This window comes from Sturnira hondurensis, unplaced genomic scaffold (genome assembly GCF_014824575.4).
Source record: "Sturnira hondurensis isolate 20B ecotype Veracruz unplaced genomic scaffold, ASM1482457v3 Scaffold0000167, whole genome shotgun sequence".
Lineage (NCBI taxonomy): Eukaryota > Metazoa > Chordata > Mammalia > Chiroptera > Phyllostomidae > Sturnira > Sturnira hondurensis.
The window spans coordinates 577963-825812 of NW_028072798.1; the positions used below are offsets into that span (position 1 = coordinate 577963).

The 247850-nt window shown below is 46.3% G+C and overlaps 1 protein-coding gene across 1 annotated transcript; it reads left to right on the forward strand.

Moving 5' to 3' along the window:
* Window positions 1-398: 398 nt before the first annotated feature.
* MTHFD1L (methylenetetrahydrofolate dehydrogenase (NADP+ dependent) 1 like) lies at window positions 399-169496 on the forward strand. The gene is made up of 28 exons (XM_037049648.1): window positions 399-688; window positions 8006-8090; window positions 9529-9579; window positions 9669-9722; window positions 12790-12914; window positions 13664-13764; window positions 14760-14896; window positions 27284-27395; window positions 36697-36788; window positions 38257-38354; window positions 40793-40966; window positions 48379-48515; window positions 49973-50019; window positions 53903-54010; window positions 54875-54949; window positions 56336-56438; window positions 59110-59186; window positions 63676-63816; window positions 68668-68736; window positions 74869-74980; window positions 100693-100832; window positions 107432-107473; window positions 108185-108285; window positions 108821-108998; window positions 123326-123433; window positions 125648-125800; window positions 162223-162342; window positions 169189-169496. The coding sequence occupies exons 1-27, from the start codon at window positions 468-470 to the stop codon at window positions 162310-162312; spliced, it is 2931 nt and encodes a 976-aa protein (XP_036905543.1). The 5' UTR covers window positions 399-467; the 3' UTR covers window positions 162313-162342; window positions 169189-169496.
* Window positions 169497-247850: the final 78354 nt, after the last annotated feature.

The following is a 247850-nucleotide window of genomic DNA, read 5'->3' on the forward strand; positions in this document are numbered from 1 at the left end:
CCAAGGCCCCACATTCTACTGTTAGGGCATTTCTGGCCTAATAAACCCAAGCCCTGGTCTCCAAGCCTGACCAAGTGCCTTTCCAGGAAGCAAACTGCCGCCTGAAGGCAGGGTGGCATCAGCATCCTAGGCAGAAGCGGGCCTGAGCCCCAGTGACAGTGACAGAAACCCTGAAATTGGCAGCCTGGCCCCTCTAGCCGGTCGTCCTGTACACCCCCGCCCTCCCAGCCGCGCCTCGTCCAGGTGCAGTGCCCCCTAGGGGCTCCTGCTCACTGGTGGAGGAACAGTGATCCTGGCTGTCACCGGCTGGTTACCCGCCGGACGGGAGGCGCCAGCCTGCCCCCACCCTCGGGAGGAACTTGCCGCCGCCACGCCTCCGTGCTCTGCCTGCGCATCTCCGCGTGGCGGGCGGAGCTGCCGCCTCTCGCTCCCGCCGACTCGCCACCTCTTTCCGCACCTCTCGCGCCATGAGCGCGCTCCTGCCGCGCTTCCTGCGCCAGCTCCGCTGCCCGCTGAAGCCCGCGGGCCCGCCGCGCCGCCTCCGAGTGTCCAGTCGCGCCAGCTGCAACGGTGGCGGCGGGTATGGCGGGGTCGAGGGCCTGCTCGGGCAGCGGCGGCAGCGGCGCCAGCGGAACAGCAGCCACGGCCCCGGCAGCCCGGCGCCCCCGGCGCAGAACTCGATCGTCAGGTGAGTGTCCCGCGCTCGCCGCCGCCCACGTCCCCAGAGGCGGGGCCCCGGGGATCCCCGTGGGGGTGGGGGGGGGCGTTGCAGGGCACCGGGCAGCGAGTGCTTGATGCCAACTTCTTAAGGGCGCGGGCGGGGAGGGGCACGCAGGCATCCCCGGCGGGCATCGCGCAGCTCCGAATACACGTGCGCCAGGGCCGCGGGCTCTGATGCTGCCACGCGGGGCGCGGCCGGGGCAGGAAAGGGCGGTGCGGCCGAGGAGGAGGAGAGGCTCCCGCCTGCGAATCGGGATCAGGGACGCGGCGGGCCCCCGGGCTCCGGAGAGGAGGAGCGGCCCAGATCCGTTGCCCGCCCACGCAGGGGCCCGGTGTCCGGGCTGGCTGCCGGCGGCTCACTGTGGGGTGAAGTTTGCCTCTCCCGAAACGCCGCCACTTCCTGTGGGTGAGCGAGCGTGTTTAGGAGTTACATCATCTTTTGGGGGCCAGTTAACATGGAGCCGAGCGCCCAACATTGTAAGCGGGACGAGGCCGGAGATGTCGGGGCTGACAGCTCCCAGAAACGCGGCACCCGGTGCAGGGAGTTCCCTGCGCAGCTATTATTTCAGGAGTTCTCTCCCTGCGCAGAAGCGAACTGTGGGAGCCCGGGGCTGAGTCTTCCCCGGACCCCGCCAGAGAGCCCTGTGCGCCAGCCGTCCCCAGACACACACCCCTCCACCCGCCAGTCATCGGTGCCCCTGGCCCCTCTGGGAAAGAGGGAAGAGCCGTGTTGGGCCCTTTCGGGAGAAGTGTGTGATCTGGGCGGCGGTGCCCAAGCTTCTGGCATCTCTGGGCCTCACATTAAATGCATTGGGACATCTAATCACAAAAATACCTCCATGCTTTAAATAAATTTGCGGGTTTGTGTTGGGCCGCATTTATAGCCATCCTGAGCCACATGGGTTCCGCGGGCCACAGGTCGGACACCCGACTGGTAGAGAGTGAAGCGTTCAGCCCTACCGGGAGGTGGCAGGAAAGCCCTTACCTGCCTCTGGAACTAGGATTCTTGGAGCCGCGTCCCCCGGGCCAGCTCTTCCGCCTCCATCCATTCACATCCTCTCTGCTCTTTCCTTCTATCCTTCCTTCTAACAGTCATTGCCAGTTGCCTCGCCACTCTCCCGCTCCCCAACCGGTTTCCAAGGCTCATTACAATGCGAAGGATGACTCTCAAGAGCCCTTTGCTTAATTTACCGGGTCATCTTTCCGAATGTTGTAGATTCTTTAGGCCTTTTCAGGTCATTAGATTTTAACCAGTACAGAGCTTAGCGGGTGAGGGTCTGAAGACATTTATTGTTGGAAAGCTCTTTGGGGACAGACAGGCCTTGTCTGTCTTCCACCTGCAGATCCTTCCTCCTGGACAGTACCTGGTATAAAAGAGGCACTCATGGCATGGCTGGTGGGTGAATGACTCTAAACTTGGGGTCGTTCGTGGGTTTTATTCATGTTTCCTTTCGTCGAAAGCCATGGCTGACTCAGAAGGGCCAGTAGGGGGCCTGAGTGAGGATCCTGCTGCCCTGCACTGGCCGGCCTCGCGCCCTCACTACCGTGCAAGACGTGGGTTCCGAAAGAGAACAGAGACAAGATGCGCACAGTTCAGGAACTGCCACCTACCGAGGCCTCAACAGATGCTGGCCCCTATTTTTATTTATTTTTACAGCATTCTAAGCCAGAGTTTGGAAAACGTAGATAGCCAATATTTTAGAATCTGCAGTCCAGGAGGAAAATAGAAGATATTATGTAGGTGTGTTTTTATGAGAAAAGAACACATCTTTGCCATGTTTTATTGGTGAAATTTAAAATTGTAGTCGTGGATACTAGTATTTGAATTTTACATAATATTCACGTCCCCAAATATTATTATTTTGATATTTTTAAAAACCCATCTTTAAGTATATTTTATTGATTATACTATGACAGTTGTCCTATTTCTCTGCCCTTTATTCCCCTCCACCCTGCACACCCCTTCCCAACCCCATTCCCCCCCTTTAGTTCATGTCCATGGGTCATACATGTAAGTTCTTCGGCTTCTACATTTTCTTTACTATTCTTACCTTCCCTCTGTCTATTTTCTACTTACCATTTATGCTACTGATTCCCTGTACCTTTCCCCCTCTCTCCCCACCCACTCCCCCACTGACAACTCTCCATGTGATCTCCATTTCTGTGATTCTGTTCCTGTCCTAGTTGTTTGCTGTTTGCTTTGGGGGGGGGGGTGTTTGTTTGTTTTAGGTTCAGTTGTTAATAGCTGGGAGTTTCTTGTCATTTTACTGTTCATGTAAAATGAAAAGGGACTTGGGTAAGTCCCTTTAACATTTCACATAATAAGGGCTTCGTGATGATGAACTCCTTTAACTTGATCTTACCTGGGAAGCACTTTATCGGCCCTTCCATTCTAAATGAAAGCTTTGCTGGATAGAGCAATCTTGGATGTAAGTTCTTGCTTTTCATGACTTGGAATACTTCTTTCCAGACCCTCCTTGCCTGTAAGGTTTCTTTTTGGGAAATCAGCTGATAGCCTAATAGGAACTCCTTTGTAGGTAACTGTCTCCTTTTCTCTTGGTGTTTTTAAGATTCTCTCCTTATCTTTAATCTTGGGTAATGTAATTATGGTGTGCCTTGATGTCTTCCTCGTTGGGTCCAACTTCTTTGGGACTCTCTGAGCTTCCTAGACTTCCTGGAAGTCTATTTCCTTTGCCAGATTGGGGAAGTTCTCCTTCATTATGTTTTCAAATAAGTTTTTCATTTCTTGCTCTTCCTCTTCTCCTTCTGGCACCCCTATGATTCGGATGTTGGAACATTTAAAGATGTCCTGGAGGTTCCTCAGCCTCTCATTTTGTTAAAATTCTTGTTTCTTCATTCTATTCTGACGGAATGTTTCTTTCTTCCTTCTGCTCCAAATCGTTGATATGAGTCCTGGTTTCCTTCTCATCACCGTTGGTTCCCTGTACATTTTCCTTTATTTCACTTTGTATAGCCTTCATGTTTTCTTCTATTTTGTGACCGTACTCAACCATTTCTGTGAGCATCCTGATTACCAGTTGCTTATTTGTATCTGGCTATCTCTTCGTTGCTTATTTGTATTTTTTATGGAGCTTTGATCTGTTCTTTCATTTGGGCCTTTTTTTTTCTGGTCTCAGCACATCTGTTCCATAGTAAGGGGCAGAGCCTTAGCTGTTCCCCAGGGCTGGGCAACCCAGGTCCCTGCGCTGTGACGCTGTACGTGGGGGAGGTGTCTGAGAGGGAACAGTGCTGCTTGCTCATCTCTCTGCTGGCTTTTAGTCACTTCCCTCACTACCCACAATCAAATTGGGCCCTTCTGGTGCTGATTCCAAGATGGGTGGGCTTGTGTACATTCTAGGACCCTGTGGGTCACTCCAACAAACTCCCCTGTGAGGCTGGGAGTTTCTCCTGCTGCCTCAACCCTCACAGGTGTTTTCAGTCAGAGGTTTTTGAGGCTTTATCTCCCTACCCTGGAGCTGTGCGTTGCTTAGTCTCTCTTGCTCCCCCGTTGTTCCTCCCAGTTTGTCTGCATGTGAATGTGACACCTCCCATCCACCAGTCACCACCTTGCCTGCCCCAGGTCCTCAAGCTGCCACCTTGCCACAAGTCCTGTCTGCCCGGCTGCCTTTCTCCACCCCCCACCCCCCCACCGGTCTGGATGAGTGTTTCTTCTTTAACTCCTTGGTTGTCAGACTTTTGTCCAGTTAGATTTTCTGGAAGATCTGGTTGTTTCTTGTTTTTAAATTTGTTTGTTGCCCTTCTTTTGGTTATTTAAGGAAGCACAGTGTGTCTACCTATGCCTCCATCTTGGCCAGAAGTCCTAAAAACCATTTAAAATGTAGAAGCCATTCTTAGCTGGCCAGCTCCCCTTCTAAAGTTGAAAAAGAAAGTGTTGGTTAGTGAATTACTGCTTCATGGGATTATGGTTAAGAGACAGGTGCCTTGCTCTGCAATATGACTTTGCTACCTAATAGCTGTGACAGTTTAGGCAAGTTATTTGATCTCAGTTCTTTGTGTACAAAATTGACACCATAATTTCACCTGCTTCAAAGGCTGTTGTGAATATTACTGTACTCTAGGGACTCTGTGAAGCACATTTTTGATATCTCCGAACTGGTATTTATCTTTCAATTGACTGTGTTTTTAGACTGTTCTTGGCCAGGAGTCAGTCATAGCATATTTGTTACTCCGTCTCCTTGTGGGAACCTGTCCATAGCTTTGCACATTGCTGTACATTTTTTACTTAAATGCAACATCTGACAAAACTTTTCTCCAAGAGATTTCTCTCAGGACTCAGAGGAAAAGGGGAGGTGGGCCTGTCTTAGAAGTCACCTGGAATAGACGCCCAGGAATCTGTGCATGTTAGTTCTTGATGTATTTTGTAGACATGTTATCAGAAACTTTTGGAGAATAAGTTCCTCCAAAGCACAGTGACCTGTCATTGGTCCAGGAACTGGCACGTGACCCCCAATGTTTCCATCAGCACGTCGTGGAAGGGTCGTGTTAGGAGATAATGTGGCTTCTGGCTCTCGTTTGACAACTTTCCGTTGACATTTGGTGGAATTGGGAAGGGTCCGGCACCACAGCATTCAGGCCGGGTGTCAGGAACTTAATGAGAGAGCACCGGGGATGAAAATGACGGACGTGGTCTTCAGAGAGGTGTATCACCAACACCCTCGATAGCACAGAAGGTGTTATTGTCTGGGGGGCCGAGGGGACTGACATCAAGGATTCCGAGTCAGAAAAAGTCAGAAGAGTCGATCCTGCATGTGAAGGAGTTCTAGGAATACAGCATTTCAACCAGTGTTTTGGTATGTTTTTATTTTCATCTAGTATATGAGTGTTTTATGACCCCCCCAAAATATGTCTAAATAAGTATTAAAAATGCTTTTAATACTTAACAGAATGAACGCAATGTTAAGACAAGATTGTATCATAGTTTAATCAGCAATGATTTTTCTTTCTTTGTGGTTTATAAGACAATGGCCTGTCTTCTGTTCTCTATCTTGAATCCGTTGTAGCACAGTAAATGAGACTAGGCTCCCAGATCAGAGCCCTGCATAAAGTAGGAAAAAGGCTTTGCTGCTTTTACAAAATACCCTGACTTGACCATCCAGAGGGAAGCAGTCCACCAAGGGTAGGGTAATCCTCTGACATGTCCTCACTGTTCTGGATCTCCCATCCAGCGAGAGCAGCGGTGGGGCAGGTTGCTGGTGTACCTTTCTCTCGGCTGCACAGTCCTCCTCTCCTTCTGGCCAGTGCTCTCCTGTTGGCCCGAGGTTAGTCACATGACCCCAAAAGAATGTGGGCAAGACTGACAAAGTGGTCTCTAGCTGGGTAGCCATGTGGAGCTAAACCTCAGACTTATGTGATTAAAAAAATAAGAAAATGTATGCAAGTATTCATAGAAAGTACCCAGTAATGTAGCATCATTAGCATCTTTATCATTACTGCTGTTACTGTTCTGGAAGATGTATCCACGCCTTGCCAGGGCAGTGGTTTATTAAACACTCCGTGGTGCTCCCAACCTGCACTCCATCTTGGAATACGGATGGCTGTTTTGGAGGAGGCTTTGGGGGAAATCTTTACTACATTTATTCACAGGTATCTCTTTTGCCTTTGGAAATGTTGACATATAGAATATTATTCATAAATAGGCTTAGCATTCAGGGATGTACTTAAAATGGTAGTTTTTAACAACGTTTATCAGCTACTGCCTCTCGGGCTCTTTGGCATGGCCACAGGTAGCTAGCTGCAAGGGAGGCTGAGGAATGTGGCCGTTAAAAAATGAGCATGCTCACTGGCAGCCTTGTGCCCAGCTAATCCACGTTACAGATGGCTCCCAAGCCAACTGTGCCTTCTAGAACTACTCAGCAGTAAGGACCCAACTCAGTCCAGATTAGCAGTCACGGAGGCAGGGATGCAGCGCAGCACGTGGCCCTCGGTCACGCATGATGGACAGGAGACTTAAGTGCTCATTTATAAGGTGATTGGTAGATTTTCACATGGAGTCTTGTTTATTCAATCCAATAACATAGTCATTTCAGTGGAAATTAGGTTGCTTTATCCAAGTGTTTAAAAACAAAATCTTCGCAGGTTACATAGTCTCACGCCTACCTATGCTGTTGCTTCTAGCCAAGTTGGCATAGCAAGGCTCATCCCAATTGAGTTTCGAAGCCCTTAAATGTTTTCGGAGCATCCCCCTCTCCTAGTCTACCCACTCGAGGGCATTACCTTCCAGTTAACGCACATCAGCTTCCTCTCTGAAAACTTGGAGGAGCTGACTCGCGTCTCTTTGCCCTTGGTGGTTTATTTCTCAAGATATTTGGCTAGAACTTCACCTTGCATTTCTTTTTAAAGTTACGTGTGTGCAAGACCTTGTCAGAGACAGAAAACAAAGTTTAACGCCGGTTAAACACCTAAGCATGGGCACTGCCTTGGAGGAGCCTTTTGTCTGTTATTGGGGGGGGTGGGGGTGGAGAAGCCAACTTCTTACGCAGGTGAGAAACATTCCGAAGGGATGGTTGTCAAGGCGGTCTCTGAAATTGCTCATTCCGGAAGGCTGCAGAAAGAGACTAGCACCACTGTGTCAAGTTCCACCCTGCGCAGGGCTGGCACCCCAGTGGTGCTAAGTTGCAGGTGGCCCCTGCTGGGACTTTCAGGAGGTCCAAGTGCACTGTGTAGGGCCCAGAGGAACGAGGCCCTCTCTCCCCAAGAGACCTAAGAGAGTGTCAAATTCTGGTGTATCTCATGTTTCTGCAGCATTGCCTTTCCCTTCCCTCTGCTTCCTTCCCATTCCGTCTCCTACACTCGGGGGCGAGGAATTTGTCCTGATCCACCATGTCACCAATGGCAAGCCCCCTCCCCCACCCCGTCTTCACTACCCACCCTCCACCAACACCCGCTTTCCCCCAGGACCCCCAATGTTTTCTGGAGGGTGAAGGGACTGTAGTAGAGGAAAGGGATTAGTCCAAAAAGAAACCCAGACTTTTCATGACGGTAAACTTGGAAAATACAAGAGAAAAATTCAGCCCTAGAAAATGGCTGTTAACATCTAGTTTGCTTACCTCTGCTTATTTTTAAAATTACATTGTCGTGCGTTGTTAGCATTTCACGGTTTCATTGCTCTCCCACCCTTGCCCCCCACTCTTCCCGCACTTGAAGCACAGCCTCGTGTGGTCCAGTTATTGTCACTTACAGTGACAGACACCGAGGAAATAGGCTGTGTCCGCATTGTCCCGTCACTAACCACGACGCCGTGTGTTGTTTTTCTTTCTCCGTGTAGAGAAGTCATTCAGAATTCTAAAGAAGTTCTGCGTTTATTACAAGAAAAAAACCCCGCCTTTAAGCCGGTTCTTGCTATCATTCAGGTAAGCTGAAAAGGTCGCTCTGTCCAGCAATTTTAGGACGCCTTTCGATTTAGAAGATTGTATTGTATACAAGAGACCAGCTGCATTTCTTGTCACAGACGTGCCATTCGGGCTTAAGGGAAGGAAGAAAGGGCTCAGCCGAAACTGCCCTCCTTTGCCCTTTCTCTGGTCTCCTCCCCGCTCCGGGCTCCAGGTTGGGCACTGCTCTGCCTGAGCCAGGTCGTGTCTTCCGTGAGTCCTTGTCTTTGGTGTGGTGGCTTTCGGAGGTCAGGAGGCAGGCACTCACATGACACAGGGTTTACCGTGATCCACCCATTAATGCTTATCACGGGGTTCGAAGTGAGAGAGGAAGAGTCCCCCCAGTGGTTGCGGAGGCACAGCATTGGGTAGTCTTTTTTTTTCCATCTTTTTGTATTGTTATTCTGTTACAGTTCCCCCACATCTGCCCTCCTCTGCCCAGCCCACCCCTCTCCCACAGTCAGTCCCCACACTGCTGTCCATGTCCATGGGCCATTCATGCATGTTCTTTGTCTAGTCCCCTCCCCTTCTTTCCACCATTATCCCCCCCGCCCTCTGGTCACTGCCAGTCTGTTCCACGTTTCCATGCCTGTGGTTCTGTTTCGTTTGTTAGTTTATTTTGTTCATTAAGCCAGTGGGTAAAAGACAAATACCATATGATCTCCCCTCTGAGAGGTGTCGGGCAGTCTTACCACCAAGTGTTTGAAAGCCTGCCGTAAGTTCACAGGGCGAAAAGTCACCGCGGGTCAGAGTGCTTCTGCATTCCGAGTGCGTCTCTTGCCCGTGGCCCCTTCATGTCCAACTACAGTTGGCACCGTTTGCCACCCTCTCGGACACACCCACGCGGTGACAGGTGCAGGGAACTAACGAGGCGAGCCAAGCCTGTAACTAACCCAGCAAACAGTTGGACGGCTGCTGTTGTCTTTGGCATACACTAAATATGTCAAAATAGCAGTGTCTGGTTCCGCCGACGCTGTGATTTCCGAGACTGTAGAGCTTTGCTTAAGTCGCCTGCACTCCTTGGGGTCTGTCTCCACGGCCCCTACAAAGGCAGGCCAGCAGGAAGAGCAGACTGCAAAGTGGGTCTGGAGCCTGGCTCTCTGTGACTCCGCTCTCCACCTACCGGCCGGCAAGTCATCTAAGCCCTGTCTTTGGTGTCCTCGTTTAGGAAGGATGCTGGTTATGCCTTCGGAGGACTATTATTTAAAAGAAAGCAACATAATTGGAAGGTCTGAGAAACCGATACATTGATAAAGGCCAGCCATTAGTCCCCTTTTGTGAGCGATAAGATTTCTTTCTGAACACTTTCCCGATCATCTCTGTAATTAGAGCACCTGTGATCACAAAATTGGTCTGTTTTGTTTTGTGCCTTTGCAAGGTGTTTCTCATTACATTCTGCTTCTTCCTCCCCTCTCCCAAGGCCGGTGATGATAACTTGATGCAGGAGGTAAACCAGAATTTGGCAGAGGAGGTGAGGATTGTTGCTTCTCAAAAATTCATTTTCATTTTTCGGTGACGCAGTCCCTCGCAGCGACGAATAACCTCACGTTCTCTTTTCAGGCTGGCCTGAACATCACTCACATTTTCCTTCCTCCGGAGAGCGGCGAGGACGAGGTGAGCGCAGCAGTGCCCGGGGACCCTGGCCCTGCTTTCCTCTTTGGACCGAATGTCAGCAGCACCTCTTAGTTGTGGTTGGACCAGATCAAGCCTTTTCCTGCCGCTGAACCCGTGGAGCGAAGCGTTCACTTTCCCCTCTGGCACAAGCGCTCGCACTCTAATTGTCCCTTACCGAGTCCTTCTGTTGAAGACACAGGCTGTGACGCGGTGACTTTGGTGGTTTTTTCAGGGCAGCAGCAGGGTCATCTAGTACAAATTGTCTGGGCACCGGTTCTGGTTTTGCTCTGTCCTGACAGGCTGTTTGCCCCTGGGCCGTTCCTTTGGCTTGTCTGGGTCACAGTTGCCTTATTAATAATAGATAAGGAACAGGATGAGCTGATCTGCAGCGTCCTTTATAGGCTAATGTTCTTCAGTGGCAGCTGAGAAAACCCCGGCAAAGGAACCCTGCGCTACTGTTGCTGGTGATTTTCTGGTTCCTTCCCAAGGGAAGTAACAGCCTTCACAAGTGTCATCTTGTTACAGAAACCCGCCTCGGGTTCTTGTTACTCTAGGGTCCTTTTGCCTGCAGCCAGTAAGAGCTGTGGCTCTCGGGGCTGGCTTTGACTCAGCAGTTACTTCCATCGCTTAATAACCACTCTTGCTCGAGAGGGTGGTTCGAGACCCACGGGCACTCAACAGCCCTTAAGGAAAAAGAACTGTGGCTCTCCATGCCAGAGTTTGGAAAAAAGAAAGGAACTATTTATCCAAAAAGTTACACACACATACACACACACACACACACCCGCCTCCCCTTGCCAGATCAGGCCAGTCAGGGGTACACACACACGCCTGCCACCGCCCCCTCCCCTGGCCAGATCAGGCCAGTCAGGGGTACACACACACGCCTGCCACCGCCCCCGCCCCTGGCCAGATCAGGCCAGTCATGGATACCGTATCCCAGGAAAAGAAATGGAAGACTGCAGCTCAGCAAGGCTCCTGTTCTTAACCTAAACCCCTGTGGCACTTCCTCACCGCAGGCCAGTGGGAGTCCTCTTGCATCCTTTCAAACCACGTGGCCAAGAGCCCGCACGGTTGCCGCACCCTGCTCTCCTGCTTTCCTGTTTCCAAGCCTTGTGGTCCGGAGTGCCCCCTCTCTGCTCCCGAACCGCATGGTTATGCCCCAGCCCGGCTGCCGCCTGGGTTTAAATCCTAGTGGGCATCTTCCTCCGTAGCCCCATCTCCAGCTCCTCCCACACTGGGAAGGGGTTACTACTACCACCTGCCACCTGCCAGTAGTCTGGTTTTCTCTGCCCTTCTCAGCCGCCATTGTCAGCCCAGGCCAGCGAGTCCCCGTGAGGCAGGAGCCCCCTCCAGGCAGCTCTCGCAGGCGCAGGAAGCCCCTCTAGCTACATTGCATTGGTGTCACTATCACAAGTGTTGATACCTGTCGAACCAGTATTAACAGAATGCAGAGAAATGTGTTGTCCGTTTGCAGAAGGACACCCATTGTCTGCAGTAGAATCTGCATTTCTTTAGGTGGTTTGGCCACTGGTGTTGATAGCCCTTAACTTTCATTGTTTCTTTGACTTATTTTTTGACAAGGTGCCATTTATACCCTATTTTTCTTTTGAAGTTCTGATAAATGTGAATGTATGTGGCGGTGTTATTGTGCTGGAAAAGAAAAAGAATGTTAATGTATTAAGATTTTGTTGTTCCTCTCTCACATCCTTGTTCCCGTAGTGCCCTGACCTCATTCTGGACTCTATTCGGACACCACCCACTGTGGCCAGCCCCCACCCGCGTCCCTGTGTTGGCCAGCTCTGTTCTTCTTTATGTTGCTCCCCATTTCCCAGGGTTACAGTGTTATAACTGGCCTGTCTTTCCCACTAGAATATAAGCTCCATGAAGGCAGGAGTTTTGTTCTCCAACTCCATGTCCTTTATGTAGAACTGGGCAAAGTAGGTGCTCAGAACACTCAGCATTTTTTGAATACATGAAAGAATGATGAATGAATGAGAAGATTTTCTTTCTGAAGTTTGTAATTTTTTAAAAGATTTTATTTATATTTTGAGAGAAGGGAAAGAGAGAAAAGAAACGGTTGCCTCTTGTGTGCCCCAACTGGGGACGTGGCCCACAACCCCAGCATGTACCCTGACCGGGAATCAATCTGGTGACCTTTCCATTCACAGGCGGAACTCAGTCCACTGGGCCACACTAGCCAGGGCTGAATTTTGACTGTTAAAGAGCTTTTTCTTCTCTTACCATGGTGATTTCTGCTGGACAGTGAAACAAAAATGACACACCGGTATTTCCTAGTAAGATTCGCATCTCTCTTACTTATGAACAAATAGTTTGTTAAGTGAAATGAATCATTTCTCTCCTGGCTAAAATAGGGACGGAGAGGACAGACTGTTGCTTCGTCACACCTTGACAATCTCTAGCTATTCTATTAGCTTCTCAAACTGTACTTTAGTTTTTTCCATAAATAGTGAATTGTTTTAATGTTTCCAGTAAAAAGGAGACATCTGTGCTCACAGTTCATCCGTCACACACCTTTGGAAATGCTTCCTGTGTGCTGCTCAGGTCCAGAGGATGTACGGGCCAGAGGGACGACTTCTGGGGTGCCACGATTAGTAAGCGTTTGTTGAACGCACCGCATGTGAAGCACAGGCCTGGCCGGGCCGGGTGGAGGCTGGCGATCCACGTTTCCTGGCCTCCCTGAAAGCCGGCGGTCTGCTTGGCCCACTGTGATTGTGGACAGCGATCTGTGTTTTGCCTGTCTAGTCTTTACTAACTGTTGAGCTTTCGTCCTGTTCTGTTCTGTTCTCTCTCGTTCTGGCAGAGAGCAGAGTGATAAGAAAGACTGAGAAGTCATTAAAAAATTAAGCCAGGCTTCTTTTTGAGCTTTTACAAACATGGTGAAAAGGGAAAATAGACTTCTTCATTGTGCTTCACACCAAGTCTTCCACAAAGAATAAGAAATAAACTAGGATAGCTGCATTTTTATGAGTCTGTCTTTTGCATAAAGCTTCTTTTGTTGGATCTTATTGCTGTAAAACAGATTTTACCTGTTTTTCCTTGTTAGATTATAGATGAAATCTTGAAGATTAATGAAGACACCAGAGTACATGGCCTTGCCCTTCAGATCTCAGAGAACTTGTTTAGCAATAAAGTCCTCAATGCCCTGAAGCCAGAAAAAGATGTGGATGGGTGAGAAACTATAAAAGAAAACAACTCAATGTTTTTTAAATGTGATTTTTTTAAAAGATATTAGTTATTTATTTTTTAGAGAGAAGGGAAGGGAGGGAAAAGGAGAGGGAAACATCAATGTGTGGTCACCTCTGCTGTGTGCCCCCTGCTGGGGACTCAACCTGAAACCCAGGCATGTGCCCTGACTGGGAATTGAACTGGCAACCCTTTGGTTTACAGGCCAGCCGTCAGTCCACTGAGCCACACCAGCCAGGGCTTTACTGCGATTTTTTTATTCCACTGTTTCATCTTTGTCATTAATTAAGAGAGGAAAGAAAACATTTTGATGTTTAATGTCATTTAAAAATTTAATGTTGTTTAACTATTTGGGGAGTTTGGGGGCTTCTTAAACTCTGTCTAAGAAAACTATTTCGTATTTTAGAAAACATACTTGCCCTTTGGTGGTGCAGAGTCAGAACAGTCACGGCCATCCTGCCTTCCAGGGACCACAGCAAAGCGTCCTGACAGGCAGCTCTTCCTAGAAGTGAATGGCTTTTATTTATCCCACATTAATTTATTTTCTTTTTTTTAATTGTTGTTCAAGATTTTTTCTTTTTTTAAAATTGTTGTTCAAGTTCATTTATTTTCAATTAGTTAATATATCTACCTACTCGACACTGACTGAACATCACTGCAGAGTAATCTGTGTAAATGATGGGCCTGTGAGCTTCAGCCGGCGTTAACTACCCGTTGCCTTGTTTTGGTTTCAGGGTGACAGATGTGAACCTGGGGAGGCTGGTGCGTGGGGACGCCCATGAATGTTTTGTGTCACCTGTGGCCAGGGCTGTCATTGAACTTCTTGAAAAGTCAGGTATGAAGCTTCCTCAGAAGTGCTGCTGTTTGCTGTTTATCGGTATTTACATTGTTTTCTATTAAGGATTTGTTTCTAGGATGTCAAGATTCTTATTGAGACGTGGGAGTGTGATAATTCAGTGTCAGCTTTATTTATGTCATCTTTTGAGAGATAGGAATGACGACAGAAGATTTTTCTAATAAGATTAACTGTATTGCAGTTTTAAAGAGAAGTCAGTAAAGATAATCTTTTTAAACAAATTTCCAAATTCTCTCCTGAAAATAGTCAAAATAACCACAATGAAAAATATGTCCAGTTTTAACTTCTGAAATCTGTCAATATGTATACCTATGTAAGACTTATATTTAAGACATAAATGAGGAAGCTGTTAGATATAGTTTCAGGTATAAAAACCTAGATTGGGATTTATCAGTGAGCAATATCTCTGAATAGTCAGTATTTAATTTCCATCATTTTCCCTTTGATCTTGCATTTTTATGTCAGTGACATAAACATGAATAAATTCTTTTTCTTCGTTATTAAAGTTAATAAGTAAATTGTTGCTAGTGTTTCATATCTTTAAGAACTTTCTGAGTACATACAAATTCAACTAATTCAATTTTTCTCTAGTACAGCTTAAGTAAAAGAGAAAAAAAAGAGGCAAATGCCCCTCCTCTCCTGAACAAGCAACAATCACACAAAAATTCCAAAATATATACCAAAGTTCAATTAGAAGGTTAACTTTCAAGACGTACCCGAGCACATTAGCCATTAAGCTCAAATCTGAGATAGTTCCTATAGACAGTATTTTTTCATCCTTTGGATTATTGGGACGATGATTCTTAGTCACTCTGCCACAACATTTGCAAAGACAGAGTACGTTGTGGCTTAGTCATTGTGGGTTGGTGCTCACAGGGCCACGTTTTCAAAGATCATTTTTCCTTCCACGAAAGCTGTATGGTGGGAAAGCTCCAACATTTGGATCTTGATACTGATTTCCATTTGGTGGGCAGGTGTCAGCCTGGATGGAAAGAAGATCTTGGTAGTAGGAGCCCATGGGTCCTTGGAAGCCACCCTGCAATGCCTGTTCCAGAGGAAAGGGTCCATGACTATGAGCTCCCAGTGGAGAGCCCCTCAGCTTCAAAGCAAGGTGAGCATCGGGCCTGTTAGAAACCGCAAATGCCTGTATGAGAAGAGGGGAAGGGCCGGAAGTACATAAGCCAAGTATCCGATGCGAGAAGTTGGGGAAGAAGCAGAAAATTTTCAAATGATAGAAACAGTCAAGGGCATAGGTGAATGAAATAAACAGATATATATGATAGCTCATCAACAAAGCCAAAAGTGGATTCTTGGAAAAGTCTAGCAAAATAGACACACCATTAACCAAAATAATCAAGACAGAAAGAGAGAAAAGCAATGTTGAGAATGAACAGGGAGGTTTAACATCAGAAATTCTATTGCTGTAATTCACTGCATCGTCAGATGAAAAACTGTCTTCCCACTGTGATAGGTGAAGAAAAGTCATTTGATAATCTAGTCTCTTTTGTTTTTTCTAGAAAACCTATTAGACTAGGAATGAAAGGAATTCCTTAATATGATAAAACATCTGTAAAAAGTTAGAGCAAATGTCTCATTTAATTGTGAAAAATCATTTCAATGTTTAATATCATTTAAAAATATCATTAGAAACATTTCTTTTAAGATTAGGAAGACAAAGGGTCCCTTTATCAGCACTCCTAATCAGCACTATGTAGGAATTCCTAGACAAGCTGTAATATAAAGAAAGAAAGAAAATTTGTAATGATTGGAAAGGAAGGCACCCAACTGTCTTTAATCCTAGGTAATATGTTTCTATTAAAGCCCAAAGAATTTTTTAAAAACTATGAGAATTAATAAGAGTTCGGCCAGGTTCTTGGATATAAAAATGAACTTGCAAGAAAACCAACTGCATTTCTAAATAATACACCCACAGTTAGAAAATTAAATTTAAAAAAATACAGTTTCTAATGCCACTGAGAATATAAGGTAACTGGAAATAAATTTAACAAAAGTCATTTCTGACATTTTGAAAAAAATTGTATGATTTTGATGAAGCTCAGTAGGAACACCCAAATAAAAGCATGGTTAAGAAGACTCGATACCTTCATGGTACTAATTCTCCCCAAATTAGTCTATAAATTTGAACAAAAATCTCAACATAGTACTGTTTTGTAGAATTTGACAAGTGCTGATTCTAAAATTTATATGGAACCCCACAGACAAAAACAAAACGATCTTGAAAGAAAACTAGGGCTGTAAATAACGACATGTTCGTAAAACAGCAATCAATGGGAAAAAGCAAGAAGGATATGTTTAATTTTATGAATGACACTTATGTAAGATCTAGAGGCAGTACTGTCTAATCCATAGTTTTAGGGCTACGCGTGTATGAAGTAAAAGCATGAAAAGTGAACGGGAAGTATGGACAGAAGTCAAGAAACCGTTTACAGATGTGGGTGCAGATGGAAAGGAGTCTTGGGGCCCTTCTATTGCATTGGTCACGTCTGTTTTCTTAAACTGGGCGATGGGTGAGTGTCCAGGTGTGCCGTTACTTTTTTACAGTTTCACATCTTGCAGTTTTTAATTACAAAACATTCCAATGCGTTTCACAAATACCAAGCAACGAGTGCATTAAGTACAATAAATTAGCACAGAACAGAATCTGAAATGCATTCTGCTGGGTGAGAATGAAAACACTCAAGTCACAGTCCTGCCCAGGGAGGCTGGCGTCTCCTCTGAGACCGCCGGGGCCGGGGTGGCAGGCATGTCAGGTCCCTTTGGTTCTATCTTGTCTTAAAACAGCTCAGAAGTTTGGTCTTGGAATTAAACCCAAACCAATGCATTATTTTTTTTCTTAGTCGTCACCACATGGTGGCAGCCTAGTCCAGAAAACTCAAGGGCAGTGCTTTGTCATTCAGAGCCCAGATTTTTTTGATTTGGAAGCGCAGTGGAAGAGGAAAATAAACCTTGCCCTGAACTGAACAGCTGTGGTGAAAGGGAGAAAAATGCCTTCACTGGCGATTCAAATGTTTTCACAGCTGTCACAGATACTTTTGCTGGTTGTATCTGTATGTTTGAAAAACAAAGACATCTTTTAAAGGACTTTTTTATTATGGAAATAAATCACCTGACTTCTCTGGGATAAATCTCATTGTAACTCTGAGAACAATTAAGTAGCTTCATTCTCTAGAGAATCTGGATATTGGGGAACATTTCTGTTTTCATAAATCTAAGAAGGTTCTCTCTAATAGCCTGTGTCACACACACATTTTGTTTCCTGAGCCTTTGGTGTTTATAACAGCACCACCATGAATCTTAGAGCCTTTCAACTCTCTTTTTATTGCCTCATCTTCATCGTGAAAAATGTGGGGAGAAAGGTTCAGGGCTCCCCATACTTGTCTCTGAAGTGCATTCGGAGTCTGGTGTTTGGCCCCTGTACTTGGCCTACTTCCTGGTGACGGGCTCCCATCCTTGACTGCGAGGTCAAGCCTGTATCTTCCCGAGTTTCCTGCTAGTACTTAGCACGTCCCCAGCCACTTACCTTCCCACCAATGTGCCTGCGTACTTCTGCCTGACCTTTGACTTTTCCCTATTTGTGTACATTGCTGGGACTTGTCTCAGAGTGTTAGTATGCTCTCTGCAGACCACAGTCCAAGGGTGGCAGCTGGTGAGGTACAAAGGGCACCCAGGCACGGGGCAGCGTCCTGGGGCACCCAGGTAGGCCAGGCTGTGTTCACTCCTGCCACATCCTTGGAAAAGAACCAGTGTGAAAAACATCAAGTGGATAAATTTGACAAATTTGTCTTCTAACTTCATCAACAGTGAATTTGCATTTTAAGTTTCTTGTCCATTTAGCTCCTCAGTCTTAGTGGTGATGTGTTGGGGGAAAGAAAAGGACAAGCAAAGGCTTGTAGCTATTAGGTCGAAGGAAATTATCTTTGAAAAGTATTTCTTAATATGCTTATTTATATTTGACATGAGACAAGAATCCCTGTTGGCCATCTAGTAGGGGGGCTTCAAAGCCAAGGACACAAGGGGTTTCTGGGTCAGGGTGACCATGTAGCACTAGAGTCCTGTCTACCACCCCCTAAACTCCATGCAGCCTTTCAGGTTGGGGATAACCTTGAAGTAATCGCAGCCTGCTCAACCAGGAGGAGCTGCCTTTGAGGGTGTGGAGTCAGGCCCAAGTGTCCTTGGAAAGCAGTAGATAGGGCATAGGCTTCAGGGACAAGCAGCTCCGGGTTCAAGCCTTAGCCAGTGCTTACCTTCTGTGACCTTGTCTCCTCGTGTGTAGAACGGGGATCACGACACTCCCTACCTCCTAGGGCTGCTGCGAGAATTCAATAACACGCACATTTGCTCGGCACAGTCCTTGGCACCTGTGAATATGCACATTAACAGAGGTCATCGCTGGACTGTTGCTAATGGTGAGTCAGGAAAGAGCCTGGCAGGGTTCCCCATACAGATGTGTAACTGCTCACAATGCAGGAAGGCAGGTGGGTCGGTCAGGTCGCAAGGAGGTGAACCCCCGTGGGGTCCAGGCCCCCTCAGGGGAAGCCTGGTATACATGCTTCCAGTTCATGGCCGGGGTTGCGGGGGAGGAGAGAGTCGCTCTGCCTCTGGGTTTCCAACAGTATGTAGAAGCCACAGGACCTAAACCAAAGCAAAATCAGCAGCCAGTGTCAGAGAGAGAGAGCGGGTGCACAGCTTCAGCCAGGCCCCTCCCAGTCCGGTTAATTAAAGGGCACCTTTAATTAACATACCGGGTGGCCTTTGCTCCCCATCTGCAGACCTCTGCCTTCCCATGATTCCCCTGTTACGGGGAAGTTGCTTTATTTCATATTATGTCTGCTGGGGATTTCTGGTTTACCAATTACTCCCTCCCAGTCCTACAATTTTGAGGAACGATTATATCAACTCAGTTCAATAGAAATGGGTCCTTTGTCTATGAGCCTGCCTAAATCTAAGGATATTCTTTGGATACCAATTATGCATAAAATCTCTGTGGAGCCTGAGTGTGAGGAATTGAGATTTGCCTTTTTAGAGCTCTACAGAAAAGAGTAAGATTTGTTTATTTGGTAGCTTTAGAGCTATGCCCAATGAGTGTGTCATTGAAAATTAAGCATCAATTTCCTGCTCTGTGTCTGAGTTTCGAGATGCATTAAGCATTTATGTGTGGGGGCGGGGAGAATGTCTGGGCATTTATCCAAAATGCGCCCCATGCTGCAGAGCATCAGATGTCAGCGAGCAGAGCACTGGGCGTGATGCTTTTACAGAGGGCTGAGGAATAACCTACTTCCTCCGGCCCTGCACTCAGCTTCCCAGTCTCCCAGAGCCTAGGAGACTCTGGGAGGGATGACGTCTCTGTGGGGATGGGCCAGAGCCATTGTCCAGTGAGAATTGCCCTAGGTTTAGAGATAACTCCTTCCTCACCCTAATGAATTGTTCTCCCTGGTGTCAAAAGCAGTCTGAAGTGAGAGAATGTTCCGCATTTCACCCCTAGGGGGCAGAGTGGTACCCTCTCTAGGGAAGAGGGTGCCGGCATCTCCGAGCTCTGGGGGAGTGGGTGCTTGCTTGCTCCCCTGCGTCTGTATTAGACACAGCTGCACCGTGATGGCCGGCAGCCTCCAGCTGTGACCAGTCACATCAATCCCTGCTGCGTGTATGAGAAATAATCTAGAAATAAAAGAACTGCTTTATTTTGCTTTTCTCAGAGGATCTCATTTCTCTTTCTAAGCACAGAGACCCTCAAAAGTAGAAGAGAAGAAAGAAAAAATACAGGTCTTTTACATTTGAAGAATCAAAGTGTGTCCTTTTTTTTTTTTTTCGGCAAAGCTAAATTATCACAAAGTCATTCCCAGTTTAAATGCAGAGCATAGCATGGTTTATAAAAGGCTTTTTAAAGTGATCTGGAAAATTTTAAACATATCTGTATTATACATATGAAATCTTGAAAAAAGAATTAATCACTTTTCCAAGATTGGTCAGGGGAACCCTACCTTTTAAACCGGACTAGTGAGTTACATGACAATTCTTTATTTTAATTTATAACTTTTAATGCATTTGACTTTTAAATCTTGTAGGAAATAAAAGGTGTGGTTATACACCAAAAATACTGGTTTTTCTGGAGATCTTTGTTTCTTCCTACAGCATGGAGTTACTGTCTAGTGTCCTGCCCTTTCAACCGGAAGGAATCCTTTCCACATTGCTTGTAGGGCAGACCTAATGGTAGCACAGTCCCTCGGCTTTTATTAATAAGCAAATGCATTCATTCCTTTCTCTTATTTTTGAACTCCAGTTTTGCCAGATACAGCGTTCTCAGTTGACAGATTTTTTTTCCTCCTGCAGCACTATAAGTATATGTCATCCTACTGTCTTCTGCTCTTGAAGGTTTCTGATGAGCGGGATAATTTTTTCTAACAGGAGAGGCTACGTGTAAACCAGTAACACAGTGTAACAGCAATCAATGGTAGTGACTAACATTACTCAAGTTAGCGGTTACTGTGAAGCAGGTGTCGTCCATTACTTACGATTTCTCACTGATTCCCCACAGTCATCCCATCAGGCCGGACCCTCGTTCTCCCCATATCACAGATGAGGAAACTGAGGCTCAGAGAAGTAAAGGCACTCCAAATATCTACCATTTTAAAGTGTTGGGTGTGGCACTATAGCCTGTGTTTTTAGTCACTGCCCCATGTCAACCCTTATTCCAGATAATATCATAAAGTCTAATCACTGATCTTAAAACCCAGAAATACCTGACAGCTTGGATGGGGAACACCAGCAAGACTGAGGCCCAAGACGTCAGACCTGTGTTGAGTTCACTGTTTTGTTTTGTTTTTTTTTTTAAGATTTTATTTATTTATTTTTAGAAAGAGGGGAAGGGAAGGAGAAAGAGAGGGAAACATTGATGTGTGGTTGCCTCTCACATGCCCCCTATTGGGGGCCCGACCTGGCCTGCAACCCAGGCATGTGCCCTGACTGGGAATCGAACCAGCAACCCTTTAGTTTGCAGACTGGCGCTCAATCCACTGAGCCACACCAGCCAGGGCTCATGGTTGTTTTATGCTAACAGTTAATAATCCCATAGACACCCTTTTAAAGGAAGCTGAACTAAACTGAGTGCCATTTCCTCCTGGAGGCCTGGGCTTGTCACCACCCCTATAGGCTCCCTCCTTAGAGGGAAAGTGTCCACTTACTGAGGGCAGGGGACACTGTCCTGCCCTGTCAGAGGTGCAGACGTGCAGGATGGCCTCATTGTTTGCGGGGGGAAGAGCCCCTGACCCTAGGACCCCGCAGATCTCATGCCAAGTCAATGCCAAGGTCCCTCAGGGATGTGTGATCAGGTGACTGAGTGATGGAGGCCCTGCACCTCTTTGACAGATTCTTGGTATCGAGGGCTGCAGGTGCCTTTGGGTATGGGCTCTGGTTCTTGTCGCTGTTGCTGCTGCCTGGTCAGGGCCTTACTTATTAACACCACCATAGGCGGAGAATAGAGCCTTTTTCAAAGCCTCCCAGTCAGGCCAGTTAGATTTAGCAAGGTTGAGAAAAGGATTTGTGAGAGAATCTATTCAAACGAATGGTCATGTGAGCAAGAGCGGGCCATGTAAAGTCCCAGGACTGGTGGTCTTAGGTGGTTTAAGGTGGGCATTGCAGAGAAGGACAAGAGCTCCAGGCTGTGTCCTCAGCAGACAGGCCAGTTACAGCGCCCCCAGTCCCCTACGTAGCATCCCCCGTCCCCCTGTCTCTCCCACCAGCAGAGCCTGGCTTCACTTTCCACCCCTTCTCCAGCGTTCCTGCTTTTTAAGGGTATAGGGTTAGAATACTGTAGTCGGAAGGTCTTAAACGTAATCTGTAACAACAGTGCACCTTACGTTTGTGTAAAGATTTCATTTTCAAGGACTTTTCGCATGTATTGTCGCGTTAATACTTGAAAACCAGATGCTAGGCAGGGAGCCTTGGCCCTGGTCATCGATGAGAAGGAGCAGAGCCTGGACTGGAACCCAGACCCTGTGACTCTGCCCAGAGTGTTCTTCCCACAGCACCTCAGTCCCTTCTGTCACGTGGAGCGTCCTCACTTTTCCGCGGGGGCAACCACGGCCCCGAGAGTTCCCCAAAGGCAGTAAGTAGGATGCAGAACCCTCGACGAGTCATGCGAGGTTCAGAGCTGGAGGGCGTGAGTGTGCCGGCAAACACCAAGCTCGTTTCCCAGAGCCACTGCAATTGGCGTTCACTCGAATGAGCCGTAGACGTTAAAGCACGTGGTTAGCAGGATAAAGATAAACCACGGGGGCTGTCCTGCCTCCATGACTAGCGTCTTGCTTAGTGCTGCTCTGGGAACAGTCACATGGGCGTCCCCTCATTTTCGTGCCGTGTGGGTTTGAGTCTTCATCACGTTAGATTCCCTCTCAACACACACACACACACACACACACACACACACACACACGGTCTTTCTGTGTCTCTCTCAGCCTTGCTTTTTAATTTTATTTATTTCCTAGGGTGTGAGGAAGGGAATTATTTTTGACAAATCATTCAAAGTATACCCATTGCTGGATTCGGGGTTGCATTTTCCTCAAATCTTGGTGTTTGTGAGTATCAGGGTCACTTGAAGGGGAATTAACTACCTTTTCTATCATTTCAGACACAACTGAATATCCTTGATATTCTGCTCTCATACACTGCACAGTATATACATTGAATGATGGCGTAAGAGGTGAACTTAGGGACCTTTCAAGAAAGGTCATTTATTAGCCTTAGGGGGAAATGTGGGTGGATCAGTGCTGTAGTCAGAATCCCTTATTGTTCACTTGGCTTGTAGTCCTTCTGATTTATGAAACAACCGTAAGGTAGTTCTTAATTTTAAAGGCCAATAATCTGTTCCACTGATCACCGAGCAGGGGGGAAAAAAGAAACATACCCAATTCCTGAAAGGAAAATTCTCCCCAGATGAGATCACTTGGTGTGCGTGGACTGGGGGAATGTCCTTTTGCCGAAATCATTCTTCTCCTATCTTGCCAAAGTATTACAACATCTGAATGCAAATGGTTTGACATTCTTACTTTGGGGTATTTACACAGCTGTTTAATCATTTCTGTTTGATCGTGTGCTTAATATTTCAAGAAAGTGTGGATATTGATCCATCGGTACAAAGCAATAATCCTGTGTTCCATTAATCCTGTCTAAATAAAAAATTAGACATTCTAAGTTAGAACAGTGTGTGTATGAACAGGGACTCTGCTCATGAAGACTCTGCCCCAGGGGAATCTCCGTATGTGGGGGACACTGCACCCAAGTGGCAGGCATGGACCCGTGTGGCTGCGATGCCCGTTTCTGTGCTAACGCTGCTGATGAATTCCTATTTGCCAAAAACGGAAGGTTTTTTGTTTGTTTTGGGGGGTCTTTTTTGCTTTTAGCTTGCTTGGCCATTGAGCATCGTCCTAACTGGTCAGCCACACACACGTCCGTCCCCGCCCCCCCCCCCCCGTCCACACCAGAATCACCTGTTCCTCTTCACTTCCCGTGGAAGGGGAGCTCTCCCCAGGGGTGTACTTGAACCTCTTTCCTTCCCATTCTCCCTGCTTCCCTCAGAGCTCTTACCCAAGCTGCTGTGTGCTGACGGATCCCAGCCTGTGGTCCCCGCCCTGCTGACCGTCCTTAGCTCCAGGCCGAGCAGCCTCCTCTTTCGAGTCTCAGTATTGGGCTTGCCCTGTCACCCGCTCCGAGGGGCAGCTTCCCGGGTCAGCTTCTGAGAAACATGCCTGTGGTGTGAGGGCAACCAGCGACAGCAGCCCCGTCTGACAGCTCCTGGTCCGCGCATTTGGAGATTTGGCACTTACTGGAAAAAGGTGACATTTCATTTAAAAAAAGAACACCTCCTTTTCGGACTTTGCCATGAGGTAGTCAGGGAACCTCCGGGCCATGTGAGGTTTCAGGGACTCCCTGTCACTGCAAAGCACAGGGAAGAGTCTCCTGTGGACCCTAATCTGGTCTTTAAAGCCCCGAACGGGGCTCACACACCCCAAGTGAGGAGCCACCTCCCTTCCTCAGGAGCCCTCCCTGTACTTTCTGCGTGTGACGGCTGCCTGGGGACACACAGGGACTGATCAGTAATGCCTGTGTTGATCCAGATGTTCAATACGAGTTAAACCTACCTTCCAGACTGTGCGGATGAGATAAAAAGAAACTGAGTGTTTCAGCATTTCTTTCCTATCCCAGAGGTTTGCCCTTTGCGCCTCCACCTGGAAGCGGCCGGGATTGAAAAATAAAGTCCGTAGACAGGGACTTTGTTTTTAAATCCCGGTGGCCTCAGTGGAAGAGTTGGCAGGTGGATGAGTGTATTCACTAAAGAAACCTGGATCTCTCTTATTCTCTTGAGTGATTGTAATTTTAGAATCCCATCTTCGCTGGAGAAAGAACCTGTTGTTGATTTTTTAAAGCACTGTTCTTCATTTTGAACTGTATTTTCTGAACCGCACTGATAACTTTTGGAGGGTATAGAAGCAGGCTTTATAGTCCCAGGTAATATAAACCATAGTTCTTCAAACATATCTCTCAGGTTTTTTTTCAACCCACCCCAGGTTTTGGTCTATAGTATATTCAGCTCTCATGCTCACGACTCTCCAAGGTACCCTTCTGAAACACAGCTATAGCAGAAGGTTCATTCTGTCTTCTGGCCAGGGAGGGTGGGGCTGCACTTTCCATAGTTTAAATTGTAAAACGCATTGTGTTTGCTAACTACAAAATTAGGGTGTCCCTTATAACTTTGCAAATCACATCTCTCCTCCCTCTTCATGTTTCAACACTTGCGCCGCCCCCCCTTAAAAATCAGTGAGCCAGAGAAAAACATTTTTCATGTTATCTAAACTCTCCGGTCCTTCCATATGCTCCGTGTTAAATGTCTGCATAGCTGCGTCTTGCTATTGTTTTAACATTTGGTCTCCTGCCTGGGGAGTGGGCGGTTCTCTTTAAGCTGCTTCTACTCAGTTCTCAGCGGAGCAAACAATTTTATTATGAGGTAAAGTTTCAGGCCAGGCTCTGGCCAGGGTCCTTCCCATTTGGGAGGAGGAAAGCAGAAACTGCCAGTGAGACGATAATTCTCCTTGAATTTTAGCTCATTAAAATCATCTCTGGTCCTCAGTGGGTTATTGATTGATTTAAGCATCCAGCCCTTTTCCCTTCCAGAAAGAATTAGCAGCTACGATGTGATCATTGCTAAGGGAGGGGACTTCGGTCCTTTCTCTGCGGGCTCGACTGTCCCCCGGCTGCTTGTTAGCACAGCCCCCTTCAGAGTCGTGCTGAGGTCCGGAGCTGGGGGTCGGAGGAGGTCGCTGAGATTTATAGGTAATGAAAAGAACAGGTTGCAGCAGAGGCGCCACGTGTAGGAAACGAAGTGTTCTCGGGGGGCTTGTGTGAACCTGGGATCCTTGGCTTTTTTCAAAATGAGCGTTTCAGTCTCGTACATATTAACTTTTTATAGATGTTTTAACATGTTCTGTTTTTTGTGCATGGAAATACAGCAAAATGGCGTTTCTTATCTGCTCGCCACGGTCAACAGCATTAAACATTTGTGTTTCTCTTAGGCCTCTCTGTAGCTAAATACCGGCACGGGGAGAGGTAAATGAAGAAACGCATTTCCTTATTCAGAGGTGTGAAGTCCTCACACTATTCTCCCCGAAATACAACATCACCCAAAAGTCTGGCTCCTCTTCAGATCTGTCGGTAGAGAGCACGTGGCATTAATGCACTAGATTGTCGGCGACGGGGGCTTTAAACGTCCTGAGTCGGTGGCCCGGTGCAGTGGCCATGTACTGCAGCATAAGAACAGGGTGGTTGTTTCAGTCGGGACTTGTCTTTTTACGGTGGCTCATACAGTCGGTTCCCTGAGACACCACGGCACAAGTTCATCTTCTTCCTGTGCCTTGATAAAGTACGAGGCGGAAAAACAGCAGGCGCTGCTTGGCTCGTTAGCAGCACTCCGTGAATGTTAATTCACTTTGTCCTACTTGCACGATCAAACTGATCCAATGTCGCTGGGACGTTTCTTGGCTTCGTTGACTCTTTGGAACAATGTGCATTTAAATGGTTACGTGATCCTCCTCTGTCAGGGGAACTTGGAGCTGCCCTGGATCTTGGCCACTTTCTTCATAAATCAGGCAGGAGTGTCATGGTGGGCTTCCCCTCACTGCCACCTCTTACCCTAAGGTGCATAAGAGACTGGCTGACCCGGCCTCTTGCCCAGACGGTGTTGCAGACTCTCAGGCGGGGGAGCTGGCTGAGCTCTCCCCCGCAGCTTCAGCCATCAGCCTGCTGAGATCAGAGCGGGATATGTGGGGCATGCCTGTTTCCCCGGGGCTTTGGGGGTGATAGTGGCAGGCACTGACATCTGAGGAAAGAGTAACAGAGGAGGGGCTGACGCTGCCAGAGAGCAAAGCGCAGGTAGCTGCCCTCTCTCCCTTCTAGAGGATTCCAAGGCTAGGTCCATTAGGGCAAACAGGACATACCATAGGCACTTGTCATAGCTGAGCCTCAGTTTCCTTGTCCATTAAATGGGTATCATGACACGACCCTGGCACATTTGGGATCTTCGGTGAGACAGTGACAGCACCCAGCAGACAGGAGCAGGCGTTGCCATTTTCCCCAAAGCTCTCCAAGTCCGGCTTTGCCTCTCCCTCCACCTGTGGACCCGGTTCCGGGTCATGGGTCACTTCCTTGGTACCAGGACAGGTGGTCATTTTTCTGTTGAGCTCTAGCCAGCTATTTGCCCTGCCCCTAGCCATGACCTTGTACCAGACACGTTCCTCCAGCGCTGCGCTGTCAGAACCCCAATGGGACAGACGTGATGAATGTGTTTGATAGTAGCGGCTGCATGCTTTTCTTTTTCTCGAAAAAAAAAAAGAAAAGGAAAAAAGGCAGTTTGACAGGAGACTAACCAGAGCCCCAAGGAAAATGAGATTCTTTGTCAAGCTCTTGAAAATCCTTCCGTAGGTCTAGTACAAATGCCACATGGCTCCAACTGTGAGAGTGTAGGCTGGAGGCCCGCTGCACTGGTCGGGTGTTCCAGCGTCCTCACCACACCGCGTCCTGTCTTCCTCCAGAGCCCCTGTGCGACTCAGGGTACCCCCGCCACACACACACACAGGGCGCCTTCCCGCCTCCTTCAGGGGCAGCTTTCTCGGCCCCACGCCCTTTCCTCATGCTGCAGTGGGCATGTCCTAAAACATGTAAAGGACAATGCCACGCGTAATCCATATGCTGAGGGGCTGCCCTGAAGGAAATTTTCAGTCTCCTTTTCTTTCTAGGGTATGATAATCACGTTCCATCCGTACCGATGTGGGCCACGTTAGTAAATCAATAGCGCGATTCTGTCTGCGTTATCAGTGTGGAACAAGACTCTGGAACTGTGATTAATTTATTCTGTTGAAATCGCTTGACACAGATCGTTAATCACGTCTTTCTGCTGCAGATTAAAACCTGGGTGATGGTTTTCTCTTTCCAGCTCCGTGAGGCTGACGTGGCGGTGTTGGGCTCGCCCAGGCCCGAAGAAATTCCCCTGTCTTGGATACAGCCAGGAACTACTGTTCTCAACTGTTCCCACGACTTGCTGTCAGGTAAATATGTTAAAATCGTTGCTGGTCTGCTGACAAAAACAGGTGTGATTGCTACGAGACGTGTTAAGAGTGCCCTCCTGAAATGTCGGTCACCGTCTGTCTGTACACACACAGGGTAGGAAACTGAGGGTGTCGGTGTGCCCACCTTCTGAGTGACTGATGTGGGAACCACTGGTCCGGCAAAGAAAAGTGGGGATGCCAGATACAGCAGCTTCCTCCTCCTCCTCCCCCTCCTCCTCTCCCTCCCCGGCTGGTCTAAAGGAGATCATTTGTACATGCATGAGGTCAATTAAAAATACTGGTTTCCACCATTATTTAAAAAGCTGCAGAATCCTTCCTCCCAGAGATTCTCAGCTAAACCTCAACACAGACCAAAGGAGTTGCCGGCAGGAAGGGAAACTGGAGATCATTGATTTCCTTGATTTCCCCTTGCAGTGCCCTCCCCGCCCCACAAAGGCATCTCAGAACAGTGTGACAGTCACCATTAGAACCAGAGGTGGTGTTAGGATTGGTGCTCCTGTTTGATGGTGTTTTGCCGTGGGGTCCAGACAGGGCCTGGACCGCACCAGGCCCCCCGTTAGGGTAGCTTGAGCTGTGCCAACACTGAGCACTGGAGCACCCAGCCCAGGGCCAGCAGGAGGCGCCCTCCTCCCACTCACAGAAGACACTCTGAGGCCAGGGGAGCTTTGGAGCGCCCTCAGGCCACCTCCTCAAGTTCCTGGGTAACGTTTCAATGCAAGAGGTAATGAGGCAGAGGACTTCCGCCAAGATGGAGGCATAGGTGGAAACACTGTGCCTTCTCCCCACAACCAAGTTTGAATAAAACAAAGGTTTGGAGAAACAAAGACACAACCAAAGGACAGAAAATTGAATTATACGGAAGTCCGACTACATCTAACAGTTCAACGGGGACGGTAAGAGGGGCGGAGCCAGCAGCGAGCAGGGTCGGGCAGGACAGGGCCCCCGACCCAGGCGCGCAGGCAGACGGGAACCAGCTGGGGTGCGGGGCAGACTGCGGGCGCATATTCGCACACAGTGAGACAGACCACGCAGGCCCCAGGGGGCGAGGGCTGACGGCGGTGGCACACTCGCGTGCAGTGGGACGAAACGCGTGGGCCAGGTGACAGCAGCAACTGCGGCACCGGTGAGGGCCGTGGCAGCAGGCGGCGGACAGGACGCCATAGTCCCTCTTTGACCCCGCCCCCACATACAACGTCACAACCCAGCGACTTAGTTGCCCTGTTCTAGTGAACACTTTAGGGCTCTGATCCTGCTATGGAACAGGCACGAACAACCCGAAAGATGGCGCAAGAAGAACTCAAAGTCCCAGAGCCAATAACTCTAAGCGACCAAGAAATTGCCAGCCTCTCAGAAGCACAATTCAAGACACTATTTATCAGGATGCTCACAGAACTGGTAGATTATAGTCACAAATTAGAGGAACATAGTCACAAATTAGAGGAACATATGAAGGCTAAACTAATTGAAATGAAGGGAGATGCACAGGAAACCAATAGTGATGGAAAGGAAACTGGGACTCAAATCAATGGAATGGACCAGAAGGAAGAACAAAACATCCCACCAGAAAGGAATGAAGAAATGAGAATTCAAAAAAATGAGGAGAGGCTTAGGAACCTCCAGGACATCTTTAAACGTTCCAACATCCGAATTATAGGGGTACCAGAAGGGGGAAAGAAACAGCCACGAGTGGAAAACTTATTTGAACAAATAATAAAGGAGAACTTCCCCAGTCTGGCAAAGGAAATAGACTTCCAGGAAATCCAGGAAGCTCAGAGAGTGCCAAAGAAGTTGGACCCAAGAAGGAACACACCAAGGCACATCATAATTACATTAGCCAAGACCAAAATGAAGGAGAGAATCCTAGAAGCAGCAAGGGATAAGGGGACAGTCACCTACAAAGGAGTACCCATCAGACTGTCAGCGGATTTCTCAAAAGAGACCTTACAGGCAAGAAGGGGCTGGAAAGAAGTATTCCAAGTCATGAAATCCAAAGACCTACAGCCAAGATTGCTTTATCCAGCAAAGCTTTCATTTAGAATGGAAGGACAGATAAAGTGCTTCTCAGATAAGGTCAAGTTCAAGGAGTTCATCATTACCAAGCCCTTATTATATGAAATGCTAAAGGGACTTATATAAGAAAAAGAAGATGAAAAATATTAACAGTGAAAGGACAGCAAACACACAGCTATTAACAACCACACCTAAAACAAAAGCAAACCAAGAGGACAGCTAGATCAGGAGTGGAACCACAGAAATGAAGAACACATGGAGGGTTAGAAACAGGGGGGTGGGAGGGGGAGAAGGGGGGAGAAGGCACAGAAAATAGCATAGATGGTAGGTAGAAAATAGATAAGGGGGAGGGCAAGAATAGTGGGGGAAATATAGAATCCAAAGAACTTGAGACATGTGGTTATAAACTAAGGGGGGCAGAATGGTGGGGGAGGGAGGGTGCGGGTGGAAGGGATTGAAGGGGGGGAATAGAACAACTGTAATGGTATAATCAATAAAATATATTTAAAAAAAAAGAGGTAGTGAGGCAAAGGGAGGCGAAGGAACCCTTCTTCCTCCTTACCTGTGGCCTCCAGATTGCAGCCTGAGGAGGCTGGCCTGGAGGACAGCGTTGGTTTTCCCCAAAGCTGGTCACAACTTGGGGCCAACGTGGGTGGAAGCCTCTGTCCTCTTCCACCTTGCCAGCGTCACACTGGGCATCTAGATCTTCCTTAGAGAATAATACCCAGAAGGAAATAAAATAACCTCTGATCCAGCCCCTCAAGAGAACTATTTTACTTTTTTTTTTCCAGTAAAAAAGCATTCAACTTTATTTTATGGGGTATTATAGAAGGAGAAGAAAACAGTATGATACCACTGGGTTGGTTGAAATGTTTGTTTAGTTTTTTCCATAAAATGAAAGATGCATTTTTCATTTTTACCAGTAACTTTTATTATTTTGGGTATTTTGAGTATATTGGCTATCTCCCAGGTGGTATAACGCATTGATCTGAATTAATGTCTCAATTTGACCACTAGTGACTTCAACTGGTCTGCGTTGGCAACTGTGGGGCATCATCGTCCAGCGAGAAATCTCCAACATGAAACTTTGCAAACCACTTTTGACATGTCTGATTAGTCACATCACCTTTTCCATACACTGCACAAATCTTTTTTCATATTTTTCTGTTGTGTTTTTACTTTTCTTGAAATAATATAGCATAATATGCTGAAAATGTTGCTTTTTTTAATACTTTATTTATTTATTTTCAGAAAGAGGGGAAGGGAAGGAGAGAGGGAGAGAAATATCAATGTGTGGTTGCCTCTCATGTGTCCCCCACTGGGAACTGGCCTGCAACCCAGGCATATGCCCTGACTGGGAATCGAACCGTGATCCTTTGCGTCACGGGCCCGCATTCAATCCACTGAGCTACACCAGCCAGGGCAAAAATGTTGCTTATTTTGTTCCATCTTCCATATTAAAATGACTACACAAAAATCCAACAAATTTGATAAGTTTTTTTTAAATGCATGCTGATATGACCACTGTCACAGCACAGTCTATATTGTTTCAGATGAAGTTAAGGACAACTGAGCACTACTAGAGCTGTCTTATGGAAAAACACAAACGAACTTTTTGGCTAACCCAACAAAAGCACTACTGAAATTGGTATAACTCTTTCTTCAAGGAGAAGTATTGAATCTTCCACTCTAGGAAATGTAGGTCCTCCCAGAATTAGCAGTCAGATTAAAAACCCCTTGGCTGAAGGGGCTGCTGTGAATTGGAGAGGTCAAGGGAAGATGCTCAGGAATTGCCCAGAATGCTTGTGTACTCAGCTCTTGGGTGAGGAGCTTGGGTGAATGAATCGCTTAAGTGCAATATAATATGAATGTGGAATTAATGGCTTTTTAAAAAGCAAATAGAAGGCATACTCTGAATAACTCCTTTGTAATAAATGTGGTCTCTGGATATAACTTTTTCCCCCCTGAAAAATCAACACCTAACTCAAAAAATAATAGACATGGCAGATCCTCCCCTGAACTCAGAATCCCTGTTGGAATGTCAGTCACAACATTGTTTCTTTCAATGAATGTTTCTTTGTTATGACATTTACTTGCAGTTTTTTATTGGAGTTTATATATTCAGGACAATTTTGGCATGATCCTGGCTGGAGATAAGAGAATGTGTTTCCACGTTCTTTAGGATTCCCTTTGAGTCCCAGGGTTATACAAGGAGAGACCCCAAAATCCCAGAATTTATTTATAAAAATTGTGTGTTTATTCTTACATATTTAAACTTCAGGCGCCATCAAAGTACTCTCCATCTGATGCAATATACCTATTGAGACGGTTTTCCAACTGCTCAAAGCAGTTTTTGAACGTGTGGATTTTGATGCCTTTTAGAGCTTCTACCTTTTTTGCTGTTGTTTCACTTCTTCCAAGTGAAACACAAAAAGGACTTTTTTTCATTCAAGGAAACAAACAAAAAAGTTGCTCAGGGCGAAATCAGGTGAATAGGGAGGGTGGGGCACTGTAGTCATGATGTTTTTTGGTCAAAAACTGCTAAACATTTCAGCCCAGTGTGGGCAGTTGCACTCATAAATCACCCATTACAAAATGGGCAAACGTGTTGAAAGAGTCTTCAAAAAAGATTCACTGGAGCCGAATGCAGCCTCTTACAATAACACCAGCTGGTGCAGTGACACAGACAGGTTCCTAGAACACTCACCTAGTGGGGAAGCGTGGACTACAAGGGGCCTGCCTACCAGAAGATGATTCCAGAGTTTTGGGTTCCCCTCCTTCATGTGGAGGTGACAGATTTTATTAGTGAAACTCTGCCTTATTTTTAATAAATTTCTCTTAGGGCCTTTCTTTTTTCTAAAGACATCCTTTAAAATACTAGATTTCAATGTAATGATTCTATGGGGAGAGGGGGCCACCAAACCCTTATGTTTTCATTTGCCAATTCTGTGTGTAGACTGATTGCAGTTAGTTTATTTTAAATGTATCTCATCCAGTAGTAGTTTTCTGGTGGTTTTGAGCACCCAGAGCCCAGAATAGTGCCTGACACATAGTAAGTGCTCATTTAATACTTAGTGTTGACTGAGTGCATAAGAGTGGGCTCGGCTCAGAGTTGTACTCTGATTGCAGTTTTAAGTTACTTGTAGATTTAGAGACATTTTCTTGAACTTGTCTCCCATGCAGAAGCAGGGCCGGCAGGGCAAAGACAAAGATGAGAAATGCTGTGCTGATGAAATGGGTGGGCGTTTTTTAGTCAGTACTAGTGAGAATAGCATCACATTCCCCAATAGTCAACGTTTTAACATCCTTGATTAGTATGAACATTTAATCCGTCAGTAAACTGATGAAGGATCCCCCGATTCATACAATCTCCTCCCTTTGAAACGGTGAATAGACTTTCCAATCATTACTTAAAAGGAAAGATGCTTTTATTTAAACTTAAGAACAAAAGAATTTTTAATAAACTTGTGGTCAAATGAAGGTAGGGTTTTATAATGAAATTTTCATGCTCATCTTAATTGTACAGGGTTTTCCCACCCTCCTCTCACCCCTGTAAAAGTAGATGGGTGTGGTGATTAACGTGAGGTAATTCTGTAGAGGCATTTTATTGAATACCTGATCTCTGCCGAGATTTTCCTGGTGGCTGACATCCCAGAAGCAGGGCTCAGAAAACAGTTAGTCCTAACTTGTTGGCTCTGCTCACTCTTCCGTGGCATGGCTCTGCTCAGATTTAAAACAGGGACGTAGCAGTGTTCAGTTTTCTGGCTAGAAGGAGAACTAATTTTATTATTAAACAATTATTTCAAATGAAAGAAGTGGGCTGCAATTTTGTAATGCTCTGCTTGCTAAAGCAAGACCATTTGGTACCCCAATGTTAGGACTTATTTCCCAATGTACCAAATGAGACAAAGGAGAAACTGGTCTTACGTCTTAGGCCCAGAAAAAAGTATCAAAACAGCAACTTTGTGGACCAGGATAGTTTATAGCACCATTGCAAGCAAACATAATTGTCTTTAGTATGGAGTAGGGCAGAACCTCAGGCTGCATCCCAGCCAGGGGTCCTGCTAATGGGCTGAAGGGCCTCAGCGGACTGTGAGCTGTCTCTCTTAGGGGCCTGAAGGATATACGGTGGAAAGAACGTGGAATTTGGGGTCAGCATTGATCTGAATCAGGCAAGAGGGGTTTTTGGTTTCTTTTAATTCTTAATTGCATTGTGCTTACAGTCTTTGTGACTTTGAGCAAATAATGTAAGCTCTCCGTTCTTCATTGTGCTGTGGGCAAGGTGGGAGCAAGGCTTTTGGGAGGAATAAATGAGATGCCCACTTCAGGGGCCATCTCATAGCAACTGCCAGTAAATGTTGTCCACATCCCTGCTCCACTTACTTGTTGCCACGCGCCCAAGCACATAAAATAGCTTTCAGACTCATGTTAGCGGGATGCAAGTTTATGTTTGAAAAGTCACGCCCAAGGAAGGATGAGGTCCAATGAGATTCGGAGAATATAAGAAGGTAGCTTTAGGGAAATTAGGCATGCTTATAACTTAATCCTTATCCTATTAGAGTTAGAATATTTGTGTATGGCTTTTGAACTTTAAGTATTACCCCTTTTCCTTAATTTTTGTTTAGGAAATTCTAGATGTCTTGGACCTATCCCTGGGATATGTTGTTGACAGTTTTTTTTTAATTCAAATTTTAATTAGTTCTTGATATATTTAATGTTTTTTACTTTTTTAAAGGCTCAGCCATTTAGAATTAACAAGTCTGTATTAATTTCTTTCTCAGTTCAGTTTGACTGATTTCTAAAGGACTGTTTATGTAAGTTAATACGCATTTTAATTACATTCCTTTCTCTGAAGACTCTCACCTTATATCCTTTTCAAAAGCAGTACCACATTCTCATTTGGTAATGCGTATCCGATGTTTGCAGTCACAGGTCAGACTTGAGCACGTCTACAAAAATGCTACTGAACTTTTACTTCCTGCGTTTTACCGTTAATGTATTTAACTTAACATGTTAACTTTATTTATTTAACTTAAAAACTGATCATCCATGTTTTTTTGAAAGTTCATTCTGTACTAATTGGTCATTTTTAGCTCTTTTTGTTTTCAGACCTTCACATACATTTTTTTTGGTGACTTGTTCTAGGAGGGAGAGAAAATGTTTAGAATTCAGTCTATGGGCTCAGACAGCACGTTTTCGATAAGAAGGGTGTTCTCGGCCAGATTGCCAAAAAATAAAAACCGCTGACCGTTTCCCTGTAACAGAGGTGGCAGGAAGACTGCCGACCTTGCCACCGTCCCCCTCACGTCATTTATTCTGGCTCAGGTCCCAGGGTGGGCCCCAAACAGCTCCTGTCAGAAAAGGCCTGTTCTGACTTCCAGGGAAAATGTTGTAACACTTCAGCCTTAAATTTTGCTGTAGAAAGTTTGGTTATCATTTAAAAAATTACAAATGAAAGACTGTCTCTTAAAGTGATTCATTGACTCGTCCCTGGAGGAGCCATGAGTTAATGGGGAGTGTTCAGTGGGAAGTGAGACGAACCATTTGGTTTGGGAAGGGACCCCTGCTGGACGGACAGCCCTCCGGATGGGGCCCGCCCTCCATGCGGGCGGGGAGTGAGATAATGATTTCCTTTCTCCATCCTCTTCAGGCATGAAATTTGTTAAGGATGGATTCCTGATTCACCAAGTTACCATCTCCATTGCTTCAGATTTTCTGGATTCAGAATTTTTAATTTAGTTTTTAGATGCATTGCTTCTCCTACAAGAGTGATAGTGTTCATGTTAGCAACTTCGTGAAATACGGAACAGTGCACGGAAGGAAGTAACAGCGACTTCTGATCCACTCACCTTGAGAAGCCATCTTGCATTTTTTTCCTAAAAAAGCATTACACTTAATTTCATGGGATGGAATATAGTAGAAGGAAAATAACATTAAAAGCATTACTGAAAATTCAGATAACTTCCTTCAAAAAGAGGAATATTGGTTCGTACAAGATTCTTCTAAGGTTTAAAAAGTGTGTGTGTTTGTGTGTGCATTTTGTGTTGTGTTTTAAAGTCCTTATTGATTTTAGCCACGTTCTGTTTCAACCATGCAAGGCGGTGGTTGAGCTGATGGGAAGAATTATTCACTTTGTAATTCTATAGGCAAAGTATTCCTCATTCACATGGGTATTTCTGATTCCGTTCCAGGAACATGCATTTCTAAATTGATACCAGTTCCTAGAATGCAGCCTTTTCCTGTGCTCCCATCATTTAAAGATAGAGGAAAGCGTATTTCTTTTCTGTGGTGGTTGGACAAGACCTTCAGATCAGATCTCTAGTGATTCAAACAAAACAAAACAGATCTCTCCCCTGCTTTAGACTCTTGGCATTGCCTGAGTAGGATTTATAAAACTGAAGTGCTGCTAATCTTTAAATAATGCCCAAGGGCTATGGTTTTCCAGCACCCTTAATACATTTGACAATGGAATATCACAGAACACTTATTCTGAAGTGTTTCATGCTCTCTCTCACAAAGGACTGTCAGCAAAATTGATCATTTAAAAGTGAAATGGCCAGAAAAGAGGGAAAGAGTTTCTTATTTCTTAATTCAACAGAGTCGCTATTAGAAATGTTTCTTTTCTCTAAGGGGGAATGTAGGCTAAAGCATTTTACATGTGTATTTACTTTTTATAAACTTTAAAGTGCCAACAGGAGAGAAATATAGAATTATTGTAAGTACCTCTCTATTTTGAAAGCCAGGTAATCCCCAAATTAATACTCTAAAATTTCTCAGTTTTCATGGAAAATTGGTCGTATCACTTTTATGGCAGGAATTTTTTTTAATTATCCAAGAAAGCCTGAGCTTTCACATAACTCCCCGACTGGGCTTATCAAATGTGTGTTGAGTCCCTCTTTGATACTGTGCGTCCATGGCATCCATGAGTGGGTCTCCTTTTGCTAATATATACATATGCGTGTTATATACCATATCATGCTCAAGTCTCACAAAATTCCGTGAGGTGGATACGACCCTCGTCAGTTAAAGGCTCAGTGTCCCAGCTGCTGGTAGGAGGTGGAGGTAAGATTTTAAGCCGGGTAAAGTCTGCAGCCCGGTTGAGAGCCCCAAGGTGGTACTAGGGATCGCTGACCGCCCCGTGCCTGTTGTGCCTGCCACGGCCTCCTGACTTGCATGGAGCATCCGGTGCGCCTGCCGGCTCTGCACAGGGAGCACTTGGTTACAAATGACCATGTGCTGAAAGTCATTTTTCCTCTCAAATGTGTTGCAGGGAAGCTTGGCTGCGGTTCTTCAGGCGAACACGTTAGTGGTCCCATCACGGAAAATGATGTGAGCCTCCTTGCCGCGGCTCTGCGGATTCAGGTGTGTGTGACACAGATACGCGAGAATTTTTGAGTTCAGGGCCTTTGATTTATAGTCACAAGTATTTTACCAGTTTTTGTTGTCGTTTAGCAGATGCAGTGTTGAACACTTTGCACACATGTCATTTAATTCTCACCACAGTCCTCTCGGATAATGATCTTGCCATTTGATAGATAAGGGAATGGAGACTCAGAAAAATTCAGTCACTTGCCTTTGGTCACATGACAGGTCTGGGGCCCAGACCCAAATCAAGTTTGATTATTAGTTACCTATTGCTACATAATAAGTGACCCCTGAAATTCAGCAACTTAAAACAACAAGCATTTATTATCTCACAGTTTTTGCGGGCCGGGGATTTGGGAGCAGCCTAGCTGGGTGGTTCTGGCTCTGAGTGCCTCATGCCGTGGTGTCTGCTGGAGCCACAGCCAGACCAAGGCCTGGCTGGGACAGGGTGTCCACTTCCTAGACGGCGTGCTCCCATGGCCACTGCCACCTGGTACTGAATTCCTCAGTGGCTGTTGGCAGGATGCCTTGTTCTCCATCACGTGGACTTCCCTGCAGGTCCGCTCACAGCATACTTGGCAGCTAACTTCCCCCAGAACGAGCAATCTGCAGGAAAAAACGAGGAAGCTGCGGTAGATTTTACGGCTTTGTCTCCAAAGTCCCATACCTCCACTTCCTTTTACCTCTCCACTAGGAGTGAGCCTCCGTTCTAGTTCACAGTCAAGAGGAAGGGAATGGGGCTCACCCCTTGCAGACAAGAGGAGTATTAAAGGATTTGCGGACGTCCTTTTGAACCACCACCATCTATGTGACCTAAATCACAAGGTCTCCGCTGTGCAAGCTCCCGACGGGTGCCAGAGCCCGCAGAACGGTGCTGGCCAGCAGAGGCACCAGCTGCCAGTGGAGAAGCTGGAGGCTCACATTCACGCCTCAGCAGAGTTAAACAGAAGCAAGGTTTAGTTTGTTTCTTTCTTGCACAGCAATACACAGTGGAAACTTTGCATTCAGAATGGGACATGAGGATTGCGTTACATTTCAACCAAAGCCAAATCTTATTCCTCTGTGTGTGTTACTATTTAATAATCCTATTTGCTTATTACTTCATTGTATCAACTGTAGAAGGATTATACTTGAAATGATGTGACAAATTTTGGAAGCTGGGCATCCAGCCTGATTATTCATGTTTTCTTCATTTTTCCTTTCTAATGGAGATGAAGGACCCACTCTGTAATTTTTAACCTAAGTACTTGATGTCTTCATGAACACAACCTGTTTATTAGTACATATAACTTACATTTTCCTTTTTAAGAAAAGCCTGCAAATTTAATTACAGGAGAATAAAATTATCCCTGTTAGTGACCGGGGTCGGTGGCGTGGCGTCCCCAAACAGTACTGTGACAGCCCAGACACACGCCCTGTCAGCTCTGACTTTTCTAACAGGTTTCCCTTTCTGTTTCCACCGAAGAACATGGTCGTCAGCGGCCGGCGATGGCTTCGTGAGCAGCAGTACAGGAGGTGGAGGCTTCACTGCCTGAAACTCCAGCCCCTCTCCCCAGTGCCAAGGTACCCAGTGGTTTGATTCACGTGGGAGCCAGCTCACCAAACCGCTCAGACGTGCAGAGGGACCCTGGGAGTAGGGGGCACCACTTGGGGTGTTATGGCTTGGACAGTTGGTCATTTAATTAAACTGCCACACTATTTTTTCTATCGTTCAAGTACTCTGAAATAATGATGAACATGTTTACCATATCCTATTATTTCTAATATGTGGGGTTTTTTTTTATTTCTGAGGTCACGATGTACCTCACTGTTTATAAAATAATGGTGTCTTCAGTTTGACCAATTATGGTAATGTAATCATTGGACTATGCTTTTAAGTGCTAGAAATTCCCAACATGGGCCATCTGGGTTTCAGGGCCGTGTAGGCTCCTCCTCTGGGGAGAAACAGCCGACCCAACCAGCACCAGTGTCTGTGGGACGGCATTCTGGTGGTCTGGGTGGGTGCTTTCTTCACAGAGGGATTTAGTGATGTGTAAGCTGCGTATTCTCTGTGTGAAACTGGAAATACAAACTGGAGAACATGGCCTCAGCATTTTTAGCATAGTTAGATAAGATGGCTGAGCCAGAGAAATGCATTTCCATAACGAGGCCTCTGTGGCTGCCTCCCCCAGCCCCGCTTCAGTGAGTTGGCCCCGCCCCTTTCACAGAAGGCAGGCACTTCCTCAGGTGGCCCCAGGGGCCCCGTGTGATCCTGTATTGGCCAATATTGGGAAGCACAGTGTCAGTAGCAATTGGCTAAGTTTTCACCTGCCAGCCGGTTACTTTTTAGAATTGCCCTCTGTTTCCTTGGGAAGATACTGAACACGGAGTTCAATTATATGCCCCCAAGCTGGTGAAACCTCCCAGGCTTTGCTTTCACCCCTGAAGTAGACTAAACACCTTACTCATCTTCCGTGTCCTTGATACATCAATTCCAAGGAATGCTGTTTTTTGTAATATCATCCCTGTAGTTCTGTAGTGTTTCATAAAATACTTTTCAAGTTACTTGTTTTGGTATGGGACCTTAATTTTTTAAAGTAAACGAGCAAATTTTACTTACAGAGAGCAAAAAAGAAATTAAGATGGACTCTACCGAATTTTATACCATAATCTTTGCATAACTCAAAATAAATTCTTCTTGGAGGGGGGCTGCTTTAAGTGCTCAACCAAATTTGACTGCTAGAGTCACTGGGCAAAAGAAGGCAGGCTGAGTAATTTATAAATTACTCAAAAAATCAAAATGATGTCACTGTCACTCTTTAGCTAGTGAAGAGAGAAAACCTTGAAGATTTTCCAAGAGTGGGCTCTTTGATTTGAGAGATTTTGGCAGGAAAGAGAACGAGAGAGAGACAGCAGGGGCAAGAGATAGCTTGGAAAGTAAAATGAAGCAGGAGCCTGGGCGGTAAAGGGGGACAGGGGAGGAAGACGCAGGGGACTGGGGAAGGGAGAACCTGGCTGGGGACACAGAGCTCAGCGCTTCTGTCCCAAGGTGCCCTCTCCCCTCTGTGAGCAATTCTTGTGCCCTTTGGAGAAGTTGGAACCAGAGGTAGCTTTGCTGTTGTTCCGTGTGCAAGATCAGCCCCACTGTGGTGTCCAGTGGCGGCTGAGAGTAGATCGATAGCAGTAGCAACAGAAACAAGCCAGAGCAGGGGGTGATTCGTCCTCCCCCACCAGTGCAGAGACTGCTGTGCCCCCAAATCAGGGCCCCAGGGCCTGTCCGAGAAGTGGTGGCCGTCTTTTCCATCTCTGATGTTTGCTCTCCCACACTCTGGCTTGTGCCTGCCAGGTCTCACTCCCAAGTGGATGGCTGGGCAGAGAATGGATGGCCGGGCTGAACCCCCAAAAGGCTCTGAGACATTCAGAGTTGAGTTTCATAGCACTCGTGAGAGATGAGCTGCGTGCTCCCGTCTTGCCAGATGGGAAAGTGGAATAAAGTGTTTGCCCAGGGGCATTGGGTCCATTACAGTGATATAATTAATACAACATTTTGAAATACGGTTTTGGACTTGAAATAAGAAAGAACATATGGACACAGATCAAGTAGCACTTCCACACTTTTGAAGAGCCAGAAGACACATGTGACAAGCCCAATGAGCGAGCGTTATGCAGTAACGTGCCCGTTGGTGGTCAGTGAACGCAGCAGCGACCCATAGAAAGCATCGTACTGTGCAATGGACTTCTACTCTCAGGCCCATTAGAATATACAGCCTCCTCTCCTGTGGCACAGGTGTTTTTCTTGTACCTGGGCAGAATTCTGGGATCTTTACCAGTTTTTCAGAGTTGCTTCTCTAAAGCAATATACCGTTTTCTCCCGTATGTCACTTGTTGGCTTAGTACTGCTCGGGAGACTAGGGGCCATGCAGCCTCCCCGTTGATTCGGTTGTTGGCGGGGCATGTGGTTGTTCTTCACTCCAGCAGCGACCACCTAAGCTGAGAAGCCTCTTTTATGTGTTTCCCCCCAGCGATATTGAGATTTCAAGAGCACAGACTCCGAAATCCGTGGAGGTCCTTGCCAAAGAGATAGGATTGCTCGCAGATGAAATTGAAATTTATGGCAAAAGCAAAGCCAAAGTACGTTTGTCCCTGCTGGAGAGGCTAAAGGGTCAAGCAGATGGAAAATACGTCTTAGTTGCCGGGTAAGACTACTTTAAATTTTATTTTAGTAACAAGAGGTGTCTGTCAAACTCTCTTCCCCGTTTGTCCATCTGACGTCACATCCATCCGTCTCCCAGATTGACATTATCTTGTCCATTTCGTTTGGCATTCCTTCCTGAGATGAGAGGTAAGTTTTTATTGTCAGGGCAAAACAAAGTGGTCTCTACAAAATACGGAGCGTAAGGAGTCACTAATTCAGTACTTTATTTTTTGTTTCTCACATTGCGTTTTGACCACCTTTGCTGTCCACCTTGGATTTTCCCTTTAGTTTTCAGGATAAAAATTAAACAAGAATTGAAAGTAAAATACTTTGAACTGAGCAGGGCATTTTTATGTTCAACTTAGAAATGACATTTTAGTGGCAAATGTACAGATAATTCCATGAAACTTTGATTTTCCTGTTCATGTTTAATGTTTCTTACAGATGTATTTTAATTGTAAAAGTTCAGTTTTTATTCATTTATCTTTAGAGGGGAAGGGAAGGAGAGAGGGAGAGAAATATCAATGTATGGTTGCCGCTGGTATGTCCCCTGCCGGGAACTGGCCTGCAACCCAGGCATGTGCCCTGACTGGGAATTGAACCGCGATCGTGTGGTTCACAGGCCTGTGCTCAATCCACTGAGCTACACCAGCCAGTGGATTTTATATATATATATATAATTATATATATATATATATATATGTGTGTGTGTGTATATATATATATAATTTTTGCATTTCATAATTGATACTGGGCCAGAGACAAATGCCCAGTGTTTATGAAAAGGAGTGTTTGCTTTACTTTCCTTATTTAAAAGAAAAGAAATGCATTCACCAACTGAAAAAATGGTGGAAAACAAGGGATTTCAAATATTTATTCAGCGTGACCTGAGGGAACATCCAGACACCATATAAATTCCTTTGCTGTTTTATCATTTCATCACACAGGCTTCCTCATGACCTACAGGCCAAGGTTTGAGGCACAAAGACTTTTTAACAGGCAGAGACATTTCTTATCATTGGACTTGGCTCACAAGTAACTTTCTTTTTACATATTTAATTATTAAATCTAAGGACATTGTTTCTTTTTCTGGTTATAAAAATCATGCCTACTCATTGGAGAAATAGTTCCATACTACAGAAAGTGTGAGCAAGAGCGTGAAACATCCCAAACCCTGGCACCCGGAAGAAGCAGCTGCTCACCTTTGAGACCATCGTGACGTAGGTACAGCCGCTCAGAAGCGAGACCGCCCACACGGCTCTGCCCGCAGTGACTTGACTGTGCAGCAGTGAGCGGGGCATGCCACTCCCCACAGTCAGTGCAGAGCCGCGTCAGCGTTTTCCACGACTACACACCACTTCACTGCCTGCATGGAGATTCCTCAAGGGCCCGGGGAGGGGGCCACAGGTGGAGCGAGGGGTAGAAGTGCCTGAGATGATGGGGGTGGGCTCCGTGGCCCACATCTTCCCAGCACTGAGAAACACGTCTAGGGCCCAGCCCCTGGCAATAGCACAGCGTGTTTCTCGTGCTTCGAGTCTGTGAAGGCAGAAAAAAGACTCGAAACATCCCAGGGATGTCCTGTAAGTCATTTAACCAATTCTCTATTGCTGGGAATTAAACTGTGTATCACTTGTGGCCATTATAAACTGCTAAAATTGCCAGCCTTGGGCCTGTGTATTTATTTGTTCATTTGTCCTGTCTCCTTAAGAAAAATGCCTAGATTTTTCCTAGGGATTTTTAGTTCCTAGGAATTCACTGAAGAGTGAATTCAGTGTTTCAAAACTATGAATGAAGATAAAACTGCAAAACAAAATCCAGATATCATGCATAATGATGATATGATACAGTAATTGCTTCATGTCTCCTCTCCCTGCTCTTCCCCCTTCCCACTCCCCTTTTTCTTCAGCTCCTTCTGTTACTGTTTTGTAAGAGGAGTTGGCTGCCAGGGTCTTTCAGAGGCACTGTGGTTTGGAGGAATTTATACCTGGTTGCACGCAGCGCATCGGTTGCCTGTGGCTTAAGCCTTCTCCTCCAGGCTCCCGGCTCCCTTAGAGCTGGACTCCCGACCTTAATGGGGTTCTTTCCAACCTAGGACATCCCCATCCGAACCCTAATATCCAACGTCTGAGCTGTGCTGCAGGAGAGCCCTTGCTGAGAGGTGTTAGTCCCACCTGCAGGCCCTTCCAGGCCAGTCTGTGGAAGCAGCCTGCTGACCAGGGGGCAGGGGAGAAGGTTCCTGGGTCGGCGGCATGCCTCTAGTCAGTGTTGCTTTGCAGACGAATGTTCCTTGCAGGTTGTTAGCAGTGAGTAAACAAACTTGGACCTTGAGAACTTCCAAAGCAAATGCCACATCTTACCCACGGATTTCGTTTCCTTCTCCCAGTGGGTGGGTTTGCTGGATATCTCACCCTGTTCAGGGTGGGAGGACTTGAGGAAAACTCAGTTTACGAAGGGACAGTCATGCAGCGTTTTTTCATATGGACTGGCTGTGGTTTACTCTGTTTGGGGCATCTCAGTACTGGGCATAAAAACACTAGTGTAGACATGGCCCTGCCCTTAGCTGGGAACACAGAATTGATGCTTCTAATACAAGCTCTGCTGGTCCCTGTCAGGTCCCTGACTTGAAGTCCAATTTCTCAGAGCCTGGCCTCCAGCCACGCACTGGAGAATGACTAGTGACATGGCTAGTGGTTACAGCTACACGTCGGCCCGCAGCCAGGAGAGCGCTGCTGTGCGGCATCTCTCGCTAATACTTATGTGGGCCATTGAGCTGAAGAAGCCAGGCTGCCGTGTTGTAGACAGAAATGAGTATTAAACCTGAATTCTCTAGTACACATTTATCCCAAAGAGATCAGCTCTTTTGTGAAATCGTGGTATAGCTTCCTTACTGAGCAAAATACCTGGAACAAAAATTAAATTGTGTTCTTTTCAAAAAAGCTGTGAGGGTAGGATTTCGAGATACATATGCGTCTGTAGCAGAACTTGAAGGACTTTAGAAAACATGTAACGTACTGTCCTTATCTCTCTGAGGGGGCAATAAACCTCCCCCATCAACACAACAATGATACTTAAGTCTGTGATCTGCCTTTGGTATCTAATCCTTTAATAGCTGGGTGTTTGAGATTAGTTTAAAACAGACTTTTTTACCTCCACCTTTGTACTTTTGATCAAGTCAGTCATGGAGAAGTGACATTATCAAACCATTATACACCTCTTTAGAAATACAAATAATCCCTCCATGAAATGGAGACGTTTTCTGAAAGGTTTTTTAAAAAAATTCTGAAAATAATGTTGGCTCATTGCTTAAAAATTTAATATAAAGAAGAGTATCAAAGAAGGAGAAAACTAACTTTCTCATTACTCAGAAGTGTTAGAAATCCCTGTAGTTCCAGCCAGGATTTGATCCATGCATTTGCCCTTCGTACACGGTGAGATCAGGCTGTAAACACCTCTTTGGGGCCGGCGCCTTTGTCTGAACACTGTAATGTACAGCTTTCCCCATGCTTTAGAATTCAGATGCCCACGAATAATAAACCTTTTTAATACACCGAAGTAACCTATTTGTTATTGTACATTCCAATTTATGTGTGGATGCAATTTAAATATATTGACAGTGGGCTGAATGGATAAAACAACGGCTTAACATTTTTTTCTGTTGTTAACGACCCAAATGCAGAACAGATTAATTTGTTTTAAAAGGCTATTCTTCAAACTTTAGAATTCCTTATTTTGTCAGAATCATCTGTATTTCATCAGCTGCACATCGCATGGTATTTACACCTACATATCACTTTATTTGCTCTGCCTGACAAAACGAAAAGTCCTGGGAATCGTTCAGGGAAGTGTGCCGAAGGAATCCGAGGGGCTCTTGAGTTTTACATATTTTCCCAGTTACACTAATGAAAAGGAATGTGTTTGAGAACTTGACTCGGAGTGCAGCTGTGGGGCGTTGAATGTGTGTGCAGGAGCGGTCTCCATGGGCCCTGTACCGATTTCTGTGCAGAAGCTTCTAGAACATCTCTGAATTACTTAAACAGAGCAGTTAAAAAATAAGCCCAGATCGGTCTGTGAAGAGAATAAATTTCACATGAAAGGAAAATTTAAATTATTCATGTCACTTTTTTTTTTCCTGTGGAGTGCCAAACACTTGATTTGCTTCTTTTTACTTTGTTTTTGTTTTTGTTTTGTTTTTTTACTGTTTTCAACCCTTTACTTTGGTCTGTGAGAAAGTAACCTTTATTGGCTTTTCTAACAGTGTGCTTTTCTGCCTTAGGTAACTATTTAAAATATCTATGAGTTTTGCTTTTATTTGTGTTTCTTGCAAAATTGAACAGAGGTGTTCAGAAGACACCTCAGTGACAGGACCTTTGGACTGTTGACCTCCGCAACACATGATGGAGACACAACCAAAAGGACGAGGGATTTATCATTAGATAATAAAAGCCTTTTTAAAAAGCCCTTCCCCTCATGACGACACCTGGCTGAGTGACATACACTGGTGTGCTGTTTGAACATCCAGTGTTGGAGTTCACAATTAGACCCGTGGCCAATGGCAATAACGCTGGTTAACAAGATTCTAGATTTGGAGTTTTACCACCGTACAAGCAATCTAGCTGACCTCTGAGTAAGTGGTAGGCTTCTTTCATATCGTCTCCAAGTAGTCACGGAGCCCTTCAGTAAGTTTTTATAATGGGTGTTGTAAACATTTGTCTCAGAAAAGGTGTTAAAAGCCCCTTGTCAACTGTTTTGTGCTCCTCTGTGCCCTGGTCGGGAGACAGGAATGCAGTGACATTGGGCGTAATCCTTCACCTGAGCAAGCTCATGGCCAGTATGCGAACCAGACGTGTCAGGTGGTTCAGAGGAACGCCCTCTGGCAAAGTATAGAATAAACACATGATAAATGCCGAGTATTAGGGGGAGCAGATCGGGGGCAGTTGAGGAAAATAATGAACAAAAGTCACAGCTCTCCATCCACAAACTCTCGGTTCTTATAGAAAAAGAAATTAGGTCGACACGCAGCTTGTTTTCTGCGTTGACTTGATAACTGGGAAGCTGAGCGGAGGGCATGGGGATGGTGACTAAACCACACTTTGATGCCATACGCAGAAACGCGGTGGAATAAGTTTTTACTGTGGCTCTCCTTTTACTGCCCCCCAGTAAATACTTCCTACTTTCGCCTTTTCCTGACTTGTAACCATTGGCAGAAAGCTAACAGTCCTGTGTTTCTAATTAAGACTTGGATGGTGAGCGGTAGTTCTGAGGAGGTCATCCCTGGGCGGGTCTGCTCTTGGCTGTCTCTGGCAGCTCCGTGAGCACATCCTTGGGACTGAAAATGTAACCCTTCGTGTGAAGTTTAAGTAAACCACCAACTCCTTTGCAAACTGTGAGTGCTCAGTTAAGTAGGAAGTTGACTCAAAGCATAAACACCTTCACGTAACTTTGAGCCTTCGTGCGACCAGGCTTCGTGTGGCTGGGGGTGTCTGAGGGTGTCTGAGGGTTGCTCCCCCAGCTCCCTGCCAGCAACTTTGCTGCTAAATCCAGGGGCTGCTTCTCAGTCCTCACCGGGCTTCAGACCTCGTCAGACTCTGGACACGTCCTTGGTTTTTTCCTGAGACTCCGTGTTGCACCCTGCCTCCTCCTCTTTACATTATGCTGCTCTTTTGGCTTCCTCTGCTCTCTCTTCTGACTATTCCATAAGAGAAAACCTTCTTAACAATTTTGTGATCTTTTTTTCTTACTCTGTTCACTCTCATTGACTGATCTTACCCATTCCCATGCTTTAAATGACTAATTATAGCTAACGATTTCCATCCACAGAAGTAACCTCGTGAGGTCAGAATACTTGCCCGGGTTTGATTTCCAGTTCCACTAATTGTGTGTCCTTGGGCAAGTAACTTAAACTCCTTGTGCTTCAGTTTCCTCATTTTTCAAGTGGGAATAAAAATAATTAACCCAATAAATATAACACAGAGCGTAGCATATTGACAGCCCCAAACCTACCGTCAATTTTGTCTAACTATATTTATTTCTCAGGTCTCAGTTGAGATATTACTTCCTCCAGGAAGCCTTCCCTGATGTTCCAGATCTAGTTAGATCCTCCTTTCATGTGTTCTCACAATACAAGTATTGCCCTATTCCCTCTGTCTTCATGCTTATCACAGTCATTATAATTGCTGATTGATCTGTCCATGCATCTCATCAATCATGAGCTGTGTGTGGGCAGTGATATAGTCCACATTGGTCATCAGCATGTCCCCAGGGTCTAGTAGCCTGACACATACTAGTATTTAATACACATTTGCTGAGTGAATGGTTGCTTGCATGGCTCTGGTGGTCTGAGATAGTTGAGGACAATGTATGTAAGGGCATTACTTCTCTGTGGTCATATCACTAGATTTTGCAGTTTAGAAAACTAATATCAGTTTTGTTTTGGTTGAGTATCCTGGACAATCTGACTCACAGAAGACAATATTGTAAGCCCAAGTAATAGTTTTTAAAACTTGTCACAGTGGTTAGAATACGCTAAGGAATAATTTTATGGGGTTTTATGTGGGGATGTGGTACATACCTGCCTGTCCTATCACATAGTACTGTGATATTGTTACATCTGCACATGCACTGTTCGGCTCTGCAGGGTGTCATAGCCAACGATGAGCTCCCCAAAGCACAGATGATCTCCATAGAGCGCTGAGGAGCTTTGGACTTTTTCTATGTATTTGAGGGTCTCTTGTAGGTGTGGGAAGGGATGAGGCTTAGTGAGTCTGCAACCAAGAAGGTAGGAGGCTACCGGAATGCAGGTGTCTCCTTTTCAGGGCAGAGAACTTCCTAGCGGTAGAAGCTGCTGGAAGCGAAGAGCCACTCTGGAGGCAATGAGCTCCCATGGCTGCTTGTTTTCACACATGGTGGGGACCGGCCTGGGCACCGGTGTCCAGAAGGAGATGGATAAGTGGGGCGTGTGAGGATCCCTTCTAGTCCTGAGAGTGAGTTAGGTCCCACAGGACCATTGAGCTAGGCCCTGTGCCCACGTTATGTCCCAGGAAATGGCCCTGCAGGAGCAAATGCCAGATTACCCATCAGCAGGAAACAACATGCATGAGCTTGATTTTTGAAACCGTTTTGTTGGACAGTTTTTCTCTGTGGTTTTTCAAGGTTGACGTTATTAGCGCCACTGCCCAATGAATTCTCTTCTTGGCCTCCCGGTACAGTTGTGTCTGTGCGTTGATGTAACCTAAGCCCGACCTGTGTGCTGTGGGTGGACCATAATGGTTCAAGAAAATGGATTAGGTGGACTTTGAAATGGAATATTCTCTCCTAATATCCTCTGATTTGGCGTTGGTCCCCGTAAGATTATTTCGCATAGATTGTCTATAGGAATATTGTTAGAGTCACTCACTGTTTTCTCTCCCCAATCAGGATCACGCCCACCCCTCTCGGCGAAGGGAAAAGCACGGTTACAGTTGGGCTGGTGCAGGCGCTGACCGCACACCTGAACATCAACTCCTTCGCCTGTCTGAGGCAGCCTTCCCAGGGGCCAACTTTCGGAGTTAAAGGTACTTCACGTAAACAGCTAGTACAGCTTTCAGAGCAAAATTGGGGGGGGGGGGTAAAATCTTCAAGAAAAGTTTAAAGCGAGCATCATCAACAGATGTGGAATTAAGACTTATCAGAGGAACTAGCGCATCTTATCCCTACATGCACCGCCCCCTCCACACTCCGTAGGAGGAAGTCACCCCGAGTTGGCCCTCCTGCAGAGGGCGCTGCAGTGGGGGTTTGAGTGTAACCTCTCTGGGAAGTCCGTCCCGTTGGTTTCCTGAACAGTGGCAGGTCTCCTGCTCCGGAGTCCAGACTTCAGCAGAACCCTTCTGTTTCATCAGAACCTTCTTTGGCCAAGAGACTTTGAAACTCCGCCGTTTATACGGGTGTTTTATCATCCCAACCGCGGTGAGAGGTCTTTCCATGGAGGCAGAGACCCTTTTGGTCAGACCCCTGGTCTCCTCGTGTTTGGAGTTGCTTGCGGGGCGCAGGGAGCTCTGGACCCCGACCGGCTGTGGACCGAGATGGGATGGAATTCCCCACTGGCTGTGGTTGGCACCATCCCATTCACTGCTCTTTCTTCATTGAGTTGTCACGAAATCATCCTCCACCTCCCTTTACAATAGCATCTATTACTTTAATTGCGGACTGTTCTTGACACTTTGTGGGTTTTAGCAGTGTATTTATATTACTCTTGCAACTATTAATAACTGCTAACTCATTAAGTACTGATAACTCAGAATGTCAGACATCATATAGTGGAATGAACACTAGGCTTGGAGCAAGAAGGTCAAGGTTTTGTTCATGGACGTGTCCCTTACTGCCGTGTGACCATTAGCCAGTCTGACCCCTCTGAGCTGTATTTGTAAAAAAGAGTAAAAAGGCACAAGCCAGGCTTACCAGGTTAAGGAAAGGACCAAATGAGAGAGTGTAGAAAAGACAGAGTACACTATAAAATGGTATGGACATGGAAGGCATTCTTATTATTTTAGGAAAAATACATTTTTTATGTAATAGTTTTATAACTTTGAAGAATAAGCAGCAAGGCGAATCATAAACATTACTATCTAAAATAAACAGAAGTTTATAATGTGTTAGGCTGAGTTTCTCAGGTGAATTTTGTGTAACGAAGTTTCTTGCCACTTCAGTGCACGTGCAGCTTTCACGAAGCGCAGCCACACAGACCTAAGAACACACCTGTGAGATAATCTCAGTCTGCTGCAAGGGCATTTGCTCTTATTTGTACCTTTTTTTTTTTTTTAAGAGAAAACTGAAGTCCTTAAATTGCAGTTGGACATAGTGTGAGTGTTCTTTCCCCCTCTGTCCTACCTGGATAAAGGTTCGTGTCTCTCACTGCCTTGGAGGCACGTGCCTCCCTGTTGGGTCTGGGGAGCTGCGTCCCTGGGGCTCTGTTGTTCCTCTGCGTAGCTGAACTCGGTGACTCGTTTTAAATGGTGCCTGCTCTGTTGTCTAGGAGGAGCTGCAGGCGGTGGCTATGCCCAGGTCATTCCCATGGAGGAGGTAAGATCTCAAAGGGACACGTGTCATGTGTCACTGTTTTTCCTTCCTGGCACTTTTTTTGTGTGTTTCCATAAACACAGCCCCACAGTGCTCAACTCCAGCGTCCTAGAGGCTTTGAAAACTAAAATCCAACATTTATTATTATGAGCTACCTATGGGTCTTGTCTGTGCCACTTGGTGTAAATATTCATATATTTTGCTCTTAGAGATGCTGTTTTCAATGAATGGACACTGACCTAGACCTTGCTTGGGGTATTTTATAGGTAAATTATATGTACATCACATCATGTCTCTAAATTCCAAAAAATTCTGAATCCCAAAACCCTCTGGCTTCAAGGGTTCTGGACAAGAGGAAGCAGACCTGTTTCTCCATCAGTCACTATTTACACTGCCAAGTTCAGGAGGGCTTGGAGTCTTCACTCTGTAAATTGAGACCCCAAAGTCAGATCGTCCCCCCAGAATGGGCCAGAAAGGCCAGTGGTGTTGATGAACCCCTCGGCCCCCAACCAACCCTCCCTTGTCTCCTGTGTCTAACCAGTGACCAGCTCTCATCGCTTCTCCTGTCTGCATCAGCTTCCCAGTCCAGGCCCTGAGAATCCTTCCCCAAACCCAAGGCTGAGCAGGTCCCATCCCTGTCCGGTACATGTCAATAGTTAGGCCGTCCCTGCACACCCAGCACAGAGGGGCAGGTCCTCCTGGGTTGCTGCCTGCCGTCTCTCCCCTATCTCACTGTCTCGGGTCCCAGGCCGTCACATTCCTCGCATACTCCTGCCCTAGAATGGTCTTCCCTTTTCTGCCCTCCCTGCCCAGCACGTACTCCCGGGTTTTGTTCCAGCACTGATTTCCCTCGTACTCAGTGTCTGCCTCCATCTGGTTTGGTCGGCTGTGGTGACTTCGAGCCTCCAGGCCCCAGCATTTAGTGGAGTGCCCAGCAATAGTTGATGCTCACTAGGAGAGACTTGTCGGTTTTGTCAAAGGACTAGGAAAGATGTTTACCCAGAGAGGCCTGGATAATCTTCAATTATCTGGGCTGGTGTGAGAAAGAATAGTTCAGGCAATGCTGAGAGTAATATTCTCCAGCCGAAAGAGCCAGAGCCAGGGGGCCAGGTTGGGGATTGAGCGTGCAGACCATGCCCAGGGGAACTGCTCAGGGTTTAGCCAGCAAATATTGAGAGGGCGTTGGTGTCCCGCTGTCATATGGCCTCAGCTGCATGGCTCAGAGTTGGGCCAAACTTAAGGAAGGCATAAGACAGTTGGAACTACTTCATGGTGGCCAGGTAGGTCAGACAGGCGAGCAGTTGGTTTGTTCCTGGAGTTCGAGGAACAAACTTCTTCTTCAGCTCTCGACCCCAACTCTGAGCACAGAACTTGGCACCCAGGAGATGTTTGTCGACGGAGTGCATGAACAGACAGGGCGTGCCGGAACTTAATAGGAGACCATGGGAAAGTATTAGAAGAGAATTCCAAATGGATTGGTGAATTGTGAGTGAAAATACTGACTTGAAGTGGGAGAAGGAGCCAGCCAGCCTTGTAGAATAAGGGAAAACAGTCCAGGCAATGGGACCTGCTTGTGGGAAAGCTCTGAGGCAGGTGAGGGTCTGGCCGGTTCAGGGAACAAGAAGACACAAGCATGTGCCCATGGGCCAGTGGGATGTGGAGAGAGCCGAGGTAGAGACACAGGCAGGGGCCAGCTCTCTCCTGCTATTGAAGATCACGGGCAAGAGGCTGGACATGATTTGAAGTCGCATGGGCTGCCGTTAAAGGGATCTGGACAGGGTTTTCTAAAAATCGCTCTGGCTTCTGTACCGGCAATAGATCAATGTGGGCCGGAATGGACGCAGGAGTCTAGCAAGGAGACTGGGCAAGTAGCCCAGAGAAAGGGTGTTGGTGGCCTAGCCCTGGATGGTGGCAGCGAGGATGGGAAAAAAAGGATGACAGTGATTTAAGACTTGGTTCCTGATATTTGCAGAATGAGACATAGGCAGTGAGAAAAGGTGAGGATGCAAGGATGATATCCATGTTAGTGGGTGGAGCAAGTCTGTAGAATCATTTACTGAAGTGGAGGACCAGGGATACGGTGGGTGTGGGGCTGGGCCTGAGGTGGTCAGAGGAGTCCTGGTGGGGGCCTGTGAACATCCAAGTGGATACCAGATAGATAGTCGGAAAGAAAAATCTGTATCACAATTCTAAAGGGGGCACGCGATTCAATAGAAATATCAGAAAAGAAGTAGTAGTTAACCAAGAAATGTTTATCTTCATTGATGATCCAATTAATCTACATTAAAACTATTATCAGTGATCATTTTACTTATCAAATGGACAGAGATGGATTTTTTAAAAATAGTAGTAATATCAAATTTTGGCACAGAGAGGCTGAAGAGTACTTTCTTTTTTAAGATTTTATTTATTTTTAGACAAAGGGGAAGAGAAGGAGGAGAGGGAGAGAAACATCAATGTGTGGTTGCCTCTGCGCACCACCCCACTGGGGACCTGGCCTGCAACCCAGGCATGTGCCCTGACTGGGAATTGAACCAGTGACCCTTTAGTTCACAGGCCTGCCCTCAATCCACTGAGCCACACCAGCCAGGGCCTGAAGAACACTTTTATACACTGCTGAAAAGTATTGGTAAAACTTCTCTGGAGGGGAGTTAGAAATATGTATCAGTAGCCTTAAAAATATTTATACCCTTTGGCTCAAATAAATTCATTTTTAGTTTATCCTAAGGAAAAATTGTATGTGCAAAGAATTAATTTAAAAAACCATTTACCTTTTTTACCTTTGCAGTTTATAGCATTAAAGAAATGAAGGGAGAAAACTTAAATGTCTTAATAACAGGATATCAAGTTATATTTTGAAGACTAATGATATTAAAAAATGCCAGTTCTATTAACACTAAGTGCAAAAGTTTTGTTATAAAATAAGATTTTAACTGGAAAGTAGAAGTGTTAGTTCTTCCAACAACCGAAAATGTGACTTAAAACAAAACCCCAGTTTCTAAAATAAATTAACTCGCTGTTTCAGCCCAAAGGTCATCTTGTTGCTGAGGTCACTGATCTGGTGGTTTTATCTGGTGGCCCTTCAGCCCTTTCAAGAAGCAGTGTGGTGATATTACTGAGATCTTTTAACCCCGGGACCACACTGCTGGAAATAGATCACTTATTAGCAATTGATTGTTTTTTCAAAAAGTGGTTTGCATGTATTTTTAAAATAATTATATACTTATTTGCAAAAGTGAAAACTTGGGATCCACGTAAATTACCAGGCAAGGGAGACGGAACAATTTTGGTACATCTGCTGAATTACACGGCCCCTATAAATTGTAACTGTACATAAACAAGATTATTCCATAATAATACGTTATATTAAAAAGCAGGTACCAAATTAAAAGCATGCTGATTTTACAAATCTTACTCATGTGTGCACATAAGACTGGAAAGAAAATTGCAGAATCGAGTTGTGAGAACAATGTATTTCCTATTTCTCAGACTTTGTCATGTTTTATATTATTTTGTTGTTACTGTCTATTGCATGCCCTGCCTCATTCCAAAGTATATTTGATACAATGCCCTTTGTAACTCATAAAATAATGCATAAAAATGAAAACACCATAAGGGAAACAAACTGAGGAAACTCATCACTAAGTCCATCAGAATGCTTCACCCTTCACCTGCGAAAAGAAGAAAATTTGCGGCAGATTTCCGTCCAGGAGTTCTCCGTTGTCGAGCGGGAGACCCTGGCACTGGTTTGCTGGTTTAGGCTGTTTTAGGGGCCAGCTCAATATAAGGCTATGTAACTCACATAATATTTTACTTATTCAGAAAGCCTTGAATACTGCCACGGTTGTTTAAAACAAGTAGGAAGATGTTTTCGTTTCGTTTGTAGTTCAACCTTCACTTGACTGGGGACATCCATGCCATCACCGCTGCCAACAACTTGCTGGCGGCTGCTATAGACACGAGGATTTTGCATGAAAACACTCAAACTGATAAGGTGAGAGGCTTTCTGGGTGGCCCGGGGTACTCTTGTCTGAAGATCCCTGGATTCTTATAGAGCCTCTAGAGAACTTCTGGCGTCTGTAAACTCCCCGAAATTTTATTCAAAATTTTATGAATGTGTATGTGTCCTTATTCCTTGGGGGAAGGGTCCCTATTTTGGTCAGGTTCCCGAGTGAGTTCATGACCACTCATTGAGAGGATTGTGTTAATCCTACTTTTTAAGCCAAATAGTCGTTAAGACGGGTCTTTAGTTTCAAAGGTAGTTAGTTGGTGGGCTACTTCTCTTCACTGTGTCCATAGGCCTAACCTCTGTTCTACACTAAAGAGATTGGAGAGAGAGCTTTGTAAGACTGGTTACATGCAGCTGCCCTGGGTGGGCTGTTAAAGAGGCCTGACCCCCTTGATGGCTTCAGGTGCACGTGGCCTGAGAGGCAAACCATGCACCTGAGAGGAGCAGGATACTGGGTGCGAATTCCTCAGATACTAGACATGCATAAAAGTGGGGCTTTCTGGCACTTTTGCAGAGGTCCCGACTACCTCCAATTAAAGTAACTTTCTGGTGTGTTTTTGAAGCCAAACTCTGATAAATATTAATTTGATAGTTATAAGGCTGTAGATCAAGAAATATCTGTTTATGCAAACTCTTAGCAATGTGCATTATGTCAGATGTAGTCAGATTTCTGAACAAGACAGAGCTTAAAGCTGCATTGCTTATCTTAGCCAAGAATTTTAATAAGGTCCCTAATCTAAACAGTTTGCTTATAAATGTAATGAACTTTGTTGTATCCCATGAATAGTCCAGGCTCAGGGTTGGCCCTTAAACTTTTATGGGGTTTTATTTTTGCTTTTGTGTTCTTAGGCCCTGTATAATCGCCTGGTTCCTTTAGTGAATGGTGTTCGAGAATTTTCAGACATTCAACTCGCTCGACTGAAAGTAAGTCTCCAGTGAGTGGTCCCATGAAAAGGAAATATCCTAGAGACAAATCAGAATCATCGTCAAAGCCAGAAGTTTTGAACTTGGTTCACTTTTTTTGGTTTTCAGACACTCTGTGAAGTAGTAAATGATTAAGAGACAGAATAGTTACAGCAGACAGAGAGAAGGGCTGGAAGCCTGCAACCTGGATCCCACACCAGAGGGTGGGTGGCCGGATCAGGCCTCACGTTCTTCTTCCTCTGTGAAAGCCAGAGGCCTGCCCTGGGCCCAGAGGGCCCTAGTCCATGAACAAACGAGAACCTCCGAGAGTCCTGTTTCATGAAACTTCCCCAATTTCTAGGAAATAAGATACAGCCTTTGAAAATTCATCTACTTAAGTTTTTGTTGCAGCAAGATACTAAGCAATCTTTTTTTTTTGCTGTATTTATTTTTATTTGTGTTTTTTTTTTTTTTACTTTTCAATTATAGTCCACATGATACTCAGCAATCGTAATTCTTACCCACATTACTATTTTCTTACCCACATTACTATTTTCCAGTACTATTTGTGGCTTATTTTACTAATCTCATTACATTTCCCCTCATTTTTTTTCAGAGACTAAAAACTAACTTTAATGGTGTAAATTATCGGCACTATTTGGTGATAATTGATTTTAAAAATTTGCCCCCTTGTTTCATGCTCAACCAAGTGGGTTTGTCGAGAACAACACACAAGATACCCTCCTAGCTCAGTCCCGTGTGGCACATTTCTCCCCCGACCCGTGTGGGACAAAACTGCCATCCCTGGGCTTGACTGGAAGGTCCGCATCGTGGTCCTCTGCAGCTGCAGCATAGAGAGTTTCTGGCCCAGACTCTTTCCTTCCACTTCTTCATTAAAAGCCATTGTCTCAGAATGTTTCCCTTGTAGAAGTAGATACATTATCAATTTCAATGGATTTTTTTTCCTGCAGTGAATTAGAAATAACTAGGTTTGAAAACACAGGCATAAAGTTTACTTGAATTGTTGGTATTTGTCCTGGAAACGAAGAACTGGGAACTGGGGCATCGGTCTTATAGGCTGTGGTTTACATCCCTTCTGAGCACAGCACACGGCGGCCACGGGGAGCGGCCGAGACCCTCAGCAGAGGCAGCCTGTGCTCTTTGGGTGCCACCGACCGCGTGGCATTTCCAGATCTATCGCGTTAAGGGTATATTACAAACTTCAGGGTTTTCCACTTCGGAGGTATTGGGTTATATGAGGTGACTTAACCCTCAGTTTACTCAGAGTTCAAGTTCAGTTTTTAAAAAGACTCTTAGTCATGGAGAAAGTAGAGAGAGACCATTTTGGTTGCATCTTGATTTCTGTTCCTTCCAAAACTTGGCACACTTTTTCTTCTTGATCATTAGAAGCTGGGGATAAACAAGACTGAACCAGGTGCACTGACAGAAGAGGAAATAAGTAAATTCGCCCGTCTGGACATCGACCCCTCCACCATCACGTGGCAGAGAGGTGGGCGCTGACCCTAGATGGGGGGGGTGGCGACGACGGGCCAAGGAAGCTCTACAGTTTCACAGACACGGTTTCCTTCCTTCCCATTGTTCATCCACCCAGCTTGTGTCTCACCCCCCCCCCATTTGTTTGTCTCCCATCTCTGTGTCTCTCATCTCTGTAGCCTGTGTAGGAGAGAAGGCTGCTCTCCTTCAACCAACTGCTCCGTCCAGGCTCCGTCTCATCCACTCTCACGCCTTCCGCACGCCCAAGGAACATTGCTTAAGTTCCTTCTTCATCTCTTTCTTCTCTGGCCTCTTAGTCTAGATATTTTTTAAGTCTGTGCTTCTCCTTATTTGTTCTCTCTACTCACCACTCTAATTTCTTCCTCTTATTTTCTTAGCTCCACTCCAAGCAGCTCTTAAATTCATATATTCAGTTCTGAATTTTTTCTCTGAGTGTAGCACATGCTTCCAGCTGGTTACTAGAATACTCTCAACACCTGGAATGCACTGCAGAGGGAGTCCCCCCATCCTCTCCGTCCTGGTCCTGGCCTTCCCGGCTCCCCCTTAACTGGGACACCACCCCCTTCCCCCCACACTGCGCCCCACCAGGAGGGGGCAGAGGAAAAAGGCGCTAAACATGGAGTCGAGCCCTCTGTGTGTCTCTCCGCCCTTCCATTCACGTCCTGCACGACCCTGAGCAAGCCACACGCACGTTCTGGGCCTCCGTCCTTTGGAGATGGAAGTGGAGATGGTCACACTGCCAGGATTGGGGCAGTAGCACCTGCTGAGGGCAGAGGCATGACAGAGGGTTCAGTGGTACGTGCTCCTGGTCCCTCCTGCGTGGCCCTTCTCAGCCCTGCCCACCCACTCTCCCATTTGTGCCCACTTCCGTTTTTATCAGCTGTCTGAGGTATTGTGTTACCTTTTTTTTTTAAAGATTTTATTTATTATCTTTAGAGGGGAAGGAAAGGAGAGAGGGAGAGAAAGATCAATGTATGGCTGCCTCTCGTGAGTCCCTGGCTGGGAACTGGCCTGCAGCCCAGGCATGTGCCCTGACCGGGAATCGAACCGCAATCGTGTGGTTCGCAGTCCCGTGCTCAATCCACTGAGCTACACCAGCCAGGGCATGTGTTACCTTTTAATAGATATTCGTGCTTCAATTTCCATCCCCCAGTTCAGTAGGTTCGTATTGTAGACATGTTGCCCTGTCACTGCCTAGTTCAGTCCCGTGTGACACAATGTCCCCCATCCCCCGTGGGATAAAATTGCCATCACGCGACTTGGCTGGGAGGACCACTGCACCGTGGCCCTCGGCAGGCCCCTGTCTGCTCCCTGCCTTCTTCCCAGACTGGTGGGCCTACGTTCTTCCACCTGCACTGGCCCAGCCGGCCCCACCTCGGCTCCCTGCCCGGGCCATCCCGGACACCGCCCAGGCCCTCGCCTTTATGAAGCTTCCTTCTGGGCGTCCATTCAAATAGCTCATGAAGCACTTAGTGTTTTCCACAGACCGTGAGGTGGGGAGACAAAGCCAGACGTTGAATCTTGGCACTACCACTTATGAGCTGTCCAACTTCCTACAAACGACTGACTCAGTTTCCTCTGTAAAATGGAGTCATAACTCCCTCCTCCCCCTTGCAGAGGCCCGCAGCAACACAGGGGTGCTTTCTAAACTCAAAAGCACCCCCCAAATAATCCACAGTTGCTGTGCTGGTAATAGTTGTCTGTCTCCCAAACTACAGGAAAGTCAAATCTCTTTGGAAACTTGTAAAAATGTTTTTTTAATTATAAAAGTAACAACATTGTGGAGATTTTGGAACCATCATAAGTGCGTGGTTAATACCGTTGAATACATCCACCAGGCTGACCGTGACCGCCCCGTGACCATCAGCACTGGCTACACCTGGACCTTCTCATCATCCCCAACAAAAACTCGGCACCCACTGAACAATAACACCCCTTCTGCCAGCCCCTGGGAACCCCTGTTCTACTTTCTGTCTCTGTGAATTTTCCTGTTCTAGATAGGATCATACAGTAATATTCCTGCCAGTGTATTTCATCATCCTAGCGTTTTCAGCGTCTATCCATGTTGGAGCATATAATCCAAGGTCCATTCCTTTTTGTGGCTGTATAATATTCCACTGGATGTGTCTACCACATGTTGCTTTTTCATTCCTCCGTTGGATACTTGGTTGTTTCCACCTGTGGGCTATTGCGAACGATGTGGCTGCAAACATGGATGTACGAACATCCGTTCAACCTCCTGCCCTCTAGTCTATTGAAAACACATGTAGAGGTGGGCTTGCTGGGTCCTGGGGTGGTTCAGTGTTTAACCTTTTGAGGATCTTAATTGACACCTGCTGGTGACTCAGGTTTCGACATAATGTGTCACCGCATCAGAAATGCTTTTCCTCACTGCTTAGTCAAAAATGGCACCTCGTCCCCACGAAGGCCCTGATGCACACACTGTCACTTCACCTCCTTTATCTTCTTGAGGCACTGACCACCAGCTGGCTTTTCTTGTTTATTCGGTCCCGGCCCGTGCCCTCCCTCTGGGCTGTCTGCCCCCGGGGAGGCCAGGCCTCGTCTCTCGCTCTCCGCTGCCCCCCAGCGCTCAGAACAGTGCCCAGCGCACACCGGGCAGCCAGTCTGTGCTCACTGATGGAGCACCGTGTTCTCTTCTCTTTCAGTCCTGGATACGAATGACCGATTTCTACGAAAAATAACGATCGGGCAGGCAAACACAGAGAAGGGCTGTTCCCGGCAGGTAGGTGGCCTTTCTTCACAGGAGCGGCTCTGTCCTTAGTAGCATTGGTTCGCAGTGGCTCCCGAGCTGGTTCTCTGCCTTATCTCCTCCTTCCTGTCCCTGCAGTGGCCCCGGGGGCCCCCACCATTTCAAGGCGTCATTTGCAGTCCCACAGCAGGACTGGGAAGGAACTGGGAGGGATTGAGAAGTCCCCTGTCCTATGTTCCCATCCTTTTCTTGTGTGACTTTAGTTGTGTTTCCAGGATGAGCCACTGAAGCAGGTCCCTTGTCAACCCTGACACATTTTTTTGCCAACCCGCCCAGTTGTTAACTGCGTCTGCATGACAACTAAAAAGTGGAAATCTCAGGCACATTATTCAGATCTAAAAGCTAAAGAAACACCACCTCATTATTGGGCTGGATAGCCTGAGGAATTTTTAAGGCTAATGCCTCATTATCCAAATCCAGAAAAAGAGGAAGGTCAATGATGACACCCACCTCCACTTTGATGGGCCCCCACTGTGGCGCAATGGTGCCGAGGGAGTATAAATGCACTCCCTGGCTTTTTAGCCAGGCCCAGCAGACCTCTGAGTTATGGTTTCTCTGTGATGCAATGTGTATTTTAAGACAGTTTTAGACTTATGACCTTTGCATTGTTAAGTTTTCTTAGTGACTAAGAATCACTTTTACTTTAGTGTAAAGAAGAGATCATTCTAACAGTAAAAAATGAGAATCTTGAGTATGAAGAAAATGACCTGCAAAAACGCTAAAAGACCACTGACAACCTGGGGGAGAATACTTGCGATACATATAAAACAAAGGATTGATGTGCCGAACATTAAAAGGACTTCGACAAATTGATACTCAACTATTGCTCTCATTAAGGCCTTTCCTGTCACCCTCCTTAAAACTGGAGTTGCCTGGCCCCAGCTCCGTGGCTCACTTGATGGAGCGTCATCCCTGGAAAGGTGTCTGTAGCTGCCTGTCCCCAAACTCCATTTTTCTTTTCCCTGCTACCCTTACTCATCCTGCTTATTTTCCGCCTCCCCTCACTGAAATGTGAGTCTCATAGGGCAGGGCCTTTTGTCTCTTGTCCACTGCTGTGTTCTGGGCGTGTAGAATTTGATTATGTGGTAATAGGAGATAGTCAATAAATATTTGTTAACTACACGGGCAGAATAAGTAAAAGGCAATTTACCAAGACAGATTAAATGCCAATACGTAATCATAAAGCTGCCGATTGAAAACCAGTGAAATAACATTTACCTGTGGACTGATGGAAGCATTTACTATTAGGGAGGAGGCACGTAAATGGAGACTCTCGTACAGAGCTGGTGGGTGTGTCAATTATAATAGAACCTCCTGAATGACAGTTTGTTAGTATTGAATTTTGCAATGACCCAACAACTTGAACTCCAGGTCTACCGATGTTAAAGAAAAAGGAGTAAGTGAAGGATATTTGCATATGGGCAGGGGAAACCTGTAGAAGGATATTAGTTGCCGCATGTTTGTCATGGTGAAAATGTGCAACAATCCCCGTGCCTGCCGGTAGGGTGGCTGTGTGCCTTTGGTGCCTCCTCCTGCAGCGCGGGGACGCGTGGCAGTGGGAAATAATAAAGTACGTACGGATGGGGGAGACTTAGAGCTCCCATACCAGTGTGAAACGGGAAAGTTAAAAAAAACATCAAAAATGTGAAGTAAAAGACACATGGTATAATCCCATTTATGTTAACAAAAAGTCAGCGTCCATGTTCATACATCGATGTAAATGCATAAAATGAAAGCCGGTGAGATGTACCCCAACGGATGACAGTCACATCTGGGAAGGGCGTTGGGAAAAAACGGGCGCAGTAAGGGAGGCCTTTCGCATTTTCTCTGCATTTTTCCTGTAACTGGGCGCTGATCTGAATGCCTATTACGCGCCCAGTGTCAGTGGGCTCACTATTAGCACATTCTATTTGCCAATCTGGTTTACAAATGAGGAAAGTCATCACATTATTTAAGTAACTTGTCCAAGGTTGTATCCTATATTGCTTCATGTATAACAATGTTTTTAAATAAAAGGGGATTATTTAAAAACATCATCTGCTCTTTTTAAACCATAAGACCCTACTGAAGACATCTTTTTATGTCAGTAAAGGGAAAGCTATATGATGGCTTTTTAATGACCACAGAATATCTCATCTTGTAGAAACATCACAATGGATTTACCAGTTCCTTGTTAATGGACACGTAGGGTATTTGCCATTCAGCTATCATTAGTATGCTGATACACACAAAGGCAACACACACATATTCACGTGTATTCTCACGTGATGACATCCTCAAGACGAATTCCTAGATCCGTAATTGCAGAGTCAAAAAGGATGCAGGTTCCAGGTGATGTAATTCCCGTATCACCTTCCAGAGAAGCGACGTCAGTTCACATCGTTGCCAACATGCCTTTATGTCATTTGTTTAAATTTGTTATAAACAATTAAAAGACTCACACTTACACTCTTATATGATTCAAAATATTTTATTTGCAAAACAAAGATGAGCCCTCTACATCACTCAGTCAATAAAATGAGCAGCTCTCTACATCCTTCAGTCATTGAAATGAATAACAATGAAATTTATATTAATTCAGTTCATTTCACTTTTTTATATTGCTCAAGATATACAATTTTGAAATTGTAATGATTACAAATGAAGAACTTGTATGTGTATTATTCATTCCAACTATTACTTATGCAGGTAATATTTTAAGAATATTTCTGCCCTAGCTGGTGTAGCTCAGTGGATTGAGCACAGATCTGTGAAGCAAAGGGTCGCCGGTTCGATTCCCACTCAGGGCACATGCCTGGGTTGCGGGCCAGGTCCTCGGCAGGGGACACATGAGAGGCAACCACACACTGATGTTTCTCTCTCTCTCTTTCTCCTTCCTTTCCCCTCTCTCTAAAAATAAATATAGAAAGTCTCAATATTTTTAGTCCTTTTTATATGTACTCTTTATCATGGAATGGTAGTATAGAGAATCCTAAGTATCATACAGTGAAAAATCACTTATGTTTGGAATGGGTTATATTGAGAATGTAATAATTAAATATAGTTGCATTTGACATTCAGGTAATATTTTTTCATTAAACCAATGACTAATGAAATCTCAGTCAGGAAGTAGCCAGAAAGCTCCTTGGTTCCTTCATTTCCTTTCTTGTCAGTGACAGAAATGGACAATAAAATGTTTCATAAGGTGATCCCACTAGGGCAGCCCTTTTCTCCTTGAGTAAGCTTGAACGCATCTGGCTCGCGTGCCCCTTGGGAAGAAGAGAATTCAGCCACAGTGCAGTGGAGTGGCTTGTCCAGGGGCTGGATTGGGAGGAGGAAGTGCACGTGTATCTCTTTTGGTCCCTGTTGCTCTGCGCAGCCTGGAGCCAGAGCCCCGAGAGGCAATAGGAAGGTGCAGACAGTAGTTGCTCCACAGCGCTCGTTGCTGGGCACTTAGAGAGCTGATGTGGCCACGAGAGCTGATGTGGCCACGCCCCCATGGACAGCTGAACATTGATTCTGGGTCCGCTGTTGCCGTGGTGGATTACACAAGTCAGCACATCCTCACTCGGGGACCCTCACCAGGGGAAGCTGGCCTCAGGACCATCTTCCTTCACTGTCTGCCCCTCACCTCTTTCCTGGACAGACAGTCTCAGCTGTCTGACACCACGGCAGGTGCAGTCAGCAACCTGCAATGACAGGTGCAGTCAGCAGGCCATTCATTCATTCAGCCCATACGTGCTGAGTGCTTGTTGGGTTTCACGTTCAGCCCTGCACTCTGGGGATGCTGGAGTGAACCCTCCCCAAGGGTGCCTGCCTTGATGGCACTGCCAGATCTGTGGAGGAGACATGCATCAGACAGGGAACCACACGACTCACACATTACAAGTCCGGAACCTGCTACAGAAGCAGGCAGTGCCATGAGNTCTTTCCTGGACAGACAGTCTCAGCTGTCTGACACCACGGCAGGTGCAGTCAGCAACCTGCAATGACAGGTGCAGTCAGCAGGCCATTCATTCATTCAGCCCATACGTGCTGAGTGCTTGTTGGGTTTCACGTTCAGCCCTGCACTCTGGGGATGCAGGAGTGAACCCTCCCCAAGGGTGCCTGCCTTGACGGCACTGCCAGATCTGTGGAGGAGACATGCATCAGACAGGGAATCACACGACTCACTCATTACCAGTCCGGAACCTGCTACAGAAGCAGGCAGTGCCATGAGCCGTTGCAGGGGCCTAACTGAACCCAGTCCTGCTCAGCAGAGCCAATGGGAGAAGCTAGTGGCCACCCTAGGAGACTACCCTAGAGAGCCCCAAGCCCAGGGCCACGCGTGCTCTAGACGCTCAGAAAACGTGTGCACCGGAGAGGGGCCCGTGGAGGGGAAGCCCCCAGCCGGCCAGAACTGAGTTGCTCAGATACGGCTCTTTGTGGAAAACACCATCCAGGTGGCCCTGCCGTTGACCAGTACCTTTGCTTTCCACTTCAGGCACAGTTTGACATTGCTGTGGCCAGCGAGATCATGGCAGTGCTGGCCCTGACCAACAGCCTCAAGGACATGAAGGAGCGCCTGGGGAGAATGGTGGTGGCCAGTGACAAAAACGGGCATCCCGTAACAGCAGAAGATTTGGTGAGTGCGCCCACCAGAGGGTGTCCAGAGGGCTCGCTGCCCCTGCTCTGTTGCGGTCAGGAGGACGAAGGTTTTCTTTCTCCCATCCACGTGTGAAATGGGAAGTCACAGAGTTCTGCACACACCTTTTCCCCTCACAGGCCTGTGTACTTTACAGCTTCATAATGTTCTCACAGGCCTTTATAACGTGCTTATAAATGGTTGCAACCAAAGCATGTGAACTTCACTTCGCAAGCTTTTCCCGGTTCTCGCCTGTCTTGATCTCGGCTCGGCCTGGAGCAAGGTCGTCCTGCAGCCCCTCTGTGGCTTCTGAAAAAGCTCGATCTCTGCCCACTTTAGACTAAGGGTAAATCCCCTTTCAAAAGGTAGGAAGGAAGTGGGCCCACCTTCATGAAAGGGAAGATTAAGTGAACCTGGCACGTTTGGGGCTCCAGCGTGTTCCCTGGGTACCCTGGCTTCTTTCATTTTGTGCCGTAGGTTTCGGTTTCCCATTGTAAAAGCAGGTCTCCCCCTGACTCAGCGGTCCTCGGCCAGCTCCTCTTTGAGGGGGGGTGATGCTTTCCATAAAGCTCCCGTGGAATGCTGGCACCCCACAGTCCCTTGCGGTTCCTCCTCTCATTTGGCACGCTAATCTTTTTGTTCCTTTTGATAACCATCCATGATGTTACCTTAAGCCCCACCAGTGGAGTAGTTATTTCGTCGGCGTGCCTGTGTTTATAAGGACACACGTAGGCCTTTGTGTGAACGGCCATTACTGTAAGTGGAAGCTTACTTCCCACACGGTGGGTCCCAGGCAGTAATGGAATCTAATACATGCAGTGCCAATTGAAAAGCAGTTGTGGAAGGGGAAAGGCAAGATTAATATTTTATTGATTCCAAAAGCTTAGAACATAATATGAATCCTTGGCCAACATGTCTTGATTACTTTTTGGCTGCTTCAGAAGAAATGTATCTCACTGACTCATCTCATAGGTCTTTGTCAAGTAAATTAAATAAATATGTTTATATCAGCAACTTTATGGAATGCTTCGTAGTAAGCTTAAAGAGAAGCCCGTGTTCAGCTTGGTATAAAAGTACCGCTTTTCAAAAATTGCCCAGGCCTTTACATTTCTTTACATTCCTCTTAAAACTGACATATTACAGTTCCTATATAAATATATTTCTTTGTATCGGATTAACTTTAAGTACCAATAAATATACAGCAGGGGGTCACTTGAAACTTATTCCTCAAATATTATTTTCCTAAACCTACTTTTTTTCTGTGTGATAAAAATCTTGGATCCGACACACACTGAGTTTGCCTTCTTTAGTTATCTTCTGTGTTTCTTCTTTGCAAAAGTGCTTAATCTCTGCAGATTGGATTGCATTGAGTTGGAACTCTCCACAGTGGGTCCACTATAGGAAATTAAGGGAGGATTCTCGAGCTTCTATACTATCATTTTACTACCTTATGGTTTATTTTCAACTTGGTCAAAAGGATTATGTATGGCAGTGAAAATTGGAATAGATGGCCTCTAAACTTTCCTAGAAGATAATTGATTCTGATATCCCCAGGAAGAATATGTTCAAGCTCCTCATTCCATGGCCTCGGGACGTGGAACGGGTGACCCAGCTTACAGTGGGCATGGCAGCCCAAGCTGTTCTTGGAGGGGAAGTTCTTTGCATGGGTTTGATAACAGTCAGAGTGTAAGGAGCAGCAGAAGATGAGATGGGGCGTGGACAGCCAAGCAGGTGCTAACCCACCTGAGACAACCCAACAGAAATGCCCAGTTTCCTTTCTCTCTTAGTTTCTTGAGCTAGGTGTATTTGACCAAGAATTAGGAGCAAAGATTGTGTGCAGAAAAGCAAGCAAACTGCTATTTTTCTTCTACCTGCTCTGTGTTAGGAAAAGAGAATTAATTTATTTACACCAATCCTTGCCGCCAACTTTAAAAGGAAAACATCTTAATGTATTTATAATTTCTTGCAGTGTATATTTTGTAAAATCAAGTGAAAAATAAATTGGATTTCCTTACATAAATCTTACATGATGAAATATTGTAAAAATAGCAGTTGATCACCTAAAAGAAATGTACTTCCTGGGTGATAGAAGAGGGAGAGAGTAATAAACTAATGCACTTTGGAGAGAGGAAGAGATTCCCTGGATTCTCCTCGCTGATCTGTTAAGAGCTGTTCCACGCCACTTAATTTTCTCACAGCTGCATCCACATGCATTTGCTCATAGGATAGCCTTCCAATAACTGACTGGTTTGTTAGACAGTCGCCCTCAAGTCCACAGAATGCACAGCAGCCCAAGTTAATGCTGATGCAAACTATGGGGCAGGGGGAGAAAGACACTTGCCTGGTGTTTTTAGAAAAGGTGGAAGGGATTTTTTTTAAATGTGCCATGTGGCCTTATTTGACCAACTTTTTAAAAAAGATTTTATTTATCTATTTTCAGAGAAAAAGAGGAAGAGAGAGTGGGAGAGAAACATCAGTGTGTGGTTGCCTCTCACATGTACCCAACTGGGGACCTGCCCTGCAGCCCAGGCATATGCCCTGACTGGGAATTGAACCAGAGACCCTTTGGTTCACAGGCCAGCCCTCAATCCGCCGAGCCACACCAGCCAGGGTGTGACTGACTGTTTCTAGTAGTGCTGAGACTTCATTTCTGTTGTCTCTCCCCTCTTCCAGGAAAGGGGACTCAGCGGGGGCCCTGCCCTGAAATTCTTAGGACTGGGAGGAGGCAGCCTCACTCTAGGCAGACGGGGTGTAAGACACAGACAGCAAGCAGCCTTTCAAAGGCTTCAGTGTTGGGACTGCCCTCTCTGTCTGGGGTGAGACGTGGAGAGGCCGTGGGAAAGAAAAGTGGGTGCTTTGAGACGGCGCCCCCACCCACTCTGTGAATGTCTTTCTTTGGGCAATAATGAAATCTCTGGTGATGAAAACCTAATGGGCAGATTTGCCTGGAAACACCGCTAGGCGGACCACACGATCTGCTTTCTGGCAGAGTTCTTACACACCCTCAAGGAAGGTTTTGGAGAAACTGCAGTGACTGTCATTTCCCCATCACTCGTTAGGTCTTGCGTGGCTGACATGCATTCTGGGGGGCGGGGGGGGGGAGAGATGGACGGACCGAGGATGCAGTGCTGTGTCACATGTAGCCCGGGGGTGACAGCAGCCAGTGAGGATGCCCACCCAGGGGACAGGCTGTCAGGCGAGATCAACTTTTGTCAGTAATCAGTGTTTCTTTTTTTCTTCATGGGAGAAAACGTTTATTTAGTTTACTTTTTAATTATAGTTGACATACAGTTACGTTAGTTTGAGGTATACAACATAGCAATTCAACATTTATATACCTTGTGATCACCATGATGAGTCTAGTAACCGTCTGTCACTACACGTAGTTATCATACGGCTGACTCTGCTCCTTATGCTGGGCCTTACACCTCCGTGGCATCTTCTCATAACTGGAAGTTTGTGCTTGTTAATCTCCTTCCCTTCTGCACCCCACCCCCCACGCCCTCCAGCCTGGCAATCATCAGTTTGTTCACTGTATCTGTGAGTTTGTTTCTGTTTTGTTTTCGTTTATTTGTTTAGTTTTTTAGACTCCACGTGTAAGTGAAATCATATGGCATTTTTCTTTGTCTGTCTGACTGATTTTACTGACCGTGATAGGTCTTTCCATCTTGTTGCAAGTGGCAAGATTTCATCCTTTTTTGTGGCTAACATTCCATTGTGTATTTTCTCTCTCCATTCATCTGTGCTGGACGCCTAGTCGCTTCCATATCTCAGCTATTACTGGTAATGCTGCAGTGAACATAGGGGTGCATATGTCTTTTTGAATTATTTTTTTCCTTTTTGATAAATACCCAAGAGTGGAGTTCCTGGGTAGCATGGTAGCTCTGTTTTTAGGTTTTTGAGCAATCTCCATACTGTTCTCCACAGTGGCTACTCCAATTTACATTCCCAGCAACAGTGCACCAGGGTTCCCCTTTCTCCACATCCTCCCCGAGTTTATTTGTTTCTTTTTGATAATAGTTGTTCTGACAGGTGCGAGGTAATACCCTGTGGGTTTGATTTGCATTTCCCTGGTGTTTAGTGACACTGGGCATTTTTTCCTGTGTCTGTTGGTCATTGCATGTCTTCCTTTGAGAAATGTCTGTTCAGATCTCTGCCCAGTTTTTAATTGGATTATTTTTTTATGTTGAGCTGTATGGCTTTTTTACATATTTTGAATATATCATTTGCAAATATCTGCAGGTTGCCTTTTTGTCTTGTTGATGGTTTCTACCACATTGCAGAAGCTTTTTTTTTTTTGATGTAATACCATTTTTTTTCTTTTGTTGCCCTTGCCTGAGGAGACATATCCAAAAAATATTTTAAGAGTTATGTCATAGAGTTTACTGCTTATTTTTTCTTCTAGGAGCTTTATGATTTCAGATTTTATATTTAAGTCTTTAATCCATTTTGAGTTAATTTTTCATATGGTATTATAAAGTGGTCTGGTTTCATTTTTTTCCATGTATCTGTCCAGTTTTCTCTTTTATTGAATAGACTGTCTTTACTCCATTGTATGTTCTTGCCCCCTTTGTCATGTAGTAATTGACCATATAAGCATGTATTTGTGTCTAGGCTCTCTGTTCTATGTGTCTGTTTCTGTGCCAGTGCCATGCTGTTTTGATTGTGATAGCTTTGTAGTATAGTTTGAAATCAGGGAGCACAAAACTGCCAGCTTTTGGGTTTTTTTCCCTCAGGATCGCTGTGGCTACTCGGGTCTTTGTGGTTCTATATACATTTTAGGATTATTTGTTACAGTTCTTTAAAAATTTTGGTAGTAATTGATGTGGGTTTCTTTTTTCTCTCCTTTAGGGGGTGACAGGTGCTTTGACAGTTTTGATGAAAGATGCAATCAAACCAAATCTGATGCAGACCCTGGAAGTAAGTGATTTCTTAATAGAAATTGTTGACCGTTTGCATTCATTGCATTGCCTGTGCGTCCCCCCTGCAACACGGGCATTTCCAGCCAACATGAGCCTCCTGGGAACATCGGAGTAATTCTTTGGTCTTCCAAAAAAACCTAAAAGTGTGTTTACAGTTCTCTAATATAAGTGGTGTCTTGGCTAAAGAAGTCCAAATTGACCAGAGTAAGAACTTAGAATTCAAGGTCTGTCTAATATCCCAGTAAGTTGTGTGGCCTCATTTACATATTTTCTCTTGCCTTTTCATTACTTAGTGTCTCGTAATAATTAGTTTTTGAGTGTTTTTACTTTTGTTTTTCCCAAACAACACATAGTAAGTGCTGAGAAATGTTTTCTAGGAGAGTATGCTGTGCCCCACCTGTCTTCCTTGAACTTAAATTTCCTCATCAAACTACCTCTTTTTTTCCTCCAGGTTTTTAGTCACTCATCTTGCTCGTTTGACATATTAATTGTCTACGTCCCCCCTCCTAGCTAATGAGAACCCAAGTGTAGACAACAGGGAGGTATCTGGGTCAAGCTGACAAAGAGACAAGTGGGAGGGAGGGAGTGGGGTCAGGAGAGAGAGTGCTGTACCAGTAAGTGTTTTAACGGTCAGCTCCCTGGGTGAAAATCCCTGATTTGTAGCACTTGCCAGTTTCTATGGTGTCAATGTCCCCACAGTGGCCACTTCCTGGCTCCCTTCCTGATGCTGCTGACCAGTGGAGTCGGGAGGAAGTGCACACCACCAGTGGTGCAGGTGTCTGTAGTCCTCAAGCCGTAACAGGACAAAGAGAAGGGCGGAGGGCAAGCACGGTAGGGGAAGACATAGCAGAAGCACAAACGGAATATCCATCCAATTATTCATGCATTCCGCTGAGACAGAGCTGAGCCTGAGCCTTCATCCTTCCATTTACTAACTGTTCAGTGCTTTAATAATCCCCTTCTCCCTTTTCTCCCATGTAACATGGTGGGAGTCACAGTGACGCCCTCACCTCATGGGGTCGTTGCACAGACTCAGTGTTTGCTGAACACATCACAGGCCTTGGAGGTGCTTGGGCACGGCAGTGGGCACCGGCGCCCTGCCCTCTGGGAGCCGGCATTGTCCAGGGGGAGCCAGACGATAGAGAAGGAAGTCAACGCGTAGCCTGTCGACTGGTGGCAAGGACTGGAGAAAGAAAATAAGAGGGAATGAGGGGACAGAGAGTGATGTGGGTGTGTGGTGTGACATCTGATGAGGTGACATCCAAACTGAGATGGGAAGAAACCAAGCGTGTATCTGGGAGAAGAGTAACATTAGTGCAAAGGCCCTCAGCAGGGATGTGTTTGCAATTAGAAGGCACCAGCAGTGAGCAAGAATCTCAGTACAAGACAGTACGATAGAAGTGTGGGACCAGAGAGAGCCAGAAAGTCCCACACAGATGTGACAGGAGGCCATCCCCCCAGCCAGGGAGGGTGGAGCAGAAGTGCCACCAAGGCCCTTCGCTCCTGCAGCTGAACCCCTTCCTCTCCTGATCTGAACGTCAGGGCAAACAGGCTCTGACGTGAGCTGTCTTGAAACAAACACTCCAAATCCTCCTGGGGTCCCAGGGCCCCATCCAGCTCCATCCAGCCACATGTCTCTGCTCCCCTGCCAGTCGCACGTCACTGTCTCTAACTGGGGTCCACACGTCCTCACCTCCCCTCTCTCAGTAACTTCAGCCTGACCTCAGTTTCCACTCCTGCCAGGGTCATCTGTCACTCCCTGTGACCAGATCTTTGTTTCTCTGTCATTGCCTGCATGACCTCAGTGGGGTCTGACACAGCTGATGGTCCTTCCTTCTGGATCACTTCTTCCAGCTTCCGTGACATCTCACTCTCCGGGACCTTCTTGGTGGCCTTTCCTCCATCTCCTTCACTGGCTTCTCAGCTCAGCCCTAAATGTTGGAGAGCCTGAGACATCGCTTCTCCAGCTGTGCTCTCCCCCACTATCAGCCATGTGACGACCCCCAAACTCTGGCTCTGACTCCTGACCTCAGAATTTCACACTTTTAGGTAGAGTTACCAAGGGCCACTTGGGTGGGTAGAAGGCATTTCAAACTTGTTAAGTAAGATCTTTGATTCCCACTCCTCCTCCTTCCTCCCGACTTGCTCCTTCCTCCAAACCCGGTTGGTGAGTGTTTCAAGCCAGAAACTTAGAGGTCGTCCTGGAGGCCCCTCTCCCCTCCCCAGCTGGCCTCCACCCCACATGCCCACCTACCCCACCACCGCAGCCTCCCAACTGGCCTCACTTTTTCCATGCTTTCTTTCTGCACCTTTCTCCACTCAGCAGCTCTGACGCCTAATCCAGTACCTGTAGCCCTCCTGCTTAGAGTTTGGGGCGCTACCTATGATCACTCCTGGCCTCCCGAAGGATCTGGCCCCCACCCCCTGGTCTATCCCCTTCTCATCCCTCATCCTCTCTCGCTCCCAGCCCAGGTCAGCTCCACTCAGACACCGCCAGCCCAGACGCCCCTCCTGCTCTTCCTGGCTCCTTCCCTTCTCTCGGGCCTCATGTCATTTCAGTGTCAGCTCCCCAGAGGGGCCTGCAGGCCACTCAGTCCAGTGTAGCCCCAGTCACTCTGTCCTGTCACAATCTTGTCATTCCCTGTATGGCACGGATGTTTTCCGAGAGCTTCCCGTGGCCCGGTCTGCTTACTGAATTTCTCCTCCCACCAGGATGAGGGCAAGACCCTTTCCATCACCGTCATACCCTGAGCTCCTGAAAGTACCTCATGCGATCAGGTGCTCAGTAAACACGCATTGAATAATTAAGTGACTACTTAACATTTTCACAACATGGCTCTTAAGACTACATATTTGTTAAATTAGTAACGGAATGAATGAGAAATATATATATATATATATGTAAAAGGATATGATATTAAAATGTACTTGCACTTTCAACATATAGTCCATTCAAAAAGCCAGATCCCTTTAGTGAAGGGATTGGGGGGCTGGGCTCTCCCAGGCCATTCTCATGAGCTCATATGTACCTGTTTTCCATTCTTGAACAGACGATGGACTTTGTTTAAAAAGTAAGCACAGCATCCAGTTAGAATATCTGTGTACGTGAACTCTGCCAGCTGGGCCCCTGTGCTTTCATTTTAGATGAACCTGGCTCATCAGTGGCACTAGGAATTAAATTAGTAAGTAATCTAAAACTCGCTGAGGAGTGTACAGATTCTGCTTTCGTGCTCGTGTTTGAAGTCACTTGACTGTTAGGTCCACAGGAGGTCATCACGGGTCACATTGCTGCAAGTTACGGGACCAGGACTTCTCGACCCTGGCCGCACACTCCAGTCACCTAGAAAGACTCAAAGGGGCAGTGCCAGGTTCCATCCCAGACCAAGTGGGCCAGAATGAATGGGGCGTAATGCCTGGGTCCCAGTGATTCTCAGGTATAGCCAGGTTGTGCATTTCCCTGTGGAAGACTTAAGAAGAGAGAGAATTCTGACCTGTGTGGCTCAGTTGGTTGTGCGTCGTCCCGCAAAGCAAAGCGACACCAGTTAGATTCCCAGTCAGCGCATGTGGGTGGGTTACAGGTTCAGTCCCCAGTCACGGTGCATGTAAGAGGCAACCAATCGATGTTACTCTCTCACACTGATATTTCTCTCCCTCTCTCTCCCTTCCCTTTCCTCTCCCTAAAAATAAATAAGTAAAATCTTTAAAGAAAAGAAAAAAGAGAAATGTTCCTGACATTATACCATGGGATAGGAAATACTCATATGCTGGCGTTGCTGTCCAGTAGGGTAGCCACTGGTCACACATGGTTACTTCAGAACAAATTAGTTTAAATTAAATAAAATTTGCAATTGAGGTCCACATTCATACTAGCTACATTTTCAGTAGCCTCATGTGGACAGTGGCTACTGTATTGGATGGTGCACACAGAGAATGTTCTCAGCGCTGCGGAAAGCTCTTTTCGGACAAAGCTCTTTTAGGGCTTTGATAAGCAAATAGGTGATGTTAATCTTATGAAATGTTTGTAAAGTCCATTATGGAGAATATCTATAGCTTTGTCATCGTGAGAAACTAAGATAGTTCTTGCATTACTTTCCTAAGTGTTCTGCATATAAAGTAAAATACCAAACTCATGAGAAGATAGCTTTATATCTTTGGATTAGTCGTGGGATTTTTTAGACAAAGCATTTAACCGTGCACTGTGTCACATAGCTACAGACCCCAGTTGTGTGAGGGTGTGTGTCTGAATGTCTAACAAAGATTCGTACACATTTTTGCTTTCCGACTCCATACTAGGAGTTCCAAAACCAGGACTCTAATACTGCCTTAGGGATTAACACACCGTGTGGCCTTTAATTTTAGATAAAAATTTAAATGCTGATGATCTAGTCCTTGGAATGGTTATATCAGAAATAGCAATGTGTTTATGCTGATCCAGCCACACCCTGTCACCTGTCCACCCTGAAGACCAGTGCCCCCTCCTTTTCAAACAGATGGCCACGGTCAAGGTTGCAGTGTGTAGAGGAGTGAAGGCAGCTGCCTGCCCAGGGACAGAGCCTGTGACCTTGTCCTCACTAAATGTTTCCCATCTCTGCGAGCTTACTCGGGCAACCTTGTGCTAGGACTGGTAAGCTTAGGTGATAGAGACTTTGTCTTGTAAATGTTTTCTTCAGAGCACTTGAAACGTTTATCTGAATAGAAGTGAGCAATCAGCCCTGGCTGGTGTGGCTGAGTGGATTGAGCACAGGCCTATGAAGCAAAGGGCCACCAGTTCGATTCCTAGTCAGGGCACATGCCTGGGTTGCAGGCCAGGTCCCCAGTAGATGATATACATGAGAGGCAACCACACATTAACGTTTCTCTCCTACTCTTTCTCCTTCCCGTCCCCTCTCTCTAAAAAATTAATAAATACAGTATTTTTTTAAAGTGAGAAATCAGACATATGTAGACAGGTGGATCTAGACACTAAACATACAGGTATACATATCCATAAACATACATATTTGGATTTCCTAGTCCCAGCTTTATTTGCACATACATTTATGTGACCTTCTCAGGACCCTGTTATTGTCCCTCCCAAGGACTCGGGGAGGAACAGTCAGTAGAGAGTGCGCAGAGTGTTTTTGATAAACTCTGTCTTTTTCATTCTGAGAGATGATTTTCCTTTTACTTCCTGCTTTTGTTCTGCTTTCTCAGCTTTGAAGCATGTTCAGCCCACAGCCCATCATGGTCCATGGGAATCTTCCATGGCTTACAGCGCCCACCTCCCGCACGTCACCCCGTGTCTTCCCCCGTGTCAGCGAAAGGGCAGCCTGTGTTTTCACAGGTGGGGCTGAGGCTTCGTGTACACAGACCCCAGGGCCTTGGCTGGGCTCTAAATAAAACCTGAACACTTTCATGGGTGTGGATAAGTTCTTTTAGACAGGGCTGCAGTCTGTTCTCATTGACAAAGGCAAAGTATAGATACAACATTAAAAATCAGTGTATAGACAGAGTTCTGTTCAAAGAATTAAAATGTAATGGTTATCAGACTCTTAACCTGTTGAGACAAACAATGAGAAAGACAAACAGAATTTTTAAATATCAGAATAGTGAGCTTATTACTACAAACATTAAAACTTTATGCTTGCTTATTATTGCAAATACAATATCCCTATGTAGGTGGTCTGCCATGAACTGAATTGATTTTTGTGCTTAGTTTCAGTTTTTCTTGAACTAATTTATTAATGAGAAAAAAATTAAATAACCCTCTGGGACCATCAAGGTCTAATTCCATTTGTTAAAAATATAATGCAAAGTAACATGAACTACGGTCAAAGGTTTATACCGTGGTCCGTGAGGCAGCGAACATGGTGGCTTGTCAAAATTATCATGGGAAATAGCTGATTCATTTTCTTCTTGGTTCAGCATTAAATGTAGAACACTGGCCTAGGATACATAAGGAACTTGGACCTTTAAAAGAGGGTGTTGTAACTTTCTTCGAGAGAATTTGTGCATTAACTTTGCAGCATTAATAAAAGTAGGATGGCTTAGGTGAGTCTCGTGAATGCCCAGCATCCTGGCCCACCTTGTTCGCCCCAAAATGACCTTCGTTTTTCTTTGGAAGTTTTAATTTTTTGTTCTCCCTCCACAGGGGACGCCTGTGTTCGTGCATGCTGGCCCCTTTGCCAACATCGCCCATGGCAACTCTTCCGTGTTGGCCGATAAAATTGCCCTGAAACTGGTGGGTGAAGAAGGATTTGTAGGTAAGTCATTTCTTCTCGATGTAGTTGTTGCAGAATATTGAAAAAATCTAAAAGATGATGACTGGAATAGAGTGATATCCACACAGGCTTGACATCATTCTTTTTTTTTTTTAAGATTTTACTTATTTATTTTCAGAGGGGAAGGGAGAAAGGGCGAGAGAGAAACATCAGTGTGTGGTTTCCTCCCGTGCACCCCCTCCTGGGCACCTGACCCACAACCCAGGCATGTTACCCTGATGGGAATCGAACTGGTGACCCTTTGGTTCACAGGCCAGCACTCAATCCACTGACCTGCACCAGCCAGGGCACCATGCATTCTTCTGGGTCCGCCTTTCACAGATGGTCGTAGTACTGGAAAAGCCCAATGGTCTGGGCTCTGCTAGTGAAATGATATTTTGGTGGAACCGCAGATTCAGATGTCTCGTGCATGTGGGTTGGAGTACTGATACTCGCTGGCTGAGAGACCTTGGACACATTTTAGTGACCTCTGAGCCTCAGTTTTCTCATCTGTACAATGGTGATGGCAATATTGTATCCAACCTTACAGACTTATTGCGAAAACATATAGACTTATTGTGAAAATGAGATGATTCATTCAGCAGATACTGAGAACCCACTGTATGCAAGGCATGCGACTTAGAGCCGGGGGTGCAGCGCCGAGCAGAGTAGACCTGGCCCCTGCGCTCGGGGAGTGCCCTGTCTGGTGGTGTTTGTAACCTGCCAGGAGACGGTGCCCATTCAGTGTTAACCATTATTCGCAGTAGTAGTACTATTAATAACTGAAAATGAAACCAGTTGGCTCTCCCTCGAATCCAAGTGCATGTCTGGTGGCCTAATAGAGGCAAGAGTCCCGGCCAGTCCACGTGGAACTTCTCACTGGCAGGACTTCAAACGTCTGCTGCTGTCAAGCTCTCCTTTGTGGTACCTGTTTCTCTGGCTTTTGTTGGGTATTCCAGCCAGAAAGAGGGGGCAGCTGCCACAGAGTTTGCGCAGTCAGTGCCAGGGTCACCCCGCCCCCCACCCCTGTGATAGTAAGGCTGTGACAAAACAAAAGACAGACCAGCAGGGATCCATGCAGTGAGCCCTTATCTCGACATTGAGGGATTGCACTGACAGATTTTCAAGGCCGACAGGTAATGTCCTTTTACCGCTCGCGTCTTTCACACCAGTCCTCAGCCTATCAAACTCAGAAGTGAGTTATGTTATTAGAAAGATTCTGCCAGACAGAAGAACTTAGCTGGGCACTTTTATAAAGTCCATTCGGGGCTGCTCGGCTGCTCAGGGGCTCCTTTCAGACACAGTCAGCGGCAAAGGAGGATTTATACAGCTCATTCCTCAAAGGCCTGTGCTGTGCAGCTCCCATGCACTTGGCGTCTTCAGTACCGAGGCCCCGAGGAGAGTGGCTAGACACGCTGCGTAAATGGATTCACTCAATTGATCAGGGCGCAATGGTGGCGCTAATGCACAAGGAGGCGGGGCAGAGACGGGCACTGAAAAGCTGGGTGCTTTTGGGAAGGGGCTGTTCTAATGTATTCAGTCCACAAATAAAAGAGCTTCTAGAAAAAAGCACGCTATCTTGTGCTGACGAGTTCTCTGCCTCTGTACCCGTCCTTACTGTGGCAGTGCATACTTATGGGATACGCGTTACCATGGCAAAGCATCCTCAAGGGTGGATGCTGATGACGTCTGCAGAACATACAGCTCTCTGTGTGGCCTCGGACCAGCCGCCCTCTTCCAGCTGAGGCCCCTCACTCTCAGCAGAGGCCCTCTGGGCAGTGTTCCTTTTATTTAGTGCTGCTGCCCCACCTGGTCTGCAGGTACCACATACCTTTGGCCTCCCACCGGCTTTCTGTGCACGCAGCTGAGTCTCTTGCAGGACCCTCTGTTCTGCCATGGGCTCTCGGCCAGCAGACTCCTCCCACTGTGCCCCGGTCCCCCACTGTTCCCCCCTGAGGCAGAGACACCACTGAGTCACTTCTAAAGAGTGACTCCACCTCTAGCCCAGGAAGCAGGGAGAAGCTCCGTCCTTCCCACTGGGAGGTGAGAAGTGGGACTCCTCACGCAGACCATTTCCTTTGAAGAAAGGAAGGCTTCTAACCTTGTCAACCCTTTGAAACCTGCAGGTGGCTGTTGGGCTAAGGGATGCACGAGTCTCTTTTCAAACAGTCTCTTTGCCAGTGCTGCTGGGTCTAGCCTCACCCTTTGGCCCCATTTTAACATCCTTCTGCAGAAGCGAAATGCAGTGGCGTGTGTTTATCTGAAGGCTGAGGAGGAACCTATGTCCTTAGTCATTGTTTACAGGGCACTGCCTGTCTAAACATATAAAAAGTTCAAACCCAAAAGAGAAAGATTGATAATTTGGGATACATTTAAAAAATAAATTATATATTGTAGGATAAAAGATATAAGGTTAAAAAGCAAGTGACTGATTGGAAGAAATCACTTACACAGATAATAGACAAATGAACAGCGTTCACCAGGGGCTACAGATTGACAAGGGGAAAAAACAATCCAGTAAAAAATGGGCAACAGGTTTGAAAAGGTAGTTCACAGAAAAAGAGCAATCTGATAGAATTTCTGGGTAAAAATTAAAAAGAGAAAATCATCTAGCAATTTCACTTCTCTGTAATACCCAGAAAAGCCGTCATTGAAAATAACCATTTAAGTCTTTGAAGTCATTTATCTCAGGCCATACTTATTGAGCTTCTGCTGTATGTCGAGTAATCTGCGGTGGGAGGCGGGAAGCACATTTCCCGCCCACTCTGCCCTGTAATGGGGGGCGAAAGACGGGCCTGTCAGCAGAATCTCAGACTGGCGAGTCCAGTGCACTTAGGAGATGAAGGGCCATATTGATTAACTAAGAACCTTGAGACACGATGGGCATCTCTTAGATAGAACTTTCTCTGTACTCCTGGCTTAATCTAGCTTTTTGTTCCATCCCAACACACATAAGGAATTATTTTGTCTACTCTGCAGTAATTCCTTTGCCGTAATGGACTCAATACTCCACTTAGACCCACAACAGAGTAAAGTTTATTTAATTAATTGCAGAAATTTGTCAGACTAGAGCAAACACATCATGAGAATCTGGGGAAAGTGCTGTGGTCACTGTGAGTCCTGTTTCTGCTCTAGTTCACGGGCCCCGGGGGAATCCACTCTGCCGCAATAAATGCAGTCGAGGCAAAACATTGTTTTGGCATCCAGCCCCAATTATGTGTTCTTCTTAAGGAAAAAAAGAAAAAAGAAAGGAAGGAAAGAATAACAATGAGTTCCTATGCTTTTAAAACTGATCTCATATTTAAACTATTTGTTGGGGATTTCAAACTTACACATGAACCATAGTTTTCAAGTTTTACTTTCTGTTCCCTTAATTTGATTTTGATCCCAGTCTTGAATGGCTACCTTGCCTGCCCGCTGGGATGCAGCCCACAGTTTTATAGCCAGGGGTTTCTTAACCGATGATCACCAGCCACCCCCTCCCATAATTACATGCCTAATTATATGAATAATATAACTTATAAGGATAAAATTACAAATTTCAAAACACTAAAATTAATTTAAATATAATCACAATTTTTAATAATATATACACACCACAGAAAAGCTCCACAATTCTCATTTGATTCTCCAAAGGTGTTCACGACGTAAAAAAATAAAGGACCAGGGTCTGCGTCTCATGCCTAGTGGATGTGGTGTGCTGTTTAACCTTACTCTTCGCAGCGATCCATGGGAAGACCTGGTGCCTTTCAATGTTCCAGGCACGTTCGACATCGCGCGCGCTGATCCTAAGTGCATGTCAGGAAGTTGCCTAATTGAATGAGTCTTCTCCTGGCTGTCTGGACAATTTACACAAACCCAGGCTGGATCCCCCCACTGCTGCCTGGGTACGTGAGCAGACGAGGCGGCAGAAAAGAAAGATTAGATCATGCCCGCATTTAAATCATGCAGCGGGCTTGCCTTTGTGCATTTGCGGATTAAGATTTAGAGATCAGAATGGGTAGCCATAGCCATTCCAAGACAAATTCAGTGGGGTTGGGAAACAAAGCCATGTTAATATTTTCGTTATTAATGCTCCCATTCTCTGAGCTGTTCTGAGCTTGAACCCTCTGCTGAAGATGTCCCAGACTCGGTCACTTAATCCTTAAGCAGTTCTGTGGGATGGCTCTCATTATCTCCACCTTACAGAAGATGCAGCTGGAGCTTAGGTAATGAAACACAGACTCTGCCACCACTCAGCCGCCCCCCCACCCCAGGCCCCAGCGGCGGGAGATGCGCCCTCAGGGCTCCTCTCACCTGTGCAGATGATCCCTGGCTCTTCTGCCTGCAGTGATTGTCTCGCCTCTCTCTCTCTGGTTCCCAGCCACCCATTAAAAAGTAATTCGTTTCAGATGACCTGTCTGTAGCAGTCACATTTAAAAATCGTGCCAATATAATTATATTCCACCGATAGATAGGGAAATGTGCCAACAATGGTAGAATACTTTGGGTTCTTTTTTCTTCTCACTATGTTAAAGAGCTTTCCCCCATGCATTGCTGAGAAAGGTTATCTGTCGGAGTCACACTCTGCTCTCTCCTCCCCTCACCCCACCTTGGCCAACACCTTTAAATCTTTCTCCTTGGGCTTCGGGACACTGTGCCACTCTGTTACACCCCGTTACTGGCTTCTCCTGTTTCCATTTTTACTGCTATGAAATTTTTAATATTCCTTTATTTTGGTAGGAGAAAACCAAACCAAACATTCCTGTGATTTCATCTACTGTTAAAAAAAAAAAATCTAATGTCAAGTGACCGTCCAGCTCTCAAAGCTTTAATTCTCCCAGACCTCACCCTGTTCACATTATTTAGAAACACCAATCGCGGCCCACAGTCCACGCGTCTTTATTATACTTACTTCCGATTTTTTTTCTCTACTGATCGTGTTTGCAATTAAACCGAAGGTGAAAGGGGCAGAATTATTGGAGGCCCTGGATGAAGGTCGCAAGCTAACCTTCAGGAAACTACTAAACACCAGTAGTGTTTGGTAAGCTTTCTGTCAAGGAAAGAAGAGCAAGCGAAGGTTGTTTTTTATTGTCTCAGGGATTCTGATTTCTCTCCCATAGCTTGGCACACAGCGTCGCTCTCCCCCCACTGTCTCTGCTGGCCTCGATTCAGCCCCACCTTTCTCTTCCCAAGCTGTTGTAGCAGAGTGTGGCCCTCTTTTATTCCATCAGCTACCCTGTCTCACCCCTGCCCCCAAAGGTGAAATATTCTGAGTACGTATTTCCAGAATATAGTAGTCTGGAAAGCATGTGGGTTAATATAATAAACAACCATGCTCCCTCCACTCAGCTTTGTCAAAATCATAGCATACTGCTGTGTGCTTTAGTGTTTTTTTTTAAGATTTTATTTATTTATTTACCTTTAGAGGGGAAGGAGAGAGTGAGAGAAACATCAGTGTATGGTTGCTTTTTTGTGCATCGCCTGCTGGGAGTTGGCCCGCAGGGAACTGGCCTGCAACCCAGGCATGTGCCCTGACTGGAAATTGAACCGCGATCCTCTGGTTCGCAGGCCTGTGCTCAATCCACTGAGCTACACCAGCCAGGGCTAGTGTTTTTTAATAAAACATTAGAGACTGGGTCCGGGTCCCTATGACCCACCCTTTCGTTCCCTCTCTGCTTCTCTAGAAGCCACCATCCTGATTTGGGGGATGGGGGTACCACTTCCGAGTGTGCTTTTCTACTTGTATCGCATACACAGGCCCCCATGCAAGGTCTACAACAGATGCTCAGACTTCCTCCGATCAAGACACCAGCATCTCAGGAATTTCCGGAGCACCCCAGGCCAAAGGAAACACCTACAACTTCCATTCATTGAGTAGTTGGGTCCAAATGACTTCACGGGTAAATCTCCTAGCAACTGAGCAGCTGTCTGAACAGAGAATGTAGGGACCCTCCAGGAGAAAACAGTATCTCGTTCCGAATCAGCCACCATAACTTAATTAATGAGATGGGTGTCCTTGCCGGGCACCGAACAACCTTTCAATCCCAGGATCAGTCGACACTTTGAACCTCAGTTCCTGTTGCACATTGGTTTTCACGCAGTTCTCACTTTTGACTGCAGCAACCACCTAGAATTTGGCTTCGCAAACATATGACGTCGTTGAAAGGCACACGGAGCGACGATGGTGAGGGTGGTGAGCCACCTCAGGCTAAGGGAACTCACATTGCCCACCAGAAGCGAAGCAGGGCTGAGTTCCCCTCAAAACGGAACGCGTCCCACAGTGCCTCTGAGCTCAGGGGGCACCTCAGCCCATAAATGCGGGGACCACAGATCTGCGGCATGTTTTTGTAGCATTTTTAATATGTCTGAACATTTTATGTGCTAATAAATGTTGCTCTCAGCGTTGTGCTATAGCAGGGTCAGCAAACCTTTGCTGAAAGGGTGAGATAATAAATATTCTTGGCTCTGGGAGGCCCGGCGTTGTCTCCGTGCAGAAATTCCACTGCTGGAGCGTAGATAGCGCGTGGGTCGAACAGGCACGAACGAAGGCGGCTGCGTTCCAGAACATTTTATTTATGGGCTCTGGCATTTGCATTTCATATAGTTTTCACGTGTGATGAAATGCTCTTCTTCTGATTGGTTTTTAAATGTTAAAAAAAGGGAGAAAGAAAGTTTGAATCTGCCCTGCTCTGGAACGTCCTCCTTTTCGTTCGCGGTCACCTTTTTGCACAGATCCGAGCAGCTGCGCTCAGAGAAGCTTCCCTGGTTGCCGCGGCGGCGGCATCTCCAGTGTGCACGTGGCACGTGTGGTCATGCGTGGTCGTGCGTTCTTCTCTGGGGAGCGTGCGGGTTCCTCCCAGCATTCTGGATCACGAACAAGGCAACAGGGACCAAGCCTGTTTCCTGTCTCTGAGAATAGGATGCACAAAGCACTTTCCGGGGTCTGTCCCGCGGGGTGAGATTGGGGGGTTCATAAGTGTGCTCGAATCAACTTAACAGATGAAGCCAAACTGGTCTTCAAAGTACCGGTTTCTCTTACCAGCAGTGATTCATGAGATTTCTGATTTCTCCCTGTTCTTCCCCACATTTGTATGACTAGATTTTCAGACTCCTGCCAGCCTGATGGCAGTGAATGGTACTTCGTTATAGCTGTGAATGTAAGCACATGTAGATACATTTCGGAGCACTTGTGAATTGCCTGTTTGGGGGCAGGGGGTCTTTTGGCTTTTTCTTATAAATGTACAGCTGTTTTAAATATATCCTGAATAGGAATATGTTGCCATTATGTATTACAGCTCTTTCCTTCCATGTGTGGCTTCTCTTTTAAATGTGTTCATCGCACCTCTTTCTCTTTCCAGCCCTTCCCCCTACCCGTGATTTCTGCTTTTGGAATCATGGAGATTCATCTATATTAGCTTGTCAAATACTGGCTCATACATTTGGGTCTTTAATCTTAGAACCTGTGTTTGTTTCTGGGAACCCTTTTCCTTAATTTATACAATTTGTGGAATTCTTCTTCCTCTTCTTTCAGAGGTAGTTGTCAGCCCCAACCCTAAAAAGGGGGGCCAAGAAGCCTCGGTAGATATAAGTCATTCAGAAACTCTGCTCCCCTTCTCCTCCTGTACCCCCGAGTGTTCAGGGCCAGTGCAGGTGGCAGTTGGCTGTTCTCTGCTGGGACCTGCTTCTGGAACCGCTGAAACCCATTCACCTGGGCAGCAAGAGGGGCACCGTCTGCTCTGCCTCCCTGAGAAAGAGGAGCCTAAAGATTCTTTCTCCAGTTCTGCCTATTGGCCGAAGGGGGGTGGGGGTGCTCCAGACGTCCCCCACTCTTCGTTAACAGGCACCAGCAGTGGTGCCCGGTCTTTCTGGAGAAGTGGAAATCTCTACTCCTGCCCATGTTGTTCAGTTCTGAACATTTGTCGTAAAAGGTCCCTTGGAACTTTGAAAAGAAAGGGTTTAATTTTATAGCCAAATGCTGCACATTGTCTATTTACTTTCATATTTTTATAAGATACTTAGAATATTTTTTACCTGGAATGCTAAATACCCCAGCTTATCTATTTGATTTGTATTTATGTGGCTAATATGTTCATTGAATGTAAATTAACCCAAAGGCGTGTTTGTGATAGGAAGAAAAAATCATTCATCGTCAAGGTAACAGTGGAGGTTTTTATCATCAGGCTCAACAGAAAAAGGAATACACCCACCCTCTGACCTCACCTCCCCCTGCCTTCCCTTCCCTCAGTCTGCTAGCCCCTGGTTTGGAGAACATCAGGCCGCCCTCCACATCAGGGCCTTTGCACGTGCTGTTCACACACTCAAAGCTCTCTCGTAATGCATGGTTTGCTCCCTTTCTTTCTTCGCATCTCTGCTTCACTGTCAGAGGGGCCTCGGTGCCCATGCAGCTGAGAGAGCACCACCACCCCCAGTCACCACCCCCCTCTGCCTCGCCAGCTGCAGTGCGTTTGCCCCTCGGATAGGAATCCACTTCAGCCCTGGGACTTTGCCGCTTTTGTTCACTGACTGTCCCCAGCCTTTGAGTAAAGGCCTAATCCACGTCCCCCTGAGTCAGAGAACCCCATAGAGGTAGGGAGCAGTCGGGAAAATTTTCACCTTACAAGTATAAGTGTGATCAGCTTGGGTTCTGGGCACAGCCCCGGTTCCCATCCTGACTCTGTCCAGCTCTGGGACTCCGAGCAACTTCTGTAGCCCAGCATGTCCTCAACATAACACGCCCTTTTCCTCTTATTGAAAGTGCCACAGTGAAACTCGGGTACTGCGACTTTTTATATACAATGTCAAAAACCAATGTAATGTGTTAGCTGTGCTATAAAAGCACTTTATGATGACAGTTTGTATTTCAGTGTGTGTTCCTTAGGAGAAATACCTATTGCAGCTCCTCGAGAAGATATTCTGAGTGGTCAGGGGCTTGCGCCTGGGTCAGTGCATGGCCCAGCCCCAAAGGCAGGTGCAGAAGGACTCCTGTGTCGTTGGCATCTCGGGTGGCCCAAGTGGTGACTGCTTTGGTGATGCGGTTTTCTGAAAAAGTGAGCGACTCTTGACAGAGTTCTACAGAAAACGAAGGTTAACCTTCCCTCGATGTCCACGCGTGTATGTGTCCCTTGAACGTTCAGTGCATATCCACAGCTTGAAGAAATACTTTGCATTTTTATGTAAAACAGACTGGGGGAAGGGTTCGAGGTTCATATAATCCTGAACAGGTTTTTCAACTCCAGGAGTGTCTGGGGGGAAATTGTGAGTGGCAAGGGGCAAGCCCCTGGGTGGGGTGGTCCTGCCCATGGCAAGACGCCAGCTTCCTGGCCCCATTCACCTGATGTCGGCAGCTCCCCCCAACCCCAGAGAGCAGGTGCCCCCTGGCCACCGGGAGCTGGCAGCCACCCCACACCCCAGTCTCCTATCTGTAAAGCCAGGGGAACAACACGACCTAACACATGAGACAACTGGACAGAAACGACGCGTGGAAACCGCATGGGGCAGGTCCTGGCAGGGACAAGTCTTTGTTGGAAGGAACAAGAGTTTACCTTCCTTGAGGGCCTGCCAGGTGCTATGCATGTGTTTGTAGGAGTGGTAATGACCCTAGCAAGTAGTTACCGGAATGACCCCCGTTTTATGGGTGGGGAAAGCAAACGCTCATTAGCTCGAGTCAGCAGTTGCTCAGAGGCAATCAGCTAGTGCCAGCGGGAAGCAGGAATTTGAACCTAAGTCCCTGTTAGAAGGGGTTTTACCACTTTCTAAACATTTCTTCTCGTCCCTATCATCACCCCGTTGCCCTGTGCATAGCAAGGAACAGGCACTGAATAAATGCTTTTTTGGATAAAAAACTATTTTTACACATGCGTTTACTGAAGGCCTTATCTCCTGGTAAACGTGTTTGAATTTCCACTAGGCTTTTTATGGTGAGTTAAGGATATTCACCCAGTGGTTCGTTGATGGAGTAATTAAGTAAATTTATTAAAAGAGCAATTCAATAAAAAGAGTAAAATGTTTTGAATAAAGTAATAAAAGATGTTTTGAACTTTAGGGAAATGTCTAACCTGACCTTGACTGTTTGTTTGCATTTACAAAATGCAAATTTATTTTCAGTGAGATATCTAGCCCATCCCTACTTACGATTTATATACATATTCCAAGGAATAGCGGGCTCATAATGTAGTTCTGCTTAGCATGGTAAAACGTGGAGTTAAAATAGGACCCTTGTCAAAACATTGTCCTGCAGAGATTACTGCTGTGAGAGTTAACTTACAATGATTCTAGAATGTGAGGCAGAGGTTAAACTTGAGTCTTAAATTCATAAACTGCATAGTCTTTTAGAGAACTTTTTAAAAATATTCATTGCACAATGACTTTTAAATTTGCAATATATGATTTCTCTCTGACTCCAGCTTGGCTGAGAACTTTTAGCCTGGAGAGACTCAAATGACTCTCACCTAATATATAAACCGCAGCTCAGAGAACTGCAATTAGATGAGGTTATTTTTAAGCTTTTAGCAGTGTTTCCATAATTGCGATATTCTATTGCTGTTCTCATACAAAGAAAGTAGAATTTTGAGTAAGGACTGTTAGGGAGCTGGTCACTACTAAAGAACAGAGGATCCTTCCGTGGGCCTTGCACCTCTTTTGGGGGGCAGAGAAGGATGCACCAAATATTCCTGCTCTCTGAAAGTCTCGGCCTCTTACCAGCCTCAACCACAAATGTCGTTTTAACCACTAATGCTTTGATACAAGTAATATCAATTAAAACTACCTAAGGCTCAAAATAATTGTGTGAATGACAAAGTACTTGGGAATGCAGTTCAAAATAAAGCAGGCAAAGTAACTAGAGAGGTGACAGAGGCATCTCCGTGGAATGGTAGAGGAAGACCTCTTGCAACAGAAGAATTTCAATGCAATGGTGAAACAAGCTGACAACCAGCCTCATTAACTAGTGAAGCAGAGTTACGCTGATGCGTCCAGGAACACGGCAGGCAAGTCCCCGCTGCATTCAACGTCACTGGGGAGTCCTCACCAGTGTCCTAAAACAGGAACAATTAGTATAAATATTGGAGAGGAAGAGGCAGGTTTTTCTTCTGTGTGTGTGTGCATGTCGTATGATTGTGTAACTAAAAAAATTCAAGACACTTATTTTAAGCAATAAAAGTTTTGGTTGGCTACTTGGATGCAATGTAAATATGTAAAAATGAATAGTTTTCTTTTATATCAACAATAAAGTCTGATGCTGTAATGGGGAAAATATCCTGTTTTTTGCATCCCCAAGACTATAAATACCTGGGAATAAGTGTAACGACAAAAGAGCCTGTAGAAGAAAAGCCATAAAAGTTTATTGAAAGACACAGAGCAAGACTGAATCATGGGTGAGTCACTCACCATGTCCTCGGGACTAATCGGTGCTAAACAGTCACTATTCCTCTGTCCAACTGAGATGTAAGTGACCATAAAGTCGCTGTACTGGACCATGCCATGCTGTTCAGTACTATACTACGCTGTGTAGTTACCAGAACTGCTATGGGGGAAGATGAGCTTCCCAGTTACATTAGTAACCATATGTGTCTAGATTCTAGAATAGATTCATGCAGATAGGCAAGAAAATAACTGTAATAATAGTGGGTGACTTACCTAACTCTAGATTTCAGAACAAGATAATACTGCTCCAATAATAGAGACAGACACATGCAAAAAACTTCTATCCAAAACTTGTACCATCCTTAAGTAGACTATTTCATTTTAGTTAAAAATTAATAGGTCACATTTCAGATCAGTGGCAAATGGATGAACTGATGATTAAATGATATTCAAACATTTGGCTATTATTTTTAAAACATAAATTTTAGAGTAGTGTATCACAATATATTCAGAATAAAGATCAAATTTTGTGATGTGAAAAATTAAAACTTGAGCTCCAAGAAAAGAGAAAAATGTTTAGTATTATTATTTTTTTACGATTTTATTCATTTACCTGTAGAGGAAAAGGGAAGGAGAGAAATATCAATGCATGGTTGCCTCTTGTGGGTCCCCTGCTGGAAACTGGCCTGCAACCCAGGCATGTGCCCTGACTGGGAATCAAACTGCAATTGTGTGGTTTGCAGTTCTGCACTCAATCCACAGAGCTACACCAGCCAGGGCTAGTATTATTATATAATAGATTTATTTGGTACTTGTAAAGGTGTTTATGAAATATAAAATAATTGAGTTGTAAAACAAATATATTTCTCATTTTTAAAAAATGTACTAAGTTCCTACTACATGTGATGAAAAGGTTTGAAGGAAGCAATCAAACGATTGCTTTTATTTATCTGGGGGAAACACATTCATGGTGACTTTCACTTTCTACCCCTTTTTTTTTTGTATTCTTGAAATTTTTGCAATTTGTGTGTGTTACATTTAACACACACACCTGGCAGGTGTTTTAAACAAGGAAAAATTGACGTGAAGAGTGTGAACTAAGTGGACACGCAAGGAGAAACAGCTGGGGCCCAGTGCACAGACAAGTGAATGGACGTGGGCGGAAGTGTGTTGGTGGGTGTCCAGGGCAGTCAACCCAGGACCTAAGACATGGGGAGATGAATTTCATGGTTGCATGGGGTCATCTTGGAAGGGAATAAATGATAATCGGAAATGTTATGCTTTCAATGACTGGTGGAGATAAATTGACAATTTTTAAATAGGGGTTCCAGTAAGGCTCTCCTGAGATATCATTTGAAGCAAGCCTTGAAGCTCACTCCAGATACAGTCCAGTGACGTGGGTCAGAGGTGGGAGACTGGCCAGTCAGCATGGAGACAAGGGAGAGGGGATAGACTGGAGTTAGTCTCAACATCCTTACAAATCAGTCAGGGTTTCTAACCCATGAGGACTTCCAGGTGATTATGAGAGTTGTTACCGACTCCACTAGAAGACGGGGTTTCTTTCCAACCCCCCACCCCATCACATAGGTCATTCCCTGAAGAGAGTGCGGGGCAGGGAAGGTGTAGGTCTCATTCAGTGGGACTCTGCCCCCAGGACAGGACTCCGCCGGCAATTAGAGATGAGGCTGCTGTACACCGTCTGGGTATTTCCAGTGCAAGATATTTCCCTGTGGAAGGAAAACGCAGGTTGTGGAGTTAGTTATAAATGCAGTCTGACCCATTTGAAACACACAGAAAGAGCAGGATGCTTTGTTGACACCTTACGTGTGGAGAAGCACGAACACATGACCCACATCAGCACCAGGTTGATAGGAGTTGCTGACTGGGAAGACTTGGGAAGGAGCTGAGTCGGGGTGGTGCCTGGAGGAAGGCTGCTATGTCTTAGTTATGCGTGGGGGGGAGGGGGGGGCCCTTGGGTCTGGAATTTAGGAGACAGGCCAGGCTAGAGCTACAGGTCGGCAGCGATCATGAGTATGTCGTCAAGTCTTCACTTGATCTAGAGCTAACTCTGGGTGTGAATAGCTGTTTTGTGGGGTCAGGAGCTTTCGGTTACTTCCTAGCAGGAGTGATGGTTTGCACACAGCTACCCACACTCTTCCCCTTCCCTTGGGGTGAACAGTGGAGGTGCGCACAAGAGCCACCGGGGGTGATCAGGCCGACTGAGCCGGGCTGTGACTCGCCTCTGCAGACGGAACTGGGAGAAATGAACGTGGCCCTGAGATTTCTCAGTGGTTCCCCCGGTAGCCTCCTCTCCAGGGCCCATGAGGATGGCTTCTTCATCCACCAAATACTCCTTAGTCCACGCTGAAGTGTTCACTTGCATTCTAATAAACGAGTTTTGTTTCATATGTTCAAGTGGTCAGCACACAGACATTTCAGTTTCAAACTCCAGTGACCTGACCCCCAACCCCGTCTTGTTTAGTCTTTTTTTTTCCTTTGTTTTATAAAGTTGCATGAGTCTTTTCGTTGACTGTGGATCGCTTTTACTTTCTAGGGTCAGGTCATACTGTAATGATGTAAGTTCTAAAAAATATTTAAAACAACTATGAAAATATATATGTATATTTTTTTGCCTCCAAAAACCATTTCCTTGTGTATCACGCGCACTCACAAAGGAGGTAGAATTTAGAGCGAGAACAGACCTGGAAGGCCCATGGACAGGGCGCCTCCTGGAGCCCTGCGCGTGTGTTCTCCGCTGCTGCACGCTGACGTACAGGCGGGTTTCTGCTGTCTTGGTTTAATCCTGTGTCTGGAGCTTATAGGCAGACTCAGTGACCTTCAGCGGTGTAGCTTTGAGGCCTCTATCAAAGACTTATGGCCACCTCTCAGCCTTCAAATTTTCAGCGTCTTTACCAGCAAAATTTTGAGCAAATCTCTCATCTTTTCTAAATTAGAAATACAACCTTGACTTTAGCCCCAAAGTTACTATTATGCAGAGAAGGAAAACACTGACTAATGTTCAAATAATGAAGTGATAGAAGTGAAAAAATTTTATAGTGTTTCTAAATAGGCTGCATTTGTAGGAATGAATCCGTTAGGATTATGTTCACTGACAAATAATAGCAACAGTGAAAAAGGTGACCCAAAGCGAGTAGGAATTTATTTCTCTGTCACATAAAAGAATTCCAGGGTAGGCAGCCTGGACTGGAATGGCAGCTCCTTGATCATCAGGGCCTCTGTGCTGCAGCATGGTTGCACAAGCCCCAGCCATCACATCTGAATCCCAGCCATAAGAAGTAAGGAAGAAATGCATGTTCCCTTTTTAGGAGCCTTCCTCAAACTCACAAAACTTCTGTTTGTATCTTATTAATAACACTGGTCACACAGCCATACCTAGCTACAGGAGAAGCAAGATACTTCTTTTATTTTACTAGGTCTCCTTCAGATAGAAAAGTGAGTTGACGACCCACCATCAGCATGACATAGTTCTAGAGGTTTTTCCAGACACTGGTTTGAGGTAATGCCAAGTGGTCCATGTCACTGTCACCACTCCCTCTGACAACACCTGTGGCCAGGCAGAGTTAAGATACTATTTTTAAAATGTTACTGCCTGCGGATGTGCTCCGCATTAGGTTAATCAGAGAGATCAGGATACCAGAGAGTCTTCAGACCATGACACTCATTACCCTGAAGATAAAATCACGGAGGTAGAGGTGCTACCTTTGGGGGCACAGCCGGGACTGCCCTGCAGGCATCAGAAGTTTGCAAGCCCCGTGGACACCGTAAAACCTTGTTTTGATGCTTCCCTTTTACCAGTATGATAAACATAATAATAAAATATTTATATGTAGTTAGCATTTTCCTGCATAATACAAATAACCATTCTTCTTCAACTGCTTTACCCCAGCTGCAGCCGCTTGTAGATTCGGGAAAGACGGGGTGTGCCAAGGGGTGGGGAGAGAGATGGCAAATGGAGGGTTCGTTCTTTGTTCAGACAAAGTGACGGTTGCACCAAGCTTGGGTGTCAGCTCCTTCCCGGCTTGCGGATGGGGTGGAGGCGGGAACGTGGGAATTACCCTGTGTCCCTGTTACCTTTCCTCACAAAATGCGTGTAACTACACCTCTGCAGGCATCGTCCCCCCGTCAGCCTGTGGAGAGCCGACAGGAACCCAGAGTACAGTGAAAATGGGCCAGCGCGCCTGGTTTCTTTTCTTCTTCTCATCAGATTTCCCAGTAACATTTCACTAATGACACATTTCTAATAATGTATTCATTTTATAAAGAAAAAGAGGTTATTATGAAAATTAGCCAATGAAAAGACACATCCCCACTTTTCCCCACTTTTCAAGGCTGTTATCTATAGTTTGAGTTTTTTACAAATGTTTGTGTGAGTTGCTGGAGTTGTCAGTGTGTCCTCATTTGTCCTATGGTTTTTTTTCTTTGTTTTAAGATTTTATTTATTTTTAAAGAGAGAAGCGAAGAGAAGGAGAGGGAGAGAAACATCAGAGTGTGGTTGCCTCTCACACACCCTGCACTGGGGATCTGGCCCAAAACCCAGGCATGTGCCCTGACTGGAATCGAACGAGTGACCCTTTGGTTTGCAGGCCAGTTCTCAATCCACTGAGCTACGTCAACCAGGGCTCATCTGTTCTGTTAAATCAAAACCTTTTAGGATCCTATTCCAGTCCTGGCGGGGTGGTTCAGCTGGTTGGGACATCGTCCCATGCACCAAAAGGTGGCAGTTTGGTCCCTGGTCAGGATGTACACCTTGGTTGTGGGTTCAATTCCCAGTCAGTGTGTGGACTGGAGGCAACCTGTTGATGTTTCTCTCTTTCTTCCTCTCTCTCAAATCAATAACAAGCAAGTCCTCAGGATAAAAAAATATTCCAATCCCAGTGGACAGGCCTGTCTTACACTAATGTCCATGCCAGAGTGAAGAGAACGCGGAAAGCAGGGCAGTCCCTGCCCCGATGCCCACAGATGGAGCCGCAGCATCACGGAGAGTAGCTCGGTGGCTGAGACCCGAATGTACTAAACACAGTGGCGGGCAGCAGTGAGGTGGGGCGTTGTTCCCGTGAGCTGCCTGTGCTGCTGCCTCCACGGCGAGCAGGCGGGGCCGGGCCTGATGAGACCTGACTGGAGACCTGGATGGAGACCCAGGGGGTCCGTCTCTTCCCTTCCCAGAGAAGGAATCTGCCCGGGTCGGGTCTCCACCAGTGACTCTCGGATGTTCCCACTAAAACCCACAGTGTGAAATACGTTTTATATCACAACTGCATGTGCACCCGTGTGTGTGTGTGTGTGTGTGTGTGTGTGAAAACTGAATCAGGTGTTTTATGGGAAAAATACTACTTTTTCTTATTATGTGCAGTATAGACTAATATTTCTATTCTACTTATTTTTAATTGGGTTTTTCCTTTTTTATTGAATTTATTGGGATCACACTGGTTAACAAAATCACCCAGGTTTCAGTTGCCCAGTTCCAGAACACGTCATATGTGCACTGTGTTGTGTGTTCACCACCCCAAGTCAAGTCTCCCCCCCCCATTTAGCCCCCCATCCCCTCCTGCACCACCCCCCAGCCTCTCAGCAGTCAGTCGCCACACTGCCATCCACGTGGGTGAATTTTTCCTTTCCTTTTGTTTTCTCTCTCCCTCCACCCCACCCAGCCCCTCATCCAAGTCCCTTGCCCAGACAGCTGTCAGCCTGCTCTCTGTCTGTGAGTCTGTCTCGATTGCTTGTCAGTTCATTTTGTTCATTAGCTTCCGTGTATGAGTGAGGCGCTGGCTGCCCCCCAGCGCTGTGGTCACCCTGTATCCAGGGCTTTATTTTCTGCGGTTTCAGTTACCCGTGGCCAACCATGGTCTAATTACATTAAGTGGGAAATTCCAGAAATAAATGGTTCATATGTTTTAAATTGCTCTCTCTTCTGAGGAGCAGATGAAATCTGTTGTCTTGCTCCATCCCACCCAGAACGTGGAGACACTGGACAAATCATCCCTTTGTCCAGTGTCTCCAAGCGGTGGACACTCCCTCCGATGAGTTACTTAGTTGTCTTGGGAATCAGAATGACTGTCCTGGTATCACAGCGCTTGGGTTTAAGTCACCCTCTTTTCATGTACTAATGAGCCCAAAGCACAGGAGTGATGATGCTACGACTCCCAGAGAGAAGCCATAATAAAGTGCTTCCTTTTAGCGAAAAGGCTAAAGGTTCTCAGCCTCATAAGGAGAGAATGAAACCATGCTGAGGTTGCTAAGATCTGTGGTAAGAATGACTCTTCTGTCAGTAAAGGTGTGACGAAGGAAAAAAGAAATTCATGCTGGTATTGCTGTCACACCTTGGACCACAAAGTCACGGCCACAGTGCACAATAAGGGCTTAGTTAAGCTGGAAAAGGCATTGAACTGTGGGTGGAAAATATGTCAGGGTGGGGGGTACTGTCTGAGGTCTCAGGCTTACACTGAGGGGTCTTCGAAGGATCCCCACGGATGAGAACAGACTGCTCTGCATTGATTTAGTGACACACTTATGGGTCTCCACCTTCAAATCAAAAACCCCTGCTTTGCCTGCTTGTGTTTAGTAAATATTGTGTATTATAAATCTGTCTACTTGCATGTTTAAAATGTTTTCCTTCTGCCTTTAGTAAGTTCCTCTGTAATCAAAGTTGTCTTACTACAAATGTCAGTATTTTCCTTTGTTTTCAACTCAGTAATCATAGTTTCCCTTGCTAAGTTTTTTACACTTGCAGAAAAAGCTGTTACAAATTTTTTGGTGTCTTTTTCCTGGGAACCTTTAAGATAAAATATCTTTACCTGTGATATTTATACTTTTATCTTGCTTGGGGGTTTTTGTATTATATTTTATTAATTATGCTATTACAGTTGTGCCAATTTTCCCCCTTGGCCCCCCTCCACCCAGCACCCCCAATCCCTCAGGCAGTCCCCCCACCATGGTTCATGTTCATGGGTCATGAGTGTAAGTTCTTTGGCTGCTCCATTTCCTATACTGTCCTTTACACCCCCAGGGCTGTTCTGTGATTACCTGTTTGTACTTCCTGATCCCCTCACCTCTTCCCCCATTCTGCTCCCATCTGGCGACCATCAAAACGCTGTCCGTTCATAGACTGCTCAATAAAAAATACTCCAGCTCATCTTTCCAGTGTTTCAGGTTAAGGCATGTTAGTAGCGAGTGTCTCAGAACTTGTTTCTGCTTCATGTTATCCTGTGAGCGTGCGTTTCTCAGGGGCTGCAGGAGAGCAGCCCCCCACCCCCCATGCAGTCATGCAAAGTTCCAGGCCTCCAGCCAGAAAACTGCGGGACACCTCGCGTTTGCTGCAAACAGGAGGATTAAAAACCCTGCTTCTACCAGTCACGGTGGGCAGATGCTGGTGATCCCTACAAAAAGGCAGGAACTGTTTGGGTAACAGATTCAGGAATTTAATTCGGTTGGCTTTTTACAAGGGAGATAAAAACAGTATGTATAACTTCGTTTTCATGTAGACATTTTTTCCAAAATTAAATTTCACTATGGCCAAAATCACTTTACAAAACAAGATGATTCATGATGGTTCCAAATACTGGGAGCCGGTGTCTGTCACTAATTAACTCTCTGAAGGAAGGAAATTCTGGGTCCTGACACCAAAACACAGCTCCGTGGCATTACTGGTGCTTTCTGAGTTTTCATTACTATCCCAAACATATGGTTCCAGTGGACCTGTGTCCTTTTCATACTTTGCTTATCTTTCCTTTCTCTTTCCCCAAATACATCTTCAATAACTTTCTCATGTGTTCCATAAGATTATCACACTTTTTCTAATAGGCACAGACATTGTCATCAACAAAAAGGTAACAAAGAGGAAGGCCAGGTGCTACTATCAATATTGGTTTGCTTTTTTTTTTTTACTGGTTTGTTTTTGCTGTAGTGCTAGTGTGTGCCCACTTGATTTGTATGCACTATGGAAATTTGACCCTAAGGCATTTAATAAAGCCAAAGAGGATCATAGATTAAGTAGACAAATCCAAAACAGCAGAAAGGATTTAATTTTTTGTAAAATTTTATAGACTTAAGATGAGTTGGAGCCTTAAAATGAATATGTTCTGCATCAAGTTCCCTTTTTTTCAACTGTAGTAATAAGGGTGAGCTTCCCTTGTAATTAATTGAACAATTCATCCTGGTTTAGTTAAGACTCCTTCTAGTAAATTAAAAAAATAATAATTAAAATCTTCAAAGGCTAGCCCACCTTGAGCTCAAGTTCAGAATTCGTGTCGTTCTTTGACTTTGAACTCCACTTTCCCTGAGTTTATCTGCAGGCAGCTGCGGCTGAGGAGACGTGTTTACCTAGGGCAGAAAAGGGCAGTTTGAAGAATCCAGTCTCCGTTTCCTTTAGCATCACTCAGGAATTACAGCCCACAGGACTTCAGAACGAAGCCCAGCCCAGCAGATACCTCACTTCTTCCTGTGCAGGAGGTTTTGTTTTTATTTCTGATTTGCCGTGAGAAATTCAAGTGCTGACGGAATGAAAACTACAGTTTTATTCCTCCCTCTGTTTACAGGAAACCCTTTGGAGGATTAAGTTAGCAAGATCTGCCCTGAGCAGATGTATTTCTTATCTCAACTCATTTTAAGCCAAGCTGATTGTGAGGACTAGCTCTTCTGTAAGACCCCTAACAGTCCATAAATTCAAGTTCATGTCCAAAAGTAATGGGAAACTCAATGTGTTTTATATTTGCTATATATGTTTGTTGTGTGTATCATGGAAAGAAAAGTTATTACCATTATAAAGTGGCTATGAAATCTGAAAGTTCTAATCTTCTGAGTACACATGGAATGAAGGGCCCCTTAGTGGCACAGCAAGCTGGAAACTCGATTTGCAATTCTGGTGACAATATTCAGGCATGTCAAGTGGCCAGAAACCCAAGGAAAAATTATCTTGGTGCTTCAGTTTAACTCTCAGAGTCCCAAGAGCATTTTCCCCAGTGTAAAAGCAAAAATGAGAATTCCAGATCTAAAGTATTTGTTCCCTCTTCTCCCACTGTGTGCTGGGGGCGGTAACAGGAATGTGCAGTTTGGATAAGAGAGGTGGCATTGCTCACTTCCCCAACCAGGGATGGGAGGGCGGGCGCCGGGCTGCAGGAGGCCGAGAAGTCCAGTCCTGGGGTCGGACTCACCTGGCTGGAAGGTGGGGAAATGCCTCCTGGCTCTCAGGAGCCCAGACTGCAGAGCAGTGCCCTCTGCCTTCTGCCTGTTCCCGCTGGCGCTGGGGGCCAAGCCCAGATGCAGCTGCCCTTCGGAGCTCCCCGTCTCGGAGATCTGCCTGAGTTCCCCTGTCCACCCCCTGCTGCTGCCCATGGGTCAGCGCTCCGCTTGGCATGTAGCCCAAGGACTAAGAGAGGATCATGATGTGTCATCCCTAAGCGAATTGCTCCGAGAGAGAAAACACATTTCTGGATTTGCTCAAAAAAAAAAGAGAGAGAAAGAATGACCTATCATAATAGCAAAGACCAGATCACCTACTTTGTGTGATCACAGCAAGGCCACCGTGCAGTTAGAAACCAAGTCTGGGCACAGAATTGTTCCCAGTTGAGAACCACCGACTAACACAGTTTCTGATTCCATGGAAATGGGTTTGGTACATGTGCCCAAATATGAGACCATTCAGAAGCAAATAAGAATTAGAACTGAATTCAAATTTACCAGCTTAGTAATGATAAAGAAGTACAAAGTATAAAATACTAAGGGAAATTCAAACAAGGAAAAGTGAACAAGGAAAGGTCAGAAAGATGTTCCTTTTTCACTGGGTAATTAACTTTTCTCATCTGTATCATGTTAAAAATGTACCATTTCCTCACTAAATGAAGACATGAGTACATAGGTGATTGTTTAAATGCCAAGCAAAAAAAATGAAAGTTTGGCAAATTGATGAATGAGAAGAAATGAAGTTTTCCCCTGAATTCTAGGGCGCATGTGTCTCATCAGAAGGGCTTCCGAGTAGCGTGCCAAGGGGCTGGGAGTGTGGAATACAGGAAGTAGATCCGGGGGACCGGCACACCGCAGTGGGCACGTACCCCAGAAACGTGCCTCTCCTGGCACCAGGGAGCCCGCGGTTAGCTCTCTCGTGGCTCCAGAACTGTACGCACCCGGAACTTACGGGGCCTGCCTACAGGAGGTGATGATGTGAATGGTTTTCTAAAGAAGAATTCGCAGATGGAAGTATAAAAGTCACCTCTCTGCCTCACTGAAGTGTTGCACAGGTATCCCGGTGGTGTGTAGTCGTTGTTTCTGTTCAGTTTGTACAATATGCCTCGGGGGGGTCCTAGCAGATCAGCCTGGAAAGCCAGCCACCTGGCAGTCGGGGGTTGGTTTCTGCTCCACCTGCACCCAGAACTCTGTTTCCCATGCAGTTATTCCCAGTGTTTGTTCACCGAGGTGGTCCGTCTCCCACCCCCGCCCCCACCCCCAGACCCACTGACACTTCCTTTCTGAGCAGATTGTGGCTTTTAAAGTTTGAATCAAGCCGTGCTGCACAATTACTATCTAATAGCATCTGTGCTTACACAATAACTCAGTCAGCGTTTCCTGTTTTCATTCATGTTGTAAGCTGACTAGCTGTAACCCCCACCCCCTCATAAAAGAGATTGCCAAGACAAATAATTGTGGCATGTGCAAACATTTTCCTGCACGCCTTTTTAAATAGGCAGCCTTCAGAAGTCTACATTCCATGCTTTTCAGGAATGCTCAGTCATGGTAAGTGTGCTTGCTTCGTGAGTCAAGAACAAGTTCACGTTGAAATCAATGCTAAATAATTCTTTAGCCCGTATCCCTTTGAAAATGTACTGGGAGCAGCGAATGTAGTAAAGGGAATGCAAGCTTATTTCACATCACTAGGAAAACTTGCGGCTTTTTCATGTTGACAGGTCCTAGGAAGTGCCTAGGAAATGGAGCCTGCCAATAAGAGTGGCTTGTCCCTTCCACAGCTTAGGTCTCTCTGAGGGTCTGAGACACAGATACACAGCCGTTCACAGTGTCTATTTCCAAGTTCATACTTAATGATGACACCTATTGTGTTCCTTACTTTCATAATTATGGGTTGCCTATCAGCTTATCTTTCTCATGCTCTCTGTTTTCCTCAGCAGCGTGATTATTTGAAAGCAAACAGCATGGTGATTTCATAATTGCAGAAATGTTTTCAAAGGATAAGAATTTGGTGCTTCTGTTCTCTACGCATCACGTGCCTCCACATTTCCTTTGCATTTGGAAGCCGCAGTCCCTGGGCCTTTATTACTGCATCCTGTTTTCTTCCCCAACCGAAGTTCTCTTTGCTACGACTGTTTTTTTTCTCCCAATCTATCTCCTAAAATATGAATGTAAGCTTAGCTAGCCTGTCAAGGTATATGAGAAGGCCTATTTTTATCAGATATAATATATATACCTTTTATTAAAACTGTTCGGTATTTTAAGAGAAAAAGAGAAGTCTGGGAGGCATAAGAATACTTAATTCTGTTTGATTCTGCGTTTTGTGCCTGTCTACCTATCTCCACTGAGTGATAGCCTTTACTTTGGATCCTTACTGGCTCCAAGTCCCACTGTGATAGTTTCTTTATACCTTTGTTAATTCATTTATTTATATGTGTCAGGTGCACTGTCAGGTTCTAGGGATACAAAGGTGAAGAAGTCATGGTCCCTTCCCCCACGTGGGAGACAGCCCTACATCTAATGAGGATGCCACCTGCAGAAACAGACGTGAGCCCGGGAGGGGGCTGGGAGGAGCAGGAGGGACGGCTGACTCTGTCTGAGAGGCCGGGGGCAGATTTCAGGAAGTGGAACCTCCCAGCTGAAGCTTGGACACAGTAAAAGAAGGGGCGGTAAAAATGCCTGGACATGGCAAGAATTGGACACATACTTAAGAATTGGGTATGATTGCTAGCGAGTGGCAGATCTGCTCTCTGGGTAATAACGACGCCCAGCATTTTTTTGAGCATTGGCAACTTAGTCCTCCTGACAAGTCAGGTGAGGACGGTGAGGCTCCAGTAGGTTAAATAACTTGCACGGATTGCACAGCTGGGAGGGATTCTGGACCCTGTCTGTCTGTCTGTCTGTCTGTGGTCTGTCTTTGCTACGGACCAGCAGGATAGTGACCACCAGTGATCCGGTACTGATGACCTTGCTGTCTCTCTTTCCCCCTAATGCGAGCCCGCACTGTAATGGCTTTTGACAGAGTCAGCTTGCTGTTCCTCCCCTGGGGTCCGCCGTCCCGCCGCCACACTCAGGTCAACACTGGTCTTACCAGGGGACCGCTGACAGGGGCATGTTACTGCCAACCGGCTCAGCCTTTGACCACCACTGAGAACGTCGCTACAGTTGTCCCAGATATGGTGTATCAAGGAGCCCCTTCCACTTTTTAAAATCATTCTGCTACATTGTTTGTTCAAAGAAAATATCATGAAGGAAGCAATGACTTGCAGCTATGATGCTTCCAAACTGAATATTTTTAAAGGAATGTTTTTCAATATGTCCAAAGCATATCAACAGTCATAAAATTTCTTTACGTACTCTGGCCTTGTACTCACCCTTGGGAATTTATTCCGAGGATATAAATTGAAAGAGGTTAAAGCTCATACGCACTGATATTTTGCAGCGTTATTTATATTGGAAACAACCCAAATGTCCAATAACAGGGGGAACCATTTGTAATCTTGGTACATAAATGTAACAAAATTATAAGCTGCCACTTAGACTCATAAATTTTGAAAGTTTTTAATACAACAAGAAAACTGTGATCATTTTAAAGGAGAACTGCAGAAGTGGACCTACTTTATAAAAATGATGTGAGCATGTGACATACTAAAAGGAAACCGTAACTCAGAGATGGATGTGTTTAGAGCTTGAAATTGTGTGACATTTTATCATTTTTATTTCCTTAGTAGTACTTGTTAAAGTATGTGTATTCAGTGAATGCTGGAAACAGGTGTCTTCATTCTTCCACATTTTGAATGTTTTCATCTTATCTTAGTAAAATTTTCACTGCCAATTCGTATCTCTGTTGTAACTTACGGCCTTGTTTGTATGTCAGTGTAGAGTGTATTTCATACATATTTACCGTAGTTTTTGTTCCATTAATAGTGTTCCTTTCCCGGAGCAGCGTGCTTCTAAAATGTCAATAGGCATCATCTCACCTGGGGATCTTATCGAAATGCTCATCGGATCTGGGGGGCCTGGGGCAGGGCCTGAGACCCCGCACTTCCAGTAAGCCCCAGGTGCTGCCGGCTCTCAGCTTTCCTTTGTGTGTGAGGGCTTGACCGCTAGCCCAGGGGCTGGGAAGGGGATAGCTAACAATAAGTGTCATCAGGAAGGAAAGCTTTCTCCTTCACCCTTGAATTAAGTCGATATGGGACAGATTAACAGGAGAAAATCAAGTATAATTTCATATGGACGGGTACACCATAAGAATGGGGGGCTCGCAGACAGCTAGGGAACTGGGGCTTATGTACCCTTCTGAATTAAAGAGAATGGGTAGAAAGGTGGGACTTCGGAGGGGAGGAATTCACATGGAAACACAGTGTTTGCTGGACCATGCAGACTCTGGGACATGAGGGGGGGCTGGGCTTTGATCTCCAGGCTCTGTGCAGCCCCGCCCACCACCACGCCTAGTTCATAATCTCCGTAGATTTCCCTAGTGAGGATGCTCTTCCTGAACAAGGCCCTTTGTCTAAATTCTTCTCGGTAGTTCAGAGGGAGGTAAAAGCTCTTCCTGAGCCCTCTGGGACTCGGTGGTCTTCAGCTCGAAATAATCCTCATGCCAAGGGGGCACATTCTGGGAGGACTCGTTCATTCCGAAGCCCTGTAGTGTCTCCTGTGGCTGTGGGGTAAAGATGCTGTGCTACGGCAAGCCTGATGGCCAGCCTCCTCCAGCCACTCAACCAACGTAAATTTTGTCAGTCAACGGAAATGACCAGAGGGCGCTGATCTGTGGTTGCTTCTGTGTACGATGTGAAGGGTGAGAGCGGAATCTTCTGTGGTGGTTATGCTAGCAGCGTTCTTCGATACACTTTGGAATTTAATTTAAAAGTTGAAAATCCCATCCGTGTTAAGAAAAGCTTTGCTCGGAGTTACTATACTGGGAAGGAAAACCTAGCCCTTGACAAAGCATCCCAAAGGTACGGCGGTGTGAAGCAGAGTCCCGTCCTTTGAGGGAATATAAGGAAATAGAACATTTTGTAAAACCTTTGCCTAGGAATGAGATACGGTGCCGTGTAGTAACCTGGAGGTGGTGGGGGATTTCAGCTGTTGTTTGAATTTGAACCTTACAAGTGGGGCCACACCGTAATACTGTCTTTTGGAAGATGGTAACGCGTTTCCAACTTGTTCCTCCACAGTGACTGAAGCTGGCTTTGGCGCTGACATTGGCATGGAGAAATTCTTCAACATCAAGTGTCGGGCTTCCGGTTTGGTGCCCAACGTCGTGGTGCTGGTGGCCACCGTGCGCGCTCTGAAGATGCACGGGGGCGGGCCGAGTGTAAGTCTCCCACTCCCTGCCCAGGAAAGCCCTTTCTAAATTAAGATAAAGCGGGACTGAGCGATGGAGAAATTCAAACCTAAATTTCTTATTGCCAAAACGGGCAATAATTCCCGTTTTCTAAAAGGTCTCCTTTTTCACAAATCACCATGAAAGGGCACTCAGAGCTTAGAGAGTTCTAGGAAATAGTAACAGCCGCAACGTTATTACTAGGCGGTAGTTTGGAAACGAGCATAACGTAACCACTTCTTGGTCCTGAGACTCCTCTGAAGCTCCTGTCACCATTTCATATCCGCACGGTGACGGGAGGGCACAGGCTCCTCCAGTTCCTGAACGGAGCACGCACAGATCGGTCTGGTCGTTCTCAGGGTGAGGTTGTTCAGTGTTTAAACAGGTTTTTTGGTTTACCAATTACATCTAGAACTACATTCCTTTTGTTTCTGTTTATTATGATTTCACTTTATAACCTTATAACACTGGATTATTTCCAAGAGCTTTGCTTAAAAAACAGAGATTTTGTTTTAACATCTTTAAAGACTTTAATATTAACCTGTCTTATATGCAGAATTCACACACATCTGAAAGGGAATTTTCTTTTACTTCCACAGGAAAGGTGTAGTTGGGTGTTTTTTTTTTCATTTTTAGAGACCCCTATATTTTCAAAAGGAGGATATGAAATGTTACATGGTTAATCATTTTTTAAATAAAAATACCTTGGAGTGGCTTTACCACTTATACTGTTGATCTGTTACCCAAACTGCCAAATCTGCTTTCTTAGGTCTGTTGTATACACAAAAGTCATGTGATCAATGATTGTTATGCAGCAAGACAAAGGCTGTGCATTGTTTACTCACCCTAGCAATTCTTTGTCCCAGGAGAGGCAGACATTATTTTAGACCATTTTACAGATGAGAAGGTTGAGGTTTGATGGGTTTGGGGAATGCGGGCACCTGGCCTGCAGAGAGCCAGATCGGAAGCCCGGGACTTAGGTCCCAGCCTCCTGCTCTGCCCACCACGCAGAGCTGCGTATGTATGTTTTCTGAATTCCAGGTCCACTCTTACCCACTCCGTTGTAGCCTAAAGCTTCATCCTTATTTCAAGTGGAAGATTGATGATGTAACATACATTATCCTAAGGTGGTGGTGGGTGAACCGTACAGAATTCTGATTTTGTGTCAAATACCACTTGTAGCTGCAGTCACTCCTTGACTTTAGACTTTGAGTCTATATACCAACTTCCATTTTCAAAAGCCTAGTTTTGCTGATATAAGACGTACTTGAAATTTCCCTCCATATTTTTTATCCTGAAAATTATAAAATCAAGGGGCTTTATTATTGGAAAGGGTTGCGAGATTGTCTAGTCCGCCTCAGTCTTCATAAAAGGAAAATCATTGAGGTACAGGGGGATTCAGTGTCCTCCTTAGTGCCACCTGTCTCTTTAGGGGACTAATCAGGTGTAAAAATCAAGGTCTCTTGGCTTCCAGTTCAATGCTTTTCCACACTCTCCTCTCTTTCCTGTAAAAATTCTCTACATGATTTATAATCCCATTTCAGTTCATCTTAATGTATGTGCTCATTGTTTACAGTGGTTGCATTTTCTTCTCTCCTTAATCTTCCACTTCACTTAAAGTCCTGGTTTCATGCCAGTGATGATCGGAACAGGCTCAAGTCACAGATGGAGGGGAGGGTAATGAAAGGGGAGGGTCAGGAAACCGGGCGAAGCTTTAGCATCAGCGCTCCCTTGGGCTTCTGTAGCACCTTCTGGATCACTGCTCTACGAATGTCTGTCTGTATGTCTCCCTGCTCCACTTCAAATTGCTTGAGTTTAAGGACTATGTCTTATTCATTTCTGTATCCTTAGTGCCTGCCATAGTCTGTATCCAGGAAATGTGTTCAATAATTGAATAATAAAAGAGCTTTGATCTTCTTAATCCTATATTCTACGTTATCCCTCTTAGAGTTGTTTCTTCTTTCTTGAAGCAGTCCTGTGGTAATGCCTTTGATCCATTATAATTTCTACTTCCTTTTGATATCATTACACAAATAACCATGTCTGTCTCTTATGTTTGTTCAGCTTGGTTGTTTTCCATAATTGTGCAGTGGAAAATCCTCTGACTCTTGAACTTGCCCATTTTAGCCCCAATCATTCCAAATTCATATCCTGTCTTCCAAAATAATGAGCATTCTTGGTGCAGTGTAAGGAAGCTAACATTCTGTTACAGTTTCATGTATGATTAGTTCCCTAAGCCCACTGTATGAAGGAAGACACTTCAGAACCCATAGGATGTGTATTTCCATAAAAAGAGATTTATTATAAGGAATTGGCTCAAGCAGTTCTGTGATACGGACACTGGCCCACAGTGTCCGAGGCGTTATGGATGAGATACAAGACAAATTCACACAGACTACCAAGTCCTGTGGAGGAAAAGGGACGGCACGGCCACTCTCTCAAGCGGAGAGCGCTCCAACCCTTGCCTTGACAGGCTTTTATTGGCTTTCAATTTGCACAGGAATACAGGTAAAGTTCATTAATCGTTGTCAGGCAGCAAGGATCAAATAATAGATAGCATACAAAGAACTACTAAGGCTTATTCTGAGTCAGGGTCTGTTAGCCAAAGGGCCATAAAACTTTGGGAAACGAACTCAATTCCTGCTCGGGCCCTATCATTTAATTGAGAACGTTCTCAGCAAAGCAGGTTTCACAGGATTTTACGTATTCTTTTGCCATAGCCTGCCAAGTCCTTCCCTGGGGGGCGCCTGTGATCATGCCTGTCTTAGGTCATTCCTCCCTTGAGGAATCTTACCTGTCATTGGCTTACCTTACCTGTCATCAAGCACTGGGGGACAGGCAGGGTGCAGTAAAAGAGACAGAGGCAGTGCCCCTGTCAGGGAGATAAGGTTTGTCTCCTTAGTGGCTTATGGTCCGAAGTTCGCTCACTCAGCCTTAGCTATAGGGGAATTACAGCTTCTGAAATCAGGCCGGGTGGTTCCTGCCAGTTCTGGAGTCTGACGAGTCCAGACTCTGTGGAGTGGGGCCAACAGACAGCTGATACTCCAGCCCCAGTCCCGGGCTGAAGGCCATCTGCTGGAGAACTCTCTCTTGCTCTGTCTCTGTGCTCTAGTCAGACATTTCAGTCGATTGCATGTGGCCCCCCACTGTGTGGGGGCGGTCTGCTTTCCTCAGACTGCGCTGATTTAAATGTCACTCTAATTCAGAAAACGTCTCCCAGAAACACTCGAAATCACACTGGGCCAAATATCCGGGTGCCCTGGCTCCAAGTTGACACATGAAATTAACCAGCACACCGACTAGTACTAATTTTTGGTGTATGGTGCAATGAGTAGATCTAATTTCATTTTTTCTGTGTTAATAACCAGTTGGCCTGGCTCTATCTCCTGAAATAACCCCTCCTTTCTGATCTGTAAGCCTACTTTGTCATAAAGCAGTTCTCCACGCATGCGTAGGTTTCTGTGGGACCCCCTTCACTTGCTCTGGTACAGTCACGTCCGGGCTGCACCAGCAGCCTGCAGGCCGAGCCCCCAGGACGGTCTCGGTCTCCCTGCACACCTGGCCCATCACGGCTCTTTCCCTTCCATACGTGCTGTATAGTTAGCTCAGAAAGTTCCTTGAGGAATTTGTTAGGGTTCTTATTGAAATGGCATCAAATCAACAGATCAATATGGGGACATTTCACAACTTTCTATCTGAGAACATGGGATATTCCTTCAATGATTTACATCTTTTTAAACACATTTTAATATCCTTGGCTGGTGTGGCTCAGTGGATTGAGTACCAGCCTGTGGACCAAAAGGTTGCTGGTTTGGTTCCCAGTCAGGGCACATGCCTGGGTTGCGGGCCAAGATCCCAGTTGGGGGGTGTGAGAGGGGCAAACAACTGCTGTTTCTCACACATCGTGTTTCCCTCCCTCCTTTCCCTGATCTCTAAAAACAAACAGACAAACAAATTAATAGTCTTTTAAAAAATAAATAAGTATATTTTAATAAAGATTTACAGTTGTTGCACATAGGATTTTTACATCCTTTTACAGATTTGCTCTGTGCATTTTGTATTTTTAAATAGCATAGCAGGTTACTTTTGAATCCTTTTTTTTAACTTCTGGATTCTTATGTATTGCCTTTATATACAATAACCTCTCTAAATTCCTTTTTTTTTAATTGACGTATAAGTGACATCTAACATTATACTAGTTTCAGGAGTACAAGGTAATGATTTAATATTTGTATACATTGCGAAAGGATCACCGTAGTAATCTAGTTAACATCAGTCACCATACACAGGTAAAAACATCTTGTTCTTTTTTTCTCTTATGATGAGGTTTTTTAAGATTCAGTCTCTCAGCAACTTTCAAGCATGCAACACAGTTTTATTAATCATAGTCGTCATGCTGTACGTGACATCCTGTGACTTAAAAAATGCTCTTATTAATTGTACAACTTTAGCTATAGATACTTTGGAGAGTTCTATATGGGCAATCATATCTGCAAAAAATGACAATTTTGTTTCTTTCCAGTCTTGGTGCTTTTTTCCTTGTCAATACCTAGGTCTTCCTAGATGCAATGCAGTATTAAATAGGATGGGAATAGAGGGGCATCCTTTTCTTATTCCTGATATGAAAGAAAATGCTTTTAATAGTTCATCACTAAGTATGATGTTTTCTATAGATTTTTATTATAGTTTCTTTATCAGGTTAAAGAAATTGCCTTTTATTCCAAGTCTGCCAAGTTTTTATACTAAATAGGTGTTGAAAATTTCTTCATCTATTGAGATGATGTAGTTTTTCTCTTTAATCTATTAGTGCTGTAAATTATATTATTTAACTTTCAAATATTAAATGAACTTTACATCCCTTTGAATAAATCTAACTTGGAGATATATTATCTTTTTTATGAATGACTGAGTTTTATTTAATTGGTTTCCTAATGTTTTAAGTAGGATCTTTACATCTATATTTATGAGTGACATGTTAACCACATGAAATAAATTGAGAAGGATTTCTTTTTCTATACTCTGTGAGGGATTTTTGTAACATTAGCATAATCTGTTTATTCAAAGGTGGGAAGAATTCACCTGTAACACCCTCTGGGTCTATTACTTATTTGGTGAGAGGTAGATTTTTAACTGCACATTTAACATTTAATTTTGTTAATGAATATAGAACTGTACAGATTTTCTGTTTCTTTTTTTAAAGACTTTATTTATTCATTTTTAGAGAGAGGGAAAGAGAAGGAGAAGTAGAGAAATATGTATGTGTGGTTGCCTTTCACACACCCCTTACTGGGGACCTGACCCGCAGCCCAGGCATGTGCCCTGACTGGGAATTGAACTGGTGACCCTTTGGTTCACAGTCCATGCTCAATCCACTGAGCTACACAAGCCAGGGCAGATTTTCTGTTTCTTAAATGAGCTTTAATAAAAGTTACACCTCTGTGAAGTTTTCTATGGTTTTAAACGTATTGACATGAAGTCTGTCATCCTATTTTATTCATTCTGTGTATAGCATGTATAGTTACAATATTTTTTCATTCCTTGTTTTTAAAATTCTTGCCAGAGTGTTGTGGACTTTTGTTAGTTGTTTTAAGAACCAGCTTTTGGTTCCGTTGATCCTCTCATTGGTATTTGCCTACAGCCCGTTCTTTTGCTTTTGCCCGATGTCTGGTTCTGCAGAACTTCACATGTGCAAGCTCAGGGGTACTTGACGTTCTTTTTTCCATCTAGCATTTTAGTTGGTTCCAACTGAAAGGTTCACTCAGTGTTTCTGTCGACACTGCTGCCGGGAAAAGCCATCTGAAAATACTTTGTTTTCACACACTATCCAAAAACAATCTGTCAGAGAGGTAACTTCTTTCCAAAGCATTTCTAATATCCTCAAGGCCTCTTTCACCGAGCACAGTCACCATGGCCTCCGTAAATCAAAATGTGCTCCAGTGTTTCACCAAAACCAGTAGCAGGTCGCCGACGAAAACCATGTGGGGTTGTGGAAAAGTCCTGAGCTGGTTTCAGAACCCTGTTACATCCAGGCCCCCTCTCTGCTTCCATTTGCTCTGTTATACCTTGGGCAAGACACGTGCCTTCTCTCAACTTTACGTTTTTGGCCAACCAACTCCCCCACCCCCAGGTAGTAATGGCATTGCTTTAAAATAGTTGAGGCTTTATTTAGAATTGATGGTGCACTCTGTGTAAATCAGGTATTGATCATATTATCAATTCTGTTTTATGCTAGGGTAATGGGCAACTGTGTAAAAGTTCTCCATTTTGGCTCAAATTAGATTTGCCCAGCAGGGGGGTGGGGGGGCGAGGGGGTGGTTTAAACATCACTGCTCCTGGGGCCCACTCCCAGGAGCCCTGCTTTAGTGGCTCTGGTGGGGGGCGGGGGGGGGCCATGCATTGGTCCTTTTAAAGAGCTTCCCACAAGACCTCATGTTCAACCAGGGCTGCCAGTTTTACTGGCTTAACAGTACAAAATGTGCTTTTAAAGGTTCCTTCCCCCCAAATGACTATGATTTGTTTTTCTTTCGGGTCTTGATCAGTTGGAGTAAGCATTTTAATGAGACTGATTTTCACTTTGTCTCTTCTCTCAGGTCACTGCTGGTGTTCCGCTTAAGAGAGAATACACAGAGGAGGTGAGGGTGACTGGTTTATTCAGAGGGTTGAAGTGGGGAGAAGGGTTTTTCTAATAATCCAAGAGGAAGTGGTCGGGGGCAGGGATACAGTCCATTCCGTGAACTCTTCAATCTTAAGAAATGGTAGATGTGGTCTTTATCTACTCCTCCCTCCCTCCAGCTCAGTCTCCAGCACAGAAATAAATATAAAGCTCATACCCATGTCCTCTTCAGGGGCGGAAGAAACTGACTCTTGGAGGACATACCATTGGCTTTTTGACTTGGCTTGAGTTACTTGACTCTGCTGTAAATAGACTATGGTTTACTGGCAACAGTACCTCTAGGCTCCTACAGGTGGCGCCAGGGGTTTGAGCAGGGACTAGCTGGACAGCTCTTCCCACCTTCCCCCGACCTTGTGCCTTCTTGTTCATCAGCCTGCAGGGCATGGGCACATTGCTCATGCCCTAGCCACTGGTCAGCTGCAGAAATAGCTGCCTGGCTCTAGACCCAAATATGTCATTGGACTCCGAATAATTTTAGAAGTGATTTTGAAATGAGCTTCCTCCTTCAGCCATCTCTCTTAGAAGAAAAGGGGGATCTAGGGTCTTCTTGGATAGCTTCTAGGACCGTAAGATGAGCAGAGACAGAAGCGACACCTGCCACGGTAGCCCTGCGTGTTTAGTCTGGCAGGTGTGGTGGGAGGTGACACGTGGGGGTCTGGTTTTCTTGCAGAACATCCAGCTGGTGGCAGACGGCTGCTGTAACCTCCAGAAGCAGATTCAGATCGCTCAGCTCTTTGGGGTTCCCGTTGTCGTGGCTCTGAACGTCTTCAAGTAAGTCAGTCCTCCTCCTTTGAATGTGGTTACTGCGCTGGGCCACCCTGCGAACTAGATTTCTGTCTTAGGATGTTTGGTCTTTCTCTGCTTCATCTAAAAGTACACAGACATACTCTGCTCTCTCTGTTTGTTTGGTTTGGTTTGGTTTGGTCTGATTGGTTTCATTTCAGAGAAGTGTTCTCAGATGTTACTAGGGAAATGAGAGCTGTATCGTGACTTACATTTCTTTGGCCTTTTTTTTCCCCTTCCACCCAGCATTTCTGTCTGAAAGACCGGATGATCAAAGGGATGTGTTATGGAATTTTCTCAATAAAACCCTTAACAACTTGAAATATTTAAGTCATGTCGCAGGGGATTTTTTTCCCCATGCTTTTCTTTAAGTTTGATTTATTTAAACACGATGTAACCACTTTTGATGTTTAAAATATATTCAGTGTTAGGGAACAAAGTTTTGTAGAAACGGTTAGCCCCTCTTTTAAAAACATTACTTAAATGAATACAGATGCAAAACCACAAACATTTTCATCACCAGGACTGACACCCAGGCCGAGATTGACTTAGTGTGTGAGCTCGCGAAGCGGGCCGGGGCCTTTGATGCAGTCCCCTGCTACCATTGGTCGGTTGGCGGAAAGGGCTCGGTGGACCTGGCGTGGGCTGTGAGAGAAGCTGCAAGTAAAAGGAGTCGTTTCCGGTTCCTGTATGACGTCCAGGTAAGATCCCACAACCGTGCTGATAGTGGCTAGCGTTTTTTAGCCACAATGGCTTGCACTTTTACTGGTACCCGGCCAGTGCTGAGAACTTGGCATGGCTTGTCCCAGTTGGTCCTCACAAACAGGCCACAAGCAAAGAGGAAAGTGAAGGTGAAAGAGCGTCAGCCGTCTGACGAGGCCACGTTGCCAAGGCCAACCCCAGGGTCGGCTCCTTGCCCCAAAGCCTGTGCCCTTGAAGGTACTCGGCTTCCAAATAGCAGGTGGCATTGAGGAGGGGCTGCAGAGAATAGGGTTCAGCAGCAATGCTCCCAGGGTCTGCACAGGAACAAGACTTTTGAGCAACTTCACAAGGCTTGTGAGATCGTGGGTCATATTGCCTTTGTTCCATTTCTGCTGTAGCTCTTTTCCCTCCTTGTGGTTTTCTTGAGCTACGTCTAGCGTATTTTTAAATTTTGTTTAATTATGATAAAGTACACATAACGTGAAATTTACCATTTTTAGGTCCACAGTTCAATGGCAGTAGTTTTTCACATTGAACAGTAGCTCCCCACCTCTCCCCTCCACTCTGCCCCTGGCAGCCGCCATTTCCCTTTCCGTCTCTGTGAGTTTGAGCACCCTGAGCTCCTCGGGTAAGGGAAGCCATGCAGTGTCTATCTTTCTGTGGCCGGCCTATTCAGTGTCTCCGTTCCCTTGCGCCGCTGTAAAAGAAGGCTGCAGGCTGGGTGGCCTGCAAGCAACAGGAATTGATTTCCCACAGTTTTGGAGGCTGGGAAGTCCAAGATCGAGGCCTTGGAAGATGCATTGTCCGGTGAGGGTCTTCTCGCTGCACCCTCACATGGTGGAGCGGGTGAGGGAGCTCCGCAGGGTCTCTTTTTAGGGGCACTAATTCACTTCATGAGGCCTCCACCCTCATGACCTTATGGTCCCCAAAGGCCACCATCTTCTAATGCCATCCCCTTGGGGATTACACTGCAACATGTGAATTTGGGGGGACGTAAATATTCAGTCTATAGAAGTCACTTAGCATAATGTCAAGTTTCATCCGTGTCACCGCATGTGTCAGAATTTCCTTCCCTTTGAAAACTGAGTAATAGTCCATTCTGCGCATAGACCCATTCTGTTTGGCAGTTGCTTTGCGGCTGGGTACTCAGGTTCCTTCCACCACTGGCTATTGTAAACTAGGTGCTGTGAGCATGTGGGTAAAAGTACTTCTTCAAGACTCTGCTTTCAGTTCTTTCAGCTCTGTACCCAGAAGTGGAGTCGCTGGATCGTCTAGTATATTTTTAAACATATCAGGGTAATGAGCCTTCACTGATCACAACCGAACTTCCCAGGACCTCACTTTGTCCTCACTCTATCCCAGGACCCGCCTAAACTCCTGTTCTGCCTTTCGTGGCTCTCGCTCTGGCTACCGGATCTGTCCTCAAAGGCAGCCCATGATGGGCAGAGGGCTCGGCCTCAAGCCCCTGCTGCTCCGCCATCCCCTGTCCCTCCCAGATTGAGTCACAGACAGCAGCCCCTCTCCTCTTTCCTGTTCAGACGGCAGAGACCAGATGCCCGAGTGCAGAGAGGGCATAGCAGCAGCACCTGCAAGCCGAGCGTTGCATCAGCACGAAGCATGAACTGACCTGACAGCGAAGGCTCCCACCAAGTGCCAGGCATAACCGGCACTCTGTACATGAACTTTGTCGGTCCTCATGTTCCTGTTGGGTAGGAACTGCTGATACCTGCCCCTTGCCCCTGGTGTATATTTTAAGATAAGGAAACGAAAGCACAAACAGGAAGTAACCTGCCTAGTGTCCCATACCCAGAAAGAGCCGGAGCTGGATGAGCATTTAGAATGGTGGAGGCCATCGTCCTGCTCTGGTCTTCCGAATTCAGTCCTGTGTTCCAAAGTGGGGCTGGGGTTGGGGAGCTGCCACCTGCAGGGCCAGTAACTGAGTGACCCCCCTAAAGAGGAAGCGTGGCAGCGATGGACACGGAGCCCATGCCAATGAGAGAGATCGTACGCACTCCATAAATGTTTGTGAGAGAAGGGAAGGGCTTCAGGGGTTGGGGTGGCCAGCTGAAAGCGGGTTTGTCATGTTGTAAAGCCTTTTTATGAGAGAGAGACTGGGATGCTCTGGGTTACAGAGCAGGCAGGGGGCAAACGGGGAGGGGGCCCGGGTTCGGCATGAAGAAAAGTGTTCTAACTAGAAGCTGTGAGCTGAGTTCTCTGACCCTGGAGATGGGGAGCGAAGGCAGAGGCAGCCCTGCAGGGGGCAGGCCAGGTGAGGGGTAGCCGGTCGGATGAAGGCAGTCCAGGAGGAGGTCTTGCATCCCTCCTGCTCCCTGCCGCCCAGGCAGGCCTCGAGGGCCGTCTCAGCACCTGGCACAGCCGCGACCCTCTCACACAAACCGCGTCAGGAAGTCACTCTCAGGAGCGCCCCACTGTGAGGGGCAAAGGCACTTTGTTACATGAGTGACTTCATAGTGTGCCCCTTTTCAAAGAAACCGCCGCAGGGGGAAAGGCCCCGGGGCAGAAGAGACGCTTCTGAGTTGTGCCGTCTCAGACATGCGTGCTAACCCTGAGATGAACCCTTTTCCTTTCCACGGATTTTTTCCCCCGAATTCCCATTCTTCCTGGAGATGGTGCCGTTCGAACGTCTGCTGTCCTGTGGGAAGGGCAAAGATGCATCATGATGTGGTCTGAAGTCCTACACTTGTTACGTGGCCTCAGGGCCAGGGTTCTTACCTCCTCTGCCAGCAGGCTCTGCCCCTCTTTCTTCTCACAGAAACTAGATTTGAGCCCATACTTGTGTCTTGGACAGTCAGCCTCCGGGCCTCTCGCTCTGTGACAGTTTGTGGAAAGAGTTATCACCGCTCTGGCTCATGTTTCTCATGCTGGCAAGATGTTGTGGACGACATGAGCCCGTGGACGCTCTTGTCTGGTAGCCATGTACAAATCCGAACTTGTTGGTGCAGTCGACAACAAAGCTCATACTTCCCCGGCCCCTCCAACTTCTTGCATATTCAGTGCCGGTGAACCTTTACAGGCTAGGTAATGATGGTTTTCCTGAAACCCCGTGGGTTCCTTTTCTCTTTTCCCCCACGACTAATCCTCGGATGCTTGGCAGCTTGATAGGTGTGGGATTCCTCTGCAGGAAGAGAGAGGTGATCAAATACTCGGGTGAATCACCCTGCTGCCTCCACTTCTCAGTGCAGACTGGGCTTGTGTGTGTCTTTCATGACCTCCCCTGACTCTATTCTGCTGAGAATGTACGTAATGCAGGGTCTACAGCATCTGATTTCCTCCTCCACCCCTGCCCCAGGCTTGTGTTACAGAAGAAAGACACCTGAGATCACTTGGAGGACGTTGAAATAGTGTAGGAGCACAGGGCAGGATTGCTTTTGTGTGGGGAGTCGAAATCGGCGTAAAACCCCCCGCGGAACGAGGACCAGTTAGAGAGGAGTAGAAACACCTGGCCCAAGAGACGCCATGGGGCAGACAGCAGGGAGCCTACAGTCAGAGCAAGAATCAGGCTACACTGCTGACATGGGGGGGGAGGGGTCTCTGCTAAACCTCCCAGAAAACAGGTGAGTGGCCAGTCCTCTAGAGAGCAATTCTGTACATTTTCCCCCAGAGTACCTCCTCGTTCGAGGGCAGGCAACTTTTGCCTAGGGTACTAGACATAGCTGTTGGTTAATTCAGAATAACTCAGAAAATACAGACTAAGGTGCAACGGCCTGATTGCTCATGGGAAACATATTATGTGGGGAATAATATATTTACATTTGAAATACAGCGCATCGGATTCTCTCAACCATATTGTCACCAGAAAGGGACCCAGGCCCAGAGCAGATCTGTCTCTGGCCAGCCTGTAGTGTGTGGGTTCTTAACTCTCTGCAGGAAAGATTTCACAGGGCCAGGTGATTTTGAGAGTACGTTTATTAAAGCTGGGGGTAGTGAAGCAAAGGATTCACTTTCAGATTGAAGAAGCAACAGGAGAGAGCCTGGGCCGTGCTCTGCTTTGGCTCCCTGGAAACAATGTAGCGAAGAGGTGAGCCACGGTGGGCTGCAGGGACTCACAGAGAAGCACAAGTCACAGTGACAGAAGTGAGCCAGGGCGGGGGCTGCTGTCAGCTCACTGAAAAGTCAGAGGAAAGGGGCCTTGGGCACAGACTCGGGGGTTTAGCCTGGCACGAGCAGCCTCTGCCCACTGCTCCCCTGATCACAAGTCTTAGGGGGGATCTTAAGAGTTTAGGAGAAAGCAAAGGTACACACCCAAGAAGAGGAGGGGCACAGGTGTGCTCCACAGGTGGCTTTCTTTATCTTGAGAGGTTTTATGTTTTTCTAAGAAGGGAATTTTAGGGAGGTCTCAGGGGAAGATCTTAATAGAATATTTGTCAGCTTTCCAGGCAAGCCCTCTCAGGGCTGTGGTCTCCACCGGCTGGTGGGCATCAGGGCAGGGTGTCATTAGTCATCACATCTGGTTCTGATGGCAGCCTCTTCTGTCATCTCTATTCTATCCATAACTTTGTCACTGTGGTCGGCCGACTCGAGGCTCTGTCTCTAGGGTTGTTTGATGCAGGTCAGAACTTCACTGTCCCGGGGGCCCAGTGCTTAAGGGAGTGGTCGTGCCAGGGCTTGTATGGGAGTCACGAGGCTACCCCCTTGGTCCTCCTTGGGGGTCTGTGACCACCTGCCTCGCAATATGCCGGGGGAGGAGAGGCCAGAGTAGGGTCCAAACCGCAGCGACAGGAAAGGACTAAACGATATGACAGGCGATGTGCTAAGGGAGACAAGGTCCTTGTTTTCCGTTTTGCCTGTTGCTAGGCTTTCTGCCCTGGTGGCCTTCTGCACCTCCCAGTGGTCTGTGGTCTGTCTGTCTGCTGACCACAGTATTATATCAACCATATTGGGACAACCACAGCCTCCTTTAAGAAGCTGCTCTGAGTTCCCCAGCAAATCATCTTCTCTACGACTTTTTCTTTTGCATTATTGGTTTTCACAATTATATCTTCGTAGTTAATGAGTACAATATCTCCATATCTGCAAGTGCACAGGAAAATAGAAGACAGAAAAACTAATCTGTGTTTGCACTTTACCAGCTAACCTTCCTCTTTCATACCTCAAGTGTCTCTCACCCAGTCCATGGGTTGTACAACTCTGGAGTCATGCAGAAGCGAGTTCAAATCCTGACGAGATTTGCTGCCCCGCTGCAGATGTCAGTCCGGGCAAGTCGACTCATCTCTTGGAGCCTCCACTTCCTTAGCTGCAGTGTCTGTCTCCTTGTAACACACACCTCGCCTCGTTGCTGGGAAATGTCTCCCAGGAAAATGCTGGGGCACAGGAGGCTGGCGATCAGTGTGCAGTTCTTCCTCCTGTCGTGGTCACTTCAGAGAGAGGGGGGGACTTCCTGGAGTGGCCTACGAGAACTCTCCTGTAACTCAGCTGCCCTTGGCAGACTCTAGGACTGGTTTCTGTCCAAGTGGGTTAAACCCAGCCATTAGAAGCCAAGGTTTCTAGTGTACCAAGGAAGAAAGACACCACGAAATCAAAGCAGGAAAGAAAGTTTCGCATTCTTTCTCTGTTACAATTGACAACCACTAGTGATAGAATAAAGAGCCAGTTGCTTTGGCAAAGGATGTGTTGACACTGAGAATCAGCTTGCAAACCGGTCTGAATAGTGTTTGTTCAATTAGGAGTTAAGGTTGAAAATCGGCTCTGTATCCTTCCTCTAACCTTGCAAACATGTTGAGGTGTAACCTTGACAGCGAGAGAGGCTAGTGTTTGTTTTTATTAAAAGGTCTTTCCTGTTCTTTGTGTGAAACCATTCTCTTGATCACAGCGGGGGGCTAGATGGAGGGAGATCAAAACAGACCAGGCAGACCCAGCCCAGGGCCAAGCTAGTGTCCCTGTCTCGCTGCCTGGATGTTTAGGGGCCTTCTCTGCACTGGGCTTTTTGAGGCAGGGTTTCTAGGGTCTTCTTCCTTCTTCCTTCTTCTTCTTGTTTGTGGGCTATTGAGGAATCTTTTTATATTTCTTAACAACTCAAACTTGAACATATGCCAGTTGTTCAAGACTTCTGGACCAGGTTTTTTCCCTTTGGAAGCGCGTCCAACTGGTCAGTGCGGGAACCATCCCTCCTGGTGTGCAGTCGAGCAAAGGAGCCGCTTGGGATGAACGGGCGTGTGGCCCAGTCAGCCCCTCGTGTTCGTGCATTTCGCTCTTCCAGCATGTCAGGATTTATAAGTAAGGTTTACGGGAAGAGGATGGACAGCTACACGGCTGGGTGTGAAAGTCATCCAAAATTAGTGGTTCTAGGCTAAATTGATCGTTCTTCATCAGGATAAGGAAAGGGCCTGCGATGCTTGCTGAGTGTTGTGTTAATTCTGCTATTTGCTTGTAGTTGAATAAAAATGAAAACACTGTGAGAACTGATAAGAAAGAGTTAAGTTTCTAAGACGTCTCATCTACACTATAATGAAACACCTTTGAACAAAACAATGTTCCTGGAGGACCTGCCCAATTCCTTTCCTTGACCTTGCAGTCACGCTCTGTTGGAGACAGTAAAAGCTCGGCCACGCGAAGTGCTTATTGTCACCATTTCACATGGACAAATGCAGACTGTCTGGCGAGGAGCCTTTTTTCTTTCCCAGGCCCTTGCCGTCTCCACCACCCCTCCCAGCTGCCTGGCCCCCCAGTGAGCCGGCAGGGGTAGCTGTAGCCACTCAGTGTTGGGCTCATGGGAGTCAGCACGTACATCTTTGGTGGCTCTGACGTGCTGTTCTGTAGCCAAGGATGTGCCCTGTGTCGAAGGTACTGAGTCTGTTGTTGTCGGTGACAATGCAGAGCTGCTCCTGTGACCCTGGGGTTGTGGCGTAACGGCCCCTTGCACCTTAGGTATGCTCCACATAAATTCACAGCATGGTTTCACATTCTACTTTTTTATTTGAGATACAGGAAAGGCTATTTGACAAACAGCACCTGTTGGGCTTTTGAAATCCATGCTTTGGCCTAGCTGGTGTAGCTCAGTGGATTGAGCATGGGCTGTGAACCAAATTGTCACCGGTTCAATTCCCAGTCAGGGCACATGCCTGGGTTGCAGGCCAGGTCCCCAGTGCGGGGCATATGAGAGGCAACGACACATTGATATTTCTCTTCCTTTCTTTCTCCTCTTCCCGTCTCTCTAAAAATGAATAAATAAGAAAATTTTTTAATTCATGCTTCATTTAAAATACAAAATGAAATAATTGCTGTGTCCAGAGATTTTTATTCAACTAAGTTTATTCACTGATCCTCGTTTTCAAGTGTTTCGTGGGCATTGGAATACGCTGTGCCGACCTCACAGCATAGGAACGTTTAATTCAGGCCAAGTCCACTCTGTGGCCTTGGTGAGACAGAAGAACAGAGCAGTTTTTACTCAGCGTGGCTGCTGGAGAAACAGCCGTGCGCCCCAGCACTGCAGCCGTCCGTGGTGGGCTTAGGAGAGATCGCGGAGTGCTGATAGTAGAGTACTGGGCAGTGTTTTCGGGGTCTTCTGGGGTCTCTCGGGGCTGCTGACTGTGGAATCTGACCTCCAAGTAAGATGAGAAGCCACCCTGGTACACAACTTCCATTTTTCTTATTTTCTTCCACTCTAGCAGCTTCGTTTTTAACTTTCTATTTCACATAATGTTCTGTTTCACTTTATTTTTGTTCATTTTCTTCCACCAAAACAAAATTTTTTTTAAATTTCAGTAACTGTGCTTCTGAAATTTATAGATCAGTTTTATCCCTCCAAAAAAGTGGGTCTTAAAGGACTTAATTTAATAATTCCAGCAGCCCCCCTCTCCCCACCCCCCGCCAGAGCTCTCCAAGAAGAGTTGGCTGTCTAACTTGGAGTAACCCAACTTCCCTGAGCCTGGATCGCCGTGTCCATAAAACGAATGTCATGGAGCACGACGGCCACCACGCCCTCCGCTTACCTGCATGATGCCACTCAGCCTTCATGGTGGACCTGCTCCATGCAAGAGCCGGTGTAACCGTGTCACAGCTCGTCACAGTTGTTTCCCGGAGCTGTGATACCCATAGATATTTGCTGTGCTGTGCCTCTGCTTATTTAAATTTAAGTTAACTAGAATTAAGAATTCATTTTCTCAGTTGCACTAGTGACATCGCATCTGCTTACAGCCACATGAGGCTCCTGGACCGGAAGCACAGAGACAGAGCGTGTCCATCAGCACAGGAAGTTCCCTGGGCAGCTCTGTCCTGGGGTATTCAGTCCCCTGAATACACATTGAAGAGGTTAGGGAGGTAACTGAAGTAGAATATGTTCAGTTATGTTCTTGAAGATGAAGATACCACATACAGTTAGTTCAAAAATGATCAAAGATACTAGGCTAGACACTAGGCTTTGTGAAGTAGCTTATTAAATGTCAAGGATGGCAAATAGAAATAGAATAGTCACTATTTCTAGAATAAGCCTTCTGTTTACTGCTGTTCACACCTTGACTCCCGCCTTTCTCTTTGTGTGGAATAGTCTTTTCTTCCATTGCTTATTCAAATCTGTCACATCCTTCGAGCCTGATTCAAGGTCCTTTGATTCAAGGTTCTCTGATTCAAAGTCCTTGTTTCTGTCTCGCCCACTTTTGCTGCTTTCCAGGCCTCCCTGCGGTCTGCGGTCTCTCTCCTTTAACAGAATGTTTACACAGAGCCCCGGCCACACACTGTTCTGTCACACTTGTCGCTGCCCCATTGCCCCGACTCCATCGCCAGTTCTCTGTACACAAAGTCCCCGAAGTTCTTTGCACGCTACATCTCGCAAGTACTTGCCATACGTGGTCATTTATCCACTCAGCAGACGTTTATGAAATGCCTGTTGTGCGCAGGCCACTATCCTAGACCTTAGGGATGTGAGGATGAAAGATGTGAATAAATAAATAGCAAATATTTACGGAGCCAGGGATGATTAATGCATAAACACTCAATTTATTTTACCATTTTTTGTTTGATAACAACTGTCATTTACCACAGGGTATATCAAGTTCAGATCAAGATCATTGGACTGAGCATGGCTTTCTTTTTCTTTAGTAATTACACTTCTCCCTGGAATCAAACAGAAAAACAGCAGAAAGTGCCTTGCCTGCCGACCCACCATGAATAGATCATATGCAATGGAAACTGCCTTACCAGGAAAGCTTTCAGTTTTCATATTAAACCCAAAAGATCTGTTAACTGAGATGTCCTTTTTGTTTGTTTTCTTGTACATGTAAGTGAAAAAGAAAAATTATAGTAGGAGGCCTAAGAGAACTTTGGTCTTGGGGTTTCCAGCTACATTGAGCTGAACGAAGCACTCTGTTTATTCAGCAGGTGGGCTGGAGAGCACACGCCCAGGGTGGTGGGGGGGTGTTCTCCCCGAATCCTTTCCTTGGAAGCCAGTCAGAGAGCATCTTCATCTTCTCCAAGGTCGGCGAGACTAGGGTTGGGACATCAGAAGTGCCAAACACGTATGTAGGTGGGGTCAGACACTAAGGCGAGGAGACACCGGGCTTCCCACTACGGGCCCCTCCCTGCTCTCTGCACTGCCTTCTGCTTGGGTCATCTGTCATCGTGGGAAGTTGCAGTTTTCCTACAGGAAATGAAACCACAACCACACAGTTCACAAAGTCAGCCTGGCACCTGTTTGAAATCCCCCAAACTCTTCCAAATAAACGTTGGAAAGGAAGACAGTTTAGTGGTTGAAAAAAAAATCTGTATTTCCTCGTGCCCAAAGGAATTGAAAGCCGGGTCTCCGAGAAATAACATTTGTCCAGCCAGGTTCGCGGCAGCACTACTCACAATCGCCAAAAAGTGGAAATAATCCAAGTGTCCATTGATGGATGAATGGATTTTTAAAATGTGGTAAATACCTACAATAAATAATTATTCAGCCCTAAGAGGGAAGAAAATTTGGACACATGCTACGACATGGGTGAAATTTGAGGATGTTATGCTAAATGAAAAGCCAGGTGCAAAGGACAAACGTTGTCCATATGTCACTGCACTCACAAGCAGTCCCGGGGCAGGGGGGGTCAGATTCGCAGAGACAGCAGGTGGGGCAGGCATTGCTGGGAAGTGGGGAGTTGGTGTCTGCTGGGCACAGTTTCCATGTTCAGAGATGGACAGAGCTCTGGAGATTGGTTTTACAACAATGTGAATATACCTAAGAAAGTTAGGAATGCTTAACAATGTGAATGTAATTAAGAATACTTAAGAAAAGTGAATATACTATACACTTAAAAATGGTTAACATGGTAAATCCTGTATTACATCTGTTTTACCACAATTAAGAATTAAATATATATTTATTGATATAAGTATTTTCACATTTAAAACCTACTAATAAGCCAATTAAATGCCTATCTACACTAGTGCCATCAATAGTCACCCATTCGTCCCCATGAACAGTTACGCTCAGCAACTGTATTTTCAAATCAGAGAGCGCAGTAAATAGTGCGTTAAATATGAGCAGTGATACCTGTTCTGCTGTCATTTTGTTTTACTTACAGAGAAAACATAACTTTTCAGTCCCGATGGCTCTCACTCCATAGTAATATTACTTACAGTGGGTGTAGCGTGGCACTTGCAACACTCTCTGTGTTGCTTCCTGCGTGTAGTAAAATGACGTACAGTATCCTTGTCCCCATCTCAGGGGTGAGGAAACAACTTTAGAGAGGTGGCATGATTTACCTAGATTAAGAAGGGACCGTGTTAGCCCTCCTTCCCCACAACAGCCACCCAGCAGTGCTGCACCCCACAGAGGGCTGAATGGCCCAGGGTAAGGGTGGGGTGGCATGGGGCAGGGTCCGGGCAGAGACCGGATGCCGAGGGGACACTGCCTGGGGAGCTCTGTATCCTCAGAACTGACCTCCCTGACTAAGCATGGTTACCGTCCTTGCTCTGTGAGTGCTGGAAATACTTTTCAGCTTCCTACTAACTTATATTTCTTAAAAAGGGCTGCTCCTTGCCAGGCATTTATTGACCCAAGAGAAGATCGTATTAGCTTAAATGCAGCATCAGCAGCAAGCATTTCCGTGCCAATCAACTCAGGCTGATGTGAGATCATAGATTCATGGAAAAAGCCTCCTCGGTGTTGTCTTGAGCACATCGTTGCCTGGACTCGCTTATCATCTCTTGTAATTATTGAACCATGTGGAATCCATGTTTAGTCAATAGGAAATTTAGAGGCATTCACTCATTTGTTCAACTGTATCTTGAGGACACACTGTATACTCTAGGGGCTGTCTTATATCCTACCTCTGAGTGAACAAGAGGTTGTCCTTGACCTCATGGGTTGATAAACCATTCTTTATTCTTCAGCTAATATGACCATTGAATCTTTTACATTTGAAGTTGCCCTCATGGTTATGTCTCTAGCCCAGCCTCAACATTACACTCACACAGCAATTCTGGCTACAACATTCCTGGCACCACACCCACCTGACCCCAAATTCTCCCCGAATGGACAGTCACTGCTTAGTGAGACAGCTCTGGTTGTTACAGCTTTTCCTTAAACATTGGGCTAAAGATTACTTCCAATTTCAGTCCTTCTTTCATATTCTGTCTTCCCAGAAGATGATAATCATTTCTTTCCAGAGTTGTCCCTTCTAGTGGTGGAGATTCTTCTCTGATTTCTCCTGGTGGTTCACAAAAGACCTTTTGGCATCTGGTAGATTTCAGTGTCAGCCTTTAATCCTGGGGTTGGTACCATTCGAGGTCCACTGGTGCACCCTAAGATAACGTGAGGTTTGCCAGCAGCCCCTCACTACCAGGCCCTGTTGAACCTCTCGTCCCGGTAACACCCAGGTAGGAGCATTACAAGGGCATCTGGTCATCAAAGAAGAGCATGCCTACCTGAGCATGAGGAGTATCAGTCAAGGCTTCCTGGAGAAGCTGGCCTTGGGGAGAGATCTTCGCGAGCTCAGGAAGTTGTAGCAGAGGTTGTCTCTGAAGATTACCAGGCAGGGACTTCACATGCAGAGCCCAGACACAAGAAGACAGGGGGACATTTAAAGGTAGGGGGGCTTATCTAGCGATGCTTCAGAGCACATCTCAGGCAGATGCGTAAGTGCCAGAACAAGGTTTTGTTCTTTAGTAAGCCGTGAGAAACTGAAGATTTTTAATATATTTTAGGAAGGCTAGACTTGTGGTACAGAAGAGGTATTAGAAGTGAAGGGACCAGTTAGGACGCTTTCACGGCAGGTTAGACCATTAGCATCTCAACCGAGAGCACATAAAAGGATCGTTTCCCCATCTCCTCACCTGCACTTGATTTTCTCATACGTTTCAGTGTGCTGATCTAATGGGTGTGAATTGGCTTTTCATCCTTTTAGTTTGCATTCCTTGATTACTAATATGATTCAGCATTTTTCCTGTGATTATTAGGCATACTCCATTTGCCCAGTGTTGAATATTTCTTTATCTTTCTCTTCATTTGTGGGATTCATTTTATCCATTCTAATAACTAATCTTTTGACTTTTAAATATTCGCATACATCTTCTCCCAGATTGCCCCCAATTCTTAGACTTATTTATAGTGTCTCTTCTTATACAAAAAGTTTGAAGTTTTAATGTAGTCAACTTTAGGATGTATTCTATTGTTACCTTGTTTAAGAAATTTTCCGTAACTCAAGATCAAAGAGTTCCCAGTGTTTTCTTCCAATGTAAAAGAAAGTTTTAGTTTTGAAGTTCATGCCTTTATTCCATATTGGATTTATCTTGGGGCCTGGTGTGTGGTAGGAATACAATTTTATTTCTTTCCAGCCGAAAGTCATTTGGAAAGGCAGCCCTTTTCCTATTTTGTGCCATTTCTGCTCTGTTCCATCCCACACCTGCTGCGGTGTCTTTCTGGGTTCCTTCTTACGTTCCATTGGCTAATTCATCTAGTTCTGTGCTAGTACCGCGTGGACCTGCTTACCACAGTTTAGTAGTGGGGTTGCTACCTGGTAAGATGAGAAGGCAAGTCCTATTGTCTTTGTTCTTCTGGTTTTATTTATTTCTGAAGTTACCTTCCCTATGCATGCCATTACTCTTCGTGATGAATTTTAGAACTGATTGGCCAAGTAACCAAGAGTGCTCTTGGGGTTTTCCCTGGAATTGCATTGAACCCAGAGACTGTTTGTGAGAACTGACATCTGTGCGGTGTCGAGTTCCCTCACCCCTGACCAGAGGCTTTCTCTCCAGCGAGTCAGACCCTCTTTTATGTGCTTCACTGAAAGATCATCATGACTTGCGTCTTCAGTTTCTTCATTTGTTGAAATGTCCAATATTTAGTCCCAGACCACAGAACAACTTTACAGTAATAAAAACTATGGTAATGGAAAACACTTCAAAGCACTTTGAGTTCCATCAGATTGGGAGGGTGGAGCTACCTTTTGCTTTCCCCTGTCAGATACTTCTCTTTCCTGCGGGTATCAGCAGTAATTTATGCAAGTGCATGGTTGGCCGTTGCCAGGTGAAGTCCTCGAGGCAGGCCACAAGACGTGTGCTCCTCGGTGATGTCCCCTCTCCGAACTTGGCCCAGCCGCTGTTGGCCCAGGAGCAAGCCGCTAACTGTATTACATTGGTATTTTCTACCCCCAGCAAAATTCTGCACAATGCAATGAACTGCTTTGCTAACACAAAGGATCACTTTATCTGCGGTGTATTCCTTTCCTAATGAACCATTCTTGTTTCTTAAGATGGCTTTTAGTATTTTGCCAGCAGTCCACATTCATATTTTCCATTTACTATTATGGAAGATTTTTCATCTTCTCTTCACACACTTATTTGTATCTAATCTTCTTGGATTCTTCCCATGCTCCAAGATTTCTCATGGTACGCTAACGTGACTCTAGCGTCAACCTTTGATTTCCCAATAGCGTTTGATCACATCAGCATTCGTATTAAAATCTCAACCCATTGCTGCTCACAAAAAATAAACTGTTCCTTAGTATTACTACATTCCCTGTTGTGTAACTGGGGTTGAGACCCACTTAGAAATCAGCACTTGCTATTTAGTTAGAAGACTCTTGTTCTGACTTACAAGACCATTAAAAAGCATAGGGAAACGACATTTTAAAAATGCAGTGGATAAACATGATTAACTAGATAAGTGGCCTATAAATTGGCTAGACATCTAAGGCTTCTTACTCACTAGTTGACCTCTGATCCAAAAATGTTAGGACTGTGACGGTGACAGAGGACAAAAGTACTTGGCTTCAAATGCCAGCGCTGCTGAAGAGAGAATCTGGTGGGGGCTTGTGAACCACTGCAGGAACTCTCGGTGTGTTTCCCTCAATTCTCTGACCAGCTCATGATTTTGCTGTCGTTTGTGTTTCTCCAGCTTCCCATTGTGGAAAAGATCAGAACCATTGCCCAGGCTGTCTACGGGGCCAGGGACGTCGAGCTGTCCCCCGAGGCACAATCCAAAATTGACCGTTACACGCAGCAGGTAAAAGTCACACTTTTAGGGGGGAAATCCACTTAGGCTCTTGCAGGATTCACCTTAATTGAAGACTCAGAATGTCTCACCAGCTGAACCTGTCTTAATGTACTTTGTGGACCACCAAGACTGAAATACCGTCCTTGGGTGTAGGGTACTGACCGTACCTGGAACATTATGGCGATGGTATCTACCCTCTGATATGTGCATCATTGACTTTTGTGGTTGTCAATATGTCTGCTGTGGGTGGTGTCTGTGATCTTTAGTCCCCTCCCCTCCCCTCCTGAGCCAGAAGCATTGACACTGTGCTTAGATGTGGGGCTGTGGTCAGATTTAGGTGATCTGTCGTACTCTGTCCTCATTTCAGGTCTCTGACCACCTTAAAAACGTTAGCATGGCACCCAGTTAGGCGAATACGAGTGCAGCCTATAAAGGCGGGGTCGGGGTGGTGGTGTTTTTTATATGATTCGTTCCTTGGCTCGGTGCTGAGATGGTTCGCCAGCATTGAAGGCTCCATTCTCTCCCCCAAGCAGCTGTGCAGGTGGCTGTGGTTCAGCAGGATGGGTCCTCACCTGGCCCCAGAGCAGGCCTGGGTGATAGATTTCACTGCAGCACATGTAGCCACCCTGAGCAGAAGGGCCAGGTGCCTTGAATGCCCCACCCAGTTTGCTAGAAGGAAGTCAAAGCACTTAAAAGCTTGGTGGCAAACAGCTTCATTATGAGCATCACCAGGCTCTTTTTTTTTATTCCCTGACTCCTAAATTCTATTTGTCAGTCATATTTGACATCTTGTTAAATACCGTTAATGCCAACCAGTTTTCTCTCAGGTTTGATAAGTCAACCAACAGCTCATTCATTCTTGGTATTTTCCATGTATGCACTTGACTTGTGCTTTAGGGGGAAAAAAAGATTCCTGAACATTATTGTACATTCAAGCATTGTTCTGTGGTGAAATTAACACTCATGTGCAATGAAATGCTTAAGTCATTGTCATAGGGAGGGTTTTTTGTAGTTGAATTTTTAATAATATTTAAGGACTATCACTTATTCTAATACTAGGTCCTTCCCTTGTTTTTCAGTCTTAGGAAGTGCTTTATTTTATGAAGTAATATGGCAATGGCATACGGCATATTGAGGTGTTTGTTTCTACTCTGTTACTGGCAAAATTTTAAACTGGAAAACCTACATCTGTTTGTTAAAATTATTTCCATTGGCTATCTGCTGTGCTATACGCCTGAAACAGATACAAAATAGTGTTGAATGCAAACTGTAACTGAAAAATAAAATTAAAACATAATTTGAATATTTGAGCGATCTCAGAAGCCCAGAATCCTGGGCGCCTTTTCTGCAGGGCAGGCCAGTGTGCCCACTCCCCCGGCAGGATGCTGATCAGCATGGAGGGGTATTGAAGCATTTCAAGAGGAAAGAGCTCCACTCCCAACCCATGACACTGAAAAATGCCTCAAATAGTTTTAGGTTGAATCATAAGAAATTCTGCATGGGTCACCTCTGAAGATTGCATTCCTTTTATCTCTGTCTACCAGAGAATATTCCTTAAAAGCTTTGTGTCAAGTATGTGGTTGCCTTTAATTAGCAAAGTCTCTAAAGAGCCACTGTGTACCCTTTAATCAGAACCAGGCTGGGAGGACACTGTCCTTTTTGTGAGACACCACACATGACTTCCTGCTCTTTCACCTTCGGAGCGCTGGGTCAGGCGAAGCCTTTGGTTCTTAAAAATAAGAAGCTTAAGTAGTGACCTCATCTTGGTTCCTATAATGCAATCGCAGATCCAATAGCTATGATTCATAAACCAACACAAAGGGGCCCTTTGCTTCCTGACAGCCTCCAAGAATGAGCGAACCACGTGCCTGAAAGCCTCGTTACGAAGCCTTTCTCCAGATTACCTTTCTGAGTCCCAGATATTAATATCCTGGGAAAGTGATTTCTGCAGCTGCTGCTGCTGCTGCTTTGCCTAGAAATAGCCCACTTTTCCCCAGGCACACACCGTGCTGCCCTCCTGTAAAGAGAATTCTCTGAAAGAAGCAGTAGACCCCCCCCAGCCCGCTGCTGGGGGAGGAGTTTCCATCCCACCTTCTTGCTCAGTGAATGGGCAGTAACAGTCCCTACTGGGTGTCTGAACCTGGGCTGCAGGGGTTGTGTGGAGTCAAGTACAGGGGACTAACATGTACGCCCACTGAGCACATCTCCTGTCCTTTCTTACAGGGTTTTGGGAATTTGCCCATCTGCATGGCAAAGACCCACCTTTCTCTCTCGCACCAACCCGACAAGAAAGGTGTGCCCCGGGATTTCATTTTACCCATCAGCGATGTCCGGGCCAGCATAGGCGCTGGGTTCATTTACCCTTTGGTTGGAACGGTGAGTGACGTCCTCCAAAAGCCTCCCTCCATCTGTGGGTCAGGATACCTAACCTCTGTTCTGCCAGTGCTCTCTGCAGATCAGGTGTTGGGAAGTATTTGCTAGTTTTCTAATTTCCTTCCACCGTAAAAACACCTCTGCTGTTGTGGCTTGGATTTTTCTTTTTGTTTGGATCATGTGTTTGGGATCCCTTGAGTCATAAAACTGATTCTGCTAATCGACCACCAAGGCACATGACTTGGGAGAATTCAGTCTGCCGTTGAAGTGGTAGGATGGCTTAGTGCAATGCTCCTTGGTCTTGACATCATCGCACTCAACACAGTAAGATTTCTCTGAAGTGTAGGGTCAGTGGAGGCGGCTGCTTGTGCCGGGAAGGACCAGCTCAGTCCCCTCCAAGGGCTGGCAATCTGCATTTCACTCCATACCCTGTTTCTCAGCCCATCACCTGGGAAGCTCTGCAACTCACATGAGTTTTTGTTTTGACATTGTTGTAATGGCACTGCATTGCTATGGGATCATCATTAGGCTATTTCAGATTCTCTGTGGGTGGAGGGGAGACAGCAAAGCAATGAAAACTTATTAATGCACTTAAAATCCGTGATAATGGGCTTCATACGTAAAATGCTTCATTGTAGCCACACAAGAAATGATATGATGGTTCCCTGGGGGACCATCAATGGCCGAAATTTGACTTCCCTTCATGGCAGTGCTCCTGGATTAGATTTAGACCAGAATTTCTATAGCATCGTTATTGTTATTGTCGTTAAACTGATCCAAGCCCAAATAGAAAATATAACAATGTTCTTAATAAACCATGTGGCTCTGTTACTATGCAAACAAGCAATGGAGATCCATACAGTGCAAAAAAATTAAGAGTTCTTACCTTAATGTTTACACATATTTAATGTAGTATTAGGCAAAACGTTTTCAAGACGTGTTTTTCAATGCCTACTCCACTCAAGGCCCGAGGATCCGAGGGGGGGTGGTGAGGGGTGTGGCCTCGCACAGCTCAGAGGCTCCTGGAACAGGAGGTGTCGGCCTTTGGAACGCCCTCAGAGCGCAGGGCGGGCAGTGGCTAGTCCTGCCAGGGTGAGGGGGAGCAGGGCTTGGGGAAGAAGAGGAGGCTCCAGAATGCTTCGTAAAGGGCTCACCCTTTGACTAGGGAAATGGTGGCCCTTCCCAGGGTGGGCCGGTGTGGCTAGAGTTGGATGGGTGGGGAGGCCAAGGAACAGGACTGGGTGGCGAGACAGGGCCAAGCCATTAAGGATCTCAGCTGCCATCTGAAGGCACTTGGGTTTTCTCTCATGCGTGCTGGGGAGTGAGCGTAGCATGGGTTTTCTGTTTGTTTGCTTGGTTTTATGTTTGTAAGAAAGCAAAGAAGAATGTGGTCTAGTCTGGGCAGCAATGGGGAGAGTGTTCAGAGGTCCAGACCCAGACCCAGACCCAGACCCAGGAGGTGCGTGTAATCAGCTGGGGCAGAAGGAGCCGTGGTCGGCGTTGGGGCTGCGGGAGAGTAGGTATGGGGAGAGATGCCAATTGGAGGCATATTTTGGGAGCCACCTACTTATGGGGTGCAGGGGGGACACCTCTATCATGAATGAGGGTGGTAGTGTCATCGGTCAGGGGAAGAACACAGGAAAAAGGCGGGTGGCAGGGCCAGAAGTGAATCTGGCCTGGACGCGGAGAGCTGGGAGCATTCACAGGCTGTCTAGAAGGGTCTGGGAGTTCACTGGAAATGCAGACACAGCACTCAGAAGAGAGGAGCAGGAAGGGCAGCCTTTAGGGCTCTAAGGACATGAATGAAGGTGGGTGTCGAACGAGGGAGCTCACGGATTAGCACCAGGGAAGTGAGAGGAGAGTAACGGACAGTGCTCTGAAAACACCCACACTTACGGAGCAGGCAAAAGTTACAGGAACCCAACAAGGGGTCTGGAAGGAACCACCGCACGCAGGCCTGCAGGGACCAGGGGGGACACCCCCAGAGCCGGTGGCAGAGTTTCAGTTGGGGGAGGGTAGCAACCCCCCTGACAGAGGGGAAAGGGTTCACATAAAACAGGCACTGAATGGCATTGTGGAAAAAGCATGATGGAGGGTGAAAACTTCAGCTCAGTGGTCCGACAGGAGGGGTAGGGGAGAGAACTGACTGCAGAGGGAACTTCGGGGTGATGGGGGTACTCTCCATTTTTATTGTGGCTGTGGGTCCATGACTGTGTACATTTGTCAGACTCAGAGACCTACACCCCTAAAACGGGAAAATTTTTATTGAGTGTAATTTAAACATACCTCAACTAACAAAAACATGTACTGAGAAGAGCTCACTCTAATATTCCTTAGAACAGCCTCAGTGATGGCAGCCCCTAGGGGCTCAGGTTCTCCTGGGCTTTGTTTGAAGGTGAGTGCTTGGGAGTAAGAACTCAAGTGCGAACTCATGTACAGGCCCGGCCAGACCCAGCCGCCAAGACAGACGGCCGTGCAGGTGCCCACGTCGAGCATGAAACCATGGGCATAGTGGAGGGGAGGTCAGCGTAGTTGATAATCTGTCCCATCCTGAAGTGTACAGACTCGGAATCCCAGAGTCATTCACCCAACAGATCCCTTCATTCATTCAACCAGTGTGCATGAGGCATTGTGCTCAGTGCTATGGAGAACCCCAAAACAAAGAGCCCTTTTCCATTACAGGTAAGCTTATAGTTCATAGAGGTCAGTGGACTTTAACAAAGAAAATGAGGACTTCCACCAAGATGGAGGCATTGGTGGAAACACTGTGCCTTCTCCCACAACCAAGTTTGAATACAACAAAGGTTTGGAGAACAAAGACACAGCCAAAGAACAGAAAATTGAATTATATGGAAGTCCAACAACAACCAACTGTTCAACCAGGGCGGTAAGAGGGGCGGAGCCAGCAGCAGAGCTGGGTTGGGCAGGAAAGATCCCCTGACCCAGGCGCACAGGCAGCCCGGACCCAGTCAGGGTGCGGGGCATACTGACCAAGGTCGCACATTCTCACACAGTGAGACAGACCGTGCAGGCCCCAGCGGCGAACCCAGTGGTGGAGGGCTGACGGCGGTGGCACATTCGCGCGAGGGAAGACGAAGCGCTCGGGCCCAGGTGGTGGTGGCAGCTGCGGCACCTGCGGCAGCAGCTAAGGGAGGCGGCAGACGCCATTGTTCCTCTCTGACCCCGCCCCCACATACAGCATCCCAACCCAGGGACTTAGTTGCCCTGCTCTGGTGAACACCTAGGGCTCCGATCCTGCTATGGAACAGGCGCGAACAGTTCAAAAGATGGCGGAGGAAGAACTCAAAGCCCCAGAGCCCATAACTCTAAGCGACCAAGAGATTGCCAGCCTCTCAGATGCACAGTTCAAAACACTGGTCATCAGGATGCTCACAGGACTGGTTCATTATAGTCACAAATTAGAGGAACATATGAAGGCTAAACTAATTGAAATGAAGGGAGATGCACAGGAAACCAATAGTGATGGAAAGGAAACTGGGACTCAAATCAATGGAATGGACCAGAAGGAAGAACAAAACATCCCACCAGAAAGGAATGAAGAAATGAGAATTCAAAAAAATGAGGAGAGGCTTAGGAACCTCCAGGACATCTTTAAACGTTCCAACATCCGGATTATAGGGGTACCAGAAGGGGGAAAGAAACAGCCACGAGTGGAAAACTTATTTGAACAAATAATAAAGGAGAACTTCCCCAGTCTGGCAAAGGAAATAGACTTCCAGGAAATCCAGGAAGCTCAGAGAGTGCCAAAGAAGTTGGACCCAAGAAGGAACACACCAAGGCACATCATAATTACATTAGCCAAGACTAAAATGAAGGAGAGAATCCTAGAAGCAGCAAGGGATAAGGGGACAGTCACCTACAAAGGAGTACCCATCAGACTGTCAGCGGATTTCTCAAAAGAGACCTTACAGGCAAGAAGGGGCTGGAAAGAAGTATTCCAAGTCATGAAATCCAAAGACCTACAGCCAAGATTGCTTTATCCAGCAAAGCTTTCATTTAGAATGGAAGGACAGATAAAGTGCTTCTCAGATAAGGTCAAATTCAAGGAGTTCATCATCACCAAGCCCTTATTCTATGAAATGCTAAAGGGACTTATATAAGAAAAAGATGAAAAATATGAACAGTGAAAGGACAGCAAACTCACAGTTAATAACAACCACACCTAAAACAAAAGCAAACCAAGAGGACAGCTAGATCAGGAGTGGAACCATAGAAATGAAGAACACATGGAGGGTTAGCAACAGGGGAGTGGGAGGAGGAGAAGGGGGGAGAAGGTACAGAAAATAGCATAGGCAGTAGGTAGAAAATAGATAGTGGGGAGGGCGAGAATAGTGGGGGAAACATAGAATTTAAAGAACTCAAGACATGTGGTTATAAACTGAGGGGGGAGAATGGTGGGGGAGGGAGTGTGTGGGTGGAGGGGAATGAAGGTGGGGAATAGAACAACTGTAATGGTATAATATATTTTAAAAAAAGAAAATGATTTGATATAAGAATTGTGAATCAATGAATGATAACCAATTTCTTAGCATTCAGTAGTCACTAAGTAAAAACCACACTATAATTTAAAACCTTTGGGAATCACTAAACAAATGCATGCTAATAACTTCTCCCACACCGGTGACTGACACGACGTATATCCCCCACTGTGTAAGACCAGTTCCAGAAAGTCAGAATGGTCAGCCCAGCTCCTGTGTGAACACAGCCCACCTGTGCTCTGCTCCCTGTTGACGTGTGACTAGTTAGAAACTCAGTGTGTGGACTGCTTCTCCAGGGGCAGCTTCAGGCCCTTGAGGTTTCCCAAAGAGAGACCTCTGCCCCCTGACCACCCTGGCCCTGGGTGCAGCTTCCCCTGTGGCCACAGCAGAGCAGGGCAGCAACTGGCAGTGCGTGAACGTGAGGAAGGACCTGGAGATAAGGGAACTGTCCGGTGGAGGCTGTGGCCTGAGTGGTCTGCTCTCTGTGCCGCAGGGACCACCTGATAAGGGTGGGTATTTACTGTTACTTGACCCCACTCTGGGCACTGGGCAGCCTGCTGAAATGCCTCTGACATTCATCACTGGGAAGGGAGACAGGAAGGGAGATGTGGTGTAGTGATTGCCTGCCGAGACGACCTAAGGAAAGGGGAAGGGGGCCCCTGGGGGACTGGTTCCTGCAGGTGGGAAAATCCCAGCCTAATGAATCACTCTGACTCTTAATCGCTCAACATGTGCTCCTGTGAGTGCCTCTGAAATCCATATTCATGCATCCACTCTAGAAGTTAAGCCCAAACTGACACTTCAAAATCAGAAAGCTTTTCCACTTTCATGCAGTGTTCGTTCATTCTCTCATTCATTCATTCATTTATGCCTACAGCATGCACGAGGTGTTATAAACCACACAGAGGGTGAATAAGATCTAGTCCTACTCTCTAGGAAATGAAACAGCACACCCCTCTGGGCTTTATAACAAAGGGAGAAATCTTTTCTTAGTGTGTCCTCAAGGGAGGCACACCCCTCTGGCTACCTAGTAGGTCTAAAAGAATCGTAACACAGGCAAGTCCCTCCTCAAACAATATCTTGCTGATTTGGGGAAGTCACAGGATGAAATACGGGAGAGTTTAGGTTTTTCTCCTCTAGACTCAGCTTTCTAAATATTTATTATTGCCCTGCATTTTATAGGCCAAATTTTTCTACTGTTATTTCATCATATTCTATCTAGCGATTTCTTTAATTGCCATTGATCACCCCAATGAAATCATAACAACACCATTAACTGATGTAGACACTTCACTAGTACATTTCACTTCCCTGTGTTGCTCATGCAGAAGCACCGGTATGGGGATTCCTCGGCTTATGGACATCTGAGACCTTGGCTCCCCTTCTTACTGCATTGGCAGAGTTTATGTCTTCCTGTACGTAGCTAATTTTTCCTTCCTTAAATAACTGCCTTCGTTCCCAGTAAGCCTCGTGTGCGTTCTTGCCTCTCTTTAACTACGTCACGCTTATGTAGTCTTTCTAGCACGTTGTGGAAAGCTACAGAATAGCACAGGATTCTCGACCAGCGCATCTCCATTTAGCACACTTCCTTCTAAGAAATCATTTAGCAAATACAGGTTTTCATGGGGAGAAAAGGGCAAATTATTTTCATGTTTTCCTACTCTATACAGATTATCTTGTTATGTTTCCAAAGTTCTTCCAAAGCTCATGGTTTATGGTGCTCAATAAACCTAATAGTTTACAAAAACTCCAAAACAGTCTCGTGCCAAAAATATCCAGTAGGTGGTCTTTGTCTTATGGTCTCATTGTTTTGATGTCGTCTTTAAATTTCTATAATTTAGAAATGTCTAATCATTTGGCATAAACTTCACAACATAAAAATATTAATATATAAACAAAGTACATGAAGTGACATTATTTAGAAGTAAATTACATTCCACATGGGAAAAGATCAGAAAGAGGGACACCAAAATCTTAACCCCAGGCCATGATAGCATGAATAATTTTTTATCTTCTCTTTACTTTTCTGTTTATTTTCAATCATTACATTGACTACATGTCACTTTTATAATATGAAAATACAATAAGTAGCTACAAATACTTGCACAAATGTTTAAGGCTCACGACTGCAAAAGGGCAGCCAGTGTGCCGTGGGCGCAGTCACCCTCCCCATCCTGCCTGCCTTGCAGGGTTTTAACACCTGAAAAGGAGGACACCATAGCAAGGGCAAAAGAGCTAGAATGTTCCTGTAAGAAATGCACTCCTGAGTACGGTTTGTCTAATGTTTGCCAGCCCCAAAGTCAGCTGAGGAAATGCAAGGTAGTTTTTCCACATTGATTTGTCGGGGGGCGCTCTTGCCTACAGTCTTGGGGTGGAGCGAGGCCGAGTGCCTCCTTTCTCACACAGCCGTGCACTGTGGAAACAGCTGGCACACCCAGGCGTCTGACCAAAGGGAGTTCCTAGCACGCGTCCTTTGAGCGTTAGTTCTCAGTGTGTTGAACTCTCTTCCTTCGGCATCACAGGGAGGCGGTGAGAGAGGCTCCTGAAAAACCCAGAAGTCTTCTTTGGGACAAGAAGTCTTCTAGAGTATGACGTCGTCTTTACTGACAAACAGAGGATGTGAAATTGGAACACAAGGGCTCTTTAGCACAGGAATCTGGGCTAGCATCTTGGAGTTAAGCAGTCTGGCCGGTCACCCAGATGGGATGATGACATCTTAACGGCGTGTATGTGGTGGGTGGTGCCAGTTAAGTGCTGGGTCAGGGTTGCTGCTTGGAACGGTTGAAAAATAGCCAGCTGGTGCTTTTGCGTCACGAAGGTACGGAGAGAAAAGCAGCTTGGCTGGGGGACCAAGGTGCAGACGGTGAGAGCTCCCGGCCCGTGCAGGGCCTTGGTCCTCACCAGGCAGTTTGCCTGCCCCTCCCTTCCTGCACCCCTCACTCTGGTCCCTGTGCTCTTCCTGGAACAGAGGACGAGCTTGTGGACACCGCGTGTACATCAAGAGGCTTTTCTCCTGCGTGATAGGTGCAGTGCAGAATTCTGGGCAGGGAAAAGGGACCAAAAGTTCAGGGGTGAAGCCGGCTGTTTACTTAACAAACACACTGGTGTGGCCTTCATTCCCACTCCGTGTGACCTGACCCGGTCACATCTCTACCCAGGTGCCCCACTGACGCATTGCTTGGCTTGACTCTGGAAAGCAGGAAACTGCTGGGGCGTCTTTGGGAAATCAGTGATGTCATCGCCAACTATCGCCGGGTGGAGAGTTAGTGGGGGAGGGGGGAGCGTGAAAGAGAAAGCTGTGGCCCCACCCAGCCAAGTCACTGCCAGTTGGTCGTTCTGTGTCGCCTTTCAGTAAGTAAGGCTCACTTTGTTCTCCGTTCCCTCCCTCTGCTGTGAAAGTATGTACTGAATGTTGCGTTTCTGCGGGCTCTGGGCTGCAGTTCAGGTCAGTGCTGGCGCCATTCACCAGCCCCGTGGGGTGTTTTCTCTCCTGGGGAGGGTGGTTACAAACCCGCTCCACTCGGTCAGGCATGAAGGTGAATTAATTCAGACCTTGTAGGTTAAAATCAAGTGCATGACTCCTCGCATTTTCCAGAGATTTATGGCCAGTTATATAGTGAAAAAAATGAAACATTTACTCCCCAAGCTGCACTTTAAATGAAATGGACGAGCAAGATCACACGGACCTCCCTGGCCCCAGAAGGTCAGTCGCTCACACTCAGCGTGAGGCATGCTTCCCACAAAGTCACCCACGCTCCTTGCTCCTCTCCCTACCTACCTCCCCATCCCTTTCCCCACGAATAAACAAAGATACTCTTAGTTTATTTTTCAAGTCTCTGCCAAAGTGGACCTCCCAGCCCACCCCACCCCACCCCACCCCCAGAGCTCCTTGGCTGGGACTAACCTGACACCTGACACAAACCAGATTTGCCTCGGACCCCTCCCACCCTCCACTTTTTCCTGGTACCCCGTGTCCTTCCACTCCATTCCTGGGGATCCTGTCAGTTTCCCCTTCCGCACTCAGCTCAAGTCCCTCCGCCGCTTATCTTATCTCCACATCAGAATTTCCTGCTTTCTCCCAAACAGGTCATTTCCCAGGCCCAGGCCTCCCCTCGCTTCCTCCTCGCCTGACGTCCCTGCTGCAGGTCACCGTGTGACCACGAGTTCCTTCCCGGTCCCCAGAGGAAGCCACACGGGTGTCTGTTCAGTGGGACAGAAGCCGGCCCTGCCTTTCCAGGAGGGTGTGTTTAGGGAAGGGCAGGTGACAGCGGCCTTCTCGATTTCCAGAAACTTTTTATCAGATTGATGACGGGAAGCTTTGTGACTCATGAAAACGATGTGTGCCTCTCTGTCACATAAGGTCATCGAGGTTCAGTCCATTTGTTTAGAGGATCTCTTCTCCCCTACTTTGATGCTAATTTATTTTTAGCATAAATGTAAAGTCACTTTAAATGAAATCGTCTTCAGCCAGGAAATATGCTGAGCAATAATCTTATCAGATATTTCTGTCCTAGAGTTAAATTTATAGCCCACTGCTATTTAATCCCCACATGTTGGCTCTTTCCTACTTTCTACGAACCTAGAAAAGAATGTTTGTAATGCTTAAGTGTCCAGCAATCAGGATATCGACCTTTATTCTTCTCTAGGGAGCGGTGAAATACTGGCCCGTTCCTCTTCCAATTCCATCTACAGCCTGATTGTTTTCTCCCTGTTTTAGTTTAGACTCAGAGCATAATTGTATCAAGGCCCACCCTAGTTTAGAACTTTGGGAAGATTTATTCTACTTTGATACCCCAGTTTTACTAAGAGGCTTATAATGAGAAGCGGCTAAATAATTCATACAAGGAAAAGAAAATTAATACAGATCAGAACACCAGTTTTCCAAACGGAATGGCCCAGAGGCCCTCAGGGTTGGTTTGAGGGTGTGGTGGGAATGGACGAAAAGAGAGCGATTAGACTCACCAGGAAAATGTCACACTTCAGAACTAGGATTGTAACTCACCTGGGAAATATAACTCCCAACATCTAGAACCCATGGCGGTTTACAGGCGGAACTACATGTGTATCCATTAAATTGTGCACCCCTGGATATCAGGTTAAATGTTGAAATAAATGACATGACATCTGTCTATAAAATATTGGTGATGATAACTGCTTTTGAGAGAATTGGTATCCCTTAGTCTCTCCCAGGTGACATGGAAAATTCAAAACATTCTATCCCAGTGAGGACAGCCAGCTCTAGTTAAATCAGGGAAGTGTGAAGTTGTTGCTAATACTATTAGGGATATAATTTGTATTGGATTAAATGATCAGATGAAGGGACTTATAAAGTCCCTGAAAGGCCCGTGATGAAAATTCGTGGTGACATTGCCAACCCTGGAAGAATTTGCTGCGGTGCCAGTAGTACATATGTGCCACGGGACATTTGTAATGAAGGGACCACGGTCTGCAAAGGAGAGCCAGGGCTAGGAACATGAATTGCTACATCTATCTTAGACATCGGCTTCCTGTTTAAGGTTCATCCCAACCCCAGGAATCAACTGTAGAGAGTATGAGGCCTGTGGAAGTTACCTGCCATGCTCCCTTGCACCTTCCAAAACTCATCACCCATCCAATTCCCAAATTTACCTGTTTCTCCTTGGACTACAGACTTACTCTAGCTCAAAACCTCCCCCCAGGACTGGCACTGGCGGGGGGGGGCGGGGGGTGCCCAAGGACACCTACTCACCTCCAGTCACTCTGTTTCACACTCTAGCGCACCTCTGTGTTTGCTCTGCCAGCCCCCCCCCCAGCTTCAATCTGTTGCCCGTATTTCCTCCGGGCGTCCCATTCCTCTACCCTGTTGCCTTGTCCGGCATCTCCTGTCAACCCAGGCCTCCCCCGAGTGGGGACCATGCCTTCCCTGCTCTTGACCTTCCCACAAGTGGAAGTCCAGTGTCGACTCTGCTGTCGACGTTGCTGCTGGAACCCAGTGTGGTGGCAGCCTGCCGCCGGGTAGAGAGCAAAGAGGGCTTGTAGGAGCCGCTGCCAGTGTGAACGCACCAGCCCTGGAAGCCGGGCTGAGGGCCTGGTCTGGAGAAGCATGTCTACAAAGGTGCTACTAGGAGACTCAAGTTCCCACCCATCCTATCTGCCCCGAACCCCAGCCTTTCGGGAACAGTGGCCCTAGCCCTTCTTCTCAAACCAGCTACTGACCAGCAAGACTACAAAACCAGGTCCAAATGCATTTTTACTAATATGCTTAGACCCTGACTTAGACATCAACTGTCCCACCGATATTACTCGGCAGTCCTGCCATTTGCATGGAGACTGCTTGTCCGAGTTTTGCGTCCCTACATCTCAGACCTCGTTTCTGTCCATGTCTTCGTCACCATCATCGTCATTCTCATAATGGCTCTTATAACCACAGCTCAGATGCTCCTGCAGGTGTTTTATCTAGCTCAGCTCTTCCCCACTCATACGAGCCCTGCGAGCATGGGCAGTGATCAGCAGCAAAGGAGGGGCCTAGTGTTCCAAGAACATAAAGGCCTAGGAGATCTGTGCTCAGAAATAACGTAGATTTTGAACGTCCTGAATTTTTTCCTGTAGGTTAGTTAAGTGTGTGTGTACGCCCAGCCTGGAGATCTAAGGAAGCATGAAATGGGGTGCCACCCTGAGGGGGCACAGCAGGAGGTGTGGGTCAGCACCTGAAAAATTAAAACAAATGGTTTTTGTAGTTTGCTTGCCAAAAGGAAGGTGCAACTGATAAATGCACTCGAACTTCAAAGTAAAGACCACAGTAGGTCTTTGAATGCTGGCTGGGAAGTCTAGTTAGTTTGGGGCTTTGAGTGACATACTGGGGCAAATTGTGGGTATTTGAGGTTCTGTGGGCAGAGGGCCACCTGGCAGGTCTCCCAAAGGAGGGAGGGGCTAAGGTCGGGAGACCCTGAGGGGCCCGTGCCAAGGCCTGAGTAGATGTCATGGGCCCAGGACAGGGGCAATCACAGCAGAAGTGGAGGAGAAGGTATATGTGGCCCAGAGACCAGTAGAAGTCATAGGAACTGACAAGGAATGAAATGTGAGCAATACGGTCTCAAGTGACTCCCAGGGACCTGGACAGATGGACCTGGGAAGAGCGGACAGCAAGCTGGCATCGCAGTGGAGATAATTGCCTGGTGAGTGACATGTCGCTTGAGGTGCCTATTGGCCTCTGTCAGGTCATCTGTCAGACCCTGAGAGATGAATTTCCTGAGTTCAAGAGAGAGGCCAGGGCTAACCTTGAGAAGTTTGTTCCATGCAGGCGATACACAATCTCTAAGTTCCCTTTCAATGTGAAACGTTCTTGCATGTCTGGTGTGCACTGTGCACCGCGGTTACCGAGACAGGAGAGGTGGCCCAGGCCCAGCCCCCCAACTGCTAACTCCTGGTGGAGGCAGACAGACTGACATGTGCAAGCGAAGTGCGGAAGGTGCCAGGATGCAGAGGGGCGCTAGGGAGCAGCTCCTACGTCCTGTGGGAGTGGGCAGCTGTGCAGAGAACCTCCGGGAAGAGCCCTTGAGGGGCCCTAAAAAAGAGCAGTGTTCGTGGAGGTGGCGGCACCAGTGAAGTAGTCCAGACCAAGCAGTGGACAGAAGCCTGACCCCACAGGGCCTTAGAGGCCTTAGAGACCTTTCAAGGTCAGGGAGTTGAACCTGACCTTGAAAGCAGAGGGAGTGAGTCAGATGGTTCCAAGGCCTCTGCCTCTCACAGCTCTCCAGGGCACCATTGGACCATTTGTAGCAGTCTGGATGGTGGGGGGGAGGAGGGGTGGCAGTGGGCGTGGCATACAGGACTCATTGCAGGATGCACAGCCTCTGGGTCCCTCTCTACTGTCTTTAATGCAGAAAAAGCAGAACTTCCCATGTTTCCCTTGCCCAGGCTGTGTGAGCCCTTCCACTGGATGGACCCTGTGTTAGGTGACCAGGGAGGCCTGGAGTGTCAGAATGGGCAGCTCCAGGCTGGGCCGGGCTCCAATGGGTTGTTTCTGCACTGTAGAATCCCCTGTGGAGGATTTTTAAAAAACAAGTAGGTAATATTTTACTATATTAGTTTTATTTTTTAATTGAATTTTTGCGGGTGACATTGCTTCACAAAACCACACAGCTTTCAATCGTACAACTCAACAGAACATTTTCAGCACACTGCATCGTGCACCCATGGCCCAAGCAAAGCCTCTTTCCGTCCACATTCCCCACCCCACCCCCTTGCCCACCTCCCCCTCCCCCTTTTCCCTCTGGCTAACACCACATTCTTGTCTATGTCTATGTTATGTTATGTGTGTGTGTGCGGGGGTGGGGGTTGTTTAATCTCTTCACCTTCCTTCTTCCAGCTTCCCCACGCCCGCTCCCCTCTGACAGCTGTCAGTCTGTTCCCGCCTCTGCTTGGTTTCTGAATGGGCTGTTACTTGCTTTTGAAGTTGTTTCAAAGTACATTCCACAAATAGGGAGAATTGTCTTACAAATGAAGGAAGCACTCTCTTCTCTGTCTGAGGCACCATGCATTGTTGGTCCGGCGTGAGGCACCATGCATTGTTGGTCCGGCGTGCACAAATATTTTCTGTCCTTCAGAATCCTTCATTTCCACCTTGTTTGCTGCTCTGTCGCGATTANTCTTCACCTTCCTTCTTCCAGCTTCCCCACGCCCGCTCCCCTCTGACAGCTGTCAGTCTGTTCCCGCCTCTGCTTGGTTTCTGAATGGGCTGTTACTTGCTTTTGAAGTTGTTTCAAAGTACATTCCACAAATAGGGAGAATTGTCTTACAAATGAAGGAAGCACTCTCTTCTCTGTCTGAGGCACCATGCATTGTTGGTCCGGCGTGCACAAATATTTTCTGTCCTTCAGAATCCTTCGTTTCCACCTTGTTTGCTGCTCTGTCTCGATTATTACAAGTCCACTGGGACCTGAGACCTGGGTTTCCATCACCTTCACTCTGCCTTTTTATGGCACCGTTGAGGTTACCTCCAAGTGACAACAAGTTAACTTGTCATCAAAGCTGTAAAATCACAATGATACGTGAAAAGTTCTCTTTTAGAAATGTAAACCCAACCACTGCTCCTGTTCACAGGCAGCTTTAGTTTTGGCCCGAAAACACTTAAAACAAGGACTCGTCTGCACAGTTCTCCAAGTCCAGGGTGGTCAGCCCAGGTCCATGTGTTATTTTAATCTTGATACATTTGTCATAAAGAATGGAACGTGGTTTTTTTAAGAGATGGAAAGTGTTGGCGTGGTGAGAGGAGAGAGGCACCATCTAACAATGGGATTTCCCTACGACATCCCGTCGGCTTCTTTGAAGCGCTTTTTGTTTTCATGCAAGGCATAAATTGGAACCTTATCTTTCTTGGGAGTAGGAAGTATTTCAGACAGAAAAGAAAATGATTGTTGCAGCTACATCACTGGAAAAAGAATAGAAGGTTTCAGGAACAATGATCCTAAGTTTACGAATGAGGACATTAGACAGATTCTTCTTTTATTTGGACAGCACATAGTTAATGACTCGTGGAAAGCACGATGGGAGTCTCTGCGGCACCGAAAACTTATGTCCATAAATCCTTCTCCAGCACGTCTTTGTGACCACCGATTCAGGCTGAGGCCAGTGATGCAGCGGCCAGGTCATCTCAAGTGCGCGAGTCCACCCTGCACTGCTCCTGGCATCCCGAACCCACGCCTGGCACGGCTCTCTCTGTAGTCCTACTTTAAAAACAAAAGCTCTGGCCACAGTAGGTTGGCCCATTTTCACAGATCTTCAGTTGTCATTTTCTTTCTTTGTTTTCTGTATCTTCTCCATGGAGCACAATGACATCTTTCTAGCCCCCAAAATAATCTGTTCCTTTCTGCTAAGCGTAATGTGTAATCAAAAAAGATTTCTTGAAAAGAGGGGAAAGATACTAATACTGGGTAGTTCCAGGACCAGAACAATGATTCCGGGTGTGTAAGGTTTGCTGACGTGGAGAAATAACTGACTTGTTTGGTGGGAAAACAAATGAGATGCGTAGAGCATAATGTCAACAGTGTAAAAATGCATAGGAAAGAAGAGGAGGTGAAGGGATGTTTGCATAAATTATAATGATAATAAAAATTAAAAGTGTAGGTGGAGCTAAAGTTAGCTGAGCACTTGCTAGATGCCAGGTGGCCTTCTGAGCTTTTGTGGGTGTTACCTCGGCTCGTGCTCACAGTGCCCCTTCCCACTGGGAGCACCCTGGCCCCTGTGTTACACAAGGGGAATCCGAGGCGCAGAGGGGTTGAGCAACCTGCTCTGATCTCAGAGCTAGTAAGTGGCACAACCAGGATTCAGCCCCCCATCGCCTCGTCAGAAGTATTCTGCCATCTTTGTGCTGATCACATGGTCTCATTTGCACATTTCATGTGTTACCAAAAGTGCCCCTTGATTCTGGTAATGATCTGATTAGAAAGACTGGCCTCAAATCACCTACTCCAAAACTAATACCGTTTTGGGAGTAGAACCTTCTTACTTGATAAGCATTAATTCCAAATAGCCTTTAGAATTGTATTGATAGAGTGTAGAATAAGTGTTCTAACTTTTTTGTGGTTGATTAGCAAAAAGCTATGTTGCTGAAAAGCCAAGAATTTTAGTTGTGATGTGTTTGGATTTTTCTGTGGCTTTTTCTGGTTGGAATTTGCTGTGGGTATCTCCTAAGCCACAATAACATCAGCCACTTTTTACGGTGGGAATCTTGGAGTTTCTGCACCCATTAGTTAAGGAGCTTGAGGCAAGTCTAAGACTGGTGTCTGAGAGAAATCCTGACCTTTTCTGGGTCGGGTTGGGGGGCAGGGGTTGGTCATCTCTTTAGATGAGAGACTGGATTTGCTCCCTTGGTTTCACACACGTACTGTCAACCCTACCAGCCAAACGACTGACCTGCTAGGCCCAGGGACGCACTCAGTCAGCATGATAGGGTGCATTCACTTCGTGCCAACGCCAGAGATCACAACCTTGAACTGTCAGCCCCTGACTTTTTCTCAAGGCCTGCTTGGGAAATGCTGTCCCTGGAGGGTTAGCTAGAGACTCTGCAGCCTTTTCCCCTGGATCAGCATCCACCTTTACCATTAGCTCTGCTAAAGGACTCTGTCCACTTACCTGCGGTCCCCTTTGGAAAGCGGGTGGAAGAGGGTCCTCTGGATTCAGTGGGCCCTGTGCACTTCTTTGCACACAGGACTTCTCCCTGTGTGGCTCTGAGTAATGAGGCCTGCCTGCTCGTCCGTTTCCCCAGACAGGGGGCAGCCCTGGGAGGGTGGGGACCTCATCCTGTTTGTCTCTGAGTCCCAAATATCAGGCCCAGCACATGACACACTAACAAACAGCTCCACTGTAGTAATTGTAGGACACCTAGACCATGTATTACTTTCCTACTGGGTCTTGACTTTTGTTCAGTATACATTTTCCATAATCCTGATTTCTATCAATCTAATTTTTAAGTGTTGTTATAGGTAGGCCTCCACAAGTCCTTTGCTGAAAACTTCCACCTTGTGGAACAGACGTGCAGTAGATTCGGGGGCAAGATGTAAATAATGATAGCACCCTAGAAAGTCTCAAGACCTAAGAGATCCAGGCTTTCCAAGAGAAAAACAAAAAACACGTACACACAGAACAAGATGGTATTCCTGCCTTCTCTTTCTCGATTAAAACCGGGGAAAGGTCGTACCTTTGAGGAAAACAGTACACAGAGTCCTTATTTTCACTGTCATTCAGGGACACCCCCCATTTTACTGATTGAGAGTTTAGTTTTAACTTCTTGTTCCGATTCCGTACCTACTAAGAGCTTAAGCTGATTTACCACAGTGATGTTTTCATGAACTATAAATAGCTTCACAAAGAGAGATAAGAATATGTGTGTCTAATGCTGCCTGACACTCTGGGAGGGTCAGGGCCGTGTTGGGGTTCACAGAAGAGCAGGAAGTGTGGGAGCCCTGATTGTCGGGGTCTGTCACATCCGTTTTTGGCCTTTGTCCTGGTGGGGGAGGCTGCATTGCTGGTCTCACAGAAAGCTTAGCCAGTATGCTTTGCAGAAATGTGTGTTTTGTTTGCCTGCTTTTAAGGATGACCTACAGGCTGACAGCCAGCAAGAATCATGAATTCCATTATACATCTGCAAGTTTTTCAGTGTGATAGATGGTAGTCGGCCTTCAGAGACCCACTTAACCTTGCATCGTGAAATTTATGATAGAGCTGTATCATGAAAATGGTGGAGCATGGGGGTCTGTGTGATTTGCCACCGTCAGAAGGGAGAGCAATGGCCCAGGCACACGCCACACCTACAGCACAGCTCCAGCTCCCTGTCCTGAGGACTCCAGCCACGGCCTGTGCGACTGGGCGTGGCCTGGCCAAGTGAGTTCTTGGAGGGGCATTTGGAGGTGTGGAGTGAGAGTTATTTTGTACCCTTTTAATTTATTCAATAGTACTTCGCCAGCATTACACATGTCACAAAGCTTCTAAAGGAACTTTCTTCTGAACCAAATGTGAGACCGCATCTCAGTGAAGGGCAGGGTGGTGCAGTCGTGAGTACCTAACAGGGAATCAGGACACCTGGACTCAAGGTCCCACCCCTGCCACAAAGCAGGCCCCTCAGCGCTCTCGTGGGGTGGTGGCCTCTGGTCCCTTTCTCTCCAGGCACCTGTGATCTTCAACTGGGTGTTGCTTGATATTTTTATAAAATCAGAACATAAATTTAGACAATTGTTCTTTTTTATGAGACCTGACAACTACCAAAGGATTAAAATGTCATCAGAGCTATCAGGTACCTCCATAGGTAATGAGGCTCTCCTCTTACCATTTTGTTAAATAATTTTTACGCCTGAACACAGTCAGATACATCAAGTATTCTTGCTGATCAGACTACCTGGGCGTTTCCTTTCCCAGAGCATCTTCTCCATGTACCTGACACTGCCTTTGAAACATTCTGGGGGTTGGCTGCGTGCTTTGTCCCGTGGGCTTGTGTAGACCAGCTGTGAGGCCGTGATGAAGGGCTCTTGCACAGTCTATTGCATAAAGCACCGAGGAGTCACCAGTTTTATTTACAAGTAAGTCTGCTGCCAGTGGATTTTGGCTTTACTTGGTTCTGTACTCTAATCCTTCATGCCATGGAGGGAGGGAACATAGAGACTTAGAGAAGGACATTAGGACTTAAGTGAAGGGCAAAGCAGGCCAAGGTCAACAAGCAGACATTTCTAAGATAAATAATGAATTGGTGGGAAGCAATACAGAAATCCCTCCTGAAAATGACTCAGTTAATAGTGAGTTGGCCAAAAAGTCTTTTGGTTTTTCCTGTAACATGGCTGCTATAATAGTGCTTAGTTGCCTTTAACTTCACTCAAAACAGTTTTGTTCAATTGCATTGTAACAGCTGCCGCATTGATGTGCATTTAAAAAAGACTCATCAAAATTGGTGAATTTTTGTGTAGGCATTTTAATAGTGAACAATGGCAGAAAATAAGCAACAACGTCGGCACCTTATGCCTTTGTGCTGTGTATGGAGAAGGTGCTGTGACCGATGGAATCCCTCCAGAGTGGTTCGCAGAGGTTCGCTGGACGATGCTCTGTGGCCAAATAGACCTGTTGAAGTCGATAGTGATCAGTCAAGACATTAATTGAGAACAATCAATGTTATACCACACAGGAGATAGCTGACATACTCAAAATATCCAAATCAGTAAAGTTATTGGTGAAAATGAAAAATATCTTTTATTTTATGGAAAAAAACACATATAGAATTTTTGGCCAACCCAATCTTTCCAAAGCGCAGAATCGAAAGCAGTGCCTCGGTGGCGTGTGGGCAACAGGGCGGGTAGGACCCTGTGGCATTCAGAAAAGGGAATGTGAAGAATAAGGGCTAACTGTTGTCACTGAGAAAGGCCGGATGAGAGTTCTGTCGTTGGAAATGACTCGTCCTATTCCTTTAGCTAGACCTCTGATCCTCGGTCACCAGGGGTGATGCGTGCCTACGGGGCCACACCAGTGCCCTATCTTTGAATGATGCATTCTTTACGTATCGAAGAGTGCGGTGCCCTAGGCCTCAAGGAACAACAAACACACATACAACAACGAAGGCCTGTGTCTTGCCTTGGGTTATCCATGGCCCCAGTTAACTATGGTCAGCCCCTGGGACCCTAAGATGTGGAACACAGGGACACAAAGGGCCAGCGAAGGGACTTGGGCATCCATGGGGTTCCTGGAGCCAACCCCCCTAGGATACTAGGGGATGAATGTAAATAGACACCTAAAAGAGCTCTTTCTCTCTGAGAGACAGACAGACAGGCACTGGGGTGCAGCAACGGCCCTGGGAGTAGATCACACTGCGGACTGGCATGGTAGGGAGTGGTCAGGCAGGGCATGGGGCTGCCCGAGTCCTGCTGTGGTGGATGAGAACAGGTTAGTCAGGTGACGTGGGACAGGAGAGCAGTAAGCACATAACACGGATGAGAGAGCACTGCTAAGCTCCGGCACTGTGGCTCTGGTGTGCACAGCCAACAGCAGATTTAGAATGAGTGTGAGCAGCGACACCAGACAGAGGGCAAGGCCCAGGTTGTACAAGACCTTTGGGGTCAGATGTAGGATTCGCACTGTATTCTGCAGGCCTGGGGACTTCCAGCAGAGCAGTTTCATGACTGTGTTCCCATTTTAGAAAGATCGCCCAGGCAGCAGGCTGCAGTGTGGAGTGAAGAGAGGAGAGGTATGGAGACCTAGTAACGAGGTGGTAGTGGTTCTGAAGGCAGGAAACACACAGGCCTGGATGGAGCAGGGAGGTGGGAGGAGGACAGGGTGTGAAGGGTGGCAACGGGGCAGAGTGAACTGAGCTCGACGACAGGAAAGGGAAGGAGCGGATTCAAGAATGGCCCTAGTATCTGACTTGGTCCCCTGGTGGGTCTGGTCGTCATTTCCTTAGACAAAGGAGGATAAAAACCCAACTTTTGGAGGAAGATAACTGTTGGGGGAACCCAAGACCACCCACAGGGTCAGGGACGCAAACTCAGCGTAGAGTCCTATTCAGGGCCGGCACTTATTACAGCACAAGGACACAAAGCGGAATTAGCAAAGGGCAGTCGGGAAGGAACCAGACACAGCTTGCACTCGTCCTCTCCCCGGGGAGTTACATGGGGGACATTCTAAATTTTTCTGGCTTCAAGTTGTAACAGCACATACGACGTGTTCTCTACCAGGGAAGCTCATTAGAGACTCAACACCCCAGGTTTTTGTTGGAGGCTGCTCAGGTAGGCACCCCCTGCCTGGCACCAACCAAACTCCAGAAGAAAAGCAGGTGTTCAATGCAAACCATGTTGCTAGCCACTTTTTGAGAAGGGTGGGAAACCTCCCAAAAGCCAAATTCTCAGACACCAACCTTGCAAGCAGGTGCAAAGAGAGCTTCCTCCATCCTGCTGTGCTAACTATTCTGCACAATAATGAATTCAGCGTTGAACCTGTTGAGTGAGGTATTTGATACAAGTTCACATTGTAACAGTGCACGGACAGTGGGGTTCAACAAACAGACCTGTCCTGGAGTCATTAGCACCCCCAATGATTATGAAAACCAAGGTTACACAGAGAGATAGCCCGACCCAGAATCTCTCCAAACTCTGAATCACCGCTCCCACTATGCAAATGAGAAGCTGCAGTCCCCACCACGTGGTATGGCTGCACATTTTCTGTTTGAAGTCTTTTCCCATCATTCTGTACCACCTCTCAAAATGACAAAGTTGCACAAGGTCCATAAGTAAACAAAATGACATGCAGATTATAGCCCTGACTGGTATAGCTCAGTGGATTGATCGAGGGCCTGCAAACCCGTGGTTCGATTCCCAGTCAGGGCACATACCTGGGTTGGGGGTCAGTTCCTAGCAGGGGACACACAAGAGGCAACCGTACATTGATATTTCTCTCCCTCTCTCCTCCCCTTCCCCTCTAAAGATAAGTAAATAAAATCTTTAAGAAAAAGTTTACAGAAGGACATTGCTTAAGAAAAAAATATTTTTTAAAAAAATGACATGTAGATTATAAAACTTTAAGGCCCTTTGGGAGTTTACTGAATGCAATTTCCTTCGCAAGGAGCCTGATCCTAGGACCCTGAGAAGTCCAGTCAACCACAGTGAGGCCTCCACCTGGAAGGAATTTCTAAGCAGCCTGTAGGTCAACCACTCAAGTTTAACCTCAATTATTAAAAAGATAAATGGGACAAAGCCTCTGTCCTCAAGTTATTTATTTTCTAGAGCCAGGAAAGAGGTAAACACAACTTGTATGTTGGGAGCATATGTTGGGGTCAAGAGTGGGTAGGCTGACCCCTTGGATGTGGGAAATGAAAATAAGTCACATTCAAAACAAGGTAACTATTTGCCCAAAGCTCTGATAAAACATAAAGTGGAACTTGATAACTGTAAAAAATGAAGTTGCTGTATATTTATTTAGTTTTGGATTCCATTGTTTAGTGCCATTGACCTTGGATAGAAGAATACTAGAAAGCAACATGTTGTTCTGTAAGATGATCCATTTAGCTCAACACATGGAATTTGGCTTTGGTCCTAGGAGTTAACTTTGGTACCCCAAAAAGTAACCTTCTCTTCTGATGCCCTTTCTAGCCTTTCTACCCGTGCATTTGCATGTGTTTCCTACCTTTCCTGCAGGTACTAGGCAGTTTCGAATTATTCTAAGTTGTCTCACAATAGTCGGGAAATCTGTGCCTAATCACACTTCATGGTAGAATGTAGATTTTAAAATAAGGTGCATTCACTTGTCGCAAGATACATATTTTGAAAGAATCAAAATGTTCCACTCTCAGCTCCACTTAGTGCCTTGTGCGTCGTCTGAATGGCCTCGGTTCCTTCATCTTTCGAACACGATTGATTGATGTCGTGCACACAGCACAGGAGAGAAGCTGGCTACTTTGTGAGATGAGTAACCTAGTTAAACACCCATCTTTCTTTTTCCTTTTATACTTCACCAACAAACACGTCTTATGCAGATTTCAGGGCAGTTTGCTGGCGTCCCTATTCAAAATGCTGTGCTTTGAGAGGAGCGTGTTTCCATTAGGCTCTCCAAAAATAATATTGACTAATTCATGAAGCCTTTCATCTGATACTGTTGCAAACTTATGCAAATGTATTTAAACATTTAGGTGAATAGAATAATTAAACATCCAAATGTCGAGAAAGGGGAGGGGGAAGGAATGCCAGCTGTCCAATTATACTATCTGGCCTCAGGTTGGAGTTAATGAAGTGTTTGAAATATATACCTTTAAAACCAAAGGTCTGAAATGTGTTCTAGTTTTTCTTTTCAAGATGGCAATAATTTGAATAAAGCACAGTACAATATTGTAGTTGCTACAGGAAGTTAAGAGAGCCGTCTTGGAGGGTTCATGTTCAGCGCATGCTACTTAGAATGGTAAAAGATATCCCGTGTATCTTTGTCATGAATCTTTCCGCTGGGACCAGGCCACTCCTGGATGAACTCACAGATTGAGAGTTTCTCAAAATACAGAATTAAATTGTTTGTCTTAAAAATACACTATTTTAAAGTCTCAAAAAATCAAAGAATGAAAATAAGGTTATTATTTTGGCAGAAATAGTCAGTTTGAGTGGTTGTCTCTTTTAAAAAAAAAAAAGAACATTCTGATTTCACTTATAGAGTTTACTTCCAAAGAAATTTACTTTGCCTAACCTAAAACTTTTAAAAATTTTTTCTCCTTATGCCATTTCTTAAATTCTTGGTAAGTTTTTTTCCAAGTCTTAAATTGTTTTTAACTTGCTGGAAATGGGGGGGGGGGCATCCAATTTAGTAAAGATTGCTCTAATACCATTGTTTTTTTAAAAAAAGACTTAGCCAGGGCTAATGTGGCTCAGTGGATTGAGCGTGGGCCTGCAAACCAAAGGGTGGTGGTTCAGTTCCCAGTCTGGGCACATGCCTGTGTTGCGGGGTGCATGAGAGGCAACCACACACTGATGTTTCTCTCCTCCTCTTTCTCCCTCCCTTCCTCTCTCTCTTAAATTTTTTTTAAAAACCTTAAACCATTAAACCAAATCATAGCTTATAACTTTTCGAGGTAGCAAATGTTTGCTAATTCCTCAGGTCTGTCTCCCTCCTCCATACCACCAACTCCAAAGTTCAAACTCACTCTCCCAAAGGAAGGAAAGCCCTCTCTGTCCCACCCTCTGCGTTTGGGAATCGCCTGCCTCCATTTGCCTCACGTCCCAGTCCTGACCCATCACTGCGTCCAGCCAGGGGTGGCTGCCCCGCCCGTCCTGAGGACGAGGCAAGGGCAGCCCGGCTCTCAGACTGCGCCTGCTCTGTAGCGTGAGCTAATGAGCTGCCTCCCATAGACAAAAACTACCGCTTGTTCAGTTATAGGTAGGTGTTGGCGTGTATGAAATACAAAGCCATTTAAAAGCATAGCACTGGCCCTGGCTGGCGTAGCTCAGTGGATTGAGCGCGGGCCTGCGAACCACATGATCACTGTTCGATTCCCAGTCGGGGCACATGCCTGGGTTGCAGGCCAGTTCCTGGCAGGGGACTCACAGGAGGCAACCATACATCGATGTTTCTCTCCTTCCCTTCCCCTCTAAAGATAAATAAATAAATAAATACCTTTAAAAAAATAAAAATAAAAGCATAGCACTCAATTTATAGGAGTCCATTCTCATTATGCATTTTCATGGTGAATCGATTCTGTCCCATGGGAATTAATTTTCTATTTCAAAAAGAGGTCTCTGGACTCACAGGGGTTGGTAGCATTGGGCTTCTACAAATACAATCTTGGCTTCAAAATAAACCCAGGAAAACTGGGTTGGTTCTGCCTGTTGCTGGCCCTTCCAAAGAGCCGCCAGCTAGAGAGAATCCTTCTATGGTGCTGAGTCCGTCCTGCTACACCCCCCAAACCTGGGTCGTCTCCCCACAAAATCCCTACAGTCTTCATCTTAAACTTTTATATTTAGCTCATTAAAACAGGGTATATAGGTCTTTACAGTCTGTTTAGTGTTTTTAAAAAGCAGATAAATTTATTTATTGTAAAATCAAATTATTAGTTTAATGAGTTAAATAGTATTCAGTCACTTTTAATCCCAATTTTTGTTACGTTCGTAACTAGTGGATACCATCTTATCGCCTGATAGTGCTGAAAATAGGAGTGTGTTAAATACAGGTAGGTGACTATGTGTGCACGCACATACCTCCGTGTCCCCCCGGAGTGAGCTCTCGGGCCCAGGGAGCCGTGCTCCCTGTACCCACCGCGTGGGCCGTTCTGCTCCGGAAGCTGGAACATGGTGCGGCCCGGCATCCTGGAGCCACCACCAGCCCTTTTCCTCCTGCTCCCGGTGCGCAGACGCCAGCCCGGTGAGACCTGCCGTGTCCGGGGGTTGCATGTGGACCTCTGGTGCCTGCAGACAGCAGGTGGCTGTTCTGGGTTGTGCGCTTGCCACTCCTCGTGAGGCTCTAAGGGAGATCCAGGAGCACTTGAAAGTCGCATTTGAATAGCAACTTGACTCTCAGACGTGGCCACATGAAAGAGACGAGTAATGCTAAACAGATAACACAATTCTGGTCTGCTCCATTGGCAACCGAGCAGACTTCTGGGTAAACAAACCGAAGTAACAGAATGCAGATCTGATAACAGCACTGTTGTGATTAAATCGAAAAATAACAGCAAAGTTAGTGCCGGACCTCCTAACTGTAGCAGCAATGGCACGCCTGCCCGACTGCCCTGCAGTAGAAAGGCCACACGCATGTGGTGGTTTGGGGGCACTGAGGCCTTCTGCCCAGTGACCCAGGGGGAGGGACCTGAGCCAAGAACTTCCCCGTGATGGAGATGGAGACGCCTCACGGCTTTCCAGGACCGCTTCTTACCTTTTGTTCTTGGACGTGGTTAGGGATGCTACCAGACCTCTCAAATCCTGCAACGTTCCCCCACGGCGGCCAGCAGTGGCCAAGGGGCAGGTGCTTCTGAAACAGGGGGTCCGGGTACAGCGTCCATCTGCTCTTCAGCCCACTCTCTGACCTCCATTCTTTTTCAGGCTCTTCAATGTTCTCACCCACCACTCCCAGGAATCTCAGTGTTCTGAGGAGACAGCCCAATTATTTTTTCCAAAAGTTACAAAGAAATTGTTTAGGTTGATATGAATTGCATAAATTTTTTAATGTAAAAGTCACTTACGTGCAGCCGAGGATCACTGAACTGGACAGTATATAAACCCTAAAAACATGAGTGCAAGCCTGCGTCGGGCAGAATGCCGCCGTTTTCCCCACGTGTGGCGTTGTCAGCAGCGGCACATTGGGGCCCAGGATCTTCTGTCTCCTTGGGAAGAGTATCGGCACTGGTCCACAGCCATGGTTCTTTTGAACTCAGCCCGGTTCCTTTGAAGCATTGATCATGGTATCCAGCTTTGATTCCTTTCCTGTGGACTTGTGCCAGGGTGCCTGATTTCATTAAATTTTTGGAAAGGACTAAAACTATGGTATGGTTTTATTGCAGTCCTTACATCAATCATAATTTGGGACTGTCTTGGTGAAAGATGAGGAATTCAGACTGGGAGGCTGGGGAAGGTCCAGTGGCTAGGGGGATGGGCTGTGCTGAGAACCGGTTGCTTATTTAAGTTCAGCCAACTTCCACCCTGAGATTTTTAAGCTGTGGCTTCATGCCAAAGGAACTGCAGTCATAAGCCCCAAACCCAGGTCCCCAGAGACCTGGATTTGGACCTTATTTTAATTTCTAATTGAAAAAATTTTAAGTAGGCCCTTTTTTTAAAATGGGGAACCCCTGGCCTTCCAGCTTATGCAGCACAAAACTGCACGTTCATGGTCATGGATGTGAAAGGCACTCCCTCGCTGGTTCCATGCGCCACAGGGCTTCTGGATGCTGGCTGTTCATAGCAAAAGCTAAGTACAGGGTCCAGACATTAGATTCCAACTTACTCTGTGTTTTCCTTTCACTATTCCTCACCATTGACCAAATTGCCCATCACGGTGTTTTCCCTTCGAAGTCCTCTCCCCCGGATTTATAACTTTGGTTTTTCATCCTAGGAAAGCACCACTCCCATCACTGGCCTGCTTGGCCGTCGCGACCTTCCTTCCTCCCCAGGCCTCGGTGTCTTTTTACTAAGCATCTCGTGTCCTTGGTTTTATTTAACTGCCTGGATAGGATCACTTTCCTGTTGAGGTCCCTCTGGTGATCCTGTCACCACAGAGCCAACTGGGGTCTTTGGACACTTGCCGCACAATCCCACACGACAAAGGGCCAGGTCCGAGAGGACACTAGTGAGTGTCCCAAATGCCATGTCCAAGTTCTCAGCTCTTAGAGCCCTCCCGAAGTGCCACAGTGTGCAGAGCGCACCCCGGGACCTGTGTCATCCTTGCCTGTCCAGGGAGAACACCACCTCCCGGGCATTGATGAGGAAGGTGCGGCCCTTACAGCGACACACGGCACCTGTCCTGTGTTGGCTCTTAGTCCGCAAGGGACAACGTCGTTCTTTCTGCCTTCAGGTGGCACGTGGGTAGGTTTGCCACCTCTGGCCCAAGTGGAACAGAGGGTTGTGTGCCCTTTGGTGCAAGATGTCACCTCTCTAAAGTACGGGTGTTTACCCAGTCGAAGAAAATTACATTCAAAGGAAAGAAAGCCTTTATCTGGAATCTCCAAATTAGGTTTTATGAATTAGAATCTATAAGTTATATTCTGCAAACTTGAACTCTGTAGTTTGAAATCTGTGAAGTAGAGCCTATGGAAAAAAAATACTATCAACTGATGTCCCACCACTTATATTTAAATACCTTTTAAACTGAAGAGGCACACATTTCCCAGGTGAATGCCCGCAGCCTTCTCCTTTGGAAGATGTGCGTGCCATTGAACTAGTGATTCCAGTTCAGACACCATGGCCAGGCTCTTGGCTGACATCTGCACTTTACTAGTGACAAAAGTAGTGTCTTTAGGGGAATTCCCACAATCTTCTCAAGTTCTTAATCTTTCTTGCTTTCTGTCGAACCCTTTTGCCTATAACATTGTCTTTTAGAACCCAGGTCAGTCAACACTTCCAGTAAAGGGACAGAGGTGAATACTTTGGGGTTCGCAGACCATTCAGTCTGTCCTCATCTCTGCTATCGCAGAAGCAGCCATGGACCATCGACAAACAGATGTACGTTGCCGTGTCCTAATAAAACTTTATTTACAAAAACAGTGGCTGGCCCGATTTGGCATGGGGACCATCGTTTTCAAACCTGTGATTCGGAAGAAAAGAGAAGTCAAGGCAATGCTACGTGTGGGTAATGAGCACTGAAACTCTCAGGACCCCCTAACCTCTTTCCCTCTGGGAGCAGTCTTTCCTTTCCCAGTGTCCCCAAGTCTGGTGGGAATGAAATGAGAAGGGCCAAGGACGCTGTCCCTCTGGCCGACAGCCAGCGCTCTTCCTTCCCTCTGTGGAAATCCCCACTGACTGCTGGACGGGAGGCAGCTGCTTGGGAACCTCAAGTCACTTTGAAGCCCCGCTCCGGCCACTTTGCCTCCGCCCTCCAACAGTGTATGAAATACGTGTTGTTTGTCATCTTGCCACGTCTGTGCTTGAAATTACACTTGGGTGCAACTAGCAGATTTGCTTTTGGCATATAAAAAATTACATTGTGATACGTACAGTGGTTTGGGGGAGAGGGGTTAGAGGGAGTGGGAAGGAAAAGGGAGGTTTCCTTCAGTCAAGATGGGGCACTGCCCGTAGTTGGGAGACAGGTCACACTGCTGGAGTGTTAACTGTTGCCAAGTGCTTCCTTATTGATATTTCGTGTTGCTGATCTGTAAATGTGTAGAAAAGTCAGGCTTTATTGGCATGGGTTCTGTGGGAAAACAGCAAACGGGCTGATAGTATCAGTCCACTGCCTCATGCTACAGGATTACTCAGATGCTTGTCAGACTCCCGAGCCACGTACTTATTTGAGAATGTGCCATCATGGGAAGCTTTCATTCACCAAGGTCACCGAGAGGGCAGCTGACGGAGGCACCCTGAACTTCAAATGGTTCTCGCTGCTTGTGTCAGAAGCAAAGCAATGTGGTACGGAGCTAACGTGCCAGGAAAAGAAAAAGTTCAGAGAGCACTGACTTGTTTTGATTGAGAAAAGCAGATAACTGAGCAGTCACTAAAGAATCCCATTCTTTTATTACTGTTTTTCACTTTATAAGCTGAAATATAAACTGTGTGTTACCTTATTCCTGTGCACTGCTACAATTCTTTTAAAAAATTATACAGTATTATATTAATCTACTTTATAAGTATAGAATTGCTCATGCCCCCTTTTAAAGATTGCAAACTTTTTTGCACACACAAAAAACATGCATTTATTTCACACTGTTATCATAAGTAAATGGAATTTTGGCTCCGGGTTTAAGAAAATGTTTAATTTTTAACTCATAATTGTGCCATTAGTACTTTTTTGTTAACATGATTTTATTCCTGGACTACTTATCTTAAAATCGGGTTCTGTCATTATATATAATAATACAATATTTCAAATAATGTTATTTTTTAGGTAAAGTGAATGGTGTAATAATTACCTTTAAACTCCCCATCAGCCTATAAAGTTCATATTTATAAAAGTAACAATATCTCACCCACTGGTATATAACATTCTAACACGTAAATCGCATCCTGAAGGTGGAATGACGGTAACCAAATTTACCCTTTTATTTGAAGCAACTAAAAACTGGACAAAGTAATGTTGAAAAATCACTCAAGACATTGGACATGAGGCAGCAGAGAGCACTGGTCCCCAGAACACAGAGGGCAAGGTGAGCCCTACACTGGCCCTGGCCTGCTGCCCAGGCAGAGGTGCCAGGCTGCTGCGGGGGGAGCTGGGCAGAGCTCTGCCGTCTGCCTGAGTTGAAGACACGGCACTGGGGCTTCAGAGAAACCACGGCAGCTGGATACCGCACAGCAGATACCAGAGAGGAAAGAGCTCTGAAGGTCTGTCTACCAGGGGTCCCCATTGAGTACTCACGGGAGTGCCGATCAGTGCGTGCCTGTGAGGAAACGGCCGGGAGCCGGGGAAAGGGCCATCCACGAGAATCAGAGCAACAGCGCATGGCCCCACACAGAGCCGGGAAGGAGTGCCCGTTTCCGCAGCCAGAGAGAGAAGCCCCAACATCAGGGGGCTCTGGTTAGAAGAATGGAAAGGGTCTTTCCTCAGTGGGAAGGGAAAAATTCATCCTAGACTAGACCGAGCTCTGGTCCTAGCTCTGATTGTTTCCAAGTAATTAAACAGTATTCCAGGACAAAGTGTGAACATACATATAACGACACAAAAATACCCAGTACCAAGCAAGATAAAATGCCTGACAGCCAGTCCAAAATTTAGGAAAATACAACCAATAATCCGAAAATTCAATCAAAATTAACCCTTGAATGATACAAATGATAGAATTAGTAGGTAGGGACATTAAAACAGTTATGACTGTAGTCTGTATGTTCGAGGAACTAGAGTAGAGACAAAGATGTAAAAAAAAAAAATAAAACCAACATTCCAGAGACAGTATCCAAGATGAAAAAGTGCTCTGATGAATGGCGCGCTAGGGCTTTCAGAAGAGGTCAACCTGAAGTCACGACAACAGAAACTACCCTAAATGGAACAAAAACGGAATGAGAGGGCATCCGTGAGCTTTTAGAAGATGAGCTGCTCCTTCAGAACCGGAACTGTGCTACTAAAATGGGGTTCCCACACCGCGAAACCTCATTAAATCGGTCTGTTTGGCAGAGGCTGGTGAGGATTCTCACGCCCGCCACCGCGGAGGTTGCAGCAGAGGACCGCCCGTGCAGATCAGTCCGGTGCCTCTGCCCACCCGGCTCTCCTTCGGCCTGCCCAGAGGGTGGTCCTCATTTCCCAAAGACCAACGCTCCGTTTAACATTGTGCCGATTTTTAGTCGATCATCACAATTCTGAAGCTTTCTCTTTTCGAATAATATTTGTCCTCACTCAGAGCGGTCCCTGGTTGTTTGGTACTTCAGGTCTTAGTTATTGAGTTTGGCTTCAGATTTGATTGCCAGAAAGTGTGGCTTTTAAAACTGCAGAGCTGCGGGGGGAGGGAGGAAACGGGTACAAGTGGGGAAGGGATTAAAAAGCACAAATTGCCAGTCATAAAAACAGCCGCAGGGAGGTGAAGTGCAACACAGGAGATACAGCCAATAGCACTGCGGTCCCTGTGCTTGGTGTCAGATGGGCGCTAGACGCAGCCGCGCCATCACTTTGTAAGTTATACAAATGAGTAACCACTCTGTCGTGCCCCTGAAAGTAACATCATATTGTATGTCAGCTATAATGGAAAAATTATTTTTTTTAAATTATGGAGCTAGAAAAATTATGGGGGAATCTCATAAAACTAGTAAGGAACCTTTTTTCTTATAAAAGAAGCATATATAGAGAGATTAGATTTGTTTTCAGGTTTCCTTTTTCTGTTTCTATCATAAATAACCTACAACATACTTCATATAGATAACTGTGGCTGTATCTTCTGTAATTAAATAATAGTATCTATTGTGTATTCACCACTAAATTCTGTTATCTCCTTTCAAGTTTGAAACAGACCTGATAATGCAGGTGTGTATATATTCAGACTGTTTCCAGACACGGAAGCAGGGCTCAGTGAAGTGACTTACCAGGACCACACAAGTAGTAAGCAGCACAGCCCTCCTCACCACACATCAGTCTTGACCGGGGGGGCCGCTCCCCCCAGACTTCAGTCACCATTTGCACTTGGGGTTCCCGTTGGCCTATGAAAGGCCACTGCCTCCAGCCCTTTCTGGTGACGGGCCCCGCTGTGCGTATGTGGGGAAGTGACAAGTTGAAGGGTACATGAACACTGTAGCTGTGCTGGGAATAGCGTGACGGGATGGGCAGGTTCCCACTGCAGAGGAAGCCCACGGCCGCTCGCTGTGGGCGGTCAGCCCTGGCGAGCCCCATTCCGCCCCATGGGGCAGCGGCACGGAATGCCGTGCTAGGAGGGAGGCTGTGGGGTCAGCGGTCAGGGCAGGCCTTTGGAGTCACCCTGTGTGCCCCCCCCACGTACCAACTGTGTGATTTGGGGCACGTTATCACATTTGTCTACATCTCATTTTTCTTATCTGCAAAGTGGGGTTCATGGAACTAGAATACCACGGACCTGGGGGTGTTGTGGGAATTAAATGATGAGATGTAATACGTGCGCAGTGCTTAGTGCGGCACCAGTGATGTTGCTATTGGGGGTGCCGAAACACCAGGTTATTACTTTGAAAAGTGATAAATAAAAGTAAGGAATGGGAAAAAATGAGCCAGTAAAGATGATGTTCTTCCTTGTGCTGGCGTTGTGAGGGGTTTGCACAGAGCAGGAAGCCTGAGGACGCAGCCCACGCCCACGGGGCAGCAGAGAGAAGCCACGGGGCTACGGGACTCAGCCGGGCCTGGAGGTGCCGCCTCTGGCCTTCCTGGTGGGGGCACAGGAAGGACACGGTCTGACCGCTCGAGGCCACGTGTGGCATTCCCGTTTGCCGCAGTGAAAGCAGCCTGAGCAATAGCGTTGGAACAGTCAGAACAAGTGAAGTGGGAAGAAGTTGTTAGAGGGAGAGCTGACTTGGGCAGAGTGGTCTTTTAACTGAAGACTGTTAGTTCTTTATACTATTTTGATTCCTTAGCTTATGCTGGAAGCACTACAAGAAAGCGGCAGACGTCATCTCTTTTGTCCACGTCTGGTCAGTCAGAGCCTTCTGCTTCACATTGCCTTGCCTTTCTCCTAAAAGAACTTCCTCTAACCTCTCATTTTCCAAAAGGCAGGCCCACTGACCTTGCATATAGGACACACTGGGGCCCTTCCCGACTCCCCACTCCCACGGTATTCCCTTGTGAAGAAGTCACCCCCTTCACCTATTTTAAATTCTGATCTTCCCCGTAATCACATTTCACAGTTGTATATGTGGAGTTGTCCAATTTCTGCCCATAACTGTGTAAATATAAACTGTGAAGTCACATTGCTTATGGGAGCAGAAAGTAACCCCAGGGGTTTGCACAAGAAACTGCTCACAGAGCTTGCCTCTGGGACGCAGTGCTAGGGGAGGGATATGTTTACTTCTACTGTTTTTTGTTTCTGTGTTGAAAATACTTCTGTAAGTAAAGTTTTTAAACGAGTAGAAAAGTGAGCCATGGACAGGCTTTCCACCACTAAAAGAAATTGTCGCTTCTTTCACGAAGCGTGAGCACAAGAGGGTCGTCTTTGTAGCACTGAACTGACTTCCATCTGAGAAAGGCACAAGCCGGGAATGTTTTATGTTCATTCATTTCATATAAAAAGCAAAGACTGAAAGATTCATTTTAAACTAAAAAGTTATGACATGACCCAGATGTCCCAGTGGTCTACTTTCTTGGTCCTAGTCCCCTCAGTGTCCCCATAGTGAGCCCTCCACAAAGGTGGCTGAGTTACATGAAATGTCAGCGTGTCCTTGCACTCAGCAGCCACCGGGAGAGGTGAGTGCACTCTGAGGGGACACCGGCAGGTCCCCAAGCTACCTGGCTGTTCCTGGCCACTGACGGGAATGCAGTCACAGCTGTGCGGGCAGATGTCACCTGTCTGCCTCCACCAGGTCAGGCGGCTGGAAAGCCCAGTGGCAGCTGCACTATCTGTTATCATAATGATTTTTCCTGCTTCTCTCCCCTTCTAGTCACTTGATGTTTACACCAGGCCATTTTTCCTCACTCATCTGCAGAGAGTAGCTCGTTTAATTGTCTAAACGACCAATGACCGTTCAGTGTAAGTGGTTCTGTCCCTCACATCCGAAGGAGAAGGGAAGAGAGGAAACAAAGGAGCCGCGCGATCCTCAAGCAGTTCTCGTGTTTGTTTCCTCATCTTCTCATCATCTTCTGTTTTACTCATCTGTTTTACTTCATTTTTGGCAGCTTTTTAAAAAAGATTTTATTTATTTGTTTTTAGAAAGAGGGGAAGGGAGAGAGAAAGATAGGGAGAGAAACATCCATGTGTGGTTACCTCTTGCATACCCTCAGCTGGGGACCCAGCCCACAACCCAGGCCTGCGCCCCACACTGAGAATCGAAGCAGCTACCCTTTGGTTCCCAGGCCGGCACTCAATCCACTGAGCCACGCCTGCCAAGGCCTTTTTTGTCTTTTAGAGAGCAAGAGAAACATCGAGTTGTTGTTCCACTTATTTATGCATTCATCGGTTGATTCTTGTATGTGCCCTGACCGGGGATCAAACCTACAACCTTGGCATATTGGGATGACACTCCAACTGAGTTACCTGGCCAGGGATTGCTCATCTACTTTAAAAAGTATTTATGGAGGGTCTAGTGTTTCAAGCAGTGCGTGTATACATGATCTGAGCCAGAAGGCCGAGAAGCAACGGCTAATAAAGGCTTTAATTTTTTATCTTATCAAAAAGAAAATCTTTTTATTTAAACTATCATAACATAGTTAACCATTATGGGCTTGTTGGTTCTGAAATTTTTGAAATGAGGTGATGTATATAAACAGTGTTTACTCATCTATCAGAGGAGGAAGAAATGTATAGAAGACATCCCACCATGAACTGTAGGAACCAAATAGATGTGAGTGAAAGTACTTATTTCTTTTCTGAACCAAAATAAAACTGGATGATTACTCAGTAGGGGAAGGAAACAGATTCACGGAGAAGTCAGGAAAAAAGTCAGTTCGCAAACCCAGCAAAATTAACTACAACAGTATTTTGTTTAAGTTGAAACTGTGATTTTTATACAAAGCAGAATTGTTAATAATTTTTCTACTTATGCCAAAAATATTCTGCTTTTACTTCTAATGACTACTTTTAAGTCTCTGAATATTTTACCTTTTATTTTTCAGTTACAGTTATCATACAGTATCATATTAGTTTCAGGTTATAACAGTGATTAGACATTTACTAGTATGTCTAATATGTGTATGTTTAACTCATACATACATTCATGTATGTTTACAAAGACTAGTCACAAAACTCATCGCTTTTCCAAGATAAGCGTAACCTGAAATCGGTCAAGATGTGGAAGATTCATCGTAGTTAAAACGAGGGTCATAAAGGGCAAGAGCCCGTGGTTTTTGGCCTTTGTAAGGAATCCACTAATGCGGCCTGACAAGCCAGCACAATTTAATGGCTCCCTCGTCATCGTAAGCAGCAGGCCTCCCCGGAGGCCACACAGAGTCTGCGCAGATCAGCGCTGACCCCGGCGCGGGCTAGAGGTCAACTCCCAAGGGCTGTCCGAATTCTTACTGTGCTGCCCTGACTCTCGCCTGGAGGCTATGAGCCTTTGATACCAGTTTTTCACTGGGAGAGAACATGATGCGAATGTATTAGGTCTTGTTAACATAATTCCATATTGTGTCTGCTTAGCAGAAGTTCCGTGTGTTTTATTTTGAAAGCAGAGTTACTGCAGGCAGCTCTTGGTCTGCAGGGCGGGGAGTCTTCTGATCAAACTCATTTCCCCCCCATAAGTTGAAAACGGAGGAGAGACATTTCATACTTCCGGGCATTTAATATTTTCGCGATCTTTAGCTCCCAATTCTGTGACAGCATCAGGCTGACCAGATGATGCAGGTTCCGAGTCGCTGCAGCCAGCAGGTCAGCCTCAGGAGCCACACGCGTTATACCCCACCTTTGTCCCTCTTGGTCTTGCATCAGGTGAAAGTTCATTTTCGTGTCTGCAAAAATAGTGTGTGACTAAGCAGACGGCGTGGTTTTGTTCTCCGCAATAGAAGCTTCCTTTGCAGCTTTGCTCAGATGAGCCCCAACACACTGCCTTTGGGGTTCTTCCTGGGTTTTCTCACCTTGCGTGCATTTGGTGAGAACCCGCCTCACTGAATTGCGCCTGGGAGTTGCTGCCTCAGAAAACAGCCGCCATAAAGCCGGGGTAACACTCTGGCAGGTTCATTTACGGGCGGGGGCAGTGGCCGAATGTGATCGTTCCTTTATTTCTCTTAAGCTGTAAAATGCTGGTTCATTCTTCCAAATCCATAGCCCTACACAGATTATAGAGGCATCTTAAAATGCCCGTGTCAGAATACAGTCAGATGGGAAAATTGCTGAAGACTACCTGGTGTGAGTGGTACCCAGGCAACCGGGGTCTCCCCAGACCCGTGCAGCTGCTGTAGTCACCGGAGGAAAAATGTGATCTCCCTGCTGGGAACAGAAGCTTCCGGAGGATCGGTAGCCATCATGTACCTACAATTTTAAAATACAGGAAGTCCCCACCTACAAGCAGGTTGTGCACTGAAACTTTATTTGGAGTTAATTGCTTGAAACCCAAAGCAGGTGTTCCCCAAAATGTGTTGTAGACGGCGCCTACATTCCAGGCAGGTCCCAGAAGCCTTTTTAGCTCGTAATATATCTAAGGAACAGCCCTGTGCAGTGAGCAAGACAGGAGCCAGCCACCATATATCACAATGTTTTATGCGTCCGGCACGTGGAGAGCAGGCCCCGCTGCTCTCCTCCCTTAACACTCTCTGGCCCAGGTGGTTACTGGGGCCTGCAGGTGCACAGAACCCCTCTGCCACCCAGCTTCCTTCCCTGGTGCTGACAGGAATGGGGAGCCGGCAGGCGTGGGGGTCAGGGGCATCCTGGGCCCCACTCACTGCGCCTGTGTTCCTCCTACTGGAACGAGCTCACAGATCACGTGTGGACTTGCTAATGTTGCAGGTTATGATTCAGCAGGCCTGGGAGGGCGCTGAGATTTGACTTTCCAACAGCTCCCAGGGATGCCATCGCTACTGGTCCACAGAGGCCAGTCTGAGTTGCAAGAGTCTGTCGACATCTCCAGATGGGGGAGGATGGCTGGGAGAGAAATCCCCAGCCACTACCAGAAGGAAGTGGAGAGGGAGAGGCTGGGTTCTGTCCTGGAGGCCTCATCTGCATGTAAAAGCGCAGCGGCAAATACCAAAGTCCACAGCGAGCAGATCATCCAGGATCCTCGCCTTCTAGGCCCTAGACCAGTGTCTTGGTGTGAGAAGCACCAGGGGGAAATCCGGAATCTTCCCGGCGCACCCAGGGCTTCTGGTGCAGGTGATCACAGTGCAGCAAAGCAGTGGGGAGCATGGGCCTGGTTTACTCCTGTTTCCACCACTGACTAGCTATGTCTTTGAGCACATGGCTTTGTGCCCAAATGTCCATTGTCCTCATCATTAAAATCGGACTAAAATTCATACCCACCTCTTGGCGGGGGGTGGGGCGGGGCTTAAGTTATCTGTGTAGGGCTCATAGAGTGCCCCAGTGGTGGTGGTCGCTATGTGAGTCATTTGAGGATATAGGCGTGGAGTCAGATTTCCAGTTTCACTTCTTACCTCCTGTGTGGCCTCCAGCAAGTGACTTAACGTCTCTAAACCTCGGTTTCCTTCCAGGTCACGTGGGCGTAATAAAGGTTTCTGTCCCATGTGTTGTTGGGAGTATAAACCAAGTAACCAACTCAGCACAGTGTCTCGTACGTTCACCATGCACTTGGGTTCTTGTTACCCAGGCAGGCTCCCCGGAGAACCGGGGCTTATAAGCTGTGCTCCAAGAATCATGGGTTTACAGAAATGGGTCTCAGGCATCATCACTGGCAGCAAGGAGGAGCCTGTCGCCCACTCCACCCACTGGCCCCTTCAACCAGAGGGGCTCATCTCTGCTGGGGTTCGGCATGAAAATTGGATTTAGGGAACCAGGTCTGACAATAACTCTCGGAGTTGCAGTGTACCAGGGGCCTGTGGGGGAAGTAAATGGTCTCAATTCTCAAAAAGGTGACATTTGCCTGTTTTTATTTCCTTGAAGAATGAAATAGCAGATGGTGAATTTAAAGAGAGGATGGGTAAATGTGTGACCTGAGGCATTTATAAAGCGTGGCATCGCGTAGCTAATTCACGTGGGCAGAGCGCAGTGGTCGCGCGGCAGCGTCTGGGGACCCGCAGTAACACCTGTGTTCTCTCCGCCAGATGAGCACCATGCCCGGACTGCCCACGCGGCCCTGCTTTTACGACATAGACCTCGACACGGAGATGGAGCAAGTGAGGGGTTTGTTCTGAATCAGCGAGGCTTTCACGGGCCCGATTCAGGTAGGCTGTTGTGCTTTTTTCTTTTTTTTTTCCTTCCTTTCTTTTTCCAAATCTATTTTAGGGTTTGTTTCCCTGCTAATATTGAGGACAAAAATGGTCTGAAAGTACTTCCCTGACTGGGTTGCCGTGAATCCCTGCCTGCTAACAGCCCAGGGCTTGAGAGTCGCTGCAGAGTGTGGACCTGCAGCTGGACAGTCGGGACAGCCAAGACAGTCGGGACACAAGCTCCGGGTGCGAGTCAGACCATGCCATCCGTGACTATAGATTTGTGTGAGGCCTCTCCGTTCCTAACAGCGGAACCCTATCAACTCGTTATTCTTTTTCCAGAATGAAAACTAGTGTCTGTTAGCACTTTAAAGGGCTAGGCATACCACATGTTTCTTGGTTACCAAGCTGAGTCACGGGACAGAAGAATCTCAGCGCACTCATTTTCTAGGGCTGCTGTGGCAGTGTCCCAGCTGTGTGGCTTAAAACCACAGAAACGTATTCTCCCCTAGTTCTGGGGGTCGGAAGTCCCAAGTCAAGGTGTCAGCTGGGCCCGGTACCTTCTGAGACGCTGGTGGGATCCCTCCTGGCCTCTGCCCGGCTTCTGGTATCTGCCACCAATCCCTGACATCCCTCAGTTTACAGCTGCATGGCTCCAGTCTCTGCTTCCACAGCCGTGTAGCCTTCTCCCTGTGCATCTGTCTGCACGTGGCGTTCTCGTCCTATAAGGACACCAGTCATGTTGAATTAGGGCCCCCATATTGACCTCATCTTAATTACATCTGCAAAGACCCTGTTCCCAGATAGGTCCCTGTCATAGGTACTAGGGGTCAGGACTTCAGTATATCTTTTGCAGTACACCACTCAACCCATAACATTCATTCGACTGTAGCTCAACAGGTGTGTTACGATCTCGTGCCGCCGGGCAGATGCTTAAAGATGGGACAGATCATTCTGGGGGCCCTGTGAGTCATAGGCAGGTCGAGGCAGCAGAAATTAGATACCTCGCTGGCTCACTGTCCGCAGTTTCAAAGGACTGGGCTTAACATGGGGCTGGTGCAGGCAGCCTGCCGTGGGGGCCCCTCCATCTCGTTTTTGTCTCCCCCTCAGTCCTGCAGCCACCCCTGCTAGCTTCTTTCCTCACTTCCCGTCACAAAGAGAAATGACCACCCTCCTAACCCCCTCTCTGGAAAACTCCCAGTCAGACGTTTCAAAGGCGCAGAGCTGAGCTGCTTCCCTATCCCATACATCAAACATGTCCTCACCGTATTCTCAAGATACATCCCTCCCCCAAACACCCCCAATTCCTTCTCCCACTCATGCCTGCTCCCGTTCCTTAGCCCCGCACTCCTCCCTCCTGCCCACACGTTCTGACCCTTCCAGAGGAGTGTGTTTGACCTGCGCCCCTTCTTTCCAACTGTCGGGAGGCATGGCCCCAAGCCGCACACAGGGCCCTCACTTCCACCTGTGTCACTACCAGTAGGCAGCGTGGGGAGACTTTGCCTTGTAAGGCTTTGTTCCCAAGGCACTGAAGACCTGGGCCCTGATGAGCAAGGTGAGGGGCCCTCGTGTGAAGTGACAGTCATACAGGTATGGAATTGCTTGGTTTGGGTTGTGTTTGGTGTTTCCTGCTATCTGTATGGTTCGTTGTGGGTTTTTCTGAAAAGGTTTTTGTTTGTTTGGTTGGTTGGTTGGTTGTTTTTGGCTGAGGAGCAGGAGTTGTGTTTAGTTTTAACCACAACCACATTTCGTATCTTTGTCATTTCTGGAAAAGAAAACTCCAGAAAAATGAACTTAAGGAGACTTTTTTTTTTTTTTTTACAAAAAGGCCCATAAAGCTGAGTTGTGGTAGCAGTGTTACTTTGGTCCTTTGGTTTGACCGTGTGGGTGTCTGCGGGAGAGGATGTCGTGCCTTTCCCCGCTGGCCTTGGGATCTGACAGCATCCGTTCTCCGGAACTGGAAATGGCCCCCGTCCTGACCGAGCTCCCTTGTCGTGTCAGGAACCCATTGAACTGCCTGGCTGCCATTTGTCATTTTCTCCAGAACACGTGTGAACTCTCCTTTCATCTCTCTCTCAGGTAGTAGTGGTTCGGCCATTTGGTCCACTTCCGTTTTCTCTCCAGGTCGGTCATGTAAACCCAATTACACCTTCATTATTGCGTTTCAGGCTCGGGCAGTCCCGGGGACACATCCCTGGCTTCACTCCCATGTGCACATGGGTCCCCATGTTTGTGTTCCCTAACAAGCATTCTCTGGGCTGGGGGCAGGGCTCTGGCCTGCGGCGGTCACCTCCAGTGTGCCGGACACTCTGCTTGGCACTTCGCACAGCAGCCACAGCACTTGTGGCAGCAGGTGCTGTCCCACCGGGTTAGGCCCTTGCTCTGTGGCCACTGAGGGGGGCGGATGAGGGACGGCCCGATCCACGGGGCTGCGGAGCTGCCTTCCGTGGCTCAGCCTGTCTCGTTACTTTGCATCCCCTATCACATGTCATGCTGGCACCACCCAGTGAGGTGGGTCGTGTTATTTCAGAGCTGTGAGGACTTTGGACAGAGGGGCCAACAACTTGCTCAAGTTGCACAGCTAGTAGGTGCAAGAGCCAAGACTCAGCCCGGGTCTGCTTACTCTCGGTCTCGCCCCACCCTTTGAGCCCCAAACCAAAGGCCGGCCTTTTCATTTCAGTCATGGGGTAAAGGAACTTCAGCCCTTCCTGGAAGATGATAACCAGCTATTGGAACAGATCTATAATTTGGGGATAACCAGGTGATTTTTTTACAACAAAAGATAATTATTTGGGTAATAAGAGCTATGACTTTGTCACAGTCCTTTGTAGTCACAGTATAATAGGGCTCTCTCTTCCTTAACTCCGTGGTTGAAGGGCACTTTCCCATTCACTTGTCCAAGGCTTTCTTCTCCTTTGTGAGCTGCCAAGTCCTGGTCTAGGCGTGGTGGGCAGCGGTTCAGTATCCATCACTTGACCTTGCTGGAACAACTGAAAGTGGATCCGGTGTCATCAGATAAAACCACCGTATACAAAGCACACATTCCTTCCCAGGGACTCCTCGATACCGTGGTCCCGCAGCATTCTTTCTGTTTCCTGTGGCCTCTCCCATACGGCCACCAGGGACCCCATCCACCAGCGGTCAAAGGTCTGTGGCTATTAAAAATGCCTAAGATAAAAATGTTCGAGCTTGAATGACAGGCAATCTGGGCAAATTTGGGCATCGGAAGAGGAAGTATCCGGTCGGGTGCCTCACTCACAGAGTCGTCAGACTCCCGAGAGTTCTGTACACTCAGCGGGACACGTCACAGGCACGTCCCACGTGGAAGACTGCACTGGGTCAGCGATGACTTCCTTTCCTTCCTGCTTACCTCACCCTCTAGGAAATTGTGTGAGACTTAGCATGAACAGGAGGTGCCAGGAAATCCCCAGAATTCGAGCCCTTTCTCCTTCTTTCCAAGGCTTCCCTGTAGTGTATTCACTAGTGTTGCAATCGGGGCATGATTCATTCTTTTGGATGTCACCAAATAGAACTAATTAAAGTCAGGTGTTTGTCCCAGTGAAACTGATCCTGCAACTGTACTGCCGTCCTTTGTCTGAGGATGATTGGATTGAGGGAGGGTGACTCTGTCCCCGCTGTGGGTCTCCTTCTGCACCTGCATTGTGTTTTGAGCCTTGGCAGCATACAGATGAACAGGGAGGACTCTGGCGGAGTCCCTGAGGAGTTCAGACACTCCACTTCATCCTGGGGTGGAGCTTCGCGTTCACCACGGAATCCGGTTGACTCTGGTCCTGCTGTAAATGTTGGTTACTTACCCGGGAATTATTTTTCTTGAACTGCACATGAGAAAACAAGTATAATACCAGCTCGTTTTCCCCTAAACCTCCTTTAGTGCAGAAGTTTTCAATGATATTTCATAGTCATCCATTGGTCTTCAGTGGGCTGTCTGCCCGCAGCCCTCTAGGAACAGGGTCTTTTATCCCCAAGCTGCAAACCACAGGATTTGGGGGTTCCTGGGGGGAGCACCTGGGCTCTGTGGTTTTGGTCTTGAAACTCTTTTCAAGAAGCAGCTCAAAAATTGGTCCACGTCATGGCGCTCCCAGGCCCGGGTCCCCAGTTCACTGCCGAGCCGTCCTCACAGGGGAGCGTGTCCCTCTTCTTCCCCATTTCCAGGCAGAGGCTGGAAGCCCAAGTGACTGAAGTAAATGATAGTGATAATTAAGTCTAACAATGACACCTTTAACGTCTCATTGGCATCTAAAAAGATAGTAATAAGTAAATGTTTCTTAACTGAAATGGAATGTATTAAAGCTTAGCAGTTGTGAAACTATTAATTTCCTTTCAATGATAGGAAGGACACTTTTTTTCTGGACACTTTTTTTTAGGAGTTGGGGAGAAACTAATTGTCTTTTATTTTTAGAAAATGTAAGGCAAGGAAAATAATATTTCAGAAAACTCAGGAAAGATAGAATTTTCCTAATAAGGAAATCTGTACATCAAAAATAGAAGAAATGATCAAGAAAAACATCAGAAAAAGCTCCATTAAGACATTAGTTATAATCTACTAGTAGGTTAAGAAAACCCCGAACCTGCATGGTATAGGGGAAGTCATAACTAAATGCTGTGAACTTGAAATTCTTCCACTGCAAAAGACATTCTGCCTGAATTGAAGCTGTTGAGAAAGTACCCAGTACCTCCCATGCAGTTCCACTTCTAATAAGAGAAGTTCGTAGACTAAACTCTCCCTGATTTAAATCAGATCTCAGGAGAACCTCATGATGTAAATGACTCTAAGTTATTCCCTTTTGCCCTGGCCATGTGGCTCAGTTGGATGAAGGATCTTCCCATAAACAAAAGTGTCATGGGTTTGATTCCTGGTCAGGGCCCATGCCTAGGTTGTGGGTCCCCAACTGGGGCACTTACAAGAGGCAACTGATCGTTGTTTCTCTCTTTCTCTCTCTCCCTCCTTTCCTCTCTCTCTAAAATCAGTAAGCATGTCCTTGGGTGAGGATAAAAAACTTTTAAAATTAAATTATTCACTTTCTAGTTTTAAAGAAGATAGTCACCATCAACTTTGCCAATCCTGTTGAGGTTGACTATTTGTTTTATTTTAAAGTCACTTTGGTAGTGACTTCAACCTCTGTTATTCAACAATGGGAACGATTAAATTATTATCCTTAGCAAAGAGAGGTCAAGAGCCAAGTGTTATTACTAATACTCTAAGGGTAATAAAATGAATGTTTCTTTGTTTAGCAGAGGAGAGAGAGAGCAAACCCTCCCGTCCCCTAAAGATAGATACTTTGTGGCTGCAGTTACAAACTACTGGGTGGCATAAAACACCGGACGTTTGTTCTCTCACAGTTCTAGAGGCTCAGAGTCTGGCGTCGGAATTAGTGTTCTGCAGTCAGGCAGAGATGGGCCCCCCCCCAACTCTCCAGAATCCACCCCTTGCCTCCTGCCACTTCTGGTGGCCACGGGGACTCCTGGAGCTGTGGCCGTGTCCCTTCAATCCCTGACTCTCTGATCAGTCACTTCGCCTCTTCCTCTTCCTCTTCCTCTTCCTCTTCCATGCATCTGGACACTTTTAGATTTCTTATTATTCCCATACCAAGGTAAAGTGTTTTATATATTCCATCTTCCAAAATACTTGCCCACTGAATAAACTTCTCAAAATGTTTTTCTTCCACTGAATAAACAATATACTGATTCATTTTCACATTCTCGCCTTGTCTATTACACCCGTGGGTTGTTTTTTTTTAATCTATAATCAGACTATATACTTCTGCCCAACTCTGAGTCCTCGTAAAACATGAAACCACAGACTTGGAGCCCCTTTAAACACAACTCCAGGGGCTACAGAGTTTGTTACATGGCTGATCACCTGCCCTCAGATACACACACTGGCCTCCGGGGATGGAAGGCCTTGTTGTGCCTCAAGTGGTCTCCAGCCGCGGAGCCCACCCTCCTTTCCCATAAGCCCCCACCTTCTCTCTTCCCCCGCAAGAGTCCCTGAGCCTTACCAAGGTGAGGCTGGTCTTGTCCCCTGAGCAGAGGGGTAGGTCTGCACCAGACACACTTTCTACCCAACATCTACAGCATTCTCTTTTCATTCGTGTGTATTATGCCCCTGATTAGGGTCAGACACTAGGGGAGCATCTGCAGCCCCTTGTCATCATCACCGGCTTGTGACCCCGCTGGCCCCAGGCCCCTCCCTCCTCTGTGGGAGGCCGACTCGGTGTGTCCCGGCCGAGCTTGAACTCATGGCCCACTAGGTAAATGTCTTCTGGAGTGGTGAACACATTTTATTTTTCCTGAAACTTGGGTGTTTTGTTTGTTCTATTTTAAATATAGTGCAATCCCTTCTCTTTCTAAAACATGACTGGATTCAACAGAGGCAGAAAGCCTTAATAGCCTTTGAGAGGATGCCTAAGCGCTCACTTGGTCTACTCACTTCCATTTTTATCCTAAATGATTTTTCAGAGCTTGTGTTCTGTGCCTGCTGTAAGAGAGAAACTAAAATCAAAGGCTGCGGGATATCTCATCTAAAATCCTGAACCTGCTCACTCCACAGGGTCCTGGAGACCAGGGATCCCAGGTTTAGGAGTTGTGGCGATTCTGCCGCAGTCCCCAAGTAAATCTTTTAGGACATTGAGACCGTTTGGTCGCCGTGCTGCAGAATCAGATTCTCCACTGCTCCTAAGTAAAATCATTGCAAAAAACAATCTCAGCCCTGTCCTGTGAATGGACTCGCTCAATCTGCCCTTGAATTTCCTTTTGGTCTCAACTTTAGAGCTATCAAAGATGAATACCAGGGGGGAAAGCTGTTCTTAAACCACTGTCACGTTTCTTTCTGTTTTTCAGGCTCCTGAAACTCAAACTACCCCTTGCCTTTTGGCCTAAGTTGGAGAAGAAAGTGAATTTGAAATCTACCCGTTACGCAATGCTGGAGAAATGGTGGAATAGGCCAAAGATTTCTTCCTTCAGGACAGATTCTGTTTGCAGTCGAGCATAGTGTTCAGTCAAAGGACCTCCACCAAGTTTGAAAGAAACTAATTTATTCTCAGTTTCTGCAGAGTTTACATTATTCCCCACTGCTTACACTTGAGAACGTTTATTGTATGGGGACCATGCAATTAAAAGCGTATGAACTGAAAGGTGACGTTTTCTCACCCTGGAGTTTTCTGTTTTGTCTTTGAACCAAAAACATGTATGTATTGAGAAAACCAAGCGGCAAGTTTTCAGCGCCCGGTAAAACCCCTCTCTCCAGAGGTTACTGACTGTTCATGTTGGGGTTGTTACCTGACCCCAGTTTCCTGGAAAACTGCGACTGCAACCAGAGCTTTATAAACATAACAAGGGAAAAATAACACACACACACACACACACACACACAGAGAAATAGCTGGTCAATTGTGAAATCTTCCGACTATTGGAGAGTTGTCATATCCTTTGGAACAAAGTGCACTTCATATCCAGAGCTCTTTTTCAGTGCCAGTGAAATTCACATCACGTACCCCAAACTGAAGGATTTATGCTAGTTTCTTCCACCGAGAAACACATCACAAGGGCCCTTAGAGCGCCTCTTAAAGTCAGGTGCCGGCAAATGTTCCTCCTTTTGTCCGCCCCTTACTTTGCAGTCAAGCACGGGCTGTGGCCTTCCGCCCCCCCCCCCCCCCCCCCTCCTGGGTGTTNCCTTCCGCCCCCCCCCCACCCGCTCCTGGGTGTTTCTGACCCTTCCTTGTTCCCATTTGTTCCTACAGTAATATAAAATTATATAAAAGTTAAGACAAAACCAAGGATTCAGGAGCAAACAGGCCGCGATTGTCCTCTGAGCAGTGGAAGTGCAGCGGTCACCATAAATATCTGCAAGCCCCCGGTCACATCCTGCAGGAGCCCTCGCCCGGCTCCTTCCTGGGTGCTCTTGTCCGGCGCCCTGCAGCGACCTGCCTGCTCGTGCCTCTGCCTGTAATGTGTCTTTATGCCCCGTTTAATGTGTTCCAAACCACTGTGTACTAACTGAAAAGCCTCCCCGCACAGCGACCGTCGTGAATAGTTCTGCTGGCTGTTTCTGAAGTGTACCCCGCCCCGTTCCTGCCTTTTCTTTGGGAGTACACCTCTCCAGAGATACAGCAAACTAGTATTTTTTTGTATATAATTCTGTTTGAGGATCATAAGGTTCATGGGAAAGGTGTGCTTTCTATATGCACTCAGCAAGCAGTCTTTCTTGTGAATTGGTTGTTTTTAAGCAGTTGCCTTTTGCTATTTGAGTGTTTATTATTTCCGGTACCATTTAAAAATTTTATTTTCAAGTTTTGAAGTGTTTAACAGTAAAGTAAGGATTTTAGGAATCTATATTCCAAGGGACTTCTTTCACCTGGCAACTCTCCAATTCACCAAAAAGAGAAAAATGACAAAGCATCCCAAACTCAGGGGTGGGAGAGTTTCCGACACTCACGTTGGAGGTGTTGCTCGGAGCTCAAATCCGCTTTCCCGTCATGGCGGTTCATCTTCTCTCCTCTAAACATTGTCACTGGAGTTTGGCTGCTTTTCTCTCCTTCACTCACTACGAGAATACACTGCTGCTGACTGGTAAGCAGTCCCCCTGGGCAAGGAAGGTCTTTTGCAGATTAGTTAATGGGCTCACCAACTCAGGATAACTTGGCTGGTGTTCCTAGGAAGAGCTAGGCTGGTGTTACCTTAAGGAAGAGCTACTTACCTACTCTCTTCTGAGGCCAAGGCATGAGAAAAAAAAATCGCATGGCCTTTGGCCTGGTGGGTTTAAGTTAGAAACCTTTTCAGGATGGGCAGGCCCTGATTCCTCTCTGGCTCTACAACTGAAAAGATAAGAAAGCGCTAACAGACTGGAACGGTGAGGGCCCCAGTGACCCACCGTGGCTCCCAGACGCGCAGTCCTGTTCCCGCTCTGCTCGCTGGCCAGTCACAGCAGCACCCGCCCAGGCTGAGACCCAGACCTGGAGAGTCCCGGGAAAGCTCCGAGAGGAACGCAGTGGAGGGACTAACTGATGACGTGGGGACTCAGGGAGGACACAGCAAGGCACTTAGCCAGTCCATTCATTAATATTCTTTCTGATCTCTTGGTACTTCCAGGGTTATTTTGTTAAACTAGAATGCACTGACTATTAAAGCAATCTGAGTATTCTTCACAGTAGCGGTTTGGAGAGAATTCGTTCTGACATTAGCCAGGGTTTGGCCTTTATCATAATTTACGCTTATCCATATATATGAAGCTTACCTTCTTTATTCCAGAAAAATCCGCATACACATAATTTGTCCATGGTTTTTGCATAGTGTATACATACAAAGGACTAAAAATTAAGTGCATTTTTGTTAAAAACCCTGTAGTCCATGCCCCTGGAAAGAGCAGACCGTTGAGGCAAGGCAGCTGGGCGCTAGTTGGGCCGGTATATGGTTCCTTAGACTGTCTTGCAGCCGTAGACAGACCCCAAAGCTGTTATAGCTTCACTTCACATAAGGGGGAATGGACTAGATTTTAGGAGCCTGTGAACTTGGATAAGAAAAAGAGTTACCATAGTTTGCCCTGTATACCTTTTCACCCAAATTTTTGAGGAAAAAAATTAGGATGCGCATTATATGTGGGTATAATGATTACATACCCGTGGTGTAATGGGCATCATAATCCTGTGTATAATGCGCACAGAAACATGGGTGTGCATTATACCCGGCCAAATACTTGGTTTTCACTGACTTCTAACTGCAGTATAGCATTTCCTTCGATCATGAGTATTAGCGACAAGCCATAGCAGTGTTAACAGTGCCTGTGTCTGTCCCCAGTAGATAGAAGTCACTTCTAGTTTGATATTACAGCACAGGTTCTGTAGATACTCAGAGTAGCGTCTATGCTCATCACTACCTCAATTGATCATTATTAGATCTACCACTATCCTTGTTATTTCATGTGTGAGGAGCTCCACGTATGGCTGTAGACAAATTTGATTATATTTTAGTAATCGCATTTCACTGTCCTTGGTTTGCTTTATAATCATAAACACACTATTCTGAGAAGAGGTACACAGACTCCATCAGACTGTCAAAGGGGTTCATAATACAAAAAAAGGGTAGGGCCCAGCCTAAGCCCTGGCTCGGTGGCCGTGTTGTGCCACTCTCGGGCGTTCACACGTCTGGCTCTGTGCTGCAGGTTGTCTCTGCAGGTCCCTGGGAGTCGCCCCAGCAGCCCCTGTCCTGGGAGTCGCCCCGGCAGCCCCTGTCCTGGGAGCCCCCGGAGACTCAGACAGTGTAGAAGCTCTGCAAACTAGCGTGCCGTGGCAATGGGCAGCTTGGGTAGCAACCGCACCGCTGGGCCAGCCCTCCAGCTCCTACCCCTGCCCTGCTCCGGGGCCGGGCTCCCCCACACAGCTGTGGGCGCTGCCCCAGAGACCATATTCCCACCTGACCTGGTCTTCCCACAGCCCACACGGGGGTGGGAGGGTGGGGGTGCTCAGCGTGCGCAGGGGTGCTCTGCAGTCCTCTAGTTATGGGAACTACGGGCTCCAGGTAACTAGTGATGTTATTTCTATAAAATTAAAGATTTTACTATAATCTACTGGTAAGATGTATTGTTGAATAGCATCCTTTTTTAATAGAGTAATTTGTCCATTCATTTTACCGACATGTACTGGGCAAGCACCAAGAATGAAACAGAATGTTTTGAGAAGAAAAGGAAATCAACATAGAAGTCCCATGTCTAAAGGAACATGTTGGGGTGTTTTCCACTGTATCTTCAACCCACAGGATAGGAAGCTAGTAGTGGGTTAACAAGTAATTTCGGAGTGAATTTCTCCATTCACCAAGCGTGTGTCCACCCCCTCCCGACCAGCATCATTAAGTGGGGGCAATCTTATTGGTGGCCCTGCCCTTTGACCTGTAAGGTCTACACTAACCCTATAGTGCGTATCAGAATTGGATTGAATTTATAGGACACCCAGTAGGTGTTAGGGCCCACACAAATGGAGGGTTTCATGAGAAAATACTGAAATATGTAAGCGCCAAAGGTTTCAGAAAACATGAGGCATATCTCACGGCCTACACCTTGTTCCCGATGGATTGCCCACGGACCCCACCTCTCCCTTTGAAAACTACTCTGAAAGGGAGGCCTCCATTCTCAGGTTTAGTCAGGTTTCGTCCCCATGTTCTGAATATGCATTAAAATAACCACAGAGCTCTGGCTCCATGGTGTGACTAGGTGGACTGAGTGCCAGCCTGCAAATCAAAAGGTCTTGCTGGTTGTGGACCAGGTCCTCAGTCGAGAGGCAGCCCATCAATGTTTCTCTCCCTCTCTTTCTTCTCTTTCTCCCTCCTTCTCCTCTCTCTAAAAATACATAAATAAAACCTTTTTTAAAAAATAGAATGACCACGGATTCAGGGGATTGTCCAAAGAACAGAGAACCATTCTCAATGACGACTGCCAGGCCTTCCTTTTGGGCGAGTAGGACTGTCGGTCCTAGGACAGAAGGTGGCTGTCATGAACCAAAATGACGAGGGAAATGCTTCACAGAAATGGAGTAGGACTGTGTAGTTGAGCCTTCTGCGTGAGACAGAAAGAGTGACACCCCTCACTGGGCCACCCTCCTGTGATCGCAGCCTTATCAAGGTGAGTGTCTTCCTAGGTGATCCAAGCTCACTTGCCACCAGCACAAGGCTGGCCCCAGGGGAAGTCTGTATTCACATTTTGAGTTAGTCTTATAAAATCACAGTCCCTGGTAAAGCTACCCCTCTCTTTTGCACTCCACGTTTGTATTTCAGTTTCCTCAAAGGCTTTAAAAATACCAGTTTGCAGACACTTTGTCAACTGTCTTTCATCCCACAGTTAGAATGAGACTAAAGGCAGGCTTGTTCTGCAACACAGCCCCTGCCCCCTCTGATTTGGCAGGACGGAGCTCAGACAGCAGGGGCAGAGTTGCCCAGACTGAGTTTAATGCTAGTGTGTTTACATAACAAATCAGCTGAAGTTAAATATTTCCCGAGGCGTGTCAGGGAGGCAAGCCTTTGCCCAGCACTGCACCGTGACCTCCATCACTACCTGAACCCTGTGTGGGCATCGCGGTTCCTGAGGAAGGACCTGGCTGGTTTAGAGCCAGTTAATATTTTCAATTATGCATCATGTCGCTTACTCATTTTACAATGAGGGTGGCAGACAATTTTTCAAAACAATCAGACTGGTTACATTTGTGTGTGTGCTGACAAGCAGCCATAGCTAATGAACATCCATTTGGCAAAGTCTTGCAATTAAGGACTGTTTCTTTCCCAGAAAATGACACGAGCCCTGATAATTCCCCTCCAAGCTGGCCTCCTGGTTACCTCTGCCCTTGATGGAGACGATGTGTACCAGACAGCCAGCAGAGACAGAAAAAGGCTCTCCCGGGTCCAGACCAAGCCAACTATATGAGAAGGGATGCTCTCCAGCTTCATCGTAGAGTTGGAGCCAAAGGACATTTCAGGGGCCAGAGGAAAAAATGCTGAATAACTCCCCACTCCTCCCAAGGTGTTTTATGCTGTGGCCTCATTGCTGAGTTTGAAATGCGAATTCCCAGAATATCAGACACCCCCATATTCAAATGTGACTACAGAAATGCGTTCCAGAGCCAAATGTAAATTAATTTTAAATTATTCATGCCACCTAGCTTGCCATTAGAACAGATAATTGAACTAACTGTAAATACGTATAAACAGAAGTGACAGAAACAGAAACATCCACAACAAACTACAGATGAACAGAAAAATCCACTTAACTGCTGAGTAATTAGGGAGGAGAGAAGCCAAGGGTGGTGGGAGGCCACACTTCTGGAGTGATGAGCCAGCTGGGACTGAAGGAAACAGGCAGCAGGATGGGAGCTGGCTTAAAGAGGCAGGGTGGGACTTGGCCCAGAGAGGCAGGGGAGGGGTGAGGAGCTAAGCTTGGGCAGGGAAAGACAGTTCTGGGGTGGGGGCTGGTTTCTGGCAAATCTGAAGTCACCAGGCAAAAGCGACTGATCGGAGCTCTGGCCAGCCCGAAGGAGAGAGAGTAGCACACAGTCAACAAGATTTTTGAGTTCCTCCTGGAACCTCCAGACACTGTGGGTGGGAGTAACGCTCCACCTGCGGTTTTTCACCCCAGGATGCTTCTCTGCACAGTGAGCTGGGGGGCAAGACTGTTTTTAGAAGTGACACACTCCTCTAAGGAATGGCAGTTTGGGAGCAAGAATACAAACACTGACTGGTGTATGACCAGGGATTGCCCGACTTCAATAAAAATTAGAGAGTTCAAAGCAGCTAGTTGGAACACAACAGGTTTCAGGGTAAGAGTGTGTGGCGTGGCCCCCCATTTGGTCCCCGCTCCCCACCAGGGAGGTGTTCCAATTCAAGCACGGAGAGGTAACTGACAGAAAACCCTCAGTTCAAACCCTCACGAAGGCGGCAGGCAACCTGAGAATTAAAGCCCCAAATTAGCAGGCGAGACGGATTGTTCCTAAAGGAGAAATCAAGCACCGGGAGTTCAGTTCTTCGTGGACTTTGAACTGGGAGCAGAGATCTGAGCATCCGCCCTCGTCTGCAGACACCTGCCGGTGGCTGGCAGCTCCCGGACGGAGCCAAGGCAGACCCGGTAAGGACACAGAGTAGGAAGACCAGTGTGGGGGAGGAGACGGAGCAGTCTGGATGAAGGCTCACAGCTACCCGGACAACAGGCATAGGGAATAAGTGAGTAAAGGTGGGACCTACTTATTTAACTGCTGGAGAGATTGTCTCCCATGTGCTGAAGAGAGTGCCTTTAACACTGGGACCGTACCCTATCGTACAGGGCCACCACCTCTGCTTAACTACTGTATGTAGACTGCAATTTGCAAGGCTGGGGGACAGAAACTAGGAGTGCACTGGGGTCTGAATGCCAGAAGGGGAGTTGGAGGGAGGAGCCAGGGCCCAGGAAGCTCTGGAAGTGCCTACCTGCCCAGGGATCCCCACCACAGGCGGCCAGGACCTGTGAGCGCAGGTGCCCGGAGGCATCTCGGAGGGAGGAAAAGCCCCCCACACAGAGCTGACCCCTGAGCAAGGAGCCCGCATTCCCCACAGAGGCCTCACCTTTTGACAATGTGAAGCCCATAGCACAGAGGACCAGGCTGAGGACAAACTTGAGGACCAGGCCTGGGCTCTAATGAAACTTGAATATGTTGAGGCAGCCACTCTCGAACAATCTCTTCCTCCTCCTCCAGCCAAGGTGCCCTTAGAAAAGGACTGGAGAGGAAACACAGGTTCTGCTGTGGTTTATGAATGAACTTAAGCCAATGTCACTTTAGTACCGGGGTGCCGAGGGTGTTCCTGTGTTAACACGACCTTGTTACTGCAGTTAGGGCAGACAGTGAGGCATCAGAGTGGCCGGGAGGGCATGTCCAAAGTTACAGCCATGTCCCCCTGCGCACACCCAGACTGCCTCCCCAGGTGCCTAACCCACAGGCTGGGCTGTCCCAGGCATCAAACGTGCTTCGTACTGCTTCTTAGCAGCAAGAACTAATAAGCTCTGACTGGATATTTCAGAGGAAATGGAGGAATTCCAGGAGCCCCCAGCCATCCTGGTTTTGCCAACAGTGCACTTACATTTGTCTCCAGCGATGAGTCAGAGTTGCCATCCTAGCTCGGCTTCTCAGACTCCAGGGTGCGGCGGCTCTGAACTGCGTCTCCTCTGGTCCAGCCCTCCGGTGGCTAAGGAGTGGCCTCCAACAGGAACAGGTGTCCCTGCTCCCCACCACCCTCCACCTGAGCATCCTTCCTTCGGCTCCACCCACCGGGCCCGGGCCCCCAGCACCTTCCTACAAAACCGACGATGGCTAGCAGGGCCGAGTATTCCGACCCATCCTTCAAACACCTCCTCAACAATAGAGACTCTCATTCTTAGAATAAAACCACTAATTCACTCCAGCGAGGCTGAATTTTTAATACGGTTTTCTGAATAATCCAATTATTTCTTCTGTTCGTGTTATCCAAAAAATAATACATTTTCAGAGACATTGCTGCCATTCTAATCCCCAAACTGGATTGTTTGGTTTGGTTTCTAATCATAGCAATGAAATGGACTCCTTGCAAACATAGTACATCTCCTTTTTTAATCCTCTTTGTTTCCCTAGCAAAAAGAATTCCCCAGAAAGTTGAATACGGGAATCACTATATGATCCAGTGATTCCACTCCTAGGTCTAAGCCGACAGAATTGAAAAGAGGGAGACTTGCACCCCCAGGTTCACGGCAGCGGTATTTACAACAGCCAACAGGTGAAGACCATCCAAGTGATCAACAAGTGAACGGGTAAGCCAAATGTGGTGTGTACGTACCACAGATGAGATTCTGACGCCTGGCACAGCATGGGCAGACCTTGAAAACATTAGGCTGAGTCAAAAATGCCAGATATAATAGGACAGACACCCTATGGTGCGAGATGAAGTGAACAGGCAAATTCACAGGGGCGGAAAGCGGACTGGGGGTTACCAGGGGCGAGAGGCTGTTGCTTAATGGGTGTAGAGTTTCTGTCTGGGTGATGAAAGAGCTTGGGATTAGATAGTGTGGTGATTACACAATATTGTGAATGTAATTAATACCACCTAGAACTGGTTAAAATAGCAAATTGTATGTTATGTGTGTAGTTTAGCACAAAAAAAAACCTGGGAAAAGTGGGTTTTTAAAGTTAGTATGACAATTTATGGCTACTAGAGCAATGGTAATTGGCTTGTGTTTAGAGTCATTGAAGGACATTATTTCCCACCTACAGCTCCGACTTTAAACGTCTTTGCCACTTGGCAACGGAAGCACACCTGCCTGCAAACGGCCTTCTCGGGCAGGTGGGTCGGGCAGGAGGGGCAGAGCCTGAGGGCCTGGTCTCCAGCTCTCTGCTCCCCGCCTGTGTGCCCCGGGCACGTCACTCATCTTTCCAAAGCTTCAGTTTCCACCTCATGGTGATCACAATAATCAATTTACAGGATTGTCGTGAAGATAAAATGTGTCGTGAGTGTAATGTGCTGAATACAGCGCTTGTAGTTATTACTTTTACTCATATCACCACGGCAGAATTCAGGGCTGGTTTCTTAACAGGTGATTGAGATTTAAAAGGGAAAAGTGATTAAGAAGCGCTAACGATTCTGAAAAGAGGAACCTAGAGAACAGCTCAAAGCGCCCACATCAGGACGAAACCCGGTTGTGGCAGCTGAGGACGGCGTGAAGTTTTCCTGAACATCCCCCATGGCCCTGCTGAGCCGGCCTGCCGGCGGCTCCCTGGGGAAGCAAGACAAGCCCAGGCCGTGGTCCCCAGGGGTCCCTTGGCTGGATTGCTAGTAGGGCCCCTGGTCCCCAGCAGCTTTGACTCACAGCTGTGAGCAAGGGACCTGGTGACTCTTTTGTTATTATCATTTTGTTTGCTCTTGCCATTGGCACCTTGTGGGCATCTGCTGGGGACACACCCTAGCTTAGGCATTTTAACCTCCTGTTTTCCTTAGCTGCTCAACCTCTAAACAGCCATGCTACTCCAAACCCCAGGGACACACAGGAAACTGTTTGAAATGGCCACTGGGTTGGTCTGATTAACATCCTGCTTTGAAGGTGGTGTCAAGCCTGGTCCGAAACCATTCCAGGGAGAGAACAGCCTCTCTCGCTTCAGGAGACCTCTCAGGCTTGGTAGCTTTGCTTTCCCAGGGCTCAGCCAGTGGCAGGAGTTTCTGGGTTCCAAGACATAGAGATTTAGCTTTGACCCATTTGGTTGTCCTTGTGTCCTGGTTGCACTGTCCAGTGTGAGCTGTGGTTACTGGTCCAGAGCTGTTCTTTTTCTCGATGTATTCTGTTACATACGGTTCGGTCCCCTCCTGTGAGGAAAGAACATTCCTTCCTTTCCTTAATCACTACTTGGCATTAAGTCATAATTTTATGCTAGAAAGTTCCGGAAATTTATTTTCCCAACTACCTTTTAGGTTATGTATATTTTCCACATTAAAAACAAGTTTTTAAAGTATACTAATTGTTAAACACCTACAAACCATTGATTCATTTGATACAAATTGGTCTCATTCTTACTCGTTTTGTGTCTTGGATTTAGGTCAGCTCTGGTTCTGATTACCAGATTCAACCCTAATTGGGTATGTGACCTTGAACAAGTCATCTCACTTTTCTGGTCTTCGGTTGCCTCATTTGTAAAATGAGAAATTTGAAAAGAACTGTCTGTTACACCCTCTTTCAGCTCTGACAGTCGAAGATTAACAGCAACTACCACTTATTGAAAGCAGGCCATGAACCAGGCTCTCAGCTACACATTTTATCAACACGACCTCATTTAACCCTCACAAGGACCCCATGAGGCTGGTATGGTTATCCTTATCTGAGAGGGAGGACACCAAGGCTTAGCAAGTTCAGTGACTTGTCCACCTACAGGGAGCAAGAGGGACGAGCAGGACTGGGACTTTGTTCTGGGCGCCCCCAAGCCCAAGCTTTTTGTTCTAGGGATCCCCAAGCCCAGTGCTGCTCAGTCAGGGAGAATGTCAGAGCCAAACCACCAAGGAGCTTTCTCCCTGGAAAAGTCATTAGCCTGGAAAATAAGACACACATCCAACCAGAAGCCATTTCTGCTGTGCTTTCTCACTCCCCTCCATGACGATGCTGTAGCCTTTGGGGCAGGAAGCCACACTGGCCAGCTGGTCAACCCGCCATCTCTCACAAAGTTGGGTCTTCACAATAGGTTTCAGCATTTCATCCTAAACTCCTTGAAATCCAAAAATTCTTCATTTTGGTGTACTTAAAATTTGTATGAGAAAAATAGGCATTATTGTTAGGTTATGTTTATTCCTATCCCCCACCATTAACACAAGCAAGAGTTGATCTCTTCTTATATCCAGGCTCTGAAGCAGGCATCAGCTAACTCCAAGCCATGCAATGAGGGTTCACAGACCTCCAGATATTCTCTAAGGCTAATTTAACCATGGCCTTTTCGGTCATCTTTAACCACAGTGATCCTTAGGGCCCTCGGCAGGAAACGCAGTGGGCAGTCTGTGTTTGCCCAGGGGCCCTCAGCCAGAGAAGCAGGAAGAAAAAAAAAGAAAGGCAGCTGCAGTACAATAGAGCATTGAAATCGACCTAGGAATTAGATAACAACAAAAAATATATATCATTGAAATACCCATGCAATGATTCCATGTAGACACTAACCACGAGTTGCATTTCTACTGAAGTGAGTCATCGTCCAAACTGATGGACAAAGCTGGGGATCTTGAAGCCGCATTGGCCAGTCATCCTTGCAGACAGAAACTCAGATCTGAAAATCACGCTATGATCCTTAAACAAGAAGTAACCAAGGCCTGGAAAAAGAATCGCAAAGGATGCACTAGTGGCGCAGCTCCAGCGTAGCTGCAGGAGATGGAGAGGTAGATGCAGTGTAGATGCAGAATCTGAACCCACGTGCGCCTTGCTCCTCGACACCACCGAGGCTCGGGCCCCTGGCCAGGGCTCAGCACAGATGAACTGGCAGCTGGATCAGAGCTTCACCGACGAGCAACTGTTCTATCGTGTTCATTTATTCTCACGATGCTAAACACAACACACACGCCCCTCATTTTTCAGTTGAAAATAAATATTCTCTTTTATTTCTGTATAGAGTTCATAACTCAAAAGGCCTGTGGTGGTACCTTTACATAGAGATTTCTGCATTGGGTGCTAACTACAGAGAACCAAGATCTGTTACCTGGTGTGGGTAAAACCAAGGAAGTAGCACTGTGTTACTTAACTATGGCCCCATAACAAATTACCCCAATTGTAGCTACTTAAAGCAACAATTGTCTCTCCCAGTTCCAGTGGGTCAGAAGTGTGGGTCACAGCAGGAGCAGTTTTTCTCCGCTCCACAAGGACTGGGGCCTTGGCTGGAAGGCTTGCAGGGTAGGAGCTAGAATCACTTGAGGGTTTGTTCTTATGTGACAGTTGATGCTGCCTCTCAGCTGAGGGCCCAGCTGGGACTGTTGTCTGGACCCCCCACAGGTGGTCTCTTCATGTGGCTGGGGCTTTCGTACAATATGGTGGCTGAGATCCAAGGGCAAGCATCTTGAGAGGGTCAGACAGAAGCTGTGTCCTTGTTATGACCCAGCTTGAAGTCACACAGCTTTGCTTCCACCAGACTCCATGGATCAAGGCGGTCATAGCCTCTCCCCAGAATCAAGGAGAACACAGACCCACATCTCAGTGGGTGAACATTGGTCACACTGTAAGAACGGCACGTAGCGTGGGAAACACAGGTAGGTGTGGTCAGCTTTGTAAAACACAAACTGCCCTTACAGAATAACACTTTCGAGCTGGTTTCTGTAGGGATATGTTCCATGGTATTGTACAAAGACTTCATGGACAAGGAAATCTCAGGTGGACTCTGACAGATAAATGGGGACCAGTTGGTGCCTGGTGACCTGGTGAGAGAAAGGGTTAGAAATGTATGTTAGGGCCAGATATCAGAGAGTCCTAAGTGACATATTAAAAGTATGCTCTTTATTCCAAGGACACTGAGCAGCCACAGAAGTACTTTCAGCAAAGATGGATTAGGGAAAGGAGAGGCAAGAGGCAGGGTGATTAATTGGGAACTGATTGAAATGGCCGAGGTGATACGTCAGGAGCCTGGACAAACATTTATCTACGTCTCTGAGCCAACAGCCGTACCATCTGTACACATTCCCTCCTGTCTGATTACAGACTCAGGGGGGATTCCAAATAGTCCCAGAATCTAATATTAACAGGATATAGGCAAGAAAGATATACACTTGACATATACAGTTTGTATTTGTAATTATATGTATATGACATAAAGCAATTTGCCTTAAAATTGTAGTTATTTAACCCATGGCTATGAAATTTTATGAAGCATTGATCTGCTTATAGACCCCACAAACTTCCTCCTGTAGTTTCTCCTTGAGCTTATTTTCAGTGCGTGACTTCAATACATTCCTTGGGTTCCTCTGTCCCCCTTCTCTGGCTTTGCTTAACCCTCAGCATACAAAATCATTGAGCAAATTGTGCCCCTGGGGAGGTGTCTGAGCTAGGATTCGGGAGTTCTAGGCACTCATAGGGTGGGGCTAGGGACAGACCTGTCATGGACATCTCTTCAAGATACAAGGAAAAGTCGGCCAGCACCGTGCTCCCAGGTGAGCTTGTGACTGTCTCATAAGCTGGGAAATCCTCTCCGCCTGAGTCAACAGGGTGATAGGAATCAGCTGTGAATTGTTACCTGGATTCGGTCAGAGTGGCCACAGGTCTTCCTGGCCCCTGAAGTGACGGCAGGCAGTCATTCATCTCTTCGAACTTCAACTTCTCAAAATGGGGATGGGAATGGTCGAACTTACCCCGTGTGAGCAGTGGCCTATGGGCTGGCCGTCTTCTTGGAAACCTGTCCTCACCGGTGTGCGCAGTCAAGGCAAGGAACCTGTCATTTGAAGTGACCCTGCCAAGGTTGCTTCCATAGTATGACTTGGAGTTTGGTTTACTCTTAGATTATTTTATTTAAACTCTAATGTAGTAATATAAACACACTTCAGCACAATTTATAGGCTTGTGATTCTTTCTGTCATAAATGCCTTTTTTTTTTCTCCTTGAAGGGAACCCTTAAGTCTAGACTTTGTCAGGTTGATACATGAGTTTGGGGACTGTTTATACCAAAACTGTATACATACCCCAGAAACATGCCTTGTTACTGATCTGAAATAAAGATGATGGGCCTGCAACTCATGAAGAGACACCCCAAATCGTTTGAAGTGCAAACTCTGATCTCTTACTAAAAAGAGACATGAAAGAGTCCTTAAAAGCTGCTTTCTGTTTTAAGGGGCGGTTTTAAAGAGACAGAATTTAGATCAATACGAGAGAGAACTTTTTCATGAAGAAAACTGCTCCACAGTGGAAGAGCCAGGGCATCTTTGGAGAGTGACTTTCCTCCAGGGGGAAGTGCTTAGTTAGACGGGACGGGGCAGCTTCAAGAAATGGTAGGAAAGCGTTCGATCAACCAATGAGAAAGAAGAGGGATTTGGGGGTACCTTTCCATTCAGATATCCTGTCTCAGGTTTCTTTCTTCATGAAGATGAAGACAGTGGTATGTGAAAGGCCCAGTTCTACAGAGCAGATCTTTGCAAACGGTGAATGTGGTGACCCTACCACGACGAGTCACGTGTGGGGCGAGGGTAGGGTGCATGTGCCGTGGTACACTGGGCGTATTAGGCCAAGTGTGTAATCCAAAGAACACATTTCTAAGCTTTCAAAACGCAGACAAATTATAATCAATAAGTCAGCAGTCAGCAGCTTATCTTTTCTAGAGCTAATAAAACAAACTTGGAGTCGTAAACTGTACCTAGCCAGCGTGTCACAGACTACGGAGCATTGAGAATAGGATTCCAGTCAATGCCAGGGTTAAGGCAGTGAGGGGGGGGGGGGGTCCGGGTCCTGCAGAGGTGACTGTCCTTCACAGCATGCCGAGAGTCAGACCAGCACTAATGTCGGTGGGAAAGGATCAGTCCCTGAAGCTCGGTGGTCCATATTCATCATAAATAAGCCTGACCATCGTTACCTGGTCTCCTCAGAACTACCTGTGGTTTAGCACGTGGAGAGTGATAAAGTTCAGATGCTGTCTTCTAATAAAAGGGGCAAAATATATATATTTTTATTTTATACGTACATTTGTGTGTTTGTGTGTGTGTACATACAACATATATACATTATATATACATAATATACATACTACATAAACATAATATATTACATATATACATACACAACACACAAATGAATTCCTTCTCTCTGTGCTAAACATACTGTCTTCTATGTGCTGCCAGCTCACATCCTGGAATATGGTGGACAGCTTTCACTCTCGCCTGCCTAGTATCCAATCCCCTATTTGTAGAAACAGTACTTTTTCCTTTGAGGAACAGCCTCTCTCTACTCTTGGGTGATTTTCATAGAGCCAACCCATCCCTGGCTCCAGGTATGAGCTAGTGACCCATGTCTGCCAGGTACTGGGGTGGGTTTAGGGATGCAAATTACGCTTTGAGGGGAGGGAAGGTTTGGAGAAACCAAGTACTAGTTTTTCCACTGAGGTTGCTGAGTTGGTACGAGGGAGCCTGCAGCTGCCAGGGTACCACCTAGACACGGGCATCTCGAGAATGAAGCCAACAGAGAAGAAGGGACATGGAGAAGGGGGCATCACCTGACAATGTTTGTTGAAGTCCTTGGATGCAATCGTGACAAAAGCCAAACCATTTTTTCAACTTTTCAGTTACCTAGTCAATAAAAGCGCTCATACGTTATGCCAGTTTGAGTTAAATTTCCATCACTTGCTATCTTAAGAGACGTAATAAATTAGAGCAAAAGCCAAAGTATAATGACGCACTGTGAAGAGCTCGGCCCCGCCCCCAGGGTGTCACTTGCCAGCACTTTGCAGGGCTGCCTTGAAAGGTTCCAGTCTGAGACTTTCTGATTCGTGTCCTAAAATTTTATTGTCTGGGCTTCAGAAATAGAATCCTATTTTTAAAAATAGAATTTGCTTTCCAGGAGGGAAGACTCAGGAATCATTGGGAGTTGGTTTTTGTACTGATTTTGAAACAGTATCACAGGTGGCAAACACGAGTCCCACGGGCTGAATCCGGCCTCCACCGTGTTTTATCTGGCTTGGCACCTTGTTTCTGCCCGGCGGCAGCGCCCAGCTCCCTGCCCCTAGTTAAGGAGCAGTTACAATTACACAGTCCTAAAATTACATTCGGCCCTTTGAAGGCAACCACGAGGCTGATGTGGCCCCCATGAAAATGAGTTTGACACCCCATGAGTGGTCCTGCAGGTGACTCCCAGTGCACCCTGGAGGATTAGCGTTTTGTAAGGAGTGCTGAAATACCGTCGTCTTTTTAAAGTATTGCTCATTTTAACGTCAGCATCTGTGTTTTTTAAGTAAAGCAGGTTTGCAGGGTCTCAGGTGAAATGAAGTCTGGGCCTGGGTTCTCCATCTCCTGTACTGGGCTTTCCCCCCGTACAGGCTAGGGTATAGGGAGACTTCATCGTTCTCCATTGATGATGAAGTGTGGAAAACCCAAGAAGATTAGCTCATGGTAGGGTGGAAGGGAAACACTTGGCCATATTGAATAGTTGGACGTTTTTTTCCTCTGAGGGATTACAAAGTTTCCGATTCTCTTGACTAAATATACATATTTAATTTGCATCCAATTAGGTAAAGCAGCTGGGAAGACCCCGGAGCGTGTGATATTAACTCATTAATTTGGGCATCAAGTGGGAGCTTATGCAGCCGGCACCCAGATGAATGTGTTTAAATTGTTCTACTCTACCAACCGCAGCACGAGCTCTGGGGCTGGAAAGCTTAGACATGTTTCCTCTACAACATATTTTCTGCAACATGCAGAATCAAGGCTCATACCCCATGTTTCAGAAGAGTGCTTTTTAAGCCAGAGATTGACATGATCAGTTTCACATTTTACGAAGATCATTCTGAGGCTGCCCAAAGGATGGCCAAAATAGAAAAGGTGGGAAAAGAAGGCAAGTTTTGTGATCCTCCAACCAAAAAATGACAAGAGGTTGACCCAGAATAGTGGGAGAGGGTATCAGAGAGACATGTGTTTAGTAGGGCACTGGTGGAGAGTTGAGTAGTAGCCCCCCTCAAAAAAGAAATGTCTACCCACGACCTGTGAATGTGGTCTTATTTGGAAAAGGGGTCTTTGCAGATGTAATTAAGGCTCTTGACCTGAGGTCATCAGATTGACCAGGTGTATTTGTCTATTTGGCATCTATTCATCACAAGGCCATTTATACTCACTATATCTTCTTATTTTTTTGTACTCTTGGTGCTCTGGCCTTTGGGAGCCTTACAGACCCAGGGAACGACCCCTCGAGGTAAGCTAATTCCTAAAGATAATTACAGCTTGCCCAGGACCACACCTTTCCTATGTAAACCAACCCCCTTAGCTAATTCTGTGCCACCAAGACACCATTTCTCCTTTCCTAAATCAGCCCACGGCAGTGGGCGAAAGAGGACATTGGCAGAACACGGGGTGAGTGACAAACTGGCATAGACAGGGACATGTGGGATGACATTATGGATAGAACTGTGGTCCCCCAGCATTTGTATGTTGAAGTGCTAACACTGGTACCTCAGAATATGACGGTATCTGGAAATAGGGCCTTTTCGGAGGTAATCGAGTTAAAATGAGGTAATGAGCGTGGTCCTAATCCAATATGACTGGTGTCCTTATAAAAAGAGGACATGTGGATGCCAACATGTGTGGAGGGAGAACAATGTGAAGGGCTTGGGGAGAAGGCGTCCATCTACAAGCCCAGGAGAGAGGCCTGCAACAGGTCATTCTCACCCAGTCCTGGCAGGGAACCAACCCTGCCAACACCTTGATCTTGGACTTGTAGCCTCTGCAACTGTGGGACAATGAATTTCTGTTGTTTTCAGCAGCCCAGTTTGTGATAACTTGTTAAATTGGCCCCAGAAAATGAATACAGGGGACCCGCAGAGCAGCCTTGCATCCATCCCTGAAATTCTCAGAAACGTGAGCCACTGATTCACTCGGTTAAAAGATTCAGCTCGAGGCAAGGAATTGATGGGATTCTCAAGCTTCAACCTTTCCCCCTTTTCCCTCCTGGCAAATAAAGACTTGTTTGGAGCCTGCCTGCAGTCCAATAATTGACAGGGTGGGAGAGGAGATATCAAAGGCAAACCACACAACAATACGGGGTGTAAGTCACCTTTGTCCTCCAAGGGTCAGAGGAGTCAAGGGCTGAGAGTCATCTTTGGAGAGAGTTGAAGGTATGAGCTGGAGAGGATTTAGCCTTTGTGCTAATGATGATCCTGATTGTCTAAGCAAACAACGCTGTGTTTTCATTCTCCATTATCAGAACGTAGAGCATTCCTATGGAACACAAGTGGTATAAAGCCAAGATGCAATTACCATTGCTTTCCCTGGGAAAAAATTGTGAGTATTCCCAGGCTCCAAAAATAAGCTATTGAATCATATCAAGTAGCACATAAAACCCAAAATAATGCTAACATACAGTAAAATCAGGAATGATATGATAAACACACAGCCTACATAAAGTACAAAGAGCGTATGTCCACGCGACCACACCTGTCTGTGCGTGCAGCCTCTATAACTGCCCACTGCAAACAAACACTGGGACGCTAAAATCCTCTTTGAATTTTTTGACTTTAAGTAACTTTTTATTTTTCTATTAAAGTGGACATACAATATTATATTGGTTTATTTACTCCTCCCTTAGGTTCGTGGAGCATCTTTATAACTAGTGTTTTGCATCTAGTAGATTGCTTGTCTCCACTTTGTTTAGTTCTTTTTCTGGAGTCTTTCATTTGGGGCATATTTTTTTTCTTTTCATTTTGGCTGTTTCCCTGTGTTTGTTTCTATGTATTAGGTACAGCTGCTACATCTCCAGGCTCAGTAGAGTGGCCTGATGCATTAGGGGTCCTGCAGGGTCCAGTGGCACAGCCTCCTAAACCACCTGAGCTAGGCTCTCCAGGTGTGACCCCTTTGTGGGCTGTGTGCACCCCCCTGTTGTAGTTGAGCCTTGATTGCTGTTGACATCTGAAGAGGAAGGACTTACCTCCAGGCTGAGTGGCTAAGATGACTGGCTGAGAAAACCGTGGAGGATCAGCTGTGCAGGTGCCCATGCCACGGAGCAGGATTCAGTGGGGCTCTAGTGCCTGCTGAGTCCGCCCCTTGAGTGTGTCCCTTGTGGAAAGGTTGGGTAGTACTTCAACAGTGTCTGAAGCTGGCTCTGGGTCCTCCAGGAGAAGCAGGTAAAGGTCAGCTGCCACCTGGGCCCTGCCCGGGGCTACCCAGCATGAGCTACAAAGTGATCTGCAGATGGCTCCTACTTGTGCTGGGCTCGGAGGTGCCCAGGAGAGGCCAAGCTGTGAATCAAGTCAAGCTGCTGCCAGTGCCAGGCCTGGGCCACTTAGCAAGAGGTATGGGGCATGCTGAGGCCAGATGCTGCTAGTCTGAGAGATTTGGGTAGAGTCCGAAGCATGAGCTAAGAGAGGCCATTTGTATGGGAAAGTCATTGGAAACAGCTTGGGTTGGGCCCACAAGTTGGGCGGGGCAAAGCCTCAGGGAATCACCAGGGGAAGGCTCACAATATAAGTGAGGTTGATGGAAACTCAGATATGGTACCTCTTGTTTCTATGAGGGACAGACCAAGAAAAGGAACAATGGTCTCTGCCAGCACTTCTGTCTGGGAGAAAGCTGTCCCTTCAGCTCTCACCCCACTGCCAGACAACTCAGTTCCTCCCTGTATGTGCCTGCTGCCCTGCATTGACACGCAGAAGGAGTAAGTCCAAGTAAATCAGTGTGTTGGCCCTTTAACGGGAATGCATGGTACTTCATCAGCCCTCTGTCTCACTCAGACACAACCTGAGCTGGTTTTACAGCCAGAAGTTATGGGGACTTCTCTTCTCTGAAACTAGAACTTTAGACTGGGACCTGGTGTCGGACTGGGACCCCTCACTCCTCAACCAAAATCACGCATCCGATTTTATCTGCCACACATGGGTGTGGGACCAGCTGGTTCTCTGACCCTCCTTATGTGGCTTCTTTATATCCTTAGTTACAAGAGTTTGGTTCAGCTAATTTCAGATGGCTCTAAATGATGGTTGTTCTGTGGTTCAGTTGCAATTTTTATGTCTGAATTTTTCAATTAGCAAAAACAGTACAGATGCTCCTCTACTTATGATAGGTTTACTTCTAATAAATCCATCATAAGTTGAAAATATCCTAAGTCAAAAAAAAAATGCACTTAACACACCTAACCTACCAACATCGTAGCTTAGCCTAGTCAGTTTTTACTGAATGCCAATCACTGTTGCACCATCATAAAGTCGAAATATTGTTAAGTCAAATCACTTTAAGTGAGGACTGTCTGAACTGATGCGGTTCTTTCACAAAAGTAAGGTGATGGAAAGCTTAACTTTAGAAAGTGGGCGTGCCTGTTATTTCCCTCCTACTCTCTTCCTCCTCCACTGTCTCCCACCCCCACCCAAACCCCAACCCCCATGTAAACTATGCTTTGTGTGTTCTCTGGGCAAAGCAAATGTACAAGGCCCAGATCTGGAACAAAACTTATCTTTTCTATTTGCCCTCTCCCCAGCCCTGCCATTCTCTCTTCTAGTGTCTTGAATCTCCGCTTTAATTGAGCCACCCCTGGGAGCTGAAAGACCACTTTCAAGTCTCAAAGGAAGACGTCTTAACAGTAATGGCTATTATAACACAATTCGATCACCTCTAGGAAGAAGCAGAAATGTTTAGAATCTGTATCCATGTAGCACCAGAAAACAGACTTTAGTCTGACAGATCACTGCCTAGCATCAACTTAGACCATTATTTTTTCATTGATTTTTCTGTCATTAACATAACACAGAGCATCAAGGAGTTATAGAAAAACTGATAAAAGGGAATTAAAATACACTTGAAAAATATGAAGTTCTATATAAATTGTAAATTACCGTTCTTAGCTGAGGTTGCTCTTCCGTGTTGGCTTTTGTCCTCCACACCTCTCATCATCTCTAGTGACCTTCCACTGAACACAGCAGACAGTTCAATGCTGTGTTCTCCCCACCAGCCATGGGTATCGCCGTGACGATCCAGCTGAAGACACTTATTTTGCAGAAGTCTCGTAGAACCTTGGGAGCTCATCTGCTTTGATAGAACCTTCTGTGGGATTAGGGAGGGAATAGATGGTAGATACATACATACATACATAGATATATATATACATATGTACATACATAACTCCATTATATATATATATTTATATATATATATATATATATATAACCCCGGCTGGTGTGGCTCAGTGGATTGATCACCAGCCTGTGAGCCAAAGGGTCACTGGTTTGACTCCCAGTCAGGGCATGTGCCTGGGTTGTGGGCAGGTCCCAGTGAGGGCTGTGTGAGGAGTATGAGAGGCCACCCTCCACACATAGATTTTTCTCTCCCTTTCTTTCTCCCTCCCTTCTCCTCTCTAAAAATAGATGGATAAAATCTTTAAATATATATACAAGTGTGTTTGTATATGCATATGTGTGTGTATATTGGGGCTCAGCAAATTTTTCTGTAAATGTGGCTTTTGCAAGCCACACACAGTCTCTGTCACATATCTTTGTTTTTATTACACCCTTATAAATGTAATAACCATTCTTATCTCTCAGGCTGTAGAAAAACACACCACAGGTCATACTGTGCCAATCTTTTGTGTAGACCGGCGATTTCCAACCTGTGCACCACAAGAATTTTTAAAACATACAATACCCAACTATTTAGTCAGGAGCACTGACCTCTTTTCCCTCACATTGTCAAATTAAAAAAGGACAAAAGCCAATACAACAATAGCCGTCAGGTGTCAATAAATCAAAATTATACCTAATTTTTTGTCAGATTGGCAAAAAATATAGTATTTTTTGTTGTGCTGCAGAATTTTAGCAATTAGGTTCTGAGTGTCATGAGATGAAAAAGTTGGAAACTCACTGATATAGACAACCAGATGAAAAAGTGTATTTTTACTTGGAGTTTCATAGAAAATGTTACCAATGATGACCATGTGCCATGAGTAGAAAATAGAGAAATAGAATTGTTTAAATCTGGCAAATAATAATAATTGGGGATAATCTGGTCTCGGCCACTCAGGGCCAATTTTTTTTAGCAAATGCTTTAAATATTAAATGTTTACTGTTTAGATATTTCAATGTTAGCTTTAAGCTTAGGAAAAAACCTTCATTTGGCTTTTCTCATAGCAAAGACTTTCATGTCTTCGAGTGTATATTCTTATCATTTTCAAAGAGAAATACGGTCTTTTCTTCCCCACAGAAACTTCTTTCGTGCTGATGACGCAGAAGGACTGTGTTTCGACCAGACCTGTTTGTTGGAAGCAGAAGACGACTCAGAACTCAACAGTAGCAAAGAGATTTGGGTCCTAACCAACCAATTACTAGCCCCACGAATTTGAGCAAGAAACTTTCTTTGAGGCTCAGCTTCTCTCTCAAGGGTGTCTGAAGATCCAATTAAGTCATATGCAAGAAGGACTTGTGAATGTGTAAAGCACAGATACATGTAAGTTATTATCTTTTTTGTTTACTATTCTTCATGCATGAATCTGACAGAACTCAGAATGATTTTCAGAAGGCCATTTAGATCTAAAGAAACTATTCACCACATCCATCCTTTATAGCAAGCAGTCACTGAGGGCCAGGTAGTGCACCTGCAGAGGTAAGGAAACAAGAGTTGTCCGACTCTTGGGGGGTTACTGCCCCCGGAGTTATTGCAATCTGGCTCAAAGAGAAGGTGAGGCTGTATTGGGGCCAAATACCTGGCTGTTGATACTGTGCTTTGCTTTAAGGATTTTAAATAAGGTCAAACTACACACATCAAATAGACATCAAGTACCTAGTGAGCGGCTAGCGATGCATTCAAAAAGCAAAATTGAAAAGATACGAGCCCTGACTAGTGTGGCTCAGTGGGTTGGGCGTCATTCCACAAAGTGAAAGATCGCCAGTTCAATTCCCAGTCAGGGTACACGCCTGTGTTTTGGGTTTGGTCCCCAGTTAGGGTGCATTTGAGAGGCAACTGGTGGATGTTTCTCCCTCTCTCTTTCTCTCTCCCTTCCCCTAACTCTAAAAATAAATTAATAAAATCATTTTTTAAAGAAAGGTACAAAATAATCTGCAGTAAAATTCACTGTGCTGGGCTGAATAGGATCCCCCCAAAATTAACATTTCTCTGGAACGTAGGTATGTGACTTCATTTGGAAATAGGGTTTTTGCAGATGTAATCAAGTTGAGATGAGGTCATGCTGAGTTAGGGTAGTCCCCAGTGCAATGTGACTAATGTCCTTACAAGAAGAGGGAAAATTTGGACACGGACACAAGGGAGAACACCATGGGACGAAGAAGGCGAAGCCTGGATTGAAGTAATGATGCATCCACAAGGCAAAGAATGCCAAGGAATGCCAACCACCCCCTCAGCTGGGAAGAGACAGAGAAGCATCATCCTTCCCTGGGACCCCTCAGAGAGGCCCTGCCCCTCCCGACACTGATTCCTGGAGGTGAAAAGTTGAAAATCCACCTGTGGCCGGCCATGCTCTTTCCCTACAGTCAGCCTCTGGGGAAGATCTCTTTGCCTCTTTTAGCTTCTGGGATCGTCAGCAATTCTGGGTGCTCCTTGGCTGGAAGCTACATGACTCCAGTCTCTGCCTTCGTCATTACTTGGTGCCCGCCCTCCCTGTGTGTCTCTCCCTCTCTCTTTCTTCTTATAAGGACACCACCCTATTCTGGTATGACTTGACATTGGTGAGAAGAGTTTCTGTGGCATGATGGGTTAGGGAGGAAGTAAAAGGCATGCAAGGTAAAGAAGCAAAGACCAAGAGTGGAAACCGCCCCTCCGAAAGCTGGACTCCCAAGGGAGAAAGACAAGAGAGCAATAATGAGAGCGCTGTGGGGGATCCATTTGGTCGTCTGAGTGGAAGCCTCAGGGGGAGAAGGGGAGGTTAAAGACACGGAAAAAGGTTTAGTTCATAGAATGAAATTCAGTAGAAAGAAGAGGAAGATTCCAAACAGGTGGGAGAAGTAGGACTGTGCAGGGAAGACCCTCACTCCTCTAGTCAGGAGGGGAGGATGGATGTGGAGATGGACTACACAGTGCGGGGGAGGTGGGAGACAGGAAGTTGCAAAAACCCTGCTCTTTCATCTACTCCCTCTGTGAGGCGGGGGTGGGGGGTGGGGATAGGGCAAGGCCAGTCATCTAAGGAGAAGGGGTTGGGGTGGCACCCAGGGGAGGGCCTGGAGCATTAGCAGAGAGGTGAAGATGTGGAGTAAAGGGTAGGATGGAAGCAGAATAGCATTTCACCATTGATGTCCAAGGCCTCCTAGTTCCACATTGGTCTGTGTTGCTGATATCCTGTCATCTGTGTTGATGGTTTCCATTCTGCGACATTATTCCTGTAACATGGAGTTAAAAGTGCGTGCACGTGAGGATGGGGGGAGGGGCAGTCTAGTAGGGTATATTTTCCCATGTCTCTGGCTGAGAGGTCAAATCCAGCAAAACATGGCACCTGCTCTTCCTTGCACCCCCTTCCCACAGAGCAACAGGACCCTAAACGCCTTGGGTGTTTCAGACACTAGGCCTGTAGGTGGCCCAGATGAAAAATGCTTAAGGCAAGAAAAAACACACTTGGCCAGGCCCTGTAAGGGGCAGATATATCCTCTCCCCTGAGCTGCCAATTTAACTTATGAAACCTTTTATAAAGTTCCCTTAATTCTATGCTTACATGCAAATTTTCTTTCTTGCTGCTTAGAACGCACACTGAATTTCTATAGTTATTTTATACATATTTAAACTTCAGCACACATCTGTGAAATCCTAGTCTTATCTTCAATTGGAAATTAAAAATACAGAGCTCCAGAAAGTACATGGTCCCGAGTCAATGGGGAACCTGGGGTAAGGGCCCAGCTCTTCCCACCCAACCCACTTTTAGTACCTGGGGTGGTTCATCGGCAGTGCAGGGATCTCAGGGAAAATGAAAAGGAGTCCCAAGTTTCAGCCCGTGTTTTTCGTCTCCTCCTTGTCCAACTCCACCTCTCCCCCTCCTTTCTTTCTTCTTTTCATGGGACTGACATTTAATAAGTGACCGTCATATCCCAGGCGTGTGCTGAGTTGCCTTATGGATGTCAGGAGCCAGCAGGCAGACCTGCTATACCAGGGGGATTGTTACTTGATCCTCGTCTCTCCCTGCCTCGGAAGGGAAGGGCTGAGAAGGCTGGGGAAGCCTCCACCAGAGCTATATCCCCAGTGCCTAGGACAGTGCCTAGCAGGGACAGCCCTCAAGGAACCCAGAGAGGAGATGAAGACACACACTCCTTCATCTCCCCCTGTCCACTCTATGCGTGGTGGGGAGGATCAGGGAGGACCCTGAGGTACAAGATGCTCACAGACCAAAGGGGTGTTAAAGGTCAAACACACGCTCAGGACGCTCAGGGTTCTCATCTGCCTTTGATCGCAGCCCTCACTTGGCACTCGGTCAATGTGCCTCATCAGCTGAAAAGTTCTGCCCCATTAGGACACATTCAGGGTGAATTAAACTTACTTAACAGTAAGTGGGGTTATAGGGAACTTTTTGTTGGTTGCCAGAGGGAAGGGCAATTGGGGGGATGGTTGTAAAAGGGGAAAGGATTAAGAAGTTCAAAGGGACAGTATAAAAATAGTCATGGGGCCCTGGCTGGGTAGTTCAGTTGGTTAGAACATTGTCTCAATGCACCGGGGTTGTGGGTTCAATCTCTGGTCAAGGCATATGCAGGAATCGACTAATGAGTGCATGAATGGGTGGAGTGGCAGGCTAATGTTTCTCTCTCTCTAAAATCAATATAAAACACGTTTTAATAGTCATGGGGGCATGTAAAGTGCAGCAGAGAAAACACAGTCAGTAATATTGTAATAACTGTATGGTATCAAGTAGGTACTAGACTTATTGGGGGGGTGATCACTTCATAACTTACAGAAATGTCTAATCATTATGTTGTACACCTGAAACTAATCTAATGTTGTATGTCAACTATAATTGAAAAAAATCAAATTCAGCTCCAACAGCGGGTTTCTCTGCTCATCCACTGAACAGAGCTCCAGTCAAAATTATTCTTGCTCTCTGCATGAAAGAAATGTGCACCTGGCACTGATAATCAATTAGCAATTATTGATTGATGGCAATTGGCAGGTGACATCAGGGTCCCCTCCAACACTTTGACACCAGGTTCCTTTCATCTTTGAAACATCTCAGCTGAAGTGGGTCCTCTGCGTTCTCTGCTGCTCTCCCCATAATCTGCAGCCTCCTCTGCTGTGTTTCTATTTACTTGGACCCAAGTTGAGTGCCAAGATTGCACTGACTGGTACAAAATTTGGAAGAGGCTGTTGCCCAAACCCAAAGCTGTTTCCAGCTGGCCCTCACTCTCCAGATGTTTCTCTGCAACAGCAGAACAGAGCTGCAGGAGTAGCCTACACCCGGTGCTGCACAGGCCCCGGCTGGCCCCGCCCATCCCCTGCTGTGACCCGGCCCTGTGGATCCCCAGCTAGAGATGAAGCCTGTGGACCAGAATATCTGTTGGTGTGATATTTACCAAGTACTCACCATGGTACCGGGCACCGTTCTTCACCCTCATTTTACTGGTGCAGAACACCGGTTGAAACAACTTGTCTGGTAGATGTCAGGGGCCCGACACAGCGAGGCCACAAAGCCTCACTGGGGTCACAGGTTCAGCCACTGGGTAGCATAGGTCCTGTCCAGGTCTTGTCTTCTTTGTCTTTTTGGCCCTTATTTTGCCAAGAGGCAGAAAGTGTTTAACACTCTCAAGGTGTCTAAAGTCACTCCCTTCAGTATGGAAATGAGAGCTGGAGAAAAGGCTGCTGCAGGCAGGGCCGCAGGAGACATGACAGCCTTTGAGAGGAGTAACTCAACCTCAGAGGGAGATGGGGAAGGACAGGACTCAGGAGGATACCTGGCAGTGCCCGCACAGGAAGTATGCGTTAAAGGAACTCTGTGGAATCACTCATGGAATTGTGAACCTCGACTTAGGAGACAAACTTGTTGAGTGATTGTCTTGGCCTCTTAATGGACAAGTTAGGCCCTACATATGTAATCGCCCTCCTCTTCTCACCAGAAGCAGGAGACACAGGTGGGAGTTTTATAGACATGATGGGGTATGAAAACATAAAAGCACAATGTCCAAAACGCCGGCAACCCAGTGCCCTGTAGAGTATGTATCATTCACCCTTGTGGTTGCAGGGCTGGTGGGAAGCTGTGGCTCCAGCCACTGCCCATGATTGAAGAGGCATGAAACCACCTATTGCTGGCCCAGAGAAGATTAAAATGCAAAAAAAAAGTACCATTTCTCTGAATGTGTGTCAAATTCTCACCATCATGAGTCAGGACGGCCTGCTCAGCAGAGAGCAAACTCTAGACCTGCCCTAAACGAGCTTCCACCCTCCTGGAAAAAGACGATCCCGGGATAATATAGCCTCAGTACCGTGTGTAGAACACAGCACTTGGGGAGCACACTCTAGGGTGACCTGACCCAAACTCCGGGGGCTGGTGGGGTCAGGGAAGGGGTCACAAGCAAGTAACATCTAAGTTGAGGCCTTACAGAGGGGACTGAGCTATGTGCAGGTGACAGGGAGAACCATGTGACCAAGGCTCTGGAGGTCAGAGAAAGAGAGGGCAAAGCACTTAAGGAATTCCAAGTAGGACACGAAGCCTGGGGTCTCTGGTAGTAGGGGTTCAGGGGATCCCAAGAAGAGAGTCTTCAGAGGAGGCTGGAGAGGTAAGGAGGGCCAGATCATAGAGGGCTTATACGCAGAGAGAGTGTACGTCCAGCTTGGCCAGGGCAGCCCTATCTGTCCGCATAATTATGAATGATGTCTCCATCACTAAGTATCCCAATTTGGACAGTTACACAGACACACTAGCCACATACTGTTGACTAAGAATTTGGGTGTCATCTACCTAGTTGCACTGAAAATGAAGATGACATACCTGAGAAATATTAAGATGATGAAATAAATAGGATTTAGATTAGACCAGGGCTGGGTCCAGCTGTGTCCACGTGTAACTGACCAGATGCTACCCATGGTTCTACATCACTAACCACTTGGGTGTCTTGCTTTGCGTTGATTTTTAATGAAGATTCACCCTAACCTAGGCCCCGCCAGGAGCTGGGGACCTGCAGGATTAACCAGCCTCCCAGGTACATTTCCCTCACCAAAATGGGGACATCGGTGGCTGAGAGGGGAGTCCTAGGGTGCTGGGGGCAGTGGGGAGGACCTCAACTTTGCTCTGGGGTAGGGGCTGCAGAAGGAGAGGCCCCGTGGGCCCCACGGGGCCTGCTCTGTGTCTCCAGGAGCCGAAATGGACATCAGCCCTGGTGGGTGGGAGAGAACACAAAGGAAGAGCCATGTGAAACTAAAACAGCACCTTCACAAAGCTGCCCCTCGCCCTGAAGGCCGTGTACTCAGAGAAAGGAGGGAGACCGGGAGAAAGAACAACGGGGAGGAGGAAGGACACGACGCTGCGGGGTGGGTCGGGGGCAGAGGGCGTTTAGTCCTGGGGCAGGAAGAGAAAACCAGGATGTCCCCTCGCATTCCTTTCGGTCCAGGGCCTCCTGCATCCTGTATGGGCTCGCAGTGGACACCCAGCCCCCTGCCTTCCACCCGACGAGAGCCTGAGGCAGACTGCAAATAAAGTTCGTGCCTCTGGGTTCCTAGAGGATCATTCTGGGGGGAGAAGAAAAGAACTAAGGCGGGGAAAAGAGAGAAAGAACAGTCTGATGAGCTGCCCTCAGTGTGGGCAGGAAAGGGAAAAGCAGCCCAGTCGCCCTGCATGGAGGTGGCAGTCGGGGCAGTGCTCTGTCCGTGCGGAGCCAAGCGCTGGCCTCCGGGTTCCGGAAAGGGCTCGTTTTCTCCCTGCTGGTTGGCACAGGATTGATATTTGCCGGCTGGTTTCTTTATATTAGATTGTGTCTGGCTAACATCTGTCGATATTTGCATTCACTTATTGCTCTCCTCCTCCTATAATACAATCACCTCTTATCATTGTGGCTGCTGCTGTCGCAGGCCCCTCCTGAAAATCTCTGCATTCTTTCTCAAACACCAGTGACCGTGAGGACCTACTCTGCCCGGCTCCCCATTCTTACTTGCCAGACCTCGTCTAAGATCGTGGGCCACCGCGCTTGTGCTCAGTTTATGGCTGAGGGGAAGCAGCCGGTCTTTCTCAGCAATGTATTATAAACCGAAAGCGTTCTTCCCCGCTTTTGTGCCTGGGTATTTTCGCTCTTCACTTAGCGGAGCTGGTTTTCGTCAGATGGTGTTCCAACATTTCCCCTCTGTTTCTCCGAGCTGTACCATCATGTGTTTTGATCCAGGGAGGTGAGAGGGAAATCGTAGCCCCACCTACCCAGTGGGGATTTGCAATGCCTCTGTGTGTAAAAGGCTCTGACGAGGCCTGCAGTCGCTGACCTTAGCGTTCCCCTTCTTTCTAGCTTCCTCCTGGCCCTTCCACCCCCAACATCATACTGACCCCTCCTAAGACCCATCTCCCTAAATTCTCTATGTGGCAAAATAACCCTCCCCACTGCGTGGCCGATGCCAAGTTTCAGATTTTATTCTTCCCCCAAATGAAATGTCTTCATTGACTTTTCTAATTATTATTATTAATACTTTCACTATAATTATAAGTTACATACTAACTATAAGCAACATAGAGAAGCTAATGACCCTAAACCACCCACTCTGCCAAGGAAAACCACTCTCCACATTCCCTCCAGGGTTTTCTATGTATTTATACATAATGCACATATTTGTGGGGTTTTGGGGGGGATATTCAGTCACATTTTATGTATTTGCATCTAAATTTCACCGTTAAAAGAAAATGATCAGAAAAAGAAGGAAGCCTAAGTTTCGCCGTTAAATTCTGAGCCTGAACATGCTGGCCTTATGGCCAGATTTTCAAACTGTAAAGAAAGGGGATGTATGTCTTTAAGGATGTGATATAATAGACATTGTAGAATCTATAAACCAATTAGAGAATTTGGCGGGTGGCAAAATTCATTCTATAGGCATTTACACATGTAATGGTACAGTACCCTCTATAGGGACAGGAAGATATACATAAAATTTTGCGTTATAATCGGAGGAAAAACCCATCCAGGACTGAACTGGGAAGTCCTTGGTTGCAGACAGAACCTCTCCTGGACTTCAAAACCTTAGACAAAGAAAGGAGACTTTTTGTCAGTGTGCAAAAACCATCAAATTCTACAAAATTCTGTTAGGAGAAACAGTAACAACCAGCTGAGCCTCAGCCCTGGCTGGTGTGGCTCAGTGGACTGAGCTCTGGCCTGTGCACTGAAAGGTCACCAGTTCGATTCCCAGTCAGGGCACAGGCCTGGGTTGCAGGCCAGATCCCTTGTTGAGGGCCTTATGAGAGACAACCAATATCTCTCACACTGATGTTTCTCTCCCTCCCTTCCCCTCTCTCTAAAAGTAAATAAATAAAATGTAAAAAAAAATAAAAGAAATTCCCTCATGCTAACTTGGATTGCAGAGACGAGCATGGGGGTGGGGGGATGGCTGGCCCATCTGAAGGGAGTGGGGCTGGCCGGAGACTGGAAATCTGGTCAGATGTTCCTGTTCCAGTCCCAAGTCCAAGGTCTGAGATTAGCACAGTGGCCTTGGAACTCAGGTCTAGAAACGGAAGGGTTAGCTCATTCCTCCAAAATCCTTATTTTCCAAACAAGTTCCTAGGGACTTAGAACTTGGACTCAAACGGGGCACTTATGTATGTCTTTTTCATGAGATCATCCAATAATGTATTTTTATACAAGCAAATTGGTAGCATCTTTCCACATCAATAGCTATGTCTCTGTAATGTTGTTTTCATAGCTACATAGGACTCTTTTGTACGGCCGCGTCACACCATGTTGTATTTAATTTTAATGTCTGTGGTGAACATTCAGATTGTTTCCAACTTCCGTTTATTCCAAATAGCGCCGTGATGAACATATTTACAGTTCAATCCTTGCGTGTTTTCCTAGTTTTTTCTTCAGGATCAGCTCCCAGATGTAGGATTATAATGTTTCCTTTTACACAGTGCTGAGGTCACTGGTGTACACAGAGAGGGTGCAGGTCCGCGGCTTAGGAGTGGGTGGGATTCGTCAGACACTTGCAAGGCCAGTGTCCCCGCTCTCAGATACATTCAAAGGCCTCGTGGTGGTTCTGCCAGTTTCCTGAACTTGGTGGCTTAAGACAACAGACATTTATTCTCTCAGTTTGGGAGGCCATATGTCTGCCGGGTCACGTTCCCTCTGAAGTCTCCAGTTGAGAATCCATTTCTTATCTCTCTCAGGTCTGGGGGTCAAGCATTCCTTTGCTTGTGGCTGCATAACTTGTATATTTGCCTCTGTCTTCACACAGCTTTTTCCTCTTCTCTCTGTAGCTGTACCCTCTCTTGTCTCTTTTAAGGACTCTTGTCGTTGTTCTTCCACTGCGATGTTCTTCCAGGCCACAGGGAGTGGTGTTCAAATAGGTGCACACACACGGACACGTATTAGCTGTGACTATCTCTTAAAATACAGTCGCATGTGGCACCCAATATGTAAAGTGATAAAGTTGAGCATGTGGCTGAGGTGGGGCACAGGGGAGCAGCCCACTAGGTCAAGGTCAGTGAGTTGGAGGGTCAGTGACTCAGGTCCTTGCTGTCCCTCTGGGAGATCCCAGGGAGGACCAAGTTGTACTTGCTGTCCTCGGGAAGAACCGTCCCCTCCCTTTCTGGATCTGGGTCTCAGCCAATACAGGCCCTGCCTGCCTCCCCTCAAGGAGGCTCAGGCCCCCAGAGAGACTCTGCCTGTGATCGGCTACACTGGTATGAGAATCACATGGGGGCTGGAGCTACAGTTTTCTGAACGGCAAATCATTCACATATCGTAGTGGAAGTCCTCAGAGGACATTCCTGAGTTTCAGTGGGAGGAAAAATGAGTTGCTTTCTGAGCTCTTTCAGCATGTTTCTGGACTGTTGAATGTTACAGTGCGCTGCAATGTTATAACGTTATCTATAAACTGGCCCGAACGTCAAACATAGGCTGTCCCTGAACTCTCAGATTATCCCGTTTCCAAAGTTCATTTGTAGGTGAGTTATTTGCAGTGTGGAGTGCCTTTTCCCATATATTCCATGCTAGAGCTCCCAGAGCCTGTTGATTTCTACTGTAAGCAAGGGAGAGAACTACGGTCGCTCCCTGACCTTGACCCTGGGTCTCACAGAACTCCCAAACTCTGAGCCCTGGGTTCTACCAGGCCCGAAAGTAGGGCTGGATGGGAAAGAAGAAAGGTGTCATAGAGGACCAGGGTTTAGCAGCCAAGGACATAACTGGGGAAGGCACCTAGGACCAGAAGGTTGGGGGATGAGACTGTGTGCGGACATAAGGCCTGTAAGACAGACCTGCTTGCACTGTTACTATCTGGCTAATAAGTATGCAAAGGCTATGAATGGGAATGGGTTTGGGATGGTGTATTAAGCCACCTAGGGCTACTGTCACAACAAAACCCCAGGGGCTTAAAGCAATGAATTTATTCTCTTACAGTTCTGAAGGCTAGAATTTGGGATCAAGGCAGAGCCACGCTCCCTCTCCCAGCTTCTGGTTGTTCCCGCAGTCCCTGGCAGTCCTGGGCTTGCAGCGGCTCTGCCCTGATCTCTGCCCTTGTTGTCCCATGGCCTTCTTCCTGCTCAGCGTCTGTGTCTTCACACAGCATTCTCCCTGTCTGCCCCTGTGTCTTTTCTCATAAGGATGTCAGTCACTGGAGCCAACAGATTACAGTTCACCCTCGTGATCTCATGATCTCAATTTGCTTACAACTGCAAAGAACATATTCCCAAAAGAGGACATATTCACAAGTACCAGGAATTCAGCCTTCATAATATGTTTTCGGAGGACACATTCAACCAACATATAACCAATATTTATAATATCTATTAAGAATCTACTAAGCTGGACTAGACAGTTGCTCCTAACTTCTTCATTGACGTCAACACACACCCAAAATTGCACAAATGTAAATATACAGTTCAGTGAATTATCACAAGGCAAATGCCTGGGTAACCATCCATGTCAAGAAAGAGAACATTAATCTGGGAATGTTTTAGTTAACATTTTTCTCTTTAAATCCTCAGACCTATTTGGTAATTATTATTAAACCTGGTTTACAGATGATGAAACAGACTCAGAAGGATGGATTGGCATGACCAGCATCCCACCGCTGGGGATAATAAAGCACACACTAACTCCCCTCACTGTGCACTGCCCACTGCTGGTGCTGGATTTGGAGAATGAGAGACGCAGACACCTACCCAGGTGAGGCAGGTAGAAGGGCATCTCGAGCAGGAGAAACCAGGAGAGCAGGTGGGAGGCACAGGGTCCTGGGAGGAGCAGAGTGGTGGGAAAGCAGGCCGGAGTTGGTCGGTTTGCTCACAAACGGACGTCATTCTGTACCCGTGGAAAAGCCCCTGATGCTTTTGAGAACTTTGCTTTAGGATATAATGATTCATTTCTAACCACAGGGTCCTACCAGGACCATCCTACCAGGTTAGCAGACTCTTCAAACTCCTATGGCTTGATCAGGGTTCCTGGAAGTCCTGGAAAGTTGAGATCTGGGACTCAGGGCATTAGATTTTTTAGGGTTAGAGGGAGTAGAAGGAAATGACGTGATAAACCCTTAGGAGGCTGGCCAGGCGGCAGCTTACAGGGCTAAAGGAGGCCGGCGGCAGGGTCTGTCTTCTGCCAAGAAGAACATACATCACTGTGACAAGGTGAAAATATGACATATTGTCTCAGCCTTGCGGGTAAATTACTAACGTGGCGCTAGTGCAATAACGTGTCAACCTCAAGCTAAGTAACTTCAGACTGATATCAACCAGTGCACATGCAACGTTTATTACAGCAGTGTGTGTCTCAAACTCGGCAACGAGGGCTTGGGGACTCCCATTGCAACTGTTTCTCTTTAGGCCAGTGTGGAGATTAGTCACTTTCTATGCAGATTAGGGAAGTGATCTAGCAATGAAAAGCAATGAATGAGCGTTTTGTGGAGAATAGAAAAAACAGGGGCCAGTCACACATAGTTCTGGTGTGTTGATTTTAACAGTTTACTAATTGTGGAAGGAAGTAAAGACCAGCCCAGAGAGAACGAGTTCAGGTTATTTATTGCTAACCTGGGGGCAACGGCACTTGCATTTGGAGGGACTCAAAGGCAGGCAGAGGAAAGGGAAGGCCTCGGGTGTGCCCTGATGGGGGCGGTGGGTATAGGCAAAGGCAGCTAAGTAGAAGTAGGATGTCCTATGTGATTGGTTAGGGATGCATAGTTGGCTTTCTCTGATTGGTCCTGTGTTAAAAGCTGGACAATAATGAAAGAAGCTATCAGTTATGAAGCAAGTCCTGGCCATTTGGGGCCAATTGTCACAGAAGTTATTGATTAGCTTCCTGGACTGTTACTAAAGATAAAAACGTTGCTTCTTAGAAGTCTGACTTCTAATAGGCTGGCTTCCTGGGCTGTTTATCGTAGATGAGGGGTTGATCTCCTGGGCAAGTTGCTGTAGGTTATGGGTGAGAGTTTGAGTTTTATACGTAGTCCAGCCATTGTCCATTTAGTATTCCGTCTCTCAAAATGAACTAGATGAAGAAACAATTTTTTAAAAACAGGAGTGGATGAGGCAGTAAAGGCAGAGGAGTGGGACAGAGCGAGAACAGCATGATGGTGGATGGGACCCCTCTTGGAGAAGTGGTAACAGCCTTGAAAAGGAACAGCCAGCGATCCTTTGTGACCACACGGAGCACGGAAGGGAAGGGGCTGGGTGATGGTGGTGAGGAGATGGGCTGGGTCCTGAAGGACCGAAGGTATAAGACTGAGGAGCTGGGATTTAAGGCTGAAGAGAGTGCAGAACCACCAATGACTTCCAAACAGAGTTAATGGAACTTCCAATGTGTGATTTTAAAAGATAAGTATGGAGATTAATGTAAAACACCAATTTAATTGTATCATTCCTTGGATTAAACTGTCTGGAATGCTCTTTCCCTCCAGGGCTTCTCTGTCTAATAAACTTGTCTTTATCCTAAACTCGGCATCACTTCCTCTGCGAAGCATTCTGAGACCTCCTAGGGTCAAAAGGTCTCCGATCAGAAGGAATCAGTCCCTTTTGGGACCATAGAGTACTGCCTGTTCTCCTGGCCACAGCACCTATCTCAAGAACCAAATTTGGTTTCCTGGATTACCTCCCTCACTAAAGAATTGCCCTGAGAAGAAGGCTGCGCTTCATCCTTCTTTGTGCTTCTGCTGAGTAACAAAGTGACTGGAAAACAGGTGCTCCAGGGCCTGTGCTGGTGTAGTGCTTGGCTGTCGAGAGGACTGGACACACTGAATGCCGAGGTGGGGCTGGAGACAGTGCGGGTAGAGCTGGGGTAGATGTGGGGGACGGGAGGTATTTGGGACAGTGACTCCTACACCCTGGTCTTCATCAGATCACGTGTGGGAGGATGAGAGGGGCTTTAAATGAAGATGCTCAGGTCACTTCCAGATCTACCAGCTTAGCATCTCTAGAAATGGGACCTCCCGTTTGAATTCCCTTGGATGATTCTGATACGCGGCCGAGTTAGGTGATACATGGATAATATTTAGGTGACTCGCAGAAGGTCTGGACAGGGGGGAAAAAAAGAGCTGTCTCTGCCCTGGACTTCATCACCGAGGGGGGTGATGATGCCGTTAATGGAGGGAGGAAGCGCTGGAGGAGGCAGAGGTTTAAGTTGCTTTTGCTCAAGTTGGGAGGGAGGTTCCCACTTGTATCCAGATGAGGACGTCTGCTTGGCAGCTGGGAATTAGGCTTGGTGCTCAGTGGAGCCATCTGTCACTGGCAGCCTCGAGAATTTGACATACGTTTTGGTAGGAAAAAGATTACGCTCCCGTAATCACTCTGTTCTCTGCAGTGTAGCAGAGGGGCATGAAAGTTGCTCCTACTTTTTGTAATTGGTTTAGCCAAACAATCCGTTCCACTCCTGTAGAAATAGACACGCATTTAACGTGCTCACTGTAGTCCTGCAGTGAATCAGCATTTGTGAAGTTGCTCATTTCTCACAGTTTAAGAAATGCTTGAAAGAGAAATTAAAGGAAAGATATCTTTGCTAAAAGATGAGCTTTAAAAATAGTCACTTAAACTTCAGTTAATGTTACTAATTATCTTTAAAGTCTATTTTTATAAATAAATCCTGGATCCATAATTGACTATTAGATGCTCCCCCCCCCAAAAAAGAAAAAAAATCCTGTATGCAAAAACATCTGACCTAATCAATGTTCAGATCAACCTGAAATTATTACAAAATTCAGATTTAGTAAATGTCCCGAGCCATTGCCCTGGGGCACAGATGTAAACCTGATCTACTGAGTGACACAAAACAGAGAACACAGCAATTTCTCTGGAGACTATTAACAGAGCTTGGAGTCCATCTAGATAATTTACATAAAAATTGGATGTAATGCTCTCTGTTGGTCCCTGTCCCACTCGCCCTCATCTACATGTCTATTGCAGGAACTGCCTTGTTTTGGGGAGACTCCGTCCGACCAGCCAAAGCTTCCTGGTCCATGACAAGGCACCCCTTCCCCCACGGCTGCTGGTTCTCTCCCATTGGGTGTCTGCCCCTGAGAGCTGGCACGGAAGGCAGTCCTCTTCTAGGGCTAGAGAGCTTAAGGGTGAAAGCTGGGAACTGGCAACAGCCCTGTGACCTACCGTTAGAGGTCCTTTCAATAGACAGCGGATAGAATGAAGCCCAAAGAAGAGAATGAGAGAAAGTCTGACCCACTGGTGCCCCTTGTTCCAGTAGCTTCTGAGCCAAGCTGGAACCCCGACTTCTCGCCATCTGACCAATTCATTCTTCGTTCGACTCTATAACCTGAGAACTCCTTTTAGCCTAATCCAGGGGAGGGTGGGTTTCTAACCCCTTGAAACCAAGAGAACCAAGAGTAACAATGTACAGTCTCGCACAAATCTACTCTTCAGCTCCACCTCTGAGATCTTACCTGTCCATAGAAACGAACAGCTGTGACAGGAATCCGTGAGATGTGATGGACTGCCTTACGGATTGAATAGATTGTGTCTCCCAAAAATCTGTGTTGAAGTCCTCATCCCCAGGACCTGACGAATTTGACTTTCTTTGGAAATAAGGCCGTTGCAGATGTAATCACTTAAAACGAGGTCATACTGGAATAAAAGCGGGCCCTTAACCCAGTACCACTGATATTTTGACAAGAGAAGAGACACAGACAGACACAAAGGGGCGGGACAGCCACGGGAAGACGAGCGGAGAGGGGAGTGGGACATCTGCAAGCCGAGGAAGGGTTTGCCAAGGTTGCTGGTTGTCCCAGAAGGTAGAGGAGAAGCAAGGGAGGATTCGGCACCCCACCCCCACTTCTGCCCCCGCCCCCGCCAGGGTTTCAGAGGGAGCATAGCCAAAGCTCGGATTTCTAGCCTCCAGGAATTCCGGCGTCCAGAACTGTGAGACAATACATTTCTGTTACTTTTAAGCCACTCGTTTGTGGCACTTGGTTTGGCAACCCTAAGAAACTAATAGTCTCCAAGACACACTCTATCTAGACATTGCTCGGTTTCAGCATCCTTGCGAGCCGGAGAAGCAGCAAAAACTACCAAGTCCTTTTCCTTTCTGTGTTCAGGAAATGAGCACCTCAATCAGCAGGACTGAAGGGATCAAGGAGGGGAAGCAGGACAGTGGGATTATAGACTTTTCCTATAATGCTTTATATCCCATAAGTGTCCAATAGAGGTTGTGGACTGACATTTGGCTGGGGTTACTTCAGGCAGTACCTGACGTAGAGCAGACCCTCAAAACAAAGTTGTTCTGCTAGATATATTATACAAGGAACAGAAAAAAAAATACACAGACAGCCCCTGACTTACAATGGTTCAACTAAGATTTCCCAACTTTATGATGATGCAAAAGCAATGTGCTTTCGGTAGAAACTACACTTTCTTTGAATTTGAATTTTTTCTCAGCCTAGCGGTATCGGGCCCGATACTCTCGCGTGATGCTGGTTAGTGGCAGCCGGCTGCGGCTCCTTAGGGCAAGCAACCAGTGTTCCCAGGTGCGCGGTGTAGCCAGCGTTTCTGGACATTGTGTGTTGTGTTTTCCCGTCCCACCATGCCTGTAAAACGTTCTTGCTTCTGGTGAGAAGAGAAAGGCAATTCCTCTCGAAATGAATCTTAAGGTAACTGCCCCATTGCATGTATTCTAACCGAGCACGTCTAAGGTCGGCTAGACTAAGCTTCGCTGTTGGTAGCTTAGGTGAACTAAATGCATTTCGACTCAAGACATTTTCAGCTTGTGAGGGGTTTACCGGACCTAACCGCATCATCCAGTCAAGGAGCGTAGAGGTTTTGCTGTGAGCTTCACCCCTGGGAGCTTTGTCATCCCCCCACCCACACCCAGCCCAGTGCCCCGGAGCCTGCTTCCCTTCCTTTTTAGGGTTTTTGCCAAAGTGCCAGGGTGTTAAGACTCCCTCTTTACAAAAAAATGTATTCTAAGTGTCTTGCTTTATCTGAAAACACAAATCTCTCTGGGTTTCTGCTGTGTTGTCTTAACCAGAGGAAAGCATAGTTGGCAAAAAAAATTGTTTTAAATATCAGTGTTGGCCTAGCTGCCACCCCTCACCTCAAAAGGTGGGCAATTTCTCACATTTTCTAGCATTTAGCAAATGTGTGGTGTGATCGCAAGTAGATTTTCACACAAATGAAAGGTGAGAGTACGGTGCTTTATTGTCCTGTGAGCGAACCTTCAAACCCACGCTCTTTTATCCACCAATGTAGGAAGTCAACCACATTTACAGAAGATACGTCTGGGTGTTTCAGTACACTTTAAATTGCCCATGCTAGTTGAAGTGGGCGTGTCAGGAATACAGATCTCCAGAAAACTTTGGGAGACGGATTGGTGAAGCTGTTTCAAACTTTTCCCTTTTTGAATTACTTTTCCAATTTCTAAAGTAACTAGGAAGCCAGCACGTCAAAGGTTTATTTGCCCTCCCTTTTTAGAGGTTGTCCTTGTTTCCCAGGGCTGTCCTGACAGTGCACCGCGGAGTGGATGGCTTAACCAGCAGAAGTTCATTTTCTCACAGTTCCGGAGGCTGGAAGCTCCAGATGGAGACAGAGCAGGACCGCTTTCTTCCGAGGCCTCACTCGTTGGCTTGCGGATGGCCATCTTCTCCCTGTGTCCTCACAGGACCTTCCTTCTGTGTCTGTGTGTGTACTCATCTCTTCTTGTAAGGACACCAGTCCCATCGGGTCAGGGCCCACACCAATGACCTCGTTTTCACTTAATCGCCTCGTTAAAGACCCCCATCTCCAAATGCAGTCACATTCTAAAGTACCAAAGGTTAGCACTTCAAAATAAGAATTTTGGTGGGACATAGTTCAGCCCATCACAGAGACCCTGCATCATCGTAGCCGAATCAAATAGAACGCCCGTGCGGTGGGCATGTGAGCACCAACACGGCAGCTCCATGACCATCAGAGGCCCCAGTCCAGCTGCTTCACCCCAGTGGCCCCACGCTGAGGTGGTCCTCATGCTCCAGCATTCTCATCTGCATTCCAGCCAGCAGGAAGGAGGAAGTCAAGAAGGAGGGTGTCCCTTCCTTCTAGGGGAGCATCCCTAACAGCATCACACCACACGTCTGCTTTTATCTCATTGACCAGCCATTCCACCTGCAGGGGAGGTTAGGAAACGCAGCCTTTCTTTCTAAGGCAGCGGTACGCCCAATTAAAAGAGTCAGGACTTTCAGGAGTGGAAGGGAATTTTAACAGATTGACTTGCCCAGTGATTTTTCAAATCATATTAAACCACAGAAGCCTTTATTTAACTGAAAGAGCGCTTAGGTATAAGAACCAAAACAGACAAAAGTGGAACTAACCTGGTAGAGCCGGGTGGACTTTGGGGCATTCAGTAGGAAAGACATGAGAAACCCGGTAGAACCTTCATAAAAGAAAGCAGCCCTGGCTGGTGTGGGTCAGTGGATTGAGGGTTGCACTGTGAACCAGAGAGTCACTAGTTCAATTCCCCATCAGGGCGCATGCCTGGGTTGTGGGCCAGGCCCCTGGGACACTCAAGAGGCAACCACACACTAATGTGTTTCTCCCTCTTTCTCCCTCCCTTCCCTTCTCTAAAATAAATAAATAAAATCTTTAAAAAAAATGCAAAGTGAGGGAAATATAAGATTTTGTTAACATGTATAGGAGCAGAACTGGACAAATAGAGAAATTCGATTCCCCTGGGTGGAGACATTTCTGTCCATTGTTATCAAAGTAGTTTATAGCTTTCATGCTGTTTCAATTCAAATTTCACTGGAGGTTGTATACAATTTTTTTTCAGGAAGAAAAATCTAGAGTTAGAGGGATAATCTAATGTTTTAAAAATACATTATAAAGCTTTAATAATTTGCATTCTATATACTTTATACTATAAGGCTATATAATAAGTGCTATTAAATTTTATATTATAAACAGTGTGATAATGGTATTCAACTAAACAGAATGATCAAAGGACTATTATATATAGTCTAGAGATAAACTTTAATGCATGAGAAAATTAAATATGCAGTAGGAAGTTATCACAAAAATCAATGGGAAAGATAAAGAAAATGGTTTTCTTTGGGAATCATTGGTAGGTTATTTGGGGGGAAATCCTGTTACTATTCATTATAAGTCTACACCAAAATAAACCCCAGATGATTCAATATTTTAATATATGTTAAAACATAAAAAAGAATTAAGTAGGTAGTAAATATCTGGATAGAAAATTACATTCTATACTGAAAACCATTAAAGAAATCAAAAGATTAAAAATAAAAAAAATAAAAAATAAAAAATAAAAAGAAATCAAAAGATGGACAGAATTTGCTAGGTATAATGTTAAATTGCTCTAGTTAAATATAAAAACAAGGCCAATAACCAAAAATAAAACACCAACAGACTGAATATGCAAATACCAAATATGACACAAAGATAACAGCCATTTTACATGAGTCCAAAAAGTCAAACATAGTAGCCAAAGAAATAACAAGCTACATCATTTTAGCCGGTGAACCTTTTTAAAGAATATGAAATTCTATCCTAAAAATGAAATAATATTTTCAGATATCCTTCCAAAAAATACCATAGTGCAAAAACATAAGGAAACCTTAATACACACAGAGCATTCAGAGCAATACTGCATGTTGGTAAAAAGCCCAACACATGGGAATGAATGAACAAATTAACTCCCTGTGGAAGACTGGTTAGGTTAAATGGAACACACCAGCTTGATGGCAGAATACGCAGTTATTTAACTTGTTTTATATACAAAAAAACAGGTAACAGAAAAGTAATTTTCTGTTATGTGGAGAGACAATGTCAATGGTGTGTTAGGTTACCCCTGGAATATTCTCATTGCTTAGCACAGTGCCTGATCCATGGTAGGGATTCGATAAAATCTTGGCAAATGAATGAAAACTGTACACACACAGTATGATTTTTTTGACCACATAAAAGAAAACCACTTATAGAAAAAAGTTAAAAGAAATACAAGCAATGGGAGCAGTATCGCTGCTTTTTTCCACTTTCCTATAGAAGAAAAGAGGCAGTGTTCCAAATACTGCATGAGTTATACTCATCGTTGTTTGTCAAACTTCAGATATACCTGGGTATCTTTGTATTTTTATTTGCTAAAATTTTGTAACCTTACTAGACATCACATTTGATATCTTTATAGTTAGTTTTTAATTTTTAACTTGTGGATTTGTAACAGGGCACAGCCAAGAGGATAGGCCCCCAAACGGGATTTGGGATGGGATCCGGGGTCCAGAACTCAAGGTGTCCAGGAAATATTGAGACATCCTCACCCCCCCCAACCCCTCCCCACAGGTGTGAGTTGGGGAAGGGACACATGGAGCAGGGCCATTGAGAGCTGTTTTGTACAGCAAGGCTTTGCAGCTAACCTCTGGCGTGGTCATTTAACATATCTATAACCTTAACTGGCTGCATAGATATGTTAAATCGCTGCAGCTTGGTCTGAGCCAGGGGGATGGACGTGACTTCCACCTGAAACTTAACTGGGGGCTGGTCCCCTGAGTTACAGTGCCTGCATGAGAGCTTGGAGATGAGCTTGGCTCCAGAACATGGGGCCACGCCTGCCCAGACTCACTGTGGCAGCCCAGTGAACTTGGAATATACTAGAGCGCTGGCAGGTGTAGCCGGTTGTAGGGGTAGGAAATGGGGCTGCAGAGGAAGATTGGATCAGGGATTTAAACGCAGACACGGCGGCCATTGAGGGAGAGAGCCACGTGCTTTTGGGCAGGGTGAGGACCCCCTCGTGGCCAGGTGAAAAGGAGTACCACGCACTTTCGGCCAGAACGGGGACCCTGCAGCCATGTGAGAGAGAATCACCATGGGGCTTCAGCAGAGAATCACACTCGGCTTTGCCAGAGTGGGGACCCTACCCTCTCCACGGCTCTGGTGGAGAAAAGACCATGAGGTTTTGACCAGAGTGCAGACCCCTGTGACTTTGGTAGAAGAGGACCACGTGGCTTTGGGGTGCTCCCTTTGGCCGCATGGCCTGGCAAGCAGGAGAGACTTGGCCTGGAAGAAGGATGAAAGAACTCTTTGCCAGTGGACCATGAGAAGGTGCCACATGGTTTTGGAGTAATTAGAGATTCTGCCTGGACGGCGACCCACCGGACGGAAGCAGAATCCTGGATCCTGGACTGGTGCTTCTTCTCCTGAGATACGGTACCACAAATTAGGGCAGGGGAGAAGGAAGCGCTGTGGGCATCTGTGGGTATCCTAAAGGACTTTGATATATTAATGGGGACATTGGGTCACTACTTAAAGTCTGTATAGCTTCAAATAAACCTTTTCACAAATCTCTGGCATTGAGAGGAGTCTTTCCCCTGGTGGTGGACAGATGAGCCCAGCAGGTGGTCTGGAAGTATTAGTATACTGTCCTTGGGTGGGGGGGGGCTGTTGTTTTTTTGGTGTCCCTGGGTAGGCCAAATATTGCCCCCCTTAGACCTCTGTTCAGTAACAAATTCTGCTGAACAAAGCAGTTTACTTCGTCAGCACTTAATAAATAAATATGTGGTCCTTTTTCTCACGTATAATGTGTGTGCATGAGTGAGCACATGTACTCACATGTTAGTCTGTATAGAGAAAAAACCCCCTCAAATTCCACCAGCCAGAGATAACCATCACTCACACAGTACCTAAGACATTCTATACATATTTGCACATACAGATTTACGTATGTGGTTTTACATGCATGTGAAACCATAGCCATATATGTTTTCCTGTAATGCCGCTCTTTGCTGTTTATATTTTTCATGACTGCCAATTTCACCACCTACCCAGGTCTTAGTTCCATAAAATCTCATTTACTCTCCATTCCCAATGGGGACACCAGGACACGGACTACATATGCAAATGATTAACTAGTAGTTTGTTGTTTTTATGGCAAACCACATTGCACAGGCTTAAGGGGGGGCCTCCCTTGAGAGGGCAAGTCCAGGATCTATTATCTCAGCCCTGAAGGAGTCTTGGAAAAGACCCACGATTTTGTGAGAAATCCACTCATGTTGATTGGTATTTACTTAGTTCATCTCACTTGACTAATTTTGTTTCAGAAACTTTCTGAATAGGAAAACATGAGACAATGATGATGGATATTTGGGAGAGATGTTGATCCTAACAGCTGAGTTCAATAGTTTTGAGCAGCTACTGTCATTTGGGCTCCGAGTTAGTCACACACAGGTGACGAGGGGCAAAACCATGAGCCCGGCCCTGGAGGGAAGCTGACATTTACCCAACACCAAATGAGCCAGACATTCAGCCACGAGTCGCCCACTCAGAAATACTACTGTCAACACTTTAGTGTGTGTCATTCCAGGGACAACAGCAACGACAGCTAATACTTATGGAGCACACACTTGTTGTGTGCTGACTTTGTTCTCCGAGTTTCGCTGTTCACTCCTGTAATGCTCAAAATGGTACTCTCAGGTATTCTTGTTTCTTTTGTACAGATGGAGAAACTGAAGCAAAGAACTATCGTTTGACTTGCCTCGAATTACGTGGCTACAAGATGGTAGGGCCAGGATTCCAATCCAGTGCTTCTCCATAGATGTTAGAGATCTAGATAGGATCACGTTGCTTTGAAAAGCAGGTTTTGAAACAAATCATGTATGACATTTACTATGTGCCAGTCGCTGTTCTAAGTGTTTTACACACACTGCTTTATTTCATCCATAAAACCTGCACGCGCAACTTATTTCACCGAGACATTTTCAGTGACTGCGAGCGACGGTGAGGAATTCGAAGGGTGGTGGGAAAGAATGCCAGGAGACCTGGGGTTGCCGTGCACTGTGTCAGAACCTCTGTCAGTAGGTCCAAGGAGTTCTGCCTCACCTGAAAAGTGAGGTTGCTTAAATGCAGCTTTCTGAGTCTGCTGTCTCTCCTTCAGGCTTCATGGACCTGTCTGGGTGAGTTTATCTCTGAACCCATCTCCAGGAAGGCTCAGGCATGACTGATAAACACCCACACACAGGAGAGCAACGGTCCCAGACCTTTAGATGTATAATTTCATCCATACACCAGAAGAAAAGAATGAACAGTTTCATTCCAAAGCATGAGGTGGTTTCACGTTAGCAGATTCACAGTCCGTGAGTGGGAACCTTTTACTGAGCAGTTTTCTGACTCAGGAGAAATGAGCATGCCCCACAGAGGAAGGCTGACCAAGAGGGGGCGCTGTGAGGACTGGTGGAGTACAAATTCATCCTGAGCGTCCACAGCGGCCCGGCACAGTGAACGTGCAAGGGCACAACTTTAATTTGCTCTCATCCTCTTCTTCCTCTTGGGCAAAATGAATCATAACATTTATACCCACGTTAGATATACATTTTAAATATACCTTGTAAAGCCATAGGCATAATGAATTCAAGATGCCCACCTAGTCATGCTGCACATGAGCTGTGTTTTATGATTTGGCTCTGGCCTTCTTAGGATTTCCAGTGGGAACGGAGCTCAGACTTGCAGGGAAACACAAAGGACAATGATAAGAAGTTTCAAATGGCCGCTCAGTTTCCAACCCTGTCATCCTGCAGCCTGAGAGGAGGACCAGAAGGTAGGTAATAAAGAGGATGTGTGCAAGGAGAGCACAGCTCAGGGTGAGGTGCTGGCAGGCAGGAGGAACACAAACTTTTTGTCCACCTACCCCTGGCCTCCGTGTGCCCCATGGATATGACAGGTCACCGAGCATGTGACCCTGTGCACATTTCTGCATTTCTTGGGGTAGCCCCGCCTTGCAGGTGCCTGAGAAACACACTCTTCGGGGAGGCCGGACTGGCCACTCACCCGTGCTCATTACTGGAGAAAGAGGAGCGGCCTTCCGGAGGAATTCCAGCGTGCAAAGGTACTTCAAAAGCACGGGGAGCTCAGGTTCCCCCAGAGCTGTGCCAGAAACATTTCGTCCTGACCTTTCCTCCTCCCTGCCACTAGGAGAAGCTCCCACTGGGTGGGCAGGCTCTGTTTCCCAGGAACCTCAGCCCCAGATCACCAGACCTCAGAGCCTATGTACTCTCTCCAAAGTGGGTACACTTACTCCATTCCAGGCTACGGGACAGTCTCGGGTATCTGGGGGTGGCTTTGAGAAGTGGGGGCAAGGAGGGGTCACATTTTCAATCCGGCTCTGGCTGTGCGGCTTTCTCACGAATGCAGGCCCATTGTGTAAGATTGCGGCCAGGACACATGCTTTTCTCTCAGAACATTCACATGAAATGTAAGGATCTCCTGTTCCCTGTAACATTAGACAAGGTTTCAAAAAACAGAATCCACGCTGAAAGCGCCAGGCCAGCAGCGGGAGGCGGGCTGTCTCAGGAGCAGATGGAACAAAAGCTTGGGTTCCCAAGTTTCCAGGGTGAGACACCAGGGCACGATGTCAACCCAGGACCACCCAGAGAAAATTGAATACAGATCAGCTCTCGATGGCTTATGTTAACAGAGGGGAGATAGAGTTTTGATCTTGGGGAAAACAAACATCACAAACTTTCCCTGTAATCACTGTTTATCACAGGCCTGCCCTGGAGGAGTGAGAACTGCTAAGTAGCCACAAACGCACAAGTGGAGGCCTCTGTCACTCAGCCTGTCCTTCGTGGGATGGGGAGCTGGGGGGACCACCAAAAGGACCCTCAGGGTTTCCCAGACATTGAACAAAGGGGGTAAGCGGGTCCTACAGGGGTCAACTCCCCTTTCTCAAATCCTGGTTGGGATCAGAGGCCACCCTGGCTCTGCCTTGGAAGGAGCCGCAGCCCACCCACCACCTCCCAGCCAGCCCACCTGCCACAGCCTCCCCTGCTGCTCTGGGCTCTTACTCACCTGGAGTTCCAGGTGGGGTGAGTCTTTCTCGCTCTGTGTTCTCAAGCTGAATCTTTTTTTAGCTGTTACTGGAAAAAATATACAATGAAAATGTTCACAAATAGAAGTAGAGAACCCAGTACCACAAACCAGATTCAATAATTATCAACATTGGGCACGTTTCTTCACCCTATTTTTCCTCTTTACAGCAAACCCCAGACATTTCACTTCATTGCAGTCCATCATACTTTAGGAAGCCGCTTTTAAAAAATGGGCTTTTCTTTATATAACTGTAATATGTATATTTCATCTATAATAGGTCTGTCCCTCCAAGTCCCTGAGACACCCTGCTTGCCTGGGCTGCTGAATCCAGCAGAGACGTGGGGTCAACACTGAGCCGGGTTCCTAAAAGCCTAGGACAAAGAGCTTTTCTTAAATTAGAAAATCAGTCACTCACTCACTGATAGATTTTTGTTAAGCCCCTACCAAGTCCCAGGCATGTTCTGTTCAAGAGTATAACAGTAAACAAGGCAGATGACCTCTTCGGTCTCATGGGATTTATATTCTACTTGGAGAAGGCAGAAAATTAAAGTAATAAAATAATAATATACAAGATAATGATGAATTCAAAGAGAAAGGGGAGGGTGCCAACATGGGAAGGGGTTGGGGGAAGCCCTCCTTCGGACTGAGAGGGAGGCAAGTCTGCTCTGCGGAGACGTTGTGTCAGCAGTGACCTCAAAGACAAGAAAGAATCAGCTGGGTGAACATCTGGGAACAAGGCCTTCCAGGCAGGGGAAGCAGCTGGCGTGAGCACAACCTAACTCAGAGTGTCACAGGGACAAGAGAAAGAGGACCCACCACGTAGCACGTGGTGAGAAGGTGAGAGTATGCCAGATGACGTCACAGGTAGGCAGGGACTACGTCACGTCGTCTCTCATAGCCTTGTCGGGAGTGTGCTGTTTTTTTCAGTAAGTCTCTGACCTGCAGGATTTTGCTCTGGGCACCTGAGTGGGTGGTGCTGATATTTTTAAGATGGGAGAGATGAAGAAAGAACATGTTTGTGAGAGGGAAGGTTAGGACGGACATTAAATTCTTCTCTTAAATTTGAGATGTCTATCAGTCTGGGAGAAGTCCACCAGGCTATTGAATTTATGAGCCTTGTGTTCAAGAGGAAGGACAGAACTGGAGAGGTCATTTTGAAAGTCATCAGCATGTGGATACAATGTGTAGCCCTGAGACAGGATGAGATCACTGGGGGCAAAAATGTTGAGAAGAAAAGGGGCTTCGAACCTGAGAACCCAGGAGAAGGAGCTGGCGAAGGAGTGACCCGTGAAGTGGGAGAGAAGCTGGGAGGGAGTTGTGCCAAAGGCACCAAGAAAAGGTAGCGTTTCAAGAGGGAGTGGTCCACCACTAACTGCCTCAGTGAGACTGGGGGCTGATCCCCAGTTCAGGAGAGGAGGGTTGCCGGTAATATTGACACTGTCGTTTCAGATGGGTTCTGGAAGTGGTGCCCAGGTAGCCGTGGTCAGAGTGGAGCAGGAACAGTGCAGGCCATTCCGAAAACCTTCTACTGTGAGGAAGAGTAGAGGCAACGAATCGGGGCAGTTACTGGAGGGGAAGACAGGCTCAAGGCTTTTGTTTGGGTGCTGGCTTTGTTGTCTTTGTTTGTTTTTCATTTTCATGTATGAATATATATTTAATGACGGGGTAGTCCACAGTCTATTGACAGGCATGACCTAGTAGAGGCGAAGGCAGACGAGACCAGAGACAGAAAGGAAGCCACTGGAAAGAAGTCTTGCCGCTACTCTGCAACCTCTTTCAGGGATGTTGCAGAGCAGCCTTCTCTGAAGTAAGATTCAGTGAAGCGCTCGGAGGGTCTGCAGCAGGCAATGGGCACTGAGAGGTAAGCGTGGGGAACGGGGGAAGGTCAGGAGGGTGGGTCAGAAGAAGCGAGAGAAGGAAGGGAAACTAGATTTACTGGGCAGTAACCTTGGGACAGACAGACCTGTAAACTTTGTGGTCCTTTTTTTAAAGTTTTCAGTATTTATTGTTTTTATTTTGTTTTATTTTGTGTGATAAAATATACACAGCATAAAATGTATCACTGAAGCATCTTTAGTTCACGGGCCAGTGCTCAATCCACTGAGCTACACCAGCCAGGGCTACTGAAGCATTTTTAAATGTACCATTTGGTGGCATTAAATATATTCATAATGTTGTGTAACCATCACCACCACCCACCCCAGAACTTTGTTATCATCCCAGACAAATTCTTGGGATGATGAAGTGGTACCCATTCCCCACTCCCCAATTCCCCCTTCTCCGAGTCCCTAGTAGTCACTATCCTACTGTCTACCACTATGAAGTGGTCTATTCTACATACCTCATAGGAGCAGATTCATGCAATATTGGTGCTTTTCTGTTTGACTTACTTCGCTTAACATGTTCTCAAAGGTCACCCACGATGTAGCCTTATCCGAGTTTCATTCCTCTTTATGGTGGGGTAATAGTCCATTAGATATATTACCAAATGCAAGGGCTTCCCTGCTTGGGGTGTCCTATTCAAGAAGAGACATTGCTGTTGTTCGTTTTATTTACTTGCAGCAAGTAAAGGAGGCAGGGGATTCACATCTAAAGCTCTGTCTCCCTGAAGGGAGGCTTAGCCATTGCTTATACATACTATTCAGTTAATTACATGTTGATGTCTTCTTCACAGTTGGCTAAACTTATCCATTGGGTTACAGTCGGGCTCACCACCTTACAGCTGTATCTGCAAAGTGCTGTGCTACAGTTAACGTTTAGGAAGAATAGCTTTTAGTAAGAGCCTCCCGGGCCTTGAAACCCTTAGCCCTCAGCCTCCCAATCTTACAGCTCCTGGCTTTTAAAAAATCTTATTTATTGATTTTAGAGAGAAAGGGAGACAGAAAGACAGACATTGCTTTGTTGTTCCACTTATTTATGCATTCATAGATTGTCTCTTGTATGTGCCCTGACCAAGGGTTGAACCTGCAACCTTGGCATATCGGGATAATGTTCTAACCAACCGAGCTAGCTGGCCAGGGCCGCTGGCCAGGGCCTCAGGCCCTGTTTTTTGTGGGAGGGAACTCATTCATGGGTTCGGCTGGGCAGGGGAGGAGGTGAAGAGACAGGCCATTCCTCTTCCTCTTCCTCTTCCTCTGGCCAACTGCAGGGGTGAGGAGTGCTGACTTACTGCTGTGGGGTGGTGGGTGTAAATGCTTGGCACGGGCCTGTAAGCAAACCTCCACCTCGTTCTTCATATCCTTTTGAATTGGAACAGAGTTTTCTCTCCTAAAATTGTGCTGCTCTGGAAATAGCTAAAACCTGACTTTTCCAGACAAAAAGAAGTCATCTGATAGCGAGTCACAATACCCTGGCCATTTGCTATCTTGGACATGCTTAAACTTAACACTTTAATCACCGGAAGAGAAGTTATCATAGTAGACTGGGCTAGGAAAACCGTTTGTAGAAAACAAGCGAAACAATGGAATCACAACTTTTTTTTTTTTTAGTAGCCACAATTTCCTGCAAGCTGCTATACAGGAAACAGGACAGTCTCTCCTTGAAGGTATGAAAGTATCTTGTGATCCAAAAATAACTGGTCTGAGCACTGTTTCAGCAAAGTTTCCCTTAAAATAGAATTTTGCTTTCCTTTTAAAATGTTGTTATCTGCATGATTCTATAGAACTTAGTTCCATTTACACAAATCATCCTGGAATAAAAGGCAATTTAGTTGCCTAAGGGGGAAAAACGTCAGTTCTTTGTTGAAAAGTCTGGCTGTCTTCTGATTGCAACAAGCTAGTGAGGACCTGAGGACAAACTGTGTGATGGGTGAGGGGGCTGGGGGGCAGGCAGCAGTGGGGCCCCCAGGTCTCAGACACAGAAGAACATTGTTGCACCATAGCTTCCCTACCACCATGCGTTGGCAAATTGGTGCAGACGAGGGCTGGGGGTGGGGTGGCAAGGATGAAAAGAAAAAGCTATATACCCGAGACTACTCAGCTCACAATTCCCTAAGTGTCTGAATAGCAAGTGCAAAACCATGTCAAAAATTGTGTAACACAAAACTTTAGGTTTTGTGAGAATTCAGTTTTGTGTGCTGGAGTAAATGATTAAAGGTTTGAATGAATCCAAGTCCAAATTACTTTGTAAGTTGTGGCTGTTTTAGCGACAAGTTATAGAAACTCAAGCTCACCCTGCTTTTAAAAAAAAAAGTGGGCTGGGAGGGGGTTGGTGGTTGGATCATGTAGTCGAAGAGGCAAGAAGGAAGCTCAGGAAAAGCCGGGTCAAGACCAAGTGCTGTCATTAGGATGTGGTCTCGGCTCCCCCAAGCTCACTGCATTCTCAGAAGGCGAACCACGGCGTCTGGCAGCTGTGGGATGGCAGCCTGTCGGCTTAGCAGTCCAGCTAGAGGACAGCTCCTCCCTCAGGACTGCAGGCGTCCTCAACCCTCCTGACTCCCTGGATTCTGCTGAGGCACACCTGGTCTCCGTCGCACACCTGGTTGCCGTCCCACCCCTGTGGGGATGGGTCAGAGAGCTCGAATAACACCAGTCCTACCCAAAATTCACAATTGGAGGTTTAAGGGAGGTGGTTGTGCCCTGGCTGGTGTGGCTCAGTGGACGGAGCATGGGCCTACAAACCAAAGGGTCGCTGGTTCGATTCCCAGTCAGGGCACATGCCTGGGTTGCAGGCCAGGTCCCCAGTAGGGGAGCACATGAGAGGCAACCACACATTGATGTTTCTCTCCCTCCCTTCCCTCTCTCTAAAAATAAATTGCTGAAAAAATTTTCAAAGAAAAAAGGAAGGTGGTTGTTTGCAAGGAAAGCGAGATGCTATTGGCAGTAGAAGGAAAATGGTTGTTGGAAAGAATATTGTTTGAATTTTGGGGCAGGGAAGAGGAAAAGCAAAGACGGAGAGTCTGGAGTGAATGGCACAGAGGGCGCTGAATGGAAGAGAAAACTCGTGTGGACGAGAAATGTGGTGGCAGGAATTCCCTTCCTGCCTCACTGGGCTCGTTCGCTAGGGCTACCTTAGCAAAATCAATGGCGTAAGCACCTGGAATGTACATCTCACAGTGCTGGAGTCCAGAGTTCAGTGGCAATTGTCCCCTGATCTGTTGACCTCACCACTACTTGAGTTTTCGATGAATACCATTGATGACACTGTATTTTAAATACCGTATACCATGTGAGAGATGCTCAGCTCTACGTTGCAGAAAGCCCAATCCAAACTGCCTTATGCCATAAAGGGGCTGACCTGTGGTGAGCTGAGAGTCTGGACAGCTGGTTTATTTCAGCCTCCAGCGATGTCCTCGAGGACCCGCTGTCTTCCAACCCTTCACTTGCACTCTGCAACATCAGTTGCTCCCCTCGCTCCCAGCCCCACAGACTTCCTGATTCAAGCTGAAGGGAAGGGACCAGGTCTCTTCCGGAAGCTGTCTCAGGAGAATGGAGCAGCTTCATTCGCAAGAGCCTGGCAAACCTCTTTGCAAACCTGGGACATGCGTCCACCCCTGGCCAAGAATGGGATTGTGTTGGTGAGTCTGGGCCCGAGCCACATCCTGCCTGGGATCAGAAGGGCAGTTAGCTGGCAGGAAGCACATGAGCTGCATGGAAGGTAAGGACACCTGAATGGATCCTGAGCAACAGAGTTAAGGGAAAAGGGGCCAGGCATGCGGCCCAATGCAGTGGTGTGATAACAAAGGAAGTGAGAGGAATAAAGACGGGACGCCAGGCAGTGATCTCTGCTGGGGTGGGTGGTGGTTGAGGAAGAGGGAAAAACCTCACACTGCTGTTGTGGGTAACACGTTTGCAAGTAAAGCCTAGCTTTGGTGGCTTTTACGACAATTAGAAGGAGACAATTCACTTCTTGTGAGATATGATTCTGATTCTGAGATGGCCATATAGAGAAAAAAGGGTCATTAAAAAGCACCATTCAATCCTCTCTTACATTTGCCCATGTTGTCTTGGAAGGTCGTAAACTTCATGGGGAAAGAGGTCGTATATTTTTAGAGCATAGTAGTGGTATTTAAAATGGCAAGAAGCAAAAAATAATGAAGGATACCATTTAGCCTGTGGATCTCAATGCATGTTCATCGCTTTTCTTCAAGAGTTTCTCTCCTTGCACACATGTACGTGAACATGAGTGACCTCCACCCACCTGCTCACCCGCTAGACACACACTCAGTCCTTGGGAAGACGTGGCATCGAACAAGCATCGTTCATCAAGCCATCAGAGGAAGGAAGGCTAATTCAATTACTGTCTAGTCTAGAAAGAGTGAAAAAAGCATCCATAATGCAGAACGGTTACTGGGGATGTGCTTCTTGAAACAAATGTCGGCTTGATTTGTATCTCTCTGTTGTTCTCCACAGCAGAGGTTTGCTCCCCTCTCTGCACCAACAGACAGTTTTCCAGTCACCAGGCTTCTGTGGATTTATGCCTGCTTCCTGATTTAAACAGCAGTTCCCAGAAGGCGATGCCTTCCAGCGTCACGAGAAGGAGCGTGTATTAGACAGTCCCCATATATCACATTCACCACCACATTAGAGATAATTGTAAGCAGACAAGAAAAATGATCAAATTTACAAATTGTGCTACTGATTAGCCCAACTATAATTATATTTAATATAAGCATTTTGCCTTGATTTTTGCCTTTGGTGAAAGTACTATATGGTATAAAAACAGGGCTAGCAAACAACATTTCTTACAAAAGCAGAATAGAAAGTGGGTCTGAAAGCCCTTTGTAAATCTTAAAGCATTACACAGGTGTTACTGTTATTGATTTTATTACCTGTTTAGCTTTACCTAAAGGAAAAACAATTTTTGAGAAAGAATGGTGTAAGTTAGCTTGTTTTCATCCTTCACTGACATTGGGAAAATCTATTTTATCTTCTTGGTATTTTAACTGTTCAGATGGATGAATGTTTTCACAGGTAAAAAAGTGGTCTTCTTTCAATCCAATTTTTAAAAATGGGCAAATGACTTGAGCAGACATTTCACAGAAGAGGTCATACAACAGCCAATAAATATATGAAAGAGTTCATGATTGATCACCAAGGAAATGCAAACAAACCCAACCTTTACGTACCAGTACATACACAACAGATTGGCTAACATTGATAAACGCTGCCAATACTGAGAATTGGCAAGAATGTGGAGTACTGGATTTTCTAATACTGCCAATGGGAGTGTAAACTGGTACAGTTTGAAAAGCTATTGGGACTATCTACTTAAGTAGAATTTATACACATCTTATCACCCACTACTTCTCGATATGTATTTGTTGGCAGAATAAAGACCATTCCCCAAAGATATCAATGTCCTAACCTTGGGAACCTGTGATTCTGTTACCTTATGTGGCAAAAAGGTACACTGCCATGTGACTAATATTACACAAGGGGAGATTATCCTGAAATAAAGGAATTAATGAGATAAATAAAGAGATCGATTGAGATTAGCCTATTCTAATCCCATCAATACCTAAAAGCCAACAACCTTTCCCACTGGGGTCAGAGAGATGCAACCCTGAGGGAACAGTTGGATATGCCATGGCAGGAGGATTCCAAGCTGCCGTTGCCAATTTTGATGATGAAGAAAGAGTCGTGCACCAAGGAACTTGGAGGCCTCCGGAAGCTGGGAACGGCTTCCTGAAAGCCAGGAAGAACATGGGACCTCAGTTCTACAGCAGCAAGAAACTGAACTTGGCCAACAACCCAAATGAGCCAGGAAACGGATCCACCCCAGAGCCCCCAGAAAGGAACAGGGCCTGCTGATGCCTTGATTTCAGTCCGGTGAGACCCATGGCAGGCTTCCGATCTGCAGCACTAGGAGGTAATAAATGTGTGTTGTTTTAAGCTGAGAACTCTGTGGCAATTTGTCCTAGCAGCACTAGAAATGAATATGCTGCCCACCAAGCACATGTACAGAGATGTTCATGACAGTGTTCTTCACACAATGATGTCTATGGCAGTGTTCTTTGTGAAAGCCCCGGAGTGGAAATATCACAGATGGCCATGAACGGGCTAGATAAGGAAGCTGGCCTGGCTGACGGTTAGGGAGTGTAGAACAGTCGGACAGCAGGGCAGCCCCAGGATGAGCCTCCCAGCACGGGTGGGGGTGGGGGGAGGTGGAGGCAGACTGTGTGGTTGCACATATATAAAGTTCAAAGCCAGGCACATCTAGGTTCCACTGACCTGGGTCAGAACAGCAGTTGTCTTTGTGGGGCAAGGACTGAGAAGAGGCACAAGGAAGACTTCGTGTGGTTGGGGGGCAGGGGGGAGTGTGCTGAAAATGTTCTGTAACCTGATCTGGGCGGTGTTTACTGGGGTGTTTACTTAGATGACTGGCGCACTTTTCTGGGTGCTCGCTGTGCTTTACTTAAAGAGTTCACATACTCAAGCAGCGCTCACGTGCTAGCTCTCACTCTCTCTCTCCACCCCCCCAACCCCGTTCAAGCATGCCCACACCTTTCCCTACCCCCTTCCCCAGGTGCATATATTCTTGCTTTCTTTCTCCTAAATTCCAAGGGCTCCTCTTTTGCATCTGTAACTTGTTTCCTGAGCTATTCAGAAGTGGTTGGTCTGTCTAAATTCCTGAATTTTTAAAAAAATATAAACTAAAGATTACTTTATAATGGTGACCTTTTTAAAAGAGATTTTATTTATTTATTTATTTATTTATTCATAGAGAGGGGAAAGGAGGGAGAATGAGGGACAGAAACATGTGCAAGAGAAACATAGATTTGTTGCCTCTCGTACACCCCCGACTTGGGACCTGGCCTACAACCCAGGTAAGTGCCCTGACTGGGAATCGAACCAGCAATCCTTTGGTTCGCAGGCTGGTGTTCAATCCACTGAGCTGCACCAGCCAGGGCAGATTGTTGCCAGTCTTAGGCTTTTGTAAACAGTGCAGCAATAAATATGCTTAAAAATCTATCATTTTTCATAATTACAAGTTCCATTTCAGTAATCTACTTCAAATCAATAAGCATTTACCTGAAGATATGGGAGATGCTAAACTAAGGGTTTTTTTTCATTTTGAAAATGGACTATCTGCTGAGAAGAATACTCTCATTAATGAACTCATTCATCCAAAGATACTTTGGTGTCTATCTTAGGTTAGACAAAGCTTAAACAATAGAATTTATCATAATTCTATAAAGGATGCATTTTTTCAATGATGTATTAATTCCTGAGGGCTGCTGTAACAAAGGGTCACAAACTGAGTGGCTTAAAACAACAGAAATTTCTGCCCTGGCTGATGCACCTGCCTGTGAACTGGGAGGTCACAGGTTCAAATCCCAGTCAGGGTACATACCTGGGTTGTAGACCAGGTTCCTGGTTGGGGGTGTGTGAGAAGCAACCAATCAACGTTTCTTTCACACATCAGTGTTTCTCTCCCTTTCTTTCTCCCTCCCTTCNTAGACAAAGCTTAAACAATAGAATTTATCATAATTCTATAAAGGATGCATTTTTTCAATGATGTATTAATTCCTGAGGGCTGCTGTAACAAAGGGTCACAAACTGAGTGGCTTAAAACAACAGAAATTTCTGCCCTGGCTGATGCACCTGCCTGTGAACTGGGAGGTCACAGGTTCAAATCCCAGTCAGGGTACATACCTGGGTTGTAGACTAGGTTCCTGGTTGGGGGTGTGTGAGAGGCAACCAATCAACGTTTCTCTTACTTTCTTTCTCCCTCCCTTCCCTTCTCTCTAAAAGTAAGTAAATAAATATAAATATAAATATAAATATCTCCTGACAGTCCTTGGCATTCCTTGGCTTGTAGATACATCACTACAGGGAAGGAAAAGACTCAAGAGGAGAAAAGTATATCGACTCCAAAAGGTAAGCGGGAGGCAAACTGAACCTTGACCAGGTAATTACGAGGTTTTTGCTGACATCAGAAGTCAGACTGCAGGGAAGAGAGGAACAAATGGGAAGGGAGTAATCAGGGTGACATTATCTAAAAGGAAAATAAGCTTCATCTTCTGCCTTAATAAGACAATTCAGTTTGATTAATCACAGCGCTGGCCTCCTGTCCCTTTCACTGTTCGGAGACGTCTGGGCCCCCATTTGGCGGTTCCTTTGGGAGGAGGCTGGCCTCCCAGCTCTGTGTGCTGAGTGCAGCACCAAGAGGACCTCTGCTCCTGAAATGCCCTTCTCCCTCACAGGCTCCAGTGCTCCCCGTGGTTCGGACCCAGTTCAAACACTGTGTCCTCCTGAAAGCCTTCCCTGGTCTTCCCAGCTGCATGTCCTTTCCTCCTCCAAGTTTCTGTAACAGGGTCCAGCCAAGAGAGGGGCCCCAAAAGGGATTTGGAGTGGGGTTCAGAACTCAAAGTGTGCAGGAAATATTGAGATATCCTCACCCCTTCCCCCCAGCAGGTGTGAGTTGGGGAAGGGACACATGGAGCAGGGCCATTGAGAGCTGTTTTGTACAGCAAAGGCTTTGCAGCTAACCTCTGGCATGGTCATTTAACATATCTATAACCTTAACTGGTTTCATAGATATGTTAAATAGCTGTGGCCACGTCTGAGCCAGGGGGATGGAAGTGACTTCCACCCAAGATATGACTGGGGGGCAGGTCCCCAGAGTTACAGAGCCTGCATGGGAGCTTGGAGAAGATTGGCTCCAGGACATGGGGCCACACCTGCCCAGACTCACGATGGCAGCCCAGTAAACTTGGAATAATACAGGAGCGTTGGCAAGTGTAGCGGATTGTAGGAGGAGTCAGAAATGGGGCTGCAAAGGAGGACTGGCGAGCGGATTTAAAACCCACACACGGCAGCCATTTAAGGAGAGGGACCCACGTGGCTGTGGCAGTGCAGAGAGAGAGCCACACGCTTTTGGACAGAGTGGGGACCCCCGCAGCTGGGGGTAGAGAGAATCAACATGCGGCTTTAGCAGAGAACCACCACTCGGCTTGGCCAGAGTGGCGACCCTACCCTCTCCACAGCTTTGTGGGGAGATCCACATGGTTTTGGCCAGAGTGCAGACCCCTGCAGCTCTAGTGACGGAAAGAAGAGACTTTGACTGGAAAAATGGGTACAAAGAACTCTTTGCCAGTGGACCATGAGAAGGTGCCACATGACTTTGGATTAATTAGAGATCCTGCCTGGATAGCGACACAGCTGATGGTGCCAGCAGCCTGGAACATGGACGTGTGCTTCTTTTGCTGAGTTACAGTACCCCGAATTAGGGCAGGGGGGAAGGAAGCGCTGTGGGCGTCTGTGGGTATCCAAAAGGCCTTTGATATATTAACGGGGACATTGGGTCACTACTTTAAGTCTGTATAGCTTTGAATAAACCTTTCCTTTCCTTTTCACAAATCTCTGGCATCGAGAGAAGTCTTTCCCCTGGTGGTGGACAGTTGAGCCCAGTAGGTGGTCCAGACGGTATTAGTATACCGTCCTTGGGGGAGCCCTGTGGACCTCTGTTCTGTAACATTTCTACAAGATTTATCTGTACACCTCTTAAAGTATAGATACAATTCACTCTATTTTACATTTGTATTCCTTTAACCATAATTTTTTCTTATAATTGGGTGAGGGGGTTTTTTTGACTTCTCTACTACACTGAAAGCTTCCAACAGGATCCATAGCCAATTCACCTTGCTATCCCCAAGGGCATCCCATTTCTCCACATGCACACGAAATGTTAATATTTAGCACATTCTGGCTGTTCACTAAATATTTGTTTAGTAACTTAATAAAGGGGGACTACTTGTCCCAATAGGATACCAAAAAATCGAGTCCCACCATCTGATACAGTGGGAATATTCTCTAGATTAAAAGCCCTTTGCAGATAACAGGAATTTTGAAGTTGATAGAAACAGAGATAAATGCCAAAATCTAACCCAATCCAAAGCAGCCAAAAACCCAGAAAGAAATGTCAATGTCAGCCAGGGATGGAACTGCTGTAACAAATCATGTGATTTGGGCTGAATTGTGTACCCCTCAAAATTCATATGTTGAAATCATAACCCCCAGTACCTCAGAGTGTGACTGGACCTTTAAAGAAGTGACTGAGTTAAAATGAGGCCGTCGGGGTGTACCCTAATCCAAGCTGGTGTCCTTATAAGAGAAGGAGATGAGACAGAGAGAGACCCCCAGCCACGCAAGTCCGCAGGAAAGACCATGTGAGGACCAGGTAGAAGCCAGCATTTGTGAGCCAAAGAGAGGCCTCAGAAGAAATCCAGCCTGCTGACACCTTGACCTTGGACAGTTGGAGCTCAGAACAGTGAGAAAATAAATATCTGTTGTTGAAGCCACCCAGTCTGTGGTTATTTTGTTACGGTGGCCTGCACAGACTTGTAAGTAAGGAGCCATGTTGCCCAGTGAGGAAGGATGGCTTTGCAGTGGGACAGACCAAGACTTCAACTGTGACTTTCTATGTGATTTCGAGCAAGTAGCATTGCCTCTCCAAGACAGTCCTCATAGCACTACCTGGGACACACGGATTCCTCTATGGTTGTTGGGGGAATACTGGATATATAGCCTGAAATAGAAGGGGCACTTGATAAAGGACCACCTTCAACTGTCATCCCAATGAGTTGGAATATTATATGAGCATTAAAATGATTACTCTGATGATCTGTTATATATTACTATAGCAAATATGGTATTTTTACTGATTAGTTACCATTAATATGTAATTTAATTCAGGGGAAATAGGGGAGGGATTTAGAGGAACAAATATAAAGGATATATGGACAACAACTAAGAAGGGTGGAAATGGGAGGGAGGGGGGAGCACGGGGGGGTGGGATGGGATGGGAGTAATAGAAAACTATACTTGAAAAATAATTAAATAAATTTAAATTTTTTTAAAAAATATGTAATTTAAGATAGTTAACAAATTAAGTATAAAAATATTAATATAATATTAAAATTAGAAATACACTTCTAAAGACCTGGCTGGTGTAGCTCAGTGGATTGAGTGCCGGCCTGAGAACCAAAGAATTGTGGTTCGATTCCCAGTCAGGGCACATGCTGGGGTTTTAGGCCAGTTCCCAACAGGGGACACATGAGAGGCAACCATGCATTGATATTTCGCTCCCTCTCTCCTTCCCTTCCCCTCTAAAGATAAATAAATAAAATCCTTAAAAAAATACACTGCTAAATAAGAGAATGTAAAATAAAAATTATTTAAAACTGCTGCTTACAGCTCTATGAGAAATGACGCATACTTGCTGACAAGACTGAAGGGCATTGTACAAGTAAGAACATAGTTATTTAATATTAATTCAGTTAGGACTCCGTTACGGGCGGTGAGGGAAACTGAACTTGAAGTAATTGAGTCCAAAACTGGGGTTTATCTGCTCCCAGGCCCCAAGGAAGGGTGGAGCGATGGAGCCGGGGAAGAGCAGGAGCGAGGCTGGCCCGCTGGACTGATTGCGACCAGGAGGCTCGACAGCATCGCAGGCTCTCGTCCTAGCCCTGCTGTTGGCCGCATTCCTGTCTGTGATAGTTGGCTTTGTCCACACGCGGGAAACACGGCCTGCCTGAGTCACACCAAGCATTTTTTGCCTCCAAACAGGAACTCTCTACTCCCTACTGTGAATCAAGGCAGGCCGTTCAGCCAGCAGGCACTGGTTGTGGACTTCGGTGATCGTTCTTGGAATAACGCTCCGTCCCAGAGAAGAAATCATTGGTGTTATCTTTCATTCCGTCAGCCGTGGGCAGGGAGCCAGGTCACATAAGAGCAAAGCCACACTCACAGGAATCATGGATTTGAAGTGATGGAAACAGCAGTTCTCGAGACTAAGGTTTGTTACTGGGTCGGGTGGGAGGTGGGTAAAAAAAATGCACGTTTGCTCTGTGTATTGTTATAGCTTTTATTTTCCTAACTGTTAAAATGTAATAACTTCTAAAAAGAAAAGAAGAAAATTTTTAGAATGAAAGTTATCTTTCTCAGTTTTACTTCTTCTGTACCTTCATTAAAACGGGTCTCAGCATCTCTGTTTAATTGATGGTCCAACGTGGTCACTGTGTAAGAAAGTCCCTGGAAGTCCTTGCAGAGCCAGGTGGCGGATGTCCAGCTTAGTGTTACCTTTAGCTCTTCCCTGGTTGAGCATCAAAATAGTTCATTTGTTTGATGTTAGAACAGGGAGGTTCATACTTGATGTATTCAATTTGCTTCGATTTCAGCATTCAGGTTAAATCTCATTCACGGTTATATCCACACTCTAATGTCCCCAAGCCACTAACCAGAAACAAGCCCCGCAGCCCCACCTGGCCACGCAGACACACCCACACATCCTCATCTTTTCCCTCAGTACGTGTAGATAAAAGTTTTTAAAAATTAAATGTGCATACAAATGTAAAGAATCTTTTTTAAGGTCTTACATAAAGTCTTTTAGAAAGAGCTTCCAAATTCTTATTCTTGAATATCTCCTAGTAGCAGGAGCTAATTTGGCTGCTGATGTATCATTCACCGAACAGATGAGGAAAAAATGAGTAACTTCCGGGCATGTTTAATTTCATAGACTCTTGGGCTCGTAATTGAGTGGTTGATTCCCAGCTCTTCCAGGTGCAACCATGCCGTGGAGAAACGACTTTAACAGATGAAGATTTAGTGAGGGCTTAATAAAATGTTCAGACCAGTTTTCAAGATTTTCTCTAGTTTCTAGGTACTGTGCACAAGCAACACAAGTGCAGCGGCTGGAACGCTCTGGCAGTGCATCTGGGGACAGGAATGATTGTATAACACGATAGGATCAGCCTGGAGTGTCCAAACAGCAAAGAGGGACACGACCAACAGCTGAACAGAACGATCCCAGGGTAGCAGCCATGATCTGCACAAAAATCAAAGAAACTTGCAAAGGTGCTCAGGGTCTGTGTTCCAGGAGCAACGCTTGGGCTCTTGGCGGTTTGCTTCTTTCCCTGGCTCCTGGCCTTTGCAATGGGACTGCATTCCCAGGTTCCAGAGCCTTTCCAAAAATGCCCTGGCAAAGCTCTCTGCCAGCCCATAGTGCCAAGCATGGCGGAGAACACACCCTACTGCATATTGCTAGTTTCCAATGAAGGCTATCCTAATCAATAAACTAAAAAGCAGAAGTTAGAAGTCATGCTCGGTCCAAACTGCCAGAGAAGTGGGACCATAAATACAACAAAGAATTCTATATTGGGGTCCTTTTTATAGACACTGGTTTAAAACTTCATTCATAGAGAATGAACTCTGGAGTTCATTGCTGTTTCCTCCATTCTTTCTTTACACTGCAGAAGCACGTAATTCTCCGCGGGCACCGACGTTGTGATCTCTTGTGAGGTGAAAAGCGCAGTGAGCAGAAAGTTCTTGTCAAGGCGCCAGAACACTGCGCCCTCCATACAGTGATGCCCTATGGGTTTGGGGATTAAAGTCATCAGTCTTTCTCTTCCTTTTTTTTAAATCACATGGGCCTTACTGACATAGTGATTAGCAATTTTAGCCTGAAAGAAAAAAGAAATAGAGAAAGAGAGAGAAGAAAAAAAGAAAGAGAGAGAGAGAAGAAAAGAAAAAGAAATTCTAGGCAAGAAAACAAACAGAACAGCTGGAAAGACCTAATCTCTTTTTGCTTTCCATTTAGTTGGCAAAACACAATCCCCTTTTGGAAAGAGTTCCCCTTCCACTCACTCCACTTCAGTCAATACCTGTGTCCTCTCTCTTTTCCTATATCTTTTTATTTTTTGTTTCCTTTTTTAAAAATCTTAACGGATATTTTTAATTTTATATTTTAAAATTGTATTTATCTTTAGAGGGAAAGGGAAGGAGAGAGGGAGAGAAATATCAATGTGTGGTTGCCTCTCATGCATCCCCCGCTGGGAACTGGTCCACAACCCAGTAATGTGCCCGGACTGGGAATCGAACTGTGATCCTTTGGTTCTCAGGCCTGTGCTCAATCCACTGAGCTACACCAAACAGGGCTGTTTTCATTTCTTAATGTGGCTATCTTTACCATTGAACAATTCTGAAGTTTTTCATTTATTTAAAAAGATCCACAGTGTGGCTGAGACAGAAGTACTATGCTAGGCACTGCGGGGTCACACACAGATAAATTCATCCTGAGTACTGACATCAAGAAGTTTATTATCCCAGTAGAGGATATGACTGGGACATAAATAAGTGTAATCGAAAGTAAAAAGTGGTGACAAAATAAATATAAAGTGACACAGAAAGTCAGGAAGAGAGAGATTCATCCCAGCTTGAGAGTTCAGTGCAAGTTCACAGAGGAGGTGTGTAGCTGAAGGGCATTCTCAGCAGCGGATAAAGGCAGGGAGGCAGGGCAATCATTCCAAAGAAATGGAGAGACTAAGTCTGACTGCAGCAGTGGTCTCAGGGTGTGGTCCTCAGACCATCAGCATCAGCATCACCTGAGAACTTGTTAGATATGTAAATTATCAGGCCCCACCCCAGACCTACTGAATCAAAACCTCTGGGGTGGGGCTCTCACAGTCTTCGGTGTAAGGAGCCCTCCAGGAGAGTCTGATGCATATTCAAGTGCCAGAGAGTCACTGATAAAGGTTTAGGGCGCCTGGGGGTACAGGGAGCCGGGAAGTCAGCTTTAAAAGAACATACATTCTGCTGCTGTTTGGCGGAGTGTTCTAACATCCGTCTGTTAGTTCTAAACAGCTCGTACTGCTTTTTCCTCCTCTCTTTGCTTTTGTCTAGTAGGTCTATCTATTATTGAAACTGGAGCATAACAGTGCCCAACTATGTAGTTGCGTGGTGTCCCTTCATTTCTATAGTTTGTTAGGGCTGCCATAACAAAATACCGAAGAACTGGGTACCACTGATATTTTTAACTAACATCTGAATTTGTACCCTGCTAGTTTAGATGTACACCAGATTAATTGCAATTGTGTACAAAACAATGCTCCTCTGTGCTGTTATTCACACACAAGTTACACCTTTATACATTGTGTGCTCATGGACACTGAATTATGATTATTGTTGTATGTAGTTCTCCTTTAAATCAAACAGGAGAAAAGGAGTGTTGCAACGGAAAATAAAATTATGCTGGATTTTTATATTTACTTATGTAATTACATTTACCAGTGTCCTTTATTTCTGCATGTGGGTTTGTGTTCCTCTCTAGTGTCATGCATTCCAACCTGCCCTTAGGATTTTTTAAAGAACTTTCTTTAGAATTATTTTAGGGAACTGAAATGGTATGGGAGGCCGTAGACCAGGTTTCTCATTACCTTAGGGAGGAGAGGGTTTTCAGAGGTACCTTCTCTGCCAGTTTCACGGACATCCTTCTGTCTCACATTTGGAACCAGGGTGAGAGAGAGCCTTGTTTCCTCTGCTCAGTGCTGTCCTCACGGCCTGGGGCGAGGCCCCGGCTCCTTTCTCCAGCTTCATCCTCTGCCGATGCAGAAACTAAGGCCAGGACAATGCTTCTGAAGCCTACAATGCAGGGCTGACATCAGTTATTGACATTTAAAAAGACTAACCCTGCAGGCAATGGATGAAGCTCTCCCTGGCTTTGTGCTCAGAGCAGCACCAGAGATTCTCTCCGTTTCTCTCTCCTCCTTTGCTTTTTCCTTTACTGGGTTATGAGGATTGGAGCCCGCCTGAGTGGATCTGGTCAACCCTCAGTCTGAACCAATGTGAGACCCTAGTTCCAGCTGATATCAAGGCGAGAGCATCACTGTTAGAGTGGAATATAACTTGGTCTAAATCCAGCCATGCCACTCGCTACACTATCCCCAGACAGCCCCTTATACCATGGAGCCCCGTTAACTTAACTCTAAAATGTGCGTGATAATATTCACCTTGTGAGTTCCTAAAAAGATGAAGTAATGAATGTTTTTGAAGTGCTGAGTATGCTACCGTGAATATAGTTGGTTCTTGATAATAATTATGAGCTTATACCTGTATGTCATGCATGTAATTGGTACTTGAGAATAATAATTATGCTTCAACGCTACCCAGGACAGCCTAGTTTTATAGTTTGTCTTTACTCTTTATTAAACACATGTTACTCCCTGAAAGTTTTTTTTAAGAATTCTATTCTTTTTTTAATATATTTTTAAAATTTTCTTTATTTTTGGAGAGGAGAAGGGAGAAGGAAAAGGAAGAGAAATATCAGTGTGTGGTTGTCTCTCATGTGGCCCCCACTGGGGACTGGCCTGAGACCCAGGCACATGCCCTGACTGGGAATTGAACCAGCGACCCTTTGGTTTGCAGTTTGTGCTCAATCCACTGAGCTACACCAGCCAGGGCTGAAAGTTTTTTATATGTAACCTAAATTCCAGATTGCATTTAACTCCTTTGTTTTGGCCCTATACTGGGGACAGAAGGAGTGTCTGTGATCTCGCTAGACCATGACCCTTTGCAGCCTGTGTTAAAGCCATCTCTTGGCCGAGTTATCAGAAATCCAGGTTTCTTTGGTCCGCCTGCTTGGCTTCCAGTCCCTTCACTCCCTCTTTGATGATTCCTTGCCCTCTTTTGTGCTTCTCTTTCTCCCATCTCTTCCGATGTGTATTAATTGATGTATTTTGTAGGTCAATGTCCGATGAAGGTCAAGGTCTGCGTCTCTGGACTTGGATTCAGCTGTCAGCTCTCAGCCTCTACGACAATTTAAGGCACAGCTGCAGCTACACTTGGAGGCAGAGAGGCTGCGAGAGAAACAAAGGCTGCGTTTGATGGGCAACTGGGACAGTCGGAGACAACTAAAGCCGCCTCTTTATTTTATTTATTTTATTTTATTTATTTATCTTTAGAGAGAAAGGGAATGAGAGAAGGAGAGAAAGATCGATGTATGGTTGCCTCTTGTGAGTCCCCTGCAGGGAACTGGCCCGCAACCCAGACATGTGCCCTGATTGGGAATCGAACCTTGATCATGTGGATCGCAGGCCCAAGCTCAATCCACTGAGCTACACCAGCTAGGGCTCTAAAGCCGCCTCTTTAGACCTATTTTCCTGAGGTTGAAAAACTCAGAAAGTAAGGTAGGTAGAGTGTTCAGGAATAACTGTAAACACCAGCCTCTCACACACATAAGCAATGAGTCAGGAAGTGCTGGGCCTATGTAATTGTCTTTCCTAAATGGTTCCCTCAAACTTTTCAGTCTCCTTTGCTAATAGATGCATGTCCTAAATTCTATTCACCCTTTCTTCCTTCGTTTGTTTATTTTTCATTATCTCCCCTGTTCGATTTATTATGTACTTAATTGCCATATTTTCTTGCTGATTCCCTTGGCATTTTTCTGACTGGTCACTTCTTGTCCTCATTACAGATCTTGCAAGGTCATTCATTTGATATAATGGAAAGAATGAAATTTGGAATCTGACAGCTCAGTCTCTGGGGCGATGCACAACCTTGAACAATGGGCCTATTTCCAATTACCTCCCCACATTGTTAGAAAGATGAGAAATTTTTACGCATATGCAAAATTGGGACAAGAATTCAAAAAAGTATAGCTGTTCTTGCTATTTTATAAAACTCATACATTTAAATTTGTTTGTTTTGACACTGGGTGCAATGGGAGTTGTCTCACTGCAAAGAAGGACAAGGAGCCCCTAGTCAGAGGGGCCTGTTGTTGGCGGGCTTTTCAGGAATGAGGGTGAGCTGGACTGAGTCATTCACACGCTCTATTTCCCTCATGACAAATGTCCAGCATTTGTGAGGGTGAGGATTTTGACCATGTCTGTGGCAGAAATTGAAGTAGGTAACTCTCCGTTTCCCCAGGCTCTGCTGGGGTTTTTTAAAAATGATTTAGCCCTGGCTGGTATAGCTCAGTGGATTGAACATGAGCCTGCGAACCACACAATCGCGGTTCGATTCCCAGTCAGGGCACATGCCTGGGTTGCAGGCCAGTTGCCAGCAGGGGGTGCACGAGAGGCAACCATACATTGATATTTCTCTCCCTCTCTCCTTCCCTTTCCCTCTAAAGATAAATAAATTAAAAATCTTTTAAAAAGATTTAAAAGAACATTTAAATTGATCTTAGAGAGGAGGGAGACAGAGAGAAAACTTGATTTGTTGTTCCACTTACTTATGCACTCATTGATTGATTTTTGAATGTGCCCTGACCAGGGATTGAGCCCCCAACCTCGGCATATCAGGACAATGCTCTAATCAACTGAGCTACCCAGCAAGAGCCTTCTTGTAGTTGTTGTTTTTTAATACCTCATTCCCAGAGAGTCCATGATTTTGGCCTGTGGTAAGGCTCAGTTATCTGAATTTTTTTAAAGACTCCTGGGTCTAGTTGCTTAGTCAGCTTTCCCAAATAGAAAACTCAGCAACCCTTGCTCTCAGATGGTATGCTGTCATTCCATCCTCCATTCAAACTTTTCCAGTAATCCTAGCTTTAGATAAAATTGTTATCTAATGCAGACTAGCATGATGCCGGTGCCAGAGAGTTAAACTGTTGTTTCTTCCAGTTAACATGTGCATTAACTTGCCTTAGAATTTGCAAAAACAGCAGTTTCCCTCAAAGGAAAGATTTTGCATTAAGTCTTAAGCCACTTTCTCCTCCGGAAAGCCATCCCTCATAACCCAGGTTCAGCTGAGGTCCTTCCTGTGTCCTTTGGAAACACCCAGCGCACACTTCCAGTTCAGCACTTCTCGCAGTTATAGTAGAATGACCTGCTTCCAGCGTCATTAGGTTAGAGCATCGTCCTGATACCCCGAGACTGTGGGTTTGGTCCCAGGTCAGGCCGCATATAAGAAGCAACCAATGAATGCATAAATCAGTGAACAACAAACTGGTATTTCGCTCTCTTCCTTCCTCTCTCTAAAATCAATTAAAACCATTTTTTTAAATGACCTGCTTACAGATCTGACGCTCAGGGTAGGTGACTGTATCTTTTTCATCATTGTCTGTAGCCCTTGCCCAGCGCCCGAGACACACTAGGTGTCTCATGAGCTGTCCTTTATTGAGCCTCTGCTATAGGGCAAGGACTTTACATATTTCCATCCTTCCATGAAGGGCTTTCACAACCAGGTCAGCTCTGGGCCTCAGACGTGACTGGTATCATTGCACCTTTTTCTCAATCCCAAACCGCAAACCTGAGCTTCATCCAAGACTTTCTTTTCTCCCTCCAGCTCATATCCAATTAGTCATTTGTGCCCTGTCTATTCTCCTCTTGGAAATCTCTCTACTGTCCCCTTCTATTATGGCACCAGGGCCACTGTCTCCTTTTCCTGAAATTGAAGTCCAACTAGTCTCCTCTCAGTTTCCACTCCAGCTCTCTCTCTTTGCATCTCTTCTTCTAACAACTAAAGAACCCTTTAATGAAATGTCCTTGTGTGGGGAATGGACAAACTGTGGTATGTCCATTCAGCGGCATACCACCCACTGAGAAACAGGAGAAAGTGCTGATGTGTACCACAGCTTGGAGGAATCTCAAAGATACTGGGCTGGAAAAAGAAAGCAGACTCAAAAGTTTATATATTTTATCATTTCATTCATATGCCATTTTCCAAAAAACAAAACTGTGGTGATAGAGCACAGATCAGTAGTTGCAGTGGTTGGGGGAGGGGTGTGACTACAAAGGGGTAGTGGAAAGAGGGTGGTGATAGAACTATTGGGTGTCCTGACTGTAGCGGTAGTTACACAGAACTGTACCTGTGCTGAAATTTGTAGCACTATAAACCCCCAGAGATCAATTTTGGATATGATAACTTTAAAATTAAAAAAATATAGTGAAGATCCTATATTTTCTAAATGTATTTAATGAAATTATACATTAAGAATGAAAGAAAGAACAAAACCAGCCTTTCAATGACTCGCTAAAGGCCACCTGAAAGTAGGCCTCGTCAGACCTGTTATGGTCGGCCCCTCGTTTGCCTCTCCCGCTCTGAACCTGCTCAGGGCCCACACGGGGAGTTCTGGCCCAGCCGGATGGTGAAAAGCTCCGGGACCCACCAAGCTCCCTTCCCTTCCTGGTGCCTTGGACGTGCTCTTCCCTCTGTGGTCACCTCTCATATTCTTATTTTTCCTGTCAGTGTAAGAAATTCCTAACCTGTAGAGAATTTTTATAAGAGTTTATTTGAGCCAAAACTGATGACAATTGCCAGGAAGCAAGATTTCAAATGCTCTGGAGAATATGGTTTTGCAGTTTCTGGTCTGCATTTGAAACGAAGGAGAGAGCACCAGGAAGGTCACCTGAAGGTGGGGAAAGCAAGGTGGGGATTGGGTTACAGGATAGTTGAGATTACTACTTGCTCTCCTGAGGGTGGTTACCTTATTTCAAGGGTGTGTTAACCTAGATCCACGAGAACAATGGCTAAGCTTGCAAAAAACCTTTTCCTGAAGAAGTTATAGGCCTGGGGCTTGACTAGCCATCATGACCTGCCCAGTTAGGAATTTATGATGTATTATAACACTTCTTTTTCAGTCATGTCTCTAAAGTCCAAGAGGCAAGTCAATGCCTCACCCTTCATCCCATTACCTTTCTGGATTCAGTTTGTGACCTGCTCAGGCCCACCTTCCCTGGCCCACCTGGCCCGCGTGAAAGGCCCTCAGAAACCCTGGGGTCCCAGCCCATCCCCACCTCTCTGTAGCGCAATCCTCTGTTCCTTTTACATTTCCCCAGACTGCGGACTCCCAGAGGGCTGATCTGCAGCCTGAGAGTAGGCTGTTACTGTCGATGGAATGAATGAATAAATGACATTGTCCTCTCGTAGGTATTACCAAAACATATTATAAGAGAATGTGAAAATGCTGTTGAGAATTATTCTGCGGGGCTCCAAATACAATGGCTGCCTATGTAAACAGTCAGGAGGCAGATGGCCACCTCATTCTGAACCCACAAAAGGGAGGGGCACTGAGATGGACCAAATGCTGTGTGCCAGGGACACTGCACACACCCCGTTCTGCTCTGGTGTTCTCACAGTAGTCCTGTCGAGTGGATGTGAACAACCCCATTTTACAAAGCGAGGAACCAGCTTCCAGAACCCTGGCCCAGCTTTCTGCAGTTGGTAAGTACTGGGGCTGGTGCCGAAACAACAGCAAGGCCCAGTGTGTATATTTACTAGGCCTAACGCCTTGCATCTTTTATCTCATGGGATCCTTCTAACAGCGTTGTGTAAACTGAGTTTTCCATGCCCACCCACCAAGGAGAAAACAGGAAAGGAAGATTTGGAGGCATTTAGCAATGCCTCCAAGGTTGCATCATGGTAGACCTGGGTCTGTCTGACAGTGAAGGACAGGGTCTTGGCTGTAATGTGACACCTCCGTCTCTCTCCCGTCACAAAGTCTACACCCATTGCACACAGTTGCCAACCCCCGAGACTCGGATGCCCTCTGTCCCATTCGTAACTCCTCCTGGGCCTCCACTTCGTGTTAGTGAGACATAGCCGACCACACAAGGAGGATCCCAGACAACCTCCTGAGTTCACTTCTGCACCTTCAGGGAACCCAGCCGGTGTCGCGGAGGAAGAGAGAATCCCTTCCACAAATGAAGCCACAAACAGGGCACTGCAGTTAACTCAGCTAACATGAACATTCTGGCTGGTTTCAGAGCATTTGATTTGGAAATTACACGGACTTAAAGTGAGCATTTATAGTCATTGAAACTACACCGTGAGGCCTTATACATGTTGGTGGTGTGAGTCCCAGTTACCGTGTATGTTTTAAATATATAAAGCTTTACCCAGTTTGACTTCAAGAGGCTTTAAAAAAAACCCCAACAACCTCAGAACAAACTAGGATAATTAGTATGAAAAGAAGGAGTCAGGACTTTCTCAAATGAAGAAACCCAGTTTTGACTTCTATTTACCCTCTGCTGGTTTTATTAATTGCAATGCTTTGCCAATTAGCCACGAGCTTTTGCTCGCATGAATTAGCCATCTTTTATCGTGTCCAGAACACACACAACAGAGACTGCAGAGCAAAAGGTGAAAATAATAAAGAAATAAAGAGGAAAAGGATAGCTCGTCGCTGTAGGTGGAAGTCTCCTAAATTCCCTGGCAGATCGGGCTGGAAAGATCCATGACCAAGAATAACTGCACAGCGGGGCTTGGTCCTAAGGGCCTGTAGGCCTCGGCAGATGAGGCGGTCGCCTCTGGTCTCAAGTTGCTTTCTGGTGGCTGACACTTAACTGCAACTGAGGCTGAGTTCAGGTTTATTTTTTTTCTCATTCTCCCTTGTTCTCCATGAGCTTTGCTCCTACCTGGTGCCTACCCACCTGCCATTCCTAAGAGCCCAGCCAGCCCAGCAATCTGAGTATGTGCCAGTCTATGCTTCTGCTCGGCGCCTCTCTGTGTCACCGGCAAATCAGCTTCGTAGCCACAGGTGGTGCTTCCCGAGGATCAGGTGTGGATGCCTCAATGCAGCCCAGATGGGGGGGGGGTGTTCATCTGATCACGTGCCTCTTGTTCTCACATGCAGCTTTACAGGAGGAAAAAAGTCCCTTGGTTTTTTATCGGAAATAAGCTACAAACACAAATCCTGTGAGAATATTAGTACTGACATCTTCAAAAGTCTATTCCAGATCTTTCTGCTATTATTAAGTTAAAAACCCAAAGGGTAGCTTACTCGCATTTTGTTTTTCCTAAACTCCTAAGAAGAGTCTCCAGTTGGAGCAACCATGTCTGGTGTTCTCTGGTACATCTACTTCATCTTTCTCTTGATGGGTATCAGGTGCTTTCTTTGCTGCTGAAAGTATCACGAGAAAAGTTTAAGTTCAAGGTGGAGACTGTCATTCTAGGCCAGGACTTGGTGCACCGGAATCTGGCTGTGTTCCCCAAACGAAAGCCAGAGTGGAGCCAGAGGAAGAGCTTTAGGGGCAGAATAAAAAGCACACGCACAAGCACGAAGGTGAGAAAGACAAGGGCAGGGTTGAGGGTGCGTGCACTGGGGTCCGAGTCTGGCTTAATGGTGTGGAGAGTGAGGGCCAGAAGGAGAAGGAACAAGAAGGCAGGGGCAGCTCTGAAAAGGCCCATGTGACACAGCCCAGGAGCCGGATTTTCCCTTGGCAAGTAGGAGGTAGGGGTAGTGGGAAGGGAAGTAATCCATTGAAGAACTTTGAGTGAGAAGTTGGCATGGCCCGATTTGTATTTTAGGCAGATTCCCGGAGAAATTCAGCCACCTCCAGGGATTAGAGGCAGCCAGAGCTTTGGCCTCTTCCCACAAGTCCCTTCAGGTTGTGCGTTGCAGAGAACGCAGCCTGGCCCAAAGCCCTATAACAGGCACGGATGTTTAGGAGCAGGCAGGCTGGGCCACAGTCACACCATGTGCGCGCGCGCGCGCGTGTGTGTGTGTGTGTGTGTGTGTGTGTGTGTGAGCGCCTGGAANAGGGGTAGTGGGAAGGGAAGTAATCCATTGAAGAACTTTGAGTGAGAAGTTGGCATGGCCCGATTTGTATTTTAGGCAGATTCCCGGAGAAATTCAGCCACCTCCAGGGATTAGAGGCAGCCAGAGCTTTGGCCTCTTCCCACAAGTCCCTTCAGGTTGTGCACTGCAGAGAACGCAGCCTGGCCCAAAGCCCTATAACAGGCACGGATGTTTAGGAGCAGGCAGGCTGGGCCACAGTCACACCACGTGCACGCGCATGTGCGTGTGCGTGTGTGTGTGTGTGTGTGTGTGTGAGCGCCTGGAAGCAAGTCCTGGCTCCCTGCGAATCGCCCTCTCAGGACCAGTCCTTTCTCACATGCAACGTTCAGGGGGATGGGGGGGCAGGTGGCAGTCCTACCAGGATGGGGAGGGGGATGTGCACCAACAGGTTTCTAGGACCTCTGGCCCCAGAGGCCATTCTGAAGGAGTGAGGCTGATTTTTACACCCACTCACACGAGAGAGGGAGGGGCCTGTGGAACACTTCTTAGCAGGCACTTGTCCCGATCAATTAAAAATGATCTTCAGCATCCCTTATTCTAATCAATAAATCCTCCAGTGCAGGTTAAGTGAGCTATTTGAAGTGCCATCTGGGGGTTGACTTCTGATTAGGGTCTTTTTTATTTTTCGCTTTTAAAAGTTGCGTTTAATTACATTATTTTTAACCATTCAGTGGCAGTATATACATTCCCCATGTTGTGCAACCATCACCACTCTCCACTCTCCGAACTTTGTCATCACCCCAAGGAGAACCCCCGTACCCACTGAACAGTAACTCCCCATCCCCTCACCCCACCCACCCCACCCCCTGGCCCCCGACAACCACCATCTACTTTCCATTCTTATGAAAATTTGATTATTTTATGTGCTTCATATACGTGGAATCATATATACAGTGTGTGTCTTTCTGTGTCTGGCTTATTTCACTTAGCAAAGTGTTTTCAAGGTTCACTCACGTTGTTGCATGCGTCAGAATTTCATTCCTTTTCAAAGCTGAATAATATTATGATCAGGGTCTTTTAAGAGTCAATAAGTCACTCCGGGCATGCAGATTGAAATTAGTGTGCATGAACACACACATGTCAAACCATGTCCACGCTGAGGATGTACAGGGTACACCTACAGGGTGCCACGCTAGGACATGGTAACAGGGGAGAATACCGAGCCCTGTGTAATAAGGGCGGCAGCAGTGGACATGGGTGGAGGGGAGCAAGTGTCAAAAACTTTCAGGAGGAAGAATGAATCGAGTTTGGCTACTGGCTGATGAGGGACATGGTGGAATTGTGCATGACCATGACATCCAAGAGGCGGAGTAAGTTTTTAGGAAAGGGAGGTGAGTTCATGTGTAAGTACTCATTGATGTACAAAATGGATAGTTGGATGTCCCGTTCTGGGTCACCGATAACGACTGAGCGGTGGGGCACAGATCGACATCCTCGGGGAATAAGCAGCTGGTCAGGCTGTGGATGGGCAGCACTCACTCATGAAGGAGACAGAGGATGAGACAGGCGAGAAGAGCACAAGAGAGAGGACCTGAGATTGGGCCGTGAGGGGCAGCCGCAGTGCGGGAGGGAAGGATGTCTGCCACAGACCGAAGGGCAATGGCCCGAGAAAAGTTAGAGCTGGCGAGCCTCAGAAGAGGTTTTCCTAGGCCAGTGGTCCACAGTGTTGAATTGCATGATGGGAATGAAGATAGAGGCAGAGGCATGTTCCCTGCAGGGGGCGACCAGGACACGCAGACAGCAGCCTGTCGGAGGGAGTGGTGGCAACAGATGCCAGATGGCAGAGACTCGAGAAATGATGGAGCATGAGATGAAGACAAACATGCTTTGTAGGCTGTTCTTCCAAGAAATGGGGTTGTGAAAGAAAGGCAGCCTCTGGGAGCACTGAGCAAAGTTTAGTGGTTGTTTATTTTTAAACCTAAAATAGATCTAAACATCTGTAGGAAAGGGAAAATCAGCATAGGAAGAGAATGAAGACACTCCGTGAGGAAGGGGAAGGGTGCCATTCGGGGGGTGCCCATGGAGTGACATTGGGCCAGCGTTCAAGTTGCCCCTGGCATCTCTGTCTTCTCAGGAGGCTGCTGGAGCAAGGCGAGGGGGTCACCTAAACCAAGAGTGGGAGCCGAAGGGCCGGAGATGCTCTGTTTAAGGCCAATTTTTTTTGGAAAACCCAAAGTGACTATTTTCCAGTGTAATAGGTCTTCCTTTGGGAAGATGCCACCTGGACACACACACAGAGGCAAGAGGTTCCTTTAGTGGGTGGTGACCAGGGCAGGGCACAGAGGACAGTGGGGACAAGGGCCTCCTCATCACGCTCTCTACTGTGCAGGACAGGATAGTAAAACATGAGACAGAAATGCAGGGCTCAACGTTTACAAATTAAACATAAGAGAATTTAGAAATGGGCCACCTGTTCTGAAAGAGCGTAGCACCAGAATGGTCACGTCCTCAAGTTCGCTAAATTAGAGGTTGAATACGATGGAAACCTCACCTATAAAAGAAGAGAGAATGGAAAACACTCCTTTTAATGAAACGATGGGGCTGTGAAATTAGAAAATTTGGCTTCTCCAGTTCTTAGCATGTTGCAAATTTCTGCGCTGATCCAAGAGACCTACGCTTGTCATCTTTAAGCCAACTGATTGCGTCCTTTACAAACATTAGTTTTCATTCCTGCACATGCAGTGCTTTGCTATCCCATTTATATGGAACACGCTGTCATTTCTGCTTGGCTTCCCTTGTGACCTCCTCGCTCGTTCCACAGTGGGCTGTTTACCTTCCCAGTTCTCGTTCCAAGTGTCTTCTGCGCCTTCCCGAAATCTGTCCAGATCCTAAGACTATACCGCATGAAAATTCAGTATTTAAATCTACGTCCATTTGCACTCCATTATTACGTATCATTTCAGTGTCATCTTATAAAGTTCTGGAGCCTCCCAAACAGCCCCAAGTCTTAGGAAAAGACTTTAGACCTCCAGTCCCCTTTAAATGGCATTGAACTGGGCACCTGCTGGGTTTTTCTTTGCACATGCGGTTGTCACAGCTATGCTGCCTCTGGGTCCCCACGCAGGCCCTCTTTGCAGCAACAAGCTGATTGTGCGATTGTTCTGTGGCCCTGCCAGCTGTTTAACGAGCTCATTTTTTAGTCAGACATCTGCCTCTGAGAACTTGATCCAGGGCTTGCTTGGAAACTACACGGTGCAGAAACCTTGCAGTGCGTGGCTGTCACCAAACTGTGACATGAGGGACACTGAGTCCTTAACTCAGATAGGTCTAGTGACCGCTGGGAATATGCGTCCCCTAAAAATTAGAAGAGTCTACTACCTGCTTCTTTTCCAAACATCTGAAAAACCCTTGGGCTTGCAAATTCCAAGGTAGTTTATTTGTCCCTTCAACCAACATGTGGCGTTTTTAAACACCTTAAAAGAAACATTTGTTATTGCATACTAAGCCCAGGACCCCAGAAATGGCTTAGCCCAGTGGCACTGGCTCAGGGTGTCTCCTGAGGTTGCGTTTGCGCTGTGGGAAAGGGCTGCAGGCATCTCTAGGCTCACGGGGAGCGGAGGAAGCCACTGCCCAGCTCACTCTCGCCATTGGTGGAAGGTCTCAGGTCTCAGCTGGCTCTCAGCAGAGGCTTTAGTCCCTCATGACTTGGGCCTCCCCATTGGCCTGCCTACAAGATGGCAGCCTGTTTTCCTCAGATATATATCGAGAGAGAGAGAGAGAGAATGAACAAGAGAGTGAGAAAGTGTGCATCCAAGATGGAAGCCAAGGTCTTTTTTAACCCAGTCTCAGAAGTGGTACCGTCACTTCCTCCATGTGCCATCAGACATGCTGTGCAGTCCTGGTAAATAACACACAGCATTTCACTTTGTGGTACAAATGCTCAGAGGTGTGGACCAATAGAAGTGATGTATAAAGAATAAATAAATAAGGTATATAAATATTGAGGCTGAATGCTCTTTAAAAAAGACTGATGAAGCATGGAGTCACAAAGGCTGGGGACCACACCCTGGAGAAGGAGAAACCCTGCTTTGGAAAGACACTGTTCTCAGCCCTTTGTCTCCTCATAATTACTTGCTCCCCGTGAGGCAGATATTAACGTTGTATCAACACAGTGCAGTTGAGCAAACCAAGGCAGAGGAAGGTTAAGTTACTTGCCCGAAGCCACGTGGCTACAAGGGGCTGAGCGAGACTCAAGTCCAGGTCAACTGACTACTCACAGGCCCTCTCTGTTCCTCTCCAGCCCCCACACAATCCAGCTCACCCTCCATTAACAAGTCTCTTACACTCTCAGGGCTATGCTAGGTCATGGGGAAAAAGAGGTACAAAGCTGGGTCCCACCCTTGAGGAGTGATGTGTAAAAGAGTTGACAGCCAGCCACTAACACCAGTCCTGAATTTCTGGTTACAAAGTGCAAGTCAGTTTCAGTGGTCCCGATCTCCTCTGCCTTTAGCAGCAAAGTGGTCTCCGGGCTTTTGGATAGCACACTCCATCATTTTTTAAAAATTGAGCATTCAGACCCAATGCATATTTTATATTTATGTATAAATACCATACCTGTATTCCTGTAGCACTTACATGTCAGGTATTCATGTAATATGCTCCGATTAGTAATTTAGATCGAGATTACAGACATATAAACAGGAGTTTTCCTGTGTCTTCCTTCCCCTTAGGAGCCCTCGGAGAACCTTCTCATGGGCAGCCCCCTGAGAAGTACCTCTGTGGCCACTCTGAGCGGTTACCTATGGGAAATTCCTGGAGAACCTCAGTCAGAAGGTTCGAGATAGCAGGGACTTGTGATAGGATCCAAAAGAAAGGTCCTCTGAGGATCATAGCCAAATGATTATTTTCAAAAGAAATTCTTCTCATTTTCTTGGCTTTAAGGACAGATTAAATGGGTTGTACCTCCAGTTGTTTCCAGCAAGATTTGCTCTAGAAAATCAGGTCCCCAGGTGGCGAAGTCTGCAGTTTGAGTCCGCCCCACCTCTTACCCCTCAGCAGCTGCCCCACAAACTTCTCACCTACAAGGGGTGAAGACATCATTCTTTGGCTCTACAGTGGCTGGTAAAATAAATCACATTTAAAATCTTTCTATTTCATAGTCTTAAAGAAAAACAAACAAGCAAACAAAAAAGAGATAAATGTGTCAGGCTAAAATGTGCTGGGCTTCTTAAGAGAGTAATTTCCTTGTCTGGGGCCCTGCCTAAGGTGAGACCCTTCTCCTCTCTGACACCCCCAGGCCCCCACCCACAGAGAATCATGGCTGCAATGCCTTCTCCGAGAGTCTAGGGGGTTCAGGAGGCTTGACTCAGGCTGATCGAGGGAGCCCTGGGGGCGTTTCCCACACTGCAAACTCTTCCCTCCCTCTTCCGGGGCTGCCAGGGCTAAGAGAAGAATGCAGGAGGAGACAGGAGAGGGGAGTGGGGAGTGCGAGGGTCGGGTAGGGTGGGAACAGATAAGGGACTTCTATCAGAACAGCAGTTTCCACAATGAAGGTATGAACCCGGACAAAAGAAATAAAGAGGCAGTAACAAAAAGCGAACGGGAACTTTGTAGCTTTAGGAAAGAACTGAAATGAGGGCCAAGGCCAGCCCTTTTTACCAGCCCCGAACACTGTCCCGAATCTTAAATGTGGCTTGGGTGGGAGGGAAGGAACTTCCATGTCATTATCTCCATTGTTTTGAGTTTTGGGGTGATAATGCATTTAAAGGAAGTTGCTTTTGCAACTTGTGCTGAGAAAAACAGGGCCGGTAAGGGGGAAACTATTCAAGAACAGAAACAACTACTTTCCGACTCATTTGCAGACCAAGCTCATTTCGAGAACATCACAGAAACCTAGGTCTACCCAAATCTCTACAATTCCTCTCACCGCTCGTCTGGGTCACGAAAGGCAGGCACACCCTTATAGTGAAGAGAGGCTAAGATGAGTTTTTCTCTGTATATCTCCAAAGAGTCTAGAAATGATTTCCCTTGAATACAATGAAATGCAGGAAACAACAATTTCTCACGCTGCTCAAAAATCAGCTTCGAATATCGGTGGCCAGTGTGTGTTGGCCAAGAGCTTTATCATAATCAGATCTTCTTAAAAATATGATGACAGAAATTTATTAATTTTTTCATCTTGAGGAATGTCTTGCTGCATTGCCTTGAATGTTATAAATGTTTATCATACACAAGCAGATATGTGATTTTCGTTAAATATAGGCCAAAGAAGGATGCGGATTGTTTAAAATCCAGAAAATATAAACCATTCTCAATTTTGTTCCTTAACTTGAACCTAGGAAATTGGCATTTGAAAACACAAAAGCACCCCTCCCGTCTTCTATCTGATATTTTTATCTTTCCCTATCTATCTGATATACCATTGCTAGATCCCACTGCGTATTTTGCTAATGAAAGCCATGCTAAACTTTGGTGATCAGAGAAGCAGAAAAGGGAAGGACATTTGCAGAAACTGTCCTTGAGTGGAAGACGTTCCTTTAGGTGGTCTCCCTGTGACTGTCCCCTGGGCTTCATTTCTTGTTCAATCTGATGGTTCCCCCCACACCCTCCCCAAGCAGGGGAATTTGGGGATGGTACTGGCCAGGCTGATTACAGATGGGTCCACTCCCTGGTTGGCAGATGAAGCCAAGAGTTAAAAGAACGTATTTACACAGCAGGGCAGAGCCAGGAAACCTATTGTTTCTGTATTGTATCAAGTCTAATAATTTCAATGTTAACAAACTTAGAAGCAAAACAAAACACCAACCTATTAACCCTGTGTTGACATCCAATTTGGCTTAATTTTCATCTTAAAGTGTATTTCAAGTACTCTGGAAAGCTGAGGAGCCTGTGAATTGAATAGAAACTGATATTTTGGATCTTTATTTTAGCTCATCTGAGAATATACATCGTTCTTTAAAAAAAATTAAAACTTCCTCCTCCCAGTTAATTGTAGACTCACAAGCAGTTGTGAGAAATAGTACAAAGAGAGCGCTTATATACCCTCCACCCAGTTTCCCTGGTGGTAACATCTTGCAAAGTTACAGCTGAGGGACAGAGTGTACAGAGCGTTCTCATCCCGAAGTCTCCCTCTTGTTGCCAGTCTCTGCCGTCCCACTGCCTTCTCCGCCACCCTCCCTTCACCCCTGGCTACCTCTAATCTCCATTTCTAGAAGTTTGTCACTTCAAGAATGCTGTGTAAATGGAATTATACAGTATATAACCTTTTGGGATGGGGCTTTTCTCTCAGCATAACTCC

Excerpts from the sequence above, each read along its gene's own strand:
- MTHFD1L (XM_037049648.1), top strand. The coding sequence starts at position 468 with ATGAGCGCGCTCCTGCCGCGCTTCCTGCGCCAGCTCCGCTGCCCGCTG. Across the intron at positions 40,967-48,378 it reads AAATACGTCTTAGTTGCCGG|GATCACGCCCACCCCTCTCG; the intron begins GTAAGACTACTT and ends CTCCCCAATCAG. Across the intron at positions 108,286-108,820 it reads GTGGCTCTGAACGTCTTCAA|GACTGACACCCAGGCCGAGA; the intron begins GTAAGTCAGTCC and ends TTTCATCACCAG.